At 39.8% G+C, this 242,408-nt stretch overlaps 6 protein-coding genes and 1 pseudogene across 13 annotated transcripts; 1 reads left to right on the top strand and 6 right to left on the bottom strand.

The window, feature by feature from the left end:
* Positions 1–2,980: 2,980 nt before the first annotated feature.
* Positions 2,981–5,117, top strand: LOC137003850 (E3 SUMO-protein ligase ZBED1-like; annotated as a pseudogene).
* Positions 5,118–5,272: 155 nt separating this feature from the next.
* LOC137003849 (ribonuclease inhibitor-like) lies at positions 5,273–19,381 on the bottom strand. The gene is made up of 8 exons (XM_067364105.1): positions 19,338–19,381; positions 18,473–18,646; positions 14,949–15,122; positions 13,396–13,569; positions 11,876–12,049; positions 7,067–7,240; positions 6,740–6,898; positions 5,273–6,445 (listed from the first exon to the last, which is right to left on the bottom strand). The coding sequence occupies exons 1-8, from the start codon at positions 19,379–19,381 to the stop codon at positions 6,436–6,438; spliced, it is 1,083 nt and encodes a 360-aa protein (XP_067220206.1). The 3' UTR covers positions 5,273–6,435.
* Positions 19,382–23,992: 4,611 nt separating this feature from the next.
* Positions 23,993–34,313, bottom strand: LOC137003848 (ribonuclease inhibitor-like). Its single transcript, XM_067364104.1, has 6 exons — positions 34,266–34,313; positions 28,570–28,743; positions 26,706–26,879; positions 25,902–26,075; positions 25,477–25,650; positions 23,993–24,101 (listed from the first exon to the last, which is right to left on the bottom strand). Exons 1-6 carry the CDS (start codon positions 34,295–34,297, stop codon positions 23,993–23,995), a joined length of 837 nt encoding a protein of 278 aa, XP_067220205.1. The 5' UTR covers positions 34,298–34,313.
* LOC137002337 (NLR family CARD domain-containing protein 3-like) lies at positions 34,015–44,990 on the bottom strand. 3 transcript variants are annotated; one of them, XM_067361904.1, is made up of 7 exons: positions 44,874–44,990; positions 43,640–43,734; positions 42,985–43,092; positions 36,415–36,516; positions 36,157–36,235; positions 35,666–35,861; positions 34,015–35,576 (listed from the first exon to the last, which is right to left on the bottom strand). In XM_067361904.1, exons 2-7 carry the CDS (start codon positions 43,660–43,662, stop codon positions 34,318–34,320), a joined length of 1,767 nt encoding a protein of 588 aa, XP_067218005.1. In that variant the 5' UTR covers positions 43,663–43,734; positions 44,874–44,990; the 3' UTR covers positions 34,015–34,317. The 3 variants fall into 3 exon arrangements, with proteins under 3 accessions (XP_067218005.1, XP_067218003.1, XP_067218004.1); XM_067361902.1 differs by lacking the exons at positions 42,985–43,092; positions 43,640–43,734; positions 44,874–44,990 and adding exons at positions 40,543–41,789; positions 41,941–42,912; XM_067361903.1 differs by lacking the exons at positions 42,985–43,092; positions 43,640–43,734; positions 44,874–44,990 and adding exons at positions 40,543–41,789; positions 42,089–42,912.
* A 3,465-nt stretch (positions 44,991–48,455) lies between these two features.
* Positions 48,456–153,791, bottom strand: LOC137002331 (NLR family CARD domain-containing protein 3-like). Its single transcript, XM_067361882.1, has 23 exons — positions 153,709–153,791; positions 140,585–140,679; positions 140,339–140,443; positions 139,889–139,993; positions 139,640–139,724; positions 139,159–139,354; positions 138,163–139,064; positions 137,742–138,120; positions 137,198–137,696; positions 136,412–136,582; positions 89,152–89,325; positions 82,538–82,711; positions 82,026–82,199; positions 81,390–81,563; positions 80,862–81,035; positions 58,521–58,691; positions 55,339–55,512; positions 54,711–54,884; positions 51,927–52,100; positions 51,404–51,577; positions 50,881–51,054; positions 49,487–49,648; positions 48,456–49,148 (listed from the first exon to the last, which is right to left on the bottom strand). Exons 2-23 carry the CDS (start codon positions 140,605–140,607, stop codon positions 49,139–49,141), a joined length of 4,548 nt encoding a protein of 1,515 aa, XP_067217983.1. The 5' UTR covers positions 140,608–140,679; positions 153,709–153,791; the 3' UTR covers positions 48,456–49,138.
* On the bottom strand, positions 59,933–67,583 carry LOC137002336 (NLR family CARD domain-containing protein 3-like). The gene is made up of 8 exons (XM_067361901.1): positions 67,484–67,583; positions 67,249–67,346; positions 65,245–65,337; positions 64,594–64,698; positions 64,137–64,241; positions 63,897–63,981; positions 61,919–62,114; positions 59,933–61,824 (listed from the first exon to the last, which is right to left on the bottom strand). Exons 3-8 carry the CDS (start codon positions 65,265–65,267, stop codon positions 59,933–59,935), a joined length of 2,406 nt encoding a protein of 801 aa, XP_067218002.1. The 5' UTR covers positions 65,268–65,337; positions 67,249–67,346; positions 67,484–67,583.
* An 18,661-nt stretch (positions 153,792–172,452) lies between the features above and the next one.
* LOC137002332 (NACHT, LRR and PYD domains-containing protein 12-like) lies at positions 172,453–225,653 on the bottom strand. 6 transcript variants are annotated; one of them, XM_067361885.1, is made up of 20 exons: positions 225,032–225,653; positions 224,113–224,373; positions 223,960–223,982; positions 223,262–223,373; positions 223,040–223,136; positions 221,793–221,887; positions 221,206–221,310; positions 214,368–214,472; positions 214,124–214,208; positions 213,656–213,851; positions 211,731–213,561; positions 208,290–208,460; positions 203,636–203,809; positions 202,993–203,163; positions 191,999–192,172; positions 177,653–177,826; positions 177,097–177,270; positions 176,691–176,864; positions 176,200–176,373; positions 172,456–176,024 (listed from the first exon to the last, which is right to left on the bottom strand). In XM_067361885.1, exons 6-20 carry the CDS (start codon positions 221,813–221,815, stop codon positions 175,859–175,861), a joined length of 3,897 nt encoding a protein of 1,298 aa, XP_067217986.1. In that variant the 5' UTR covers positions 221,816–221,887; positions 223,040–223,136; positions 223,262–223,373; positions 223,960–223,982; positions 224,113–224,373; positions 225,032–225,653; the 3' UTR covers positions 172,456–175,858. The 6 variants fall into 6 exon arrangements, with proteins under 6 accessions (XP_067217989.1, XP_067217986.1, XP_067217984.1 ...); XM_067361883.1 differs by having other exon boundaries at positions 223,312–223,373; XM_067361886.1 differs by having other exon boundaries at positions 223,312–223,373; positions 225,156–225,653.
* Between the last annotated feature and the right edge of the window lie 16,755 nt (positions 225,654–242,408).

Below are 242,408 nucleotides of genomic sequence, written 5' to 3'. Positions count from 1 at the left end.
CGACTGAGTTTATCTGTTTATCAAATTTTAGGGAACTGTCAAACAGTACCCCTAAATTTTTAACCACAGGTTTACAAAAAGGGGTCAGCTCACTAAATTTGACAGTTCAGGAAAGGCAGGACCACTGAACCAAACAAGCTCCGTTTTTCTCTCGTTGAAGTTTAAAAAAATTGCCGATATCCAGGCTTTAACCTCCTTTAAACAGTTCACTAGGGAATCCAGAGCATTTTTGTTACTTTTCCTCAGGGGCAAGTAAATTTGCGTGTCATCCGCATAAAAATGAAAGGAAATCCCATACTTGCAAAAAAATTGTCCCTAGAGGTAAAATATATAAGGAATGTAAAATAGGGACAAGAATGGATCCTTGGGGGACACCGCAAGTCAATGGGGCTGAAGATGAAAACGCCTGACCTAAATTAACAGAGAAACTTCTATTTGATAAGAAAGATCTAAACCACTTCAGCAGTACCCTGAATACCCGCCACTTCCTCAAGGTGTGAAATGAGGATCCCATGATCAATCGTATCGAAAGTTGCAGTAAGGTCTAAAAGCAAAAGAACCACAGAATGTCCAGAATCACTTAATAAAATATCATTAAGCACTTTTAACAATGCAGACTCTGTACTGTGGTAGGCTTTAAAACCGGACTGAAAAACCTCAAACACAGCATTTTGGTCCAAAAGACTCTGCAATTGGCTAAGAACAATTTTCTCTAAGACCTTAGATAAAAACAGAAGTTTTGATATAGGGCTAAAATTAGACAAAACAGAGCAATCCAAATTTGACTTTTTAACAAGAAGTTGCACTACAGCATGTTTCAGTGACAACGGGACCATACCAGAAATCAGACTACCATTAATAGACAAAATACTAGGGCCAATAATGTCAAAGACCTTTTTAAATAGCCATGACGGGATACTATCCAAAGGACAATTGGAGGGTTTCATCCGGCCTACAATCTCAGTCAATGTCACAAGAGATACTGGCTCGAAATGAGAAAATGTAGCAGAGCACAAAATAGGAACCAAAGGGCCCCTATTACAATTGCCAATCTCAGATCTAATTGCTGTGATCTTATCTACAAAAAAGTTTAAAAAATTTTCACAAGTCTCTACAGACTTTTGGACTGATCACAGATTTTATAGTGCTGAATAAAACTCTAGGTTTATGATAGTTACTAGCAATTAGATCTGCTAGATATTTCTTCTTTGCCTCTTTAACAGAATTCTGATAAGTGGAAAGTGATTCCCTAAAGATGCCATAAGTCACCCGGAGTTTATCCCTCTTCCACTTGCGTTCAGCTTTTCTACAAGCCTGTCTAAGAGCCCGAGTGACCTCATTAAGCCAGGGCTCTGTTTTAGGCTTATTAGATCTAACTCTTAAAGGAGCAACAGAATGTAAAATTGAAGAGCAAGAGGAATTCAATTCATTCAGCAATAACTCCACATCCAAGTGAGAAGGCGGATTCTCCAGATTTGTTGTACAAGGAGCACGAATAAATAAATTTTTAAAATGTTCCACAGCTATAGAGTCTATTTTCCGAACAAAGCGAGTAGGAACATAAGCCTTGCTTATTTCATGATTGAAGGACAACTCAAAAGTGATTGCTTTATGATCCGAAAAGGCCACATCATCTGTTACAATATTGCAAATTGACAGGCCAAATGATAATACAAGGTCTAAAATATGTCCATGTTCGTGACTAGACCCATGCACATGTTGCAGTAAATTAAAAGAGTCAACCAGATTTAAAAAATCTTTCGCTAAAATGTCAGATGTGCAACAGACATGGATATTAAAATCACCCAGTATTAAAAGTCTATCATACCTGGGTAAAAGTCCACTCACAAAGTCAGCAAATTGCTGAATAAAGTCCTTATTGAATTTGGTAGGCCGATATATTAATGCACACACTATAGGGCCCGTATGCACTTTTATTTGAAACAGCTGCAGTTCAAAGCTGGAGAAAACTTCAGCACGCAAAATCCTGCAGTTAAAGGAGTTTTTAAATATAGATGCAAGACCTCCTCCTCGTCCCGTCGATCTAGGATTATTAAAATATTTACAGTTCGTTGGAACAAGTTCAGAAAATGGACTGAGATCCCCACTGTTAGCCCATGTTTCAGTCATAAATAAAAAGTCCAAATCCCTTGCATTAAAAAAGTTGTGCAATATAAACGTTTTATTTAAAAACGATCTTGTATTAATCGATCTTGTATTAATTAAAAAACGATCTTGTATTAATCTTTTCACAGTATGATCATCATTTACCGGTGATGCACAGCGTAGATGGCTAAGATTGCGCAGATTCACACCTCATCTCCAAAGACACGGAGACCGATGTCGTGGAGACTCATACCATTTTTTAATGTCCAGAAGCATTTGGCGATCATAAATGAAACAAGCCGCAGAGTATTGAGCCAAAGAGACTGAAGCAAACACAAATATCAACAATATAAACACAATCTGTCCAGAAAACAGACGGCTTGCCACAAACACTGCCGCCATCTTGGATTAGAACTGACCATATTAGGCCAGTTCTGTCACCACTGCATTGGCTTCCTGTTAAACATCGTATAGATTTTTAAAATCTTGCTAATTACTTACAAAGCACTAAATGGTTTAGCTCCCCAGTACCTGAGCAAGCTCTTAAAGCATTATAATCCTTCACGTCTATTGCAATCTCAGAATTCAGGCCAGCTGATAATACCTAGAATATCAAAATCAACTGCAGGCGGTAGATCCTTCTCCTATTTGGCACCTAAACTCTGGAACAATCTTCCTAGCATTGTTCGGGAAGCAGACACACTCTGTCAGTTTAAATCTAGACTAAAAACTAGTGCTGTCAAAATTAGCGCGTTAACGCATGCGATTAATTTGAAATATTTAACGCGTTAAAAAAAAATTAACGCAATTAACGCGGTTGCAGTTTTTTTTTATTTCCGGTTGTGGCCCATGTGTGTTCAACGTGCAAAGAAATATGGATAAGACCAAGGAAGGACTTTTAGACGGAAAGTTTCAGTATAAAACTCTGCCGGATGGTTCTGTGGATAAAACAAAAGTAATCTGTGCATTTTGCAAAGCCGAATTTAATTACCACAGAAGTAATTTGTCTTTGGCATATCACTTAAAAGCAAAACACCCCACCGAAACCATCTCTACGGGACCTCGCCAATGTAAATTGCAGGAGTGCGTTCGTGGTAAAATGACAAGATCTGTAAGTGATAAAGTAATGAATGCTTTGGTTATTTGGATAGCTAAAAACTGCCGACCCATTAACATAGTAGATGACGATGGACTGCGGGACATCATTAGAACTGCATCCGGAGACGCCTCATACAATATGCCCTCAAGAGGAACCATCATGTCAAAAATACACACTTTGTATGACGATGAGAAGGCACGGAGGATGAACACGTTACAGCAAGCGACACACATCGCACTGACAGGGGACCACTGGACTTCTGTGAGCAATGACAACTACTTAGGCATCACAGTGAACTTCGTTGATAAAGAATGGAAATTGCATTCATTCGCACTAACCGTGTCTAAAACTGAGGAACGACAGTACGCTGAGGCATGTGCGGATCATTTTCTCGATGTGGCAAGAGAATGGAAAATCGAGGACAAGTTAAGCACACTTGGCACTGACAGTGCTTGTAATACGGTTGCTGCCATTTGAACACCTGCCCTGCACGGCCCACATTTTGCAACGAACTGTCACAGTTTCCATTCACGGCAGTGGATTTGAAAGTGTCCTAGCTAAATGTCGCAAGATTGTTGGGCACTTTAAGCATAGTCCATCCAACGCTCACGAACTAATGGAACAGCAAGTTGCATGTGGACAGAAACAAGAATCTCTCGTTCAGGACGTTACGACTAGATGGAATTCTACCCTAGAGATGGTCAAGCGAATTCAGCGAAACAAATCTCCACTGACCACTACCCTGGCTCAGCAAAAGAGCAATGTTGCCATGTTGACTACACAGGAGCTCGCCAAACTGCAAAAGCTGGAGGAACTACTTGAACCTTGCAGGTAACGTTAGATTAATATTATTTTCTCCGTCTCTTGTCTGTTTTCACTATCCCCCAATCTGTGTGTGCGTGTGTGCCCGCTGCCAAGGCATGCTGCGTAAAACAAAAATAAAAATAAGTTAAGATTAGTGTAAAACATTATTAAAAAGGTGAAAAAGAAATAAATATGGTGTTGAACAATGTAATGTAAATAAAATACAATTGTGTGTGTGTGTGTGTGTGTGTGTGTTTGTGTGTGTGAGAGAGAGAGAGAGAGAGAGAGAGAGAATGAGTGAGTGTGAGAGTGTAAGTGTACATGTTACATACTGGCACAAAATTATTTTGTTTGCATTTAATAGCAACATCTTGTGCTTTCCATTGCAGATATGTAACTGAACTGCTGGGAGGAGAGCAGTACATCTCCTGCTCAGTGGTATTGCCAGCCTTGTGCCACTTGTTCAAAATTATGGAGTCCACAGAGGATGATCCAGCCTATGTAGTTAAATTCAAAAATGATTTTGCTTCAGACCTATCTAAAAGGAAGGACAGCACTAATCTCACATGGCTGAAGATCGCTACTGCAATTGACCCAAGGTTTAAAGACCTAAAGTGTCTTCCCAAAGATGAAAGGAATGAGGTGTGGGCTTCACTAAGCAAGCTGTTAATGGCACAGAGTCCTGGAAAACAAGAGTCTAAAGAGACAACAGACCAACAGCCACCAAAGAAGAGAAGGATCTCCGTCTTGCTGGTTTCTTCTGATTCAGAGTCAGATGAAGAGGAAGAGTCAATAGAACAGTGTCTTAACCGCTACAAAGCAGAGCCCAAATTGCACATGGAGGGTTGTCCACTACAGTGGTGGAAAAAGAGAGAAGCAACACATGCAAGGCTGGCACCAATAGCATGCAAGTATCTGTCAACCCCTGCTACAACGGTGCCTTGTGAGAGACTGTTCTCACTCTCAGGTCACATCATTCAAAAGAAAAGGGCCACATTGTCCCCTGATAATGTCAACAGACTGGTCTGTCTCAGCAACTGGCTGAATGTAAAGGAGGACTAAGCAAAATAGTTTCTACTTTATAATTAATGTTCTCAACTCTCAGCAATACAACGTTACAATGAGTACAATTGTTTGTATTCATTCCTTTATTATTATTATTTTTCAATTTCCATATTTGCAATGATTATACTTTGGAATTTTTTTTGCAGTCCACTTAGAATTCAACATGGAAATCATTTTTGCTTTTTTATTGGCATTGATTGTTTTGAAATTCAAATGGCACTTACATGCCTGTGTTTTTATTTCTGTAATAAATATGGCTTTCAAGCCAACAGTTAATTTGGAGGATATTGATGGTTTATTGCAGGTATGTTGTTTACATGAGAAAATCTGTGTTACAAGTTAAACAAAAATTCCAATAAACAATCATATTTTGAATTTAAATAGTTTCTTTGTCTTGAGTTTACATTAATTATTTACATTTTACATTTACATATCCAAAAATTTTTAGTCTTTTAATTGCGATTAATCGCGATTAATTTAAAAAAAAAATGTGCGATTAATTAGTTAATTTTTTTTAATCGATTGACAGCACTACTAAAAACACATCTCTTTAACCTGGCATACATATACCGGAACTGGGAACACTTCCTATAACACCAGATGTACTCCATACATCAGAAGAAGAATAGCATCTACGCTAATATTAGTCTTTCTGTTTATCCCGAGGTTTACCGTAGTCAACCGGATCCGGGCCGTATCCAGGTGAGATCAAGGACCTGCACCTTGACACGACCACAACACACCCCTGAAGTATCAGCAGAAATCGAGTCAACTAGATCATCCACTGTGAAGGCCTCATCAACATGACAACCAGTGGCACAGATCCTCAACAAACCGTCCATACCAGCGTGATGAATACGATCCTCAACTGGATTGAACTAGAATAAATACTTTGAATGTTGCGATCCTATCGGACTTATGATAGCAACCTGAATCGTAACAAAGCACTGTTCGCCAGAGGAGAACTGGCCCCCCGACTAAGCCTGGTTTCTCCCAAGGTTTTTTTCTCCATTTTAACACCTGATTGCCACCTGATGTCACCTGTTGGAGTTTGGGTTCCTTCCTGTCGCCTTTGGCTTGCTTAGATGGGAACACTTGACATTTGATATTCAACAGTACTTTGATCTGCCTGCATTGACACCATTCATTAACAGCTGCTGTGCAGCCAAAAATATATACCAGTTATCACTGTAAAGCTGCTTTGACACAATCTGCATTGTAAAAAGCGCTATATAAATAAAGGTGACTTGACTTGACTTTGTATGAAACACATTTACACATTAATCACACATTAATTTCTCCTCAGACACAGTAGTGAGACTCTTCTCTCATGAGATCCTCTCATGATGATTTCACAGATCTCAATCTATTCTGTAAGAAGGAACAGAAGAGAAAACAATCAGTGTTCAGTGAAACAAAGTGAAAATGAGTTACTATTAGATCCTACAATCTGAACAAGTCTATTCTTAAACTGAAAGCTGTGACAGTGTGATTTTGTTCTCTTTCCTCCTTTGTGTTGTACATTTTAATAACTTCACATTTTGTTCTCACACAAACTCTTTGTTGCAATAAAGCTTAATGATAATTTCCTTTTTATGAATATCTGAAAGGTTTGTTCACATATCAGAGGTAAATATCTTTAATATCACAGTGATGTTTCCTCACCTCAGGACACAGTTTGAGTCTCGTAGGATGTCACAAAGCTGCTTTGAGTCTCCTATCATATTCTCTCTCAACTCAAGCTCTTTTAAAAACTGCAGTACTTTTGAGTTAGTCAAGGACTGAGTTAAAGGAGAAACATCTGTAATGCCACAGTTCTGTAGACTAGAAAGACACAAACAGAAAGATCATCTTACAAAGAAATCATTAAGGTGAAGCATTTTACACAAATATACTGCGAACTCAGACTCATTGTGAGATATTGAGTATAAAGTGTTTTAGTTTAAACTGTTGAAGTGAATTTCAGCATTTTGATTCTTGTATGTTACTGACCTCAATCTCTCCAGTTTACAGTGTGAATCCTTCAGTACGTCACATAGGTGCTTCACTCCTGTGTTTCCCAGTTCATTCCTGCTCAGGTTCAGCTCTCTCAGGTGTGACGGGTTTGATTTCAGAGCTTTAGTCAGGATGACAGACTGTTTCTCTGTAATACTGCAGTAACTCAGACTGAAGACAGAAAGAGAAAATGACTCAAATCATGTGTGAGTTAAATGAATCATGAAAAAAATGTCATACAGTCAATAATAAACCAGCAAAAACATGGAAACTCAATGATATAAATGAACAAACCAAGACAGGAGTGTTTGAGGACACTAGTTACAATCAAAGTCAAAGTAAATCAAAGACAAGTCATTTCACTCTGCAGCCACCTTTGAAACGGCTCTCGGGCATCCAAGTGCAGCTCCTTTCATTTTGAATGGGGAAACATCAAATTCTCCAAAACTGTTCACTAAGCTTACGATTACATTTCATATTTGAAAACACCAATGAAATCTGACAACAATAGTGTCATAAAGCTTGTTTCTCATGCTTTAACCAGCCAATGTGCATACAGAGTCATTAGGGTGAGTCTGAGAACGCTGCCTGTCTCTATAGCAACTGGAGCTTCTAATGGCATCTGCAGTGATGCGATGACTTTACTAATCAACGATTGGCTCTTTCACTTAGAAGGCAGGGCTTATTAGCCATAATGGGTGTTGCACTTTCTCCCAATCATAAGTAAATGGAGTGCACCGTCTTCCTATATGTAAAGTCTGTATTCGTCCTCACTTTACAAATAAGTGAATTTATCACTGCAGATTAATATATAGGATCAATATATAAACATTAGAAAAATTAACATTTTAATGGTCTATTTTCACATTTTTATAAGAACACTCCACTTTTTTTAAAATAGGCTCATTTTCCAACTCCCCTAGAGTTAACCCTCAGGGATCTGAGGATTTTTGGGGCCCTGGAGCAGTTTTGACATGCCCTGACATTTGTGTTTTTTTCAGTTGTTCATAAACATATTAATGGAAAAAGTGTCATTATACTGTATTCAGCACAAACTAGGCTACAATAATATGTGAGGAACATGTATGTACATGTTTGTGTTTTTGAAGGAATAACGTTTATGCGTGGTTATAGAAAAAACAAAAAACTTAAGTCACTGAAATAAAGCCAAAAAATATATATTAAATCTGTGTTCACAAGACTTCTGGGTATTGGAGGTTGTAGACTAGAGTTTTTGCTTCAAAATGAGGTAAAAATTATGCTGCTTGCTTGTTCATATAAAACAATAGAGAGATTTAAATTTTCTAAAACATCTTTGGTCAAGAAACACAGTATGCGTGGAGGCGTGAATCATCATGAATAATGGGTGATTCTCACCTGAGAAGACAAAAGAATCGCATAAAGAGCTCTAATGACCTGCATAAATAATGAGCTCTTTCAGACAGGTAGGCTGTGAAAAAACCTTCTGTTGATCATGTCTCAAGCTCATCATAATGTAAATCAAACATACAGAAAAAACAGCAATACTGTGAAATATTATTACAATTTAAAATAATGGTATTCTATTATATTCTTTAAAATATAATGCATTTCTGTGATGCAAAGTGTCTGAACAGTTATGTTACCTCTATGGCATTTCATATAGACTTTTAGCTTAAAAGCATGCACATTTGGAGAAATATTGATGGATTCTCATGTTTATGTCAATTTTCTATACAGAGGAGTAATATTTATTCATTATTTATTGTCATCACTATGAACGCTGGATACTGTTTTCAATTCATACTTGCAGCCGGAGGGCGCTCTGTGCACCTTTAGTCCACAAATGAATGTATGGAAGAACAGGAACCAGGAACTAACGGCATGTCTTCGGTAACCATGGCTTTAACATCCAGATAAACACTTTTCAAGACAATAAATACACGATTGAGACGATGAATGCATGCATTGCCTTAGAATTTGCCTCTGAATAGCGCTGGCTCCGTGGGCGTGGCCGCATTACCGGATAATGAGCTGAATCACGGATTTCTGACATGGCTCTCTTTTCATACAGATTACATAAACAGAGAATATTTGTTTTCGATTTGACTTACACGATTTAAAACCTGACATTTCAACGTTTCTTTAGACACAAGTCTAATTTTTTTGTCATTAGTATTCACTAAGTTAGTTCATTTTCTGAGAACTATCAGATTGGACTTCGTCAGAGGGAGACGAGAGATACGAGAGATCACGCATTATGTTAGTTTTCTTTATTTTACAAAAAACACAACATTTTGTTTTTACTCTGAGTGTACACAAATAAAAAGATATTCCACAGATTAAAATGGTGTATAGCTCTTAATTGTATGTGCAACATTGACGGAGTATTTTGAGTCTCTTTCACACTGGTTAGAAAAAAAACGCGGTGGTCACGCCGGCGTGACCGCCGACCCAAGGGAGTTAAACTGTTGAGTTTTACTATTTTCGAATCCATTCAGCCGATCTCCGGGTCTGGCGGTACCACTTTTAGCATAGCTTAGCATAGTTCATTGAATCTGATTAGATTGTTAGCATCTCGCTCAAAAATGACCAAAGAGTTTTGATATTTTTCCTATTTAAAACTTGACTCTTCTGTAGTTACATCTTGTACTAAGACCGACAGAAAATGAAAAGTTGCCATTTTCTAGGCCGATATGGCTAGGAACAATACTCTCATTCCGGCGTAATAATCAAGGAACTTTGCTGTTGTAACATGGGTGCAGCAGGCACAATAATATTACACAGCGTCTTTCACAAATGTCTCCATGGTTGCAAGACACGCTCCAGGGGGTCACAGGTGTAAACGGACCAAAACAGAGACTTCTGAAAATGATGGCGTGGACGTCCATGTCCGCTCTGTGTATCCTCGATGACCGTATAAACAATAACATGGAGACTGAACTGCCATATTTACTGGTTTTGTTGTCATTTTTAGCAGCCATAGATCAGTTAAATTCTGCATTATTTTAATACTGCAGCTACATACATGTGCAAGAGGAAACTGTTTACACTTGTACACACATGCCCAGTGTGCATGAAAGGTCATGTAACATGCATTTTCAGCCATGTAGTGTAGACGGTGATCGTTTCCTAAATGCTGTGGAAACGTCAGTGTAGACAAGGTACTAATGTAAACGGGGCCTTAAACGCTTAGTTCTTCTTTCTTTTTTCTGTCGTTTATGTTGAAGTGGTTGTTCTTTATTTCTGCTACATGTTAGATTTGTGATTAAAGACAATTTTTGTCACATTTTGAGTTTGTTTTTTGATTCTCTTTCTGTTCCATTCATGTCTGAGTTTTCTTTGTATATCTTCTAGGTTGTTAATAGTTCAGTCATCCTCGTTCTCCACCTGTTTGTCTCTACAGTACCTTATTTGATTATAGTGTTCGGTTCAGGTGTGTCTAGTTTGTTTCTTCCTTTGTTCTGATCAGTATTTAAGCCTTTAGTTTGTGTTTAGTCCCTGTCCTGCATTAATTCTGTTCATATGTGTTAAAGTGGTTACATATTCCTCTGTTTTGTGTTTTGAGTGATATTAAAAGTCTTCCTGAGGATCTCCTTCATCATGTGCATCATTACTGCCACTAAAACCCTGACAGTGTTATTATATTCTTCATCATGAGCTTCATTACAACCAATTTGTTACACAATTTGTTTGAATTTGTCAGATTTCAGAATATGAAACATTTAAAGCCACAAACTTTGAAATGCTTTAAGGTTTATTCTGTTAATACATTTCTGAATCTTTCTTCAGATGGAGATGCAGCGCTACAGATTATGTGACTTGTGTCCTTTTGACTTAAAGGTACACTAGAATTAAATACTGAATTTACCTTGGCATAGTTGAATAACAAGTGTTCAGTACATGGAAAAGACATACACTGAGTTTCAAACTCCATTGTTTCCTCCTTTTTATATAAATCTCATTTGTTTAAAAGACCTCAGAAGAACAGGCGAATCTCAACATAACACCGACTGTTACGTAACAGTCAGGGTGTACACCCCCAATATTTGCATATGCCAGCTCATGTTCAAGCATTAGAAAAGGGCAGAACATCTAGATCTGTGCACAGCAGAATCATCAGACTAGGTAAGCAAGCAAGAACAATGGCGAAAAATGGCAGATGGAGCAATAATAACTGACATGATTCATGATAACATGAGATTTTTAGTGATATTTGTAAATTGTCTTTCTAAATGTTTCATTAGCATGTTGCTAATGTACTGTTAAATGTGGTTTAAGTTACCATAATTTCTTACTGTATTTACGGAGACAAGAGCTGTCGCTATTTTCATTATTAAACACTTGCAGTCTGTATAATTCATAAACACAACTTCATTCTTTATAAATCTCTCCAACTGTGTGTAATGTTAGCTTTAGCCACAGAGCATACTATCAAACTAATTCAGAATCAAATGTAAACATCCAAATAAATACTCTACTTACGCGATTAGACATGTTGCATGATGAACACTTTGTAAAGATCCATTTTGAGGGTTATATTAGCTGTGTGAACTGTGTTTATGCTGTTCAAGGCAAGTGCAAGCTCCGGGGGCGGGAGAGCATGAGAATTAAAGGGGCCGCAACCTATATATCGGTGCATAGTTAATGATGCCCCAAAATAGGCAGTTAAAAAAGTGAATAAAAAAAGATCTATGAGGTATTTTGAGCTGAAACTTCACAGACACATTCAGGGGACACCTTAGACTTATATTACATCTTTTAAAAAGACGTTCTATGGCACCTTTAAAATAAATTAAACAGTAAATACAGTATAATGATACTAACTCTAGTTTCTCCAGCTTGAATTGTGGGTTCATCAGTAGATCACTGAGGTTTTTCACTCCAGAGTCTCCTAGTTTATTCCAGCTCAGGTTCAGCTCTCTCAGGTGTGACAGGTTTGATTTCAGAGCTGAAGTCAGAACAGAACAACCTTCATCTGTCATATCACAGGAGCTTAAACTACATTAGAGAGAAGAAAATAACAGAAGAAAAGAAAACTCTTTATTCTGTAAAGTCACATCATCTTCATAATTAAATAAAACAGAGGAAAGAGAGATCATCATCTTTATTTCACCAGATCACAAAATACTAAGATGAAGATTTTTCCACAATTATAATGTGAACTCAGACTCATTAGGCCTCATTTATCAATCTAACATAGAAATTAAAGACATATTAGGCTATAGTGGCATTCATTATAAACAACACACGTCAAGTCAAAATTAATTTATTTAAAGTGAAATCTCTCTTATTTAGCAAGAATCCAATTATGTTTCCATATTTGCCATGTAACATTTGGTTGCTAAACTATTATTGATTATGTAAACAATACGGCTTTGTACTTCACTGTTGTTCCAATATTCACATAAAACAGCATCCTTCACTGCACAAAACTGTGTTTGGTTGGGCGCTGGGCTGATTTTGCAGTGGAACATTTAAATTGAGCACTGTAACTTATGTTTGGTTGACTGCATTTGTGTTTGATGATGAATGGCTGAAATGTCAAGTTAGCAACGCTAAAACTGATGTTGTGTGCGAGGTACCTGCGTGATCACTTGAATTTAATAAAATAAGGATAAAAAACAAACAAATACAATGTGTTAGAGTGTCACAAAAATGAGTGTAGCTTATACTACTTGTTGTGCACTTTTTTTCTTTTACTAATCTGTTAATTAAGTGAAATAGCCTACATTTCATGTAGTCTGATTTAGCTATTTTATTCCTTTTTTATAGGCTAGTTAATTTGTTCTGTTTTTCTCCACAGGAGCACTGTGTGATGTGAGGATTCACACACATCATGTTCTGCTGCTTATGCTACTATTTGTGAATGTAAAGCTAAACTCCTGGGGAAAACAAACTAATATTTGTGCTATTATTAATGGATCTCAGAAACATGTCTATTCTAATTTAATTTAATTCTAATATGACATTCTAATCTTAACGGTTCTATCAATTAGTGAGCTTCAGTTGTTTGTCAGGGATATGATCTAAATTAACAAAATGCTCTCATCACAATTCTCCAGCAGATTTACTATGCAGCAACACAAGTTCATGTTAACTCAGAAACTTGCGTAAATGAACTGAGACCTGATGTGAGATCTGATCATAGTGACCGCTCACGTCCATATTGATAAATGCCAAGTTTTGGCCATACACCTAATTTTCTGTCATATGTTTTGTGTCATAAATAAGGCCCACTGTGAGATATTGAGAATAAAGTGTTTTAGTTTAAACTGTTGAAGTGATTTTTATTACAATTTTTTATTATATTAGAATTTTGATTCTTGTATGTGAATGTTACTGACCTCAACCTCTCCAGTTTACAGTGTGAATCCTTCAGTACATCACATAGGTGCTTCACTCCTGAATCTCCTAGTTTATTCCCGCTCAGGTGCAGCTCTCTCAGGTGTGACGGGTTTGATTTCAGAGCTGAAGTCAGGATGACACACTGTTCTTCTGTAATCCTGCAGTAAATCAGACTAAAGACAGAGAAATAACAATAGTTCACATCTATGATGATCATCTTATTGAAGAGCTTCAGCAGCATTTAGTTTCCAATAGTCTGTTCTGAAACCCAGTTACACTAGTTCTGTGTGCTGAAGATACTGTTTCTTCTCTTTCATTCAAACTATTTATTTGACGTCTCCATTCTTTATTCTCTGTTGAAAAGGCAGATTTCTGCATGAACACAATCAGTGCATTAAGGGTGTGCATGAATATTTGAATAGTCGTATACCCAATCTGTATTTATTATTCATAAAAATAAAAATACTTCTCGAATTTTACTATGTTGTTTTGCTGGCTGTAAATGCAGTGAATCCATGATAAATCCCAAGCACTGAAACTAGCAGTTATAAATAAATGCGCTGAGTGGCACTGTGGAGCGAATTTAACAAGTTCATTGTATTATCACATAATGTAGCTGTCTGCCTCGCGAAGATTGGAATTACTTTGATGAAAATAATCTTACTATATGGAATTACTTTTGATCAGATTAATTAATGAAACTGAGTTATCATAATATCACCACCACAATGAGAAAGCACATGAAATCCAAACACCAGTCGAATGAGGAAAGACAGCTGTCCATCACTGCATTTGTGACAGGTAATCACAGCTGTACCTCAAATGAGCCGAGAAGATAACTGATCTGATAGCAAAATGATCTCGAGACATGTGCTTCCTTTAGTTTCGTCGAGGGAGACAGGTTTAAGATAACACAAGAAAACACAAAGTGCTGTTAGAAACTTTGCTCAGTTCACCGTCTATCTTTGTGTCTCTGAACGTCTGTCAGCACAGTGTTTTCTCACCCGACCCGCATATATGTTTTTCTCAACATGAACATGTGAAACAATATAAACATGATAATCTCATGCTGACTCGAGTGTATATGTGCGTTCTGTAGTATAACTGCAGCAGTCTGATTTATTCATGTTTTTCTCGTTTGTGCAGCTTGAGCTTAAATGCCTTTGTTCTTTATATTTTTTGTGTGCACATATTGTTTAATGTTTTCAACTAAAAGAAATCCTTAAGATATAACGTAATCTTGTGTATATTCCCTAATCGTGACAAAAACTTGATGAATAAAAAATATAATGTCTTTTTTTAGTTAAACCTCATTTAAATATTTTAATATTTGATTTTTATAAGCCCAAATGTTTGAATGCAATATTTCTGAAAAATGCCCATCCCTACAGTACATCATATCAAATGCTGAAAATTAAACAATTACTAACTTGATAAAAAAGTGACCAATAGGGAAAACAGAAAGTGCAGTGCTAAAAAGAATGAAACATAGGCTCTGCTGTCATAAACTTAAATAACTGCTGTAACTGCTGTACAGTATAATGATACTAACTCTAGTTCCTCCAGCTTGAATTGTAGGTTCATCAGTAGATCACTGAGGTTTTTCACTCCAGAGTCTCCTAGATTATTCCAGCTCAGGTTCAGCTCTCTCAGGTGTGACGGGTTTGAGTTCAGAGCTGAAGTCAGAGCAGAACAACCTTCTTCTGTCATATAACACCCTCTTAAACTACATTAGAGAGAGAGAGAGAGAGAGAGCAGAAAATAAGACAGAAGAAGAGAAAACTCTTTATTCTGTGTAACGTCTGCATAGGATTGGATTAGCAAGTATAACTATAAACTATAAACTTTGTTTGAGTTTTAACTCCTTGAACTTTTGTTCGTAAATCTCACATTGGCTCCGCCCTGGCTGACATTATCAGATCACTTGACACATTTTATGGCCGTATCGATGGTTCCCCGATTCTCTCCCTTGTGACTTCAAATGATTGTGGTCAACTCAGATCGAATTACTGCGAGCCATCCGGCAGCATTCCAGACGCCGTCAAACTCCAATACACGAACACGCACAGAGGAACATACCAGGACTCTCTTTAAGTCACATTCATTAAAATATGATTAAAATGTAATCCTGCAAGCCTGTATTCCAGTTTTAATCATGTATTGAATATTAAGTTATGACTATAGTTGTGTGGATTGTACCCCAAACCTTTATATGCTAGTATAAGACTGTATCTATGTCTTTATGTCTTTTGCACCCTGGCATGTTTAGTAACTAATTCTGTCAGGATGCTGTAATTAACTATGTATGTTCTGTTATGATACCATGCATTAGTCTATTTCTAAGGTCTTTTAGAGTAAAAGTTACCAATTCTGAAACCATCATAAATTATGCAAATTGAGCCGCAATACAAGACAAAGAACTTTTCCCTCCTCTAAATCCACGCTGGACATTGGCTGTTTCACCCAAGGAGGCGTTTTGGCTTATTTGTCCTTAAAAAGACAACCACACGCACGTTCCCTTTGTCTCTCGATGGTCTCTCAATTGTCCCTCACCATTTAAAACACGTCTCGGCGACCGCGCTTCCATCACATGCTCCTCTTCTTCGGGACGACCATCTTTTTGGCACAAGTTTTCAGACAGGCAAGTAACTACAGCACCTGAACTTATGCAAGTAACAACTTCTTTCCATGTGCTTTAAGCTCTGTGTAAACTGAATTTCCTTGCTGGCTCTCAAAGGTTTTAACTGTTTGTAATTTGCCATTCTTTTGATCACCTCTGTTTTCTTGACTTTACTTTCGTTTTCTATATATGTGTATTATTTGTGTATATTTAGCCGTATAACATTTGTATTTGTAGTTTCATATATTAAATACATTATATTCATGCTCGATTGTTCTGCTGCTCATTCAGAAAACCAAGTCACTTCTACGTTTTGATTCTGCAAAATTGCTTTACGATTTAAAGCTAAGAATAGGAATTTAATTCTCATGGCCGGAGAATAACTTCATTTCTTTTTTTTAATAGTCAATGAGAAAACTAATGGTTTGCTGGACAAATGTCTAGTCTTTCTAAAACAACTATTAAACTAGAACTAATCATATATGTAATTAATTATAATCCATTGTAATTAATTTAACAATATACACAATATATGCACATAATTCCCTCTTTGGTCAATCTATATTATAATTAACCATATCACGTTATGATTTAATTATATACACAGTGGGTACGGAAAGTATTCAGACCCCCTTAAATTTTTCACTCTTTTTTATATTGCAGCCATGTGTTAAAATCATTTAATTTCATTTGTTTCCTCATTAATGTACACACAGCATATTGACAGAAAAACACAATTGTTGACATTTTTGCAGATTTATTAAAAAAGAAAAACTGAAATATCACATGGTCCTAAGTATTCAGACTCTTTGCTCAGTATTTAGTAGAAGCACCCTAATCTAATACAGCCATGAGTCTTTTTGGGAAAGATGCAACAAGTTTTTCACACCTGGATTTGGGGATCCTCTGCCATTCTTCCTTGCAGATCCTCTCCAGTTCTGTCAGGTTGGATGGTAAACGTTGGTGTACAGCCATTTTTAGGTCTCTACAGAGATGCTCAATTTGGTTTAAGTCAGGGCTCTGGCTGGGCCATTCAAGAACAGTCACAGAGTTGTTGTGAAGCCACTCCATTATTTTAGCTGTGTGCTTAGGGTCATTGTCCTGTTGGAAGGTAAACCTTCGGCACAGTCTGAGGTCCTGAGCACTCTGGAGAAGGTTTTCATCCAGGATATCCCTGTACTTGGCTGCATTCATCTTTCCCTCGATTGCAACCAGTCATCCTGTCCCTGCAGCTGAAAAACACCCCCACAGCATGATGCTGCCACCACCATGCTTCACTGCTGGGACTGTATTGGACAGGTGATGATGGTTTTCTCCACACATACCGCTTAGAATTAAGGCCAAAAGTTCTATCTTGGTCTCATCAGACCAGAGAATCTTATTTCTCACCATCTTGGCAAACTTCATGCGGGCTTTCATGTGTCTTGCACTGAGGAGAGGTTTCCGTTGGGCCACTCTGCCATAAAGCCCCAACTGGTGGAGGGCTGCAGTGATGGTTGACTTTCTACAACTTTCTCCCATCTCCCGACTGCATCTCTGGAGCTCAGCCACAGTGATCTTTGGGTTCTTATTTACCTCTCTCACCAAGGCTCTTCTCCCCCGATAGCTCAGTTTGGCCGGACGGCCAGCTCTAGGAAGGGTTCTGGTCATCCCAAATGTCTTCCATATAAGGATTATGGAGGCCACTGTGCTCTTAGGAACCTTAAGTGCAGCATAATTTTTTTGTAACCTTGGCCAGATCTGTGCCTTGCCACAATTCTGTCTCTGAGCTCTTCAGGCAGTTCCTTTGACCTCATGATTCTCATTTGCTCTGACATGCACTGTGAGCTGCAAGGTCTCATATAGACAGGTGTGTGGCTTTCCTAATCAAGTCCAATCAGTATAATCAAACACAGCTGGACTCAAATTAAGGTGTAGAACCATCTCAAGAATGATCAGAAGAAATGGACAGCACCTGAGTTAAATATATGAGTGTCACAGCAAAGGGTCTGAATACTTAGGACCATGTGATATTTCAGTTTTTCTTTTTTAATAAATCTGCAAAAATGTCAAAAATTCTGTGTTTTTCTGTCAATATGGGGTGCTGTGTGTACATTAATGAGGAAAAAAATGAACAAATGATTTTAGCAAATTGTTGCAATATAACAAAGTGTGAAAAATTTAAGGGGGTCTGAATACTTTCCGTACCCACTGTATACTTCACCCATGACTTGAGCTAATTGATTAAATACCTGTAATTTGTTACATCTGTAAAGTCACATCATCATCATAAGCAAATGAAACAGAGGAAGATCATCATCTTTATTTCACCAGATCACAAAATACTAAGATGAAGAATTTTAAACAAATATAATGTGAACTCAGACTCATTGTGAGATACTGAGTACAAAGTGTTTTAGTTTAAACTGTTGAAGTGATTTTCAGCATTTTGATTCTTATATGTGGAAGTTACTGACCTCAATCTCTCCAGTTTACAGTGTAAATCCTTCAGTACATCACATAGGTGCTTCACTCCTGTGTTTTCTAGTTTATTCCAGCTCAGATCCAGCTCTCGCAGGTGTGACGGGTTTGATTTCAGAGCTGAAGTCAGGATGACACACTGTTTCTCTGTAATACTGCATCTATTCAGACTGAAGACAGAAAGAGAAAATTATTCAAATCATGTTCAGTTCATGTGTGAGTTAAATGAATCATGAATAAATGCCATACAGTCACTAATAAACCAGCAAAAACATGGAAACTTAATGATATAAATGTAATTACAGACTCTAGATTAATTACTCTAAATTAATATATAGGATCAATATAGAAATTACAGAAAAATGAACATTTAAATGGTCTATTTTCACATTTTTAATGACAGAAAATCTTGTACATGAATCCATTATTAAGTCATTTTAGATTATAATTTACAATCTCTAAATACACATTTTGCTTAATAAAAGTATAAATAAATTATAGAATAATCTATTTGTGTCACAGTTTTGTTGTGTTTTATTATCATGGTGTTGCTGTCTGTGTGTGTTTCCTAGTTAGTGTTCTTGGTTAATTAGTTCCTGCACCTGTTCCAGGGGTGTCCAAAGTTCTGCAGAGTTTAGCTTCAACTCTCCTCAACACACCTGCCTAGACGTTTCTAGTAAGAGCATGATTAGCAGGTTCAGGTGTGTTTAAGTGGGGTTGAGCTGAACTCTGCAGGACCCGCCAGGAGCAGGATTGGACACTGCTGATAAAGGCTCCGTTTACACTAGTGCCTTTACATTTTAAAATGCATAGCTTTTGCCACGGGTTCGCCTGTTGTTTACATTGCTCCTGTGTTTTTACCCTTGAAAACTGAGACTTTTAAAAACAATGGCGTAGTTGCCCATGTCCGCTCTGTGTATCCTTGACGACTGTGTAAACAATAACATGAGACTGAACTCCACTGAACTTTTAATACTGCAGCTACTGACATGCACAAGAAGAAATGGGTTACGCTTGTACACACATAACCAGTGTGCATGAACAGTCATGTGACATGCGATTTCAGTCATGAAGTGTAGATGGAGATCGTTTTTGAAAGCTGTGGAAACGATGATCATTTTAAAACAAAAACGTACTAGTGTAAATGGGGCCTTAAACCCTTTGTTCTCTCTTTCTTTTTTCTGTGTCGTTTATGTTGAACTGGTTGTGCTTTATTTCTACTAAATTTTAGATTTGTGATTAAAGACAATGTTTGTCACGTTTTAGGCCACGCCCACGGAGCCAGCACTATTCTGAGGCAATACATGCACACATCGTCTCAATCGTGTATTTATTGTCTTGAAAAGTGTTTATCTGGATGTAAAAGCCATGGTTAGCGACTTCTTGAAGACATGCCGTTAGTTCCTGGTTCCTGTTCTTCTTTATATTAATTTGTGGACTAAATGTGCACAGAGCGCCCTCTGGCTGCAAGTATGAATTGAAAACAATATCCAGCGCTCATAGTGATGACAATAAATACTGAATAAATATTACTCCTCTCTATAGAAAATTGACAAACATATGAGAATCCATCAATATTTCTCCAAATGTGCATGCTTTTAAGCTAAAAGCCTATATGAAATGCCATAGAGGTAACATAACTTTTCAGACACTTTGCATCACAGAAATACATTATATTTTAAAGTATATAATAGAATACCATTATTTTAAATTGTAATAATATTTCACAGTATTGCTGTTTTTTCTGTATGTTTGATATACACCATGATGAGCTTGAGAAATGATCACAGAAGGTTTTTCACAGCCTACCTGACTGAAATGCCTCATTAATATGCAAGTTACAAAAGTGCGACTTCGGCAGGTGGAGTTGCAGGCTGCTCAAGATCTTTCTAAACAAACGATTCCTAAAACATCTAGTTTGAATGATGGCTCTGAGGCAGCTGCTGGTCCATCAAATCCGAATATTGTCTCCAATAACTCTGTTCCGTCAGGTAATGTATCCGAGTCCGTAGTTGTATCGTCTCATTTTGACGTGGCTAAAAATATCTCGATAGTCCCACCTTTTCGTGAGAAAGAAGTGGAAGCTTACTTTCAAGCTTTTGAACGAATCGCGAGTGCTTTGAAGTGGCCAAATGAAGTTTGGGCTTTGATGTTACAGTGTAAACTAACAGGTAAGGCACAAGACGTGTGTGCATCTCTTTCGTTAGAAGAGAGCGTTCAATACGAAGCCGTGAAAAATGCGATTCTGAGGGCGTATGAGTTTGTCCCCGAGCATTATCGACAACGTTTCCGTACCACGAAGAAATCCGCCTCTCAAACTTATGTCGAGTTTGCTCGTGAGAAAGGAATGTTGTTTGACCGCTGGAATAAAGCGTGTAAGGCTACGGATTACACTTCTCAGCGAGAGTTGATGTTGATCGAGGAATTTAAGAACTGCGTTCCAGAGCGCACTGCTTTGTATTTAAATGAACAAAAAGTCAGTACGGTGCAGGAGGCTGCTGTATTAGCAGACGAATATGCTCTGATGCACAAAACAGTGTTTTTTAAGCGTTCAAGTGATTCTGGAGGTTCAGTACCAAAGGAGAATGAGACGGTCTCTGATGGTAAAAGTAAATGGGTTCCTAATAATCCGAAATTCTGTAAAGAGTGTAGTTATTGTCACAAACTGGGACATGTGATGGCCGAATGTCATAGCCTAAAACGAAAACATGAGCGACAAGAGTCTGTTCAACCTCGAGGTACCGTTTTGGTCAAAACTGTCTCTTCATCCGGCACTACTTCACTTCTTGATCCCTGTTTCCAGCCTTTTGTGTTTGACGGATTTGTGTCTTTGAATGGCGTCGAAAGTCGTAAACCAGTGCGAATTTTGCGTGACACTGGAGGATCTCAGTCCTTTATACTGTCGAACGTTTTAGATTTTTTTGCGGATTCCGCGTGTGAAACCAGCACGATTGTGCAGGGTATTGAAATGGGGTTTGTAACTTCATCGCATATGGGTTACTTCTGAATTGGCATCTGGGTGTTTTGAAGTCGCAGTTCGCCCATCTTTACCTGTGAAAGGTATTGATTTCATAATGGGAAATGATATCGCTGGTGGTAAGGTTATGCCGGTCCTAAAAGTGACTGATGCTCCGTGCAGAGATACGCAGTCTGATATACTTGCTGAAACTTTGCCTGATGTGTTTTCCATAAGTGCTGTTACAACACGAGCACAAGCAAAACGTGACGTTCAAGATACTAACCTCAGTGACTCTGTTTTCTCTGAAATTCTGGGGAATGATGCAGCTCTAGAATCTTTGGATGATGCTAAAGTGTCGCAGGGTTCACATGTTTACTTTGACTTGGGTGCTGATGTGTCAATTTTGTCCTTCTGAGAAGATTAATGTAATCGACCTTGTCTCTCGTATTCGTGAACGTTTACGCACAGCTTGTACTGCAGCCAAGGAAGCTCTTGCTCTGTCACAGAAGAATATGAAGCGCTGCTTTGATCAAAAGGCAGTTATGCGTAATTTCCTACCAGGAGAAAAAGTTTTAGTATTAATTCCTACTCCTGGTTCTGCTTTTGCGGCGAGGTTCTCAGGTCCTTATGTTATTAAAAGCAAGGTAGGTGAGACGGATTATGTAATCCATACTCCTGAGCGAAGGCGAAAAACTCGCTTGTGTCATGTAAATATGTTAAAGCCATATTTGTGCCGTGCTGTTAAGGACGAGACTGCTGATGTTTCCATTGACGTTTCCTTAAGCCAGTGATTGAGTCCAGGGAGAGCGTTTCGTTACTCACTCGTACTCTGCCTACAGATGTTGTGGATGATGGATTGGAGGTTTCCAATGAGGTCGTAAGGGGTGGTAGTTTGAGAAACTCAGAAGTTTTGTCATCTCTTCAGTCCCAACTTTCTTACTTGTCCAGTGAACAGCAGCAGGACATAAAGAAACTGTTAGATAGTTTCCCAAACTTGCTTAATGATGTCCCTCCGGGTACTAATGTTATTGCGCATGATATCAATGTTGGTAATGTATCACCCATTAAGCAACATGCATATCGTTGTCCGGTAAGTAAACGGGAAGAAATGAAACGTGAGGTAACGTATCTTCTGCAAAATGGTTTTGCCGTTCCGAGTACCAGTCCTTGGAGCTCGCCATGCATTTTAGTGCCAAAATCTGATGGGTCCGTCCGTTTTTGCACCGACTTCAGTAAGGTTAACTCCGTCACTGTGCCTGATGCTTTTCCGTTGCCGCGCATCGATGACTGTTTTGATAATCTTGGAGTAGCGAAATATATCACAAAACTAGATCTATTAAAAGGTTATTGGCAGGTGCCTCTAACCGAACGCGCTTCTGAGATCTCCGCGTTCGTTACTCCAGATTCTTTTCTTCAATACACACGGATGGCTTTCGGCCTGCGAAACGCACCGGCGACGTTTCAACGTTTGATGTCCATGGTTTTGGGTGGAGTGCCTAAATGTAACGTCTATTTGGATGATGTAGTCAGCTATTCATCCACCTGGGCTGAACATTTGTCGACTTTGCACGATGTATTTCATCGCTTATCCGCTGCATCTCTTACGTTGAACCTTAAAAAATGCGAACTCGCTAAAGCTTCTGTCACATACCTAGGGAAACAGGTAGGAAATGGGCAGGTTCGGCCCTTGCATGTGAAAGTAGCTGCTGTTCTTGAGTATCCGGTTCCTACTACGAGGCGAGAGCTGCGTAGATTTCTTGGAATGGTAGGATATTACTGGTGTTTCTGCAAGAACTTCTCGAGCGTTGTCGCTCCATTAACTCGATTGTGTAGTACCAAAGTTGATTTTAGTTGGACTAATGACTGCCAACAGGCATTTTGTCTGCAAAATCTCTCCTTTGTAGTGCTCCTGTTCTCTCGGCTCCGGATGGGTCTCGGGCATTCCAGCTGGAGGTGGATGCCAGCGCTGTCGGAGCGGGAGCTGTTCTTTTACAAGAGGGTGCTGACGGAATAGCTCATCCAGTGTCCTACTTCTCGGCTAAGTTCAACTGTCATCAGCTTAATTACTCGACAATCGAGAAAGAGACGTTAGCACTCTTACTGGCATTGCAGCATTTTTATGTTTACGTTGGAGCCAGTATTTTCCCTGTTATAGTTTATACGGATCATAATCTGCTAGTCTTCCTCAGCAAGATGTACAATCACAACCAGCGCTTGATGAGATGGACACTAATGGTGCAGCCGTATAATCTAGAGATCCGTCATAAAAAGGGGTCTGAGAATGTGGTCGCCGACGTGTTTTCACGGGGCTAGTGTTTATCTTTTTTGTTCAGAAACAGTTTTTTTTCCCCTTGTTTCTCCAACAGGAGATAAGGAGAAAATCTGAAATCTGTTTCTGTTTTCAGGGGGGGAAGTGTTACGGTCCAAGCCGTTGTATTTATTTGTTTAGTGTGGTGTGTATTTTTTCTTTGTATTAATTTTGGTCTTTCTCTTCTCCCGAGGGTAAGCTCTGCCCCTGTGCACCTGCGGCCCATTAATTTACAACACGCTGGGCTGGTTATAAGAGGAGAGAGTGTGGATGTGAAGGGTGTGCTGTTGAGTGTCGAACTTGTGCTGCTTCCATCATAACTTCAGTCGCCAGGTCACCACTGCCGCTGTCTTTAGCTCTATGTGAGCATGGTGTACGTTTGAGAAATTAGAACGACTTCAACTCCAGTCGCCAGGCCGCCACTGCCACTGTCTTTGGCTTTATGTGAGCGTGGTGCGCACTTGGGAACCCCCAATGACTAAAACACCTGTCGTGTAGCCGCCACTGCCACTGTCTTTAGCTCTACGTGAGCGTGGCGCACACTTAAGAGAGAGGGCTCGTGCGGTAAGCTGACGCGGACAGCCAGCTTCTTTCCGACGAGTTCTGTGTGCGTCCTGATGGCCCGCTGTTGTTATTAAGTGGTTTGTTTGTTGTTTCATTTTTGTTTTATTTTGTTGATCTGTGTGTTTATGTCATGTTCGTTGTATCAGAGCGCTGGTTCTATACTACCTGAACAGTTGCCTGTGATACGCGAGTGCTGAGGCATTAATAAACGGATAAATTGTTTCTCTTTGTCTTGCGTGTCCTTTTATGTTGCTTACCCCCTTCCCTAGCGAGCTTTTTAAAAGTGGGGTTCGTAACAAAGTCATTTCTTTTGTCTTCTCAGGTGAGAATCACCCATTATTCATGATGATTCACGCCTCCATGCATACTGTGTTTCTTGACAAAAAGTGTCTTACAAAAACTACATCAATATATTGTTTTATATGAAGGAGTAGGCAGGATAATTTTTACAGAATTTTGAAGCAAAAACTCTAGTCTACAACCTCCAATACCCAGAAGTCTTGTGAACACAGATTTAATATACTTTTTTGGCCTTATTTCAGTGACTTAAGTTTTTTGTTTTTTCAATAACCACGCATAAATGTTATTGCTTCAAAAACACAAACATGTACATACATGTTCCTTACATATTATGCTAGCTTAGTTTGTGCTGAATACAGTGTAATGACACTTGTGTCATTAATATGTTTATGAACAACTGAAAAAAGCACAAATGTCAGGGCATGTCAAAACTTCTCCAGGCCCCAAATCAGCCTCAGACTCCAGAGGGTTAATATGGTTATATATTCTCCTGTTTTGTGTTTTGAGTGATATTAAAAGTCTTCCTGAGGATCTCCTTCATTTTGTGCATCATTACTGCCACTAAAATCCTGACAGTGTTATTGTACCTCCACCATGAGCTTCATTACAACCTGCCCTTCCTGACCATTTGTTACAATGTTTTTTAGTCTGTTTTTATTTTTGTCTTGTTTCACAGCAAAGATTTGTCAGATTTCAGCATTTGAAACATTTTATAGCCACAAAGTTTAAAATGCTTCAAGGTTTAATTCTGTTAATTAACACATTTCTGAATCTTTCTTCAGATGGAGATGCAGCACTACAAATGATGTAACTTGTGTCCTGTTGACTTAAAATAAACTAAATAGTAAATACAATATAATGATACTAACTCTAGTTTCTCCAGCTTGAATTGTGGGTTCATCAGTAGATCACTGAGGTTTTTCACTCCAGAGTCTCCTAGTTTATTATTGATCAGGTTTAGCTCTCTCAGGTGTGACGGGTTTGATTTCAGAGCTGAAGTCAGAGCAGAACAACCTTCTTCTGTCATAGAACAGCAGCTTAACCTACATTAGAGAGAGAGAAAGAGAGCAGAAAATAAGACTCTTTATTCTGTAGTCACATCATCATCATAAGCAAATAAAACAGAGGAAGAGAGATCATCATCTTTATTTCAGTAGATCACAAAATACTAATGTGAAGATTTTTACTCAAATATAATATGAACTCAGACTCATTGTGAGATATTGAGTATAAAGTGTTTTAGTTTAAACTGTTGAAGTGATTTTCATCATTTTAATTCTTGTATGTTACTGACCTCAATGTCTCCAGTTTACAGTGTGAATCCTTCAGTACGTCACATAGGTGCTTCACTCCTGTGTTTCCTAGTTCATTCCTGCTCAGGTTCAGCTCTCTCAGGTGTGATGGGTTTGATTTCAGAGCTGAAGTCAGGATGACACACTGTTTCTCTGTAATACTGCATCCACTCAGACTGAAGACAGAAAGAGAAAATGACTCGAATCCATGTTCAGTTCATGTGTGAGTTAAATGAATCATGAATAAATGCCATACTGTCACTAATAAACCAGCAAAAACATGAAAACTTAATGATATAAACGAACAAACCAAGACAGGAGCATTTGAGGACACTAATCACAATCCAAGTCTGGATCAGTCCTCACTCCACAAATAAGTGAATTTATCATTGCCGATTAATATATAGGATCAATATAGAAACATTAGAAAAGTTAACATTAAAATGGTCTATTTTCACATTTTTAATGAAAGAAAATCTTGAACATGAATCCATTACTAAGTCATTTTAGAATATAATTTACAATCTCTAAACACACATTTTACTTAATAAAAGAAGTGTTAGTGAAAAGCACCATTAGTACGAAAGTACCATTGTCAAGATTTCAGCATTTGAAACATTTTATAGCCACAAAGTTTAAAATGCTTCAAGGTTTAATGCTCTTTCTACTGATACACATACAAACCTGTTAACTAATACATTCATGAATCTTTCTCAGATGGAGATGCAGCGCTACAAATGATGTGACTTGTGTCCTGTTGACTTAAAATAAACTAAATACAGTAAATACAGTATAATGATACTAACTGTAGTTTCTCCAGCTTGAATTGTGGGTTCATCAGCAGATCACAGAGGTTTTTCACTCCAGAGTCTCCTAGTTTATACCCTCTCAGGTTCAGCTCTCTCAGGTGTGACGGGTTTGATTTCAGAGCTGAAGTCAGAGCAGAACAACCTTCATCTGTCATATCACAGCAGCTTAAACTGCATTAGAAAGCAGTGTTAATTTCGTTGACAAATAATTTTCGTCATAATTTTCGTCAACGACATTTTTTCACGGACGAAAACGAGACGATGATTAAATAAAAATGGGTTTTGAATGACTAAAACTATGACTAAAATCTACTCTAATTTTCGTCAACGAATAAAAACGAGACGAAAATGAAAGAGAGGGACGATTTGGGAAGATATCCAGTCAGAACTGCTGTCCTGTGTGGAAGATGCGCACATTTGAACTGTAATGTGCTGATCTAACCGCGGGAAACGCGGCGCTGTTGCGCGCTCTACAGGCTCGTGCAGCAGCAGCACATCTGACTGCTGCGCAATTAATGAATAGCGCACATTTATGCCAAGCGATTGCTTATAAGCTAATGTTGATGAATTATGACAATGTTTACTACACGATGTTTATATGGTAGCATGTTTTAAACGGTTGTAAGAATGCATATTTTATCTCCCTCATGAGCAGCCTGCTACAGTGCAGACTGCAGACATTTCAGAATAAGAGTCACGGTGTATATCGGGATGGTTTATAATTATTATTTTTTTCCTGGTCATTATTGTTATTTTGTTTAAACAATAAACTGTATTTAATTTAATTTCTGTTTAATTCATAGTAAACTACTGTATCTTCTGTCACAGGAAGGAAAGAATAAGAACATTATTTGACACATTATTCAATATATTTTACAAGTATAAGGGTTATTATTGTTAACTAAACCTAAAACCAAAGAAATCTTCATTACTTGAAATAAACATTAACTGAAATAAAAGATAAATATATAAAAATGTAAACTTATAAAAATGTAAACTTAATAGTTTCTAAGCTTTAGCTTAACCCGAGGTATTAAAATAAACAAAAAATAAAAAGTTATAGACATTTGCATAGACAAAGCAAAAACTAAAAGACATAAACACAAAAAATTACTAAAACTTTTAACTAAAATTACAATGAAAGCAGGAAAAACTAAAAATCAAATCTAATAAATTTTTTTAAATGTAATCTATAATAGTAGCCTACCTCAATGATAAGTGTGTCAATCCCTGAAAAGTACTGAATTTTGCTCTTTCACGTGTTTTTGCACTTGAACGGTCAAAAACCATCCGCTTTGGTGAGCAAAGTACAGTTGGGTGAACATAAACAGTTTGGGGAATATCAGATGTGCCTATATCAGTGTATAGGATCTGTGTATTGTTAGAGAAATGCTTAATGCATTACAATTTAACTAAATTAGATTTTAGTCGACTAATTCTACTGTAGATTTAGTCGACTAAAATCTTATGATATTTAGTCGACTAAAACTAGACTAAAACTAAAACAATTTCCGATGACTAAAATATGACTAAAACTAAATGGCATTTTAGTCAAAAGACTATGACTAAAACTAAATCAAAATTTGCTGTCAAAATTAACACTGTTAGAAAGAGAGAGAGAGAGAGAGAGAGAGAGCGAGCAGAAAATAAGATGAAAGAAAAGAAAAATCTTTATTCTGTAAATAAAACAGGAAGAGAGATCATCTTTATTTCAGTAGATCACAAATCATTAAGGTGAAAAATTTTACACAAATATAATGTGAACTCAGACCCATTGTGAGATATTGAGTATAAAGTGTTTTAGTTTAAACTGTTGAAGTGATTTTCAGCATTTTGATTCTAGTATGTGAATGTTACTGACCTCAATCTCTCCAGTTTACAGTGTGAAACCTTCAGTACATCACATAGGTGCTTCACTCCTGTGTTTCCTAGTTTATTCCAGCTCAGGTTCAGCTCTCTCAGGTGTGACGGGTTTGATTTCAGAGCTGAAGTCAGGATGACACACTGTTCCTCTGTAATACTGCATTCACTCAGACTGAAGACAGAAAGAGAAAATGACTTCAATCCATGTTCAGTTCATGTCTGAGTTAAATGAATCATGAATAAATTAATCATGAATAAATGCCATACAGTCACTAATAAACCAGCAAAACCATGGAAACTTAATGATATAAACGAACAAACCAAGACAGGAGCGTTTGAGGATATTAGTTACAATCCAAGTCTGGATCTGTCCTCACTCCACAATAGTTTATAATTTATAATCTTATAATCTTTTAATTTACAATCTCTAAACACACATTTTGCTTAATAAAAGACGATTTAGTGAAAAAGTACTATTAGTCCAGTATAACTGTAAGATTTTAGAATAATCTGTTTGTGTCAGTTTTTTTGTGTTTTATTATCATGGTGTTGCTGCCTGTGTGTGTTCCCTAGTTAGTGTCCTTGATTGTTAATTCAAAAAGATGGCGCCTGCTGGTGTGTTGGCTGTTCGTCTTTGTCTGTGTGCTCCATGTGTTTTATTGTTTTTATTGTTAGTCGTTTGTTCTCTTCCTCAACGTAGCCAGCCTCTCAGGACCTCAGGACTTATGATCGGCAAACGCTACTTCATATTCAAACACTTGTATCTAGTCTCTCTGGCACAGATAAATGGCATATTCGTCCCTGGCTTGCAAGACTGCTACCGACCGAGATAATTCGATTGGAGGAGAATGCTGGTGGAAGGAAGAAACGCAGAAGGAAGCGCGGATGTAGAGCAGGTGTGTCTGCTTAAATAAGGATATCTCAGATTGCTTCGGCCTTGAGGATGGGTGATGTGCGATTCTCATGTCTTCATGCGGTTTATCCAGAGGAGTTGTGTGCTCGCCCTAGGCTCTCTCTCCCAAGATTGTTCTATCGCAAGAGTGGCCCGAATCTGGACAATTTGCGCTACTTTAGGAAGGAAGACATGGTGGTACATGTGTGACGATCAGAAATGCTTTGGTAAGGATGGCGTTAGTCAATTCCAGATCCCTTACAAATAAGACATTCATCTTAAATTACTTTTATACATCAGATGATTTGGACCTTATGTTTATTGTGGAAACATGGATGAACGCAGTGGATCTCACACCTATTATGGAAGTAACTCCAACCACATGTGATTTTTTTAGCTCACCTAGGAACTCCTCTCTCATATTATTTCTATGTCTGATTCGATTTTAATTGTTGGAGATTTTAATGTTCACGTTTGTTGCCCAGGAAAACCTTTAGTATAAGAGTTTCTTGGAATGTTGGACTTCATTCTCCACCAATTTTTTTGTGGAGAAGATTAATGGGATTAGAGCCAGTATTGGTACTCCTGCCACTAAATTGAGTGTAATGGACACAATAGGATTCTGTTTTAGTCAGTTTGAAACTGTCACTCTTGGAAATTCATGATATTATTTTTCATTTGAAGCGTTCTGTCCCAGTGACACTGTCCCTGCATGAATATTAAAGGATGGCCTTGATATTATCAGTCTGAATATTTTATCAATTATTAATAGTAGTCTTTATAATGGGGTCATTCCACCCTGTCTAAAGCAAGCTATTATTAAGCTGCTCTTGAAGAAAGACAATCTGGATGTCTACGACCTGAAAAACTATCGTCCTATATCAAAACTTCCCATTTTACCCAAGATTTTAGAGAAAGTAGTATTTAGACAATTAACTACTTTCTTAACTAAGCAGAATATTTTAGATAAATTCCAATCAGGCTTTAGATGTAGACACAGTACTGAGTCAGCACTCTTAAGGGTAGTGAATGATCTGTTGCTCTGAAGTGATACAGGGAACCATGCTGCTTTAATACTTTTGGATCTCTCTGCAGCATTTGATACCATTGATCATTTGATTCTCTTGAACCGGTTAAAGCAGTTTGTTGGAATACAAGGTAAGGTTCACTCATGGTTTGCTTCTTACTTAGAGCAAAGATCTTTTATAGTGAAGGTTGGTAATTTCTCGTCACATCCAGAACATCTTACTAGTGGGGTTCCCCAGGGGTTCATTTTGGGCCCTATTTTGTTTTTAATATATATGCTTCCATTGGGATTAATTTTTAAAAAATATGGTATCTCGTATCAATTATATGTGGATGACACGCAGATCTATTTGCCTCTAAAACCTAATTGTACTGATTCTTGTGCTACACTCCATAGTCATCCATGCTTTTATCTTCTCCCGGATAGATTACTGTAATGTTATTTATTCTGGAACCTGTCAGATTTATGTTACACGTCTGCAACTTACAAAATGCCATGGATAGAATGCTTATGAAGGCTGAGCATACGGATCCCATTACTCCGCTGTTGTCTTCATTAGGCTGGTTACCAGTGTATTACAGGATCCAATTCAAGGTCTTGACGCATGTCTTTAAGGCATTACATGGAACGGCGCCTGGATATTTGGTGGAGCTCATTAAGCCATATAAATCACATTTAATGCTGAGATCCTTAAAAAAACTTTTATTAGTGATCCCAAGAGTACGTCTTAAATCCAAGGGAGACCGCGCTTTTGCTGTCACTGGTCCAAGATTATGGAATAAGCTTCCTTTCGAGATTAGATCGCCCCCTACATTAGGTATCTTCAAGAGTCATTTAAAATTACATCTGCTTTCTCTGGCATTTTAACTTTACACAGGAGTATTTATTCTTGAGGACTATTATTGATGATGATGTGTTTTGTTGTGTTGTTTGATTTTTTTTTGTATTTTAATCATTGATTTTGCTTACAATGTACAGCACTTTGGAGCTACAGAATAGCCTGGAAAGTGCTCTATAAATAAATAAATACAATACAATACAATACAAATACAATTAGCTCCTGCACCTGTTCTGTTTTACTTTGATTACTCTGTGTATTTAATCCAGGGGTGTCCAAACTCAGTCCTGCAGAGTTTAGCTTCAACTTTCCTCAACACACCTGTCTATAAGTTTCTAGTAAGAGCTTGATTAGCAGGTTCGGGTGTGTTTAATTGGGGTTGAGCTGAACTCTGTAGGACCCGCCAGGAGCAGGACTGGACACCCCTGATTAAGGCTCCGTTTACACTAGTGCCTTTTCATTTTAAAACGCACAACTTTTGCCACGGTTTTGCCTGTTGTTTACACTACTCCAGTGTTTTTACCCTCGAAAACTGAGACTTTTGAAAACAATGGCGTAGCTGCCCATGTCCGCTCTGTGTATCCTTGACGATCGTATAAACAATAACGAGACTGAACTCCACTGAACTTTTAATACTGCAGCTACTGACATGCACAAGAGGAAACGATTTACACTTGTACACCAGTGTTAATTTTGTTGACGAATAATGTCAATTTTCGTCAATGATATTTTTTCATGGCCGAAAATGAGACGATGACTAAATAAAAATGCGTTTTGAATGACTAAAACTATGACTAAAATCTACTCTAATGAATAAAAATGAGACGAAAATGAAAGAGAGGGACAATCTGGGAAGATATCCAGTCAGGACTGCTGTTCTGTGTATAAGATGCACACATTTGAAGTGTAACGTACTGATCCAACCGTGGGAAAAGTGGCGCTGTTGTGTGCTCTATGGGCTTGCGCAGCAGCACTTCAGACTGCTTCGCAATGAGTGAATAGCGCACATTTATGCCAAGCAATTGCTTATAAGCTAATTTTGATGAATTATGACAATGTTTACTACACAATGTTTATGTGGTAATATTTTTTAGACGGTTATAAGAATGCATATTTTATCACACTCATGAGCAGTCTGCTACAGTGCATACTGCAGACATTTCAGAATAAGAGTTACAGTGTATTTCGGGATGGTTTATAATTTTTATTTTTTCCTGGTCATTCTTGTTATTTTGTTTACACAATAAACTGTATTTAATTTAATTTCTATTTACTTCATAGTAAACGACTGTATCTTCTGTCACAGGAAGGAAAGACTAAGAACATTATTTGACACATTATTCAATATATTTTACTAGTATAAGGGTTATTATAGCTAACTAAACCTAAAACCAAAGAAATCTTCATTAGTTGAAATTAACGTTAACTGAAATAAAAAAAAATACATATATATATATATAAAAATGTAAATGTATTTTATTTAGCTTAACCTAAGGTATTAAAATAACAAACATAAAAACTTACAGACATTTAAAAGCAAAAACTAAAAGACAAACAACTTAACTAAAATTATAATGAAAGCAGAAAAACTAAAAATCTAATCTAATAAATATTTTAAACAAAAACTATAATAGTACCTCAGTGAAAAGTGTGTCAATCCCTGAAAAGTACTGAATTTTGCTTTTTCATGTCTTTTTGCACTTGAACGGTCAAAAACCGTATGCTTTGGCGAGCAAAGTACAGTTGGGTGAACATAAACAGTTTGGGGAATATCAGATGTATATCAGTGTATAGGATCTGTGTATTGTTAGAGAAATGCTTAATGCATTAGGCCTACAATTTAACAAAATTAGATTTTTGTTGACTAAATCTACTGTAGATATAGTCGACTAAAATCTTATGATATTTAGTAGACTAAAACTAGACCAAACCTAAAACAAATTCCGATGACTAAAATATGACTAAAACTAAATGGCATTTTAGTAAAAAGACTATGACTAAAACTAAATCAAAATTTGCTGTCAAAATTAACATTGTTAATTGTTAATGTACACACATGCCCAGTGTGCATGAATGAACGTGCGATTTCAGTCGTGTAGACGGAGATCGTTTCTGAAACGCTGTGAAAACATCAGTGAAGACAATGATCATTTTAAAACAAAAATTTACTAGTGTAAACGGGGCCTTAAACCCTAAGTTCTCTCTTTCTTTTTTCTGCGTTGTTTATGTTGAAGTGGTTGTGCTTTATTTCTCCTACATGATAGATTTGTGATTAAAGACAATGTTTGTCACATTTTGAGTTTGTTTTTTGATTCTCTTTCTGTTCCATTCATGTCTGAGTTTTCTTTGTATATCTTCTAGGTTGTTAATAGTTCAGTCATCCTCGTTCTCCACCTGTTTGTCTCCACAGTACCTTATTTGATTAGAGTGTTCGGTTCAGGTGTGTCTAGATTGTTTCTTCCTTTGTTCTGATCAGTATTTCAGCCTTCAGTTTGTGTTTGGTCCCTGTCCTGAAGTGGTTATATTAAAGTGGTTATATATTCTCCCGTTTTGAGTGATATTAAAAGTCTTCCCGAGGATCTCCTTCGTCGTGTGCATCATCACGGCCACTAAAACGCTGACAGTGTCTCCATCATGAGCTTCATTACAACCAGCCATTCCTGACCATTTGTTACACAGTTTTTTTAATCTGTTTTTATTTCTGTCTTGTTTCACAGCAAAGATTTGTCAGATTTCAGCATATAAAAACATTTTATAGCTACAAAGTTTAAAATGCTTCAAGGTTTAATTCTCTTTCTACTGATATACATACAAACCTGTTAACTAAAACATTTCTGAATCTTTCTTCAGATGGAGATGCAACGCTACAAATGATGTGACTTGTGTCCTGTTGACTTAAAATAAACTAAACAGTAAATACAGTATAATGATACTGACTGTAGTTTCTCCAGCTTGAATTGTGGGTTCATCAGTAGATCACTGAGGTTTTTCACACAAAGCAGTACATGGTACCAAGAGTGATCCCTGTTTCCTCCTTAAAGATCTGGGTACACATGCCTGAGTACACTGATGCCTTATAGACGTCAATACCACAGGCTTCCAGGTCTGTGTCATAGAAGATCACATTGTTTCTTTCCAGCTGATGAAATGCCAGTTTCCCCAGTGAAAGGATGGAGTCTTTATCCCAGGAAACATCTGCTGTGTATTCTTCATCATACTTTCGGCGGCTCTGCTGGATCTGAAAGCGGAGAAAGTGTGTGTACATTTGTGTCAGAGTCTTTGGTGTGTCTTCAGTATTTGATTCCTGTGGTGTTTTAGAGATCTCATCAGCCTGACTGATTTTCACATCATTATTTCTTTTCTCCTCCAGAATGTTCTGGAGAACAGTGGCTGAAATCCAGCAGAAGACTGGGATGTGGCACATGATAAAGAGACTCTTTGATTGTTTAACATGATCAATGATTGTGTTGGCCTGATTCTGATCCGTGAATCTTTTCTTGAAGTACTCTTCCTTTTGTGCATCATTGAATCCTCGTATCTCTGTCAGCCGGTCGATACAGTCAGGAGGAATCTTACTGGCAGCTGCTGGTCTGGTGGTGATCCAGATGAGAGCAGAAGGAAGCAGATTTCCCTTCATGAGGTTCGTTAGGAGAACATCCAGAGAGGCTGGTGACGATACATCACACCACGTCTCATTACGATCAAACTTCAGAGGAAGGCGACATTCGTCCAATCCATCAAGGATGAACAGGACTTTGAATTGTTTCCTTCTTGTAAGGTTCAGTCCTTTTGTCTCTGGGAAAAACTGAGTTATAAGGTCCATCAAACTTAGTTTTTCTTTCTCCTTTAAGTTCATCTCTCTGAATGGAAGAGGAAATATGAATCTGATATCTTGATTTTCTTTTCCTTCAGCCCAGTCCAGAACAAATTTTTGCACAGAGACTGATTTTCCAATGCCAGCGACTCCGTTTGTCAGTACAGTTCGGATCTCCTCTTCTTGTTCAGGAGCTTCAAACAAATTTCTGCATTCAATCTGTATCTCTTCAGATTCATGACATCTGGAAGCCACTTCAATCTGTCTGACCTCATGTTCAGTATTGACCTGTTCACTGCCACCCTGAGTGATATAGAGATCTGTGTAGATGTTATTCAGAAGTGTGGAGTCACCTTGCTTCGCAATTCCTTCAAACACACATTGATACTTCTTCTTTAGGCCACATTTGAGCTGATGAATGAAGAGCAGCTCATCTAAACACATGAACAGAGATAGTTTTAATCTTAAATTTCTCTCCTACATTTATAAGTGTCAATCAGACAGATGGTCATGAGTCTCTGACCTTCTAGAGCATCAGCAGCTTCATCTTGCTTCATCTCTCTCAGGTAATGTAGTGTGAGATCAAGAGCTGCTGCTTTGATACTGCATTTATTCTCATTAAAGTCCTTCACAAAGTATTGTGTGTTCTCATTTTGTAATATTTTCTCAAACTTTTCCAGCTCTTCCTTCAGAAATGTGATTATTTTGCTCTCGAGATCCTGCAAACAAAAGAAAGCAAAAAGGACAGAACAACACAATTTAAATCAAATTGTACATCTTTTTGGTCAACACTATTCATTCAATAATTATATCTGTTTAAAAAATCCAGTTAAAAGACTAACATCCTAACCAGCTTTTTAACAAATGGATTTAAAAAAAAAAAAAAAAAAAAAAAAAAAAATGCATGCTTCAATAGAAAAATAAGTTATCAGGAGGAATCAAATTAAAGTTATTTTTTAATAAAATATTTGTTTGTTTTAAGTATTGGACGTTTATGAAAATGTGTTTTCCTACCTGGAAGATCCACAGATCTTTGAAACTCTCGTGTTTCCTGTGAGTCTGAACGTCTGAGTCTAATGTCTCATACTGAAGCCTGTAATCAAATAAATGAAAAAAAAAATACTGGTTTTCCAGGGAAAATATTACAGAAAGACAATAAAGCATTAGCTGTGAATACTTGATAAATATTTGATCTAAAGTGTTTCATGATTATTATTCACTGATACAACCTCTAAACACAGTCAGTGTGAACATTACAAACACATGAAATACCTTTTATCAGATTTTCTCTCACTGAACCCTGGTGGTAATACACCTTTTGAATTGTCACTCTTCAGAGACACAGAGCTGGACACATGTGAGTCTGATCTTACACTAATGACACAAAGAACAGAGAGAGAGAAACACTTTACTACAGGAGATACTTTAGTCTGATTTGAAAAGGTTTAATGTTGCAAATAGTATTTTAGTTTATTATTTATAGTTTATAACTATGGTTGGATATACACAGGGGTGCACATAACTGGTGTGCAGGTGCACATGCATGGTAAAAATAAACGATGGACGCACATTTGAGCACCAACATTTTTGGGGACAGGGACATATTTCTTACTGGAGTAGGATTTTTCTCCATCTCTGGTATGATAGCAATCATGATAATAAGCGTGTTGACTGATTATTAGGGGTGAAACAGAACGCAGTTCATCCATACGGACCAGACCCATGGTTCGGCATGCATGTGATTTGCGGATTAAAAATTTATTCATCATAGAGTGGAAGGTTAACATTTGGACATGTTTTGTCTTGCCAATTTACACATTCAAATAACTTTAAATGCAGACAGGGTTCCTACACATTTTCCATTGCAAAATTCCATACTTTTCCACACTCAAATTTCCAGACCTACTTCCAAACGATTTCTGCCATTGGTAAGCCTCGGTCTCCTTTTCTATGTTTTCTCTGCTTCATGTTTGTCGCCCGGGTCCTGCAGTCTTTTAGTGATTTTTAAATTAGTGTTTGATTGTTGAAATACATTTTTGTATTTAGTATTCATGTCTAGGCCCCTCTCTTGTTAAAACCATGTACCTGTGTGACTTTTGTTGGGGATTAATTAGGGCTGGACGATTATGGCCTAAAATCAAAACCTCGATTAATTTAACATTTTACCTCAATTACGATTAATGAACGATTTTTTTATTTTTATTTTTTTTATTTTTTTTTGCCCTCATAGTTCACTGACAAGGTTTGTACTGTAAATATGATTGACTATTAAAGGTGGGATATTTTTTACTATTGAAAAAGTGATCTGACATCATAGATCACTATCAGCAGTTATTTTATCTATGGTTTGTAACATTTCTTACAGGTTTCTGCTCGTTGTAAATCAGAGATAAATTAGCACATTACCAGTACGAGTGATTGCGTGTGTGAATTGGCATGCCATCTCTCTATTAATTGTGAAGCTGTGGGTTGTAAATAGTTCCTTCAAAAGTAGAAAAATATATGCTATAATAAATTGAGTTTCTAAGCTACTTTAGTGATAAATCACAGGACAGCGCTGACGACTAGTTTCTACGTTCCGCTCCATGCGTGCGATCTTCATGTTTTGCGCAGCTACTGTTTGTATGAGTGTTCGTGCCACAATGCAGCTGCGTGAGCGCGGTAGCTCGATATAATTATACACATCCGATCGTTTAAATCGCTTGAATGTCCAAACCATAAAACAAATACAACTGACACAGTTTAGTGAAGACGCAAGGCTCACCGCTCGCACGCCATCACTATGTGTTGAACCGGCGTTCACCTCCGTTTTTTGCTTTTATGCCACTGACTGGATGGGGCAAAGTGATGTGGCTACACATGCGGTAATGTTTTTAAGGGGGAAGTATTAACAGGATTAAAAAACCGAAATAACCGACATGGGAAAATTACGTTGGTTAGAGGTTCTGAATTTCGGTTTCGATTACTTTTCGATTAATCGTCCAGCCCCAGGATTAATCTACAAGTATTAATTTATTCCCTGTTTAACAGGGTGGCGTAGAGACCATACCACTCACTAATTGGCGTAAATATTTAATTTAATATTCTATTAATTTGATACATTTACTGCATAGACATCCTTCTCTGATTTATCCATTCTGGTCAGTGTTTGCTCTGTTCTCGGTATTGGTTGTTAGTATCTGAGAATTTTTATAGAGTAGCCTAGGAGTATGAGTAGCCTGCACAATCGCAGTATGACAACTGTACAGTTTCCAATTTTTTTTTACAAATTCATAACTTTAAAAACATATCTGCAAAGTCAAGAGAGGTGAAAAAGGTGAGGTGTAGGAACAGACTTTTTGTAGGGGTGTGTGGGGGCATCCTCCCCCAGGAGAAGATTGTGATTTTAACATGTGCACTTATGACAAAAACATAAACCTAAATTGCATATATTTAACAAAATGCACCTCTTGAAGTTCATTTTTGTATCTGACTAATGAGTTTTTGGACATTGAACGTCTTTTCTAAGGTAGGCTAAATGTGACATTTTTACAAGCTGTTTTATTCACACTTTTCTGTGGTTGAATCGATTGCATGTGACATGATACAGATTTCGGTAAGTTGTACTGTATCTTTCAACATACCTTTGGATGTTCAATCATGTTTAATCTATTCTCAAAGTTGGGTTGGGAGCTGGGTCTATACTACGCAAGCTATGATGACTTTCACCTTGATATTTTAGCGCGGATGTATACCTAGCCGAATTGACCCTTCGCAAAGACATGCCCCCCTTAGTTACTGTTGCTTTGTCCGACAAGCCGTGGCGCTGTCACGCCACACAGTGAAAAATACATCACGGAGCAAAGAGGACACTGACAACACATCGACAGACAAGACAGAGCAGGTTACTTATGATATTAAACAAAGTCCCAGACTTTAAAACGGTGTAGTTTTTTTTAAAGAAGTTCAAACAATAAAAAACGTTTTGTGGCTCTTTAATGTGTCGTGACCATGGTCGTGAGAGATTGTTGTAGCGCCTCAGCTCAAGAGGCTCGTAAACCGATTATCTCTTACTGCTAGTCCATTTATAGCATCAAATAAACATCAATGAACATAAGAATCAATGTTGTTTCAAACACGGAAAGATGTCAATATACACAATTTTTCAAGTTTAACTCCACCGAGGTTAATCTTCTAACTCCTGACTGCTTTGTCGGACAAAATGGCGGATTACTTTTAGTCATTATTTGGGTAGCACACATATTCTGAATGTCTTCGGCAGAATTCAAATGAGCCATTTTAATCTAATCTAGATTAATTCCAAGATTACAGTGAGATTAATCTAGATTAAAAAAAAATAATCTATGCCCACCACTAATAATATTATATATATATATATATATATATATATATATATATATATATATATATATATATATATATATTCACACGATAGCAAATCAGAGCAACATGAAGAGCCAACAATGTAGGCTAGCATTAGCTACATGATAATAACTGTAACAGCATACATAAACCAACTAAATTACCGTATCCAGACACAATGTTTTAAACTGACCATTTGGAGATGTCCTGCTGTAGCCACTGAGTTGCAACTTCTTCATCCGGATCAAATTCTGTGTCAAACTGAAAGCTTGAACGACAGCGTGTCTACGAGCCATTGCAATACATCCACTGTCAACTTTAGCGCATGGTACCGTGGCCGCAAGCTGGTTAAAGCCACACCCACCCTCCACCTTGCCCCGCCTCTCTCCTCTTCATTAGCATTTAAAGCTACAGACCCAGAAACGGCACGTCCTGAGGAAAGCTCATTGTAGGACTGGCTTGTAGAGGCTGAAATTCTGCACTAAGGCTGAATTTCGGGAAAGAGACTTCAGATACAGTACTAGGGACCACTTAGGCCTATATAAAAGCATCCAAAAAGTAGCATGTCATAGGACCTTTAAGGTGACAGCAGCAGCATAATATTCCTGCTGTTGTCTGTGTCATTGTTATGTAATGGTGGTGTATCAAACACACGATGAGGAAGAGTAAAGTTAAATAAGTCTTTACTTGATAATCCACAGGGAGAATACAGAATCCAGAGCAGAACATACACCAACACATACCTTTTCTCAAACAAGAACCGACAAAGACACACTGACAGAACTGAACTGATATACACACTAATAAACTCAAATGACTAACAGCTGTGATGATGATTAGTGTCTATGAAAACAGACTGTGGTGGGAAACTCAAAGAGACACATAACAGAAGAAAAACAAACAAACTGACAGTTCATGTGATGTGTGCATGTGACATATCACCCCCTCCTCGAAAGGCGCATGCTTGATAGGCGTGAGATAAGATGACAGAGAAGCAGATGACGATGTAGGAGGCGGTTTAGGAGGTGGACGGCCTACCGGGAGGAGGCAGTAACCAAAAATCCAGAGTGAAGATGATGGTGGAGTGATCCAGGGTGGAGCCTTGAGCAGAGGCAGATGTTGCGAGCTGACAGGCCACAGCTGAGACTGCGTCCCATGGCGGCGGCGCAGGAGGGAGGACCCATGGGGCGATGATCACTGGAGCCACCAATGACCAGAGGCGATGGAGACACCAATGATGAAGTCCACCGCGAAGCCAGAGAGCCGATGTATTGGAGGGACTCCAAAGATCTAGGAGGCCACGACATAGCCGTAGTGACGACCCCCCGAGATAGTGGTAGAGATCCGGAGGGCTGAAGTCGAGCAGGAGCGACCAGGGGCAGAGGTGGAGCCTGAGGGAGGGAGGAGCTGGCGGAAGACAAAGGGGTGGAGGGCCGGAGTGTAGCGACCGGCCCGTAAGCCCGTGGCCTAGGTGTAGCGATGCCTGACCCAGGTCAAGCCGACGTACTGAGGGAGTCCTGCAAGGCTGAGAGTCTGACGGTCTCTGCCGGAATCAAGGGAGGAAGGAGCATAGGCACAGGAGTTAAGACGACCGATCAAGGAGGACTGGAGCGTGCAGAGGCAGAGGGCGGAGCCAAGGGATTCTCATAGCCATGATGAGACGACTCCCTGAGGGCCCGAGGTGTAGCCTCACCACTGAGAGGAGGTGCTGAGGGACTAATGGGAGGCATCAATAATGGGACGACAGGAATAGCTGGGGACTGGGACAAACATTGTGGAGCAGAGGACAGTCCAAAACAGAGTCCAAGGTGTGTTGAAGAGGTAGTGGATGAGGGAGGTTGGGAGGGAACACAGATGACACAGGGTTAGACGGGACCAGAGGGGATACAACAGCTCAGGGCTGGATAGAACCAGCGGGGGGACGGACAGTTCAGGGCTGGACGGGACCAGCGGGGGGACGGACAGTTCAGGTCTGGATGGAAACAAACAGATTGAAACATGACAGACAGACTCAGGGGATAACAAATCAACCTCTCCATAAAAAAAAAATTCTCTCCAGTGCAGTGGCCGAACACTCAGTCTGCGTCCGAAAACTGGAAAATGCTGCCTTCTGAGGACACATTTCAAGGTAGGAAGGCATCAAGGCACATACGAATCCAATGATAGCTTCACTTCCTGTCTCATGAGATACCTTCCTCAGATCGATTTTTGAAGGAAGCATGGATGTATCCTTAGCTGCCTTTTATATCTCACATTCCTGTGCTTTCCATTCTGTGACAGTTGAGCTAGAAAAAATAAAGATGGCATCCAATCAAAGTTGCGTTTGCTGCTCATTTTGTGTATAAATGTACAATTTTTTCCAAGATATTTCAATTTTGATAACATTTATATTGAGAAATCACTCCTGTAGTAAATAATTATTTGTTTAATTCTCACCATAGCTTGCGCTATTGTGCTGTAGATCATTAAACTGTTACGCTGCCTCAGAAGTATGTCCGAAATTAGTTTCATGAGGTGCCTTTGTGCACAAATGCTGCTGTACAAGTCATTCTCTTATAAGGCACTGAGGCAGCAAGACAGCTACCTAGGTTTTTGGACACAGCCTCACTCTCAGTGGTGGGGGGTTGGACGGGGCTCCCTTCCATCCCGTCGAACTCCACTAAGACTCCCTCAGCGATGGTAGTGGCAGCCGGCTCACACACCTGGTCAGGCACGTGTTGCTCAGGCTCACAAAAAACAAGGAAAAAACAAAACAAAACACTGACGACAAAATCACGCCGCAACTGTTTTGGTCGGATTATGTAATGGTAGTGTATCAGACACACAACAAGGAAGAGTAAAGTTAAATAAGTAAGTTGATAATCCACAGAATCCAGAGCAGAACATACACCAACACATACCTTTTCTCAAACGAGACCCGACAAAGACACACTGACAAAACTGAACTGATATACACACACTAATGAACAGCTGTGATGATGATTAGTGTCCATGGAAACTCAAACAAAGTGACACATGACAGAATAAAAACAAACAAACTGACAGTTCATGTGATGTGTGCATGTGACAGTCAATAATTTAAGTAAAATTAAATAATGTTAATAATGTTAATAATGTAAATAAAAAATATCATCACCACCAGTAATATTTGAGAGAAAATAACAGTGTGGAAAGCAGTCAGAAGGAAAGTGATGACGACAGCTTGTAGGATAAGTGTGCCGAATAAAGTACCAATCAGCAACCAGACCAAAAAAAGTTATGTGCACCCCTAAATACATACATGTATAGTTGATGATCTATTTTCCATATTAAATTTACGCCTCCTTGTGTCTGTCTGTATAATTGTGTTACTGGAATGAGCTCCATAAGGTTCCCAGGAATTGAGTTTTATTGTGATTTATTGTTTTATTCAGTCAAGTTCAATCACATTCAAAACTGAGGACAAATAATGAAACACTATAATATAAACACACAAAATACCTTTTATCAGATGATGGTGTTTCCCCACTGAAGTTTGGTAGATCACCTTTTTTTGAGTCATCACTCTTCAGAGACACAGAGCTGGACACATGTGAGTCTGATCTCACACTAATGACACAAAGAACAGAGAGAAACACTTTAGTAAAGGAGGATAAACTGTGTCTGAAACACATCCGTGTCTTTATCTAATCCTCCACAGAAATACACACACTCACACAATTTACAGTTTTATAGTTAACAACCATTTTATTTTACTGGCTCACACTGGATTAATGATTTCTTTAATGTACATGAGTGATATTAAATATGTTAAAAATAATGTTATACCTCACTCTAGTTTAAGAGAACATGTCAAGTTTTTGTTTATTGACAGAAATGGAGAGCAGAAATGTCTGTGCGACAGTTTTGTTTGCAAACTTCAATTAAATTAAGTGATCTGAAATATAAAGTAATGTATTTGGATTAATTCAGTGTGGTCGCATCTAGAAAGTAATTAACAAATTAATAATTAAATTATAGACAATGTCAGAGTTAATTAAGAAGTTTAAAACTAAAGTTATTCAAAGCATTTGCAGATATAAAACAATCCTTAAAGTTTTGTTATTCACAGTAAAACAGAAACTAGAGTTTAAAGTGCAAACAGATGCAGTGTTACCTGTGTTTCTCTGAGAGACTCATCTTAGAGAGAGAGTCCTTTCCTCGCTCAGATAAACTGACACTGAACACAGATCAATCAATCAATCACTCAACCTGGAAATGACACGATTTCACAGAGATGAAGAATTATTGAAGAACAGAATGAAGAATACTGAGTTACCAACAACAGCAACAACAATCAATAAAATAAAGTGAGTTACAAACAAATATATTGACATGTAAAATAACTGAATGATCTTAATCATTTCAGATTAATGAGTTTAACTGATTCATGCATTAAATATGAATTCATTTGGGAACAGAAATTTATATTGTGCTGGAAAACTGAACACAATTTATTATATTCTCTATGACCTGCTTAAATTATTATATTCTCTATTGAAGTTTAATATTATTTTACCCAATCTTTATTAATTGTTAAATTGATTGTCATTTAATCATTACTTTAATATGCCATTTTAAAGCTCAATAACATTTGAAAATGTAGATGAACACTAAAAGGTGTGCATTATAGCTGGCACCTGGATGAACACTGTAAAATATTCCCTTCAAATGTTACTGAGTTTTAAATTGTCATATTTATGTATGAGCTTATACAGTAGTGAAAAATAGCATTTTTTACACATGATTTGACAGTTTATTTTAATAAATATTAAAAATATAAAAAGGTGTGCATCATAGCTGACATGTAGATGAACACTTTACAGTTGGTTTTATAACTGTAAATTATTCCCTTCAAATGTTATTGTAGGTTGAATCGTGCACACCGATTTCGGATGTAACTTTAATGACGGTCCTTAAATTTGCGAATATCAAACGTGTAACATCAAAACAACTTTATGCCAGTGTAAAACCTTAAAGATTCTTCATCTGTTGGATCTGGTTCGGATCATCAACGGATACTGATCATAACTGGGTCGTGCGCGTGCACGCAGATATGTTTACCTGTATTTCCAGCAGATGTTCGACGACCACAGATTCGTCACATGCGATATTTCACGGATGACAGATTAAAAACACGTTTCATCAGTTTTATACATTAGTATGCACAATTAAGCTTTGATTTCACAGTGTCTGTTCCTGCGTATTTAATGCAGTTTACTTTATTCTCGGTTCACGCTCAGAAACTCGCCCATATTAACATGAACATTAGTTTCAAAGTCTTTATTTCAGTGGATGATCAGACTCGAACTGAAGAAAAACTGTAACTAAATATAAAAACATAGAGATACCTTATTTGACTCTTGTATAATCTCAGGCTGCATAATCTCTCCTGCATGGACAATCATCTCTGAAGCCTCGGTATTCTTCACCGGGACATAAAGCATCTATACACCTGTCTGTCAGAGCGGAAGTGACGTGTTTTCTGTGAATGTGCGACACTTCCGATATCAGCCGCTAGAGGGAAATAACGAGAAGAATATCAAAGTGCAGTAAACTGTAAAACTGTTTATAATTGAGAAAATACATTAATAATGTAGTGATAAACACCAGTTTGCATTATCAGCATAACGAGCTGTTTGTACAGATAAAAATAACTGGAAGTGAATGACACTATATTTACAGATCTGTCAGTCAGATGTGTCAGATGTGTGAAAGTTGTATTCTGTCCTCTTGTTTTTGATCCAGTTGAATGAAGATAAGATGTTTGTGGGTCCTGATGAAACTGAACCTTGAAGAGGGAAGAACGCTTCTTCTTGTAATGTTGTGATTGCAGGGCTTGTTTGTAGTGATGCAGGTGTGTGACTGACTGCCAATGGACTCCAGGAATGTTTCATCCTGATTTATGACTGATCTGAAATCAGCATTTTACATAGGTTTAGGAATCATAAGAGCACGTTGTCTCAAATAATGTTTTATTTATATCTAAATGATTCAAATAGCTTAACAGCACTCTATATTTAGAATAATTCATACTGCAGTTTCTTAGAGTCATATAATAAATGAAATGAAGTGTATTTTATATATGCTTATAGTAATAGTGTCTGTATTGTACATTATGTTCAGGTGCATCTGCTTGTGAATCTGATTGAACTCTTTGTCTTCAGTAAATTCTCTGAGTTCATGACTTTTCATTTGATCTTCTACACACTGTCTCTCAGCAGACACTCGTGTTCCCGACAGCAGAAAACATGCAGGAGTCAAAGTTCAACTCTTTATTACGTCAGACCAACATGGGATGGTATTTTTCCACAGTTTGTATGAGTTATGTATATCACATATGACATGTTCACATTTTCAAGGTGACGTAATAAAGTGTTTAACAATTAATAATGATATCAGTGATCTTGTCTGCTAATAATTATGAACACAGATGAAAAGATCTATAAATTCAGCATCATTATGGAAACTGGCATCATTGTAACTAAGCCGCCCTGACAAGGCAAATGGATCCAATTAAAGTTACACAAATCAAAAACATTTGACAGAATAACCAATATCCAGATAACTGCACTATTATATAAAGAGACGATGTGATAATTTCCCACTGAAGGATGAGGGTGTGTTAAATTGGTCTCAGCACAAAAAGGTAAATCAACTGTGATCTTTATTCACTAATATAACATGATCCATCAGATGGAGAACTGCATTACATCAGAAGATAAAAGACAAGCGTCAGCATTTGGCTAGAGTTGTTCTTTCACCTGAGGAGGCACACAATATCTCCTGTCCTCCTGCTGGACGCTGTGGAGTTGAGGAAACTTACACGCCATTATCCTTAGATTTGACTGGCCTGACATGGAGCAGGACATCCATGTGTATGTGTAAGTGAATTGTTAAAAATGCCATATTAGATGATGTTGTTGTAGGCAATATTACATTAAAATGGTCATGACCCACCTCTCTTCTTTCAGATAGCTCAGTGTCCTCAGTGTCAGACCAGAAGAAACATCAATAAAGGAGAAAGAATGTTATATTTGCATGAAATACATTATAGCCTTAGTCCTGAATATTTAAACATTGATTCCCAGTTCAGGTCACAGAACCACTGGAATTAATTGGGATGGATCTTGTAGACAAGCTGGTTTCAGCTGAAAATGGACACCAATATACATGTTTTGATGAACTATTTCACCAAGAGGTCTAAAGCCTGTCCTCTCAAAACAAAATATGCACAATTCAAAAGTACTTTAATTATGAACAGACACTTTTTGTGTACTTTTTGTTTCATGATTTTCTTTTTAATTGTAAATGTTCAGAAGCCTGCCAGAAATGGTCTGGAAAAACCCTATAATTATATTATACACGATTATAAAGATGTTTTGGACATTTTTCAACATAAGAGCATCACAGCAGTGTTTGTACCTGTACATGTCCTGTCCACCACACATTCATCTGATGATCATCATGACATTGGAGACCATTTACTTTTCATCTATGTTTTGTTTAAGCTTCATATATTTGTAGTTTTATTGTTTCAGATTTCTGAGGCCGATGATGTATGAAGTATAGAGACAATCTGTGCCGACCTTATCATTCCTACTTACATCCCTACAATAGGAAAGGGATATGACTCCTGAAATGACTCACTTCTAATCAAAAGTGCCTCACAGATTTCATCTTTATCTGTTTATAGTCTGGATTTACTCTGTTTGTGTACAGTAATGGAGATCAAGTGATAACAGCGCCCTCTACAGTCAAAGAATATGATGGTCACAGAATTTGGTGTAACATCTGTGTTGCTGTCGCTTGCATTATTCGACCCCAGCACAATGATGGTGCCGGCGCTCACACTGTGGATGTCCCATAATCCTCTGGGATAAACGTTGTTAGGCGATAGTGTGATAGTGCCTTTGTGATGTGTTTGCAGTAGTCTAATGCTTGTGCATCTTTCTCTTTTATCTGCTACACCACTGAGCTCATGAGATCTTCTGTTGCATGAAGTGTTTTTAGCTGAGGACAATGGCTTTGTGGTTTTGTCCTCCATTTATGTGTCCATCTGATACTTTGTCACATGACTTTTTAAACCCTCAGTGAGTCACAAACTGACTGTCCATCCAAATCTATTAAATAAGCAAGTTCTTTCCAAACACAATGACTATATCTCTACCCCTAAACCTAACACTGCCCATAACTGACCCCTAAAATCAGAGGGAAATGATAGTGAATAACACTGATGTAGAAGCACATAATCCTGGTTTTAAGCCTAAACTTGACATCAACTCTAAACTTTTTCCTCAAATTTGATTGGCTGATTGGAATGTTGATCCAGGAACATGTTGCATTTGGTGAAATCAGGTTCATCAATAAAGGTCCTCTTACTTTGTTAAAGAGATTTTAAAGAGATTTCATGAGGCAAACTGATGCTTATAGATTGATATAATTCATGATATAATTCAGATGGTAAGGCCTAAGTAGATCATAGCACTGTTGCACTAATGGTCTCTATGATCAGATTCCCTCACAATGCTTTGAGAAACACAGTCCAGCATGGTTTCTTCTCCAACAATTCTAAAGATCGCTCATATGGTTTTGTTTAACATCTACAGCTTCATCTTTATTTAAGAAGGACACGTGTCTACACCGGACCATTATAATCAGTGATGTTGTCTACACTGGATGTGAGGGACAAATCTCTGAAATTAAAATGTTGCTCTATTTATGACGTACTGACACAAATGCTTTGCAACGGGCGTTTTGTCGCATCCAGTGTAGACAGATTTTAGCCATTGTGACAACATGTTGTGTCCGGTGTAGACACAAATCTGTCTACATCTGTAATACAACAGGCAAGTTAACTTTTCAAACAAAAACAATTGTTCTTAACTTTATTAGTGTCATTTTATTTACATGAGAATGTAAATGTGGTGAAAGAGAAGATTATAATTGCTAAACAAAAAGCATTAGACTATCTAGATCAGAGCGAGTGAAAGACACACAAATGTTGTTAACTGGTAAAAATGTTTAGTTTTTCTGAATATAAGAGACTCCATCACAGAACAAAGATAATAGACTGTAGATCTGAGCATTAATAACAGACAGACTCATAACTAACTTAATATCACAATATCTATATATATATATTCTGTGTATAAAATGTAAGAGAGATAATGTAAATGTTTGAAGTAATATGTGGACTTTATATCTTTTGACACATTTATGTGCTATACTTGACAATCACGTTTATGATTAGAAATATTTTAATCATTATGGATGAGTTCAATCCAATCATTATTATATTTGTAGGCCTGATACTGAAGAGCCTGAAGATTTCTGCTGACAGACTCATCTGAGCTTCTTCCTCCTGTTCACCTTTAAATAAAACTAAACCATCATTTGTCTGAATACTAAAGCAGCATTAATCATTCAATATCACATGTTTCTGATACTCATGCTAACACACATGCTGCTTTATTTAACTGTAAAGAGTCTCTTCCATCTGTATGAAACACATTTACACATTAATCACACATTTATTTCTCCTCATAGACACAGTAGAGACTCTTCTGTGGATCACCTGATGATTTCTGATCCTCTCATGATCATTTCACAGATCTTAATCTACTCTGTAAGGAGGAACAGAAGAGAAAACAATCAGTGTTCAGTGGAACAAAGTGAAAATGAGTTACTATTAGTTCCTACAATCTGAACAAGTCTATTCTCAAACTGAAATGATTCACTTCTACTGACACAGTTAATAAAGCAGGTGTTGTTGAATAAAGCTGTGACAGTGTGATTTTGTTCTCTTTCCTCCTTTGTGTTGAACATTTTAATAACTTCACATTTTGTTCTCACACAAACCCAATAAAGCTTAATAATAATTTCCTTTCATGAATATCTGAAAGGTTTGTTCTCATATCAGAGGTAAATGAAGATCTTTAATATCACAGTGATGTTTCCTCACCTCAGGACACAGTTTGAGTCTCGTAGCACGTCACGGAGCCGCTGCTTTGAGTCTCCTATCTTATTCAGTCTCAGATCAAGATCTTTTAAAAACTGCAGTGCTTTTGAGTTAGTCAAAGACTGAGTTAAAGAAGAAACATCTGTAATGCCACAGTTCAGTAGACTAGAAAGACACAGAGGAAGAGAGATCATCTTACAAACAAATAATTAAGATGAAGAATTTTACACAAATATAATGTGAACTCAGACTCATTGTGAAATATTGAGTATAAAGTGTTTTAGTTTAAACTGTTGAAGTGATTTTCAGCATTTTGATTCTAGTATGTAAATGCAGTGAATCCATGATAAATCCCAAACACTGAAACTAGCAGTTATAATTAAATTCACTGAGTGGCGCTGTGGAGCGAATTTAACAAGTTTATTGTATTATCACATAATGTCGTCATCTGCCTCATGAACATTGTAATTCCTTTGATGAAAATAATCTTACTAAATGGAATTAGTTTTGATCAGATGAATTAATGAAACTGAGTTATCATAATATCACCAGCACAATGAGAAAGCACATGAAATCCAAACACCAGTCGAATGAGGAAAGACAGCTGTCCATCACTGCATTCACGACAGGTAATCACAGCTGTACCTCGAGTGAGCCGAGAAGATAACTGATCTGATAGCAAAATGATCTGGAGACATGTGCTTCCTTTAGTTTCGTCGAGGGAGACAGGTTTAAGATCAGAAAACACAAAGTGCTGTTAGAAACTTCTCTCAGTTCACAGTCTATCTTTGTGTCTCTGAACGTCTGTCAGCGCAGTGTTTTCTCACCCGACCCGCACATATGGACATTAATGTTTTTCTCAACATGAACATGTGAAACAATATAAACATGATAACCTCATGCTGACTCGAGTGTATATGTTCGTTCTGTACGATAACTGGAGCAGTCTGATTTATTCACGTTTTTCAGCTTGAGCTTAAATGCTTTTGTTCTTTATATTTTTGTGCACATATTGTTTAATGTTTTCAACTAAAAGAAATCCTTAAGATATAACGTAATCTTGTGTTTATTGCCTAATCGTGAGCTTGTTCAGAAATGGTGACAAAAGCTTGATGAATAAAAAAAACGTCTTTCTCATTAAACGTCATTTAAATATTTGAATATTAGATTATGAGCCCAAATGTTCAAATGAAATATTTTTTTTTAAATGCCCATCATCTCTACAGTACATCATATCAAATGCTGAAAATTAAACAATTATTTACTAGATTAAAAAAGAAAATGTGACCAATAAGGAAAACAGGAAGTGCAGTGCTATAAAGAATGAAACAGAAACAGTCTTAAAATGAATAAACTTCAATCTCACTGTAACTGCTGTACAGTATAATGATACTAACTGTAGTTTCTCCAGCTTGAATTGTGGGTTCATCAGTAGATCACTGAGGTTTTTCACTCCAGAGTTTCCTAGTTTATTCTCGCTCAGGTTCAGCTCTCTCAGGTGTGACGGGTTTGATTTCAGAGCTGAAGTCAGGATGACACACTGTTTCTCTGTAATACTGCATCCACTCAGACTGAAGACAGAGAAATAACAATAGTTCACATCTATGATGATCATCTTATTGAAGAGCTTCAGCAGCATTTAGTTTCCAATAGTCTGTTCTGAAACCCAGTTACACTAGTTCTGTGTGCTGAAGATACTGTTTCTTCTCTTTCATTTTAACTCTTTATTTGATGTCTCCATTCTTTATTCTCTGTTGAAAAGGCAGATTTCTGCATGAACACAATCAGTACATCCTATCAAATGCTGGAAATTAAACAATTACTTATTAGATAAAAAACATTTAAAAATGTGACCAATCACGAATTTATAAAATAAACTTCAATCTCACTGTAACTGCTGTACAGTATAATGATACTAACTGTAGTTTCTCCAGCTTGAATTGTGGGTTCATCAGTAGATCACTGAGGTTTTTCACTCCAGAGTCTCCTAGATTATTCCAGCTCAGGTCCAGCTCTCTCAGGTGTGACGGGTTTGAGTTCAGAGCTGAAGTCAGGATGACACACTGTTTCTCTGTAATACTGCATTCACTCAGACTGAAGACAGAGAAATAACAATAGTTCACATCTATGATGATCATCTTATTGAAGAGCTTCAGCAGCATTTAGTTTCCAATAGTCTGTTCTGAAACCCAGTTACACTAGTTCTGTGTGCTGAAGATACTGTTTCTTCTCTTTCATTCAAACTCTTTATTTGATGTCTCCATTCTTTATTCTCTGTTGAAAAGGCAGATTTCTGCATGAACACAATCAGTACATCCTATCAAATGCTGGAAATTAAACAATTACTTATTAGATAAAAAACATTTAAAAATGTGACCAATCACGAATTTATAAAATAAACTTCAATCTCACTGTAACTGCTGTACAGTATAATGATACTAACTGTAGTTTCTCCAGCTTGAATTGTGGGTTCATCAGTAGATCACTGAGGTTTTTCACTCCAGAGTCTCCTAGTTTATTCTCGCTCAGGTTCAGCTCTCTCAGGTGTGACGGGTTTGATTTCAGAGCTGAAGTCAGAGCAGAACAACCTTCTTCTGTCATATCACAGGAGCTTAAACTGCATTAGAGAGAGAGAGGGAGAGAGAGCAGAAAATAAAAGAAGAAAACTCTTTATTCTGTAAAGTCACATCATCTTCATAAGCAAATAAAACAGAGGAAGAAGATCATCATCTTTATTTCATCTGGGGCCGTATTCACAAAACATTTTATCTTACCACTAAGAGTTCTCCTAAATAGCAGTAAAAGTTCTTAGCTAAGAGTTTTCTCTTAAAACCTATTCACAAAGATGCTGAGACCAACTTTTACTAAGGAATAGACTGAAGTCTTAAGCTAAGAGTAAGGGCGGGGCTGACCTTGTTGCTATGGAGTAAACACACAGTTATTGGCTGATGGGGAGGAGTCAGCGATTTAATCATAGAAATGTTGTAGAATGAGGTGTCATGTTTCCACATTAAAATAAAGGTTTTAAATACAAATGTTGCCCTATTCAAATAAATATTTTTTAATAAAAATGTTGCCATAGTCAAAATAAAATGTTGCCATATTGTTGCCATAAAGGTTTTAAAATATAGGCTAAGTGTCACTAATTAAACTAGTATATACAGTTAATTGTCCACCTCTTGGATGTCTTCATCTCAAGAGAATGCAGAATTCAAGCAACAAATTATGTTTTATAAACAAACTTTGGGAGAAACACATTCAAACGGTCTTTCTCATCAGCTCGAGAGGAGGAATATATATACACAGACTAGAGCAGACTCACTTATAGTTACTTTGACAGTTTTCTGCATCCCTCTGCCACCCCGCTCCTCACTCTCAGCTGGGGATATGGGGAGAACTTTGGGTTTGGGCTAAATTCCAAGCTCGGAGCCCTCAATCCCCTTGGACAGCACACCAAATATGCTTATATATATATATATATATATATATATATATATATATATATATATATATATATATATATATATTTTACTCTATTATAATATTTATTTATTTGTTAAAGTTTTTTTTTTTTTTGGCGTCTCATCGTAGATTCAAATCTATAAATCATAATGTTTTGCATTTATGAAGGAAAGGTTCAGCAACTAAGGCTCTATCGTTATTGCCTCAATGGTGTTCAGTGTCTTTGGGTGGATTAGGACTGTTTGTGATTTGCTCTTAGTGATTTAGGAGTCCTCTTGACTACTCCTGGGGCCGTATTCACAAAACATCTTAAGGCTAAAAGTAGCTCCTAACTTACCAATTTAGGAGAAACTCTTAAAAATAATGGGCGTGTCAGTCCTAATTTTAGGAGTCCTAAATTTTTGCTCTAAGAGAATTTCACAAAGCATTTTAGCACTAAAACTAGCTCCTAAATCTGTGAAATGTTAGGAGTAGTCAAGAGGACTCCTAAGTCACTAAGACCAAATCACAAACAGTCCTAATCCACCGAAAAACACTGAACAGTGAACACCATTGAGGCAATAGCGATAGAGCCTTGGGTGCTCAACCTTTTCTTTATAAATGCAATATATTTTGATTTATAGATTTGAATCTATGATGAGACGCCAAAAATAAATCTTTAACAAATAAATAAATATTGTCTGATTACCTGGGGCAATGGTTTTCATGAGTTCACACTTACAAATGATTGAATAGAGTAATATATGTATATTTTGGAATATATACATTTTTATTAAAACATATTTATTTGAATAGTGCAACATTTGTATTTTAAAACCTTTATTTTAATATAGGAATATGACACTTCATTTTACAATATTTCTATGATTAAATCACTGACTCCTCCCCATCAGCCAATCACTGTGTGTTTACTCCATAGCAACGAGGTCAACCCCGCCCTTACTCTTAGCTTAAGACTTCAGTTGATTCCTTAGTAAAAGTTGGTCTCAGCAGCTTTGTGAATAGGTTTTAAGAGAAAACTCTTAGCTAAGAACTTTTACTGCTATTTAGGAGAACTCTTAGTGGTAAGATAAAATGTTTTGTGAATACGGCCCCTGATGTTTCACAGATTTAGGAGCTTGTTTTAGCGCTAAAATGCTTTGTGAAATACTCTTAGAGCAAAAATTTAGGACTCCTAAAATTAGGACTGACACGCCCATTATTTTTAAGAGTTTCTCCTAAATCTGCAAGTTAGGAGCTACTTTTAGCCTTAAGATGTTTTGTGAATACGGCCCCAGATCAGTATTTGAGCCTTCAGTTTGTGTTTGGTCCCTGTCCTGCATTAATTCTGTTCATATGTGTTAAAGTGGTTATTTATTCTCCTGTTTTGTGTTTTGAGTGATATTAAAAGTCTTTCTGAGGATCTCCTTCATCGTGTGCATCATTACTGCCACTAAAACCCTGACAGTGTTATTGTATTCTCCATCATGAGCTTCATTACAACCAGCCCTTCCTGACCATTTGTTACACTGTATTTAGTCTGTTTTCACTTCTGTCTTGTTTCACAGCAAAGATTTGTCAGATTTCAGCATTTGAAACATTTTATAGCCTCAAAGTTTAAAACTCTTCAAGGTTTAATGCTCTTTCTACTGATACACATACAAACCTGTTAACTAATACATTCATGAATCTTCCTTCAGATGGAGATGCAGCGCTACAAATGATGTGATTGTGCCCTGTTGACTTAAAATAAACTAAACAGTAAATACAGTATAATGATACTAACTGTAGTTTCTCCAGCTTGAATTGTGGGTTCATCAGTAGATCACTGAGGTTTTTCACTCCAGAGTCTCCTAGTTTATTCCAGCTCAGGTTCAGCTCTCTCAGGTGTGACAGGTTTGAGTTCAGAGCTGAAGTCAGGATGACACACTGTTTCTCTGTAATACTGCATCCACTCAGACTGAAGACAGAGAAATAACAATAGTTCACATCTATGATGATCATCTTATTGAAGAGCTTCAGCAGCATTTAGTTTCCAATAGTCTGTTCTGAAACCCAGTTACACTAGTTCTGTGTGCTGAAGATACTGTTTCTCCTCTTTCATTTTAACTCTTTATTTGATGTCTCTATTCTTTATTCTCTGTTGAAAAGGCAGATTTCTGCATGAACACAATCAGTACATTAGGGGTGTGCATGAATATTCGAATAGTCATAAACCAATTAATATTTATTATTTGAAAAATAAAAATAGTATTTAAATTTTACTATGTTGCTTTGCTTTTTCGTATCAAATGCTGGAAATTAAACAATTACTAACTAGAAAAAAAACATTAAAAAAATGTGACCAATCGCAAAAAATAAAATTAATAAACTTTAATCACACTGTAACTGCTGTACAGTATAATGATACTAACTGTAGTTTCTCCAGCTTGAATTGTGGGTTCATCAGTAGATCACTGAGGTTTTTCACTCCAGAGTCTCCTAGTTTATTCCAGCTCAGGTTCAGCTCTCTCAGGTGTGACGGGTTTGATTTCAGAGCTGAAGTCAGAGCAGAACAACCTTCATCTGTCATATCACAGTATCCTAACCTACATTAGAGAGAGAGAGAGAGAGAGAGAGAGAGAGGGAGAGAGAGCGGAAAATAAGAGAATTTTATTCTGTAAAGTCACATCATCTTCATAATCAAATAAAACAGAGGAAAAAGATCATCATCTTTATTTCACCAGATCACAAAATACTAAAGGTGTAAATTTTGCACAATTATAATGTGAACTCAGACTCATTGTGCCTCAGGTGAGCGAGGATTTAATAAAATAAAGATATAAAAAAAAACAAGTACAATGCATTAGAGTGTCACAAATCGAGTGTAGTTTATACTACTTGTGCAGTTTTTTTTGTGTGTGTTTTTCTCCACAGAAGCGCTGTGTGATGTGATGATGTGTGAATCCTCATGGTCTGCTGCTTATGCTACTATTTGTGAATGTAAAGCTAAACTCCTGGGGAAAACCATAGACTGTAAAAAAATATGGATGTAGTGTCCGTGACGTCTGAAGAGCAGTTTTGAAGTGAAAACGAGGCCGCTGCCATCTTAGCAGCGCGTCACCGCACGTCACTCAAAGATAACTGAAAATGGGCAAAGAGGCGGGACCTAGTTGGAGCCCATGATGTGACTGGTTGCTGAAACCATGCCCGCCTAGCTCGACGTGACCATGTTAGCAGGCAAATGAACCATCTAAAATATTAATAAAGATAAATTATATCATTAGAAAGTTAGGTTTGCTGTCAATCTACAGTGTTTAAGATATAGATGTTCCAGCACCAGTAAGTAATTTGTGTGGGGTGTGCAAATAACAACACGAAAAATCAAACGGGACTTCATACCTTTATAATGAAATAGCGATCGCGAGATCAATCCAATCTGTGGCATTTATGATGTAAAACTGTATACGTACCTATTAGGGATGGGCATTCTTCCAAAATATTGTATTCGAATATTTGGGCTCGTAAAAAACGAATATTCGAATATTCGTTTATTTAAATGAGGTTAAACGAGAAAGACATTATTGTTTTATATTCATCAATATTTTGTAACCATTTCTGAACAAGCTTACGATTAGGCAATATACACAACAAGCTTACATTATATCTCATTATATTATTTTAGTTCAAAGCATTAAACAATATGTGTAACTAGAAAATATTAAGAACAAAAGCACTTAATCTGAAGCAGCGCGAGCGGGAAATACTAATAAAGCAGACAGCGCCCGTTATTGTACAAAACATACATAATACACTCGAGTCAGTATATGGTTATCGTGTTTCTATTGTTTCACATCATCATGTTGAGAAAAAACAATAATATCCACATGCTCGGGTGAGAAAACGAGCCGTGCTGACAGACGTTGTAGAGACTAAGATAACAATACAAAACGGTGTGCTAAGATAAGTTTCTAACAGTAGCACTGTGTTTTCTGTTCGTAAATATATCTCCCTCGACGAAACTTAAAGGAAGCATACGTCTCAAAATCATTTTGCTATCAGTTAAGCCAGTGGTTCCCAAACTCTTTAGCTTGGAGTACCCCCTGAAGGGATTCCCATCCTTCTGCGTACCCCCTCTCTTCCACTTCGACTGCAGTCACACCTTTACCATTAAGGGACAATATTTGCCCCCTAAATTGATTTTCCAGTGCATTTTTTTTACCTTTATGAATAACTTTATAAAATAAAAAATGTTTTAAATAAAAAAATGTTCAACAGAGAAATATGCAATGACGGTAAAACTTTTTGTAGGCATTAAACTGCCATAACTTTAAAAGATAATATCTCCATTTGCATTGAACTTTTAGCGCTGTAACTTTGCAGATACTGTTTATGCTCAAGCAGCAACATTACACACTAACTAAAGTTAAAAAAGTGAAATTGCATTGAACCACCCCTTTAACACGTACATGTGAAATTGGCTTATTAAAAATAGTATGTTAATCTTCAAAAAAAAAAAAAGCATTTGATCATATATCATGTTAAAAAGAACACTTGAATTAATAACTTTAAGCTTTGGAAACACACTATGGGATATTTTTTCTGCCTTATGCATCTGATCAAACATTGCGGATATATATAGTAGAAAATATGGTCCTTGGAAAAGGCTAACTGACTTTGGCCATGTTCACACAGCAGCAGAATACAGTTGTCAGTCCTGTATTTAAATCCTTAATACAGTTATGTTCACACACAGTACATTATTTACTTGAGTGACAACCGCATTTTATAACCGAACTCACATACGTAAATTTTCAGGACTCACAATCACATTCTCAGAATATCTGCGCTGTGTGAACACGAACGCACTGGACAACTAGTTGTCTGTCACGTCATACAGTGCGAGAGAGCCGGTGTTTTGTGTGTGTTCTCGTGGTTCAATTAGTCTGTATTGTCATGTCAAAAGTGATAATACTTTTTAGTTTTATGGATGTCGCCATCATTAATATTACGTTGGTCACTGTCGTTGTGGTTACTAGTAAGAGAATTGGGGCTTGACACTCATTGCATGTTCACACAGTGTTCCAAACACTACTGTAAGTTGTTGTGTGAATGAGACATTTCAAAACTGTCAATCCCAAAAACTGACAGTGTCAATGTGGCCATAAAGCGCTTTGGGTGTACAGCAGTAAAGCACTATATAAATGTCTGGGCCATTTATTCATTCATTCATTGATAGCGATAACCCATTTATCATCTGATAATCCTGATATATCCTGCATCCCTAAAACGAATGCTTACTGTCGATTCAATATTACTCTCAATGAAAAAAATACAACAAATACAATAAAATAGCACAATGACAAACTATTAAACATTAAACATTTATCAACAAAACAAATAGGACTGATGACATGGCATACCCATGTAAAAGAGATATATTATTTGGATTTTCTCCTTAATTTAAAAACAACAATAACACAAAGGCAAACTCATTTATATTAAACAAAGAAATGGAACTGTTATTTTCAAAAGTTCCCTTTGCTTTTGTCTCCAGTATCATCCTGTCAGTCATCACATCTCACTCTCATCATGTGACTCCTGTGGCTCAACTTACCTCAGTATCTCCAGTTTACACTTTATACTCTTCAGTCCAGTGCAGAGCAGCTTCACTCCTGAATCCTGCAGCTTATTATTGTTCATGTTCAGCTCTTTCAGATTGGTATCTGATCCAAGGACTGCAGCCAGAGCTGGACAGCTTTTGTCTGTTAAGTTACAATCATTTAACCTACAAGGAAAATAAGTCACAACACAGAATTAGATGGAACACATACAATACATTTTTCTACATACAAATATTAAATATATTTTCCTTTTTATTACATAAACAGTTTTTTTATTTAGTTTTTACTGATTATTCATAGTGGTCAACCGATGGCAGATGGCGATGTCTTAGAGAGCAGAGTGGCCAATGGGTTAACTTTTCATTAATTTAAAGATATAACAATGGCTGGAATTAAATTTATACTTATTTTATTTAATATTTAATAAATCATTTCAAAATTATTTGAACAAACAAAAACATTTGAACTTGATAAAAAAATATTTGTAGATAGACCATCTTAAAATGTGTACATAAAATATGATACAACAGGCTTTTGCATTACATTATGTTTTGTCCCCCACAATTAAAAGTACAGAACTACTCATAAATTTAAAGGGTTAGTTCACCCAAAAAATTATGAAATTTATGTAATTTATTACTTACCCTCATGCCATTCAAAACAATGCTTCAGGAAGCATCGGAGCACAGTGAATCTGTGTATCGAATCTACTGTTTGGAGTGCCAAAGTCACATGATTTCAGCCGTTGGCAGTTTGACACGCGATCTGAATCATGATTCGATACACTGATTCATTTATGCTCATTTGTGTTTTGAAATTGGCCATCACTAAATAAGTTGTTACTTTGTTTTTTTGGCACACCAAAAATATTCTCGTCACTTTATAATATTAATATTGAACCACTGTACTCACAAGAACTGATTTAGATGTGTTTTTAGTACCTTTATGGATCTTGAGAGAGGAAATGTCATTGCTCACTATGTAGGCCTCAAGGAGCCATCGGATTTCAACTAAAATTTATTTGTAAAATTTATAACGAAGGTCTTACGGGTGTGGAACGACATGAGGGTGAGTAATAAATGACAGAATTTTCATTTTGGGTGAACTAACCCTTTAAGCATTTAAAATATCAAATTATTGGGAGATACAGAGTGACAACTGATAATATATATATATATATATATATATATATATATACTTTATTTAGACTGTTGTATAAAATCTAATTGTTTTATATTACAACCTTTCAGAATTACATCTTACTTTTTGGCAATATAAAAAGCAACCAAATCACACATTTTTTAAACAGTTTGAACGTCTGAATAAAATGTATGAATTTAAGTATGAGCTAATACAATGATGAGATGATCAAGAGAGCAAAACATGACAAAATATATTGAATGACTTACAGAGCTCTTCTGGAGGTTTTGATGACTGCTGATAATCTAATGACACACTCGTCTGATTTCTTGAATTTCTGAAGCTCAAACTCCTCCAGCTCTTCCTCTGATGTCAACAACACAAAGACCAAAGCAGACCACTGGGCAGGTGAAAGGTCACCAGATGAGAGACTTCCTTTGCTAAGCTGGGTCTGAATCTCCTTCACCAGAGTTTGGTCGTTCAGTTCATTCAGACAGTAGAACAGATTGATGGATCTCTCTGCAGGCAGATTATCTTCTAATTTCAGCTTGATGTACTGAACTATTTCCTTGTTGCTCTGGTCAATGTCATCTTCCTGTGTCAACAGACCCCGTAAGAGTTGTCGATGGGACTGGAGTGACAGACCGAGGAGGAAGCGAAGGAAAAGGTCCAGGTGTCCACTGTCACTCTCGAGCGCCTTGTCCACTGCAGTCTTGAGAAAATCAATCGTTGTTTTATTTTTCTTGTTGATGTCTAGAAATAGATGTGCATAACGAGTCTTAAACAAATTTTTATTTTTGTTTTCCTGTCCTTTAGACTCATGATCAAACACACTTTTCTTGTTGATGTCTAGAAACAGATGTGCATAAAGGGCTGCAATAAACTCTTGAATACTCAAGTGAACAAAGCAGTACATGGTACCAAGAGTGATCCCTGTTTCCTCCTTAAAGATCTGGGTACACATGCCTGAGTACACTGATGCCTTATAGACGTCAATACTACAGGCTTCCAGGTCTGTGTCATAGAAGATCACGTTGTTTCTTTCCAGCTGATGAAATGCCAGTTTCCCCAGTGAAAGGATGGAGTCTTTATCCCAGGAAACATCTGCTGTGTATTCTCCATCATACTTTCTGCGGCTCTGCTGGATCTGAAAGCGGAGAAAGTGTGTGTACATTTGTGTCAGAGTCTTGGGAGTGTCTTCAGTGTTTGATTCCTGCGGTGTTTTAGAGATCTTATCAGCCCGATTGATTTTCACATCATTATTTCTTTTCTCCTCCAGAATGTTCTGGAGAACAGTGGCTGAAATCCAGCAGAAGACTGGGATGTGGCACATGATAAAGAGACTCTTTGATTTTTTAACATGATCAATGATTGTGTTGGCCTGATTCTGATCCGTGAATCTTTTCTTGAAGTACTCTTCCTTTTGTGCATCATTGAATCCTCGTATCTCTGTCAGCCGGTCGATACAGTCAGGAGGAATCTTACTGGCAGCTGCTGGTCTGGTGGTGATCCAGATGAGAGCAGAAGGAAGCAGATTTCCCTTCATGAGGTTCGTTAGGAGAACATCCAGAGAGGCTGGTGACGATACATCACAGCACGTCTCATTACGATCAAACTTCAGAGGAAGGCGACATTCGTCCAATCCATCAAGGATGAACAGGACTTTGAAATTATTATTTTTTGTAAGGTTCAGTCCTTTTGTCTCTGGGAAAAATTGAGTTATAAGGTCCATCCAACTTAGTTTTTCTTTCTCCTTTAAGTTCATCTCTCTGAATGGAAGAGGAAATAATAATTTGACATCTTGATTTTCTTTTCCTTCAGCCCAGTCCAGAACAAACTTTTGCACAGAGACTGATTTTCCGATGCCAGCGACTCCGTTTGTCAGTACAGTTCGGATCTCCTTGTCTTGTTCAGGAGCTTCAAACAAATTTCTGCATTCAATCTGTATCTCTTCAGATTCATGACGCCTGGAAGCCACTTCAATCTGTCTGACCTCATGTTCAGTATTGACCTGTTCACTGCCACCCTGAGTGATATAGAGATCTGTGTAGATGTTATTCAGAAGTGTGGAGTCACCTTGCTTCGCAATTCCTTCAAACACACATTGATACTTCTTCTTTAGGCCACATTTGAGCTGATGAATGAAGAGTAGCTCAACTAAACACAGGAACAGAAAATAGATAGTTTTAATCTTAATTTCCTCTCCTACATTTATAAGTGTCAATCAGACAGATGATCATGAGTCTCTGACCTTCTAGAGCATCAGCAGCTTCATCTTGCTTCATCTCTCTCAAGTAATGTAGTGTGAGATCAAGAGCTGCTGCTTTGGTACTGCATCCATTCTCATTAAAGTCCTTCACTAAGTATTGTGTGTTCTCATTTTGTAATATTTTCTTGAACTTTTCCAACTCTTTCTTCAGAAATGTGATTATTTTGGTCTCAAGATCCTGCAAACAAAAGTAAGAAAAAAAAGACAGAATCACACAATTTAAGCCAGGGCTTAAAAACTGGAAATAATAAACTTTTTTTTGTCTATAATTTATACTAGAGCTTGAATTAAAATTTATTCTAAGAGCTTGTGACTAAACCTCATAACTCAAGTGCATCCTGAAAGTGTCGTCAAACCTCATACAGGTGCTACACCGCATCAATTGTGAGTCAAGTGCTGCACACATTTTAGAGACTGTCTCTGCTTGTTTGCAGTATAAGGGTAAATAAAGAACTGGTCCTGTATTCCTAAAGCTTCTAAGAGTGCTCTCAGAAAATTCCATTCAACAATTTTCGCTGGTTTCAAAACACACCAACAGCTAATGCAGCACATTGTCTTGCATCTTAACTGTGATGATTTGACAGCTGTGCATTTCACTCTCGCTTGATGCATCAACGTCACTTTTACATAGACCGTACTATTTGAATTCACGATTGGTTGACTGCTAATCTGATGAAACAACATTATTAACCAGTTAATGCTAATTTCAAATAAGCTTTTAAACTTGATTTGATTTTTGTTTCTCTTAAAACTTCATTTGTTTCTGTTTTTTGTTTTCGTTCCTTAAACCGTTTCAGAGCCTTGATTTAAACCAAATTGTATTTACATTTGGTTAACACTATTTATTCAATAATTACAATATCTGTAGTTAAAAGACTAACATGCTAACCAGCTGTTATTTTTAACAAATAGAAAAATTAAAAGTTTTGCTTAAAAAGGAAAAAAAAAAAAAGTGATCAAGAGGAATTAAATAAATTTTCTTTGTTCAATAACATTTGTTGGTTATAAATAGTGGTTAAACGGATCGTTGTTGATCCGTGACCCGTACGGACCAAGCCCCGCGGTTCGGGACGCATGTGATTCGCAGATCAATTGCAAGTTTAACCGCAATAGAGTGAAAGGTTATCATTTGCATGTGTTTACACATTAAATAGATATAAAACCATTCCAGCGCTAGAAGAGGCAAAAGAGGATATATTTCGGTATTGCACACAGCGCTGTTATCGATGCACACAGACGCACACACACACACACATACACACAGATGCGCGTTTCAGATCGCTCGCGAACTCCAAACTGATTTCTCTTTCGTGTCCTCAATGCACTTGGATGGACACATGCACGCATTTTGTCAGTCAAAATACCTCTCTTGGCAAATATTCTCGTAAACACATTCGGTTATATCTTAATTGAACGAGGTGAGAATTCGGATGTGTATCTATCGGATGTGAGCGTGCATGAGTCTTACTCTTAAAGTGACAGCAACCTATAAATACCTGCTGTTGTCTGTCATGTAAATCAAACAACAAAACACAGCTTTAACAAAGATTAATCTATATTAAATTTATAAAGTGAATAGTGTCATTTTACATTTAATTACTACATTTCTGTACACGAAAATTAATACTAGTTAGACCTTATACTTTATTTTTAACTTTATGTTGTATTTATCTGTGCTTGTAATTGATGTACAGTATTTGTTCTTTTTACAGTCTGTTCACTTGCCTTTAATAATGTATTAGTTAGGCTAGTAGTTTCTGCTGTGGTATCAGAGTAGTTAAAGTGGGCTAAGTAATAAATGCCCCCCACCCACCAATTTTTTTTTGTTGTTTTTTTGCTGATCCGAAAAATGATCCGATCCGTGACTTAATAACTGTGATATGATCCGAACCGTGAGTTTTGTGATCCATTGAACTACTAGTTATAAATATTGAACATTTATGAAAATGTGTTTTCCTACCTGGAAGATCCACAGGAGATTGTCTGTGAAACTCTCGTGTTTCCTGTGAGTCTGAACGTCTGAGTCTAATGTCTCATACTGAAGCCTGTAATCAAATAAATCAAATAAAATCCAGTCAAAATATTACAGAAAGAGAATAAAGCATTAGCTGTGAATACTCTGATAAATACTTGATCTAAAATGTTTACAACTTCTAAACACAGTCAGTGTGTGACCAAATATTAGAAACACATGAAATACCTTTTATCAGATGATGGTTTTCTCTCACTGAAGTCTGGTGGATGTTTTTCTGACTGATCACTCTTCAGAGACACAGAGCTGGACACATGTGAGTCTGATCTCACACTAATGACACAAAGAACAGAGAGAGAAACACTTTACTACAGGAGATACTTTAGTCTCATTTGAAAAGGTTTAATGTTGCAAATAGTAATTAAATGCAGTATAGCTGTGAATTCGTTCATTTATGATAATGGTTGGATAGATAGATATATACATGTTTAGTTGCATGATCTATTTTCCATAGTGAATTTACGCCTCCTTGTGGCTGTCTGTGTAATTGTGTTACTGGAATGAGCTCCATAAGGTTCCCAGGAATTGAGTTTTATTTTGAATTATTGTTTTATTCAGTCAAGATCAATCACATACACCACTGAGAACAAATAATGAGACACTATAATGTAAACACACAAAATACCTTTTATTAGATGATGGTTTTCTCTCACTGAAGTCTGGTGGATCACCTTTTGACCGGTCACTCTTCAGAAACACAGAGCTGGACACATGTGATCCTGATCTCACACTAATGACACAAAGAACAGAGAGAAAAACACTTTAGAAAAGGAGGATAAACTGTGTCTGAAACACATCCGTGTCTTTATCTAATCCTCCACAGAAATACACACACTCAAACAATTTACAGTTTTATAATTAATGATTATTTTATTTTACTGGCTCACACTGGATTAATGATTTCTTTAAATGTACATGAGTGAGATTAAATATGTTAAAAATACCTGACTCTAGTTTAAGAGAACATGTCAAGTTTTTGTTTATCGACAGAAATGGAGAGTAGAAATGTCTGTGTGACACAGTTTTGTTAGCAAACTTCAATTAAATTAAATGACCAAAAAACCAAAGTCATGTATTTGGATTAGTAATTAACAAATTATTAACTGTGATATTGTATATAGAGCAAATGGTGCTTTACAGACAATGTCAGAGTTAATTTAAGAAGTTTAAATCTGAAGTTGTTCAAAGCATTTCCAATATAAAACAATGTCTAGAGTTTTGTTATTCACAGTAAAACAGAAACTAGAGTTTAAAGTGAAAACAGACGCAGTGTTACCTGTGTTTCTCTGAGAGACTCATCTTAGAGAGAGTCCTTTCCTCGCTCAGATAAACTGACACTGAACACAGATCAATCAATCAATCACTCAACCTGGAAATGGCACGATTTCACAGAGATGAAGAATTATTGAAGAACACAATGAAGAATACTGAGTTACCAACAACAGAAACAACAATCAATAAAATAAAGTGAGTTACAAACAAATATATTGACATGTAAAATAACTGAATGATCTTAATCATTTCAAATTAATGAGTTTAACTGATTCATGGATTAAATATGAATTCATTTGGGAACGGAAATATATATATATATATATATATATATATATATATATATATATATATATATATATATATATATATATATATATTCTTGCCACTAATTGAAATCAAGCAAACAATTCAAATAAAATGTATTTAAAAACGTATAAAATAACTATTATTATTCCAAATTACTCTTATACAACATGAATGAAATGGATTCAAGACCAACCTGATCAAATTACATAAACTATACTTAATTTGTTGCCATAAGCAATGATAATGCAAATGCTCACTGGAGTCTGGAGTCAAATAACAACAGCTGAAGGCGGCAAACTGGCAATGGTGATCTACTGTCTGACTTATCGTTAAAATAGTCAACATGTCTACAGTGGTTCAACCTTAATAGTATGAAGAGATGAGAATACTTTTTCTAAACAAAACAAAATAACAAAAAAAATGACTTCCCTTTTCATGTCAGTCTCCTACGCAGTTGATGTTGTACACACATAATATCTTAATTTGTGTTCTGAAGATGAACGAAGGTCTTAGGGGTTTGGAGTGACATGAGGGTGAGGAATTAATGACAGAAATGTCATTTTTGGGCGAATAAACCCTTTAACAGAGATGTTAGCCCTTGTCCAGGAAGTTAACTTGTGAGTAGGACACTTACTGAATGACTAAATGCTGAAATGTGACGGACAACAGAAAACCTGTTATATGTCAAGTAAAATATAATCCTTCAGATTGCTTTTCTTCCCCCCCCCCCAAGTGTCCTGGTTGTTTATTTGTTTGAACAAATGTTTACAAGGGATGTAACCATTTATAGATCTGTATCAAGTTTCAGATAAGCGAAAGCACAAACTGATTACCATGCTATGCAGTGAGATCCCAATATTACATTGAATATGTGAAAATAATGTTTAATGTTGAAATTTGGTTCCTTGTTGATCTATGAACTTGTTGGCACACCATTGTGTTAGTTTGGGAGAAGGCACAAAACTGCAGTAAACCTTAATTTGTGAAATACTGCATTATGTTCTATTTTGTTTGTCAGATTGGATGTTTCTTTTTATTCCTGGAGCAACTGTGACAATAAATGTTTATAAATGTAACACGTGTTTGACCATTTATTTAATATAAATAAAGAAATGTAAGGTAGTTATATAAAGGAAGCAAGAATAAGTTATTTGAAAAGAGTAAGGTTTATGTATTACACAAGCTTAAATTGCAGTTTATTAGTTAACATAACCTTTATTTAATTCATTCAAGTCAACTGAACATGATGGGGAAGCTTAAGTAAAAGTTACCTTTTTAAATTGGATGGAAATTTTATATGCAATTGAATTACATAAGTTTTAACTTTTAGGGTTAAATATTTTTTAACACAATTTATTATATTCTCTATTGCAGATTAATATCATTTTACAATCATATTTACCCAATCTTTATTAATTGTTGAATCGTTTGTCATTTGATCATTACTTGATTTTGATTTCATTACTTTCAAATGATCCTAAAATAACTGAGGAAAATGTAACCTAAATTATCATGGTCATACTGTATAACTATTAGTCATAATTAATATATATGAACTGAAATATTCGATCCAATAATAAAAAAAAAAAAACATGTCTACTTTATCTACATGTTTGCTGTAAATGTCTGGTTCAAAAATACTTTCGATTTCGCATCACAAAAACAACAGCGCAAAACGGAAGAGAAAATGGGAGGAAACCTTCATAAAGTTACTCGTTTTCAACAACTCTTTCTCAATAATTTTCGTTTTATCATCCGTGGCCTTCAAAAGATGGTAATTTCTGGAAGATTCTTCATCTGTTCGGAGCAGCAGAATAAACAACAATAATAATAAGAACACTTCTGTAACTTCACATTTAAATCACGCTTACATATACAATATCAAGTTCATAATAATTACAATTAACTGTAATCAAGAATATGTTAAAACTTACTTGCAGTATTGTCCTCTAAGAAGAGAATTTATAAATATAAAACTCCTGCGCATGAATCAAATCCAGTGGGAAACATGTTTACACAGTATCCTTCCCTGCGCTCCATTGGGAAGTGCGCATTCCTACGCCCATATGGTTTCCTCCGGAGGGATGAAGGGTGTAGGGGTCAAAACACTCTTTTTTTTTTGGAACTGTGTCATCTTAACGAGACAATCAAGGAGGATAGATTGTGCAAACTGCGCCTTTTGTTTAACGGTAGTTTATATATTTATTTATTATCGGTTTATTCAGTTTTTTAACCGGGTGTGCTGGGTGGTGCGTCATGTAAAAATGTGGCCGATGCAGTTACGCCGAGTGGGTTTATAGCTAATAAACGTTCTCTCTAGACCAGGGGTGTCAAACATACAGCAAAGCTGTCCAATCTGGGGTGATTTTAAGTATAATTAAAAAATAATAATAATAAATAGAGATGCAGTAGTCCATTGGCCATAAATCCAAACGTTTTTAGATTTATTTTGGTCAATCTTTATTCCGGGCTTGCAAACAAACTGCTTTGTAATAATTTCCCAAAATTTAATTTATGGAAATATTTATGAAGTCTGTAAACAGGACGTTAACACAGATGCACACTAAATACGGACATAAAGAGGAGAACAGACGCACCAGCAGAGAAAATACTGCACAAGTTCACTGTTCGCGAAATATAGAAAGAATAATATAAATACTGAATTAGGGTTGATATGAATGTATCTCTGAAGGGGACAGTCTACAGAAAAGTTTTGATGGCATTTCCTCTCATCTCTGTATGAAGTAGCTTTGTGTATAACAGTAACCAAGCAAACGCTATATCGCTGCTGTTCCAAAAGCGCCACCTACTGTCAGAGAGTGAATTTGCATTTTCATTCAGTCCGTCTGCTGATTGTGCAGGTGTCTTATGAAGCATAATTTCACAAAGTTAAAGTCAGACAATGCTGTTTTTGCTGTTAATCTTGAAATTATACAATAATTTAAATTAAAAACAACTGCTTATATTCATAACATCTTTGTTGGGATTGTGATAAAATTCAGTATTTGCCTCTAATATCAAAGAGCTACACATTTTTGTTTAAGGCCAGTTTGGCCTGTGAAAACATTAACAACAAAGACATTTGCTTTAAAAAAAAAAAAAAATCTGCAAACAGTACCAGAATCGGCCAATTTGCTTAACCCTTTAAAGGGCATATTGCAGGTTAGAGCTTCAGTGATTCAATGTATAGAAAAATAATGTATTAAATAGATTTTCTTGAAAAAACACATATAAATACGCTACATAGGCTTCTGGAATCGTTTTTTTTTTTTGTGAGAGAATTTTACTTCCGCATCTGAAAAATGCCAAATCGGAAGTGACGTAACTCAAGGGAGCTGTTACGGCTGGTGGTGTAGAGATGAGGCAGATAACGGATTTCCACAAACATATAAGACTTTAATATAACCAAAGGCAGAGTACACCAAACAAGCATCTAACATAAACAGAGAACGGACAAGGAGTGCAGGGAGTGAGTGCAATATATGGGGAGTGCTGACAATAGAGTCCAGGTGCAGGTGATGAGTGCTGATGAGGAGTGGACGAGGGAAGTGAGTGCAGGTGTGGAAACAGGAGGATAATGGGATATGGAGTCCAGGAAGACAAGGGATCTGTAACAGGAGCATGATCAATATAAACAATAGGAAAACAGAGAAGAAAAGAAGCATTGCGTGTGTAAGTTTATTCATTTAATATAATCATTTACAGTAGTATTACAATGTTGAACTCCATCATATCGCCAGGATGATAATCCTCCGGTATATAATGAACGCGTTTTTCGTAGCAGTTGCAGAAGTGAAGTCCGTCTCTTCACCTGCACAAAACACACTGGCACGGAAGATAGCAGCGTCCTTTTTCTTGTTATTAAACCTCTGGACTCGATGTCCTGACAGGCTGAAGTTTGTGCAACCTCCATAAACACAATAATTTACCATGACGATGATAAATGGAATACAAAAAACTACAGAAAACACACTAATTCACGACCGCTGTCACTGAATACCAGCGTACTCTGCACTGAGTCAACACTGAGCTCTACGAACATCTCCCTGTAGTGACGTAAAATGACGCGACGCTGAAAAAAAAAGCGGTTTTTACAGAGACTGTCACTTTATCTACTAAATTAATGCCCTTATGTCCTGCAAAACATTTTTAAACCCTGCAGTACCTTTTTATATGGTATTTTTGTACAAGGTTATATATTCATTTCGAAAAAAATGTTTAACCTGCAATATGCACTTTAAGACCTGAAGGCTTTTTTAGAGTTTTTTTTTCTGAGCGACACACACAAAAGTAAAGACTCACAACAAAATACTAGCAAGGAGAGTCAAAAGGTAGGTATCATTTGATAGAAAACATTTTAAATTTTAAGAAAATATAAATTACATTTGGACATTTTCTTGCTGAGAAACAGCTGATAAAAGACAAAAAATACATATAATTTTTTTAAAATAATTTTTCTTTTTTTTATTTGACATGGAATAACTCAGGAACACAATAAGATCGCTAAAAATTATAATTCTTTTCTGGTGATGCCCTCCTATATGTGAGCTGCATCTGGTTCAAATTTCGTGGTGATAGCATAAAGAATAGTTTAAAAATTGTTGTTCATTTTTTCCGCAGCCAGGTGGCGCCAACGGGCGGTAAACTCGGTTTAGAGGTGCTTCTCAGCACTCGTTAGGAGTTTTTCAAAATGGTTAGATGCATTCAAAAGATGAGATTCTAAGCTTTAAAATGATACCTATTTTGTGTTATTCCACGTTGGAAAACGAACATGGATGGGTCCGGGAACATTGGATACACTCTGCTTCCCGGAAAGATGAGAGACATGTTTTAGCCAAGTATGTTAAATCATTCCGTGAGTAATATCTTGTGATCATCGCAATATATTATATTGATTTGGATTCATTTTAATCTTGAGAATCTGCTTTAAATATTGATGTGCCATTTTTTATGATCTGTGCAGTTTTCATGAAGTTATGAGCACGTGAAATATACATACTTGTATTCAGTTAGCGGCTGGGCTGTTTTTGTTGCATACACATATTTCTCAGACTCATTAGAGGATGAAAACAATGCAACAGAAGCATGTTGGAGGCTTGATATGAAAGTTTAAAGTCTCTGGATTTGTATGCAAAAAGAATTTTTGTGCTATGGATTCACTTTTTATTGGCTTTTAAAGAGAGACATGCAAATGGGAGCGCCGATGCTCCATCCGGTTTTAAGGGCTTAAAAAATGGAATTGGCCATGATAAATAAAAATTGGTGCTAATAAAAAATATTAAATAAAGCATAATTTAAATAAATCTAATAGTCTTTTTGCTGTAAAAACAAATGCTGTTTTAAAGAGCAGTGTACTAGTTCTCTCGCAAATTAATTTGTTGTTTATATGATTAATAGTAATGCAACTACAAGCGCATTAAGGTTAAAAAGAAAAAAGGGTAATTCTGCCGCACATTGTTCACTTGTTTCTAATCCGACTATCAACCTAAAATGAGTTGAACACCCCTGCTCTAGACTGTGTTAGTTTACTCAGTTTCTTATGACACATGCAACACAGCAAAAAGTAGGCTACTTCTAATATGTTTTATTGAGAGTGACCTACATTTACCTGTGTGCCTTCACAAGCACCTGTAAGAGCTTTTGTGATGTTTGAGTCGACAGAGTCGCAACACACGAAAGGTGCGTTTGCTAAATGCTGTATTTTTAGTAGTGTACTGTCACAGAAACAACATACTTCACCTTAATCGTATCAGTTTAGGACACTAAATCAGACACGACAAATTAAAAACACCATGGCATCAATTTAAATGTATGCCAGAAGTACTTTTTAAATTAATAATTAAAAATAAGTAGGCCTATAGAATAATTAGTATTAGCAGTATATTATAAATAAAAAGTAGAATGTAATTATAATAAAATAAGTAGGCTATAAAAATACAAATATCAGTTTTCTTAAAAAAATAAGATGAAATTATGCAAATTGATGACTTTAACAAACGCACAGACTATTGATTAACATCCTCTGATAGTTACAGTTGGACTGTCTAAAACAATGTATCTTGTTTTCAGTTTTCATACAGAAATTAGGCTAATTTACCAATGGAGAAAATTAATACTATGAAAATAGTGTAAGTTATGATTTTCCCCCATTTGGGTAAGTCTAGTTAGTTTTGTATCAAATACAGTGTGATTTCGGTGATCGAGATCTGGCAGCAGCTCATTTTTCCTCTTGGGTGAGCGATCCACTCACAGCTTATCCTGCCATGAAATCCGCCATAGACCAGCCAACCAATGAGAATGCGGGACGATGATGACGCTCCAGAACAAAAGCGCAAAGGTGCAAAAGCTGCCGTAGATAAGCTTACCCGGAAGTCTCCATAACTGGCAGATTTAAAGAAAATTACCGTCGTTTGGCAAATAAATAAATTACGGACAGTTACATACACATTACAAATCATGTAGGTCAGGGGTGCCCAATCCTGTTCCTGAAGATCTACTTACCTGCAAAGTTTTGCTCCAACCCTCATAAAACACAGCTGAATCAGTTAATCAAGATCTTCAGGAGCTGGGCTAGAGCTGAACTCTGTAGGAAGGTAGATCTCCAGGAACAGGATTGGGCACCCCTGATGTAGGCTTTATGGTAGACAGCAAACAAGGGATTTAATGGTAATTTATAATGTTAATATTAATTGCCGAGTCCACGAATGGCTTGGGTAAGCAGAGCATTCGCAGCTTATATGGACCGCACACCACTGCACGTACTTGTTTGTTGTCTAAATGAGTATTTAACTGATCTCATTGCTGTGTGTAGTAATTTATATATTTGTATGTTTCTATGTTTAGATTATTAAGCTAAGCATCTGACTAAGCATCTGAATTAACCTGTGAAGAAAAGCAAATGAGGATCAAGTTGTTACTGAAAATAAATTGCTTCGATGGTAAAGGATGTTTTGAGTTATTCCATGCGCAGTCAAGAGTTGATGGAAGCCTTTGTCAAGTTTGGGCAGACATTGAGGCAGAGAAGAATCCCTACATAGCTTGACAGTTTTGAAGACAAATGGACATATTCTTCTGCAGAGGGGTCCTATTTCTGTTTGGTTGGTGAGTCGTTTTTTTAAAATCAATTTTATTCTTTTATCTTTGGTAATAGACAAATAAATATAAATAATAAATGTAAATAGGAATATACAAATTCAGAAATAAATGTACAGGTTTGATATCAACTAATTATACTCCAGTTCAAAATACCAGTTATTTACAGTACAGATCTTTGCTGTAAACACAAAATTATTAAAGAGCAAGGGATTATGGGTATTCCACAGCCACAATGCTTCTCCAGTGAGCATGATCAGTAAGAATATTAAGTTTTATAATTTATAATCATAATTCTTTTTACAGTACATGAAGTTATTGTTTCTGTTTCTCTGAATCCTCAAAATTCTCACTTTCAACAATTGCTTGATACAGACGACTTCAGTTTGAGATCCTTACCTGTTCACAAACACTTAAAACACTTCTACAGTGATTCTACTTACAATTTTTAGGTAATTAATTTAATTATAAAGTGTTTAACAGATTTAGTTCAATCAGAATATTAGTTATTGTTTTGTAGTCTTGTCATCCATTTATGTGTCCATCTGATACTTTTTAATCATTGTGGATGAATTCAATCCAATCATTATTATATTTGTTGGCCTGATACTGAAGAGCCTGAAGATTTCTGCTAACAGACTCATCTGAGCTTCTTCCTCCTGTTTCACCTTTAAATAAAACTAAACCATCATTTGATTGAATACTAAAGCAACATTAATCATTCAATATCACGTGTTTCTGATACTCATGCTGCTTTATTTAACTGTAAAGAGTCTCTTCCATCTGTATGAAACACATTTACACATTAAATCACACATTTATTTCTCCTCATAGACACAGTAGAGACTCTTCTGTGGATCACCTGATGATTTCTGATCCTCTCATGATGATTTCACAGATCTCAATCTACTCTGTAAGGAGGAACAGAAGAGAAAACAATCAGTGTTCAGTGGATCAAAGTGAAAATGAGTTACTATTAGTTCCTACAATCTGAACAAGTCTATTCTCAAACTGAAATGATTCACTTCTACTGACACAGTTAATAAAGCAGGTGTTGTTGAATAAAGCTGTGACAGTGTGATTTTGTTCTCTTTCCTCCTTTGTGTTGAACATTTTAATAACTTCACATTTTGTTCTCACACAAACCCAATAAAGCTTAATGATAATTTCCTTTCATGAATATCTGAAAGGTTTGTTCTCATATCAGAGGTAAATGTCTTTAATATCACAGTGATGTTTCCTCACCTCAGGACACAGTTTGAGTCTCGTAGCTCATCACGGAGCCGCTGCTCTGAGTCTCCTATCTTATTCTCTCTCAGATCAAGATGTTTTAAAAACTGCAGTGCTTTTGAGTGAGTCAAAGACTGAGTTAAAGAAGAAACATCTGTAATGCCACAGTCCCGTAGACTAGAAAGACACAAACAGAGGAAGAGATCATCTTACAAACAAATCATTAAGATGAAGAATTTTACACAAATATAATGTGAAATCAGACTCATTGTGAGATATTGAGTATAAAGTGTTTTAGTTTAAACTGTTGAAGTGATTTTCAGCATTTTGATTCTTGTATGTAAATGCAGTGAATCCATGATAAATCCCAAGCACTGAAACTAGCAGTTATAATTAAATGCACTGTGAGGCGCTGTATTATGTAGTTTATTGTATTATCACATAATGTTGTTATCTGCCTCATGAAGATTGGAATTACTTTGATGAAAATAATCTTACTAAAGTGAATTACTTTTGATCAGATGAATTAATGAAATGAGTTATCATAATATCACCAGCACAATGAGAAATCACATGAAATCCAAACACAGTCGAATGAGGAAAGACAGCCGTCCATCACTGCATTCACAACAGGTAATCACAGCTGTACCTCGAGTGAGTCGAGAAGATAACTGATCTGATAGCAAAATGATCTGGAGACATGTGCTTCCTTTAGTTTCGTCGAGGGAGACAGGTTTAAGACCAGAAACACAAAGTGCTGTTAGAAACTTCTCTCAGTTCACCGTCTATCTTTGTGTCTCTGAACGTCTGTCAGCACAGTGTTCCCTTTTGAAAGGGAACTCGCTCTGTGTTTGATTACGCAATGGGGGAACGTCACGTGACCCAGGTATCTGAAAGCAACTATCCAAAAACTCCAATCCCTATTGGCCGGCGACAGCCTATGACGTAATATGCGACCCGGAAGTATAAAAGGAGCGCCTGGAGAAATAGAAGACATCTCATCATCTTTCGGTCTTATTCTGTCTGATTGCGACTACAAACTCCAGTAGGGTTTTTATATATATGCCTTACAAACGTTGTGTGTGTTCATCCGTGTCCCTGGGTTTGACACTTGATATACACTTTTTCTGGGCGTTTTCTGTCTGGAGAGCAGCACGCATAGACAGTGCTTGAGGGTGCTGTCTGTGTGTTTCTGTTATTTACTGTGAGCGTCTCCTGATCGGGACGCTCCGTTCTCGTTTGGCACTCTTCCTGAGGGAAGAGGTGTCTGCATCTGTGCCTGTTGATTCTGGCCCTGTTTGTGCTGAGGAAAAACAGTGGCTGCAATCGTAGGGCTCGCAGATGAGCTCGTTAGGAAGTTTGAGAAAAGTTGTCTCTCTCTCTGCTTCCCCGGGGCTGACATGGATGAATGGATGAATGGATGACAATGACGCTCGTGTTTGACGTCATCGCGTCCGGCGCGAGCGCTCCTCTGGCTCCCTTGTCAGGTTGTATAGTTCCTAGTTCTGGCCTCCTCCCGTGGGAGTTGTTAGGCCATATGCCCATCAGTGATGCGCGGGTTGATCCAAAATGAGCGGGTGCCTGCGGTCACACGCGTCACCCGTGGTTACGAGTCATCCAAAAATATTTTTAATGATATTCGGGTCGCGGTCGGTCGGGTCGTTTGAAATAAAGATGCCAATTAAACCTTTGTAATTTTCAGTTTTACTTACTAAAGGTTTCAGTTTTACTTGGGGTATTTGTGAACATTTATTTATGGATATTGTAGCCTCAGTCTTTGGCTTAGCCTACCTGTTTTTGTTCGTCTAAAATGCTTTTAATAAATACTTTATTAACATATTCTATCCCTGCATTTTGTGCTTGTGAGAGCTTCAATTGGGCATTCACATGGCGAAATAGCCTAAGCCTGCTAATACAAGTGGGAAATCCTTATTTACCTTTTGAATGTTGAGCGTTATTAACTTTTGAATAAATGCTGACACGGGACAAAATGCCCGATTTCCCAACACGTTGAACTGAGCAATGAAATTGTACCATTTTAGTAGGCTACTTTTAAACGCATATAGCTCAGTAATGTCAGTTTTATGTATTTTCTGAGAGGGGGCGGGATTTTTGTTGGGAAAGTCGGGGGAGAGACGCACACTTCAATTAGACTGGATAAACACACGCAGCATCTTAATTGTTAAGAAAATGAAACGAAATAAATGAATAAATCAAGCCTTTATTACATAACACTAGGCTATATCATACAGCATTCAGAAAAAGAACAGTTTGCGCTCCTAAGGGCTTTTCACACTTTTTTAAAAGTGGGCCTTCTCCCAGTTGACCTGCTGATTAATTCTTCAAGCAGGGTCGAAACATAAACATCACATTCATCAATAATATGCATCTAGACAGCTGAAATGGAAAATGATGGGCCCCCTCAAGAACTGTCTGCTCTCGCCGCTGCACCTCTGAGTGCACCACATCAGGTCCTGAAATATTTCTCTCCTCCACAGGCTGGATTAATGGATATTATTGGCCAGGGAGGCTGATGGGGGGTTCTTACGTCTATGGCCCAATGACGCTACAATGAGCATTTACTACTTTTAAAAAAATGCGGGTCAGGAAGCGGGTCAGGTGCAATATTTTCCTTTTTTTGCGGTCCGAGTTGCGGGCGGGTTAGTTGAAAACGTTGGTCGGGTGCGGGTTGTTTTATCACTGATGCCCATTATCCCCTTGTTTTGTAGGTGCAATTGGTGAGTTTAACAGCTAGGTTGTAGACTGTTTTTAGACTTCCTGATGCTGTTATCTCAGGTGGTAGGCCCTTATCTTTGCGTAGATAAGTCATGCTGTGTGTGCTAGGGCCCACTTTCTAGAACTTTTATGCTATGGAAAATGTGTTTTTTCCTCTGAGCTACTTGTTTTCTTTAATCAAGTTTGAGTTGACATTGCTCGTGTTTAGCATTCGTCCTCTATGGCTCAGTACAGTTTTGAGAATCTGTATGGAGAGAATTATATTCCTCTTTGAAAATGGCATATACATCAAAGCGTTGCATTTGCTTTGAAGTTCTAGACTTTTTGCCCTACACTGTATGTGAGCTTACTTATGCTGCCACAGGTTAGCACCTGTTCTCATAATAGCAGGCTTTTTCATGTAGCTGCTTTTGGAGACATTGGTGACCTAATATTCCCCATTTGTAGGTTTACTGGTGTTACTAAGTGCATCACCTGTTGGATTGCATACTCAGGGTAGTATAGAACCACTTTTTGAGAAAAGCTGGTTTCTATTAGCTCCCTTTTTGTGATCTTGTTAACAGCTATATTGCATATAACTTTGATTGTAGGCTCTTATGGTTAATTAGCCTCCTCCTAGTTAGCAATTGTATTTCTAACAAGTGCTGTTAGCTGATCATAGTTTGCTCACATAGTTTACAGTATTTGGTAGGCCCCAACAGGCCTGCTAGTTCACATGCTGGCACAGTTTGTGTTTTATTCTGCAAACAGGCTGAACGCCGCTTGTTGCTGAGATTGCAGGCCCCGCGGGGCCTCCTTTTTTAGCTGACTTGTTTGCAGGATGCTTGTGAATCCAATACCACCATCGGCCACGCCCCATCTCTGTTGAGTAGGCCTTAAGCAGGCCTCTCGTGGAGTATGGCAGTGTAATATGCATTCCTTCTCTAAGTAGTGCGTGAAAGGTTTTCCACTGAATGAATGACCTGATGGTTGATATGGTCTTGGACTGGCTGATGCCACATGTTTACTATGGTAGGCCCTAATAAGGCCTCCTTTTAGTTTACATGTTAGCACAGTGTGTGTTAACGGGCTGAATGCCACTTGTGCTGAGATTGTAAGCCCTATAGGCCTCCTTTTTAGCTGACATACTGGCAGGATGCTTGTGAATCCAATACCACCATCGGCCACGCCCCACCTCTGTTGAGTAGGCCTTAAGCAGGCCTCTGTTGGAGTATGTGGCGTAATATGCACTCCTTTTGGAAACTAATCGTTGAATGCATGGCCTAATGGTTGGTATTGTTATGGTCGCTACCTGCTGATGCCACATGTTTACTAAGGTAGGCCCTATGGGCCTCCTGCATAGCATGTTGGAGTTCAGTTATGTACTCCTCTCGCTTTGAGAGTAAAAAGGTGCTTTTCCGAGTACTGTTCTGAATGGCTGACCTCTCAGGGTGAGTTCTGGTGGTAAAACCTTACTGAGGTTTGGTTATAACTACATCAGCCTCCTTGAGTCTGTCACAGTCTGTGTTTTTACTCTACAGTTGCTGAACACCACTTGTCGCTGAGATTGTAGGCCCCACTAGGCCTCCTTTTTAGTTGATTTGTTGGCAGGATGCTTTGGAAAAAACCTGTTCTATGTATTTCTTCTGAGGAAGTTTTTAATACATGGCTTTTTGGTGGTCTGGTTATGGCGGCCAGTTGCTGATGCCATATGTTTACTAGGTAGGCCTACTTCGGCCTCTGGTGCAACATGTGGAGTTCAGTCATGTACTCCTCTCGCTATGAGAGTAACAAGGTGCTTTTACTGAGTATTCTGAGTGGCTAGCCTCTCAGGTGGAGTATGGTAGTGAAACCTTACTGAGGTTCGGTTTAACCTACATTTGCCTCCCTGAGTCTTTTTTCTACTCTAGTTCAGCTAAGAGCCACCTAGAGCCTAGGGTGGATCTTTTGTGCTCCTAGAAACGGCCACGAGACTTACGCCGTGTGTCCTAGAGGTTGCTAGGCCTACGGGCCACCTTTTTGAACACACTGGAGTATGTTTGGGTGTATTTCTCTTTGAGAATTATCTGTATACACTTTCGTTGGCCAGAGGCCTAAGTGATAAATCCAACCTCCTCTGTTGGGTTGTTTATCGTCCTTAGGGCCTAAACACTGCCACGAGCTGATGCCACATGTCTGTTAAGGTTATAGTCCCTTCCAGGCCTTCCTTAATACGTGTTGGTGTAAGTTGTACTCCTCTTGCTTAAAGAGTAAAAGGTGCTTTTACCGAGTACACTGCTCGTTGGATTGTGTTAGGTGGATTGTCATGCGGGCACTTTGCAGCCTCTTATGCTGCCATTGAAGTTGTCTGTCTTCCCCAGCAAGACAGGTGTTCAGAGTGGCCCCTCCAGGTCACTTTCTGAATATACTTCTGTTTCACATATAGCTACTATCATGCTGTAGGCCCCTCTTCGGCCTCATGAGTATGTGCCCATTGCATGGTCTACCTGTTAGGTGAGCTTTGTACTTCCCTTTTAGGGTTATGTTTGTAATAGTGCTTTGCTACCTAAGCTGATCATGGAGGTAGGCCTTAATCAGGCCTCCTCCTAAGATTCAGCCCTTGGCTGGTTTGTGCTCTCCTATAGGAACAGGTGTTTAGCGCACAGCCTCCTCAGTGCGTTAATTAAGTGCTGAGGAGATCCTAGGATGAGTGGATTATACTCCCCTCAATACGAGGGTTCATAGCACTCAGCTGAGTTCTGCTCTCCAGGATGCCCATCTCTATGCCTGGGTCTGAGTTGCTCCTGCCTTTCTGCAGTCACTCTTACCTGCTCTCTTCAATGAAGAATGCGTTATGGAGATTATGTACTCAGACAGGGTTGGCCAAGACTGAGTTTGTCCCATGACAGGCCAGGGGTGCGTTTCCCAAAGCGAACTATGGTCGCAAGTTCCGTCGTTACCAATAGAGTTCAATGGGACTTACGACCATGGTTTACAAACGATGCTTTCGGGAAACTCACCCCAGGTCAGCTTCCCTGGTGGCATTGGGGGTAACTTTGTTCCCCTCTAGTGACTGGCCGGGGTTCCTTTCAGTTCTCTGGCCACATTCCCTAAAAGGGACCACTTTCTCATCGGAAAAGTTGGTTCCAGATGCCTTTAGCGGCCTTGGTAGGCCTTCTGCAGAAGGCCTTCTTGAGACTCAGCTTGGGCTGTTGGCCATAGGGAATGCTGTCACTGACAGCCTGGTGTGACCCGAGGGTGAGTTGTTAGTATTTCCTTCGAAACTGCTTGACGTTTGTCAGACATATTTTTTGGCATGCACTCTCCTCAAGCATGGCGGCGTGGGTACATCGTTCCCCAAAGCATGATTGAACGCAGAGTTGAAGTTCCCTTTCGAAAGGGAACGTCTCAGGTTACGTATGTAACCATAGTTCCCTGAGAACCAGGGAACGAGACTCTGCATTTCCTTGCCATGCTTCGGGCTGCCTGCCTGCAGAACAGTCCCTCAAGTCGATAGATGTCTTCTGTTTCTCCAGGCGCTCCTTTTATACTTCTGGGTCATGCCATATTACTTCATAGGTTGTCGCCGGCCAATAGGGATAGGGATTTTTGGATAGTTGCTTTCAGACACCTGGGTCACGTGACGTTCCCCCATTGCGTAATCAAACGCAGAGTCTTGTTCCCTGGTTCTCGGGGAACTATGGTTACATACGTAACCTGAGACGTTTTCTCACCCGACCCGCACATATGGATATTAATTTTTTTCTCAACATGAACATGTGAAACAATATAAACATGATAACTTCATGCTGACTCGAGTGTATATGTTCGTTCTGTATGATAACTACAGCAGTTTGATTTATTCATGTTTTTCAGCTTGAGCTTAAATGCTTTTGTTCTTTATATTTTTATAAACATATTGTTTAATGTTTTCAACTAAGAGAAATCCTTAAGATATAACGTAATCTTGTGTATATTGCCTAATCGTGAGCAATGAAATGGCGACAAAAACTTGATGAAAAAAACGTCTTTCTCATTAAAAGTCATTTAAATATTTGAATATTTGATTTTTATGAGCAAAACATTTTCAAATGAAATATATTTTTTTAAATGCCCATCCCTACAGTACATCATATCAAATGCTAAAAAATAAACAATTACTTACTAGATTAAAAAAAAGTGACCAATAAGGAAAACAAAGTGCAGTGCTATAAAGAATGAAACATAAGCTCTGCTGTCTTAAAATAAATAAACTTCAATCTCACTGTAACTGCTGTACAGTATAATGATACTAACTGTAGTTTCTCCAGCTTGAATTGTGGGCTCATCAGTAGATCACTGAGGTTTTTCACTCCAGAGTCTCCTAGTTTATTCCAGCTCAGGTTCAGCTCTCTCAGGTGTGACGGGTTTGATTTCAGAGCTGAAGTCAGGATGACACACTGTTTCTTTGTAATACTGCATTCACTCAGACTGAAGAGAGAGAAATAACAATAGTTCACACATCTATGATGATCATCTTATTGAAGAGCTTCAGCAGCATTTAGTTTCCAATAGTCTGTTCTGAAACCCAGTTACATTAGTTCTGTGTGCTGAAGATACTGTTTCTTCTCTTTCATTTTAACTATTTATTTGACGTCTCTATTATTTATTTTCTGTTGAAAAGGCAGATTTCTGCATGAACACAATCAGTACATTGTATCAAATGCTGGAAATTAAACAATTACTAACTAGAAAAAAATACATTAAAAATGTGACCAATCGAGAATAATAAAATAAATAAACGTCAATCTCACTGTAACTGTTGTACAGTATGATGATACTAACTGTAGTTTCTCCAGCTTGAATTGTGGGTTCATCAGTAGATCACTGAGGTTTTTCACTCCAGAGTCTCCTAGATTATTCCCGCTCAGGTTCAGCTCTCTCAGGTGTGACGGGTTTGATTTCAAAGCTGAAGTCAGAGCAGAACAACCTTCTTCTGTTATATAACAGTCACTTAACCTACATTAGAGAGAGAGAGAGAGAGCATAAAATAACAGAAGAAAAGAAAACTCTTAATTCTGTAAAGTCACATCATCTTCATGATCAAATGAAACAGAGGAAGAAGATCATCATCTTTATTCACCAGATCACAAAATACTAATGTGAATAATTTTACACCAATATAATGTGAACTCAAAAAGAGAAAATGACAAAAAATCCATGTTCAGTTCATGTGTGAGTTAAATGGCATGGCTGCCCATGTCCGCTCTGTGTATCTTCGACAACCATTAGATTTGTCAGATTTCAGCATATGAAACATTTTATAGCCACAAAGTTTAAAATGCTTCAAGCTTTAATTCTATTAATGAATACATTTCATGAATCTTCCTTCAGATGGAGATGCAGTGCTACAAATGATGTGACTTGTGTCCTGATGACTTAAAATAAACTAAACAGTAAATACAGTATAATGATACTAACTGTAGTTTCTCCAGCTTGGATTGTGGGTTCATCAGTAGATCACTGAGGTTTTTCACTCCAGAGTTTCCTAGATTATTCCAGCTCAGGTTCAGCTCTCTCAGGTGTGACGGGTTTGATTTCAGAGCTGAAGTCAGGATGACACACTGTTTCTTTGTAATACTGCATTCACTCAGACTGAAGAGAGAGAAATAACAATAGTTCACATCTATGATGATCATCTTATTGAAGAGCTTCAGCAGCATTTAGTTTCCAATAGTCTGTTCTGAAACCCAGTTACACTAGTTCTGTGTGCTGAAGATACTGTTTCTTCTCTTTCATTCAAACTATTTATTTGATGTTTCTATTCTTTATTCTCTGACGAAAAGCCAGATTTCTGCATGAACACAATCAGCACATTGTATCAAATGCTGGAAATTAAACAATTACTAACTAGAAAAAAATACATAAAAAAATGTGACCAATAAATAAACTTCAATCTCACTGTAACTGCTGTACAGTATAATGATACTAACTCTAGTTCCTCCAGCTTGAATTGTGGGTTCATCAGCAGATCACTGAGGTGTTTCACTCCAGAGTCTCCTAGTTCATTCCCGCTCAGGTCCAGCTCTCTCAGGTGTGACGGGTTTGATTTCAGAGCTGAAGTCACATCAAAACAATCTTCTTCTGTGATATAACAGTCACTTAACCTACATTAACAGAGAGAGAGAGAGAGAGAGAGAGAGGGGAAAATAACAGAACAAGCTGTTCTTAAGGCTATCTAGTTGCTATGGAAGTCAAATATATTTAAATAATAATAATAATAATTTTGCTTGTTACCGAACCTTCTAGTTTAGGGTGACCAAACGTCCTGTTTTCCCAGGACATGTCCTGTTTTCACATCCTGTCCTGGCCGTCCTGGTTTTTTATAAAGTGATGAAAATGTCCTGGTTTTCATCGTTTTTCATTGGGCCATTAAATTGACTGGTGTTACAAGATTTTCGGCTCCTGAGATTTTCGGTTTCATTTGAGTATCTCATTACCGGGCCGAGTGTCCTGGTTTTCGGTAATCAAAATATGGTCACCCTATTCTAGTGTAAATTGCTGCATACTATAAGCACATACTGTGGTAGTTTATTCAGGTACATGCCAACTTAAGACTTTTTGCTTTATGCTCTTTATGATATCCGATCATAGTTAAGTGAGCAACTCGGTGTCACGGAAAAGAAGACTGTAAACAAATGCAAGTTAATATCTCTTTAATAGAGCTTCACGCCAGGTAAGTAGACCACAAAACACACAGCAGCAACACAGACAGCAGGAGAGGGGTAACACAGGGACTTCGATGGGCGATGAAGTGTCCGTGATGAATGATGGTCCTGAATGGTGAGTCCGTGTGTCCGTGTGAGTATCCGTGAATGAAATCCAGAACGAGTAATCCAACGAGACAGACAGGTAACAGGGAACAGCGACGAGAATCCAATCCAGGAACAAGAAACACGAGAAACAACGGGACAACACCAGGACTTCAACAAACGATCTGACAAACATGAGACGAAAGACAAGGCATTATATAGGCAGGTGTAATGACCTACAGCTGCCGCTGATCAGCAATCAGCGGCGACGCCCACACAGAACAATCAAGTGACACATCCCAAAACCTACACACAGACAACAGTATGAGACAGCGGATTAGTGAACCGTGACAGTACCCTCCCTCCTAGGAACGCCTCACGGCGTTCCCAGAACTCCTTACCTGTTGATTGTAATCATCAATAAGGGAGTGATCCAGAATGTCCCTAGCAGGAACCCAACTTCTCTCCTCCGGACCGTAACCTTCCCAGTCCACCAAGTACTGGAATCCGCGTCCCCTCCGCCTAGAGTCCAGAATACAATTAACCGAATAGGTTGGTTCCCCGTCTACGAGTCGCGGCGGAGGAGGAACCGGAGTAGGCGGATTAAGATGAGAACGGAAAACAGGTTTAATTTTGGACACATGAAAGGCGGGATGAATCCTCCTGTACGCCGGAGGCAATTTGAGGCGGACTGCCACTGGACTAATAATTTTAGTGACAGTAAACGGGCCAATGAATTTGGGAGCAAGCTTATTGGCAACGGAGCGGAGCGGAATGTTCTTAGTAGAAAGCCACACTTTTTGACCCACGACGTATACGGGAGGCTTCGACCGGTGGCGGTCGGTCTTAGCCTTGGTACGCGCCCTCACTTGCAGCAGAGTCTCGCGGGCTCTGTTCCAAGTGTGGCGGCACCTCTGGACGAAGGCGTGAGCGGAGGGGACCGCGACCTCGGACTCCAGACTGGGAAACACAGGTGGCTGGTAACCTAGACTACATTCAAATGGAGAAAGGCCCGTAGAAGACACTGGCAGTGAATTGTGAGCGTACTCAATCATAGAGAGTTGTTGACTCCAGGAGGAAGGATTCTTGGACGCCAAACATCGCAACATTTGCTCTAAATCTTGGTTGGCCCTCTCAGTCTGACCATAGGTCTGGGGATGGAACCCAGAGGAAAGACTAACCGTCGCCCCCAGTAACTTACAAAACTCCTGCCAGAATTTGGACACAAATTGGGGACCCCTGTCAGAAACCACATCCACCGGGAGGCCATGTAACCGGAAGATGTGATCAATGACCGCAACCGCTGTCTCCTTAGCAGAGGGTAATTTGGCTAAGGGTATAAAATGGGTCGCCTTCGAGAATCGGTCCACCACGGTCAAAACAACCGTATACCCTTGGGAGGGTGGGAGGGCGGTAACAAAATCTAGTGCGATATGGGACCAGGGTCTCGAAGGGACAGACAGAGGTTGGAGTAACCCATCTGGAGGTCGGTTGGAAGTCTTACCAGTGGCACAAACTGAACAAGCCAATACAAAACTGCGAATATCACGAGCCATAGCTGGCCACCAGAATCGTTGCTTGACTAAAAACCTAGTTCGATTAACCCCTGGATGGCAAGCCACGTTGGAACAATGACCCCACTTGATAACGCAGGACCTTAGCCCCTCCGGCACAAACAAACGGTTCGGTGGGCATCCGGGCGGAGGCGTTACCCCTTCTAAGGCCGCTAGGACCTTCGATTCGACCTCCCATGTAAGAGTGGAGACCACTAACGTCTCGGGAAGAATACACTCCGGAGTGGACGGGCGTTCGGAAGGGTCAAAAATGCGAGAAAGAGAATCGGGCTTGATGTTCTTGGAGCCCAGGCGGTACGATAGAGTAAAGTCAAAACGTCTGAAAAAAAGTGCCCACCGAGCCTGCCTGGAGTTGAGCCTTTTAGCCGATCGTATATACTCTAAATTCTTGTGATCAGTCCAAACAATAAAGGGAACCCCCGATCCCTCTAACCAGTGACGCCATTCTTCCAATGCTAATTTGACTGCCAACAACTCTCTGTTACCAATGTCGTAATTGCGTTCGACAGGAGATAAACGATGCGAAAAATACGCGCATGGATGCATATTGTCGTCTGAGGGAGACCGCTGGGAAAGAACTGCACCTACCCCCACCTCTGACGCATCGACCTCCACCACGAACTGACGCGAAGGATCAGGGGCAATCAAAATAGGAGCCGAAACGAAGCGGCCCTTCAGTTTAGCAAATGCAGCCTCGGCTGCATCTGACCACCTGAAGGTCATTCTGGGGGAGGTCAAGGCGGTCAGAGGCGCGGCTAGTTGGCTGAAATTGCGAATAAAACGCCGGTAAAAATTAGCGAAACCCAGAAACCGCTGTAGGGCCTTACGGGAATCTGGGTTTGGCCAATCCACCACAGCCTTAACCTTGTCAGGATCCATGCGAATTCCCTCAGACGAGACGATGTACCCTAGAAAAGAAACAGACTGTGCATGAAATTCGCATTTCTCCGCCTTGACAAAAAGCCCATTCTCTAGCAGCCGCTGAAGCACTCGTCTGACGTGTTGAACATGTTCCTGGAGAGACGATGAAAAAAATCAATATGTCGTCCAGGTAGACATATATGAACTGGTCAACCATGTCTCTCAACACGTCAGTGACGAGTGCCTGGAAGACCGCAGGCGAGTTGGACAGCCCGAAGGGCATGACCAAGTATTCAAAGTGCCCTCTGGGGGTGTTAAAAGCGGTCTTCCACTCATCCCCCTTCCTGATGCGGACCAAATGATAAGCGTTCCTTAAGTCCAATTTAGTGAAAACGGACGCTCCTTGCAACCTCTCGAAAGCTGAAGACATCAACGGCAAAGGGTAGGTATTCTTTACCGTGATGTTGTTCAGCCCCCGGTAATCAATACAAGGTCGCAAAGATCCGTCCTTCTTCCCCACAAAAAAGAACCCCGCCCCCGCTGGAGATGAGGAAGGGCGGATGAACTTAGCCGGAGTGGACGGGCGTTCGGAATCAGAAATATATTTCTCCATGGCCTCCCTCTCAGGAACAGACAGAGAGTAAAGTTTGCCTTTAGGCGGAGACTTACCGGGAACTAAATCTATCGCACAGTCATAGGGACGATGAGGAGGAAGAGAAGCAGCCCGGGACTTACTGAACACTTCCTTCAGATCGATGTACTCCATGGGCACGTTAGACAAATCCACCGCCTCCTCCTGCAAAACAGAAACAGACACCGTGGGACAAGCAGACAAAAGACAAGACTTGTGACACTGGGTGCTCCATTCAGTGATGGTTCCTTGTTGCCAGTCGGTGCGGGGATTGTGTTTAGTGAGCCAGGGATGTCCAAGAACAACGGGTGCATGAGGTGAGTCCATGAGCAAAAATTGGGACTTGTCAGTGTGATTACCAGATGTGACGAGGGTGATGAAATCAGTAGTATGGGAAACACTGGGAAGAGACTGTCCATTGAGAGCGTTGACTGATATGGAGTGCGTCAGAGGTGATGTGGGTAAACCGTGTTGTCGTGCGAAAGAAATGTCCATGAAGTTGCCCTCCGCCCCAGAGTCCAGAAGTGCGTCGCAGGTGATGTTATGCGTTGCCCATCTCAGTCTTACCGGGAGGAGGGTGGCTGGCGAGGACTTCTCGCCGGAGATCCCGCCCGATAGTAGCCTCGAATTTACTATCGGGCTTGGTCTTTTATCGGGCAGGTCCTGATGATATGTCCTGACGCCCCGCAGTACAGACAGAGACCCTGGGACCTCCGCCTCTCTCCCTCCTCCCGGGAAAGCTGAGCTCTCCCCACCTGCATGGGCTCAGGATCGGAAACAGGACCGACCGTATCCACGGAGGAAAAACGACTGCCGCCTCCGCTGTGCTTCTCTCCAGATTCTTCTAAACGCTCTAACCTCTGTAAACGAGAGTCCACACGTAGAGCCAGCTCAACCAGTCCATTGAAGGTCTTAGGTAGGTCCAGTGCGTAGATTTCACGGTGGATACGATCGGCCAGCCCATGCAGGAACACATCCCACTGCGCCTCCTTGTTCCACCGGCACTCCACCGCGAGGGTGCGGAACTGAATGGTATAGTCGGCGACCGTGCGGTTGCCCTGTTTGAGAGCGGTGAGTTGACGGGCGGCCTCCTTTCCTGCCACCGCACGGTCGAACACCCTCCTCATCTCGGCGGAGAGTGCCCGGAACGAGGAGCAGCATTGATCTTGATTTTCCCACACCGCCGTTCCCCAGAGTGCCGCCTTTCCGGTCAGGAGGGTTAGAACAAATGCTACCTTAGATTCTTCCTTCTCGAAGGTGCGTGGCTGCAGAGCAAAGTGAAGAGAACACTTGTTAAGAAACGCTCGACAAAAATCTGGCTCACCAGCATAGCTCTGTGGGACGGGAAGGCGGGGGTTAAGGCAGGTCTCTCTGCTCCGGTGATGATGGGGGAACAGGCGGCGGGGCTGGTGCAGTGGGAGCGCGAAGTTGTTGCAGCTGCTGGGAGAGCTCGGACACCTGTGTTACCAACGCCTGAACAGCGCGTCCGGTGGAAGAGATGCTCTCCTGCTGCTGATCCATGCGAGAAATACTGTGGTTGATGAACTCCGTGAAAGCTGCTGAACTTGCTGCATCCATGGTTGGTCAGATCGTTCTGTCACGGAAAAGAAGACTGGATACAAATGCAAGTTAATATCTCTTTAATAGAGCTTCACGCCAGGTAAGTAGACCACAAAACACACAGCAGCAACACAGACAGCAGGAGAGGGGTAACACAGGGACTTCGATGGGCGATGAAGTGTCTGTGATGAATGATGGTCCTGAATGGTGAGCCCGTGTGTCCGTGTGAGTATCCGTGAATGAAATCCAGAATGAGTAATCCAACGAGACAGACAGGTAACAGGGAACAGCGACGAGAATCCAATCCAGGAACAAGAAACACGAGAAACAACGGGACAACACCAGGACTTCAACAAACGATCTGACAAACATGAGACGAAAGACAAGGCGTTATAAAGGCAGGTGTAATGACCCACAGCTGCCGCTGATCAGCAATCAGCGGCGACGCCCACACAGAACAATCAGGTGACACATCCCAAAACCTACACACAGACAACAGTATGAGACAGCGGATTAGTGAACCGTGACACTCTGTTGCAACAACTGTGGCTTAAAAACTTATCAGAGTATTGTAACCTGCTTGTACTTAAATTCACAGAGGTCTCTTATTCAACACTAACAACATCGAAGCTTGATGATCCCGTAAGGAATGGGAGTCACCATCTTCACTTCCACTGCTGAAGGAATTGGCCCAACCGGAGCAGAATCGTGTTCATGATGAGGAAACACTGTATTTCATTGCTTAATTGACGCTGCATCTAACTCAGAGCTATTACTGCAGGTGTATGCTTCCCTGACCAGACTAATACTAGTTTAACCTGTTAACCTGCACCCCCACTTTTAGAAAAATCCCAAGAAATGACATTCCCAAACTAAAACAGATAGTGTTCATGAACCCTTTGCACTAAACGCATAAGTATGGTCTCATTTGAAAGCAGATACTTTGCAGTTTATGGTAAAGTCATAATTATTGTCACAATGAAGAAAATAGTTAAATAGCTTCAAAGTTTTTAAAAGTTATTAGAAATGCATTTTTATGAAATATCATTATGGAAATAAAAGTGAAGTTGGCCTTTTAGCAATCTAGAAATGCACTGCAGCTGAAGTCACATGTCTGACCATGTTACATTTCAAATCTGAAGATGATGTTACTAGATGATGATACTAACTGTAGTTTCTCCAGCTTGAATTGTGGGTTCATCAGTAGATCACTGAGGTTTTTCACTCCAGAGTCTCCTAGTTTATTCCAACTCAGGTTCAGCTCTCTTAGGTGTGACGGATTTGATTTCAGAGCTGAAGTCAGAGCAGAACAACCTTCTTCTGTCATATCACAGTGGCTTAAACTACATTAGAGAGAGAGAGAGAGAGAGAGAGAGAGAGATTTGTTTTTTTTTCAATCCTCTTTATTTAACAAAACTAAAAAATCGCATCAAGTCACATAACATCAAAATTCCCACCAAATTTACAGGTGCTGGTCATATAATTAGAATATCATCAAAAAGTTGATTTATTTCACTAATTCCATTCAAAAAGTGAAACTTGTATATTATATTCATTCATTACACACAGACTGACATATTTCAAATGTTTATTTCTTTTAATTTTGATGATTATAACTGACAACTAAGGAAAATCCCAAATGGTCTCAGTCTAGTTTTGTAGGCTACACAATCATGGGGAAGACTGCTGACTTGACAGTTGTCCAAAAGACGACCATTGACACCTTGCACAAGGAGGGCAAGACACAAATGGTCATGGAAAAGAGCCACAAAGGAGGCTGGCTGTTCACAGAGCTCTGTGTCCAAGCACATTAATATATAGGCGAAGGGAAGGAAAAGATGTGGTAGAAAAAAAGTGTACAAGCAATAGGGATAACTGCACCCTGGAGAGGATTGTGAAACAAAACCCATTCAAAAATGTGGGGGAGATTCACAAAGAGTGGACTGCAGCTGAAGTCAGTGCTTCAAGAACCACTACACACAGACGTATGCAAGACATGGGTTTCAGCTGTCGCATTCCTTGTGTCAAGCCACTCTTGAACAACAGACAGCGTCAGAAGCGCCTCGCCTGGGCTAAAGACAAAAAGGACTGGACTGCTGCTGAGTGGTCCAAAGTTATGTTCTCTGATGAAAGTAAATTTTGCATTTCCTTTGGAAATCAGGGTCCCAGACTCTGGATGAAGAAAAGAGAGGACCCAACAATGCAGAAGAGCTGAAGGCCACTATCAGAGCAACCTGGGCTCTTATAACACCTGAGCAGTGCCACAGACTGATCGACTCCATGCCACGCCGCATTCGTGCAGTAATTCAGGCAAAAGGAACCCTAACTAAGTATTGAATGCTGTACATGCTCATACTTTTCATGTTCATACTTTCAGTTGGCCAAGATTTCTAAAAATCCTTTCTTTGTATTGGTCTTAAGTAATATTCTCATTTTCTGAGATACTGAATTTGGGATTTTCCTTAGTTGCCAGTTATAATCATCAAAATTAAAAGAAATAAACATTTATCATATATCAGGCTGTGTTTAATGAATGAATATAATATACAAGTTTCACTTTTTGAATGGAATTAGTGAAATAAATCAACTTTTTGATGATATTCTATTTATATGACCAGCACCTGTAAGGCATTTTATAAAAAGAGTGCAACATGAAGTTCATTTTCAATAATGGAACACAAAGCCCCTCTATGACACCATATTCTTTCAAAAATATTCAAGGAGTCCAAAGCTTTGTAAAAATGAAAATCAATTAAAAGCCTTGATTTGATCATAGCTGCAAACTCCCTTTCAACATTATGATTGATTCTTTGCTCAATTTTTTTCTCTTCTACTAATGTAAATGGCCATTTTGGCTTTTCCCAAAATAAAATTAAGCAATTGACAATCATTTTTTTCTTTTTTGAACATATTTAAAACCCAAAATAAAAGTCTGCACAGAAAACTTCTCATTAAAACAATTAAAAAGATTTTGCAAATAATCAAATAAAGGTTTAAGTCTTGAGCAATACAAAAAAGTATGGAAAACGGTCTCTTTATGAAAACAAAAAGGACATTCATTGCTAATATCTGGATTCAAAACAGAAATAAAAGAATTTACAGCAATAATGTCAATAGTTAACGGTGGCTTGTACAGTGCTCTCCACTCTGGTCTAACATTATTACTCATCTTAAAAACAGTGCGCCACGGTGTATCAATTCTTTCATGTAATCCCCTTTTGTTAAAAACTTTTACACAAGCTTTATAAAAAAAATTCCATTACTTTCATACAAATCTATATTTGTCACCTTTTCAGATTCCAAAAAAAAAAAAAAAAAAATCCTGTACAATCACCTAAATTTTGTGAAATAAGCAGACTTGGAAACTGGTCCTTTTCATTAGGGATAAATTCCCCTACACTGTAACCTTGAAGCATTTTTAATTCTTCCATAGTAAAAGCAGATTGTAATTTCTGTAATACTTGTGTAACAATTCAAATGGATTTCACTCCTAAAAGAACAGCTACATCCTCAGCTTTACCAAAACTTGGCCCAGCCACTTTGATTAAACATCCAATTGTTATGATCTTGGATTTAACGAATGCTGCAGTCATTGTCCCACATGCACCTAAAAAGTCCAAACGTGATCCATAGATCAGGGGTTCCTTCAATAGCCAGAATAAAGATGACAAAGGATCAGTTCTTCTCACCTGAAAGAGATCCCATACTTTAAAAAGATTCCTGTAAAACGCCGGCATACTGGATGTGTTGACTTTTTTGGGATCCAACAAGCACAAAGACTTATCCAAGCATAGTCCTTCAACAGTCTTTAAAATCATACTGGCCACTGGCCTCCAGATTAAATTCTCTGGGCCAGTAAGGAATCGCTGTATAAACTGTAAGCGAAAAGCTGCAGTCCTACTTTGTAAATGTACAAGCCCTTGCCCTCCTTCTTCTTTTGGTAAATACAATACATTATGGGGTAACCAAAGCATTTTTTCCCAAAAGAAATCTATTAATATGGATTGGATTTTCCCAAGTAAATATGCAGGTCGGTCTATACAAGCCAGTCGGTGCCATAAAGAAGAGGCCATCAAATTATTGATAATAAGGGTACATCCTCTATTTGGTTGTTAAGTCTGACGTAACGCAGCAGCGCTTCCGGGTCCAAACGTTCTATCTCATACCACAAGAAAACAACAAATGGTGCTAATATACACACGTAATACTACAAAAAATATATATAATTATAACCTTTATCTCCATACCAATATTCCAGATGGCCAGACAATGATTCATCTTTTATAAAGTTAAAATATTAATAACTTTGACGCTGTGAGCATGGAGATTGTTGTGTAGACTGTAAGTATTTAAAATGTTTAACTTTTTAAAATGATTGATGTTTAATATGAATAAATAGCACTCATAAACGGCTGTCGATGGCATTTGCCAGTGAAACGAGTCGAGATTAGGACCCGGAAACGGCGTTCCTTACGTCACGACTTAACAAGCGGATATGATAAATTCTTTACAATCCATTTCCATTTCATTAAACAACCTTTAAGTTTTTCAATTATTCCCTCCCAATTTTTTTGAACAATCATTTCATCTCCTATATACACTCCCAAATATTTTAAACCATCTTTTTTCCAAGTTAACCCATTGGGGAGTGCTGGAAGCCCTCTTTCTCACTTCCCTACTAACACTGCTTCACTTTTACCCTAGTTTATTCTAGCTGAAGAGATGACTTCAGAATCCCTTAGTGTTCTTAATAATGTGTCTACATCATTTTGCTTATTTACTATTATGACAACATCATCAGCATATGCTGATAAAACTAAATCGCTTTTACTGGCTTGTATAGATATCCCTTCTAAAACTCTTCTCAATTTATTTAAAAGTGGTTCAATTGCTAATGTGTAAAGTATCCCAGACAGAGAACATCCCTGTCTTACCCCACGACACACTTTAAAAGGAGCACATAAGCCACCGTTAACTTTCAATACACTCTCAATGTCATTGAATAAAACTTTTATATATCTAATAAAATCATAACTAAAACCAAATGCGTGCAAAGTTTTCCACAGATAGTCATGTTCTACACGATCAAACGCTTTCTCTTGATCTAAGGAAATCAAACCCATATCTATACCCATAATTTTAGAAACATCAAATAAATCTCTTATTAAATGGATATTATCAAAAATTGATCATCCAGGTATACAATAGGACTGACCAGAGTAGATTACCTCCTCCAAAACCCTTCCTAGTCTAGTAGCTAACACTTATGAAAGCAACTTATAGTCACAGCACAACAAGGATACAGGTCGCCAGTTTTTTATGTCTCTCACATCACCTTTTTTTGGCAAAAGGGTAAGGACCGCTCTTCTACAGCTCAGCGGCAGAAGTCCTCCGACTAGGCTGTCACTGAGAACTGCCAGCAGATCCTCCCCTATCACAGGCCAAAAGGTTTTATAGAACTCAACTGGGATCCCATCTATCCCAGTTGAGTTCTATAAAAAGCCTTACCATTCACCATGCTTTGAAGAGCTTTGTGCAGTTCACATAGGCTTATAGCCCTGTTGAGTGCTGCATTAGAGTCCTCAGAGACCTTTGGCAGGTCCTCAAAGAAACACTGCTCAACAACCTGATTCTCCTCGTGCTCACAACTATACAGTTTTTTATAAAAAACATTTGCTATTTTACGGATTTCAATAGGGTCTGATATCAAAGAACCAGTCTCAGAAAATAAAGAATGTATAACACGTTTTTGAGCGTTCTTTTTTTCTAGACTAAAAAAGAATTTTGACGGTAAATCCATCTGGTCTATATCTTGAAACCATGATTGAACTATCGCTCCTTGTGCTTTCACTCTTTGCATATCAGACAATACCGATTTCTTTAAAAAAAAACCGCCTTCAATATGTGTTTGATTTCCACTTGACTGTGCCACTTCTTGAAATTTCAGAATTTCAACTTCTAGCACTCTAATAGATCTTATTATATCTTTTGTGACATTATGAGTGTACTGTTGACATAGTTGCTTAATTTGAGTTTTACCAAACCCCCACCATGTTTGCAAAGACTGAAAACTTGCTTTTTCATTCCTAAAATTTTCCCCAAAAAATGTAAACGTATCTATAAAATGTGCATCACTTAATAAATTTGTATTAAAATGCCAGTAAACACTTTTCAGCTTGACAAAGTTTAAAGTTACTGTACCTATAACTAGACTATGATCAGAAAACCCAACTGGGGTTATGAAGCAGTTCTTAAAAATGCTAAGATGGTGTTTAAAACAATATGAATGAATGAATGAATGAGTGAATGAGGCATTTATATAGCGCTTTCATATGTACTACTGTACACCCAAAGCGCTTTCCAATCATATCAGGGGTCTCTCCTCATCCACCACCAGTGTGCAGCATCCACTTGGATGATGCGACGGCAGCCACAGTACAACGGCGCCAGTGCGCTCACCACACACCAGCTGAAGGTGGAGAGGAGAGAGAGTGAAAGAGCCAATTCAATGGATAGGGATTATTAGGAGGCCATGATTGGTATGGGCCTATGGAGGGAATTCGGCCAGGACACCGGGGTTACACCCCTACTCTTTACGAGAAGTGCCATGGGATTTTTAACGACCACAGAGAATCAGGACCTCGGTTTAACATCTCATCCGAAGGACGGTGCTTGTTTCAGTACAGTGTCCCCATCACTATACTGAGGCATTAGGACCCACACACCCCACAGGGTGAGCACCCCTTGCTGGCCTCACTAACACCTCTTCCAGCAGCTACCTGGTTTTCCCAGGAGGTCTCCCATCCAGGTACTAACAAGGCTCAGCCCTGCTTAGCTTCAGTGGGCAACCAGTCTTGGGCTACAGGGTGATATGGCTGCTGGCCATATCGTAGAACCACATATGCCTTCTCATAAACAATTTTCTCAGATGGTTGAAACAAATGATTTACGTGATGTATGTATTTCCAATATAATCTCTCTAATCTCGCTAAAGACAACCTATTATCATGGGCATGTGTAAATGTATACTGTTTTAAATTTCCATTTAGACACCTCCATACATCACGTAAATCATTTGTTTCAACCATCTGAGAAAATTGTTTATGAGAAGGCATATGTGGTTCTATGTGATTCCTGTCTATGTTACTTTCCACACAATTAAAATCTCCACCCAAAAGTAAATACTCTTCACTATTACATCTTTCCAAAGTTTCAGCAAGAACATGTAAAAACACCATTCTTTCTGATGGTAAAGTTGGGGCATATGCACAAATAAAAACAAAAGTGTGATTCTCAACCTGAGCTCGAATCTTTAGCAGTCTTCCTTTTACAACCTCCTCCGTCCCAGTGGAACAGGGAGTAAAACTATTAGCAATTAAAATAGCAACCCCTCCACTAACTGAAGATTTATGACTTAAAAAAAGAAAGACCTTTAAATTCTTTTTCCCATTCAACAGCATTGGTTACATCACAATGGGCCCTATCTTGCACCCAGCGCAATTGACTTTGTACACTGACGCATTTGTCATTCCTATTTTGCACCCACACAAAGCGCGCTTTTCCCTCCACAGAAGCACGTCGCTAAACTAGTGAATGAACTTGCGCTCCCTGGGCGGTTCAGCGCAAAAAAGGAGGCGTGTTCCAGCGCAAACAATCCCTGGTGCTATTTTGCTGTTCCATTAAACATTTGCGCCACTGACCAGAAAAAAACTAGTCTAAAGTCAGTGGCGCGTTGCGTGTTGTTCATTATGCTATTTTAAGGGCGCATGCTTGACCATAATGTATAGCGTGCACAACGCGCATACACTTTGCTCATGTAATCTACACAGATGCAACAGTTATTTTTGCAAATCATATGTTACACTAAAAAAATATTAACACATGAGATGACGGAAATCATTGTGGTGTGCCACGAAGATGTGAAAAAACCTGTTTAACCGACGCTATTTTGGGTGGGTTTCTCCCATCCCCATACAACACAACTTCTCTGTCTTTCACTGCTCTTACAAGAACATCAGTCACCTCGGCTGTGAACCGCTCCTGGCATGCGCCTGGTAAATATGCCATAATAATAGCAATCCATAATGGAACTTGCGCACCTGCTTTTAAAGGGAATGTTGGATGACGCTCTGATTGGTTTATTTCACGTTACGCCCAAACCACACCTATGAATAATGAAGCTACTTCAGACCAACCCATTTTAGATTTGCGCCGGGCGCAAGAGCCATTTATCCCGCCGGGAAAATAGCAACAGCGCCGAGACCCGCCCACAAAGTTACTTCCGCTTCGCGCTTTGACACTTGCGTTTCAGATCGTTAAAATAGGGCCCTATGTGTTTCTTGAACAAGTAAAACATCAATTTTTTTTTTGACCCATAATCTCATTCATCATTGAGCTTTTTACATGATCTCTAGCGCCATTCACATTTAAGGATGCAATGCGAATGTCACCCATTTGAAAATAAAAAAGTAAACTTAAACCATAAAGAAAAAAGCAGCCAAAAAGGGCCAAAAGTTTTAGTAAACTAACTGCCATTAACCTTTTAACTGGCTTTGTAGCTTTGTCACAATTTATTTCAATCTGTATACTTCTTTGTTTGTGAAACATCCTTCACTCATAAATGTCCTAGTATTTTCCACAAAGCGTTTAATATCTGGAAAATAGTCAGCAACCTGTACCCCCCTCAGATTTTTTGTCAGGATTAAAAACTTCCTGATTTCCTCAGCATCATAATCTTTACATGTCCATTCATTCTGGAAACAACTAGAAGCACCAGAATCAGAGAAATGCTCTCGCTGCCAACATCATCCACATCAAACTCCTTTTCATTTTCTTTTTTTCTAGCCTGTTTAGATTCATAAACCTTGTCTTTTTTTTTTCTTTAAAGGCGTTTTAAAAACAGCCTGATCCATATCCATCATTAAACTATCACCTAAATTAACACTCTCAGAAGGGGACATTTTGTTCAACCCTACGCTAACATGTGAAATATCTATGTTCTCATCAGCCTTGGGCTCATTCTGGCAACTACAGTGACAACTAATTAATTCTCTATAACAATAACTTTAAAACCATGTCAACAAATACATGCATGCACAGTTTTGAGGCAGCTTTAATCGCATGTTTGGTAATTTCATGACTTCATTTACAACAGAATAACGTAGTTTCTTTTGGGCTTTCCCACTGTGCAATGTAAAACATTGGAGTGACGTCTTTTTCATGTAATTTTTGGACGTCCAAATTCAGTCCATTGAAGGGGTTGTTTTGTAACGCCAGGTGACGTCTTTTTTCAACATCTTCCGCACGTCTAATGTTGACGTCCGTGGGACCTCCGTGTAAGGGCTATTTATAGTCCAAATGTGGTTGTTTGTGGATGTCTTTTCAACATCAAATTATTATAATTATTTTCATGGCTCAACTTCTAGTTTCAACAGTAAAAAATGCATTACACCTTCATATGCATCTCCAGTTATCACCTGCTGCTGAGATGCTGCAAAATGGAGTTTTTGCAAAATGATCTGGAGCAGTATGCCACCTTCTGAAATGGAACTAGATCATTTTCCAAAAACTCCATTTGATTGTGTCAGCAGCAGGTGATAACTGGAGATGCATACAAAGGTGTAATGCATTTCCTGTTGAAACTAGAAGTTGAGCCAAACAAAGCTACCGGAAAATTAACTGGCACAGAAAACATGTCCTCCACCCTCTGGAAACATGGGACTACATACAGTTATACAAATACAAATAAATCAAACTTCAACATCACCATTTTCATCTTTATTCAAAAATAAATGCAGCGATGCAGGCTGAAAAGCTGTGCCGTCATTTTGCAATGGTTGAACAGTGTGCGAAATGCCTGTCGTGTTGCCTCGGCCAATCAGAGTGGCGTTTACTGGTTGGGTTATGATGATGTGCTGCCTCGACCAATCAGAGTGATGTTGACTGGTTCTTGTCTCTTTGGTTGAAATCCAAAGCCCTTAATAGAGAGTTGTGTAACGCGTTCTATCCGGCTAATAACTAGATTTAATAAATTATTAAATTGTTTTATGCCCATCTATGGACCAGCGTCTCAGAAGAATAGGTTCACCATGGAGAAAGATGCAACAACAACAGTGAACAGACACCGAGAATGATTTGTTTGAACACACAATATGTATTTGTCTGACTGCATTCAAAAGGTAAGTTGAATCAATCTGTAATAATGAAAACAAGAAATAATAATAATAAAAAAAAGTGAAAATTCGAATGAAATTCTTGTTTCTAAATATTGCTATCACTCTTGTGTTTTGACAGGTTTTGTGAATCTTTCCCCTTGGTTTTCAACAAGGTAAGTACTTTGTTCGCTTCAACTCAGTGTTCAATTCACAAAAAAAATTGTGTTTAAGTATCAAAAACCCAAACAATGTGTCACACTTGTCAATGCAGAAATTGACACTTCTCACTAAAATAAAATGTCCTTTGATCTCGAAACCCTCAATTTCTCAGTTTTTCAAGAAAAACAGTTCTTCAAATAGTCCATAGAAGTATAAATGCCTTTTCGTTGTCGATGAGGCAAAAACATCTCCATCCAAAACAGAAAAAAAAGAAAAGAAGAGTTATTCGATTTCCTACCATTTGCAGAGTTCAGAAAAAAACTTTTGTTTCCACAGAAAAATCCAAGAACAACTCAAGGGAGGCTCGCCAGTCCAAACCCTCCTCAAAACCACTGGAAGGCCGGGACAAATCCACAATACAGGCATCGGTACATCTCGTCACATCGGACAGGACAGCAATCCAATTTGGACAAGGGCAGAACAGGAAAAACAGAACAAAACCAAACAAAAAACCTGACCTTGAACAAACAAGGTCATGAAAATATCATGAATATCTTTATTGTAACAACATACAATAAAGTTATCAATCACTATACATCATTCAAATTACACAGAACTTGAGTATTCTGAATATCTGTATCTGTATCTTTTCAAATAAAGATTATTTTCTTCATATATGCAACGTCCGTGACTATTTTTTCAAACATAGTGTCACAGTTTCAGGGTGTGACACCGGCTCTTTCTGTTGTCTGTCTTGTCCTGTCATTTTTCGGCAGCTCGTGATTGGAGTATCAGCACTACGGTACTTAATCACAAGCTGATTTCCCACACCTGTCGCTCGTTCCCTCTACCCTTTATATGTCCAGCTGTGTCTACCCCTTGTTGTCAGTTGATCACTTCATGTCGCGTGGATGTTTCATGTCTGCATTGTGTTTCTGTTCTGTGTCTCACCTGTTTTAATCTTGTGTTCAGGAATCTTAGACGGGAACCTGCTTTCTCTGTGGTCTCTCCAGCCACTGTCTGCTGTTGTGCACAGTTTATACGAGAGCCACCAAACTGTCACCTGTTTATTTTGACTGTCTTTTGTGTATCAGGCTTAATCCTGAATAAACATTTTGTTTACCGCAACTTGAGTCCTCCCTTCATCCACCTCTCGACAGAATCAACTGACCACGATGGACTCAGCGGACGAACTAGAATTACGACTAATTACGGCACGGGCATTGTCGCTTTTACAACAGGGGACTCGGTCTGTGTCGGAATATTCGATCGAGTTCCGTACACTCGCAGCATCCTGTGGGTGGAATTTGAAAGCACAATGGGACCATTTTCTCCATGGCTTAGCTGAATATATTAAGGATGAGATTTACTCGCTGGAATTACCCCCTAAGCTTGACGGACTGGTGGACCTCGCTATCCGGGTTGACAACTGGATTTCCATTCGTTCTCAGCATCGAAGGGCGGAGTTACCTCACAGATCCGTCAGCAACTCACATAACACGGGAGTGTTTACAGTTTCTCTGAGGAGGAACCCATGCAGATCGGGAGAGCTCATCTGACTGTCGCGGAGCGGCATCATCGCCTCGCCAATAACCTGTGTCTCTACTGCGGGGAGGCGGGGCACATGGCTGCGACGCTCTTCCGTCAGAGGACAACGCACGGTGAGCGTTACTAACACGCTACTGCCGTCTGGTGGTCGATCCACACTCCCGGCCTTACTGCAGGTCGGGGGGGGGATCCATCGAGTGGCGGCTTTAATTGATTCTGGGGTGGAGGGTGATCCTGGGAAGGTAAAGGCAGTTGTTGATTGGCCTACCCCAGAGAATCGTAAGGCGATCCAGCGATTTCTGGGGTTCGCCAATTTTTACCGACGATTCATTCTGAACTTTAGCCAGGTAGCCCTACCACTGACGAATCTCACTTCCACACGAATTCGTTTCTGTTGGTCAACGCAGGCTCAAAAGGAGTTTGAAAAACTAAAGAGCCGCTTTGTTTCGGCCCCAATTCTCACTAACCCCGACCCGTCTCGTCAATTTATTGTGGAGGTGGATGCGTCAGAGGTAGGAGTGGGAGCAATTTTGTCTCAGAAGTCACCTTCGGACGACAGAGTACACCCATGCGCATTCTTTTCTCATCGTCTTACTCCTTCGGAACGGAATTATGACAGTTACTGGCTGTTAAGTTGGCATTGGAGGAGTGGCGTCACTGGTTAGAGGGCGCGGGGGTTCCATTCTTAGTTTGGACCAACCACAAGAACTTAGAATATATTCGATCCGCGAAGAGGCTAAATTCTCGGCAGGCTCGCTGGGCATTATTCTTTGGCCGATTTAGGTTTAACATCTCCTATCGACCCGGTAGTAAGAACGGTAAGCCCGATGTGCTCTCACGGATTTTTGAGGCTGAGGCTAGTCCCACTTCCCCGGTAACCATCGTGGCCCCCAGCCAGGTGGTCGCGGCGGTTACTTGGGGAGTGGAGTCTAGAGTCCGTGAGGCGTTACACGACGTTACGATTCCCGCGGGGTGCCCAGTGCTGTTTAGGCTACCAGCCTCCATTATTTCCCTCCCAAGAATCTGATGCCATTGTTCCGTCCGTGCATTCGTTCATTCAGAGGTGCCTTCGTACGTGGAGGCTCGCCAGAGAAGCCCTTTCCCGGACTGGTGAGAGGAACAAGGCGTTGGCGGACCGTCACCGTTCTAAGCCCCCGCTTTACGTGTGTGGTCAAAAGGTTTGGCTGTCTGCCCAGGACATTCCCCTCAAACTTCCCGCACGTAAACTGGGACCCAAATTCATTGGTCCGTACATCATAACCAAGGTGCTTAACCCGGTGACAGTCCGACTTAAATTACCCCCCCAATTTAAGAAAATTCATCCGGTGTTTCATGTTTCAAAGATCAAACCCGTTATTCGCTCCCCACTTCAGCCCCAGACCTCTGCTCCGCCACCCCCTAGACTCATCGAGGGGTTGCCTGCCTACACGGTACGGCGACTTCTTGATGTGAGGAGAAGGGGCAGAGGTCATCAATATCTGGTAGACTGGGAGGGTTATGGTCCGGAGGAGAGATGCTGGATTCCAGCTCGGGACGTGCTGGGCCGCGCTTTTATTGAACAATTCCATCGGCATCATGGTGAGTCCTCTGGGGGGGTTCTGTCACAGTTTCAGGGTGTGACACCGGCTCTTTCTGTTGTCTGTCTTGTCCTGTCATTTTTCGGCAGCTCGTGATTGGAGTATCAGCGCTATGGTACTTAATCACGAGCTGATTTCCCACACCTGTCGCTCGTTCCCTCTACCCTTTATATGTCCAGCTGTGTCTACCCCTTGTTGTCAGTTGATCACTTCATGTCGCATGGATGTTTCATGTCTGCATTGTGTTTCTGTTCTGTGTCTCACCTGTTTTAATCTTGTGTTCAGGAATTTTAGACGGGAACCTGCTTTCTCTGTGGTCTCTCCAGCCACTGTCTGCTGTTGTGCACAGTTTATACGAGAGCCACCAAACAGTTTCCTCAAACTGTCACCTGTTTATTTTGACTGTCTTTTGTGTATCAGGCTTAATCCAGAATAAACATTTTGTTCACCACAACTTGAGTCCTCCCTTCATCCACCTCTCGACACATAGCACACTAATTATTATATAACTGACAACTTTTCGTCACTTACTTGAGCACACAGTTAGCTCTTGTGTGATAAATACAGCATTACACATTTTTTCTTATATATCAGTCACAAATTCAGTTTCTCTTGCTTTTTCCACTTAAACAATAATAATGATTTAATTGGTGATGATTAACAAGGCAAATTGACTTACCAAGGAGATCTTTAACCTCACAGAAAATTCCAGAATGGAGCGGTTACAGCGCGTCCGATTTAAACCCTTTTCTTTAACCTTTTTAATCAAAAATACACTTCGTAAACACTTTAGCAACACTCTGTTGCTAGTGGAGTATATGCATATCACCATTAAGTTTCATATTTTACAAATTAACTGTCCGTTTCACTCACATTACTATATCAAATGTCATTCACTACAAATGGAAAATAAAATGCGTCACTTCACTTACATCAATCCATCAATAAAACACATCCAGAAGATTTTTTCTGTGTTTCTGTTCCCCGGAGCATCAGCAAACACCGTGCTCATCAGCATCTATGCACGATAGAGAGAGCTGCCTCTGACTCCACGAGCAAACCTCGTGCAAAATCCGGAAACTAATTTCTCCACTGCGCCACATTCTGCGCTCTCATTGGCTCATGTTGTATTAAAAACGACTCTCTATTGGTCACATTAATAACCAAGTAAAAATATATGTTTATATAAAATTTATATTTTCTTTTATAATAGTACTTATTTTTAAGTAGTTCTCAATAGTTTTGTTTATATATTAGTATGTTTTTATATTAATAACTTTATTTCTATATTACTCTGGTAACCTTGGTTACAGTTGTCCTTGCCTGTCCTTTAGCTGCTGCTGGTTATTTTTAAATTAGAAATAAGGAGGATAGGCCTAATATATGCTACCATGAAATTATTTTCTGAACTATAATTTCCCACAAATTGCATTTCCAAATAAATAAACAGACACATGCAAAAATACATGTATGCATAAAGAAATAACCTGATTAGGCTACTTTAAATAAACCATTTAAAGAAAAACAGGAAAATGTATAAAAAAATAAATAAATAAAAACATGGTCTGAATAAATAAATAGGCATTCACAAAATAAATCTTGTTTGTTTATAAATAATCTGTATGTGAAGAGTTCAGATGCAAAAGCCTCTAAGTACCATCTGAAATTCTTCTAGAATGATCATTTTTATCAAGCTTGTATATTTAAGTTAAGTAATTTCACTTAAATGACAATTAATAGGTAATTTTCATTGCCATTTAAGTGAAATTACTGAACTTAAATATACGAGCTTGATAAAAATGATCATTCTAGAAGAAAATTTCAGATGGCACTTAGAGGCTTTTGCATCTGAACTCTTCATGTATTAATCATGTTGATAGGCCCTATAAAACGTCTCGGTTATGTATGTAACCCTCGTTCCCTGAAGGAGGGAACGGAGACGTACGTCAGTAGTGACCGACGAATTGGGATATCGCTGGAGAGCCCTATCAGCTTTGAGTGAACTAAAACAAGCCAATGGAATTGGCGTGCGATATTTGCATAATGCACACCGCCTCCGACAGGTGTACATAAATAGGAAGCAGATGCAATCACACTCTGTTTTTCACTGAGGAGACAACTAGTGTCCGCACAACAGCGAGGGTACAGAAACTGTGGCGACGGGACGTATGTCTCTGTTCCATCCTTCAGGGAACGAGGGTTACATACGTAACCGAGACATTCACTTTCAGTCGGTCGCGTTTGACGTACGTCAATAGTGGCCGACGAATTGGGATTCCAAATAAAGCGCCACAGTTACGAAACCCCTTCCAGTGCCAAGCGCAAGCTCTGGCCACCCTTCGCATCAACTGGGATGGTGAAGGGGGCGAGTTTTACGCCGAGAGAGTTTACTGCTGTCTTACTGAATACCCACTAAGTAAACTAAACTACGCTGGGGAAGCGAACCCGTAGGCCACTACCTACCCAATGGGGGAGGAGTTTACGTGGAGAACACGCATATGGACTGGCCCGTGGGGCAGTATGCATATGGAGTCCCTGGGATGGCTCCACCTGGGTAGGGAGAGACTCATCTGACAGGTGACAGCAGAGCTGGCTCTGCTAAGGGAAAGACACAGACTCGCCGTAGGGAGTTTTAGACCGTGGATAATTACACATATGGGACCGCTCACGTAGAGGAGTCACGACATATTGAACCCAGCCAACAGACAACGTCAGGGACGGATGTTGGACTGGCATCAGACACTCCGCAATGTCCGAGCTGAAGGGGGAGGCGGGGGAACTCGACAGGGTTCGCCAAGCGGGGAACACGACTGGAGTCAAAAGATGCACGTATCCGGCCCAGGGGGCGGGAATGGCATTGCAGGCCGACACTTAGAGTGGGTTCAACGCATCTACCGGCTAGTGGAGGCAAGTACACGGGAAGATACCGGTTCTACACGTAGGCTATAGAATCTAGCAAACGTGTTAGGTGTCGCCCAGCCCGCAGCTCTACAGATATCTGTCAGCGAGGCGCCATGAGCCAACGCCCAGGAAGAGGCCACTCCTCTCTAGGAGTGGGCTCTCAACCCAAGCGGGCAAGGCACGCCCTGGGAATCATACACCAAGGCGATGGCATCCACTATCCAGTGGGCCATCCTCTGCTTGGAGACAGCCTTTCCCTTCTGCTGGCCTCCATAACAGACGAAGAGCTGGTCTGAGGTCCTGAAGCTTCGCGTTCTGTCCACGTATACACGCAGAGCGCGGACGGGACAGAGCAAAGCTAGGGCTGGGTCTGCCTCCTCCAAGGGGCAGCGCTTGCAGGTTCACTACCTGATCTCTGAAGGGAGTGGTAGGAACCTTGGGCACATATCCGGGCCGGGGTCTCAGGATGACGTGAGAGTCACAGGGCCCGAACTCTAGGCACGATTCGTTGACCGAAAATGCGTGCAGGTCCCCTACCCTCTTAAGCGAAGCCAATGCAACCAGGAGGACGGTCTTGAGAGACAGTACTTTTAACTTGACTGACTGCAGAGGCTCGAAGGGATGACCCCGGAGAGATGTAAGAACCAGGGTCAGATCCCAAGAGGGTATGGAGGAAGGGCGAGGAGGATTCAGTCTCCTCGCCCCCCTCAGGAAACTGACGATCAGATCGTGTTTCCCCAGGGACTTACCCTCAACTGCATGGTGATGTGCAGCGATAGCGGCAAAATACACCTTGAGGGTGGAGGGAGACAGCCTTCGCTCCAAGCCCTCTTGCAGGAAGGAAAGCATGGATCTGACCGAGCATGACCGGGGGTCCTCTATGCAAGAGGAGCACCATTCAACAAATAGGTTCCACTTCAGCGCGTAGAGGCTCCTCGTGGAAGGAGCTCTAGCGGAAGTGATGGTGTCTACAATCGCTTGCGCGAGATCACTCAGAACCTCCGCATCCCGTCCAGGGACCACACTTGGCGGTTCCACAGGTCGGAACGTGGGTGCCATAGGGTGCCCCTTCTCTGAGTCAGGAGGTCCTTAGTGAAGTCTTGAAGCAGGACACCAAACGTTTGGCTCCGAAGCGAAAGACTGCAATTGCATCTGCTTCCTATTTATATACACCTGTTGGAGGCGGTACGCATTATGCAAATATATATTTTTTTTCTTGTACTAATCTGTTAAGTGAAGTATCCTATATTTTGTGTAGTCTGATTTAGTTATTTTATTCCTTTTATATAGGCTAGTTAATTTGTTCTGTTTTTCTTTGGAGTCAAATTACTGCCTTAAAGTTTTGCACAAAAATAAAGTTTTGCAAAACACAAAAAAGAATTGAGCTATAAAAAAATGTTTTGCAAACAAAAATAAAGAATTGCAAAGGAAAATAAAATATTGAGCGGAAAAAAATAAGTTTTGCAAACAAAAATAATAAATTGCAAAATAAAATAAAGTAGTGCAAAAATAAAAAATATAATCAATTACAAAAATCAAAGACAGCTGTAATCCTATTTTATCTTTGCCACATATTTTTCATGCTCAAACCTACTAAATCATTTGCAACGCTCATTTTATTCTGCGTTTCAGTCAAGTGTGCACTCACGATACCGGTTTTCTTTTGCGCTGCACTTTTCTGTGCGGATCTCTTTATGGCACTGGTTTGACGTGGGGGTGGAGTCAAGAAACGGGGGCACGCCCCCGCAAAACACGTCATCGGCAGGAGACGCAGATCGCAACAGAACAGGGCAGCGTTTCCCAAAAGCATCATAAGCATAAGGGGTCGTAATCGGCTACAACATATGCTAAACAAACCAGCAAAAACAAACCATTCATTATTTTTAACCATGTCAAAGAATTATTTCACCTGTCGCCGATTACGTTCTCCTCCAATGTATTTCGCGGGGGTGTGCCCCCGTTTCTTGACTCCACACCCCACGTCAAACCAGTGCCATAAAGAGATCCGCACAGAAAAGTGCAGCGCAAAAGAAAACCGGTATCGTGAGTGCACACTTGACTGAAACGCAGAATAAAATGAGCGTTGCAAATGATTTAGTAGGTTTGAGCATGAAAAATATGTGGCAAAGATAAAATAGGATTACAGCTGTCATTGATTTTTGTAATTGATTATATTTTTATTTTTGCACTACTTTATTTTATTTTGCAATTTATTATTTTTGTTTGCAAAACTTGTTTTTTTCCGCTCAATATTTTATTTTCCTTTGCAATTCTTTATTTTTGTTTGCAAAACATTTTTTTATAGCTCAATTCTATTTTGTGTTTTGCAAAACTTTATTTTTTGTGCAAACTTTAAGGCATTAATTTGACTCCATATTTTTCTCCACAGAAGTGCTGTGTGATGTGATGATGTGTGAATCCTCATGTTCTTCGGCTACAAAAATATAAATTTAATGTCTGTGATGTCTGAACAGCAGTTTTGAAGCGGACCATGTCCATACTCTTTGTCCACTAAAGTGTTAAATCCATAAAATATTGATATATTATCCATTGTTTGCATCACATTTCTTCAGAATGATCTGCTCTCCATCATCGTTCTTCAAGAAATTATGCAATCTGATCAACATTTATGATGTGAAACTGTATACGTACCTATACATCTGTATATTTCTCAAATGTTCTCTCAAACAAATGAGCATGTGTGCAAAGTATAATTTTTAAAAACAGTGCAGCAGTTTTAGTTATAATATCCAAGCAGTGCTGTTGGAGTTTTATACCTGCTATTGTCATTGTAGTAAAACTCAAGACGATCCAACAGCGTGTTCTGTTTATCTTCCGCATGCGAGCACATGTACACAGACGCACATCAGTCTCGACTATTAATGCAGCAAGCCGTATTTTATAACTAGCATACACACGTGTAGACAACAACGAGAACGGACAAGGAGTGAAGGAGAACACAGAGTATATATACAGGTGACTAACAAAGGGAGCTAAACAAGGTGACAGGATAATTAACCCTCTGGAGTCTGAGGCTGATTTGGGGCCTGGAGAAGTTTTGACATGCCCTGACATTTGAGCTTTTTTCAGTTGTTCATAAACATATTAATGGAAAAAGTGTCATTACACTGTATTCAGCACAAACTAGGCTACAATAATATGTGAGGAACATGTATGTACATGTTTGTGTTTTTGAAGGAATAACATTTATGCGTGGTTATTGAAAAAACAAAAAACTTAAGTCACTGAAATAAGGCCAAAAAAAGTATAGTAAATCTGTGTTCACAAGACTTTAGGGTATTGGAGGTTGTAAACTAGAGTTTTTGCTTCAAAATTATGTAAAAATTATGCTGCCTACTCCTTCATATAAAACAATATATTGATTTAGTTTTTGTAAGACACTTTTTGCCAAGGAACACAGTATGCGAGGAGGCGTGAATCACCACTGAAAATGGGCCATTCTCACCTGAGAAGACAAACGAATTGGATAGTAATGAGCTGAAATGACTTGCATATTAATGAGGCATTTCATGTCACGATCATTACTGGGAGTGCCCTTGTCTGCCACCAGAGGGTACTTTGGTTTTCACCCCACGAACTACATTACCCATAACTCACCTCCTGGTACTCATTATCCTTGTTTCATGGCACCCAGCTGTTTTGTGTTTGTTCAATTAGTGTCTGTCTATTTATACCTGGTTTGTCTCTGCTTTTGTCATGGTGTCTTCATTCATGTTGCCTGAGTCCCTGTTTTGGTTTGCTTTTTGTTTTGTTCCTGTTATTATTTTGTTTGGACTGTCTACCTGGATGTTTTGACTATTGACTGGTTTATGGATTACGTTTCTGGATTTCCCCAATAAATACCTGCAATTGGACCTACCCTGTTTGTCTTCGTGTGTGCCGTGACAGAAGACACCATCATTTTAGGATCCAGCAGGATGGGGATTTGGATCACTCCTCCAGCCACGGTGAGGGAGCGGATGGCTCTTGTTCGGGCGGTGCTGGCTCTGCGACAGGAGGGGAGAGAGATAGGGTGTTTTGCCCAGTTTTTCTGGACATTTTCAAGAGGGCTGCGGTATAATGATGAGGCGTTAAAAGGGGTTTTTAATGTATGCCTTGATGACCCTCTGCCCCAGTGTGAGTTGGAGGGGCTCCAGACCCTGGATTTTTGGGGTTTTACCCATTATCTTTCCCGCAGAAACCGTGGGCCAACTCATGCTCAGCCAGAGGCCGCTCTTGCCCGTGAGTCCGCCCCAGAGCCTGCTCTAGCCCGTGAGTTCGCTCCAGAGTCTACAGAGGAGGTGGGCACAGGTTCAGTGCTGCACTCACGTAAGAGGAGGAGGAGGAGGAGGAGGAGGAAGGCTTCCGTCATCCCTCAAGGCCTGGAGGCCTTCCCAGAGTCCGCTCCAGCCAGTGAGTCCACTACAGAGCCCGCTCCAGCCAGTGAGCCCGCTCCAGTCAGTGAGTCCACTCCAGAGTCCGTTCCAGTCAGTGAGTCCACTCCAGAGCCCGCTCCAGTCAGTGAGTCCACCCCAGAGCCCGCTCCAGTTAGTGAGTCCACTCCAGTCAGTGAGTCCACTCCAGAGCCCGCTCCAGTTAGTGAGTCCATTCCAGTCAGTGAGTCCACTCCAGAATCCATTCCAGTCAGTGAGTCCACCCCAGAGCCCGCTCCAGTCAGTGAGTCCACTCCAGAGTCCGCTCCAGTCAGTGAGTCCACTCCAGAGCCCGTTCCAGTCAGTGAGCCCACTCCAGAGCCCGCTCCAGTCAGTGAGTCCACCCCAGTTAGTGAGTCCACCCCAGTTAGTGAGTCCACCCCAGTTAGTGAGTCCACTCCAGTCAGTGAGTCCACTCCAGAGTCCGCTCCAGTCAGTGAGTCCACTCCAGAGCCCGTTCCAGTCAGTGAGTCCACTCCAGAGCCCACTCCAGTCAGTGAGTCCACTCCAGTCAGTGAGTCCACTCCAGTCAGTGAATCCTCTCCAGAGCCCGCTCCAGTCAGTGAGTCCACTCCCAGAGCAGCCCCAGCCTGAGCACGCTGCCGTCCCAGAGCAGCCCCAGCCTGAGCACGCTGCCGTCCCAGAGCAGCCCCAGCCTGAGCACGCTGCCGTCCCAGAGCAGCCCCAGCCTGAGCACGCTGCCGTCCCAGAGCAGCCCCAGCCTGAGCACGCTGCCGTCCCAGAGCAGCCCCAGCCTGAGCACGCAGCCGTCCCAGAGCAGCTCCAGCCTGAACACGTTGCCGTCCCTGAGCAGCTCCAGTTCGAACACGTTGCCGTCTCAGAGCAGTTCCAGTCTGAGCCCGCTGCCGTCCCTGAGTCCTTCGCTCTCCCTGATACGGCCACGGAGACCGTTACCGAGCTGTCCGCTCTCCCTGATACGGCCACGGAGGCCGTCACCGAGCTGTCCGCTCTCCCTGATACGGCCACGGAGGCCGTCACCGAGAGGCCCGCTCTCCCTGATACGGCCACGGAGGTCGTCACCGAGCGGCCCGCTCTCCCTGATACGGCCACGGAGGTCGTCACCGAGCTGCCCGCTCTCCCTGATACGGCCACGGAGGTCGTCACCGAGCGGCCCGCTCTCCCTGATACAGCCACGGAGGTCGTCACCGAGCTGCCCGCTCTCCCTGATACGGCCACGGAGGTCGTCACCGAGCGGCCCGCTCCCCCTGATACGGCCACGGAGGTCGTCACCGAGCTGCCCGCTCTCCCTGATACGGCCACGGAGGTCGTCACCGAGCGGCCCGCTCTCCCTAATATGGCCACGGAGCACCCTTGGTCTGTCCTGCCGCCACCGCCCAGATCTTCTGTCCTGCCGCCGTCATCCAAGCCTTCTGCCCTGCCGCCGCCGCCCAGGCTTTCTGCCCTGCCGCCACTGCCCAGGCCGTCTGAACCGCTGGAATCTGCCTGGTCAGTTCCTCCAGCGCCACCCTGGCAATCAGCCAGGATTCCAGACCCACTGGAACCAGCCTGGTCAGTTCCTCCAGTACCACCCTGGCTTTCAGTGGGGCGCCCTGGATCTGGCCCGCCATCCCTCCCCCTGATCCTCCTCCGGTCCACCTCCCTCCTGAGTGTTTGTGTTTTTGTTTTTATGTGTCTGGTGGAGCGTCTGGTAGCCGCTCCTTTGAGGGGAGGTAATGTCACGATCATTACTGGGAGTGCCCTTGTCTGCCACCAGAGGGTACTCCAACCCTGACTGTTTACATCCTGGACTTTGGTTTTCACCCCACGAACTACATTACCCATAACTCACCTCCTGGTACTCATTATCCTTGTTTCATGGCACCCAGCTGTTTTGTGTTTGTTCAATTAGTGTCTGTCTATTTATACCTGGTTTGTCTCTGCTTTTGTCATGGTGTCTTCATTCATGTTGCCTGAGTCCCTGTTTTGGTTTGCTTTTTGTTTTGTTCCTGTTATTATTTTGTTTGGACTGTCTACCTGGATGTTTTGACTATTGACTGGTTTATGGATTACGTTTCTGGATTTCCCCAATAAATACCTGCAATTGGACCTACCCTGTTTGTCTTCGTGTGTGCCGTGACATTTCAGTCAGGTAGGCTGTGAAAAAAAACTTCTGTGATGTCTCAAGCTCATTATGATATATGAAACATACAGAAAAATATTATTACAATATAAAGTAATGGTTTTATATTATACTTTAAAATATAATGTATTTCTGTGATGCAAGAGTCTGAATATAGGCTTTTAGTTTAAAAGCATGCACATTTGGAGAAATATTGGATTCTCATATGCTTATGTCAATTTTCTATACATTGGAGTTATATTAATTTAATATTCACTGTCATTACTATAAGCGCTGGTGTTTTCAATTCATCCTTGAAGTCGGAGGGCGCTCTGTGCATTTTTAGTCCACAAATTCATCTAAAAGAAGAAGAGGCTATTCCATGAATGGAGTTTCCAATACATACTGCAGCCGGAGGGTGCTAAAGAAACAAAAACTCATCTAAACTTCATCTATAGAAGAAAAGTAAACAGGAACTAACTGTATGTCTTCTAGAGATCGCTAACCATGACTTTTACATCCAGATAAACATTTTTCAAGACAATAAATACACGATTGAGACGATGAATGCATGTATTGCCTCTGAATTTGCCTCTGAATAGCGCTGGCTCCGTGGGCGTGGCCGCATTAGCGGATAATGAGCTGAAACACGGATTTCTGACATGGCTCTCTTTTCATACAGATTACATAAACACAGAAGGTTTGTTTTCGATTTGACTTGCATGATTTAAAACCTGACATCTTAACGTTTTTTTAGACATAAGTTTAATTTTTCTGTGATTAGTATTCACTAAGTTACAGTTCATTTTCTGAGAATTATCAGATTGGATTTCGTTCAGAGGGAGAGGAGAGATCACGCATCATGTTAGTTTTCTTTATCTTACAAAAAGCACAACATTTTGTTTTTACTTTGAGTGTATATAAATAAAAGAAGATATTATATAGTTTCAATTGATATATTACTTATGTCTCTATGACAAAAAATGACGGAGTATTTTAAGTCTGTTTTGCTGCAATGTGAAAAAAAAACTCCAAAACGCGCCAGTGCGTTTTTAGACCTCATGCTGCGTTCACACCGAACGCGTCTGGGGCGTCAAATTCGTGCCAGATGCGTCTAGTTGGACGCTTCAACATTTTGAAGTCAGACGCTTCAGATGTGCGTAAAATTCGCTCAATTCGGGCGTCTAAACAAAGTGTGTTCAGACGCGAATTCGCGTCATGGGAGGGGCTTTCATCTCTTTCTGCACAGATCCTCTGAATAAACACATAATCTCGTCAGTTGGAAACCTGTAGCGGCAATTTAACTCGGTTATGCCGGCCGACTTTTGCTAGCTAGAAGGTGGGCTAGTATCAACGGCTAAAATCATGCAAAAAGTTTTACAACTAACCAGATTGTCCGATTTCTTCGCTTATTCTCTTCCAGGCAAGGTCCTTTTTATTCCTGTCTCGATAAAAATATAATGACACATCACAGAGCTCAGGGTGGCTATCTTTGTTCTGGTCTCCGGCATCACTGATCACATCATAAACACGTTACTACCAAAGCAGAGTCCCTGATTGGTTAATGCGCCGCGAATTTACGCCAAAGTTCAGATTTTTCAACTCGGGCGTTTGGGCGTCAGACGCTCAATTCGCGCGTCAGCCGCGTGAACGCTCAATTTGCGCCGCGCCATTCGCGCGTCAACGGCCGATTCGCGCCGCGCTAGACGCTTGATTCACGCCGCAGGACCTCTAGACGCGTGTTTGCATTGACTTAACATGTAAATCAGACGCCTCAGACGCCCCAAACGCGTTCGGTGTGAACGCAGCATCAGAGTGTTAACAAGACACAGGTGGATCAAATGAACTAATAAACAGAACGGGAAACTAGGTCACAGGAACACAACATGCAACATTTCGCCCCCTCCCGGATAGGACGCACCGTAAGAGTCCAACAGAGGAGGGAGGGAGGGGGTTCTGAGAGAGGGTGGAGAAAAAACAAACAAACAAAAGAAAAGAGTCCATGAAAAATGATGACAGTCCAAGGGGGAGTGGAGGGTGGTAGGAGCAAGGGGAAGCCTGGAGCAGGAGGGGCCAGATGTTACCCCAGAAGTCAGCCAGGACGAGGCCCCAGGGTAGAGTCGCAGGTGGGAGGAGCCATGGTGGAGTCAGCTTGGGGGCAGACGACACCCTGGGGACGACCAACGAAGATTCAGCTGGAGACCCAGATGTAACTGAAGAGCCGACGAGCCCACACGCAGCCGATGGTCATGGAGACCGAGGAGGAGCCATGGTGACGAGCGTCCGAGGAAGAGGCGGACATCCAGCGGGCAGAGGCTGAGTCGGTGGGACCGAGGATGTAGGCAGAGTTGGAGGGAAGGAGGAGCCAGACGGAGCCGTAGATGCAGGCAGGTGGGCGACTGACCAAGGCGGAGCCGGAAAGACGAGGGAGCCGGGAGAAGCCGTATGGCCGATGGTGTCCAGTGGAGCCGAGGGAGGGAGGAGCCAGTGTGACACTGAAGTGTCGACGGGCCAAGGTGGAGCAGGGGGCGTAGAGGCAGGGGATCTAGTAGCAAGCACGATATAGACGAAAATGAGGATTAACAATACTTTAATGGGACACAAGAGATTCCAAACGGGGAGATGACAGCATACACACGTGTAGACAACAACGAGAACGGACAAGGAGTGAAGGAGAACACAGGGTATATATACAGGTGACTAACAAAGGGAGCTAAACAAGGTGACGGGATAATTAACAATACACAGGTGGATCAAATGAACTAATAAACAGAACGGGAAACTAGGTCACAGGAACACGACATGTAACAGACATGTTATTGTATGTATTTCATGTTATCCTTTATTATTAATTCTGTTATGAGTTTACCAGCACATAATTGTTTTGAAAGTGTGAGACTGTATGCTTTTGTGTTAATGTACATAATTTGTATTCATCAATGTTGAAATTGATTCATGTGAAAACAATGGTGAAGAAGCATCATTTGTCATGTGTGTTACAGTAGTATTACAATGAACTTCATCATATTGCCGGGATGATGATTATCCTCTAGTCTAAAGTGAGTGCATTTTTCGAAACAGATGCAGAAGTGAAGTCCCGTCTCTTCACTTGCACAAAATGAGACGGGAGAGGCAGAGATAGCACTGTCCTTTTTCTTGTTAGTAAACCTGTGGACTCAATGTCCTGACAGGCTGGAGTTTGTGCAACCTACAAACACAATTTACCATGACAATGATAAACTGAAATACAAAAACTACCAAAAACACACAGACTCACGATCGCTCCTACTGAATACCAACCTTCTCTGCACTGAATCAACACAGAGCCCAGCGAACAACTCCCTCTCGTGACGTAAAATGACGCGACGTCAAAAAAGACGTTTTTCAAAGAAACGGTCACTTTATACCAAATTTGTGCCCTCGTGTCCTGCAAAACATGTTTAAATCCTGCTGGACCTTTTCATATGGTATTTTCATACAAGGTTATATATTTATCTTGAAATTTTTTTAACCTGCAATATGTTCTTTAAATCTTGTGCATTCAGGCAGTAAGAAAAGAAAACCTGAAGGTTACGCAAACACACACACAACACACACTCACATTTACACACGAGTCATTCTACGAAACAAATGCCATTTCCACTTCATTTTTCAATATTTTCCCACCTCAAGCACAAAATTATGGAAGCACCTGTGTAGCAAATTTCAATTTGAAATGTAATATGTAAAATAGCAATGCAATTCTGTATATAAATTAACATTTTCCATACCATATATGCAATGTTTGGAGCAAAATGATAATTCAAATTCAATAATATAATGTACATTTGCTATTTCCTACACTACATTTAACATACAATTTAAACATATTTATTAGTTGCAAAATTAAAAAGAAAATGTATTACAGAAATGGTAATATATGTTTAACGTTCAAGGCAAGGCAAGGCAAGGCAATTTTATTTGTATAGCACATTTCATACACAATGGTAATTCAAAGTGCTTTACATGAAGAATAATAAAAATAGAACATAAGAAATAGAAAAAACAGTAAAAACAGAGAATTTTGTTATCTAGATGGAAGAGCTTGGAAGTTTCAGGGAGTTTTTTGTTGTTGTTGTCCCTCAGAGCGGATCTAACTGGATCTTCCTCACATGTCAGGACCACTGTCTAGCTCTACCTGTTAAGGCACTTCGAACTGATAAACAAAGTTTCAATCTCCCCCTTTGCCAAGACACCTCAAACTGCACCACACAGCCCTAATCCCCCTTCTGGAGATATCTATGCAACGCAGTTCAAATTTCCGCTTTGGAAATTGTCCTGACTGTAATCCAGAGATATCTTAACCATGCACCACAGCTCAAATTTCCTCATGGTCTTTTCAAATTTACCAAATTTTAACCTAATCACTTTCTTCCTAATTCTCCCAGCTCTTTCAACCAGACAGCAATATTTAAGATGCATTAAAAGTCAGGAATAACAAGATGATACATGAAAGATATAAAATACATTAAAAATGAAATGAAAACAGGAAAGGAATTAAAAGAATAAAAAGATAATATGTTTAAAATAAAAAAATGCAAACAGTTCGGACATAGCACAGTGCTCAATCAGCAAATGCATAGATAAAAAGATGTGTTTTGAGTCTGTATTTGAATGTGGCTACTGTTGGAGCACACCTGATCTCTTCTGGAAGCTGGTTCCAGCTGTGGCTGGTGTAACAGCTAAAAGCAGACTCTCCTTGCTTTGAGTGAACCCTGGGTATTTCTAAATGACTTGATCCTGTTGATCTGAGTGATCTGTTAGGTTTATATTCTATGAGCATATCTGCAATGTATTGAGGTCCTAGGCCATTGAGTGATTTATAAACAAGTAACAGTACTTTAAAATTCTAAATGCAACTGGAAGCCAGTGCAAGGACCTGAAGACTGGTGTGATGTGTTCATGTTTTCTGGTTCTGCTCAGAATCCTGGCTGCAGCATTCTGTACTAGCTGCAGCTGTCTTATGGTCTTTTTGGGAAAACCAGTGAGGAGCCCATTACAATAATCCACCCGGCTGGTGATGAAAGCATGAACAAGTTTCTCTAAGTCTTGACTGGAGACAAAGCATCTAATTCTTGCAATATTTTTGAGATGATAATATGCTGATTTAGTTATTGTCTTTACATGGCTACTGAAACTCAGATCTGACTCCAAAATCACACCAAGATTCCTGACTTGATTTTTAGTTGTTTGACCCCTAGAGTAAAAGTATGCGTTCACTTTGAGAACTTCATCTTTGTTTCCAAATGCAATGACTTCAGTTTTGTCTTTGTTTAACTGAAGAAAGTTTAGGCACATCCAGTTTTTAATTTCATCAATGCAGGGAGTCAATGGGGCTGTAGTCGTTAGGTGATAGGGCTAGGTAAATCTGGGTGTCATCTGCATAGCTGTGATATGCAATTTGGTTCTTTCTCATTATTTGGCTCAGTGGCAGCATATATAGGTTGAAAAGGAGGGGTGCAAGTACTGAACCTTGAGGGACTCCGCATGTCATGGATGCCCACTCAGACTTATGGTCACCGATACTCACATAATAACCTCTCCCTTCTGAGTATGACCTGAACCATTTAAGGACCATCCCAGAAAGCCCAACAAAGTTTTCCAGCCTGTCAAGAAGAATGTTGTGATTGACAGTGTCAAACGCAGCACTAAGGTCGAGTAGAACCAGCACTGATAATTTACCTGTATCTGTGTTTAGGTGAATATCATTTATTATCTTTATGAGCGATGTGATGTGGTCGGAAACCAGATTGAAAGTTATCAAAATATCCATTCAATCTTAAGAATTTGTTCAGCTGATTAAAAAAAAAACTTTTGCAATGATTTTGCCTATGAAAGGAAGATTTGAGATTGGTCTGTAGTTGCTCAATATGGTGTTATCCAGATTGCTCTTTTTCAGGAGGGGTTTAACAACTGCAGTTCAGAGAAAAGTGAGGCATTTACCACTTCTAGGAGATCTGCTTCTAAACAGTTAAACACACTTTTGAAAAAAGATGTGGGAAGTGTGTCAAGGGCGCAGGTTGATGTTTTAAGGTGCTGTACTGATTCTTCCAAAATTTTACCATCAATTGCTTCGAAGACAGACATAATAGCTACTTTCTGAGGTTGTGATCTGAACTGTTTTACCCCAGTGCAGCTCAAGGATGTGCTGATCACCTTTCTGATATTATTTTCTCAGAGAAGAAAGAAGCAAACTCACAGCATTTTCTGTCTGAGAGCATTACACTGGGAATCTGACTTGGGGGGTTTGTTAGTCTCTCTACAATAGCAAAAAGAGTGCGGGTGTTGTTTAAGTTTTTGTTTATAATATCTGAGAAGAAGGTCTGTCTTGCTTTGCCTAGTTCCACATTGAAAGCATGAAGGTTATCTCTATAGATGTTATAATGGATTTCAAGTTCTGTCTTTCGCCACATGTGCTCAGTTTTTCTGCATTGTCTTTTCATATTTTGCACTGCTGTTGAGATTCTCCATGGTGCTTTTTGTCTGCCACTCTTCTTCCTGACTTTCACAGGAGCAATGTTATCTTTTGAGTTAAAAGAATCAAGGAGAAAATCAACAGTCTGCAGATATGCTTGGTGTTAAAGATATAGTCTTCAAAAACAGTACACCAGTATTCTCATTTAAGCATCGCTTTTTGACCGAGATAGATCTAGCTTCAACAGTCAGAGAGATCAATATATCAAAGAAAATACAGAAGTTTCAATTTCAGTTTAGTTATTTATAAAGCACTACTAAAACAACAGAGTGTTGACTAAAGTGCTGTACAATAAAGAAATTATACATAAAATAAGACATAACACCAAACAAACCTCTAAAACAGTACACACAAAAGCTGATGCCTCAACACACTGCAGACTCGAAAGATAAACTAAGAAGATGAGCCTTCAGACATCTTTTAAAAATTTTTAGAGTGGAAGATACTCTGATATGAGATGGTAAACTATTCCATCTCTTTGGTGTTGCCACTGCGAAGGCCCGATCACCCCTCCGCTTGTATCTTGTCCTCTGAATAATTAAAACAGACTGATCAGAAGATCTTAAAGTCCTGGAAGGCTTATGCACCTGTAAAGCAAGTAAGGAAGAGGGAGCTAATCCATTCAGGCACTTATATACAAAAACCAGGAGCTTGAAATCAATCCTGTACTGGACAGGCAACCAGCCCAAAGAAGATAAAATAGGAGAAATATGATTCCATTTGTGCGTCCTCGTCATGAGCCTAGCGGCAGCATTTTGGACTAATTGCAACCGGTTTAATGCCTTTTGACAAACACCTACATACAGAGAGTTGCAGTAGTCAAGCCGTGTAAACACAAAAGCATGGATCACCTTCTCACAGTCATTAAAAGAAAGAAAAGGTTTAACATTCGCCAAAAGACGTAAATGAAAAAACCTTGCTTTAACGACTGAGTTTATCTGTTTATCGAATTTTAGGGAACTGTCAAACAGTACCCCTAAATATTTAACCACAGGTTTATAAAAAGGGGTCAGCTCACCTAAATTTGACAGTTCAGGAAAGGCAGGACCACCAACCAAACAAGCTCCGTTTTTCTCTCATTGAAATTTAAAAAATTTGCCGAAATCCAGGCTTTAACCTCCTTTAAACAGTTCACTATGGAATCCAGAGCATTTTCATTACTTTTCCTCAGGGGCAAGTAAATTTGCGTGTCATCCACATAAAAATGAAAGGAAATTCCATACTTGCGAAAAATTGTCCCTAGAGGTAAATTATTTCAAGAAAATAAAATAGGGGCAAGAATGGATCCTTGGGGGACACCGCAAGTCAACGGGGCAGAAGATGAAAATGGCTGGCCTATATTAACATAGAAACTTCTATTCGATAAGAAAGACCTAAAGCACTTAACTCCCTCGGGTCGACAGTCACGCCATGTGACCACCGCGGTTTTTTCTAACGAGTGTGAAAGAGACTCAAGATACTCCGTCAATGTTGCACATACAATTAAGAGTTATACATCATTTTAATCTGTGGAATATGTTCTTTTATTTGTGTACACTCAGAGTAAAAACAAAATGTTATGCTTTTTGTAAAATAAAGAAAACTAACACGATGTGTGATCTCTCGTCTCCCTCTGAACAAAGTCCAATCTGATAGTTCTCAGAAAATGAACTGTAACTTAGTAAATACTAATGACAAAAAAATTAGACTTGTGTCTAAAGAAACGTTGAAATGTCAGGTTTTAAATCGTGTAAGTCAAATCGAAAACAAATATTCTCTGTTTATGTAATCTGTATGAAAAGAGAGCCATGTCAGAAGTCTGTGATTCAGCTCATTATCCGCTAATGCGGCCACGCCCACGGAGCCAGCGCTATTCAGAGGCAAATTCAGTCAATACATGCATACATCGTCTCAATCGTGTATTTATTGTCTTGATAAGTGTTTATCTGGATGTTAAAGCCATGGTTAGCGATCTCTGGAAGTTCCTGGTTTCTGTTCTTCTATACATTCATTTGTGGACTAAAGGTGCACAGAGCGCTCTCCGGCTGCAAGTATGAATTGAAAACATAGTATCCAGCACTCATAGTTATGACAATAAATATTGAATAAATATTACTCCTCTGTATAGAAAATTGACATAAACATGAGAATCCATCAATATTTCTTCAAATGTGCATGCTTTTAAGCTAAAAGCCTATATGAAATGCCATAGAGGTAACATAACTGTTCAGACACTTTGCATCACAGAAATGCATTATATTTTAAAGAATATAATAGAATACCATTATTTTAAATTGTAATAATATTTCACAGTATTGCTGTTTTTCCTGTATGTTTGATTTACATTATGATGAGCTTTGAGACATGATTACAGAGGGTTTTTTCACAGCCTACCTGACTGAAAAGCCTCATTAATATGCAGGTCATTAGAGCTCTTTATGTGATTATTTTGTCTTCTCAGGTGTAAATGACCCATTATTCATGATCATTCATGCCTCCACGCATACTGTGTTTCTTGACCAAAGATGTTTTAGAAAATTTTAATCTCTCTAATGTTTTATATGAACAAGCAAGCAGCATACCTTTTATCTCATTTTGAAGCAAAAACTCTAGTCTACAACCTCCAATACCCAGAAGTCTTGTGAACACAGATTTAATATATATTTTTTGGCTTTATTTCAGTGACTTAAGTTCTTTGGATTTTTGGGACTTTGGAGAAGTTTTGACATGCCCTGAAATTTGTGCTTTTTTCAGTTGTTCATAAACATATTAAAACAATAGAGATTTAAATTTTCTAAAAGATCTTTGGTAAAGAAACACAGTATGTGTGGAGGCGTGAATCTTCATGTATAACGGGTGATTCTCACCTGAGAAGACAAAAGAATCACATAATAATGACCTGAAATGACTTGCATATTAATGAGGCCTTTCAGTCAGGTAGGATGTGAAAAAACCCTTTGTGATCATGATTCAAATCGCATCATGGTGTAAATCAAACATACAGAAAAAAAAGCAATACTGTGAAATATTATTACAATTTAAAATAATGGTATTCTATTATATTCTTTAAAATATAATGTAATTCTGTGATGCAAATGTCTGAACAATTATGTTACCTCTATGGCATTTCATATAGGCTTTTAGCTTAAAAGCATGCACATTTGGAGAAATATTGATGGATTCTCATATGTTTGTCAATTTTCTATACAGAAGAGTAATATTTATTCAGGATTTATTGTCATTACTATGAGTGCTGGATACTGTTTTTTCAATTCATACTTGCAGCTGGAGGGCACTCTGTACACCTTTAGTCCACAAATGCCTGAGCACTGAAGAAGAATAGGCAATCCAGGAACTAACCGAACTAACAGAGGCCAGAGATCGCTAACTATGGTTATTCAAAACACTTTTCAAGACAATAAATACACGATTGAGACGATGAATGTATGTATTGACTCAGAATTTGCGTCTGAATAGCGCTGGCTCTGTGGGCGTGGCCGCATTAGCGGATAATGAGCGGAATCACGGATTTCTGACATGGCTCTCTTTTCATACAGATTACATAAACACAGAATGTTTGTTTTCGATTTGACTTACACGATTTAAAACCTGACATTTCAACGTTTTTTAGACACAAGTCTAATTTTTCTGTGATTAGTATTCACTAAGTTACAATTGTATGTGCAACATTAACTGAGTATTTTGAGTCTCTTTCACACTGGTAAGAAAAAAACCGCGGTGGTATCGCCGGCGATACCCTCAGACCTCAGAGTGTTAAGCACTTTTAGCAATGCAGACTCTGTACTGTGGTGGGCTTTAAAACCGGACTGAAAAACCTCAAACACAGCATTTTGATCCAAAAAACTCTGCAACTGGTCAAGAACTATTTTCTCTAAGACCTTAAAAAACGGAAGCTTTGATATTGGTCTAAAATTAGATAAATCAGAACAATCCAAATTTGGCTTTTTAACAAGAGGTTGCACTACAGCATGTTTCAATGACAATGGGACCATACCAGAAATCAGACTACCATTAACAATAGATAAAATACTAGGGCCAATAATGTCAAATACCTTTTAAAATAGCCATGGCAGAATACTATCCAAAGGACAATTGGAGGTTTTAATCTGGCCTACAATCTCAGTCAATGTCACAAGAGATACTGTCTCTACATGAGAAAATGTAGCAGAGCACAGAATAGGAACCAAAGGGCCCCTATTACAATTGCCAATCTCAGATCTAATTGCCATGATCTTATCTACAATTTTATTTTTTAAATTTTTTCACAAGTCTCTACAGACTCGTCAATAAAAACTCTGTCATTTGGACTGATCACAGATTTTATAGTGCTGAATAAAACTCTTGGTATATGATAGTTGCTAGCAATTAGATCTGCTAGATATTTCTTCTTTGCCTCTTTAACGGAATTCTGATAAGTGCAAAATGATTCCCTAAAAATGCCTTAAGACACCCGGAGTTTATCCCTCTTCCACTTGCGCTCAGTTTTTCTACTAGCCTGTCTAAGAGCCCAAGTGACCTCATTAAACCAGGGCTCTGTTTTAGGCCTATTAGATCTAACTCTTAACACTCTGAGGTCTGAAAACACGCTGACGCGTTTTGCAGGTTTTTTTTCACATTGCAGCAAAACAGACTTAAAATACTCCGTCATTTTTTGTCATAGAGACATAAGTAATATATCAATTGAAACTATAGAATATCTTTTATTTGTATACACTCAGAGTAAAAACAAAATGTTGTGCTTTTTGTAAAATAAAGAAAACTAACATGATGCGTGATTTCTCCTCTCCCTGTGAACGAAGTCCAATCTGATAGTTCTCAGAAAATGAACTGTAACTTAGTGAATACTAATCACAGAAAAATTACACTTATGTCTAAAACAAACCTTCTGTGTTTATGTAATCTATATGAAAAGAAAGCCATGTCAGAAGTCCGTGATTCAGCTCATTATACGCTAATGCGGCTACGCCCACGGAGCCAGCGCTATTCAGACGCAAATTCAGAGGCAATACATGCATTAATCGTCTCAATCGTGTATTTATTGTCTTGAAAAGTGTTTATCTGGATGTAAAAGTCATGGTTAGGGAGCTCTAGAAGACATGCAGTTAGTTCCTGTTTTCTTTTCTTCTATAGATGAATTTTAGATGAGTTTTTGTTTCTTGAGCGCCCTCCGGTTGCAGTATGAATTGGAAACTCCATTCATGGAATAGCCTCTTCTTCTTTTAGATGAATTTGTGGACTAAAAATGCACAGAGAGTGCCCTCTGACTTCAAGTATGAATTGAAAACACCAGCGCTCATAGTAATGACAATGAATATTAACACTCTGAGGTCTGAAAACGCGCCGGCGCGTTTTGCAGGGTTTTTTTTCACATTGCAGCAAAACAGACTTAAAATACTCCGTCATTTTTTGTCATAGAGACATAAGTAATATATCAATTGAAACTATAGAATATCTTCTTTTATTTATATACACTCAAAGTAAAAACAAAATATTGTGCTTTTTGTAAAATAAAGAAAACTAACATGATGCGTGATCTCTCCTCTCCCTCTGAACGAAGTCCAATCTGATAGTTCTCAGAAAATGAACTGTAACTTAGTGAATACTAATCACAGAAAAATTTACTTATGTCTAAAAAACGTTAAGATGTCAGGTTTTAAATCATGTAAGTCAAATCGAAAACAAACCTTCTGTGTTTATGTAATCTGTATGAAAAGAGAGCCATGTCAGAAATCCGTGTTTCAGCTCATTATCCGCTAATGCGGCCACGCCCACGGAGCCAGCGCTATTCAGAGGCAAATTCAGAGGCAATACATGCATTCATCGTCTCAATCGTGTATTTATTGTCTTGAAAAGTGTTTATCTGGATGTAAAAGTCATGGTTAGCGATCTCTAGAAGACATGCAGTTAGTTCCTGTTTACTTTTCTTCTATGGATGAATTTTAGATGAGTTTTTGTTTCTTTAGCGCCCTCCGGCTGCAGTATGTATTGGAAACTCCATTCATGGAATAGCCTCTTCTTCTTTTAGATGAATTTGTGGACTAAAAATGCACAGAGCGCCCTCCGACATCAAGGATGAATTGAAAACACCAGCGCTTATAGTAATGACAATGAATATTAAATTAATATAACTCCACTGTATAGAAAATTGACATAAGCATATGAGAATCCAATATTTCTCCAAATGTGCATGCTTTTAAACTAAAAGCCTATATTCAGACTCTTTGCATCACAGAAATACATTATATTTTAAGGTATAATATAAAACCATTACTTTATATTGTAATAATATTTTTCTGTATGTTTCATATATCATAATGAGCTTGAGACATCACAGAAGGTTTTTTTCACAGCCTACCTGACTGAAATGCCTCATTAATATGCAAGTAATTTCAGCTCATTACTATTTGATTCTTTTGTCTTCTCAGGTGAGAATGGCCCATTATTCAGTAGTGATTCACACCTCCATGCATACTGTGTTTTTTGGCAAAAAGTGTCTTACAAAAACTAAATCAATTTATTGTTTTATAAGAGTAGTCAGCAACATTTGTACATAATTCTGAAGCAAAAACTCTAGTCTACAACCTCCAATACCCTAAAGTATTGTAAACACAGGTTTACTATACTTTTTTTGGCCTTATTTCAGTGACTTGAGATTTTTTGTTTTTTCAATAACCACGCATTAATGTTATTCCTTCAAAAACACAAACATGTACATACATGTTCCTCACATATTATTGTAGCCTAGTTTGTGCTGAATACAGTGTAATGACACTTTTTCCATTAATATGTTTATGAACAACTGAAAAAAGCACAAATGTCAGAGCATGTCAAAACTTCTCCAGGCCCCAAATCAGCCTCAGACTCCAGAGGGTTAAAGGAGGAACTGAATGTAAAAGCAAGAGGAATTAAATTTATTCAACAATAACTCCACATCCAAGTGAGAAGGCGGATTCTCCAGAGTTGTCGTAAAAGGAGCACGAATAAATAAATTTTCAAAATGTTCAACAGCTATAGAGTCTAATTTATGAAAAAAGCGAATAGGAACACAAGCCTTGCTTAATTCATGATTGAAGGACAACTCAAAAGTGACTGCTTTATGATCCGAAAAGGCCACATCATCTGTTACAATATTGCAAATTGACAGGGCGAATGATAATACAAGATCTAAAATATGTTGATGTTCGTGAGTAGACCCATGCACATGTTGCAGTAAATTAAAAGAGTCAACCAGATTTCAAAAATCTTTCGCTAAAGTGTCAGATGTGCAAAAGACATGGATGTTGAAATCACCCAGTATTAAAAGTCTATCGTACCTGGGTAAAAGTCCACTCACAAAGTCAGCAAATTGCTGAATAAAGTCTTTATTGAATTTGGGACCAATGTTGAGGAGACTCAACGCTGACATCCGGAACAACAGGTGTGATGCATTGGATTTGAAGTTCTGAAGGATGACAGGAGATGACTCTATGAAAGTCGGGCTGTAAATCCATGCGGCGGCAGCAGGGATGAATTAACTCAAGCGACGACAAATATGATCTCACCCGAACCAGCACTCCACCTCGCTTTCCACGCTTTCTGCGACGCCTCCTCCGGCGCAGAGCACATGACAGCCAGCACAGGTGAGTTGGACATAGCAACGAGACAGGGTGATGATCAACACATGGCCCGCTTAGCTCGGCATTAAGTCGGTCTTCCATACCATTTTTAATGTCCAGAAGCATTTGGCGATCGTAGATCAGACGAGCCGCAGAGTATTGAGCCAAAGAGACTGAAGCAAACACAAATATCAACAATATAAACACAATCAGTCCAGAGAACAGACGGCTTGCCGCAAACACTGGCGCCATCTTGGATTACAGAAATTATCAGATAGTGCTACATTCTTAATCACAATGGATTAAATGTTTAGACCCTTACTGATAATTAAATCTAGAATGTGTCCACGATTGTGTGTGGGTCCATGCACATGTTGAGTCAGATCAAAAGTATTCAAAACTGTTAGAATTTCTTTTGCCATATTGGATTCTGCATTTTCTATGTGGATGTTAAAATCCCCAGTACTAGCAAAACAGTCAAACTCTGAGGAAATTGCTGATAACAGTTCTGTAAAGTCCTCCATAAAGGCTGGAGAGTATTTTGGAGGCCTGTAGATAACTATAAGTAGAATGCGAGGAGCACCTTTTAACACAATACCCAAATATTCAAAAGACAAGTAATCACCAAATGACACTTGCTTGCATTGATAGACATCTTTAAATAGAGCAGCTACACCTCCACCTCTCCTAACAGCTCTGCAGACACTCATAAAAGTAAAGTTAGGAGGGGCTGTTTCATTCAGGATTGTTGAACTGCAACTGTCTTCAAGCCATGTTTCATTTAGAAGAATAAACAGAAGGTCCAGGTGTGTTTGTGCCATTCAGATTGAGTGGATTTGCACACACTGCTGAAGGATGATGGAGACAGAAGTAGATATTGTCCTTTAGCACTCTTGAGCCCAGTTTGTTTGGGTGCAGGCCATCATGAGTGAACAGTTGTCTCTGACTCCAGAACAGATTGAAGTTGTCGATGAAATTCAGTCCTTTTAAGTTGCAGGTTTTTTGCACCTATGTGTTAAGCCCAAGCAACCGTGTAAATCTATTAGTTCCTCTTGCTGGGAGTGGTCCACTGATGAACGACTGAACTTTTAGTCTTTTAAGCATTTCAAAAAGTTAATTGACATCCCTCTTAAGGAGTTCTGACTGCTCCTTCCGAATATCATTCTTCCCCACATGGATGATTAGTCGATTTGCAGCTTTATATTTCATCAGAATGCTCTTAAGTTCCCTGTTTACATCAGAAACTGTTGCTTGTGGAAGACAGCATGTAGTTGTATCCCTACTGCTAATGTTTCTGATAATAGAGTCACCCACTATCAGAGTCCTGGGCTCGGCTGCTCTCTGAGCTGAGTGCCGCTGTCTGCTCGACCATGAGCGGCAGTTAGCATCGGTGTTAGCTGCTGGCTGATTCATGTTTGGGGATTCCTCACCCACATTCATCACGTCTGGAGATTCCTCACCCACATTCATTAACAGTTCAAATCTGTTCTCCAGATGCATTGGCAGTGGTAGGGAACTACTGTTCCCATTCAGTCGGTCACGTTCGACGTACGTCGGACAGACCGACGAATAGGAATCTCGCTAGAGAGGCCAATCTACTTCGAGTGTAACTAAACGAGCCAATGCACATTGGCATGCAATCATATGCATCAGCTGCTCGCCTCGCAGCGCGGGTATATAATGAGCAGCAGGTGCGTTGCATCTTCAGCTTTTCACTTCGGAGCCGAACGGTGTTTGTTCCTGTTTTCTGCAAGCGAGTGTCTGCTAGAAGACGAGTCAAGCTTTTTGGTTGAACTTCTCTTTTTTTCCGAGTGCGGGCAAACAGCACAGCAGCGGGGTCAACGTCCTCTCTTTTTCTGTTTCGTTTGCCGTTTTTGAGCAAAAAGCTGTTTGACAGCGTCAGAAGGCTGTTCTCACGGCCGGTACGGTGCGCTTTTGAGCGCTGAAAAGCCGTTTTTACGGCTGGTAAGAGTGAGCGCCTTCAAAGAGAGAGAAAGCACATGACAGGCTGCACACAATCCCTGTCTGTGTTGCGGTGGCCGTTCCCCTGCGTGCTTCAGCACTTCTAAAAGAGTAAAGTCCCTGAAAGAGCTTACACAAGTAGATTCGCGTCTTTTTAAAGACGACATCCTACTTGTGTTTCTGGATGCGATCGTTCCTGTCCTCACTGACGGCCACGATCACCGTTTCGCATGTCTGGGCGCGTGCTGAAATGATGTTCGTGGGTGTTCATGTTTTCATATGAGAACATGATCACGTCGACACGCCGGTCGTGACTCTTCTTTCTCCGGGAAGCTTGAGTCCCCTCTGTTGTTGGCCAGCTGCCGCTTGTGTGTAAAAGCACAGCCGCGGCTCTGCCCGACACTCTGGGAGACCGCGGAGATCAGCGAGAGCAAACCTCTCGCTCCGCTGCGTGTCGTGTGCCGTCGAGCTGCCGGGCTGCAGCGCGGGTTGTCACGGCAACCCAGCGCTCGCTCGGCGCTCTAGATGCGCGGTTCCCTTGCGTAATCTCCATTGTAGCGCCCTCTCTGGTGCACCAGAAGAGGTCTACTTTGCTGATATGGCTTGGGTGACATGAGGTTGAGGGGTTCCTTCGGGGAACCAACCCCCTAGGGCCCCTCCCTCTCTAGCGCATTGCAAGCTGTGCAGTTTCTGGATTGGATTGCTGGTCCTTTTCATAAGGGAACCTAGCATTTCATTCAGAGCTCCAGCTGAGGGACAAACGTCGATTGCAGCATCGGAGAGAGTGCTGTTATGCTCTGGAAATGAGGGTGACGCTGCCCACTGTAATGGTGTGTGCTTATGCTGACTCAGATTCAGAGTTTACAGCCATGCTTTCCTGGGTCTTCCAGATGTGCATGGAAAACTTGGCAGTATGGGGGTATATTGGTGCCATAAATATGGAATGCCAAAGGTGCCAATCTGCATAAGTTTTTCCTCTCTCACTACCCTCTTGGATGGGGTGGCTGTACACAGACCACACCCACCCTGCATGTGAGGCCAAGGCACTCTTTTTGCATGAGGGTAGTTCTGTGCTGGGGTTGAGCTGCGCTTGTTGACTAACCGTGATCAAAGTCACGGCGCAGGCCCTCAGCCAGACGATGTCCACCTCCGTGGTCCAGAAGTGCCCCCTGGCTTACCTTGTGAGGTGTGAGAGGTTGTCAAGCTAAATGCTTTCTCAATGCTCCCATCTTACGAGGTGGCCTTTCGGTGACACTGTCGAGGACTGAGCCCAGCGGTTCTCCTCAGTTAGTAGCGGATAGGGGAGCTTCCCATGACAAACCATTGAGTTCCTCTTGGGCCGCCCCTCAGTCTGCTCGTCGCCAAGGGTGTCGTCCCCTGCAAGAAACTCCGGCCCAGCAGGCTCTGCTGTATCCATTGCGGGGAGATGACGCCTCCCGTCTCTGCAGCTGTTTAACTGGTTGGTGAGAATCACCCCTGAGACGGGCGACCCAGAGATGGGTGGGGCTGCTCTTCCACCCCTGGAGGAGGGCCAGGTGGTAAATCCTTTATTGGGTTTGTTTCTGTTCCGCCACTGACCCAAGAGGCAGCGGTACCCAAATTTTAAAGAGCAGTTCCTCCATTTCCAGGTCTGAAGAGTGTTTGGAGAGCAGTGGGAGGAGAAAAACCTCACCACTCTCATCCCCCTCTTCTGTCGCCAGCGGACAGCAGCGAGCAGCGGGCAGCCAAAGCCTCGACTGCTCCCTCTGTCCATCCGTGGAGCCAGGTAAGTGTTGCCTAGCACACTGTGACGCCGCTTCGGGCCGCCTCACAAAGAGAGCCCCCCTAGCCGCGTCCCTGTGTTCCACCTCGCTGCCCTGCTGCGGGTACACCGGTGGTCCCTTTGGTCCTGCTTGTACGGTCTCTGCGAGCCGGGTTAGCGCTCCCCAGTCTGTCTCGCTGGCTCCTTCGGACCATCAGGGTCGGCTTTGCGATTCAGTTCGCCCGGCTCCCCCCCCCAAGTTCAGGGACGTCCTCTTCACTACAGTGAAAGATGCCGATGCCCCTGTCCTGCGTGCGGAGATCGCAGTCCTACTGGCGAAGGACGCGATAGAGCCGGTCCCTCCAGCCGATTTGAGGTCGGGGTTCTACAGCCCCAACTTCATTGTACCCAAGAAAAGCGGCGGGTTACGACCGATCTTGGACCTGCGAGTTTTGAATCGGAGCCTTCACAAGCTACCATTCAAAATGCTCACGCAGAAACGCATTTGAGTGCATCCGTCCCCGAGATTGTTTTGCAGCGATTGACCTGAAGGACGCGTACTTCCATGTTTCAATTCTTCCGCGACACAGGCCATTCCTGAGATTCGCGTTCGAAGGTCGAGCATATCAGTACAGAGTCCTACCCTTCGGGCTGGCCCTGTCTCCCCGCGTCTTCACGAAAGTCGTGGAGGGAGCCCTTGTTCCCATGAGAGAACAGGGTGTTCGCATTCTCAACTATCTCGACGACTGGCTCATTCTAGCACAGTCCCGGGATCAGTTGTGCAAACACAGGGATTTGGTGCTCAGACACCTCAGCCAGTTGGGGCTTCAGGTCAACTGGGAAAAGAGCAAACTCGCCCCGGTGCAGAGGATCTCTTTTCTCGGTATGGAGTTGGATTCGGTCGAGCAGATAGCACGCCTCACAGAGGAACGTGCTCGGTCAGTGTTGAACTGCCTGAATACATTCAATGGCAGGACAGCGGTCCCACTGAAGTTCTTTCAGAGGCTCCTGGGGCATATGGCGGCTGCTGCGGCTGTAACACCGCTCGGTCTGCTTCATATGAGACTGCTTCAGCACTGGCTTCACGGCCGAGTCCCGAGATGGGCGTGGCAGCGCGGCACATTCCGGGTGCGAATCACTCAGGAGTGCCGCCGAACCTTCAGTCCGTGGTCGGACCCCTTGTTTCTTCGGGCAGGAGTGCCCCTAGAACAGGTGTCCCGGCATGCTGTGGTGTTCACAAATGCTTCTGCCACCGGCTGGGGTGCCACGTAATATGGGCATGCAGTCTCAGGGGTTTGGACGGGACCCCCTCTGCATTGGCACATCAATTGCCTCGAGTTGCTGGCAGTACGCCTTGCTCTGAGCCGCCTCAAAGGCCTGCTTCAGGGCAAGCATGTACTGGTCCGTATGGACAACACTGCGACCGTTGCGTACATCAACCATCAAGGTGGTCTACGCTCCCGTCGCATGTCACAACTCGCCCGCCATCTCCTCCTGTGGAGTCGGAAGCATCTGAGGTCGCTTCGCGCCATTCATGTCTCCGGTGTGCTCAACCGTGTGGCCGACGAGCTATCACGAGCTGCGCTGCCAGGAGAGTGGCGACTCCACCCCCAGGTGGTTCAGCTGATCTGGAGAGAATTCGGAGAGGCTCAGGTAGACCTGTTTGCCTCACCAGAAACCTCCCACTGCCAGTTGTTTTACTCTCTGACCGAGGGGACACTCGGGACAGATGCACTGGCCCACAGCTGGCCCCGGGGCCTGCGCAAATATGCGTTTCCCCCAGTGAGCCTACTTGCACAGACCCTGTGCAAAGTCAGGGAGGACGAGGAGCAGGTCTTGTTAGTTGCGCCTTACTGGCCCAACCGGACCTGGTTCCCAGAACTCTCACTCCTCGCGACAGCCCCTCCCTGGCCCATCCCTCTGAGGAAAGACCTTCTTTCTCAGAGACGGGGCACTCTTTGGCACCCGTGTCCAGACCTCTGGAAACTCCATGTCTGGTCCCTTGAACGGGATGCGGAGGTTCTAGGTGACTTACCCCCTGAGGTACTTAACACCATCACTTCGGCACGTGCACTGTCTACGAGACGTGCTTACGCCTCCAAAGTGGAACCTGTTCGTCGAGTGGTGCTCTTCTCGCCGGGAAGACCCGCGAAGATGCTCGATCAGAGTCGTGCTTTCCTTCTTGCAGTAGGGTTGGAGCGTAGGCTGTCCCCCCTCCACCCTCAAAGTCCATACTGCTGCTATATCCGCTTACCACGACCACTTAGATGGCAAATCTGTTGGTCAGCACGACCTGGTCATCAGGTTCCTTAGGGGGGCGAGACGGTTAAATCCTTCTCGTCCCCTCTCCATACCCTCTTGGGACCTCACTCTGGTGCTGAGAGCACTTCAGATTGCTCCCTTTGAGCCTTTGCTGTCAGCAGACTTAAAGATTCTGTCTATGAAGACTTTGCTGCTGGTGGCATTGGCCTCCATCAAGAGGGTAGGGGACCTGCAGTCATTTTCGGTCGACGAATCGTGCCTGGAGTTCGGGCCGGGTGATAGCCACGTGGTACTAAGACCCCGGCCTGGCTATGTGCCCAAGGTTCCTACCACTCCCTTCAGGGACCAGGTGGTGAGCCTGCAAGCGCTGCCCTCGGAGGAGGCAGACCCAGCCCTGGCTTTACTCTGTCCAGTCCGCGCTTTGCGACTGTACATAGACAGAACCTAAAGCCTCAGGACCTCAGACCAGCTCTTGTCTGTTATGGAGGCCAGCAGAAGGGAAAGGCTGTCTCCAAGCAGAGGATGGCCCACTGGATAGTGGATGCCATCGCCCTGGCTTACCAAGCTCAGGGTGTGCCCTGCCCGCTCAGGTTGCATGCTCACTCCACGAGAGGTGTCGCATCCTCCTGGGCGCTGGCTCGTGGCGCCTCGCTGACAGACATTTGTAGAGCTGCGGGCTGGGCGACACCTAACACGTTCGCTAGATACTATAGCCTTCGTGTCGAGCCGGTCTCCTCCAATGTTCTCGCCACAGGTCAGAGGCACGGAGAGGCCCCGGCTTAGTGTCGGCTTGCTGCGCTACATGCGCTTCTTTTCTCCAGAGAGTCCCTACAAGGCAGACCCTGTCGAGTCCTCCGATATCCCTTCGGCAGCCGACGTGGCGGAGCGTCTGGCGCCAGGCCTATACTCCGTTGTATCCTTGAGAACCGGGTTGAGGCTGGGTTCCATATGTGTGACCCTACGGGGATCCCATATGGTTGGTTCCACGGTTGCTCCTAAACGAAGCCCGTGTCTTTCCCTCTGGGAGAACCTACCCTTCATCGGGTTGGCGTCACCCCAGCTCTTCCATATGTAGCACAGCCCTACAGGGTTAGTCCATATGTACTTCTCCACATAACTCCATCGGGGAAGGATGTGGCTTCCGCAGCGTTCCTTTCCCAGCGAAGGGTACGCTTTCCCAGCGTTATCCAATAGTCTCACTGAATGGGTTTTGGGGAACAGCAGTGATCGACTCTCTCTGTGTTAGCCCTGTCCCACCATCCTCAGGCAAGGGGGTTCAGGTGGCTTACAGAGCGCTGGAAGGGGGCAGCTCCTGTGGCGCTTTGGTAGGGATTCCTATTCGTCGGTCTGTCCGACGTACGTCGAACGTGACCGACTGAATGGGAACGTCTCGGTTACAAAGGTAACCCTCGTTCCCTGAAGGAGGGAACGGAGACGTACGTCCCGTCGCCACAGTCGCTGTACCCCGCTGATGCTGCCGCCTATCCGGTTCGGCTCCTCAGCGAAAACCTGAAGATGCAACGCACCTGCTGCTCATTATATACCCGCGCTGCGAGGCGAGCAGCTGATGCATATGATTGCATGCCAATGTGCATTGGCTCGTTTAGTTACACTCGAAGTAGATTGGCCTCTCTAGCGAGATTCCTATTCGTTGGTCTGTCCGACGTACGTCTCCGTTCCCTCCTTCAGGGAACGAGGGTTACCTTTGTAACCGAGACGTTTGGGGTAGAGGATCCTACTGAGTAGGGTGACCATATGTGCCATTTTCCCAGGACACGTCCTGTCCAGGATTTCTAAGTTGCATAAAACGTAGTTTTGGTTTTGTTTTCATATTTGCAGAAGGTAGTGACTAAACAATTATTTTACCAATAGCGTGCATTATACATAATTGACCAATCGTGGCTTGCGAGAAGCCTGGATCTACAGAGAACGGTCAAAGCATTGCAAATATTGCATGAAGACTGTCAATAAGAACAGTGGCTTGCACAGAAATCCGTTTAGAAATCGGGGGCACATCAATATGACCACTTTCACGATTAAACTGGCAAGGGCTTAAGCCATTTTAGGCAATTTAGAAATCCTGGACAGGACGCGTCCTAGGAAAATGGCACATATGGTCACCCTAGTCTAGAGTGCCTTTGGGTCTTGCTCCCTGTTTGTGCCATTGATTAGTATGTTGATCTGTACTCAGCATGGTCTGTTTAGGAGCATTAGATTCATGGGACTCACCGGCTGTGTGCTGAGGACGTCCATGACGAAGCTCTGTTGTGTGTTCCTTCTGTTTTGGTAGTCCCACAAGTAATTTTGTTTCAAGAATTGCAATCCTTTGTAGAAGTCTGTGGCAGTTTGTGCATCACATAGATTCTTCAACCAGAATAGGCATATTATTTCTAATCCTTTTGGATGTAGGCACCTGTGTTTTCCCTTCTCCAGAACGTAAGCTGATGGCTGCCGTCAGTGGGAGGCTGGTTGGATAAAAATTACCTTTTTTTGTAGCAATTCTTCCAGTTAAAAAGTTTGTTGGTGCCAAGATTTGTCATTGGAGCACTGTGCTGATTTGCTGTAGTTAAAATTAGGAGATAAAATATAAAAGCAATAGAGCAAAGCGTGGAGCTGTAAGCAAGAGCGTCCGAACAGTAGCAAAGCAGGAAGTTCAAGCAAAAATTGTAGCAAAATGTAGCAAAATGACCATTTAAATGTTTTTCTTAATTGCATTTACACTCACAGTTAAGACACTTGCGATTGCATTTTCATTAAATGTCCCTCAATGAATGTAGCAAAATTCAATATGGATTTGAAAATGCATTTCGAGCGGATCACCCCCTGCCCTGTCAATCACTGCGTCAAGGCGAGGCCAGGTGTTTGGAAACATGGTGGCAGCAGGGCTAAGAAGAGCGAGGCATAAACTGATGGAGCTGAGCAAGAACAGAGAAATGTCAATGTTTCTGAATATTATGCACATCCGTCAGTGATAGAACCAGTACGTTATTAGAAGCATAGATATTTACTGTTAGGACGACTCGTAGAGAACGCGGCTGGCGCTCGTGCACCTTATCGTGAGGTGAGCGCGCTCGCGTGTCTGTAGAAGTGCTGAAACAGATGCATCGAGTGAGCGGTGCTTTACAGGTTCCTTTACTCATAGAAATAATCTTAAACAAGCGGTCCGAGATTACTGCTTGTATACAATCAGTATGGTTGTATGTTTTTATCTTTTTATCTTTCTGATTACTGTTTATGCATCATGTATAGGCCTATTAATTAAACAATGTCTAGTCAATATGCTCATAAGCATTATTTATAATAATAATATTAATAATTTCTGTTCCCAAAAATATCTGTGGTGATTTCTAAGCCCATCTTTCACATGGAAAGCACTGTTGTCTGATGTGAACAGGTGCTGGTGGTGTTTTGGAATATGAATTTGACGTAGCCTCATTGTTTCTACTGAAAAAATGAATTCACTTAAAAAATACAAATAAAGTCACATTTATCTGATTAGTCCACACAACAAGAACATCAATCAACATCAATTTATGTAATATTTAATTTTCTATCCATAAACTTAAAATTGTGACGGGGTGGTAAATGTGACGGGTGGTTCACTGTGACAGGGTGGTATGGACAAAGTGTTTCTCTATATGATCTGCTGATTTTAAACTTTAAAAACTGGGGGAGGGGAGACTTTCAAATCTAGAAAAAACTGAGTGAATGAATCAAACACTGTTGCCAAGTCTGCGGTTTTCCTGTGGAATTGGGCTACTTTTTCACTGTTGCTGCGGGTTGTTTTTTGTCTGCGAGCCCAAATGACATGATATTAAGCCTTTGGAATGCACATTTTACCAAGGTTTTACCCCCCAAAATGTGATTTTTATCCGGGGACATTTTGAGATGAAATTGATATGTGAAAGGGTGGTAAATTTCATCCCAAAATGTCCGCAAATCTTTCATGTGGATAAGTTTCTCACCTAGCATACATGCATTTAATTTGAAATATAATTTTCTTTGTATTAATAATGTAAAAATGATGTCACTTCAGCTTTGTGATATCATTTGAAGGAACAGTGCATTATCTATAGATAAAAGAAGTTAGTGTGATGGGGAAGTAAAAATGTAGTCAAAGACACACATATAATCCTGAAAATAGTATATGTTTGAAAAAAAAATGACATTTTAAATACAAATGTCATGTTAATTAAAGGGGTGGTTCAGTGTTTTTTTCTAGGCTTGATTGTGTTTTTGTTGCGCAGTTTAACATGTCTTAATGCTTCGTTTTTTTTTTAAAAGCTGTATTTTTCATATATTTTACCTTTATTCTACACCTCTGTTTCAACTGTCATTCGAACGGCATGTTTGACTTCCTGCTTCTTTGAAGCCACTCCCTCCAAAATACACAATGTGCTCAGATTGGTTAGCGGGCCCAGGGTATCGTGATTCACTGAAGCGCCCAGAAATGCCACGCCCCTTACCATTTTAGTTGTTACCAGTTACGTGGGCTTCGGTGAAAATGTAAATAATGGCGTCTATATTGCTGTATCAAATTGAGCCGAATCAGACCCAGACGAAGAGGGTCAAGCTCTCTGCAATCGTGGCTTTTAAAGGACGTTTATGAATGGTATTTCATTTAGTATTTGTGTCAAAGTGTTTAGATGCTGTCACTGCTGTTTTTTAGCTTTCGATATACAGTTTTATCCTGATTAAAGCTTTACTGTATTTAAATCCTTAATACAGTCATGTTCACACACAGTACATTATTTACGTGAGTGACAACCACATTTTATAACCGAACTTACATCCGTAAATTTTCAGGACTCAAAATCACATTCTCAGAATATTTGCGCTGTGTGAACAGAAACACACTGAACAACTAGTTGTCTGTCACGTCATACAGTGTGAGAGAGCCAGTGTTTTGTGTGTGTTCTCGCGGTTCAATTAGTTTCTATTGTCAAAGGTGATAATACTTTTTAGTTTAATGGATGTTGCTATCACTAATATTATGTTGGTCACTGTCGTTATGGTTACTAGTAAGAGAATACGGGCTTGACACTCGTTGCACGTTCACACAGTGTTCCAAACACTACTGTAAGTTGTTGTGTAAATTAGACATTTCAAGACTCACACCTGTAAGTAAATGCGGTTGTCAATCCCAAAAACTGACAGTGTCAACGTGGTTGTATAGCGCTTTGGGTGTACAGCAGTAAAGCACTATATAAATGCCTGGGTCATTCATTAATTCATTCATTCATTAGCGATAGTGATAACATTAAAAATGACCATTTATCAGCTGATAATCCTGATATATCCTGCATCCCTAAAACTAATGCTTAGTGTTGATTCAATATTACTCTCAAAGAAAAAAATATACAACAAATACAATAAAATAGCACAATGACAAACTATTAAACATAAAACATTTATCAACAAAACAAATAGGACTGATGACACGGTATACCCATGTAAAAGAGATAAATGAAAGTTATCATGTGACTCCTGTGGCTCAACTTACCTCAGTATCTCCAGTTTACACTTTATATTCTTCAGCCCAGTGCAGAGCAGCTTCACTCCTGAATCCTGTAGATTATTATTGTTCATGTTCAGCTCTTTCAGATTGGTATCTGATCCAAGGACTGCAGCCAGAGCTGAACAGCTTTTGTCTGTTAAGTTACAATCATTTAACCTGCAAGAGAAATAAGTCACAACACAGAATGGAACACATACTATACATCTTTCTACAAACAAATATATATAAATATATTTTCCTTTTTTTATTACATAAACAGTTTTTTTATTTAGTTTTTACTGATTATTTATAGTGGTCAACCGATGGCAGATGGCCATGTCTTAGAGAGCAGAGTGGCCAATGGGTTAACTTTTCATTAATATAAAGATAGTAAAAACACATCCATAACAATGGCTGGAATTAAATTTATTCTTATTTTATTTAATATTTTAACAAATAATTTCAAAATTATTTGAAAAAACTTGATAAAAAAAAAATATTTGTAGACAGACCATCTTAAAATGTGTACATAAAAATGATACAACAGGCTTTTGCATTACATTATGTTTTGTCCCCCACAATTAAAAGTACAGAACTATTCACAAATCTAAGCATTTAAAATATTAAATCATTGGGGGATACAGGGTGACAACTGATAATATATGTACTTTATTTAGACTGTTTGAGCATCTGAATAAAATGTATGATTTTTTTCCCCTCAAGTATGAGCTAATACAATGATGAGATGATCAGATGAGAGCAAAACATGACAAAATATATTGAATGACTTACAGAGCTCTTCTGGAGGTTTTGATGACTGCTGATAATCTAATGAGACACTCGTCTGATTTCTTGAATTTCTGAAGCTCAAACTCCTCCAGCTCTTCCTCTGATGTCAACAACACAAAGGCCAAAGCAGACCACTGGGCAGGTGAAAGGTCACCAGATGAGAGACTTCCTTTGCTAAGCTGGGTCTGGATCTCCTTCACCAGAGTTTGGTCGTTCAGTTCATTCAGACAGTAGAACAAATTGATGGATCTCTCTGCAGGCAGATTATCTTCTAATTTCTGCTTGATGTACTGCCCTATTCCCTTGTTGATCTGGTCATTGTCATCTTGCTGTGTCAACAGACCCCGTAAGAGTCGTCGATTGGACTGGAGTGTCAGACCGAGGAGGAAGCGAAGGAAAAGGTCCAGGTGTCCACTGTCACTCTTGAGCGCCTTGTCCACTGCAGTCTTGAGGAAATCAATCTTCTTGTTGATGTCTCGAAACAGATGTGCAAAACGTGAATCTTTATTTTTGGTTTCCTGTTCTGTAAACTCATGAACAAACACACTTTTCTTGTTGATGTCTAGAAACAGATGTGCATAAAGGGCTGCAATAAACTCTTGAATGCTCAAGTGAATAAAGCAGTACATGGTACCAAGAGTGATCCCTGTTTCCTCCTTAAAGATCTGGGTACACATGCCTGAGTACACTGATGCCTTATAGACGTCAATACCACATGCTTCCAGGTCTGTGTCATAGAAGATCACATTGTTTCTTTCCAGTTGATGAAATGCCAGTTTTCCCAGTGAAAGGATGGCATCTTTATCCCAGGAAACATCTGCTGCGTATTCTTCATCATACTTTCGGCGGCTCTGCTGGATCTGAAAGCGGAGAAAGTGTGTGTACATTTGTGTCAGAGTCTTGGGAGCGTCTTCAGTGTTTGATTCCTGCTCTGTTTTAGAGATCTCATCAGCCTGATTGATTTTCACATCATTATTTCTTTTCTCCTCCAGAATGTTCTGGAGAACAGTGGCTGAAATCCAGCAGAAGACTGGGATGTGGCACATGATAAAGAGACTCTTTGATTTTTTAACATGATCAATGATTGTGTTGGCCTGACTCTGATTCTTGAACCTTTTTTTGAAGTACTCTTCCTTTTGTGCATCATTGAATCCTCGTATCTCTGTCAGCCGGTCGATACAGTCAGGAGGAATCTTACTGGCAGCTGCTGGTCTGGTGGTGATCCAGATGAGAGCAGAAGGAAGCAGATTTCCCTTCATGAGGTTCGTTAGGAGAACATCCAGAGAGGCTGGTGACGATACATCACACCACGTCTCATTACAATCAAACTTCAGAGGAAGGCGACATTCGTCCAATCCATCAAGGATGAACAGGACTTTGAAATTATTCCTTCTTGTAAGGTTCAGTACTTTTGTCTCTGGGAAAAAGTGAGTTATAAGGTCCATCAAACTTAGTTTTTCTTTCTCCTTTAAGTTCATCTCTCTGAATGGAAGAGGAAATAGGAAGCTGATATCTTGATTTTCTTTTCCTTCAGCCCAGTCCAGAACAAACTTTTGCACAGAGACTGATTTTCCGATGCCAGCGACTCCTTTTGTCAGTACAGTTCGGATCTCCTTGTCTTGTTCAGGAGATTCAAACAAATTTCTGCATTCAACCTGTATCTCTTGAGATTCATGACGCCTGGAAGCAACTTCAATCTGTCTGACCTCATGTTCAGTATTGACCTGTTCACTGCCACCCTGAGTGATATAGAGATCTGTGTAGATGTTATTCAGAAGTGTGGAGTCACCTTGCTTCGCAATTCCTTCAAGCACACATTGATACTTCTTCTTTAGACCACATTTGAGCTGATGAAAGAAGAGCAGCTCATCTAAACACAGGAATAGAAAATAGATAGTTTTAGTCTTAATTTCCTCTCCTACATTTATAAGTGTCAATCAGACAGATGATCATGAGTCTCTGACCTTCTAGAGCATCAGCAGCTTCATCTTGCTTCATCTCTCTCAGGTAATGTAGTGTGAGATCAAGAGCTGCTGCTTTGGTACTGCATTTATTCTCATTAAAGTCCTTCACAAAGTATTGTGTGTTCTCATTTTGTAATATTTTCTTAAACTTTTCCAGCTCTTTCTTCAGAAATGTGATTATTTTGATCTCAAGATCCTGCAAACAAAAGTAAGAAAAAGGACAGAATAACACAGTTTAAACCAAAATGTATATCTGCAGTTGGTCAACATGATTTATTCAATAATTATAATATCTGTAAAAAAAAAAATAGATAAATAAATAAAAAAACTTACATGCTAACCAGCTGTTATTTTTAACAAATAGAAAAAAATGTGCTTAAAAGTAAAAATAAGTGATCAAGAGGAATCAAATCAAATTTTGGTTCAATAACATATTTGTTTGTTATAAATATTAAAAATTTATGAAAATGTGTTTTCCTACCTGGAAGATCCGCAGGAGATTGTCTTTGAAATGCTTGTGTTTCCTGTGAGTCTGAACATCTGAGTCTAATGTCTCATACTGAAGCCTGTAATCAAATAAATCAAATAAAATCCAGTCAAAATATTACAGAAAGAAAATAAAAAATTAGCTGTGAATACTGATAAATATTTGATCTAAAATGTTTCATGATGGTATTCACTGATACAACTTCTTAACACAGTCAGTGTAAACATTAGAAATATGAAATACCTTTTATCAGATGATGGTTTTCTCTCACTGAAGTTTGGATCTATACCTTTTGAACAGTCACTCTTCAGAGACTCAGAGCTGGACACATGTGAGTCTGATCTTTCACTAATGACAAACACACAAACACACTTTACTACAGGAGATACTTTAGTCTCATTTGAAAAGAATTAATGTTGCAAATAGTAATTAAATGCAGTATAGCTGTGCATTTGTCCATTTATGACTTTGGTTGGATGGATGGATATATGCATGTTTAGTTGCATGATCTATTTTCCTTAATTCATTTACGCCTCCTTGTGTCTGTATGTGTAATTGTGTTACTGGAATGAGCTCCATAAGGTTCCCATGATTTGAGTTTTATTGTGAATTATTGTTTTATTCAGTCAGATTCAATCACATACACCACTGAGGACAAATAATGAAACACTATAATGTAAACACACAAAATACCTTTTAGCAGATGATGTTTTTTCCCCACTGAAGTTTGGATATATACCTTTTGATCGGTCACTCTTCAGAGACACAGAGCTGGACACATGCGAGTCTGATCTTACTCTAATGACACAAAAAACAGAGAGAGAAACACTTTTTTACTTCACTTAGTAAAGGAGGATAAACTGTGTCTGAAACACATCTGTGTCTTTATCTCTATACAAACTCCAGTAGAGTTTAAAGTGAAAACAGACGCAGTGTTACCTGTGTTTCTCTGAGAGATTCATCTTAGAGAGAGAGTCCTTTCCTTGCTCAGATAAACTGACACTGAACACAGATCAATCAATCAATCACTCAACCTGGAAATGACACGATTTCACAGAGGTGAAGAATTACTGAAGAACAGAATGAGTTACCAACAACAGCAACAACAATCAATAAAATAAAGTGAGTTACAAATATATTGAACATGTAAAATAACTGAATGATCTTAATAATTTCAGATTAATGAGTTTAACTGATTCATGGACTAAATATGAATTCATTTGGGAACAGAAATTTACATTGTGCTGGAAAACTGAACACAATTTATTATATTATCTATTGCAGTTTAATATCATTTTACAATCATATTTACCCAATCTTTATTAATTGTTGAATCATTTATTTCAAGATATTAAGTTGTTATAATGACATAATATCTTGTTATTTCAACATAATAAGTCGTTATAACTACATAATATCTCGTTATTTCAACATAAGTCGTTATAACGACATAATAAGTCATTATTTCAACATAATAACTCTTCATAATCTATCAAGTATGATAAAGAATGTGCACTTTTCAACGTCTCCAGTGGCGCAACGCTAAAGTATTGGACCGGCAGTCTAGCTTTTACTGCGATCGCCGCGGTTTCGAATCAACCTTTTGCCGAGTTTGTTTCACATCACATATCAAAAAAGGCATTTATTTTCAATAAAAATTAAAACAATGTTATAAAAGTGAAAATAACCTGCCTATCGAGTGTTTAATAACATTAAAAGTATTTATTGGGCAGGGTTAGCAGCATGTTCGATATTACCCACTAGAGAGCAGAATAAGACAGGGAATCAATTAAAGAATGCAATAGTAATGTTGAACTACTGTTACAATTTGGTGCTCCAAAATCCCAGAGGTTTATCATGGGAATTTGCGTTCATCCCAGGCTAACCTTTATTGATGTTAAATTTATTAGACCATAGTAAATAAAACAATTTACAGTGCAAATGTCAGGACTGTCAAACTTACAGCCCGGTGTCCAATCTGATTTGAACTATAATAAAACATGGAGATGCACTAGTCCAGGGGCCAAAAACGTTTTTAAGCGTTTTTTTTTTTTTTTATTATTATTATTATTATTCTGGGCTTGCAAACAAACTACTTTGTAATATTTTCCCAAAATTTCATCTGTGTATGGACACAAAGAGAACAGACCCGCCAGCAGAGGAACTACTGTACCATGCACAAGCTCACTGTTCGTGAAAAAAAGGGAGAGTAATATAAATATTACAGTGGGATTGATATGAATATATCTCAGAAGGCAACTGTTTTAAGAAAAGTGTTGATGACTTTTCCTCTTATCTCCATATAAAGTAGTAATATTCATTCAGTCCGTCTGCTGATTTTGTTTTGTTATGTAGCATAATTTCACAAAGCTAAAGTCAGACCAGACCTAGTTTTTGCTGTTAATCTTGAAATTATTCAGTAATTTAAATTAAAAACAACTGCTCATGCTCATGTGCATAACATCTTTGTTGGGATTATGATAAAAATGCCTCTAATATCCAACTGCCAGTGTTTGCCTCTAATATCAAAGAGATATTTTTTTAAGGCCAGTTTGGCCTGTGAAAAAATAAACAACAAATAAATTTGCTTTAAAAAAAATTGCAACCAGTATCAGAATCAGACATTTTGCTTCTTATAAAAATTGAAATTGGCCATGATAAATCAAAATAGATGCTAATGATAAATATTAAATAAAAAATTATTTTAAAAATCGAATAGTCTTTTCACTGTAAAAACAAAAAAACAAAAAAACAATGCAGTTTTCTTGCAAATTAATTCGTTATTCATATGTTTAATATTAATGCAAATATCAGCACACTAAGGTTATTATAAGAAGAAGGTAATTTGGCCCGCATATGGTTAATTTCTTTCCAGTCCGTCACTCAAACTAAAATGAGTTTGACACCCCTACAGATGCTATTTACACTAAGTGAAAATACTGATACATCCTATTTACACTAAATGACAATAGCAGCATTTTCACAATATGCTATTTATACTAGGTGAAAATAGTGATATATTCTATTGACACCATGTAAAAGTAGCCTATCAGTTCTTTGCAAGAAGTGTAAATAGTATTTAGATGTTGTAGGCCAGTATTGGCAGATACTATTTGTACCTCAGTATTTTTGTACAGGATGCAATAATATCATATAGAGTGATTATATTTATTAAAATTATTAAATGGATGCTGCATTATTGGGAGAATAAAACCCCTCCACTTTCCACCAACCCTAATAATATTAAAAGTGTTCATTGAGTAAACACTTGTTCACATTTTATTTCCACTTTTTGAACATTATTTTCATTTTATTGAAAATGTATATGATGAGAAAATAGGAGTGAGCTCTATTATTGGGTGAGCTCGGCAAAATGCTGATTCGACCCCGCAGCGATCACTGTAAAAGCCAAAATCTGAAACCCTACATGTTATTGTTACACCACTGAATATATCGAATTACAACTGTCCCTTTTTAAACTTGAGTGGCCCAACCAGACATTGGAGCTATACTGTAAAGAGTGTTTGTCAACAAGGGACGCTATTTGCACTTACTGTAAATAGACACTCCGTGTCCTATTATTTCAATATATTAGCACCTATTTTGATTTTTATATCTTTAGAAAATATTACAAAGCAGTTTGTTTGCAAGCCCAGAATAATAATTGAAAAAAAACCCAGCTTGAAAACGTTTTTGGCCCCTGGACTAGTGCATCTCTATGTTTTATTATAGTTCAAATCAGATTGGACACCGGGCTGTAAGTGTCATGATCACCAGTGAGAGTGCCCTATCAGCCACTAGAGGGCACTCCATCCCGGACTCTTATTTCCACCCATTACATACACTACATAACACACTGCCTGGACTCGTCAACACTTCATTGCACCCAGCTGGATTGTATTATGTTATTAGTGTCTGTCCATTTATACTGAGTTGTTTCTGTCTTTGGTTGTGGTTCGTTGTTTAATGTTACGCACACTTCTGTTCCTTGTGTTTTCTTGTTTTTTGCTTGTGCTTGTGCTGTTTGGACTGCCTTGACTGCCTTTCTGGATTCTGACCTTTGCCTGTTTTTGGAATATGACCTTGGATTACCCAATAAACAACCACTGCAATTGGATCCTATCTTCTTGTTTTTGTGTGCACCGTGACAGAACGAACCACCACAATGCAAGGATCCAGCAGCGAGGGAGTCTGGTCCCCGGCCAAGGCACAGGGAGCTCGGGGCAGTCCCCAGGATTTGGCAGCGCTGCGGCAGAAGGGTATGAGGATACAGCCATTTATCCAGAAGTTCTGGTCATGGGCAGAGAAGTTTAGCCTCCCTGATGCGGTCCTCAAGGAGACTTGCAACAGCTGTCTGAATGACCCTCTACCGCAGTGGGAGATGGAGCTGGTGGGGATGATGAATTTTTGGAACTTTGCCAATTACCTATACCTACGTAAGAATAAGCCGATTCAGAGACCTCCTGTTCCCGCTCCAGCCCGTGTGTCTGCTCCAGAACCCTCTCCACCCTGTGTGTCCACTCCAAGATCCGCTCCAGCCAGTGAGCCCGCTCCAGTCAGTGAGTCTATTCCAGAGCCCACTCCAGTCAGGGAGTCCGCTCCATCCAGTGAGTCTACTCCAGAGCCCGCTCCAGCCAGTGAGTCCACTCCAGAGCCCGCTCCAGCCAGTGAGTCCGCTCCAGCCAGTGAGTCCACGCCAGTCCTGCATGCTTTCCCTGTCAGTCTTGTGATGCACTCAGGGCAGCCCGAGCCCACTGCCATCCCAGAGCATCCTGAGCCCGCTGCCGTCACCGAGCTGGCCGCTCTCCCTGATATGGCCACGGAGCACCCTTGGTCTGCCCTGCCGCCACCGTCCAAGCCTTCTGCCTTGCCGCCTCTGCCCAGGCTACCTGAACCGTTGAGACCCGCCTGGTCTGTTCCTCCAGCACCGCCCTGGCACTCAGCCAGGAATCCAGACCTGCCAGTGCCCGCCTGGTCAGTTCCTCCATCGCCACCCTGGCACTCAGCCAGGACTCCAGAACCGCTGGAACCAGCCTGGTCAGTTCCTCCAGCACCGCCCTGGCTATCAGTTGGGCACCCTGGATCTGGCCCGCCATCCCTCCCCCAGATCCTCCTCCTGTCCACCTCCCTCCTGAGTTTTTGTGTTTTTGTTTTGTTTGGTGAAGCGTCTGGTAACCGCTCCTTTGACAAGGGGTAATGTCATGATCACCAGTGAGAGTGCCCTATTAGCCACTAGAGGGCACTCCATCCCGGACTCTTATTTCCACCCATTACATACACTACATAACACACTGCCTGGACTCGTCATCACTTCATTGCACCCAGCTGGATTGTATTATGTTATTAGTGTCTGTCTATTTATACTGAGTTGTTTCTGTCTTTGGTTGTGGTTCGTTGTTTAATGTTACGCACACTTCTGTTCCTTGTGTTTTCTTGTTTTTTGCTTGTGCTTGTGCTGTTTGGACTGCCTTTCTGGATTCTGACCTTTGCCTGTTTTTGGAATACGACTTTGGATTACCCAATAAACAACTGCTGCAATTGGATCCTATCTTCTTGTTTTTGTGTGCACCGTGACAGTAAGATTGACACACCTGACATTTGCACTGTAAATTGTTTTATTTACTATGGTCTAATAAATTTAACCTCAATAAAGGTTAGCCTGGGATGAACGCAAATTCCCATGATAAACCTCTGGGATTTTGGAGCACCAAATTGTAACAGTAGTTCAACATTACTATTGCAGTCTTTAATTGATTCCCTGTCTTATTCTGCCCTCTAGTGGGTAATATCGATAGGCAGGTTATTTTCACTTTTATAACATTGTTTTTATTTTTATTGAAAATAAATGCCTTTTTTGATATGTGTTGTGAAACGAACTCGGCAAAAGGCGGATTCGAAACCACGGCGATCGCAGTAAAAGCTAGACTGGCGGTCCAATACTTTAGCGTTGCGCCACTGGAGACGATGTTAAATGCATATATCATACTTGATAGATTATGAAGAGTTATTGTGTTGAAATAACGACTTATGTCATTATAACGACTTATTATGTTGAAATAACGAGATATTATGTCGTTATAACGACTTATTGTGTTGAAATAACAAGATATTATGTCATTATAACGACTTAATATCTTGAAATAACAAGATATTATGTTGTTATAACGACTTATTATGTTGAAATAACGAGATATTATGTCGTTATAACAACTTATTATCTTGAAATAATGAGATAACTTTTCGTTTTTTTCCCCCCTCCCCACCAAGTTTTTTTTTTTTTTTCACCATGCGGTTCAGGGCTTCCGTAATGACCAAAGAAGGCTGTGAAAATAAATCTGCATTGTTAATGTTATGTTTTAACTGACAAAACATATACAAAGCTCTTGGGTTAAACCATGTTCAAATAACACAACCAACATTCAGGGATACTATTCTTCTTCTGAATTTATTTCTTTAAGGAACACAACTCACAATTACAAGTAGCAGTGCCACCCGCAGGCACAATGGGGAATAACGATATTACATACATAACATTTCCTCCCCTCTTAATCAAGAAACAAAAGAAAACACTGCATTTTGAGCTACTCAAAAATTATGCCCTTTTTTTTTTTAATACTAGAGGTAGAGGGTAGACTGCCTCTTGCCTCAAGCCAGTTCGGGGATTATTCTGCCCCTTGTCAGAACAGGCTCACTACCATAACTAATTACATTTCAACCCAGCAAGAGTTTCTCATGGCCTTAGACGGTTGGGTGGTTAAATCACTCTGGCTGGATAACGTCTGACCTGCACTGATGGAATGTCGAATTTGCCATGGTTTATCTGAGTGTCACTGTTAACATCCTGTTCCCTGGTTGGTGGTGCTGAAGAAGTGTCATTTACAGACGTCTGTACAGGAACAGATACATCACTGATGTTAGGTGGTTGTGTCACCTGAGTTTCAGCTGTTTGATTTGGAATGGACAAGAGTTGATCAGCATGGCGTCGCCATTCCGAAGAAGCTCCTACATCCACAGTGTAAGATACTGGACCACTTTGAGCCGTCACCACACCTGATGTCCATCTTTCTCTCCCTCTGTAATCACGAGCCAGCACCACATCACCGACTCCAAACTGTCTGGGCTTCGAACGACCAGCACGGCGGAGGACCTGGGAGGTCTGTGAGAGTCGCACGGCAGCTGACACACTGGGTTTCAAGGCATCCAGACGTGTGCGCAGTTGTCGTGCCAAAAACAACAAGGAAGGGGCCTCTTTAGTCGTCGGATGTGGAGTGTTGCGATACGTCAACAAGAATGTTTCCAGCCGTCTCTGAAGAGTAGAAGAGCCCTTAGACGTCTTCAGTGCTTGTTTTAGCAACTGAACAAACCTTTCAGCCTGCCCATTGGTTGCTGGATGATATGGGGCTGAACGGATATGCCTCACATGGAAAGTTACAAACTCCTGAGAGATAAATTGTGGTCCATTATCACTCACCAGGACGTCAGGCAGTCCATTATGGCTGAAAAGGTTCCTCAAAACTTCAATTGTTCTCCCTGCTGTTGTTGATGTCATCAACTGCACCTCAGGCCACTTCGAATGTGCGTCAACCACGACTAGGTACATGTGACCCTCACATGGGCCAGCAAAATCTACATGAATACGCTCCCATGGTCTGCTTGGCCACTCCCATGGGTGGAGGGGTGCTTGGGATGGCATTTTCTGCATTTGCTGGCATGACTGACATATTTGCGCACACAGTTCGATGTCCGCATCAATACCAGGCCACCACACATAACTGCGAGCAATGGTTTCTCCATCTGCTTGAGGTAAAATAGCTCTCCTGCATCCATTTTCTCACAGTGCTCTACTTGTAACGGCAGACGGGAAAGACCATCAGCATTTTTTTTGTACTCTATTGTATAGTTATGCGCAGACAAAAGTAATGCCCACCTTTGCATTCGCGCTGCCGCCGTAGACGTAATTCCTTTTTGCGGCCCAAAGATCGTAGTAAGGGGGCGGTGATCTGTGAACAGCGTGAATTTCCATCTGTAGAGATATTGATGGAATTTTCTGACCCCAAACACTATGGACAGAGCCTCGCGCTCAATCTGTGCATAATTCTGTTCTGCCTTGGTAAGTGTGCGGGACACGAATGCTATTGGCTTTTCTTCACCGCTGGGTAGCATGTGGGAAATGACGGCACCAATGCCATAAGGTGATGCGTCACATGCAAGCCGAATGGCATTCTGAGGGTCATAGTGTGTCAAGACATTTTGTGACACCAATTGTTCTTTTGCCTTTTTGAATGCAGCATTGTACTTCACAGACCACTGCCAGCGTTTCCCTTTACACAGCAGGGCGTTCAGAGGATTCGCTATGTTTGCCAGATTGGGTATGAATCTCCCGTAATAGTTTAACAGGCCTAGAAATGATCTCAGCTGTGTAATGTTCAATGGAATTGGCGCATTGACAATTGCCTGTACTTTTCGAGGTGATTTGTGCAAACCTTCTGAATCAATTATGTGACCCAGGTATTCCAGTGAGTCCTTGAAAAAGTCACATTTCCCTTTTTCAGCATGCAAGCCAAACTGTTCCAGTCGTCCAAGGACTGCATCCAGGTTTTCCAGGTGTTCAGCTTCAGTCCACCCGGTAACCAGAATGTCATCCAGGTAACAATGGACATTAGGCAGACCCTGTAATATTTGGTCCATGGCTCTCTGGAATATAGCTGGCGCCAAAGCGATCCCAAACAGAAGGCGATTGTACTGGAACAGTCCTTTCTGTGTAGAAATTGTGAGGAACTTCCCTGGACTCCTCCTCGACTCTCATTTGAAGGTAAGCATGTGACAAGTCCAATTTGCTGAAACATTGTCCTCCCGCTAATGAAGCGAACAGGTCCTCAATGCGCGGTAACGGATAGTGTTCAATGTGTAAGACAGGGTTTATCGTTACCTTAAAGTCACCACAAATGCGCAGGTCTCCGTTTTTCTTTACAACAGGGACTATTGGAGTAGCCCATTCACTATGCTCTACCGGTGACAATACTCCAATTTGACTGCTTTTATTTCTTTCCAGTTCAGTTTGATCTGACGCAACCATTCTCTGCAATAGAGTGGCAGATAGTCTCCCTGCACGACATACAGTGGAAGAATAGCTGTCTGATTGCCCAACAGGTTACTCAATATTCGATCATAAGCCTCTGTTGAAATAAATGACACTGCTGCGCCCGTGTCCAGTTCCATTTCCAGTGGTGTACCTTCAATTTCTGGCTTCACGGTGATACTGGACTTTTCTCCTGGCTGCGACAGTTTATACAGAGCTAAATCAGAATCTGTGTCATCATCATTGGACACTGCATCAGCATCAAGGTGGTGTACATTTCCTTTTTTTATGTAGCCTTTCTGCTTAAATACTTTCATTGGCCATGTAGCTTTTGCTGTTTTTCCACTCTTTGTTTTTCTGTCATCGTAAATGTTACTTTTCCCCAAATTCACAGTGTTCTGATAATCCTCTAAGCACTGAAACATACTGTGTCACCGACTCGCTCTCCTCTTGATTCCGCCGATGGAAACGAAAACGCTCCGCGATGTCCAGGGGCTTCGGAGAGAAATGCTGCTGTAGTGTGTCTGTAATCTGCTTGAAACTTTTCTCTCCCGGTTTGTCTGGCTCGATAAGACTTTTGAGTAGTCCATATGTTTTTCCTCCGATCACACTGAGTAGCACAGGCACTTTCTTTTCGGCCTCAATATTATTAGCTTCTATGAAGTGTTCAAATTGTTCGATGTATGTGGTCCACGGTTCAACGCTTTCATCAAAGGCTTCCATGTGGCCAATGGTAGCAGCCATTCTAGCTAATCTAAACACTTAAGCTACGCAGAGAAAAGAAAATTTTCAGTAACGTAACGCCTAACTACGATTCACAGTAGTTAGTAGCTTCGTGGTAATTTTAATCCACCTCGTCGCCAATTATGTTATGTTTTAACTGACAAAACATAACAAGCTCTTGGGTTAAACCACGTTCAAATAACACAACCAACATTCAGGGATACTATTCTTCTTCTGAATTTATTTCTTTAAGGAACACAACTCACAATTACAAGTAGCAGTGCCACCCGCAGGCACAATGGGGAATAACGATATTACATACATAATACTTTTGTTTTTTTATTTAAAAAATCTACAAGAATCCAACCTTTCATTGGAGAATAATAATTTTAAACGGGGGGAAAATCTCATTATGAGAGAAATGTTTTTCTCTAATACACACTGCTCACAATTAATCATACCCTTTTATTCAATACTTTTTGCAACCTCCTTTTGCCAAGATAACAGCTCTGAGTCTTCTTCTATAATACCTGATGAGTTTGGAGAACACCTGACCAGAGATCAGAGACCATTCCTTCATACAGAATCTCTCCAGATCCTTCAGATTCACAGCTCCATGCTGGTGCTTCTTCTCTTCAGTTCACTCCACTCATTTTCTTTAGGGTTCAGGTCAGGGAACTGGGATGGCCATGGCAGAAGCTTGGTTTTGTATTCAGTGACCCATTTATGTGCTGGTTTTGATGTTTGTTTTGGATTATTGTCCTGATGGAAGATCCAGCCACGGTCCATTATAAGAGTTCTAGCAGAAGCAGTCAGGTTTTGATTTTTTATCTGTTGGTATTTGATAGAATCCATGATACCATGAATCTTAATAAGATGTGCAGGACCTCCAGCAGAAAAATAAGCCCACAACATTAAAGATTCAGCAGTATATTTCATTGTACACATGGGGTACTTTTTATCCATGTGTGCACCAAACCAATCTTGAGTGTTTGCTGCCAAAAAAACATTTTTTTTTTTTTTTGCTTCATCTGACCATAGAACATTTGAAAAGTAACTGACACTACTGGAACTTCAAATGGGATGGGTTATATAGTCAGATGAAACAAAAAAAAATTTCTGCTGGAGGTCCTGCACATCTTATTAAGATACATGGTATCATGGATACTATCAAATACCAACAGATAAAAAATCAAAACCTGACTGTCCCTGTTAGAAGTCATTTAATGGGTCGTGATTGGATCTTCCATCAGACAATGATCCAAAACAAACATCAAAATCAACACAAAAATGGGTCCCTAAGTACAAAATGAAGCTTCTGCCATGGCCGTCCCAGTCCCCTGACCTGAACCCTAAAGAAAATGAGTGGAGTGAACTGAAGAGAAGAAGCACCAACATGGAACTGGGAATCTGAAGGATCTGGAGAGATTCTGTATGAAGGAATGGTCTCTGATCTCTGGTCAGGTGTTCTCCAAACTCATCAGGCATTATAGGTGAAGACTCAGAGCTGTTATCTTGGGAAAAGGAGTTTGCAAAAAGTACTGAATAAAAGGGTATGATTAATTGTGAGCAGTGTGTATTAAAAAAACATTTATTTCATAATGAGATTTTCCCCTCATTTAAAATTATTACTCTCCAATGAAAGGTTGGATTTTTGTAGATTTTTAAAATAAAAGATCAAAAGTATTAACAATGCAGATTTATTTTCACAGCCTTCTTTGGTCATATTTACCAAGAGTATGAATAATTTTGAGCACGACTGTATGCTCCTTTACTGTAAATGTCTGTATCAAAAATACTTTCGATTTCGCATCACAAAAACAGCCTAAAATGGAAGGAAAAACAGAAAAAACTTTCATAAACTTGCTCTTTTTTCGTTATACTCTTGCAGTTATCCCTAAAAAGGGCACGAACATAGTTATTTAAGAGCAATAAGTTATTAATTGCTTTTCCCCATCTTATTAAGACTCAAATAATTTATGTAAAAATAATTGCTTTTTTTTTTCGAATTTAATGTTTGTATAAGTTTTATACATCATATATTAATGTTAATGTTAATAGTAATGGTAATTATGAATCATTTATTAATTTTAATATTTTTATTATTGATTTTAATGTTTAATATATATTATACATTAATTATTATACATTATGAATATTAATTCATGTTAATATTAATGTGAAGTTTTAAACATCATTTATTTATTAATTTTATAAAATTTTTGTTGGGTTGTAATGATTTATATTATACGTTTATTGTTCTACATTATTAAAGTTAATATTAATCTTAATAGTAATGGTAATTAATATAGATCATTTATTTTACTTTTATTAAATTTAAATGTTTGATTTTAATGTTTTTATATATACAATAATTATAAAACATTATTTATTAATGTTAATGTTAATTATCATACATTGTTAATGTAAATTGTTATATATATATATATATATATATATATATATATATATATAAAATGGAAAAAGTACCTTTATAGGTTTGCTCATTCTGTCAACTCTCACCTCCAGTATCAAAGTGCATTTTAGAACTTGCACCATGTCCCATTTTCTAACACTCATAAAAATTATTTCTTTAAAGGTTTGCTCATTCTATCAACTGATATTTATTTAGGGTCACCCTGACTATTACTGTCTTCATTTTCATATCATTTTACTCAACGGTTTGGAAGAAAATTAAAGTCAAACTCACCTCCAAATATTAAAGTGCATTTTAGCACTTACACCATGTCCCATTTTCCAACACTCATAAAAAACTTTCCTTTATAGGTTTGCTAATTCTTTCAATTGATGTTTGTTCAAAGTCACCCTAACTATTACTGTACTCATTGTCTTATCATTTTACTGTACTGTTTGGGAGAAAATTAACTCAAAAGCAAACTCACCCCCGAACATCAAAGTGCATTTTAGCACATGTCCCAATTTAAAACACTCATAAAAATGTTTCCTTTACAGGTTTGCTCATTCTGTCAACTGATATTTATTCTGGGTCACCCTGGCTATTACTGTGTTAATTAACTGTCTCTACACACTTCATAAAATTATGCGGAGCTAGAGAGAGTCAGAATGGAAGGAATTAATATTCGTATGCCATCCCTCAAAGGCAAATCTCAAGAATGGCTTTTTGTGTGGGGAAAAGAATGAGAAAAGAAAGATTAAAGAAAAAAGATTTTTATGAGTGTTTGAAAATGGGCCACAGTGCAAATGTTTGAATGCACTTTAATATTGGAGGTGAGTTTGCCTTTGATTTTCTCCCTATAGTAAAATGAGACGACAATAAGTACAGTAATAGTCAGGGTAACTTGAATGAGCAAACCTATAAATAAATAATTTTTATGAGTGTTGGAAAATGGGACATAGTGCAAGTGCTAAAATGCACTTTGATACTGGAGGTGAGAGTTAAAAGAATGAGCAAACCTACTTTTTACAAATATATATATATATACTGAGTGTATATAATGAAGCTCATGGCTAACTTGATAGCTGAAGAGCCACATTAAAAAGAATGACAACTGGTATATAAAACAATTTACATTAATAATGATGTATGATAATTAACATTAACATTAATAAATAATGTTTAATTATTGTATATATAAAAACATTTAAATGAAAATTTTAAATTTAATAAAAGTAAAATTAATGATCTATATTAATTACCATTACTATTAAGATTAATATGAACATTAATTTATATTCATAATGTATAATATTTAATGTATAATATATATAAAACATTAAAATCAATAATAAAAGTCATATGGGGGGGAAAGCAATAAATAACTTATCTGATGTCTCTTTATGTTCTTGCCCTTTTTAGGGTTAACTGCATGAGTATAAAGAAAACTCCGTCTTTAAATGCATTTAGACCGTTTCAATTGAAGGAATAGACGCGCAAACTAAAAACAAAAAAACAAAAGTGTGGCTGGCTTTTCGACGCGCAGCCCACTTGACCACAGTGATTTCACGGATCACAGATTAAAACATGTTTCATCAGTTTTATACATTAGTATGCACAATAAAGCTTTGATTTCACAGTGTCTGTTCCTGCATATTTAATGCTCTTTATTTGAGTATTTGATTTACTTTCAAGGCAGTTTTAATGCAGTTTACTTTTTCGGTTCACGCTCAGAAACTCGCCGATATTAACATGAACATTAGTTTCAAAGTCTTTATTTCAGTGGATGATCAGACTCGAACTGAAGTAAAACTGTAAGTATTTTATATAAAAACATAGAGGTACCTTATTTTACTCTTTTATAATCTCAGGTCTCCTGCATGAACAATCATTTCTGAAGCCTCGGTATTCTTCACCTGGACATAAAGCATCTATACACCTGTCTGTCAGAGCGGAAGTGACGTTTTTCTGTGAATGTGCGACACTTCCGATATGAGCCGCTAGAGGGAAATAACGAGAAGAATATCAAAGTGCAGTAAACTGTAAAACTGTTTATAATTGTGAAAATACATTAATAATGTAGTGATAAACACCAGTTTGCAGTATCAGCATAACGAGCTGTTTGAACAGATAAAAATAACACCTGATTCGGTCATATTTCAGTCTCTGAGACTTTTTAAAGTGGTGGTTCACCAAAATGAATTGTTAAAAGCTTTTCACAATGTCCATTATAATTAATAAAAATAATTATTGCATTTTAATAACTTTAATCATAAAATAATGTAAAATAATGTAAAATAATCGGACACTAAGCATGTTATCATGTTCCTAAAGCACTTCACTGAATTTATACTTAGAAATATTTTAACAAAATGTGCACAATGTCTATAATTTTTGGTAATATTGAAAGTATTTATTTGTGTTACTTTCTTGTGAAAAATAATTTTCTAAAAAAAATATTCAAGATATTTTATAAAAACAGACTATAAAGACTGAACTCAACCATTCTACACCTATAATGATTTATGCCGCGTTCCAGGCAACCCGTAACCTGTGTTTTTCCAACCTTCTACCCGTGAAAGTGCACTGGAACAGCAGTCAAAGCCGTGACTTCCCACCCGTGAACTCGTACTAGGGCTGGGCGATATATCGAATGCTTTTGTCACATGCATTTTGTCAGTAAAGCCGGTTCCCTGATTACCGCTAAATCGCCATCACCTGCTTTTAAATGGAGCGGCATTTAATAGACAGAGCCGTAGTTCATTAACAAGCCACGCAATATCGCGTTCAATATTCATGTCGATTCATGTCGATGATTCATGTCGATGTTGAACGCGATATTGCGTGGCTTGTCAGTGAACTACGGCTCTATCTATTAACAAAAATAAAATAAAGACAGAATAGTCTGTTAGGTAATCAGGGAACCGGCTTTACTGACGAAATGCGTGTGACAAAAGCATTCGATATATTGCCCAGCCCTAACTCGTACTAGATCAATGTACTCCCAGTTACGAGTTCTGACGTCACATAGCCCGCGAAACAACAATGGCAGCCCCTACGGATGCCGTGTTTATGCAAGTACACGGTAATATAAAAGGTATAACAGCTTCTCTTTGTTACATGTGCACTCTGTTTTGGACTCACTCTGGACTTGTTGTTGTTCTATTTCCCGCCACTAGTCATTCACCATAGCAACTAATCATCACACCCAGCTGTTCCTTATCACCCTGCTTGTTATCCCTTGTATATAAGCCCTGTGTTTCCAGTCCTGTGTTGTCCGGTATTGTACTTGTATTGTTTGGTGTATGTTCCTGCCTGTTCCTGTATTCTCTTGTGGATATTCCAGTAAAAGACTTGTTTATGTATATTTCTCCTCGTCGTGTGCTTTATACACCAGCAACCGTAACAGAATACCGGACCGAAACAGTCAAACAGATTGCGGCGTGTTTAGTGTTTTGTTGTTTTCCGTCTCAGTGTCTTTCGTGTTTCACTCCTCTTCCCCGTCACTATGTACACACCCGCATTTCTGTTAATCTGCCTTGAGCAGAAGGACCGCTCCCTCAAGGAACATTTGAATGACTTTCTGTTTCTGGTACCATCGACACATTTCCCGGACAGCAGCCTTTGCAACTTTGTTTGCCGGCCTGAACACCTCCACCAAAGCGCTGCTGTCTGGGGAAGGACCTCGAGGGAACTTCCCTGAATATGTGGAGTGGGTACTGGCGTCCTGTGGATCATCATTGACCGTGGATTTCTGTGACAACGACGCCAGTCCCACTTCCACTCCAGTGCCTAGCCAGGAACCCTCTGACGGCGTGGAAAGACAGCGCAGCGCCACCGAAGACAGAGAGCCCGCCTCCACCGCGATGCAAGAGCCAGCAATGAGCGGAACGACTGAGCGTAACATCGCCGTGGAGACGGAGCCCAGCGTGTCTGACCAGGTGTGTGAGTTTGCTGTCACCATCGCCGAGGGAGACAGTGTGGAAGACGAGGGGTTGGATGGGAGCCCCGCCCACACTCCCGCCACTGAGAGTGAGTTCCAGGCAAGCACTATAGACCATTATGACTTTGAAAAAGATTCCTTACCTGCATTAGTACCTCCTGAGACTGTTATTTTCATTTTGGATGAAATGGTCCCGCCCAGCCTCCCTCTCCCACCTCCTCTCCAAAACCCCGTTAATGACTTTGTTTGTCCTAGTCCCTCTGCTTTTCTGCCTGTTCTCCAGCCCACAACATTGCCTGCTACCCAGCCTTCACTGTCTCACATCACGCCCTCAGCTCTACTCCAGCCTCCTCTCAGTGGCGTGGCTACATCTGGGGCCTGCTGTGAGCCAGCCTCAGGCGATGAGGATCCTGTGACTCCGCCTCCGGCCTCAGATCACGTCATTCCACCTATATATATATATATATATATATATATATATATATATATATATATATATATATATATATATATATATATATGTATGTGTGTCTTTTTATGTTGTGCTTGGAAACTCTTGTCCTCAGACGACGAGATCACTGTGTAATATAACTGGACAGACAACAATAAATAAGACAGACGAGATACAGATAGCGCTTGCTGAAGACAACAGATAAAACATTATTTGAGACAATGTGCTCTAATGCTCTTATGATTCCTCTTATGATTCCTAAACCTATGTGAAATGCTGATTTCAGATCAGTCATAAATCAGGATGAAACATTCCTGGAGTCCATTGGCAGTCAGTCACACACCTACATCACTACAAACAAGCCCTGCAATCACAACATTACAGATGTAGGCCATATATGGCAGCAATGAAATAAGTATATACTTCAAGTCAAGTCAAGTCAAATTTATTTATATAGCGCTTTTACAATTGGTAATTGTTCAAAGCAGCTTTACATATTAGAAGCACAGAAAAAGGGAAGGGGTTAAAAATAAGCTGTACAACCAAGCGTGGTAATATGTAACATATACAAGATGGTGCTACATTAAGCCAATGTCGGCTGACTCCCAGGGGTGGAAAAAAACCCCTAGGAGAAAAACCCAGCGTGCTAGCACTGGGAAAAAAGTCCTAGGAGGGAAAAAAAAACCCTTGGAAGATATATATAATATATGTAAATGGATATGGAGATCAAAATCTGAATTATAAATTTTTGATGATTCTGATGTACAGGTACATCTAGTGTTATAGGAAATGTTCTCGGCCGACCTAAATATTGCAGCGTAACAATCCTTTAACGGATTTGAAAAATGTTAATGTATTGATAATTTGTTATGTGTATGCAAGAGCAAAGAGATGTGTTTTTAGTCTAGATTTAAACTGACAGAGTGTGTCTGCTTCCCGAACAATGCTAGGAAGATTGTTCCAGAGTTTAGGTGCTAAATAGGAAAAGGATCTGCCGTCTTCAGTTGATTTTGATATTCTGGGTATTATCAACTGGCCTGAATTCTGAGATCGCAATAAACGTGAAGGACTATAATGCATTAAGAGCTCACTTAGGTACTGGGGAGCTAAACCATTTAGAGCTTTATAAGTAAGTAGCAAGATTTTAAAATCTATACGATGTTTAATAGGGAGCCAATGTAATGTTGACAGAACTGGGCTAATATGGTCATACTTTCTGGTTCTAGTAAGAACTCTAGCTGCCGCATTTTGGACCAACTGTAGTTTGTTTAAAAGCCGAGCAGAGCAACCACCCAGTAGAGCGTTACAATAATCTAGTCTTGAGGTCATGAATGCATGAACCAACTGTTCCGCATTTGTCATTGAGAGCATATGCCGTAATTTAGATATATTTTTTAGATGGAAGAAGGCGGTTTTACAGATACTAGAAACATGACTTTCAAATGAAAGATTGGTATCAAAGAGCACACCCAGGTTCCTAACTGAGGACGAAGATTTAATGGAGCACCCGTCAAGTGTTAGAGAGTATTCAAGGTTTTTTCGTGAGGAAGTTTTTGGTCCAAAGATTAGGATATCAGTTTTTTCTGAATTTAATAATAAGAAATTTCTTGTCACCCAGTTTTTAATGTCAGCTATGCATTCTGTTAGTTTTGTGAATTTGTAGGTTTCGTCAGGGCGCGAGGAAATATAGAGCTGAGTATCGTCAGTGTAGCAGTGAAAACTAACACCATGCTTCCTAATTATCTCTCCTAAGGGCAGCATGTACAGAGTGAAAAGCAACGGTCCTAGTACTGAGCCTTGTGGTACTCCATATTTAACCTGTGATTGATACGACATCTCTTCATTAACTACTACAGACTGATAACGGTCAGATAAGTACGATTGGAACCATGCCAAAACAATTCCACTAATGCCAATATAGTTTTCAAGTCTTTTTAGAAGAATATTGTGATCGATAGTGTCAAAAGCAGCACTGAGATCTAATAACACTAATAGAGAAATACAGCCACGATCGGATGATAAGAGTAGATTTTTTGTAACTCTAACGAGAGCAGTCTCAGTACTATGGTTTGGTCTAAATCCTGACTGGAAATCCTCACAGATTCCATTTCTTTCTTAAAAGGAACACAGTTGTGTTGAAACTGCCTTTTCTAGTATCTTTGACAGAAAAGGTAGATTCGAGATTGGCCTGTAATTTACTAAATCTCTCGGATCTAGTTGAGGTTTTTTAATAAGAGGTTTAATAATAGCCTGCTTAAAAGTTTTTGGCACGTATCCTAGTGTTAAGGATGAATTAATTATATCAAGAAGTGGACCTACGACCTCTGGAAGCATTTCTTTCAGTAGTTTAGTCGGCATTGGGTCTAACATACATGTTGTTGATTTTGATGATTTGATAAGTTTAGATAATTCTTCCTCTCCTATAGCGGCGAATGATTCTAGTTTTACCTCAGGGACACTACAGTGCACTGTCTGAAGCGAAACTGTAGACGGTTGCATGTTTTTAATTGTCTCTCTAATATTATCAATCTTGCAAGTAAAGAAGTTCATAAAGTCATTACTGCTGTGCTCTATGGAAACGTCAGCAGTTGAATCTCTGTTTCTAGTTAATTTAGCCACTGTGTCAAATAAATACCTAGGATTGTGTTTGTTTTCTATTAAGAGATTTGAAAAATAAGTAGATCTAGCATTTCTTATAGCCGTTCTGTACTCAATCATTTTTTCTTTCCACGAAAGGCGAAAAACTTCTAGTTTTGTTTTCTTCCAACTACGTTCAGCTTTTCTAACAGCTCGTTTTAGAGCCCGAGTGTGCTCATCATACCACGGCGTTGGATTAGTTTCCTTAATCTTCTTTAGACGTAAAGGAGCGACTGCATCTAATGTGCTGGAAAAGAGAGAGCCAATAGTTTCTGTTGCAGCATCGAGTTCTTCTAAGTTGTCAGGTATACTAAGGCGATGAAACTGCTCGGGGAGATTATTTATAAAGCAATCTTTAGTGGTAGACGTGATGGTTCTACAATATTTATGGCTGGGTGGTGGTTTTGCAGCCTTGGCTAATTGTATTATACACGAGACTAAATAATGATCTGATATATCATCGCTCTGCTGTAGAATTTCAACAGCATCAATATCAATTCCATGCGACAGTATTAGATCTACAGTATGATTACGACAATAAGTGGGTCCTGACACGTGTTGTCTAACTCCAATAGAGTTTAAAATGTCTGCAAATGCCAATCCAAATGCGTCTTTATTATTATCTACATGGATATTAAAATCACCAACAACAAGGACTTTATCCGCAGCCAGTACTAACTCTGATAGGAAATCAGCAAATTCTTTGATAAAGTCAGTATGGTGCCCTGGTGGCCTGTATACAGTAGCCAGCACAAATGTCAACTTACATAATGTTACATAAAGCACCATCACTTCAAAGGAATTATATTTGAAATTCTTTTGAGTGATTCTGAATATATTACTATAAATTACAGCAACACCTCCCCCTTTGCCTTTCTGTCGAGGATTGTGTCGATAATCATAACCTTGAGGACTAGATTCATTTAAAGTAATGTAATCGTCTGGTTTTAGCCAGTTTTCTGTCAAACACAGCAAGTCTAGTTTATTGTCTGTGATAATTTCATTTACAATAAGTGCTTTTGAAGAAATAGATCTAATATTCAGTAACCCAAGCTTTATCATTTGTTTATCTGATTTATCTGTGATTTTCATTTTTTGAACATCAATTAAATTTTTACCCTTAAAAGGTTTCGGAAGTTTTTTGTATTTACTAGTTCGAGGTACAGACACAGTCTCTATGTGATAATATCTAGGTGAAAGAGTTTCTATGTGCTGTGAATTATCTGAGTTCTGTGACGTGAGGCGGCTAGCAGACGGTCGGTTTAGCCAGTTTGTGTGCGTCCTGATCTGGGCCCTGGTTTATCATGTTTCAGCTCTAAGACTATTTGCCAAATTTCTAGATAGAAGAGCAGCACCATCCCGGGAGGGATGAATACCATCTCTTTTCCACAGATCAGGTCTGCCCCAAAAGCTTTTCCAATTGTCTATGAAACCTATATTATTCTGCGCACACCACTTAGACAGCCAGCCATTGAGTGATGATAACCTGCTAACTATCTCATCACTCCGACGAACAGGAAGAGGGCCAGAACAAATTACTTTTGCTGACATTGAATTTGCGAGTTCACACACCTCTTTAATGTTAATTTTAGTGATCTCCGACTGGCGAAGTCGAACATCATTAGTGCCGACGTGGATAATGATTTTAGAATATTTATGTTTAGCATTAGCCAGCACTTTTAAATTTGCTTTGATGTCAGGTGCTCTGGACCCGGCAAACATGTGACTATGGTGGCTGGTGTCTCTATTTTCACGTTCCGTGTAATAGAATCGCCAATTACTAGGGCACTTTCAACAGGATTCTCAGTGGGTGCGTCACTGAGTGGGGAGAACCTGTTTGATGTTCTAATCGGAACGGAAGAGTGGTGTTTGTTCTTGCCATTATGCTGCCTCACAGTCACCCAGTAAGCCTGCTGCGTGGCTTCTACAACCGGAACCGAATGTGTAGTGTTTACTAGGCTAGTCGCATCCAAAGCAGTATCTAAGGCCCTTTCATTCTCACTATCCTCAATTAAAGTTTGGATGCGTGTCTCTAATTCTGAGATTCTCTCTGTCAGCCTGACAATATCCCTGCATTTATCACATGTGTAAGTCTCACTGCTGACAGAAAGAGCTAAGCTGTACATGTTGCATTCACTACACATGATAATTGTCGGACATGACTGACCGTGTGTTTGATGAACGCCGTCCGAAAAATTGCAACGCACACTGGACTCGCTGGCTGGATGTCTCGGTCGCTTGCCGGTGCCTGGGGCGAGGGTGATGTGCGGGACGCTGTACCTCGCGGTGGATCGATGAATGCCAGGCAGCAACGTCTCCACAGCTTCCCGATCTGGCGAGGACAGATCAGAATAACATACATCGGATAAATCCGCCATTCAATCGACAAGGAAGGTTTGGTTTAAAGGAAAAAAGAAAGTAGACGGTAGCTAGCAGGCTATCGGGCTATGGCTAACACTAGGTGATTACGCTGGTGGATTGCTAGTAATAAATCGTTCCGTTTAGTAATACTATGCAATAGGTTAAGTAATCTAGTGAAAATAAGAAAGTTATATTATGTGAATAGGAATAAAGAGAAGGATTTAGGATAAACTCCACGAAGCTCTGAGCGTAGGTCAGACAGCAGACAGGCAGCAGCGTTGAACCAATGGATTAAAATAAAATTTTGAAAAATAGTAATTCTCCATATTAATTTTATGTGATGGGGTTGAGTTGCTAAGCATGATAGTATCCTCCATGACTATAAAAGGCCTCAAAAATATAAATAAAAAGTATGATAGTACTTACCATCTTCTGCACCACTGTTAAAGAGACCTGAATGATGTCATTTCTGGTAAATGAAGTCACATATGGGTGGAGTCTAATGCTGCGCTCCAGACAGGTTTTTGAGCCCGTAAGTCACGATTTCAAATCACGACTCACGACTTTGTAGCGTTCCAGGAAAATCACGCCAAACTGCGTAAAAGTGTAAACAAACCAACATGGCGGACCGTACAGGGTTTATGCTCATTAATTATTTCTGTCGCCAAAGGTGCTTACTCCTTGCTTATTTGAGGGAAACAGAGGAGGAAAACGGCGCATAAGGCAAGAGTGTTACGGTTGCTGGTGTATAAAGCACACGACGAGGAGAAATATACATAAACAAGTCTTTTACTGGAATATCCACAGGAGACTACAGGAACAGGCAGGAACATACACCAAACAATACAAGTACAATACCGGACAACACAGGACTGGAAACACAGGGCTTATATACAAGGGATAACAAGCAGGGTGATAAGGAACAGCTGGGTGTGATGATTAGTTGCTATGGTGAATGACTAGTGGCGGGAAATAGAACAACAACAAGTCCAGAGTAAGTCCAAAACAGAGTGCACATGTAACATATCGCCCCCTCCCGGAAAGGACGCGCCGTGGAGAGGGGAAGAAGAAATGGATGGTGCTGATGGTGTAGGAGGCGGTTCGGGAGGTGGGCGGCTATCTGGGAGGAAGCGAAGTGCAGGAGTCCAGGGAGGTGCTGATGGAGGAGAAATCCAGGGAAGTACAGGTGGTGAATGCCAGGGAGGTGCCGATGGTGGTGAAGTCCAGTGAATGGCCTGAGCAGAGTAGACCAGATGTTGCTCCAGGCCACAACCAGGACGGCGACCCAAGGCGGCGTTGCTGAAGGGAGGAGCCGAGGTGGTGAAGCGTTCCAAACCACCTTGGGGAGGCGTGGAATCAGCACCGCCGATGAAGAGGGACCCTTAGGCGAAGACAGGGAGCCGAAGGAGCGGAGTGATGCCGATGACCTCTGAGTCCGCGACGACGTCCTTGTGACGGTCCCCCGAGGCTGCAGCAGTGTACCGGAGGGCTGAGGTGGAGCTGGAATGACTGAGGGCCGAGGCGGAGTCTGAGGGAAGGCGGAGCCCAACGAAGCCGTAGGGTTGGAGGGTCGGAGAAACTCGAACGACCCGTAAGTCCGTGGCGAAGTGCTGGCGATGACTGACCCAGGCGGAGTCGCAGGACCGAGGGAGTCCAGTGGAGCCGAACGCTCGATGGTGACTGCTGTAGACGAGGGTGGCAGGAGCAGAGGCGGAGGAGTCAGGACGATGAGTCGAGGTGGAATGATGTGATCTGAGGCCGGAGGCAGAGCCACAGGATCCTCATTGCCTGAGGCTGGCTCACAGCAGGCCCCAGGTGTAGCCACGCCACTGAGAGGAGGCTGGAGTAGAGCTGATGGCGTGATGTGAGACAGTGAAGGCTGGGTAGCAGGCAATGTTGTGGGCTGGAGAACAGGCAGAAAAGCAGAGGGACTAGGACAAACAAAGTCATTAACGGGGTTTTGGAGAGGAGGTGGGAGAGGGAGGCTGGGCGGGACCATTTCATCCAAAATGAAAATAACAGTCTCAGGAGGTACTAATGCAGGTAAGGAATCTTCTTCAAAGTCATAATGGTCTATAGTGCTTGCCTGGAACTCACTCTCAGTGGCGGGAGTGTGGGCGGGGCTCCCATCCAACCCCTCGTCTTCCACACTGTCTCCCTCGGCGATGGTGACAGCAAACTCACACACCTGGTCAGACACGCTGGGCTCCGTCTCCACGGCGATGTTACGCTCAGTCGTTCCGCTCATTGCTGGCTCTTGCATCGCGGTGGAGGCGGGCTCTCTGTCTTCGGTGGCGCTGCGCTGTCTTTCCACGCCGTCAGAGGGTTCCTGGCTAGGCACTGGAGTGGAAGTGGGACTGGCGTCGTTGTCACAGAAATCCACGGTCAATGATGATCCACAGGACGCCAGTACCCACTCCACATATTCAGGGAAGTTCCCTCGAGGTCCTTCCCCAGACAGCAGCGCTTTGGTGGAGGTGTTCAGGCCGGCAAACAAAGTTGCAAAGGCTGCTGTCCGGGAAATGTGTCGATGGTACCAGAAACAGAAAGTCATTCAAATGTTCCTTGAGGGAGCGGTCCTTCTGCTCAAGGCAGATTAACAGAAATGCGGGTGTGTACATAGTGACGGGGAAGAGGAGTGAAACACGAAAAACACTGAGACGGAAAACAACAAAACACTAAACACGCCGCAATCTGTTTGACTGTTTCGGTCCGGTATTCTGTTACGGTTGCTGGTGTATAAAGCACACGACGAGGAGAAATATACATAAACAAGTCTTTTACTGGAATATCCACAAGAGAATACAGGAACAGGCAGGAACATACACCAAACAATACAAGTACAATACCGGACAACACAGGACTGGAAACACAGGGCTTATATACAAGGGATAACAAGCAGGGTGATAAGGAACAGCTGGGTGTGATGATTAGTTGCTATGGTGAATGACTAGTGGCATGACTACACTTGACGGGTGCTCCATTAAATCTTCGTCCTCAGTTAGGAACCTGGGTGTGCTCTTTGATACCAATCTTTCATTTGAAAGTCATGTTTCTAGTATCTGTAAAACCGCCTTCTTCCATCTAAAAAATATATCTAAATTACGGCATATGCTCTCAATGACAAATGCGGAACAGTTGGTTCATGCATTCATGACCTCAAGACTAGATTATTGTAACGCTCTACTGGGTGGTTGTTCTGCTCGGCTTTTAAACAAACTACAGTTGGTCCAAAATGCGGCAGCTAGAGTTCTTACTAGAACCAGAAAGTATGACCATATTAGCCCAGTTCTGTCAACATTACATTGGCTCCCTATTAAACATCGTATAGATTTTAAAATCTTGCTACTTACTTATAAAGCTCTAAATGGTTTAGCTCCCCAGTACCTAAGTGAGCTCTTAATGCATTATAGTCCTTCACGTTTATTGCGATCTCAGAATTCAGGCCAGTTGATAATACCCAGAATATCAAAATCAACTGAAGACGGCAGATCCTTTTCCTATTTAGCACCTAAACTCTGGAACAATCTTCCTAGCATTGTTCGGGAAGCAGACACACTCTGTCAGTTTAAATCTAGACTAAAAACAAAAATCTCTTTGCTCTTGCATACACATAACAAATTATCAATACATTAACATTTTTCAAATCCGTTAAAGGATTGTTACGCTGCAATATTTAGGTCGGCCGAGAACATTTCCTATAACACTAGATGTACCTGTACATCAGAATCATCAAAAATGTATAATTCAGATTTTGATCTCCATATCCATTTACATATATTATATATATCTTCCAAGGGTTTTTTTTTCCCTCCTAGGACTTTTTTCCCAGTGCTAGCACGCTGGGTTTTTCTCCTAGGGGTTTTTTTCCACCCCTGGGAGTCAGCCGACATTGGCTTAATGTAGCACCATCTTGTATATGTTACATATTACCACGCTTGGTTGTACAGCTTATTTTTAACCCCTTCCCTTTTTCTGTGCTTCTAATATGTAAAGCTGCTTTGAACAATTACCAATTGTAAAAGCGCTATATAAATAAATTTGACTTGACTTGACTTGAAGTATATACTTATTTCATTGCTGCCATATATGGCCTACATCTGTAATGTTGTGATTGCAGGGCTTGTTTGTAGTGATGTAGGTGTGTGACTGACTGCCAATGGACTCCAGGAATGTTTCATCCTGATTTATGACTGATCTGAAATCAGCATTTCACATAGGTTTAGGAATCATAAGAGGAATCATAAGAGCATTAGAGCACATTGTCTCAAATAATGTTTTATCTGTTGTCTTCAGCAAGCGCTATCTGTATCTCGTCTGTCTTATTTATTGTTGTCTGTCCAGTTATATTACACAGTGATCTCGTCGTCTGAGGACAAGAGTTTCCAAGCACAACATAAAAAGACACACATACATATATATATATATATATATATATATATATATATATATATATATATATATATATATATATATAGGTGGAATGACGTGATCTGAGGCCGGAGGCGGAGTCACAGGATCCTCATCGCCTGAGGCTGGCTCACAGCAGGCCCCAGATGTAGCCACGCCACTGAGAGGAGGCTGGAGTAGAGCTGAGGGCGTGATGTGAGACAGTGAAGGCTGGGTAGCAGGCAATGTTGTGGGCTGGAGAACAGGCAGAAAAGCAGAGGGACTAGGACAAACAAAGTCATTAACGGGGTTTTGGAGAGGAGGTGGGAGAGGGAGGCTGGGCGGGACCATTTCATCCAAAATGAAAATAACAGTCTCAGGAGGTACTAATGCAGGTAAGGAATCTTTTTCAAAGTCATAATGGTCTATAGTGCTTGCCTGGAACTCACTCTCAGTGGCGGGAGTGTGGGCGGGGCTCCCATCCAACCCCTCGTCTTCCACACTGTCTCCCTCGGCGATGGTGACAGCAAACTCACACACCTGGTCAGACACGCTGGGCTCCGTCTCCACGGCGATGTTACGCTCAGTCGTTCCGCTCATTGCTGGCTCTTGCATCGCGGTGGAGGCGGGCTCTCTGTCTTCGGTGGCGCTGCGCTGTCTTTCCACGCCGTCAGAGGGTTCCTGGCTAGGCACTGGAGTGGAAGTGGGACTGGCGTCGTTGTCACAGAAATCCACGGTCAATGATGATCCACAGGACGCCAGTACCCACTCCACATATTCAGGGAAGTTCCCTCGAGGTCCTTCCCCAGACAGCAGCGCTTTGGTGGAGGTGTTCAGGCCGGCAAACAAAGTTGCAAAGGCTGCTGTCCGGGAAATGTGTCGATGGTACCAGAAACAGAAAGTCATTCAAATGTTCCTTGAGGGAGCGGTCCTTCTGCTCAAGGCAGATTAACAGAAATGCGGGTGTGTACATAGTGACGGGGAAGAGGAGTGAAACACGAAAAACACTGAGACGGAAAACAACAAAACACTAAACACGCCGCAATCTGTTTGACTGTTTCGGTGCGGTATTCTGTTACGGTTGCTGGTGTATAAAGCACACGACGAGGAGAAATATACATAAACAAGTCTTTTACTGGAATATCCACAAGAGAATACAGGAACAGGCAGGAACATACACCAAACAATACAAGTACAATACCGGACAACACAGGACTGGAAACACAGGGCTTATATACAAGGGATAACAAGCAGGGTGATAAGGAACAGCTGGGTGTGATGATTAGTTGCTATGGTGAATGACTAGTGGCGGGAAATAGAACAACAACAAGTCCAGAGTGAGTCCAAAACAGAGTGCACATGTAACAAAGAGAAGCTGTTATACCTTTTATATTACCGTGTACTTGCATAAACACGGCATCCGTAGGGGCTGCCATTGTTGTTTCGCGGGCTATGTGACGTCAGAACTCGTAACTGGGAGTACATTGATCTAGTACGAGTTAGGGCTGGGCAATATATCGAATGCTTTTGTCACACGCATTTCGTCAGTAAAGCCGGTTCCCTGATTACCTAACAGACTATTCTGTCTTTATTTTATTTTTGTTAATAGATAGAGCCGTAGTTCACTGACAAGCCACGCAATATCGCGTTCAACATCGACATGAATCATCGACATGAATCGACATGAATATTGAACGCGATATTGCGTGGCTTGTTAATGAACTACGGCTCTGTCTATTAAATGCCGCTCCATTTAAAAGCAGGTGATGGCGATTTAGCGGTAATCAGGGAACCGGCTTTACTGACAAAATGCATGTGACAAAAGCATTCGATATATCGCCCAGCCCTAGTACGAGTTCACGGGTGGGAAGTCACGGCTTTGACTGCTGTTCCAGTGCACTTTCACGGGTAGAAGGTTGGAAAAACACAGGTTACGGGTTGCCTGGAACGCGGCATAAATCATTATAGGTGTAGAATGGTTGAGTTCAGTCTTTATAGTCTGTTTTTATAAAATATCTTGAATATTTTTTTTAGAAAATTATTTTTCACAAGAAAGTAACACAAATAAATACTTTCAATATTACCAAAAATTATAGACATTGTGCACATTTTGTTAAAATATTTCTAAGTATAAATTCAGTGAAGTGCTTTAGGAACATGATAACATGCTTAGTGTCCGATTATTTTACATTATTTTACATTATTTTATGATTAAAGTTATTAAAATGCAATAATTATTTTTATTAATTATAATGGACATTGTGAAAAGCTTTTAACAATTCATTTTGGTGAACCACCACTTTAAAAAGTCTCAGAGACTGAAATATGACCGAATCAGGTGTTATTTTTATCTGTTCAAACAGCTCGTTATGCTGATACTGCAAACTGGTGTTTATCACTACATTATTAATGTGTTTTCTCAATTATAAACAGTTTTACAGTTTACTGCACTTTGATATTCTTCTCGTTATTTCCCTCTAGCGGCTCATATCGGAAGTGTCGCACATTCACAGAAAAACGTCACTTCCGCTCTGACAGACAGGTGTATAGATGCTTTATGTCCAGGTGAAGAATACCGAGGCTTCAGAAATGATTGTTCATGCAGGAGACCTGAGATTATAAAAGAGTAAAATAAGGTACCTCTATGTTTTTATATAAAATACTTACAGTTTTACTTCAGTTCGAGTCTGATCATCCACTGAAATAAAGACTTTGAAACTAATGTTCATGTTAATATCGGCGAGTTTCTGAGCGTGAACCGAAAAAGTAAACTGCATTAAAACTGCCTTGAAAGTAAATCAAATACTCAAATAAAGAGCATTAAATACGCAGGAACAGACACTGTGAAATCAAAGCTTTATTGTGCATACTAATGTATAAAACTGATGAAACATGTTTTAATCTGTGATCCGTGAAATCACTGTGGTCAAGTGGGCTGCGCGTCGAAAAGCCAGCCACACTTTTGTTTTTTTGTTTTTAGTTTGCGCGTCTATTCCTTCAATTGAAACGGTCTAAATGCATTTAAAGACGGAGTTTTCTTTATACTCATGCAGTTAACCCTAAAAAGGGCAAGAACATAAAGAGACATCAGATAAGTTATTTATTGCTTTCCCCCCCATATGACTTTTATTATTGATTTTAATGTTTTATATATATTATACATTAAATATTATACATTATGAATATAAATTAATGTTCATATTAATCTTAATAGTAATGGTAATTAATATAGATCATTAATTTTACTTTTATTAAATTTAAAATTTTCATTTAAATGTTTTTATATATACAATAATTATTAAACATTATTTATTAATGTTAATGTTAATTATCATACATCATTATTAATGTAAATTGTTTTATATACCAGTTGTCATTCTTTTTAATGTGGCTCTTCAGCTATCAAGTTAGCCATGAGCTTCATTATATACACTCAGTATATATATATATTTATATATATATATATATATATATATATATATATATATATATATATATATATATATTTGTAAAAAGTAGGTTTGCTCATTCATTTAACTCTCACCTCCAGTATCAAAGTGCATTTTAGCACTTGCACTATGTCCCATTTTCCAACACTCATAAAAATTATTTATTTATAGGTTTGCTCATTCAAGTTACCCTGACTATTACTGTACTTATTGTCGTCTCATTTTACTATAGGGAGAAAATCAAAGGCAAACTCACCTCCAATATTAAAGTGCATTCAAACATTTGCACTGTGGCCCATTTTCAAACACTCATAAAAATCTTTTTTCTTTAATCTTTCTTTTCTCATTCTTTTCCCCACACAAAAAGCCATTCTTGAGATTTGCCTTTGAGGGATGGCATACGAATATTAATTCCTTCCATTCTGACTCTCTCTAGCTCTCTTCGAGGAGGGCGCCGCGGCGAGTTTTCCCCGCGGGTCCGGTCCCACCGCTGCTGAGGCTCGACGCGGTCTGCACTCGTAGGGTTCACAAATGCCCAGCCCTATCGCTCCCCTTACCTGCCAGACCCAGTGTCTCTCCTCTGGCGGTGGAAGCACGCACTGCGGTTTCTTCCCCCCGGAGGGAGACACAGACACTCAATACATCTTCCTCCGAGGAGGTTGATGTGGAGGGTGTCGAAGGGGATGAGGAACCGCCATCCTCATCCCCAGCTTATGAGGAGCTGCTGGAGGTAGTGACCAGGGCAGTTGAAAAGCTAAATATTGACTGGCCCGCGGAAAAACACGAAAACAGACCTAAAAGCAAGTTGGATGAAAGATTCCTTCCCCAGCGTCGGGGTCTGCCTCTGCCGAGGTGTCGAGGTCGTGGAGAAGACCTGTCCAATATCGTGTCTTCAGCCCCCAAACGTCATTATATAGTAACATCATGGGGCTGAAGCACCGCGGCTATGGGGCGATGCCTTGGGTAGAAGAGACGCTTGCGAGCTATCTCTCGCCCGAGTCTGCATCGTCCCTCAGGACCCCAATATTTCTCACCAAGCCCTTAAAAATAACATAGCAATAATATCCGCAAGTTGGTAAAAAAAGTTTTCCTCATACTATTTGTTAATTATTAAGGGCTACTGGATTGTTACACAAAGAACCAAATCACAAAAAAGCTAAACGCTAAAACTGAGAATGCATACTTCACCTCACTTCCTAATTGTTTCCCGGTGCCAGATCCACCAGGTTATTGGTGAATAATTTGTAGGAGCCCATTTTTCTCCACAGCACTTCCTGTTTCTTGCCCTCCCATATCAATATCATTGATCACTAAAAGAAGCACAAATGATCACAAAGTAAAATACTGAGCTATGGCACTGTCAAATATAGTCAGTCCACTTCATATTTATCATGTTCTTCTGAATATGTTGATTGTTGAAGGTGTCTGAGGAACAGGAGTGATGTGCTAATGGGCCTGGGTTCATTTGTGTTCGTCTTTGTGCTGTGAATTGAGTGGGTTTAACTTTAAGTGAAAAGTCCCACCCAAATCCACACCTCCTCCAACCCCTCCACTCACACACTCCTCAATGACAGTGAACTCCATCTCTTCTTCTGGGGTGAGAAAGGTGGGTCAGGATTGGAAGAAGTTGGTGGGATTTGCACCTTCAGTAAAGTTTAGAATGATCAGGTTCTCTCGTCTTCATCTATTTTCCAGATCATCCACTTTGGCCGTCAGTTCATCTAAGCAATGCAGAGCGCTAGTTTTGTCTTACTCCAACACTCAGGTTTTGACTTCATTGATGTTCTTTGTTTTATCTTGTATTTTATTCACAATGTCCTGCAACTGGCTTAGGAAAGTAGTGAACTTTTCATTCATGGCAGCGGTGATGTGTCTGATTATATCAGTGACGAGTCTCTCAGAGCCTGTTGAACTTGTGCTTGATCTTGTACACCATCTTCCTCATGCAACACCTCTGCTGGAGCGTCAACTTTAACGTCTTTTTCTTTATTTTGCCAGACTTTTCCACACTTTGAAGCGTGTTGCTTCTGCTAGACATTATCACAAAGTCGTTGCACATAAATTTGAAGGAACATATGTGAGAACTACGCTTTTAAAAGGGTAATGTGAGAAGAGAGTCGTGGATCGCTCCTCTCAGTTGAGTGACATCACGTGACGTCACCAAATACTGCTTTCTATTTATTTTCATGAAAACAATAGTGTACTTACATGATAACTGTATCATTAATCATTATCATAATCAGATTTAAGCTTATCAATGGAGCAATCATAATCACATGGTGTGTCTACATGGATGTTACATAATCAGCTTTCGACACATGTGCGGTTTGATCAGTTCATTTTTACTGAAGTTAAAGATCAGTTAAAGCAATACATTAATTAGCTGCTGTTTAGTCCATGTGTGAACATCAACATTTATTTTAAGTATTGATGGATTCTTATGTTTACTTCATAAAGAATTATTTATGTGCATACCATAGGATTTTAGAGACATAAACTCCATAGAAAGCATAACAATATTTTGACTGATGAGAGATGTTGTATATAAATAGACGATTATGAAAACATGTTTTGGACATTTTTCAACATAAGAGCGTCACAGCAGTGTTTGTACCTGTACATGTCCTGTCCACCACACATTCACCTGATGATCATCATGACATTGGAGACCATTTACGTTTCATCTATGTTTTGTTTAAGCTTCATATATTTGTAGTTTTATTGTTTCAGATTGTTTCAGAAGTTGCAGAGATGATCTGTGCCGACCTTACCATTCCCACTTACATCCCTACAATAGGAAAGGGATATGACTCCTGATATGACTCACTTCTAATCAAAAGTGCCTCACAGATTTCATCTTTATCTGTTTATAGTCTGGATTTACTCTGTTTGTGTACAGAAATGGAGATCAAATGATAACAGCGGCCTCAACGGTCACAGAATATGATGGACACATCTGTGTTGCTGTTGCTTGCATTATTCGACCCCAGCACACTGTGATGGCATCAGCGCTCACACTGTGGATGTCCCAAAAAATTATCTGCTATAGGCGATAGTGTGATTGTGCCTCTGTGATGTGTTTGCAGTAGTCTAATGCTTGTGCATCTTTCTCTTTTACTTTGTTAAAGAGATTTTAAAGAGATTTCATGAGGCAAACTCTGATGCTTATAGATTGATATAATTCATGATATAATTCAGATGGTAAGGCCTAAGTAGATCATAGCACTGTTGCACTAATGGTCTCTATGATCAGATTCCCTCACAATGCTTTGAGAAACACAGTCCAGCATGGTTTCTTCTCCAACAATTCTAAAGATCACTCATGTTGTTTTGTTTAACATCTAGAACTTCATCTTTATTTAAGAAGGACACGTGTCTACACCGGACCATTATAATCAGTGATGTTGTCTACACTGGATGTGAGGGACAAATCACTGACATTAAAATGTTGCCTTGCTGTATGACATACTGACACAAATGCTTTACAACGGGTGCTTTGTCACGTCCAGTGTAGACAGATTTTAGCCATTGCGACAACAGTCGTGTCCGGTGTAGACACAAAACTGTCTACATCTGTAATACAACAGGCAAGAAAACTTTTCAAACATAAACAATTGTTCTTAACTTTATTAGTTTTATTTTATTTACAAGTAAATGTAGTGAAAGAGAAGATTATAATTGCTAAACAAAAAGCATTAGACTATCTAGACCAGAGTGAAAGACACACAAATGCTTTTAACTGGTAAAAAGGTTTAGTTGTTCTGACTAGAAGAGACTCCATCCACAGAACAAAGACAATATACTGTAGATCTGAGCATTAGTAACAGACAGACACATACCTCACTCATAAAATAAAACAGAATAACAAAAATAAACAATATTCTGTGCATATTATTTAAGAGAGATAATGTAAATGTTCAAGGTAACATGTGGACTTTATATCTTTTGACACATTTATGTGCTATAATTGACAATCACATTTATGATTAGAAATATTTTAATCAGTATGGATGAGTTCAATCCAAACATTAATATATTTGTAGGCCTGATACTGAAGAGCCTGAAGATTTCTGCTGACAGACTCATCTGAGCTTCTTCCTCCTGTTCCACCTTTAAAGTCCCCCTGTAGTCAAAAAAAAAAAAAAAAAATCAAGTGAAAAAAAACTTCATGCCTTTAAAATAGCTCTACAACCCTTGCCTCATTTAATATACACAGATCAACGAATATGCAAATTAGCCCCGCCTCCACTCGTGCCAGCTCGAAAAGTCTACTGTTGCTGCAGTGACGATTTGTTGTTTGTGTTGTGGCTACATGAAATAAATGCACATCCTTAAATGAGTGTAGATTTCCAGCGTATTTACTTGAACTCATCAGGTAGGCTAATATCTATGGTTTGATCCATTCCAGAGGCGGCCAAAATCAGAATTTATAATGGACTGAATAGCTCTCTCAGAACTTGACGTGCGATTCCACACTGACTGACATATGCACATGAATCACGGTCACACGTTCAGAGCAATATTGTTTTAGCTATGTTTTATAGTATTCAAATATTTCGAAGGACAAAAACATGAACTTTATTGGCTTTACTTCAAGTCGGCTGTCGCTTTACTTTGGCACGGGCCCCTATGCACTCGCACACTTGACACGGCCCTTGCGACGGTTCTGTCATTAATATAGATAGCCTTTTGCTTGACTACGTTATCAGACAGCTAATAATGTGTTGCTAATGTTACACAAACCATGTTCCTGTTCTTCATCTCGGACAGAGTCAGACAGATGCCTTCTAACAATCAGTATCCTTACAAACGCTTTGAACAACTCAGAACATCAGCGGAGAAAGGCATATAGTTCATCATAACATTGTAATAGACTCCCTATATTGATAAATCTACACAATTTTTCATATTAACAGAAAATTTACTGGGATAACCTGGCTTCTCTCGAGACTTTCCTGCTTCAGAGCAGTCATAGTTAATGATATGCTAAAGCCTGCTGGCACGTTGTTCTGATTGGTTACAAGGTAGTCTGTGACAAGGTAGTCTTGGTTTACTGCAATTTCAAACATAAAATATTCAGCAATGGTGCTGACTTACGAATTTGCACATGGTTTGTCTTAAAGCATATTAAAAACACTACATAGACATATGAACAACATTAAAAACTCGATTTTTACCGCAGAGGGTCTTTAAATAAAACAAAACCATAATTTGATTGAAAACTAAAGCAACATTAATCATTCAATATCACATGTTTCTGATACTCATGCTAACACACATGCTGCTTTATTTAACACATTTACACATTAATCACACATTTATTTCTCCTCATAGACACAGTAGTGACTCTTCTGTGGATCACCTGATGATTTCTGATCCTCTCATGATGATTTCACAGATCGTCATCTACAGAAGCAGGAACACAAGAGAAAACAATCAGTGTTCAGTGGAACAAAGTGAAAATGAGTTACTATTAGTTCCTACAATCTGAACAAGTCTATTCTCAAACTGAAATGATTCACTTCTACTGACACAGTTAATAAAGCAGGTGTTGTTGAATAAAGCTGTGACAGTGTGATTTTGTTCTCTTTCCACCTTTGTGTTGAACATTTTAATAACTTCACATTTTGTTCTCACACAAACCCTTTGTAAGGACTGAGGACGAACCAGACAAATGAATCGTTCAGATGATTCTTTCAAAAAATAATTCCAGAAACCCAAGCTTAGAGAATCTAATTTTCGGCTCCAGTCTGTCTACAGAAAAACCCTGCTAGGTACTTTTATGGCATCCATGCTTCCTGACTGAAGGACGGGTGACAAACTTAAGCTATTTGTAGCAACCAAATGGTCACCAGAAGATAAAGAGTCTTTGATCTCCAGATCAAAAGAGACAGAGAGAGTGACCTAACTTTACAGAAAAACCCACAGAGACTATTTATACAACTAAAACTGCATCAAATTGTTCCAAACTATTTGAAACTGACTTATCAAACATATTTCAACTGCATAAATTTTATATCATGTCCACACATTGTACATGTAACCAGTTATGCTTTAGAACAACCACAATTCATGTAAATGTTATAACTTTTGAATGATTGATTGAAAGTATGCCTTATTTAGTCAACTTTGCTGCAAAGTTTAACAAACAACTTTTGCCGCCTTAATTTAAACTCCAGCCATGACAAGAGACTTCCTTTCATTTCAGCACGCTCAAACATGATTGGTTTTTACCTGACCACCATCTGGACCTAAAAAGATCCTGCAACAAATCATCGACTCGGAAAACTCTTCTCTCAAAGCTAAGGACGCCGATGAGAAGATTCATATTTGAAGTCGACAAAGTGTATGAATGTTTGTGTGTGTGTGTGTGTGTGTGTGTGTTAGATTAGTTTGTGTTAGAATAAATAAAGTCTCCTGTTGATTTTAAAAGAAAGTGTGTAGTATTATGTGCTAAAGAATTAATGTCTTAAACTGTCGATCCTGTTACTTAGCTATTAATTAGTGTTTTCACAATAGTGGATATTCATATATGCTACAAGAGCTTATTACGATCCGAGCAGATGAACACTGGACGATTCAGTTGCTCGGTCGTAAAAGGTCTCTTTATGACTCCCTATAAATTAATTATTTCATTTGAGCTGATTTTGGTCCTTCACCTTTGGTGCAATAAAGCTTAATGATAATTTCCTTTCATGAATATCTGAAAGGTTTGTTCACATATCAGAGGTAAATGAAGATCTTTAATATCACAGTGATGTTTCCTCACCTCAGGACACAGTTTGAGTCTCGTAGCACGTCACGGAGCCGCTGCTTTGTGTCTTCTATCGTATTGTGTCTCAGATCAAGATCTTTTAAAAACTGCAGTGCTTTTGAGTTAGTCAAAGACTGAGTTAAAGAAGAAACATCTGTAATGCCACAGTTCTGTAGACTAGAAAGACACAAACAGAGGAAGAGAGATCATCTTACAAACAAATCATTAAGGTGAAGAATTTTACTCAAATATAATATGAACTCAGACTCATTGTGAGATATTGAGTATAAAGTGATTTAAACTGTTGAAGTGATTTTCAGCATTTTGATTCTTGTATGTGAATATTACTGACCCCAATCTCTCCAGTTTACAGTGTGAATCCTTCAGTATGTCACATAGGTGCTTCACTCCTGTGTTTCCTAAATTATTCCCACTCAGGTTCAGCTCTCTCAGGTGTGACGGTTTTGATTTCAGAGCTGAAGTCAGGATGACACACTGTTTCTCTGTAATACTGCAGTTACTCAGACTGAAGACAGAGAAATAACAATAGTTCACATCTATGATGATCATCTTATTGAAGAGCTTAAGCAGCATTTAGTTTCCAATAGTCTGTTCTGAAACCCAGTTACACTAGTTCTGTGTGCTGAAGACACTATTTCATCTCTTTCCTTTTAACTATTTATTTGATGTCTCTATTATTTATTCTCTGATGAAAAGATAGATTTCTGCATGTACACAATCATAAAGCAGTGCAGTGCTATAAACCAAAACATAAGCTCTGCTGTCTTTAAATAAATAAACTTCAATCACACTGTAACTGCTGTACAGTATAATGATACTAACTCTAGTTTCTCCAGCTTGAATTGTGGGTTCATCAGTAGATCACTGAGGTTTTTCACTCCAGAGTCTCCTGGTTTATTCATGCTCAGGTTCAGCTCTCTCAGGTGTGACGGGTTTGATTTCAGAGATGAAGTCACATCAGAACAACCTTCAACTGTCATATCACAGTCACTTAACCTACATTAGAGAGAGCAGAAAATAAGACTTCTTCACACCATCTTCATGAGCAAATAAAACAGAGGAAGAGAGATCATCTTCATTAAACAGATCACAGAATACCAAGATGAAAATGATGCACAAATACAATGTAAACCCAGACTCATTGTGAGATATTGAGTATAAAGTGTTTTAGTTTAAACTGTTGAAGTGATTTTCAGCATTTTGATTCTTGTATGTGAATGTTACTGACCTCAATCTCTCCAGTTTACAGTGTGAATACTTCAGTACGTCACATAAGTGCTTCACTCCTGTGCTTCCTAGTTTATTCCCGTTCACGTCCAGCTCTCTCAGGTGTGACGGGTTTGATTTCAGAGCTGAAGTCAGGATGACACACTGTTTCTCCGTAATACTGCAAACACTCAGACTGAAGACAGAGAAATAACAATAGTTCACATCTATGATGATCATCTTATTGAAGAGCTTAAACAGCATTTAGTTTCCAATAGTCTTTTCTGAAACCCAGTTACACTAGTTCTATGTGCTAAAGATACTGTTTCTTCTCTTTCTATTTATTTGATGTCTCTATTCTTTATTCTCTGTTGAAAAGGCAGATTTCTGCATGTATACAATCAGTACATCTTATCAAATGCTCAAAACAATTACTAACTAGATTAAACACATTAAAAAGTGACCAATAGGGAAAACAGGAAGTGCACTGATATAAAGAATGAAACATAAGTTATGCTGTGTTAAAATAAATAAACTTCAATCACACTGTAACTGCTGTACAGTATAATGATACTAACTCTAGTTTCTCCAGCTTGAATTGTGGGTTCATCAGTAGATCACTGAGGTTTTTCACTCCTGTGTTTCCTAGTTCATTCCAGCTCAGGTTCAGCTCTCTCAGGTGTGACGGGTTTGATTTCAGAGATGAAGTCACATCAGAACAACCTTCAACTGTCATATCACAGTCACTTAACCTACATTAACAGAGAGAGAGAGATAGAGAGAGAGAGCACAGAAAATGAGAGAAGAAAACCATTTAATCTGTAAAATCACATCTTCATGAGCAAATAAAACAGAGGAAGAGAGATCATCTTCTTTATTTCACCAGATCACAAAATACTAAGGTGAATATGTTGCACAAATATAATGTGAACTCAGACCCATCGTAAGATATTGAGTATTAAGGCCTGGTTTCACAGACAGTACTTAGATTAAGCCAGGATTCGGCCTTAATTCAAATAGGGAATTTAAGTTGCTTTTATAAATGTACACTAGAAAAAACAAACAAAAAAAAAAAAACATTATTTGTGTCCATCTTGAGACAACAAGATATGTCAGTACAAGTTGCTTTCAGTTAAAACAGATCAAACATACATTTTAGTCTAGGACTAGCTTAAGCCTTGTCTGTGAAACCGGGGGATTGAGTATAAAGTGTTTTAGTTTAAACTGTTGAAGTGATTTTAAGCCTTTTGATTCTTGTAAGTGAATTAGACATGTGTCGATATTTGGTAATATGATATAGCACAATAATGAATATGCACAATATTGTTATCGTGGGCACTTAACAATGCAGTGAATAATTATTCATTATGAATTTTAAATTACATTTTAAGAACACGACAGAGGAGGCCGCTGATGGAACAGCAGAAATGCAGCGGTTACCCCGGAAACCCCATAAACAAAGCAGCTGTGCTACTGAACATTATTTAAAATGCTTCAAACAGCCATTCAGTTTTTTTTTTTTTTTTTAAATTCGCAATGTTGTTCATCACAGCACCAAAGACTTAAAGACTTAATAGGCTAATTATTTTCAAACTTAAAGATTTTTATATTTTAATATAGACTACAACATGTCCTATAATGATTTCTGATTATTTTTTATTGTTCAGTAACACAGGAAAAGGATCTACTGCCTGCAGTTGATTTTAATATTCTAGGTATTATCAACTGGCCTGAATTCTAAAATCACAATAGACGTGAAGGACTATAATGCATTAAGAGCTCACTCAGGTACAGGGGAGCTAAACAATTTAGTGCTTTGTAAGTAAGTAGCAAGATTTTAAAATCTATACGATGTTTAATAGGGAGCCAATACCGTGTTGACAGGACCGGGCTAATATGGTAATACTTCCTGGTTCTAGTAAGAACTCTAGCTGCTGCGTTTTGGACCAGCTGTAGTTTGTTTAACAGGCAAGCAGAACAACCACCCAGTAGAGCGTTACGGTAATCTAGCCTTGAGGTCATGAACTAACTGTTCTGCATTTTTCTTTGAGAACATATGTCGTAGTTTAGATATATTTTTAAGATGGAAGAATGCGGTTTTACAGATGCTAGAAACATGGCCTTCAAATGAAAGATTGGTATCAAAGAGCACACCCAGGTTCCTAACTGACGACGAAGACTTGAGATGAGAAATAAGAGTTCCCTTTCGTGGGAACTATCGACGCTGCGTGACAACGCATTGGGAACCTTCTGCGTGATGTCGTCACTGAAGCACTCATGTATCTAACCAATCGCGTAGCGAGACGTCAGAGACGGGTGACGTCACGGACCAGGAAACTATAAAGCACACCCGGATGCAGAGCACGGTAGCTTCTGTGTCTTCAGCAAGCGCTCTATGTTATCGTGTGTCTTATTTGGTGTTGTTTGTCTTATTTCATATAAACAAGTCACGATATCTTTGTCTGAGGACAAGAGTATCTCACACCAATCCATATATATATATATATATATATAAAAAAGACACGTATTATGGCGAGAAACAGCAGTTGAATGGGAGTTGAGTAAGCCTGGGCAGCTCTCGAGGGAGCCGTCTGTGTGCACTATAAAAAAAAAAAAAAAAGAAACTCGCTCTCAGAATACTGTGTTCCAGTGTTCCCCGCGGATCGCGGAAAAGAAGCCATTCGTGGGGTTCACAAATGGATCTGACAGAGGGGTTAGAGACGGGCGTTGCCCTTTCTCTGCCCTTACCTGCCAGGTTCAGTGCAGTCTCCCAGGTGGAAGCACGCTCTGCGGTTTCTTCCCCGGGTTGAGGCACCGGTATTTCACATGCCAGCTCTGAGGAGGTGGATATTGTGATATCGATCTGAGGACTCGCCACCTCACACACATCGTGTTAGGGAGTGGAGCATGCACGTCAGTTCAAAAATAAAGCAGCTGACGGTTCATTCATAAAAATGTCCCGGAGTGGAAATGAACTAGCGGGAGTTTTTATCTCCACTCCTGTTGGCTTTATTCTCGAGGGAATAAAAGTCTAACACGAGGCTTAGATCTCGCGTTTGCCGAGGCAGCGCGTGGATTAAGCCTGCAATAAGGAATATATAGCTCGAATCTCGCGTTTGCCGAGGCAGCGCGTAGATTAAGTGTGCAACAAAAAATATACGGCTCGCTCGGATCTTGCGTTTGCCAAGGCTGCGCATAGATTGCGTGCACGTAGTATATATTGTATATAATGTTTATACATAATATATATATCTGGAGGGAACTGAGCAGACGGGAGTTTCCCTTTCTCTCTTTCCCTATAATACCTTGCAAACTATTACGAGCTATAATTCTCTTTGTATTCTAATATATTCAGCCTGTCATTTTTGACTGTTTTGGGCTGCATTTAATTTAAGGATTAAATTAAATATTGAATACATTAAATTCTGAGGAATTTAAAGGAAAAGGGTGTCACCACCCTTGCTCCCCCGCAGAAAGCTTGGGGACCGGGACAGGTGACACAGCTGAAGTCCTTGTGAAGTAGGACAGATCTGCGGACTGTTATTACCACCAAGAAGGCTTCAAAGAGGTCCTGACATCTGTGGGCCAGGATCCATGAGGGCAGCCCCCTCCGGAGGGGGTCCTGTGTTAGAATATCTGACACCCGTCCCCCTTTGGCGCCCTCAGGGGGCCGTTATGCTAACCCTGCCACCCAGTGTGCGTCAGGGCACAACGGTCTCCACCGACTCTCCAAGGAGAGCCGGTTATGACTTGATTTGTCTGTTTTCTGCCGGTGCGCCGCTCCAGAACGTTGAATCGAGTGCTCAAAAACACCAGAGGTCAGTCTCGAGAGACTGGTTCCCTTAGTAGATTTTATGGTAGAATGGAAACTTCTACCGAATATATCAAAATGGATGCTGCTCATCAGAGGGTTACAGGGTCTCGCCCGCCCAGATTCAATGGGGTCTTTCCCATAGTGATGACCCCCAAGCAGTCTCTGGTTATGGAACAAGAGGTTATGACACTCTTGCGAAATGGAGCTATAGAAAGGGTTCCTCCTCCCAGCAAGCTGTCAGGCTTCTACAGCCGCTACTTCATTGTTCCAAAGAAGGATGTGTCCTATCATAGATTTACATGTGTTAAATCACTCAATACGAAAGCTCAAATTCAAGATGCTTACACTCAAACAGATTATCCCACAGATCAGGTCCAAGGACTGGTTTGTGGCGATAGACCTGAGAGAGGCATACTTTCAGGTGTCCATCCATCCTTCCCATAGGAAGTTCCTCAGGTTTGCTTTCGGGGGCAAAGCTTACCAATACAGGGTTCTTCCTTTCGGCCTGTTATTATCACCCCGCACATTCACGAAGTGCGTGGATGCAGTGCTGGCTCCACTGAGACTCCAGGGCATCCGCGTACTGAATTACATAGAAAGTGATTCTAGCTCAATTAGAGCAACTAGCAGTTCAGCATCGAGATGCTGCTCTGTACCACATGAAAAGGCTCGGGCTGAGGCTCAATGCCAAAAAAAAAAAAAAAAAAAAAGAGTGTGCTAGTTCCGGCTCAGACTACCACTTATCTAGGTGTAGTTTGGGACTCCACCATGATGCAGGCACATTTGTTTCCTGCTCGTGTGAGTTCCATTCTCGCAGCCGTGAAAGGGGTGAAGTTAGGCCAGTCACTCACTGTAAAACAGTTCCAGAAACTGTTGGGTCTTATGGCAGCTGCGTCCAACGTCATACCTTTTTGGCCTTCTGCACATATGACTCTTACAGTGGTGACTCAGGACCAGGGGATTTTCTCCGAGGGGAAATCCTTTTCGCATGATCAAAAGTCGCGCGGCAATGCCTTCGTGCTCTGGCCATGTGGAAAGATCCCTGGTTCCTGTCCCAGGTACCCGTGCTGGGGATTTCTGGTCGTCATGTAATGCTTACGACAGATGCCTCCCTCACGGGCTGGGGGGCGATCATGAGTGGTCGCTCAGCTCAGGGTCTATGGGAGGTCCTGGAAAGTGTCAGACAAGTTCTTGACACTTAAAACTATCTTTCTCCTGGCCGTCTTTTCTTTGAAGAGAATTGGTGATTTACAAGCGCTGTCAGCAGTTTGCACCTGGTATGGTGAAAGCCTTTCTGCATACCAGGCCGGCACATAAATCGGTTGGAGATGATGGTGGTGTTTCTAGCATTAAAACACTTTCTCCCAGACCAGAGAGGCCATCACGTGTTGGTCCGCACGGACAACACGGCAGTGGTCTTATATATAAACCATCAGGGGGGTCTGCGGTCTTGCCAACTTTACTACTTGGCCCGTCGGATCCTCCGATGGTCCCTAGGGAAGCTGCTCTCTCTGAAGCCAGCTTTCATCCTGGGGTATAAAGGGAGCAGACGCCCTGTCGAGGCAGGGGCCGAGGCCCGGGGAGTGGAGACTCCACCCAGAAGTGGTGGATCTCCTATGGAAAAATTTCGGTCGAGCGGAAGTCAACCTATTTGCTTTGGGAGAGTCAACCCAGTGACCACTCTGGTACTCCCGAACACATCCAGCACCTCTGGGTCTGGATACCATGGTACAGACGTGGCCGAAGCTACGTCTGTATGCATTTCCCCCGATCACCTTGCTCCCGGGAGTTCTGGAGAAAGTACACCGGGAAGGGGTCAGCCTAATACTGGTAGCCCCCTTCTGGCCAACCAGAGTATGGTTCTCGCACCTAGTGTCCTTACTAGACGGCTCCCCAATGGAGCTTTCCCTTAGACAGGACCTCCTGTCGCAAGCGGGCGGCTCGATAATACATCCCCGCCCAGAACTGTGGAAGCTATGGGCCTAGCCTCTGAGGGGGCCAGGCTCATAGATGCTGGTCTTCCAACTGAGGTTGTGGAGACCATCCTTAACTCCAGAGCTCCCGCCACGAGGAAGCTTTATTCCTATAAACGGAATTTATTTTCTGCTTGGTGCAGACAGAATAATATGGACTCTGTCCACCCTCCTATCAGCTTTGTGCTAAGATTTCTCCAAGAAAAATTATCGGAGGGCCTATCGCCTTCAACCTTGAAGGTTTACGTTGCGGCTATCTCAGCCTTTCATGCTTCTCTTGAGGGTGGCTTCTCGGTGGGTCGAGACCCCTCGTTACTCGCTTCCTCTGTGGCACACTGAGGTTGAGGCCAGCCTGGGACCTGGCTGTGGTATTACAAGGGTTAGCTGAGGCTCCCTTCGAACCACTCTCACTTTAAAACAGTTTCAGAGACTGTTGGGTCTGATGGCAGCTGCGTCCAACGTGATTACTATTGGCCTTCTGCACATGAGACCCTTACAGTGGTGGCACAGGACCAAGGGGTTTTCCCTGAGGGGAAACCCTTTTCGCATGATCGAAGTCACGCAGCGATGCCTTCGTGCTCGGGTCATGTGGAAAAAGCCTTGATTCCTGTCCCAGGGACCCATGCTGCCGCCACGAGGAAGTTGCATGCCTACAAATGGAATTTGTTTTCTACCTGGTGTAGAAACAATAATACGGACCCTGTCCTTTCTTCTATTAGCTGTGTGCTAAAATTCCTCCAGGAAAAATTCTCGGAGGGCCTATCTCACTCAACCTTGAAGGTTTACATTGCAGCAATTTCAGCATAACATGCTCCTCTTGAGGGGAATATCTCGGTAGGTCGAGACCCCCTCGTCACATGCTTCCTCCATGGCACATTGAGGTTGAGGCCTCCAGTGCGCACAAGGGTTCCGGCCTGGGACTTGGCCGTGGTCTTACAGGGGTTAGCTGAGGCTCCCTTTGAACCACTAGAGGAGGTTCCTGAGAGGTTCCTCACTCTTAAAACAATTCTTTTTTTTGGCTATCACTTCTCTGAAGCGGATAGGAGACTTACAAGCACTTTCTGTTGCTCCTTCTTTTCTTGAATTTGCTCCGGGAATGGTGAAAGCATTCCCGTATCCTAGACCGGGTTATGTCCCAAAGGTCCCTACCAATGTCCCAGGCCCCATTGTGCTTCAGGCCTTCTATCCTCCTCCATTTGAATCTGCGGATCAGGAAAAATTTAATCTGCTGTGCCCAGTAAGGGCTTTGGATGCTTATGTCCACAGAGCTGCCCTGTGGCGTAAGTCAGATCAATTGTTTGTCTGTTATTGGTCCCCTAAAAAAAGGCGGCCCAGCATCGAAGCAGAGAATGAGCAAGTGGGTGGTCGAGGCCATCTCACTTGCCTATGAAGCGGCCGGACAGCCTTCTCCTTTGAATGTTCGCGCCCATTCAACTAGGGGTATGGCGGCATCAAAAGCTTTGATGTCAGGAGTTTCCATGGGTGATATATGTGATGCAGCTGGATGGTCATACCAGCACACATTTATTAAGTATTATAACTTTGATATCGGCTCCACCCTAGGGTCCTCCGGGTTGTCAAGATAACTTTGACAAGTGTTTGAGCTACGGCTCAGTTGGGATTGCGTTCCCAATGCGTTGTCACGCAGCGTCGATAGTTCCCACGAAAGGGAACGTCTCGGGTTACAGATGTAACCCTGGTTCCCTGAGTAGGGAACGAGACGCTGCGTCTCTTGCCGTACCCCTGCACACTTGTGAGTGCTTGCTTCAGACTTATCCAGAAGCTACCGTGCTCTGCATCCGGGTGTGCTTTATAGTTTCCTGGTCCGTGACGTCACCCGTCTCTGACGTCTCGCTACGCGATTGGTTAGATACATGAGTGCTTCAGTGACGACATCACGCAGAAGGTTCCCAATGCGTTGTCACGCAGCGTCTCGTTCCCTACTCAGGGAACCAGGGTTACATCTGTAACCCGAGACGTTTTATCTAGTGAAACCATCGCTCATTTTCTGAAAAAAAAAAAAAAAAATTATATAAGGTTTTAACCTTAAATGCTCACCTTGAACTAGCTCTCTTCTTCTTCTCCTCTATTAGAATTCCAGCAGTGTATACACTGCTAAGTGTATTACTGCCCTCCACAGGCCAAAGTTTGAACTAATTGTTATATACTATTGAACTAGGATATTGCATATAAAAATTAGTTCCAACTTTGACCTGTGGAGGGCAGTATTATGCTTAGCAGCGTCTACAGTGCTGGAATTCTAATAGAGGAGAAGAAGAAGAGAGCTAGTTCAAGATGAGCATTTATATAATTTTCATTTTTTTTTTCAGAAAATGAGCGATGGCTTCACTAGATAAGACCTTTATTTCTCATCTGGGATCATGTTGAACAATTTGAAGCTGCAGTGAAACTAATTTTGACCTTCAACTGTTTGGTGCCCATTGAAGTCTACTATAAGGAGAAAAATCCTGGAATGTTTTCATCAAAAATTTTAATTTCTTTTTGACTGAAGAAAGAAAGACATGGACATCTTGGATGACATGAGGGTGAGTAAATTATCAGGAAAAGTTTATTTAAAAGTGAACTTTAACAGAGCAGCCATCAAGTGTTAGACAGTAATCTAGGTTATTACGTGAAGAAGTTTTTGGTCCAAAAATTAGAATCTCTTTTTTTTAAATTTAGTAGTAGGAAATTACTGGTCATCCAATTTTTTATATCAGCTATGCATTCTGTTAATTTAGCGAATTGGTAAGTTTTGTCAGGGCGCGAAGAAATAACAATGGAAACTAACGCCATGCTTCCTAATGATATCTCTCAAGGGTAGCATGTACAGAGTGAAAAGCAACGGCCCTAGTACTGAGCCTTGCGGTACTCTATATTGAACTTGTGATCGATATGACATCTCTTCCTTTACTACTACAAACTGATAACAGATAGGAATGATTTGAACCATGACAATGCAATTGCACTAATGCCAACATAATTTTCGAGTCTATTCAAAAGAATATTGTGGTCGAAAGTGTCAAATGCAGCACTAAGATCTAGTAACACTAATAGAGAGATACAACCACGATCTGATGATAAGAGCAAATCATTAGTAACTTTAATGAGAGCAGTCTCAGTACTATGGTATGGTCTAAATCCTGACTGGAAATCCTCACAGATACCATTTCTTTCCAAGAAGGAATGTAGTTGCGACGATACTGCCTTTTCTTATATTTTTGACAGAAAAGGTAGATTTGAGATTGGCCTGTAATTGACTAATTCTCTAGGATCAAGTTGTGTTTTTTTAATAATAATCTGACGCAATACTGTAGTAGACGGTTGCATAGTGATACTTTTCTCTCTAATATTGTCAATCTTGCAAGTAAAGAAGTTCATAAAGTCATTACTGAGATACTGTTTGGAAACATCACAATTTGAAGCTCTATTTTTCATTAATTTAGCCACTGTATCAAATAAATACCTAGGGGTTGTGTGTGTTTTCTTCTTAGAGATTTGAAAAAGAAGTGGATCTAGCATTTTTTAAGGCCTTTCTGTACTCATTCATTCTCCCTCTCCATGAAATGCGAAGAAATTCCGTTTTCTTCCAGCTGCGGCCCATTTTTCTGGCAGGTCTTTTAAGAAAAAAAAAATTGGATTAGTTTCCTTAATCTTCTTTAAGCGCAGAGGAACAACTGAGTCTAATGTGCTGGAAAAGACAGAGTCAATAGTTTCTGTTGCAATATCGAGGTCTTCTAAGCTGTCTGGTATGCTAAGGCGATGAAACTGATCAGGAAGTTTATTTATAAAGTAATCTTTAGTGGTAGAAGTGATGGTTCTACCATATTTGTGGCAGGGTGGCAATTTTGCAGCCTTACATGTGTTGTCTCACTACAGTAGAATTTAGAATGTAAATGCATCCCAATGCATCTTTATCATTATCTACATGGATATTACAATAACCAACAAGAACTTTATCGACTTTATCTGCAGCTAGTACTAACTCCGATAAAAAAATCAGCAAATTCTTTGATAAAGTCTGTATGGTGTCTTGGTGGCCTGTGTACAGTAGCCAGCACAAATGTCAACTTACATAATGTTACATAGAGTACCATCACTTCGAAGGAATTATATTTGAAGGACTTTTGAGTAATACTGTAAATATTACTACAAATTACCGCAACACCTCCTCCTTTGCCTTTCTGACAAGGATTGTGTCGATAATCGTAACCTTGAGGGCTAGACTCATTTAAAGTATTGTAATCATCCGGTTTTAGCCAGGTTTCTGTCAAACACAGCAAATCTAGATTGTGTGTGATAATATCATTTACAATAAGTGCTATTAAAGAAAAGGATGTAATATTCAGCAACCCAAGCTTTATCATTTGTTTATCAGTATTATCTGTTTTTTATTTGTTGAACATAAATGAAAGTTAGCCAGTCTGTCTGCTGCTTCCTGACCTGGGCCGTAGTTTGTCATGTTTCAGCTCTAAGACTATGTGCCATATTACTAGAGAGAAGAGCAGCACCATCCCAGGAGGGATGAATACCATCTCTTTTCAACAGGTCAGGTCTGCCCCCAAAATTTTACCAATTGTCTATGAACCCTATATTATTGTGCGGACACCACTTAGACAGCCAGTCATTGAGTGATGATAATCTGCAAACTATCTCATCACTCCGATGAACAGGAAGGGGACCAGAGCAAATTACAGTTTCTGACATTATACTTGTGAGTACAATGTCAGATAGTGCTATGACACATGGCGTAACTGTGCTGATAGCCTTTTCAAGCCAACATATTTAGTTTAAAATGTACATTTATTGATCCGAAAACAATCTTTGTTATTAATTTTGTCATTTTGTTTATTTTTATTAATAATGATAACAACATTGTCAATATTTGCTCTTAACCGATGTTGGGTGAGAGTCCTTGTTTTACCATTCTTAATGCTTAAGAAACAGCAGATTGATCAAGCATTTGGTTTTGTGAATCACTCATGAAACCTGACAATGATAACCAACAGACTAAATGATAAAGCAATGAAAGAAAAACAACAGATTTCAAAACAGACCCATACCAAACAAATCAGTGTTGGGTGAATATGATTATTACAGTTTTAAAAAGACTTGAAACATTTTGGTTGACTAAATGACTGTAGTGAACAGCAGACATGATGGCACCAAAGCTTCACAACAGAAGTTCACACGTCAAAACAAGAATCCTTTTGTCCTACTTTGATTAAAACAAGAGTGTGATAGGACCCTCAATGACAGCTAAAGGACTATTGTAATTAGCACTGCCAAAGGTGGAGGGCAAGGAAAGATGACATCAACGGCCCATTGACCACAGGCTAATGTCATCACTAGTTACCTTTGTTCACCTCAGCCCTCCATGCCTGAGTCCAAGGTGTAAATGGCCATGGACTCCTATGGCTACCAAACCAGTTCAGGCTAGAGCACAGCAAGAACAAAGAAATGTTCCAAAAGAAAGACAATTTCTAAACATATTGGCTTGAAGTTTGGACTCTACGAGATCTGAACACTCCCACACAGACTTTGAGAAAGGTTTGAAAAAGAAATAAAGCATCTCCAAGGTCCTAAAGACATTGTTTTATTTAAATGTGTATTGTGGGACAATGTAACAAGTTCTACAGGATGAAAGGTGGGCGTGATGGCCGGACACCTGGAATGCTACGACCCAATCACATCACCACATTCAAGCAGCCCAACTGCTTCTGCAGAGGACTTTGCCTCCCGACCTGCTTAACTCAAGTACCTCCAAAATACAGAACATCTTCCGTATTGCGTAGACATTAGCATTTTCAACACAATAATTAGCCTAAATTTTACAGGGATCCTGAGATCCTTTAAGATATGTTTAAAAAAAAAAAAAAAAACCTTCTTGATAATAAACCATATATATATATTAGTGGTGGGCATATATTATTTTTTTTAATCTAGATTAATCTCACTGTAATCTTGGAATTAATCTAGATTAATCTACATTAAAATGGCTCATTTGAATTGTGCCGAAGACATTTGCTGCGTCCCAATTCGCCTACTTATACTACGCCCTAAAAGTATGTACTCTTTTTGTGAACAAAAAGTACTTACTTTTGAGTGCGTAGCAAAAGAGTAGGCAAGCTTTGGGACATACTATCACGTCATACAATTGTGTCTTTTCTCTCTGTCGCATCCTGTCACCGTAAACTGGCCTGTCAATCATCTTACATCCTCCACATTTCATTTAGTTAATTTCCTACCGTATCAGAGAGAAATGCAGCACGTTGATCTGCAGTCACGGGTCTTTCATGTGGAGAATTCTTCTCATATTAATGCATAATAATGCATTTAAAAGTTAATGGCCAATCGGATCTTTATGAAAGTTCACATTGGTATTTGCAAATATTGACATCTTTCCGGCTTTGAAACATCATTGATTCTCATGTTCATTCATGTTTATTTCATGCTATAAATGGACTCGTAGTAAGAGATGATCGGTTTATGAGCCTCTTGAGCTGAGGTTCTACAGCAATCTGTCACGACCATGGTCACGACACATTAAAGAGCCACAAAACGGTTTTTATTGTTTGAATTTCTTAAAAAACTACACAGTTTTAAAGCTGGGACTTTGTTTAATATCATAAGTAACCTGCTCTGTCTTCTCTGTCGACGTGTTGTCATTGTCCTCTTTGCTCCGTGATGTATTTTTCACTGTGTGGTGTGACAGCGCCACGGCTTGTCGGACAAAGCAAAAGTAACTAAGGGGGGCGCGTCTTTGCGAAGGGTCAATTCGGCTAGGTATACACATCCGTGCTAAAATAACAAGGTGAAAGTCATAATAGCTTGCGTAGTATAGACCCAGCTCCCAACCCAACATTGAGAATAGATTAACGGCGATATTTTTTTTAATCGCCCGATAAGAGTCTCACTTTAACGCAGCACGTGAATGCCGATAACGGCCCACCACTAATATATATATATATATATATATATATATATATATATATATATATATATATTAGTCTCAGGTTACATATGTAAACAGGGTTCAAAGGGAAATCAACACTGCTTTCGAAAACGCTATGGGGAACGTGAACCGGTGTCTGAAAACATATCAACTCACAACAATCCTATTGGCCGGCGACAGCCTATGACGTCATCATTGCATCAAGCTTCTTTTCATAGAAAAAAGGGTACCTTTAAGGGAATGTAGCCAGGGGGCCCGAGGGAACCCAAGCCAGTCACTTGTCATGGGAACGTACTCGACCCTGATTGCCACCAGGGAGGCCGACCTGGTCTAACAGAAACCTAGTCTTGGCCAACAACCTGTCTGATCACAGAGTCTCAATTCACATTCTTTAGAGAAGAGGGACAGCAAAGAGGAAGTACCCAACTCAGACCAGATCGTAGAGATGGGCATCCTGGAGAGCAAGTCTCAGCTTAAAAGCAACACCAGCCTGACCTGCTGCCGCATATAGTGTTGGAGCCTGCCTATATCATGAGATAGTTGCACTCATCTCGTCAGTAGGAGACATTGACGCGTACCCATACTCACTCCATCAACACCAACGAATTAACCTGCTGAAGTTAATGAATGCGAGCTGAATACAGGTCCTTCAATGCCTTCTCGATCTCAGTATGAAGATCAAGAAGGAATGGAAAGCTTACGGTGGCTGGAGGATTATGGCAAAAAAGGAACCGTTCGACAAAGAATCCGCGAGCGGTTTCTTTCTTAACATGCTCCAATGGCAGCTGCAGTCTGCCAGAGGCGCGTTCCATAATCCCAACACAGCTGTACATGCGTGGGGGCAGGGTGGCTTTGAGGATTCAGGAGGCTCACCATCTTCGTCCTCATCAGCCATCTCCTGCTCTCTTGTTTAGCTTAGATTGCTGCTGAATCTAGTGATGTCAAAGACAACACCTATGGTCGCGGGGAATTTCACCCCTTCAACTCTTCAACAAGCTCCCGCTGAAAACCCCATGATCTAGTCTCTACTCTGCCTCAGCAAGTGTAAGACCTGAACCATTAGGTGCAGCTGCCGGTCCTTCTCTCGAGGAAAAGACCAGAAGAGAGTGGAGCATTTTACAAGTAAAACACACTCACAATAAAAAAAAACAAACAGATCCCACAAGAACTGCCTGTACATGCTTTTTTGTTCTCATAAAAGACAACGTTATAGGTTATATGTGTGATCAGATGTCAACACTATTTAACACTATGTCAACATTTTATAAAGCCCCGTGCTGAAATGCATGGAAAAAATTAAACTGCATGTTTTAGGCTAATAATCATTCGAAACATGAGGATGTTTTATTGGGATATTTCATCCCTGCATTTTAATTCCACTGTAGTTAAATTGTGTCTATCTTTTAGTCTATTTTTGTGTTTCTTCGTTTTTCAAATCATAAGAATGAATTAACAGCCAAACAATGTTCTCATATTTTTAGTAGGCTACAAAGAAATATTTTAATAAAAAGTGATCAACAGGTCCTTAATTAATTTACAAAGGAATGATTTAATAAAAAGTAATCACACACATCTCAGTAGCCCGTGTTTGTTCGGGACTTGAACCCGTGTCATTAGTGATACTGCTGACCAACGTTCTACCACTTGACTATGAGTTGACTTTCCCCCGAAAAGCCCAGAAGAGAAGTTCTCTTTTGCAGCAGCAACAAAGCATCCGCGCATGCAAAAGAGGAGTGGCCTTCATTCCTCTCACTTCGCAATAGTAAAAATAACCCTCATTGCACATAAATTGTTGAGGAAATTTCTAGTACTGACTGAGATATTATGGTCTTGTGGTGTATTTTTTTTAATGTTTATTAAAGTGCAAGAGGGCTGTTCATTAAATAGTTAATTAAATAATTTATTGTAAAATGCTACCTGTTGTTCTTAACAAGTCTTTTGCACTTGAATCTGTTCAAAACATTTTACTTTATATTTTTTTGTCTATTGTGTAATTGTATTAAAAAGATCAGAGCTCTTTTTGTTATAAGGTAAAGAGTTTTTAAACCTGTTATACTATGACAACCCTTTCTGCAACTTATTTCAATATCGTGATAATACCATATACCGTGATAAAAGCTTCAGCAATTATCGCAGCATGAAAATTTGATACCGTCACATGCCTAATGTGAATGTTACTGACCTCAATCTCTCCAGTTTACAGTGTGAATCCTTCAGTACGTCACATAAGTGCTTCACTCCAGAGTCTCCTAGTTTATTCTCACTCAGGTTCAGCTCTCTCAGGTGTGACGGGTTTGATTTCAGAGCTGAAGTCAAGATGACACACTGTTTCTCTGTAATACTGCATCTATTCAGACTGAAGACAAAAAGAGAAAATGACTCAAATCCATGTTCAGTTCATGTGTGATTTAAAGGAATCATGAATAAATGCCATACAGTCACTAATAAACCAGCAAAAGCATGGAAACTTAATGATATAAATGAACAAACCAAGACAGGAGCAATTTGAGTTACAATCCAAGTCTGGATCCGTCCTCACTCCACAAATAAGTGAATTTATCACTGTAGATTAATATATACAGTCAAACCAAAATTTATTCAGACACCTTGAACATTTCATTCATTAATACAGTTTATTCACTATAGTAACTAAATGGTACTAAATGGTAAATTGCACTAAATGGTAATTAAATATATGACAAGATCTCAGAGTTAATTTCTGAATAATTTTTGATTTGACTGTTGAATCAATATAGAAACAACTGAAAAATTAACATTTAAAAGGTCAATTTTCACTTTGGTATTGCAAGAAATCTTGTACATTAATGAGTGTAATTTACAATCTTACAATACATATTTTGCCTAATAAAAGAAAATGTAGTGAAAAGTACCATTAGTCCAGTATAAATGTAAGATTTCAGAATAATCTATTTGTGTCACAGTTTTGTTGTGTTTTATTATCATGGTGTTGCTGCCTGTGTGTGTTCCCTAGTTAGTGTCCTTGGTTGTTAATTAGTTCCTGCACCTGTTCTGTTTTACTTTGATTACTCTGTGTATTTAAATCCTTAGTTCTGTCTCTTCATTGTTGTGTGTCGTTTATGTTGGAAGTGGTTGGGTTTACTTCTTCTACATGTTATGGTATATTCACTCTGTGCCAGAGCTCGTTTGACCTCCAAAGCCCGGTTTGTTTGACAAGTGTGGGTGCTCTGTTCCATGCCTCGCCGTGGTTCATTTTGCCATCCCTGGCCCGCTTGGAAGAGGTGGGCCAGAGCACCTATGAGTGGATCAGATACTCTCAGATTGTTCAACATTAGGCGGTTTTGATTTATCGATGTTTAATTTAACGGGGAAGCATTTTCTAACAAATAATGGAAATTTCTGTCAATGGTGGGTTCAGAGTTCAAAACAACTTTGTTATACACCAGCAATCAGTAAACATGATTAATAAAATAACTCATAACTCATGCTGTGTTTTCTGATTTTGAGCTCATTTCTTTTAGATATTTTACATAAGCTCTCCTTCACAGTCTCTCCTCAAGATATTGTTCCAACTATGATATTAAAGCAGTTTATTGAGTTGATTGGTCCTTTTGTATTATCAATAATTAATAAGAGTTTACTGTCTGGAATTGTTCCATCTGACTGTAAACATGAGTTGGGTACACTATCCTCTTTTTGGACGCATCAAGTAAAAAATGTAGGTATAGTTTGCAATAGTGCATTGAAATTAGATAAACATAAATTAAGTCATCAAAATCATTTTTTTAATCCCTAAAATGAAGCTTTTTGTATCACGGAAGGACTTAGAAAATGTTATTCATGCTTTTATTTTCACAAGATTAGACTATGGTAATGCAATGTACTATGGCGTTCAACACAAAAGCTTAGATTACAGCTGGTCCAAAATGCAGCTGCAAGGCACTTGGAAAAATGAGCATATTACTCCAGTTTTAAGAGAACTACATTGGCTACCGGTTTCCTATAGAAATAATTTTAAGATACTGTTGTTTGTTTTTAAAGCGTCACATGGTACAGCTCCAACATATATAGCTGATCTGATCCAGGAGAAGAAACGTCTCGGTTACGTATGTAACCCTCGTTCCCTGAAGGAGGGAACGGAGACGTACATCAGTAGTGACCGACGAATTGGGATATCGCTTAGAGAGCCCTATCAGCTTCGTGTAAACTAAAACAAGCCAATGGAATTGGCGTGTGATATTTGCATAATGCGCACCGCCCCCGACAGGTGTATATAAATAGGAAGCAGATGCAATCGCACTCTGTTTTTCGCTGAGGAGACAACTGGTGTCCGCGCTACAGCGAGGGTACAGAAACTGTGGCGACGGGACCTGAAGGAGGGAACGAGGGTTACATACGTAACCGAGACGTTCCCTTTCAGTCGGTCACGTTCGACATACGTCAGTAGTGACCGACGAATTGGGATCCCAACTAAAGCGCCACAGTTACGAAACCCCTTCCAGTGCCCAGCCCATGCATGGACTGGCCCGGGGGGCAGTACGCATATGGAGTCCCTGGGATGGCTCCACCTGGTAGGGGGAGACTCATCTGACAGGTGACAGCAGAGCTGGCTCTGCTAAGGGAAAGACACGGACTCGGCCCGTAGGGAGTTTTAAACCGTGGAAAATTACACATATGGGACCGCTCACGTAGAGGGGTCACGACATATGGGCCCCAGCCAACAGACAGCGTCAGCGACGGATGTAGGCCTGGCATCAGACACTCCGCAATGTCCGAGCCGAAGGGGGAGGCGGAGGAACTCGACAGGGTTCGCCAGGCGGGGAACACGACTGGAGTGAAAGTATGCACGTATCCGGCCAGTGGCGGGAATGGCATTGCAAGCCGACACTTAGAGTGGGTACAACACGTCTACCAACTAGTGGATGCAAGTACACGTGAGGATACCGGCTCTACACGTAGGCTATAAAACCTAGCGAATGTGTTTGGTGTCGCCCAGCCCGCAGCTCTACAGATATCTGTCAGCGAGGCACCATGAGCCAGCGCCCAGGAAGAGGCCACCCCTCTGGTGGAGTGGGCTCTCAACCCGAGCGGGCAAGGCACACCCTGGGATTCGTACGCCAAGGCGATGGCATCCACTATCCAGTGGGCCATCCTCTGCTTGGAGACAGCCTTTCCCTTCTGCTGACCTCCGTAACAGATGAAGAGCTGATCTGAGGTCCTGAAGCTTCACGTTCTATCCACGTAAACGCGCAGAGCGCGGACGGGACAGAGCAAAGCTAGGGCTGGGTCTGCCTCCTCCGAGGGCAGCGCTTGCAGGTTCACTACCTGATCTCTGAAGGGAGTGGTAGGAACCTTGGGCATGTATCCAGGCCGGGGTCTCAGGATGACGTGAGAGACACCGGGCCCGAATTCTAGGCACGTTTCGTCGACCGAAAATGCATGCAGATCCCCTACCCTCTTCAGGGAAGCCAATGCAACCAGAAGAACCGTCTTAAGAGACATTAGTTTCAGGTCGACTGATTGCAAGGTTCAAAGGGATGACCCCGGAGAGCTGTGAGAACCAGGGTCAGATCCCAAGAGGGTACGGAGGAAGGGCGAGGAGGATTCAGTCTCCTGGCCCCCCTCAGGAACCTGACGATCAGATCGTGTTTCCCCAGGGACTTACCCTCAACTGCGTGGCGATGTGCGGCGATAGCGGCAACATACACCTTGAGGGTGGAGGGAGACAGCCTTCGCTCCAACCCCTCTTGCAGGAAGGAAAGCACGGATTTGACCGAACATGATCGGGGGTCCTCTCGGCGAGAGGCGCACCATTCGACGAACAGGTTCCACTTCAACGCGTAGAGACTCCTAGTGGAAGGAGCTCTAGCAGAAGTGATGGTGTCTACGACCGCTTGCGGGAGATCACTCAGAACCTCCGCATCCCGTCCAGGGACCACACGTGGAGGTTCCATAGATCGGGACGTGGGTGCCACAGGGTGCCCCGTCTCTGAGTCAGGAGGTCCTTCCTCAGAGGAATCGGCCAGGGAGGGGCTGTCGCGAGGAGAATGAGGTCTGAGAACCAGGTCCGAGTGGGCCAGTACGGAGCCACTAACAGAACCTGCTCCCCGTCCTCCCTGACCTTGCACAGGAGTTGTGCGAGAAGGCTCACTGGGGGAAACGCATATTTGCGCAGACCCGGGGGCCAGCTGTGTGCCAGGGCATCCGTGCCGAGCGTGCCGCCGGTCAGGGAATAAAACCACTGGCAGTGGGCAGTTTCTGGGGAGGCAAACAGGTCTACCTGGGCCTCGCCGAAATGCTGCCAAATCAGCTGGACCGCCTGGGGGTGGAGCCGCCCCTCGCCCGCAAGTGGAGGCTGCCGTGACAGCTCGTCGGCTGCACGGTAGAGCACACCTGGGACATGAGTGACCCGAAGGGACCTCAGATACTTCTGACTCCACAACAAGAGATGGCGGGCGAGTTGCGACATGCGACGGAAGCGTAGACCACCTTGACGGTTGAAGTACGCAACGGCCGCAGTGCTGTGTGAGCGGACTAGAACGTGCTTGCCTGACAACAGCTTCTTGAAGCGGGCCAGCGCAAGACGAACCAATTGATATGCCAATGCAGCTGAGGCCCCGTCCAAAGATCTGCCACTGCATGCCCGTTGTACGTGGCCCCCCATCCCGTGGCAGAGGCATCTGTGGAGACCACAGCGTGCCTGGACACTCGTTCGAGGGGTACTCCGGCCCGCAGGAACGAAGGGTCCGACCACCAGACAAGGGTGCGACGGCAGCTCAGTGCCACGGGGACACGGAGCGTGCCGCACTGCCACGCCCATCTCGGGACCCGGCCGCGGAGCCAGTGTTGAAGCGGTCTCATATGAAGCAATCAGAGCGGCGTGACCGCGGCTGCAGATGCCATATGCCCCAGGAGCCTCTGAAAATCTTTCAGTGGAGCCGCTGTCCTGCACTTGAGCGAGCTCAGGCAGTTCAACACCGACTGGACGCGCGCCTCGGTGAGACGCGCAGTCCGTGCGACCGAGTCTAGCTCGAGACTGAGACAAGAGATCCTCTGCCCGGGGGCGAGTTTGCTCTTGTCCCAGTTGACCCGAAGACCCAACTGGCTGAGAGCTAAAACCATGTCGGGTTGGACTTTGTACTGACATGCCCGACCCTCGAACGCAGACCGTTTCTTTAGGAAGGGTCTGTGTCGAGGCAGAATCGAGACATGAAAGTATGCGTCCATCAGGTCTATTGCTGCAAACCAATCCTGGGGACGGTCCAGGATTGGCCGTAGCCCACCGCCCTTTTTCAGTACAATGAAGTAAGGGGTTGTAGAACCCCGGCTTCATATCGGCTGGAGGGACCGGCTCGACTGTATCCTTCGCCAGGAGGACAGCAATCTCCGCCCGGAGAACAGGTGCACTGTCCAGCGACACCTGAGTGAAGTGGACACTCCTGAAAACCAGGGGGACGCCGGGCGAACTGAATCGCATAGCCGAGTCTGATAGTGCGAATGAGCCAGCGGGACGGGCTGGGAAGCGTGCTCCACACCACCAGACTCCGAACCAGCGGGACCAAAGGCACCACAGACGCATCGGGGGTGGGGCAGCAAGGCAGAGAGGGACCCGACTCGGCCCGGAGTGGGGTCGGACTCTGCGAGGCAGCAGTGTGCATGGGAGACGGCGCACGGGACGCGGTCTGCGCCATCACACTGCCACCTGCTGGCGAATGGGGAGGGAGCTGCCAGCGGCGAGGCGGGGCCTGGCACACTGGCAGACACACCTTGTTGTGACCTGGAGTTTGAGGAAACTGCTCTTTTTGTGGCAAAGTGGGTACCGCTGGACTCCAGAGAGCCAGCGGCGGTAGATGGACAGCCGCCACAAAATCCCCCCGGCCCTCCTCCGGGGGTGGGAGAGCAGATGGAGTACACCACTCCCTGGACACACCGAGGAACCGGCCCAAATCGCAACACACACACTTTCACTCTAGGCGTGTGCTGCGAAAACAGCAGTTGAGAGCTATAGCTCGGATCCTCGGGAGCTCGCGACCTCGCTGTAGCACCATTACACCGGCACACACGGCTTGCTGTGAATCCTCTTCGAGGCAGTTTAGTTCACACAGAACAGTCTTCTTAAACAGGACACCACTGAATGGCTCCGAAGCGAAAGACAGAGTGCGATTGCATCTGCTTCCTATTTATATACACCTGTCGGGAGCGGTGCGCATTATGCAAATATCGCACGCCAATTCCATTGGCTTGTTTTAGTTTACACGAAGCTGATAGGGCTCTCTAAGCGATATCCCAATTCGTCGGTCACTACTGACATACGTCGAACGTGACCGACTGAAAGGGAACCACAGATAACATTACGCTCTGAGTAATTAAATCTCCTAGCGGTCCCGCGGACGTACCGGAAAATGAGAGGAGACCACTCCTTTGCGGCCGCCACAACATCAGTGTTGTGTTAGAGATGTAATGGGTTTTTATTAATGCCTCATTGAATTTAAGGTTTTATGTGTGACTGTGTGTTGTACTGAATCTAAATGTGATTTTATTGTTATTTTGCTTTGTCCCATGTACAGCAATGTGGTCAACATTTGTTGTATTAATATGCACTTTATAAATAAATTGAACATTAAACAAAAAGAGTGATCAATACACACTTATATTTAAATTTACACATAATTACCCTTTGAAAGTTAGGAAAGACATCTGTGTGTTTATAGTGCAGCTGTTTTTTTTCAATCTATCACTTATTTGAGGAGTTTTCTAAGCTCTGGAAGAAAACCATTGATCTCCCTCTACAGGAACTGAAATAATTATTGACCCATGATCAAACTGTCTGTCAAATATTTGAAGCTTGATGTCACGTTTTCATTGTGTTTAATTTCCTGTTTAATTGTATTACTTTACATTGTTGTGGCTCTGTGTGACCCTAAGAAAAAACTTCCTAGTGAGGAAATATTATTTTCAGATACAGTAAAATTACAATTAAAAGTAGAGATACATCCATTTCAATTTTCTTGGCCAATTGTGATTTCCGATTTTTTTTGTTAGTGTGATCTGCCGATACAGATTTTTGCTTATACCGATTTTTGCCAATTCTAAGAACTATAGTTGAAAGCATATACAAATGAAAATCTACTTTTCTTCAAGGCAAAGTTTTCTTTTCATTAATAAAAAAGTAAAAAGTCAGTAATAAAATAAAAACAAATAAATAAATTGCAAACAACAGATAACACATAAATGCAATAGAATAAAGAGAGCTATGAAACTGTTAAAGAAGTTTTTCATGTTAAGAAGGTTTTTATTCAGGTTTAGAAACACTACACAAATTAAAGTAATCAAATGATAAATAACACTGGATAGTCTTCATTGTAAAAACTAAGTACAGATGCTTTCAGTTAAAGTTATAAAACTTGTTCAGTCTAGAGCAGAGAGCGATTTTCTTTGTCTTTTGTTCTTTGGTTAACATGACAGACAGCAGCAGGAATATTAATCCTTTCATGCACAGAGATCACTACAGTGAACAGCTATTCAATAGTTGTTTTCTCCTATATAAATGAGTCTGAATGTCACAGTTGCACATCAAGTCACTACATTGGACGCTAATGTGTCATGCAATAAACTGCCACCCACTGGGCAACTTTTGCAAGTGCAAAAAAAAGTTCTCTAAAACAAGATGGCAGACAGAATAACACATGTGCCTTGCAGGGGAGGAATGTCTGTTCATTCTTTCTATTCTAGGAGACCCTTGCAGGTAAAAAAAAAATATGAGGACATCAAGCAACAACTAAGGAGCAATATAATTGTTAAAATATCCAAGTATTAATTTTGTGATTTGAGGAAATTGTGATTAATCATGTGTCCACTCAAGTGGACATCATGCTTCACTGGCTATATTTAGACTACAATTTATAGTATTGCTGTTGTTGTTGTTGTTGTTTTTTGAAAATACACCATCTGCAGTAATGTTCTGGCTGAAAATCAATTAAATTTTTATATAGCAATATTTTGTGGATATTAGTTCTATCATTGAGAGTGATGATCCTTGAAAAAAACTGTACTATTAATTGTAGTCTAAATATAGCCAGTGATGCATGATGTCCACACATGATTAATCAATTTCCTCAAATCACAAAATCAATACTTGGATATTTTAAAAATTATATTGCTCCTTGATGTCCTCGTTTTTTTTAGTCAATACAGTGGCAGTGGACCCTAATGTGTCATGCAATACACTGCCACCAACTGGTGAACTTTTGCAAGTGCAAAAGAAAAAATAACAGAGACTGTTAAAAGTTCTGGAATATGTTCAAAATACATGAACACAATGTTAAAGAGCAAAAAAAAACAAAACATGTTTTATAGTGTTTACAATATTTTTTTTTAATAATTGTTTTTCATCCGTTTAAAATTGCTTTCATCCGTTCTTCAAATGCGCGTTGTCCACTCTAGTGGACATTTCACCAACTCCTTGAAAAATGCATGTTTGAAAAAAATGTACGCCCAATTATTTTCATATGCCAGCCCATGTTCCCAACATTATGAAAGGCATTAGACAAGGGCAGCCAGTAACATCTGGATCTGCATAGGTGAATCAACAGACTAGGTAAGCAAGCAAGAACAATAGCTAAAAATGGCAGATGGAGCAATAATAACTGACATGATCCATGATAACATGATATTTTTAGTGATATTTGTAAATTGTCTAAATGTTTCGTTAGCATGTTGCTAATGTACTGTTAAATGTGGTTAAAGTTACCATCGTTTCTTACTGTATTCACGGAGACAAGAGCCGTCGCTATTTTCATTTTTAAACACTTGCAGTCTGTATAATGCATAAACACAACTTCATTCTTTATAAATCTCTCCAACAGTGTAGCATTAGCCGTTAGCCACGGAGCACCATCAAATTCATTCAGAATCAAATGTAAACAATATAACAGTATACAATACTCACATAATCCGACGCATGCATGCCGCATGCATGACGAACACTTTGTAAAGATCCATTTGAGGGTTATCTTAGCTGTGTAAACTTTGTTCAAGGCAAGCGTGAGCTCCGTGGGCATGGAGCACGGGAATTAAAGGGCCAGTAGCCCTGAATCGGCTCATTTATAATGATGCCCCAAAATAGGCCGTTAAAAAAATTAATTAAAAAAAAATCTATGGGGTATTTTGAGCTGAAACTTCACAGACACATTCAGGGGACACCTTAGACTTATATTACATCTTTTTTAAAAAAAGTTCTAGGGCACCTTTGATGAAATAAACTGATTTTCAGGTTTTTTTGTAGGCTCAAAAGGTACAGAAATGGTAATCTAATGTATAACTATAGAACTATAGATTAAACTTTATTAAAGTAAATCAAGAGCAGTTATTTGAAATTATTTATAAAATGAAAAGATACTTTAAATGTGAAATTAAACCCGCCAGGAGGTGGCAGCAAGTCCCAGTTTATAAGCGAGTCATTGATATTCAACCGATTCATTCAATTGGCTGATTCAATCAGGAGTTCAGAGACGCAAAACAATTCTGTGGACTTTGTCTGGAACTATTTTCGTTGGCGAAACAAGCAATTTGGTGTCTAAAATGTAAGTCACTTAATATAAAGTGCTTGTTTATTAAACTGTATGATGTATAAAATCAATATCACATTTGTAATCAACTGATTATCACATTTGTAATATATCAAATGTACAATATGTAATAATTTTGTCTGTTAAAGGTGGCTAGAAGCCTATTCAAAACAAAGTCGTAGCTTGATGAAGCCAAGTTTTAGAGCAGAATCTTGGGACATGTGGTCTCCATCTCAACGGACGGTGCAAAAGAATAGGGATTGGAATCAGGAACAAATCATGTTCACAGATGTGATTATTAACGTTACTGTAGTATGAAGCAGAGCAGGAGCGAGTGTTGTGGAGCTGAACGAGGAGCTGGAGCAATTGATCAACACACGCCTCACGAGCAGCGGGACTTTTATTATGACACAGTCGCCGGCGCCGCTTCTGCTTTTCCGGTCATGAGTATGAGGTAACACAGCTCTGTTTATCATATTAGATACATTTGAGAGTGTTGAAAATGATGTTATAACGTTACTCTGCGTTCGCTCGGCAGCTGCTGTGAGACACTGTTACACACTGCAGATCGATAGATCGATTTTACAATATCATATTAAATGCTGGATGATTGTGTTGATAAATGGCATGACATAAATTTTAAAACGTATTGTATGATGGAGAAAATGCTGTATTACTGTTAATAAAAATAAAGCTGGATCTGATTATGCTATGTTAGCTACTTGACTAAATAGTGTTTTTCTCTGATTCATGGTAAAGCATGGTACTCGCAAAAAAAAAATCAAGAAAATTGATTTAAACCATATGACTAAACGTGTTGAGCTACATAACATCAATTAATTTTCTGTCTATAAATATATCAAAACAGATCTTCCCTTGTCTATTAAACGTGTAATATATTAAAGCGTCTAAGGTGTTTCCATGGTTTCTATAAAATAAAACCGGAAACCGAGGGTAACGCGGGTATGACGCCATTGACAGGCGACTCCTCACACGTCCCGGAGCCTTGGTTAAAACTGCAATTTTATCATGATTTACAAATAGTTCGAAATATTTGGGATATTGTTAGTACTCAAGTGAACAAAATATATAACACTGGTCTATTGGTTTTTGGATATTTTACTGCAAAAATATTACATATTGCACCTTTAACTAAATATTCACCAAGGCATTTTGACAGTTTTGACTGTCAAAATAAGTGCAGTAAGCCACTCATTTTGGTACTTGTGACTCACAAGCTGTTTGAGGTTGAGAAGCGATTTGTGTGCTCCACTAATACAATGTGGAGCTCACATTTTGTGTGAATGCAAAACCTGTGGGAATGACAAAATATTTGCACAATACAAGCACAATTTAACCAGAGCAAATGAAACGAGTGAGAGAGAGGAGGCGGGTGTCACTTCGCCGTTGGAGAGTATAGAGGAAGGATGTGCAGCTGACGTTATTGCCTGTGACGCTAGTAACAAAACGGATAGGCTCGGAATCGGAAACATGCAAGACTGTCCAGCCGGTCACCGATCCAGGCCGGTTATGCAGAAAATCGTCCAATTCCAATCCCTGGCCGGTCGGTCGATTGGTGCATAGCTAATTAAAAGTACTGTAATATTGTTAATAAATGAACAATACTCACATCAGTGTGTTGAATCGACAGTGTTTATCCTGCAGTAGAGCAGCTATCTGATTCACTCCTGTGTCTCCTAGTTCACGTCCACTTAAATTCAGCTCTCTCAGGAGTAACAGGTTTTTACCCACAACTCTCTTCACATACTGACAGGCTTCATCTGCAGCAGGACTCAAAAACCTGCAGAAGAGACAATTCAGTTCTCAACTAAATGTGTGTTGCTTTACAAAACTGGCTTGGGAAACTGCATGTTTGTGAACATCTGGAGACTCATAGACCTGCTGTAGAGATACAGTGAATCTGGGCTTGATGGAAAACAACTGTGTTCAGAAAACAATTTGACTAAAAGGTTATCTAGAATTTTTACTGAGAAGTGTACACAAAAACAAAATTGTGCATGTTAATTGTCAAGGTAATTCTGGATTGTGGAATACCTTGACAATTAACATGCACAATTTTGAACTGTAGCTTGTACCACAACTAAACTGTATTGACGGTTATAATCATCATGACAGAACCCACAGCATCTGATCTGATCTTGATCATTTTGATGAAACAAATTGTCCAACTCATTATATAACTAAAATAATGCATTTGTTATGAATATTTAGCCAGCATATAACTAATTTTGTATTATTTCATCCCGTCTCACCTCAGTGTCTTCAGTTGACAGTTTGGTTTCTGTAGTAAATCATTGAGCTCCTTCATTCCTGATTCTCCAGGATCATTTCCTGTGAGATCCAGCTCTATCAGGTGTGAAGGGTTTGATCTCAGAGCTGAAGCCAGAGCTTTATAACCTTCTTCTGTTACACTGCAGTTAGAGAGTCTAAAACAGGAATGAAAACATTCAGCTGATTAATCAGTTAAACCCGAACAATAGAAATCCTTAAAGTGAATTTTATTTTGTTCTTTGTACAAATGTATTAAAAGATAGTTGCAAACACTGACAACTGAATATGGAGGCAAACAAAAGGCACAGAGAACCGTAATATGTTCTCTGTGCAACATCACTTTCAAGGTTTCGATTATCAAAAACTATACAGGTGTGTACAGTTGAAGTCTTTAATCTGAATGATCCACAACAAGCAACCTGAAAATGTTTGAAAAAAGAGAAAACTAAAGTTTGGGAATGACTTAAATAAAGTCCAGACTTGTGGAAGGACTTGAAACACAGCTCATGCTGGAAAGCCTACAAATGTCCCTGAGCTGAAGCAGTTTTGCAAGGAGGAGTGAGACAAAATGAGACAAAATTCCTCCACAGTGGTGTAAAACACTCAAACTAAAGGAAGTGTTTTGTCGAGACTAACTGAAAAGCAGAAAACAGAATCAAAGATACACAGGTCCCGCAAAAACACTATAATACATTAATCCTGTCACATAAAATCTTAAGTGATATCTACCAGATCTTGCCCTCCTTTCTGTGGCAGATTTACCAGCTCTAACACACTCATCTGAATTCTGTCTCAACAGTATGCAAATAATGATTAAATCACTAATTTATAAATTTCTATGAACTAAAACAGCACCATTTAAGTGTTTACATAAGAACTACAATACAAATATATAGATAATACTTTATCCTAAAAATATGATAATATCCTGCATTTGCATTACATTCTGTACTGTGGTAAGAAGGGGTGCTGAGGGTACTGCCCATTAAAAAAAAAAATGTTGTATTGTATAATTACACTGGGTCTCCAACTAAGCACTGTTTGCAGTCCATAATAAATTAACACAATCTTCTTGATTCTCCAACCGAGTTTTATGGTACTCTAAGAAGCCTTTAACATTACTATATGTTAAACAGTAAACCTGTAACATGTCTGTAGCAAACATTAATGTCATGATCACGGTCTGCTCCTGTCAGTTCCCGGACTTCACTTCCCACAATCCTCCCTGCCAGTCACATGTTCACTCCACACCAATCACCTGTCGCCACATACAGCCATGCACACACTCCTCACTAATCACCACACCCAGCTGCAGCTTGTTACCTGGACTATAAAGTACTCTCTTTCACACCATCCGATTGCGAAGTCTTGATTACCTTGTGTGTCATTTCCGAGCATTTATATCCTGTGTACCTGTTGTTACTGTTCCTCTCTGTTACCCGTTCTTGACCCGTTGCTGCCTGTCCTGACCCTTGCCTGTTATACTGTTCTGTGAATGATATCCGCCTGCCTCGATCTACTGCCTGTTCCCTGACCACGATTCTGCCTAACCCTCTGCTGTACCTGTTTGCTCCTGATTTACCCTGCCTGTACGACAACTCTACTTTAATAAAATGCTGCATTTAGATCTCTGCCTCAGTCCCGCTTCGTTACAGAAGACTTCGCCGCCACCACGATCCAGCAGCTTTCCCGGAGGACATTTGTACGGTATGGACATTGATCAGTTGTTGTTATGGAGTACGCAGGGCACACGTTCACTGGAGGATTACATCACAGAATACCTAAACCTAGCTTATTATTCGGATCTGCCTGACTGCGCACTTATTGACTTTTTTTGTGATGGAGTGAACCAGCCACTCAAAGAACAATTAGTTCACAATGGACCCCGTTCCACCCTTAGTCATTTTTTGCATTATGCCTTGTTGACTGTTGGCTCTCAGTTTACTGTGGGTGAAGCGGGGGAACGTGATTCCTCGCTTAATCATGTAATGGCCCAAGGACACTCACAAGATGGCGGCTCCCATAACAGCAACACCAGTCAACGTCTCCGCTGATCGCCCAGAGTCACGTCACGTCTCCGCTGATCGCCCAGAGTCACGTCACGTCTCCGCTGATCGCCCAGAGTCACGTCACGTCTCCGCTGATCGCCCAGAGTCACGTCACGTCGCTGGTCGTTCCAGGATTGCGTTCCAGCATGAATGATCCTCCACTGACTACAGCACGAGCAGCTGGCATTCCGAAACCCACAGCCGCTTCGCTCTCAAGCCAGCCGGACGCTTCGCTCTCAAGCCAGCCAAACGCTTCGCTCTCAAGCCAGCCGGACGCTTCGCTCTCAAGCCTGCCGGACGCTTCGCTCTCAAGCCTGCCGGACGCTTCGCTCTCAAGCTTGTCTGTTGCAACGCTCTCAAGCTCGCCTGTTTTGCAACGCTCTCAAGCTCGCCTGTTGCAACGCACTCAAGCGCCCTGGACGCGATGGACAAGATGGCTGCTTTGCCAGTGCCTACGGGCAAGATGGCTGCCCTTTCGGTGCTCACGGAGGTAGTGGGCGTTCCAGCCATTGAGTCCGCTCCAGAACCCCCTTCAGCCAGTGAGTTTGCTTCAGAACCTGCTCCAGTCGGTAAACCATCGCCGCACTCTTGGAGGAGGAGGAGGAGGAGGAAGAAGGCGTCCTCCTCTCCTCAAGACGCAGACGCCCTTCAAGAAGCTGCTGTGGGCCTGGAGACCACTCCAGAGATCTCTCTTGCCCCGCCTAAGCGTCATGCTCTACCAGCACTGCCTAAGCGCCTTGCTCTGCCGGCGCCACCTGAGCTCCTCGCCCTGCCGGCGCCAACTGTGCTCCTCGCCCTGCCGGCGCCACCTGTGCTCCTCGCCCTGCCGGCGCCACCTGAGCTCCTCGCCCTGCCGGCGCCACCTGTGCGTCTTGCCCTGCCGGCGCCACTCAAGCGTCTTGCCCTGCCGGAGCCACCCGAACTCCTTGCCCACGAGCCCGCAACGTACCCTGTTGAAATCCCCAATAACTTTTTTGGGGGGGGGCAGTATACCTGAGGGTGGGGAGCTTGTGGGTGGGGACCCTGCCCGGCCACTGCCATCATGGGTCTTTGAACTGTTATGGCCACTAATGGACTCTGACCCGCTGGGGTCATCTATGGACTCTGCCCCGCAGTGGCCGCCCAAGCCACCTGACCTGCCGTGGCCGCCCAAGCCACCTGACCTGCCGTGGCCGCCCAAGCCACCTGAACTGCCGTGGCCGCCCAAGCCACCTGAACTGCCGTGGCCGCCCAAGCCACCTGACCTGTCGTGGCCGCCCAAGCCACCTGACCCACCATGGCTGCCCAAGCCACCTGACCCACCATGGCTGCCCGTGGCACCTGACCCGCCATGGTGGCCGAGTTCATGGAACCTGCATTGGGGACCCTGTTCATGTCTGTATACCAGTACCCAATGCACCCACCCCCCAGCTGTTCCGTTTACGTCGCGAGGACGCGCCTTCCGGGAGGGGGGCATTATGTCATGATCACGGTCTGCTCCTGTCAGTTCCCGGACTTCACTTCCCACAATCCTCCCTCCCAGTCACATGTTCACTCCACACCAATCACCTGTCGCCACATACAGCCATGCACACACTCCTCACTAATCACCACACCCAGCTGCAGCTTGTTACCTGGACTATAAAGGACTCTCATTCACACCATCCAATCGCGAAGTCTTGATTACCTTGTGTGTCATTTCCGAGCATTTATATCCTGTTTACCTGTTGTTACTGTTCCTGTCTGTTACCCGTTCTTGACCCGTTGCTGCCTGTCCTGACCCTTGCCTGTTATACTGTTCTGTGAATGATATCCGCCTGCCTCGATCTACTGCCTGTGCCCTGACCACGATTCTGCCTAACCCTTTGCTGTACCTGTTTGCTCCTGATTTACCCTGCCTGTACGACTACTCTACTTTAATAAAATGCTGCATTTGGATCTCTGCCTCAGTCCCGCTTCGTTACAATTAAGAATTAACAACCATTTCTACAGTTATTACAAAGAGAGAGAGAGAGAGCAGAGAGAGAGAGTATATTTGTCAACATTTTACTTTAGCATCTAGGCTATACACAAGTGATTTTCCCACAAATTAAAAAACTTGTGACAACATTGGTGATACCGATTACACCTCATTTTAAAAGAAAAGATTTGTCAATGATGCTCAGGATCTGTAGCTCTTTTCTCAGGCCTGTATTTTATGTTTTTTTGTTTTGTTTCTTTTAATTGGATCTTAAACGCTAGATCTTTCCTTTTCTTTAAACAAAACTAGTGCTTAATGTCATTTCAATATTACTCAATGAAAAAAAAATACAACACCAATAAACATCAAATGTTTATCAACCAAACGAATAGGACTGATGACATGGCCTAGCCACTTAACACAAATAGATGAAAGATATTTTCTCCTTAATTTAAAATGAATGCTTAGTTTGTGGTCCATTATTTTTTAAAGCAAAACACAGCAACAATAAACAAAGACAAATTCATTTATATTAATCAAAAAATGCAACTGTTATTATCAAAAGCTCTCTTGCGTTTTTGCCTCTAGCATCATCCTGTCAGTCACTGTGCTTCACTCTCATCATGTGACTGTTGTGGCTCAATTTACCTCAGTATCTCTAGTTTACACTTTATATTCTTCAGTCCAGTGCAGAGCAGCTTCACTCCTGAATCCTGCAGCTTATTACTGTTCATGTTCAGCTCTTTCAGATTGGTTTCTGATCCAAGGACTGCAGCCAGAGCTGAACAGCTTTTGTCTGTTAAGTTACAATCATTTAACCTACAAGGGAAATAAATCACATTACAGAATTAGATGAAACACATACAACTTTTCTATATACAAATATTAAAAATGTTAATGTTAAAAAGCAGAGAGGCTGCGCTAAACTAACATTACTTTTCAAAAACTATTATTTCCTGAATATTAAGATTTTTAGGTGAGATTACTTAAATCTAAGAACCAAAGAAATTTTATTTGTTATTAATATTTCAAGATTAACATTTACTGGATTAAAGCAATTTAGGTTCTTGATTATTCGTAGTGGTCAACCGATGGCCAATGCCGATATCTTAGAGAGCCTGGGTGGCCACTGGATGATCTATCATTCATTTAAAGATAGTAAATACTAGGTGTAAATGACCGTAAATGGTTGTGTCACTTTAAATTTGTTTTGAGCATGTTACGTGCCTTATGCAGTAGGGGGAGTAATGCAAAGGAAATCAGATGAGCAGAGAAAAGAGCGAAGATTCATGTTCCTCCATAGTCCATGAATATATTTGTGTTTTCCAGTGAACAGAGGCTAAATTCTGCTTAATTTCATCTTAGTACCCTTTGGTAAAGCGGAGCGAGGTATTTGATGTCGACATATGTTACACGTCATAGTTTATTTCAAAGTCTTATGAGCTTGTTAGTATGTATATGCTAATCATTGAGCTCTGCTTGTTAATTAATCATTTCAGATTGTCTTCATTCACTTTATCATTTATATTTCATCTGTTTCTCTGTAAATGTGAACTTTATTTATTTATTTTTTGTATATGAGTCGTACTTATTGGTTATGTTGTTTCTTTGTGTAGTTTCACGGTGCTACGCAATTAAAGCATAATGGCGCTCTTCACGAGCGAAATAAAGAAAGAAGCACCCGTCGGAAACTCTCTGTGTCTCGTTTATGGATACCAATGGGCAGCTACACTAGGGGTGCCCCTGACTACGGATTTACATGGTCAAATCAGATTGCTTATATTCGACTGATAGTCGAATCATATATGTTGGAGGGGAGGGGGGAACTTGAAAAACAGCAATCCACTAGATAGTGCGCACGGACTTTGAAAGGTTTGCACGCTGAACTGTGCATGAGATGGAGCGAGACATGGAAAATGAAGTAAGGCCTACACCCACGGCTTAAGACAACTTTTATCTTCTTTCACACACAGCACAGAGAAACTTTCTAATAAAGCGACCAAACGGCCTGTCAAGTGATAGACAAAACTAAATGATTTTTATCTTTTTAAACAAATGAAAGGCAATATAAACATTCAGAGCCACAATGTACAGAACACCACTTAAAGATATAGAAAAAAATCCAAAACATTTTGGATCAATAAACCTTAATATATATATATAACTGCAGAAAGGCCACACTGCAGATAGATATGCATTTCATGTCGGCAAAACAAATTAAATTGGCTAAATTGCCTGTGCAAGCAAGCTTTAACTAATCTACAGCGCAACATCGATGCACCAAAAAAACAAAATTAAAATTAATTTAATAAAAAAATTTAATAATTGTTTAATCAAACATTAATTTACAGAATTGAATTAAAGCAGAATATACCATTCTAATAAATAAAAATAGCCTAATTAAAAAAATGAAATAGTCATAATTAGTGATCGACCGATGTATCGGTTTACCAATATTTTTCCCGATATTTAAGCATTTTTCCATAATCGGGTATCGGTTTTGTAATATCGGATTCGCCGATTTACGGCGCCATCTTGTGGCCGTTTTGAGACTTCCTCCGTCTGAGGAGATCAGTCAACAACAACTCAATGCACAGGTAAAGTATATGTTCTACTTGGTTTGCTTTAATTAATCAACTTTATTTAACATAACAGACATGCACAAATGAGATCTGAGACATAAATTCCTGATATAGTTAATTTATGCAGCTTGTTTCTAAACAATTGAGACGAACTCATTGAGTCACGTAGTGTAATTCGTCATGTCCTGCCCCAATAAAGACGTAACTTTACATGAATTAAATAAAACAGACGTGAATGAGTGCATGTTGAAAATAAAAGCGCTGAATTTAATTCTCTATCTGTTGTATTTGCTCACCATTAGTCTACAAGAAAAAGTTCGTTCATATTGCTTAGCAACTGACGGATGAGCAGGAGGCTTAAGCACGGACACTGAATGAAACTTTTGACAAGATTATCTTGTTTAAACACCCTAGATTATATTATCATTTACTACATAACAATTATTTCGCTAATACACATATAAATATAGCCTACCGCTTTGTGGAAATTAATTATTTATTATCTCCATGCGCGATCGCGTTTGATTAAGTTATAGTCAAACAGCACTTTGTCAGTTGGCATTTCATGATTTAACGTTAGATTAAATTTAGATCATAAAATGCCAACTGACAAGTGCTGTTTAACTTTATTAGATTATATAATCATTTGATTTACTACATAACCATTATTTAGTTAATAAAAAACTAAATAAATGCAGCTCTGTGGAAATTATTTAGTATCTCCACACGCGATCGCGGTTGAGTAGCCCAATTTATAGTTTTGTGTAAATGCATAGATAAGTTACAGCACTTTGTCAGAAAGCATTTCATGATCTGGACCGACAAAACATAATAATTAATAACACTAGTTGGAAAATGCAATGATGTATGCTGTTTTGTTTGTTACTTTCCTGACAATGTTATATATTCCAGCTAATATAGTTTTATTTTTTTTGTATGCAAGGAGGGAGTGATTGTTATAAATAAAATGGTTTGTTCAGCTCATTTGTGTTGTAATAATTGTCAAAAACAGAAGTATAACAGTAAATAAATATCGGTTCTGTATATCGGTTATCGGGTACATAAACATGCAAATAATTGGTATCGGCATCGGTTATAAAAAATCAATATCGGTCGATCACTAGTCATAATCAAGTCAAAACTGCAAAATGCCTGAAGTGCAGGGGAACATAGGCTATATTCAAAACACAAGCCACAAATAGTTACATCAGATAACCCAGAGTGATCAATAAATAAATTAAAATGTAAGAAATTATTAAAATAATGAAAGTATAGCCAGAATTGTCGAATTTGTCTTTTTAACTGCAGAGATAATAAACGCTAAACTGGAGTGGCAGTCTTTTTAGCTAAACATTCACAAAATCCAAAAATCAAATTACAACCGGCTGAAATGTTTTGAAATTACTTGTACCCTACCTGAGCGAAGAAAATTCAGTCTTTCACGCGATCTGCCTATATATTCATATATATGAAAGAAAAACAAAACAAAACAAATTAATTGACTTACAGAGCTCTTCTAGAGGTTTTGATGACTGCTGATAATCTAATGAGACACTCATCTGATTTCTTGAATTTCTGAAGCTCAAACTCCTCCAGCTCTTCCTCTGATGTCAACAACACAAAGGCCAAAGCAGACCACTGGGCAGGTGAAAGGTCACCAGATGAGAGACTTCCTTTGCTAAGGTGGGTCTGGATCTCTTTCACCAGAGTTTGGTCGTTCAGTTCATTCAGACAGTAGAACAGATTGATGGATCTCTCTGCAGGCAGATTATCTTCTAATTTCTGCTTGATGTAATGAACTATTTCCTTGTTGATCTGGTCAATGTCATCTTGCTGTGTCAACAGACCTCGTAAGAGTCGTCGATTGGACTGGAGTGACAGACCGAGGAGGAAGCGAAGGAAAAGGTCCAGGTATCCACTGTCACTCTTGAGCGCCTTGTCCACTGCTGTCTTGAGAAAATCAGTCAGAGTTTCATTTTTGTTTTCCTGTTCTGTAGACTCATGAACAAACATAATTCTCTTGTTGATGTCTAGAAACAGATGTGCATAAAGGGCTGCAATAAACTCCTGAATGCTCAAGTGAACAAAGCAGTACATGGTACCAAGAGTGATCCCCGTTTCCTCCTTAAAGATCTGGGTACACATGCCTGAGTACACTGATGCCTTATAGACGTCAATACCACAGGCTTCCAGGTCTGTGTCATAGAAGATCACATTGTTTCTTTCCAGCTGATGAAATGCCAGTTTTCCCAGTGAAAGGATGGCGTCTTTATCCCAGGAAACATCTGCTGTGTATTCTCCATCATACTTTCTGCGGCTCTGCTGGATCTGAAAGCGGAGAAAGTGTGTGTACATTTGTGTCAGAGTCTTGGGAGTGTCTTCAGTGTTTGATTCCTGCTGTGTTTTAGAAATCTCATCAGCCTGATTGATTTTCACATCATTATTTCTTTTCTCCTCCAGAATGTTCTGGAGAACAGTGGCTGAAATCCAGCAGAAGACTGGGATGTGGCACATGATAAAGAGACTCTTTGATTTTTTAACATGATCAATGATTGTGTTGGCCTGATTCTGATCCATGAATCTTTTCTTGAAGTACTCTTCCTTTTGTGCATCGTTGAATCCTTGTATCTCTGTCAGCCGGTCGATACAGTCAGGAGGAATCTTACTGGCAGCTGCTGGTCTGGTGGTGATCCAGATGAGAGCAGAAGGAAGCAGATTTCCCTTCATGAGGTTCGTTAGGAGAACATCCAGAGAGGCTGGTGACAATACATCACACCACGTCTCATTACAATCAAACTTCAGAGGAAGGCGACATTCGTCCAATCCATCAAGGATGAACAGGACTTTGAATTGATTCCTTCTTGTAAGGTTCAGTCCTTTTGTCTCTGGGAAAAAGTGAGTTATAAGGTCCATCAAACTAAGTTTTTCTTTCTCCTTTAAGTTCATCTCTCTGAATGGAAGAGGAAATATGAAGCTGATATCTTGATTTTCTTTTCCTTCAGCCCAGTCCAGAACAAACTTTTGCACAGAGACTGATTTTCCGATGCCAGCGACTCCTTTTGTCAGTACAGTTCGGATCTCCTCGTCTTGTTCAGGAGCTTCAAACAAATTTCTGCATTGAACCTGTATCTCTTGAGATTCATGACGCCTGGAAGCAACTTCAATCTGTCTGACCTCATGTTCAGTATTGACCTGTTCACTGCCACCCTGAGTGATATAGAGATCTGTGTAGATGTTATTCAGAAGTGTGGAGTCACCTTGCTTCGCAATTCCTTCAAGCACACATTGATACTTCTTCTTTAGGCCACATTTGAGCTGATGAATGAAGAGCAGCTCATCTAAACACATGAACAGAGAATAGATAGTTTTAGTCTTAATTTTCTCTCCTACATTTATAAGTGTCAATCAGACAGATGATTATGAGTCTCTGACCTTCTAGAGCATCAGCAGCTTCATCTTGCTTCATCTCTCTCAGGTAATGTAGTGTGAGATCAAGAGCTGCTGCTTTTATACAGCATCTATTCTCATTAAAGTCCTTCACTAAGTTTTGTGTGTTCTCATTTTGTAATATTTTCTTAAACTTTTCCAGCTCTTTCTTCAGAAAAATTATTATTTTGCTTTCAAGATCCTGCAAACATAATTAAGAAAAAGACAGAATAACACAAGTTAAACCAAATTGTACTACTTTTGGTCAACACTATTTATTCAATAACTATAATATCTAAAAAAAAAATCCAGTTAAACGACAAACCAGCTGTTATTTTTAACAAATAGGAAAATTAAAAATGTGTGTGTGCTTAAAAGGAAAAATAAGTAATCAAGAGATATCAATTTTTTTTTTTTTGTTCAATAACATATTTGTTATAAATATTAAACATTTACGAAAATGTGTTTTCTTACCTGGAAGATCCACAGGAGATTGTCTTTGAAACTCTCGTGTTTCCTGTGAGTCTGAACATCTGAGTCTAATGTCTCATACTGAAGCCTGTGATCAAATAAATTAATTAAAATACTGATTTTACAAGCAAAATATTACAGAAAGAGAGAAAATTACCTGTTAATTCTCTAATAAATATTTGATCTAAAAATGTTTGGTATTCAATGATACAACTTTTTAACCAAAAATTTGAAATGCATTAAACACCTTTTATTGGACAATGGTTTTCTCTCACTGAAGTCTGGTCCTCTCTCTTTTGACCAGTCACTCTTCAGAGACACAGAGCTGGACACATGTGTGTCTGATCTTACACTAATGACACAATAAACAGAGTAAATAAACACTTTAGGAGATACTTTAGTTTTATTTCAAAAGATATAATGTTGCAAACAGCAATCATCAATGCGGTGTAGTTGTGCATTTGTCCATTTAAAGCGGACATATTATGCCCCATTTCACAAGATGTAATATAAGTTTCTGGTGTCCCCCGAATGTGTCTGTGAAGTTTTAGATCAAAATACCCCACAGATCATTTATTATAGCTTGTCAAATTCGCTCCTATTTGGGATCGAGCAAAAACACGCCGTTTTTGTGTGTGTCCCTTTAAGTGCAAATGAGCTGCTGCTCCTGCCCCCCTTTCCAGAAGAGGGCGGAGCTTTAACAGCTCAACAACAACAAAGCTGGAGAATCTCACACAGCCAAAATGAGGATTGTCAGTAACGGTGTTCAGCCTTACATTGTTCAAACCAGAGTCAACACTAATGGAGAGTCTAAGCCATTGAAAGGGATGCTTCCGGAGGTCATAGATCGTCTTCTTAATATCGTTAATTCGTCTTTATCACTAGGATATGTACCAAAAACTTTTAAACTGGCTATTATTAAACCTCTTATTTAAAAGAGGTTTAATAATATCACTCAAATCTCAAATCTCACTTTTCTGTCAAAAATACTAGAAAAGGCAGTATCATCACGACTATGTTCCTTTTTAGAAAGAAATAGTATCTGTATGGATTTCCAGTCAGGATTTAGACTGTACCATAGTACTGAGACTGCTCTCATCAGAGTTACGAATGATTTGCTCTTATCATCAGATCGTGGTTGTATCTCTCTATTAGTGTTACTGGATCTTAGTGCTGCATTTGACACTATCGATCACAATATTCTTCTAAATAGACTCGAAAATTATGTTGGCATTAGTGGAATTGCATTGTCATGGTTCAAATCATTCTTATCTGACTGTTATCAGTTTGTAGTAGTGAACGAAGAGATGACATATCGATCATAAGTTCAATATGGAGTACCGCAAGGCTCAGTACTAGGACCGTTGCTTTTCACTCTATACATGCTACCCTTGGGAGATATCATTAGGAAGCATGGCGTTAGTTTTCATTGATACGCTGATGATACTCAGCTCTATATTTCTTCACGCCCTGACGAAACTTACCAATTCACAAAATTAACAGAATGTATAGCTGATATAAAAAACTGGATGACCAGTAATTTCCTACTACTAAATTCAGAAAAAAACAGAGATTCTCATTTTTGGACCAAAAACTTCTTCACATAATAACCTAGAATACTGTCTAACACTTGATGGCTGCTCTGTTAAGTCTTCGTCTTCAGTTAGGAACCTGGGTGTGCTCTTTGATACCAATCTTTCATTTGAAGGCCATGTTACTGGCATCTGCAAAACCACATTCTTCCATCTTAAAAATATATTTAAACTACGACATATGCTCTCAATGAAGAATGCAGAACAGTTAGTTCATGCATTCATGACCTCAAGGCTAGATTACTGTAACGCTCTACTGGGTGGTTGTTCCTCCCGCTTGATAAATAAACTACAGCTCGTACAAAATGCAGCAGCTAGAGTTCTTACTAGAACTAGGAAGTATGACCATATTAGCCCAGTTCTGTCATCACTGCATTGGCTTCCTGTTAAACATCATATAGATTTTAAAATCTTGCTAATTACTTACAAAGCACTAAATGGTTTAGTTCCACAGTACCTGAGCGAGCTCTTAATGCATTATAGTCCTTCACGTTTATTGCGATCTCAGAATTCAGGCCAGCTGATAATACCCAGAATATCAAAATCAACCGCAGGCGGTAGATCCTATTTGGCACCTAAACTCTGGAACAACCTTCCTAGCATTGTTCGGGATGCAGACACACTCTGTCAGTTTAAATCTAGACTAAAAACACATCCCTTTAACCTGGCATACACATAACACATTATCAATTTATATTTTCAAATCCGTTAAAGGATTATTAGGCTACATAGATTAGGTCAGCCGGAACCGGGAACACTTCCTATAACACTAGATGTACTCGTTACATCGGAAGAAGAATGGCATCTACGCTAATATTAGTCTTTCTGTTTATACTGAGGTTTACCGTAGTCAACCGGATCCAGGCCGTATCCAGCTGAGACCAAGGACTGGTGCCATGACACGACCACAACGCAGCCCTGAAGTATCAACATAGATTGAGTCAAATAGATCATCCACTGTGAAGGCCTCATCAACACGACAACCAGTGCCACAGCTCCTCAACAGACCGTTCCATACCGGCGTGATGAATACGAACCTCAACTAGATTGAACTGGAATAAATACTGGAATAAATACTTTGAATGTTGCGATCCTATAAGACTTATGATAGCTACCTGATTGTAATAAAGCACTGTTCGCCAGAGGAGAACTGGCCCCCCGATTAAGCCTGGTTTCTCCCAAGGATTTTTTTTTCTCCATTTTGCCACCTGTTTGCCACCCGATTTCAACTGTTGGAGTTTGGGTTCCTTGTCGCTGTTGCCTTTGGCTTGCTTAGTTGGGGACACTTGACATTTGATATTCAACAGTGCTTTGGTCTTCCTGCATTGACACCATTGTTCAAGAGCTGCTGTGCAGCCAAAATTATATACCAGTTATCAATGTAAAGCTGCTTTGACACAATCTACATTGTAAAAAGCGCTACATAAATAAAGGTGACTTGACTTGACAATAGTAAATAGTAAAATTAATTTACGTTTTGACTGAACAGTTGCATGTTCATGTTAAAATGTTGCTTAATAAAACTAGTTGCATTTGCATTTTCCAGTACGTTTTATTAGTTATTAAATAAACTTACATTTTGCCAGATTCACCCCCTCATTCAAGTCCTTGGTCTACCTATGCTCATATTATCATCAGCACAGCATCAGTTGTCCGAATGAAACAGTTCGGTTCAGACGCGGTGCTACCACGCGTGCCCAGTATCTCCAGATCATCGGTTCTCAGTATCAAACATGTCCGAAAGTCGGTTCAGACTCAGAGACAGTTCTATCATGCATGCTCCATAACTCCAGCTCATCGGTCCTCCGTATCGAACATGTCCAAAAGAAATGGCTCTCGGTTTTCGACTGGTGACTCGAGAACCACTGTAGCAGTATGTGTGCTGAGCTCAGAACTGCTGTTGACAAAACTAAAATGTCAACGCATGTATCAAGTATATTTAATATTTAATACGTTTCTACTGTTTTGATTAACACATTGTAAACATTTTAAACACCTTGCAAAAATGTACGGCTTTATTTAATCTTACTTAGAAATTAAATAAACTGTTCCTGAAAATATCATGCATTACTGTTAAAACAAATAAATGTATGGTTTGACAGTTTTACAATTAATTAATTGTGTTTCTTTAAAATAATAGGCCTACAGTAATTGTGTGATAAACATGTTTCCAACATGTTTTATATTGTTACACTTTATGTTCATCTTTCTGAAGAAATTATACACTTGCTCAGCTCATTGGTTCATGGGTTCTCAGTATCGTACACGTCCGAAAGAAAGTTCTCGGTTCTATACTGGTGATTCAAAAACCGTACATTCGGTTGTACACGCATGCTCAGTATCAGCTGCTCGTTCTCATCAGTTCTCTCAGCACAGCATGTCTGTTCATGCGGTGTGTTTGATAACTATATGTAACTATACTCCAGGATATTAGTTTAATTAGGGTCAGATGAAAGCGAGTAATTAAAAAAAAAAAAAAAAAAAAAAAAAAAGTGGATCAGTGCTGACTTGACACACAAACTGTTTGGAACGATTCAGTCCGATTTGGTGAACTGGTTTGACCGGTTCACTAAAAAGAAACGGTTAAAAAGAATGATTTGTTCGTGAACCGGACATCACTAACTCAATGGCCTAGGACCTCAATACATTGCAGATATGCTCATAGAATATAAACCTAACAGATCACTCAGATCATCAGGATCAAGTCATTTAGAAATACCAAGGGTTCACTCAAAGCAAGGAGAGTCTGCTTTTAGCTGTTACGCCAGCCACAGCTGGAACCAGCTTCCAGAAGAGATCAGGTGTGCTCCAACAGTAGCCACATTCAAATCCAGACTCAAAACACATCTTTTTATCTATGCATTTACTGATTGAGCACTGTGCTATGTCCGGACTGATTGTACTTTATTTTATACGTACTATCTTTTTATTCTTTCAACTCTTTTTCTTATTTTTTTTTTTATTTTATATATTTTATATATTTTATGTATCATCTTTTTATTTTCTGACTTTTAATGAATTTTAAATCTTGCTGTCTGGTTGAAAGAGCTGGGAGAATTAGGAAGTAAGCATTTGTTATCCCTGGATGGAGCTCTGACAGAGTTAGTCCAGGAACATTTGTCTGTAAGGGTACCATTTAAACGCACAGCTACCTGACAAATATTTTTACAGTTATCCCTCCGCGTGAGGAAGATCCATTTAGATCTGCTCTGATGGACAATAAAGTTGAGTAGACTTATCCCTGGATGGAGCTCTGGATAGAGTTAATCCAGGAAAATTTGTCTGTAAGAGTACAGTTTAAAACGCACAGCTACCTGACAAATATAAATATTTTTACAGTCATCTCTCTGTGTGAAGATCCATTTAGATCCACTCAGACGGACAACAAATGACTCCCTGAAACTTTCAAACTCTTCCATCCAGATAGTGGTATTCTTTGTTTTTACTGTTATTTTTACTTATTATGCATTCCATTTTTATTCATATGTATTTAGTTCTTTATGTAAAGCATTTTGAATTACCATTGTGAATGAAATGTGCTATACAAATAAAATTGCCTTGCCTAGTTGCTGTGGAGTTGATTCAACTCATCCACTAGCATGTGCCGTCATGTTCATCTTTTGTGTTGAATTGACTCTCGTTTGTGAAGCAGTCCGACGTAAAATGATGTCATGACAACAACATTACACACTAACTAAAGTTAAAGTGCTCCTATTATGCCTCATTTAAGGTTCCTAGTATTGTTTTGGGAGTCTCCTACAATAGTTTCAAGGTCAAAAAACACTTTCGTTTTCTCATAATATACATTTAATTTTAACTCAGTTCTCAATTATTTGTAAATAATTTATTAGAAGCAGTTCAAAGAATCAGTCTCTCTAAACCCCTCCTTTCCGTGAGCCAACACTGCTCAGATCAATCCTTTGTGATTGGTCTACTGCTCTCACTGCGTGCCGGAAACAAAGCACCCATTGCCATAACTGAATGACAGCTATCAATTCGCAAGACACTGTATACAATGTATGGACAGAAAAGATGGCATTGATTTTACTGTATCAATTTGAGCCAGAGTCCGACAATGAAACATCTGAAGTTGTCAATCAACTATTAACTGATTTGCAATCACGACCTTTCTCTATGGTAAGTGTCACCATAATTTGCGTTATGTATAAGACATGATAGCAGCGTCACTGTCATACTTTATGTAGGTGCACCTGTGGGAACTGTACCAGAATGCCAAGCGAAGCTGAAAACCTCTGAATATAAGATAAACATTTAGGCCAGATGTGTAAAGACTTTTACATCATAACTATTAACAAAGTAAAAAATGGCTATATCATTGTTTGACATTACAATGGGTGTTTACTGTTTATAGAGAGAATACATCAAATGGTTAGCGCGGACTAGCATCTTAACATCCTATTACAATACAGACAGAGCTCCATACTACTGTTATAATAAAAAAGCAGGGCAAATAAACAGTTTGTTTTACAGTTATGTAAGCGAACCAAGCCCACAGCTATGATGTAAACTCATGTTAGCCGAGCACAAACGTGAATAGCTGATAATGCATTACACTCTGTAAACAAAAGTCGTGCTTCATCCTTGATCATTACTCCAAGTAATAAGATAGACAAGCTGCATTAATCAACACATTTTTAGACAATATCGGACACAAATCTGAATAGCAGAACCACAGAAACGTGAGTTAGCTGATTAGCAGGAGACACTAGGGTGTTTGTTACACAACATAACATACAAAACTACGAATTTTGAACGATTACTAGAAAATATAAACATCAATTATTAATCATACTTACAGGTTGAGATTCAGAGGAGCAAGCTGGTCCAAATAAACTGGGCATTGATCCATATTTTAAGACCAAGCATTTTGTGAATCCTGCGTTAAACTCTCAGAGGTTTGAGAAGCAGCGTCCGTAAAATGACGAGAACACAACAAAAAATTGTGCTGCTGTGGTATTGTTGAAAAAATTTATTTTCCCTGGCGTCTGCTCACACAATAAGTGGTCGGGCAATATGCTAATGTTTCGTTGTGATGTCACAAACAAATTGTTTAATTGACTCAGAGTTGACTCTTACTTTTGAGAGACAATACCTTTATATACGGTGCACTTTCAGATTTAAAACTTTGTAGGATGTTTTCATTCACTTAGAGCCATGTTACACACTACATGAAAGATAATTTTCAAACATCCATAGTAGGGGCACTTTAAAAAAGGTAAAATCATAATCAAGGGCCCCTTTAAGACTTTGATTGGATGGATGAATATTTAAATGTTTAGTTGCATGATCTGTTTTCCATAGTGAATTTACGCCTCCTTGTGGCTGTCTGTGTAATTGTGTTACTAGAATGAGCTCCATAAGGTTCCCAGGAATTGAGTTTAATTGTGATTTATTGCTTTATTCAGTCAAGTTCAATCACATACACCACTGAGGACAAATAATGCAACACTATAATGTAAACACACAAAATACCTTATATTAGGTGATGGTTTTCTCTCACTGAAGTCTGGTCCTCTCTCCTTTGACCAGTCACTCTTCACAGACACAGAGCTGGACACATGTGAGTCTGATTTCACACTAATGACACAAAGAACAGAAGATTAAATAAGACACAAAGATTAATGATTTCTTTAATGTACATGAGTGAGATTAAATATGTTGATTTAAACAATACTTGACTCTAATTTAAAAGAACAGTTGACAACAGTCAAGTTTCTGTTTATTGACAGAAATGGAGAGCAGAAATGTCTGTGAGACAGTTTTGTTAGCAAACTTCAATTAAATTAAGTGTATAGTAGTTTCCTAATGTCTGTCAATAATTTTATTATCTAAAAACCAAAGTCATGTATTTGGATTAATTCAGTGTGGTCGCGTCCAGAAGGAAATTAACAAATTATTTACTGTGAAATTGTCTATAGACAATGTCAGAGTTAATTTAAGAAGTTCAAAACTAAAGTTGCTCAAAGTATTTCCAATATAAATCAATGTCTAAAGTTGTTGTTATTCACAGTAAAACAGAAACTCCAGCAGAGTTTAAAGTGAAACAGACGCAGTGTTACCTGTGTTTCTCTGAGAGACTCATCTTAGAGAGAGAGTCCTTTCCTCGCTCAGATAAACTGACACTGAACACAGATCAATCAATCAATCACTCAACCTGGAAATGACACGATTTCACAAAGATGAAGAATTATTGAAGAACAGAATGAAGAATACTGAGTTACCAACAACAGCAACAACAATCAATAAAATAAAGTGAGTTACAAACAAATATATTGACATGTAAAATAACTGAATGATCTTAATAATTTCAGATTATGAGTTTAACTGATTCATGGATTAAATATAAATTCATTTGGGAACAGAAATTAACATTTTATTAATTGTTTAATCGTTTGTCATTTAATTCTGTCATTTGATCTGTGCTGAGGAACACTTCTCCCCAGCCTTAGAGTGGAAATTGTCAGTGCCTGTGTATGCTGTGTGAGAACAAGCGCTTATATCTTGTGTGGGCCTATAATTATTATTTGCCGTGTGTTAACAACATTCTTTAGCTTGCTTACAGGTCTATCCATGTGTGGGTAACTAGAAGGTATTGTATTATTTAACTCTTCAGTAGTTTTTGGTTACTTGGGAATTGTAGGGAGAGAGTGCCTTTTTATTTTTGTGTACAATTGTTTTCTCCTGTTTATTGATCAGAGAGGGAGCTCAGGGAAGTTTGTGTTGTTGTTTTTCATCTTTGTTTTTGAGCAGGATAAGTAGATTCTATAAAGCTTAGTTAGCTCCTGTTTTGTTTATTATTTTAGGCCATACTCTGTCCTGAAGATTTATTCCCTCGTTTTTTTTTGTTTTTTTTTTGTTAAAGCTCTTTTTGGTATAATGAACATTTTTACTTTCTCTTAAAGTGGTGTTACTTTTTCACTCTGAGTCTGAGGCTTAAGTGTGTCCTCCACGTATTTTTACATCCTTGCGTTATTTATTTATTTTTTTTAGCATATTTTCTTTTCTTTTGTTACCTTCCCTCCTAACCCCTAGACTGGGAGGGGAACGTAACTGATTGAGTAAAAGTAACCTGCATTATAATGGTCACAATGTATAGTAACTACTAATCATAATTGATTATATATATATATATATATATGAACTGAGACATTTAATTTAATAATAGCAGATTTTTGTTCTTTCACAAAAAAATACATTCACGTTAGTCTTCATCTACGTGTCTGCTGTAAATGTCCGGTTCAAAAATACTTTCGATTTCGCATCACAAAAACAACAGCCTAAAACGGAAGAGAAAATAAAAGAAAACCTTCAGAAAAATTCGTTTTCAGTAACATTTCTCCATAATCTTCATGTTTTATCATCAGTGTCCTTCAAAAGATGGTAATTTCTGGAAGATTCTTCATCTGTTCGGAGCAGCAGAATAAACAACAATAACACTTCTGTAACTTCACATTTAAATCACGCTTACATATACAATATCAAACTAATAATTACAAATAACTGTAATCGAGAATGTGTTAAAACTCACTTTAAGTCTTGTCCTCTAAGAAGAGAATTTATAAGTATTTAAAAACTCACTTCACTTCCTGTGTTTGTTTCCTGTCAGCGCGTTATTCTCAATCTCTTCCTGGTATCGACGACTGTGGATTAAATATACATAAATGACCGCGAGAGTTAAATTTGGTTGGCATTGTGCTAAACTGACATCTGTAAACACGTTTTCTGGAACATCGCATGGATCAAATCAGTATCTCTGTGGAATGAGTTACTTTCGATTTCCTCTTCTTCCTTGGTTTTTCAGGAGGGTTTTAAACCAGCTGAAGAGTTTCACACCGCCACCTACTGTACTGGAGCGAGAATATATCTACACACATATCTAATCCTGTTTCAGCAGTGCATTTGTTATATTCCCTGTTTCTGGACTATTATAAGATGCTGGATATTGTAAATGACTGACATCCTGAGGTTTGTATTTTAAATTGTTAAGTTTTTAATCCAAAAGCAGCATCTGAAGTTTCCTGTCTAACTGGTTCTTGATCCATGACTTTCTCCGGCTGATGGTCATAAACACACTTCACATGATGATGAACTCAACTGACATGAATCTGGTTTAGAGGAAACTTGTGCTGAAGCTCATAAATCAATGACCCGAGAACAACTTGTGTCATGTTTCTGTTTACAGTAAAAAGTTTCTTTGATCACATTTCAGTCCTAATCTCATCTTACTTTCCTGTCTGCACTCCACTTTCCTATAAAGACAAAACACAAACAATAAAGTTATATAAAAAAGTGAAGTTATCTTTGTATTCATTTTGATTTATTATTTTTATTTTTATATTTATATAAATCTTGCTTTTTCATAAAGAGGAAAAATCTAACCTTGCCAGTCATGATGTCCACTGGGATATCCTCTATGATGTCATTTCCTGTTTTTCCCTTCAAATGACAACAAAATGGCTCCCTGCGTTTCAGGGACAACTTACTGACTTTGATTTGGACGTCAACAGTGTTAATTGTCAGTGATTATGACGAGTGACAGTGAGATGAGAAAGAGTTACAGAACCTTCCTCTCAGTTAGAAGAGTCGAACAAAAGTGTCTTTCAGTCCTCGTTTGATTTGCCGTGTTCTTCTCACAAGAACCTACAAAGTACAAGGAAATAGATTTTTTTTAAATTACATTCAAATATCAAAGTATAATATCAGAACAAAGACCAAGTACCTAAAGGTTTTTGATTCCAAGGTTTTTTGTGAGGTTAAGAGTACGTTTATAAATCATTTTATGTTTATCACAAAACTAATATTTTCCAGCTTGCACACCTTTCCTCACATTCACTTTCATGAATTTCCAAGATTTCTTCTTGACAAATAGCCTAATATAAGTGACCAACCACAAAAAAAAAAAAAAATGTCCTATCTACATAAAAAAAACACATTCAAATGCAACATTTTCCTCCAGTTTGCAATGAAACGTTTGATCACTTTGGGTGAAATTTATTGAGCATCAGTAAGAAATGGAAGTTGGAAGCAGGATGGAAACTGATAAATGAAAGAACATGTGATCGTTGTGAGATGCATCATCCACTGAGAAAATGTCCAGCTTATGGTAAAAGTTGCAACAATTGTGTTAAAAAAATAATCATTATGCACGCTGTTGTAAAGGCAAAAGTTTTTGTGTTGCTTTTTTCATGCTTCCACACAAAAAAAAAATCAATGCCTTTCATAGGTAACATTTCTCTTCAGTGTGCAAAATGCTTCAAACGTGTCCATTATCAGCTGCAAAAGTGAAATTATTATATACCTCCAAAGGTTCATCGCCAACCATACAAAGAAATGATGTTTTTTGTCTGACTCATGATCTCCATCAATTGTAGAGAAATACAGAAGAAATTTTTGCTTAAATCGTCTCTGTAAATCATCTTTACTGGTAAGTTGAAGCTTCGGAGGTGTCTCAATCCTTCCATCTCCTGTTTTCTCGTCACACGTGTGCCTGTAATCCTGATTGATAAACTCCACAGAAAGCATAACAATGTTTTGACTGATGAGAGATGTTGTAGATAGATGATTATTGTTGCAGGTACCGACTGGCACCACGTAAACAGCCTATATGCTCTCTCTGGAAACAGAAGAAATAAATGAGACAGGGCAAACTCTGCGTCCGTTTTTCATCTCGCTCAGCAGAAAGAGGAAACGAGAGGATTTATTTAACATTCACAATTTAAATCCTCTTCTGTTACAAACATCCAATATTCACTATGAAATAAACACAACTTCAAAATAAAATACAATTTGTCTTTTTTTCATCTTTCAGCAAATACTGAGTTATAAGTTTTGTGTGATTAAATAAATCACCATGACAATAACCACTGTTACCCTGTAAGTTGTCTCTTTCCAGCTAAAATAAAACATAGCGTATGTTATCACTTACATATGGTTACATATGATTCTTAAATGCAATTTTACATTTCCAGATAAAGTAATTTTTTTCTCTTCCCAAAATGCTTGAGCTGACAGATTTTTAACTTAATTTTTTTTTTACAACTTTTAAAATATATCACATTTGATTTTAACATTAGACTTTAGCCATTACATAAACTCAGCTTTAACATTAGCTTTTTAACATTTTACACAATCTCATACATTTCAAAAGTATTAAACCTTTACAAAAATGTTCAAGGAGCTAAAAATAAAACTCTGTCCAACGTGAATTTGGTAGCAACAGGTGACGTTAACAGGCACGAAAATGCGACTACTGCTATATGTACATAATGTCCACATATTCAGAAAACAGCCTTACTAGCGGACATTAAAACATTCAGCGACATGTCAACATATTACACTTCAGGTACTTAGCTTAATTTACTATTCCACCAACCTGGAAACAGGAGAAATAAATGAGACAGGGCAAACTCTGCGTCCGTTTTTCATCTCGCTCAGCAGAAAGCGGACAAAACTGACGTAAAGCCCCATGGAGCACAATAAATGCCACACTACCCTCTGCTGGCGAACTCCATAATTACTCCTGACCTCTATATAAAATATTTTAATGAAAGGAAGGTGGAAACAGGTTTACGGAGCCCTAATCCTGACATAGAAGAAAAAAAAAATTATATCGTGGCCACGAATTAGGAATTCGTTCCCACGATTTAACAATACGTGCGCACGTTTTATTAACTCGTTCCCTCGATTTAGCTAAATCGAGGGAACGAATTAATAAAACGTGGGACCGATTTAACTAAATCGAGGGAACGAGTTAATAAAACGAGGGAACGATTTAACTAGCTAAATCGAGGGAACGAATTAATAAAACGAGGGAACGATTTAACTAGCTAAATCGAGGGAACGAATTAATAAAACGTGGGAACGATTTAGCTTAATCGAGGGAACGAGTTAATAAAACGTGGGAACGATTTAACTAAATCGAGGGAACGAGTTAATAAAACGTGGGAACGATTTAACTAAATCGAGGGAACGAGTTAATAAAACGTGGGAACGATTTAACTAAATCGAGGGAACGAGTTAATAAAACGTGGGAACGATTTAACTAAATCGAGGGAACGAGTTAATAAAACGTGGGAACGATTTAACTAAATCGAGGGAACGAGTTAATAAAACGTGCGCACGTATTGTTAAATCAAGGGAACGAATTCCTAATTCGTGGCCACGATATAATTTTTTTTTTCTTCTATGTCAGGATTAGGGCTCCGTACAGGTTAATTACCCCTAAACAAATATTCAAAATATTAATTATTAAATTACAGAAACTACCACAAATGTGATAACACTTTAGTGGGCATCACATTATGAAAACATGTTTTGGGATATTTTTCAAGTGGTCTCTTGTAGTTTTATTTAATGAGGATAGATAAGAGCGTCACAGCAGTGTTTGTACCTGTACATGTCATGTCCTGTCCACCACACATTCACCTGATGATCATCATGACTTTGGTGTCTGGAATCAGAACGAGATTCAGTTCAGGCACAACAAAACTCAGTTCATTCTTAGTTAATTTGCAAGGAATGAGAGAAGCTGAGTCTGGGAAATGGGAAACAAACCAGGCAGGGGTAGAGAGAGAGAGATCTCTGTAAAACAAGAAGGAGAGAGAGAACAAAACTACAAGACTTTTAGGCAGGCTGGAACGCAAGGTAAACATACACAATGTGGCACAAGACAGCGAACACGAGAGGAGTAAATAGAGGGATTAATGAGCCGGTAACAAGTGCAGGCAGTCCGCCTTTAGGGGCAGTAAGAACCACACCAGTTTGTGCAATGCAGGTGGAAGCTGGGGAAATGCCTTTGGGGCTACACAGACTTCAGTTAGCAGCCATCTATTGGATTAATATTAGAAGGCATGGAGAGTATCATCTAGTGAAAAATGTCTTGCAGTTGAGTTGGGAGAAGGAGAAAGTATATAGAGAAAGCTTTGGTTGGACGGGACACCATATAGCAAAAAATATAAGAATATACAATAGAGAATTTGAGAAAACTGTAATATGGCCAATTAAACCAGTTTGGGTATTAGAGTGTCCAAAGGTATATTTAGAGCTACTGGAGGTCAGGCATTGTGATAGGACATCTGATATAATAGAAGAATATCATAGATATAGGGATAATAAATATAAGTACTGTATTCAGATCTTTACAGATGGATCTAAAGAAGCAAATACAACTGGTTTAGGAGTTAGTGTGCCAAAGTGTAAAGTGGATATTAGTACAAGAACATCTGATTATTTAAGTGTATATGCTGTAGAATTAGTTGCTATTTTAGAAGCAACAGAATGGATTGTAGAAAGTGGTGCCAACAAGTTTTTAATATGTAGTGACTCTGTATCTGCTCTTTCGAGCATTAAATTAGGCACAACTAGAAACCATAAGGGCTTTATCTATGATATTTTATTTATTTTTACAACTGCAGTTAGGCAGGGGAAGAATATTGCATTCATATGGGTTCCGGCTCATTCAGGTATTGCGGGCAATGAAAGGGCCAACAAGTTGGCAAAAATGGCAACTAAAAAGGAAAATGTTGAAATCAATATTAAGTTATCTAAATCAGAGGGAAAGAGCACAGTGTGGAAAGAAATAATTGACAAATGGCAGCAACAGTGGCAGAATGAAACAAAAGGGAAGCGTTTATATTCAATACAAAGCAGAGTGGGTGTGCCAAAAGATAATGGCATGAGTAGAAGAGAACAAGTCATTTTAAGTAGAATAAGAATGGGGCATAGCAATCTTAATGGCACTTTACATATTATGGGAAAACACCCAACAGGAATGTGCACACAATGTCAGGAGTATGAGACGGTTGAGCATGTTTTAATATCTTGTGGGAGGTTTATTCAAGAAAGACAAGAAATGATGACCCAGTTACAGAGATTAGGACGGGTAGAGGGAAGTGTTAAAAGTATTTTAGAGTGTGCACAGAAACAAAAAGGCAGGAAATATTTATTAGTTTTTTTTTTAAAGAAACTGGATTGGACAAAAGAATATACTGTAAAGGGAATTTAATAGAGTAGGTAGCAGTAACGCAACAAATTGGATTCCAGTTGCCGTAAAAACCCAAAGAAGAAGAAGAAGAAGAAGAAGAAAGTATCCCAGAATGCATCTTGCACTAACCAGCAAATGTGAATAGTAAAGTAGAAAACCACTATTATGTTATGATATGTAGTTTTAAGAGTTTTTCAGGCAGGAATATAGGGTTGCAGGTTGAAGGCAAAGTGACGCTTCATAACTTATATATTTAGGCTATTTAACTTTACTGTTGTAGCCTACTAAAGCGCTGATTTTGTACGCTTCACTGAATTGTTTGCTTTAATTCTAATATTCTCATATTCTTATACACATATTAATATGTTTAATATTTTTAAAATGTAAATGAAAAGAGGCAGGGTTGTTTAATATTTCGTTTTGTTAAACTATATATGCAGACATTTGTAAGAACTGTGGACGAACCAGACAAATGAATCATTTAGATGATTCTTTCAAAACATAATTCTAATTCAGAATTGAGGTTCCGGCTCCGGCCCGTCTGCAGATAAAGCCAGGCTGATTACTTTTACGACACATGCTTCCTGATAGCAGAAGCGACATACCAAAGGGTCACCCAAGAAGACAGAGAGACAATCCAGACCCTTTTGTTTCCTTACTTCACAGGAGAGCCAAAGAGACTGTTGAACAAATAAATCTGCTTCAAAATTGTTCCAACAATTTTAACGGACTTATCAAACATCTTTTAACTACATACATTTTGCATTATGTGTCCACAAATACTACCTGTAAACAGTTAGGCTTTAGAAACACTCACAATTCATGTAAATGTGTTAACTCTTGACTGAATGATTGAAAGTATGCCTTATTTGGACTTAATTTGATTCTTTCCCCCTTTCCTATATCCTGACTTGAATGAAATCTGTTTAAAATGTATTGTATCCCATTTAACAGCAATTAGGTTAAAATGGCAATCTGCTAAAGCAGAGACAGACCGGGATGTGACACTTATGTTTTATTGGGGGCAGAGGAAGGCCCTCTTGAAACAGGACAATGTCTGATTGGCCAAGACTCCTCTGAGGTGTGACAAACAACTCAGTTTAAATGATCATATTGCAAGATAGTGAATGGAGAGAAGTTGGTTAGTAAACGAACTGGAGTTGGTTAGTTCTGGTAAGAGAAACCATGACCAGAGTACCAAGAACAATGGAGTAACAAGAAGAACAGACCAGCCGCTCATTCAAGCCATCCAACCTTCACTCACTTTTCTTTTCTTTACTTAATTTTCCTTTACCGCTGAAAGTCTCGTGTCCTACGTTTCGCCGCAAAGTTCAACCAACGACTTTTGCCGCTTCAACTCCAGCGACAAAGAGACTTCCTTCATTGTTCCGGAGTTGCTAAAAAGACCTCTAGTGGCCATGCCTTTTCTCTGAGTTCTTGGCTACTTACAATCTATTAAAAATCTACTTAATCGTATTAAGGACCATTACATCAAGTTTGAGATTTGCTCAATATATGCACTTTGATCACATATTGTGGATTTTGAGAACATCAAGTTGTAAAGAACTTTGTAATTTGCAACATTTTGTACTGCGCTTTGGAGGCTTCTGGCCTTGTTAGGCCTGAAGAGCTATCCTCACATTAACATCTAACTTGGTACATCGTGGTAAGAGTGAATAATCATGCCTCCTAAATCTAAAGCAATGCCTGATGATGATGCTGTTGTGACCATGAGTACACTGACCCAGTTACTGGATCAGCAGAAAGAATTCTACAAGGACATGCTACAACAGCAACAAGAAAACTTCAAGAGTTTTATTCAAATAATCATGGATGGAAACACAAAAAGGTTGGATGGTGTTATCAGAGATGTCCAGGAGTTGAAAACAAGCCTACAATTCACTCAAGGCATCATGGAAGATATGAAAAAAGGATATATAGACATTGATGTAAAAATCAAATCATTTGAAAGCAGCATTACAAAGTCAAAGCAGGAGATGGATGATTTATTTAATAAGTTGGACTACATTGAAAATCAGTCCAGGAGATCCAATCTTCTAATTGATGGGATTGCAGAGGAAAAAGGAGAAACTGCAAGTGGTCTAGAAATCAAGATTCAACAAGTACTATCTGAGAATTTGGGTCTTGATGGTACAAAAATTGAGATTGAGCGGGCACATCGGATGGGCCAGTTCCAGGAAGGAAGAAAGCAGAGGAAAATTGTTGTGAAGTTTCTGAGATTTAAAGATCGCCAGCGCATCCTTTTTTCTGCGAAGAAATTAAAGGGCACAAATATTTACATCAACGAAGACTTTTCAGATGTGGTGCAGCAAAGGAGAAGGGAATTGCTGCCTAAACTGAAAGCAGCCAGAGAAAAAGGTGAAAGAGCCAGTATAAGGTATGATAAACTCATTATTTGGCCTGCAACTGGACAAAGAGAATAACGGACTATGTTTACTTTCCAACTTAAATTGTGTCTCATTGATGTTTTTATTCTTTTGTAAACATGTCATCTTTATTTGTAAACTTGTCAAAGAAAGGTTTACTTTTAGCTCACTTAAACATATGTAGTCTTCGAAACAAGATTCATGAAATCACAAGAATCTGTTCAACAGAAAATATTCATGTTTTAGCCTTATCTGAAACACATCTAGATGACAGTTTTGAGAACTCACAGCTAACTGTTGATGAGTACAAATTATATAGAAGAGATAGAAATCGAAATGGTGGGGGAGTTGCATTTTATATAAAGGAGAATATTGTTGCTACAATTAAATCAGATTTAATGTGCAGAGATATTGAAATAATATGGTTACAGATTAATCTTCCATTCAATAAGCCATTTCTGGTTGGTTGCTGTTATAGACCTCCCAACTCAAATGTAGAGTATGTACAAAAAATATGTGAAAATATGGACATGGTTTCAGATCAAAATAAGGAGATCTTTCTGCTTGGGGATTTTAATATTGATTGGTTTTCAAAAAAGTGCTCAATGCATAAAAAGTTGATTACAATGGCTAATGCATGCAATCTCAAACAGATGGTGACACAACCCACAAGAATTGCTATGGACAATACGTCTAAATCAACATGTATAGATCATATTTTTACTAATGTTTCTGATTTATGTTCACAAGCAGTTTCTGTGGGGGTAGGATGCAGTGATCATAACCTGATAGCAATTTCAAGAAGGATGAAAATTCCTAAATCTGGTGGAAGGATCATGTATCGTAGATTGTATAAAAACTTTAATCCCAGTTTGTTTGTTGATGAGGTCAATAACTCAAATTGGTCTGCAGCTCTTCAGGAGGAGGATGTAAATGCTTCTCTTAACATTTTTATGGACACTTTTAGTAAAATAGTTGACAAACATGCACCTCTCCGGAAAAGATCTATAAAAATCAACAGCGCTCCATGGTTAGATGAAGAGCTAATGTCCCTCATGAGCAAAGGGACGATGTCAAAGATCTGGCCTTCAAATCAAAATGTGATGTAGATAGAGCACATTATCGCAAGTTGAGAAACAAAGTTACAAAATTAAATAACATAAAAAAGAAAGCATATTATGGACAAAAAATCTCCAATTCTATGAATGATAGCAAACAATTGTGGAAAGTATTACAGGAATTGATGTGTAAAAAGCCAAATAATTTGAATATGTACATGGAGACTAATGATGGTGACATTATTAGTAAACCATATGATATTGCCAATCATTTGAATAATTTTTTTATATGCAAAGTAGAACAATTAAGATCTTGTATGACAATGCTAGATATTGAATCTCCTTGTGACAATGTTAGATCTATTATGAGAGGGAAAACTTGCTCCTTGTCATTTTATACTTTTAGTGAGGACAATGTTAAGAAGTTGCTTCTCTCTTTATCTGATGAGAAAACGTCTGGTACTGATCATCTTGATGGCAAAATTTTTAAAATTGTTGCAAATATTTTGTGCAAACCAATATGTCATATCTTTAATAGATCAGTACTCAGCGGAGTGTTTCCTAAGCTATGGAAACAGTCTAAAATTGTACCTTTACTTAAAGAGGATAAGGCAGGGTTTTCTCCTTCTAATTGTAGACCAATTCATATTCTTCCTGTATTAAGCAAAATATTTGAAAGGTTACTTTTTAATCAAATGCTAGAGTACTTTAAATTAAATGATTTGCTTACTAGTTCACAGCATGCCTATAGACCAGGCCATTCAACTAACACCGCATTAGTGCATATGGTCGATCAGTGGCTTACATATATGGAGGACAAAAGACTTGTTGGTGCAGTACTTTTAGATTTTACAGCTGCATTTGATGTAATTGACCATGATATTCTGTTGTCAAAGCTCAAGTATTATGGGTTCTCACAATTGTCTGTTTCACTGATAAGGAGTTATCTTAATGGCAGAACTCAGCAAGTATTTTTTAATGGTAGTTTTTCTGACAGTAAATGTATATCATGCGGTATTCCACAGGGCAGTTGTTTGGGTCCACTTTTATTTTCAATTTTTGTGAATGATTTGCCCCATGTTGTTAGAAATGCAGAAGTTGTACTGTATGCAGATGATGCAACTTTATTTTGTGCATCTCCTTCAATCACCAATCTAAGTCTGAACCTTCAAAACCAATTAAATTTGATTATCAACTGGGTTAATTTGAACAAATTAGTTCTAAATATTTTCAAAACCAAATGTATCGTTTTTGGTACTAAACATTTGTTAAATAAACCTTGTAACCTAAATTTGACTATTGATACAACTTCGGTTGAGCAGGTTACTAAAACTAAACTCTTGGGTGTCAAGCTGGATAATCAGCTCTCATGGACTGATCAAATAAATCATATTGTTTCCAGGATGGGCAGAGGCATTGCTTTGTCTAGGAAGTGTGTGCCGTTTTGTCCACCCTCAGTCATGAGAACAGTTGTCCAGTCTCTGGTCTTGTCACACCTGGAGTACTGCTCAGTTATTTGGTCCAGTGCTACACAGGAGCACTTGAAAAACTTCAACTTGCACAGAATAGAGCTGCCAGGGTAGCTCTTGGCTGTTCGTACAGGACCAGTGTGAATGAGATGCACACTATATTAGTATGGCTGATGGTACAGGATAAATTAAAGATAAGTCTTCTGTGCTACATGCATAATGCCATCTATAAAAACAATCCCAGATTTTTTGTGGATAAATTGGTGTACAGTGGGTATTGCCACCAACATATTACTCGGCAGGTCAGCTCTGGTGATTTAGTTGTTCCTTTTGCACAGTCAAATTGTATGAGGAGAACTGTACTATTTAGATCCTCGGTAGCTTGGAATCAACTGTCAATGTGTATAAGACAAATAAGCAACAGATATTATTTTAAAAAGATGGTGAAAAAATGTATGATCTGTAATGGAAATTAAGTGTAATGACTCAAATTGAATTGTATTTATTCTTTTGCTAACATATTGTAAAAAGTGTGATGTGATTGTATATAATATGTTTTGATTTTGTAAAATGGACCCCAGGAAGATTAGCGACCATTCGTGGAAGCTAATGGGGTTCCAAATAAATAAATAAATAAATAAATAAATAAATTGTTCCACACGGACCTGATCTGGACCAATCATCGACTTGGGAAACCCCTCTCTGCACGACGAGGGAAATTCACCTTCAAGTCAACGCAAGCAAGTACCTCCAGACCAAAACTGAACTGGTGCATTTAAATGAATGATTCATGGTTCGTTCTGGTCCTTGAAATGCATTGATAGGAATTCGGTTAATCAGATCACTCTCTCTCTCTCTCTCTTTCAAAACTCTTTCTTTCCCATTTCCTTCTTACTGCAACGCGTATGTGTGTGTGTGTGTGTGTGTGTGTGTGTGTGTGTGTGCGTGTGCGTGCCCTTGTGTTAGATTAGTTTGTGTTAGAATAAATAAAATCTCTTGTAGATTTTAAAAGGAAAGTGTCTTGTATTATGTGCTTTATGATTTAATGTCTTAAACTGTGATCAAGTTACCGTGCTCTAATCAGTGTTTTCACGATTGTTGGATATTTATATCCGTTACAAGAGCTTATTACGGCTCGAGCAAATGAACGCTGGACGAATCAGTTGCTCGGTCGTAATCTAAACAACTCTTTATAATTCCCTAAATATTTCATTTGAGCTAATTTTACTTCCTAGGGTGTTTTCCCTACAGTAATGGTGGAGGATAATTCGGGCAGTTTAATCTAAATTTGGAGCACATATCAAGTCATTTTTCTTTTTATCAACGCAAAGTATTAAACCCCTCAGTGTTTGTGTGACGTATGCAGCGCGCACGGCGCGGTCCGTTTGAACGAGTGCCTGAATGAGTGAGAGCTGTAACCCCAGTCTGCTGTCTTGTCTCTAAACTCCAGTCTGCAGTAAATTTCAGATCTGTATCACACATACTATAAGGTAAGAATTAAGCGTGTTCCTTAAATTCTAGAATGCCTTGTTTATAGCTATCCTGATGTCTGCGTGTTCCAGCGTCATTCAAATAGCTATAATAACGTTATTGTGTATCAGAGAGCTGAATTGAAATTAAACTGCATTTAGATAAAATAGTCTGTGCAGGACGAATACTCTCCTCACAGAACGGCAAGATCGAGCGTGTTCCTCGATCTGTTTCTAAAACTATATATTTATAGCTAAAGTGTCAGTGCGTGTTCCACTGTACTCAATCTGCTATTTTCCCCTTTGTAAAACAGTAACGCTATACGCTTGCTTGTTTTATATTTATAGCTAAACTGATTATAGTGCGTGTTCCACTGTACTCAATCTGCTATATTCTCCCTTTTTGCTAAACGCTATACGCTTGCTTGTTTGAGCTCGTGTAACACGTGTGTCCGAGCGCAATTTAAGTGATTTGAAACTGTTATATTTTGCGTGCAAAAAGAGACCCGCCGAGGTCGCGATTTTTCCATCTATTACAGCAGAAAGCTATCACTTTAAGTCTAAGCCCCACGTCGTAAAACAGCTACGAGTGGTGTCTCTTATTTATAGAGTTGAAACGCGCCGACATTTCACGTAACGCTTGATTGTACGTGCATGTGTCTTTCATTTGTAGTTACATGTATTTGATGTAATTCACATGTTCGCCACTATCATTTTGTTTGGTCGCCATAGTTACAGTCGTGGCACGGAAGTCTTAACCAACGCTTCCGGAAGAACGTCATTGTAAACAAACCGCACGGTGTTGCTAAGCTAACCTCTGCAGTTGTTTACATTGAAGTTCATATGCTAAAGCCTTTAGCCTCGAAGCTAAGCTAGTTAACATCATTGTGTGAAAGCAGTGTCTGTGTGAGCAACTATAAAGTGATTTAACCACCTAAAACACTTCAATTTTATGTACACTTGTTGGTCTTTCCTTCTTATTTTCCCCTTTACTTTCTCACTTATTACTTTACCTATATTTTACTTGAAAAGAAAAATATTGGTTTACAATTATTAATCGTTTTACCTGCATTTGACTTGAAAAAGAAATACTGGCTTACAATTTTAATTGTCAAATTTGAATTTAATAAAACTAATTAAATTTAAATTGAAATCCTATTTTTCTAGAAAGTAATTTTAAATGATTTCTACATTTCCAAATTTCCATTATTTCTAATTTCATAATTTTCATAACTAAAATTATATTTTAGATCTAATTACTTCAGGTATGAATAAGCTTTGAACTTTAAAAGTTTAAGCAAACTTATTCCACCAAAGTTTCTCCTAATTTTGACTCACATTTGTTCATTATTTTATTGCGTTACATCTTTCTTTTCCTTTTCTTGGTTATACACTTAGCCACTCTATTTTATTTATTCATTTACCTCTTTGTTTAATTCCCTTTTTCTTATCTCATCCCATTATTTTCATTTTTTTCTCTTTCTTACCTTTTTCCTTTCCTCTTTGTATTCTAGCTTAGGAACGACACACCTGAGCCTCAATAGGAGACATTGATATCTTATTACGAGTTTCAAACCAATCAGAGACAACGCTCTCTTACTAACATTTTTATTCTCATGGGTTAGTTGTCCATCAACTACCAATTATATCCTCGTAATTAGACAAAGGCTTCAGAGCCATTTGTGGATCTGGTCTCCTTTCTTCTCCTTTCCTTTTCCTCACGTCTTTCCTGTGCTCTCCTGATTTCTTCCATCCTATTCTTCACTTTTGTAGGGATCAAGCTTGGACGAACCATCAATCAATTCTAAAGAAAGAGAAACACAATCTTTCCAAAGAAACAATTCATTAGGTTTTTGATTTTAATCAAACCCTTTTGTGTTCTCCATACTCCCTGCATTTGTAAACGCAATTTAAATTTTGACATTTCCTCCAAGAACATTTAACAGAGACAAGTGTTGAGCAACCGTTGCCTTCACAGCATCCCTGGTAAGCAGTTCAACTGAAGGTGTGTGGTGTCAATCCTGTCAAACTAAGAAAAGAGGTATCAGCATTATTATTGTCTTCTTGTCCTTGCGAACATAAACAATAATATATATATATTTTCTTTTCTTTTAGTTTTAGAAACAGTTGTTCATTAATAGAAAATATTTATTTGAAATAAATATTTCTCTAAATTAAAAAAAAAAACTTACAATTTGTTTTAACATTTTCTCTCTTTTCCCTTTCTCAGTTGAGTGACAAAGTCCTCACATCACGAGTTGAAAACAGTTTTTCATTAATAGAAAATATTTATAGAAAATATTTCATCTATTGAAATTTGTTTTAACTTTTTCTCTTTCTCTCTCTTACTCAGTTGAGTGACAAAGCCTTCTCATCACTAGCCTACCTGTCTACACTCTGAGACCAACACGTAGCCATCACACTTCACGATTGGTGTACATTCACTGAACAACACTTAGCTGTTCCACCACATATAGGCTTGCACCCCACACAGATCTGTGTCAGTCTCTTCTCCCCAGCGTGCCAACATGTCGCAGACGGAAAACCCCACTGCCCAAGATGTGGACGCCTGGCTCAGCGGCATTACAAACTGCCTCATGCCAAAGACAATTGAACTGTTATTATTTGTAATAATAATCATAATTCTGAGAAGATTCCCGACGCATGATTCAAGCCAGAACCAAGACCACACTGAACTAGGCAAGATAACCAATTCTCTAAGCATTGCCTTCACAGCCCAGCTGAAACTAAGCGACAAGCACATCACCCACCTACAGGAGGAGCTGACACGTGCCCAGAGCCGCATAGACAAGCTGGAAGTGAAAGTCCAAGACGACTTCAAACGTCAGACCACTGAGTTCCTGAGAGAGCTGATGCACATCCAACGCTGCGCAGACCAGCACAAGGTGAAAGCTCAAGACAAACTTGTGGAGCAAGAAACAAAGGAACAAGTTGACAAGCTCCAAGAAGCCCTTGCAGTTGCGGAACGTGACAAGCAAGAATTAAAGACTGTCCAATGTCACCTGGTAAACCAACTAGAAAATGCCAATTCTGACATTAAAGATAAGAACTTTAAAATCAATGCTCTAGAAGACCATTTGAAATGGTACAGTACTGAAATGGACCATCTAAACCAACAATTAGACGATGCCAACGGCAAGCTCTACATGGTTAGAAATGAACTTAAACATGTTCACACCCAGAAACCAGAGTTAAGAAGGGAGGGGCCTCTCTCAGCATCACCACAGCTGAGCACAACAGAGTCCCCCATCCAAGAACTGCCATGCAACGGAAGAAGTGAGTGGCCACAACCCACAACATCACCGGCCTTCACTACAGAATTCTTCCCTGTCAACCAAAGAGAGCTCATCCATGCAGACCCCAAATTTGCACACGAGATGACCCTTAAAGACCTTAACAAGCTGGCTAAGAACATCACACAGTTCAACCCGAACTCCATGGAGAACCACAACATCCAGACTTACCTCCGAGATATTGACTTCTACCTAGAGGTGAGACCCAATGTGACTGACAGAGACAGGTTGTATCTCCTCAGGTCCACATCCAGCCCAGAGGTACGAAGCTTCTTAGATCGACAACCTGTTCACGTTAAGCACAACTACCAGCTATTACGTGAGTCACTGATCAAAGAATTTACAGGCCCAGAGTCTGAACATGGACTATTAGTCACCTTGGAAACCAAACAAGGTCGACAAGAGACTCCCCAAGCTTACTACAACCGTTTCCGACAAGCCTACTTAGGTGCACATCACGAACCTGAACTTGAAGAGGATGTGAACTTCAAAACCCTCTTCCTGAGAAACCTGCACCCTGGACTAAGTCACCATCTTGGCGTCATGGCCTGCCCAAGCACAATGTCAATCCAACAGCTACGTGACTTGACACACAAGGCCTACATCAAACAGAAGATGAACTCAAAGAAAGGTTTGAAAACAGCCACAATTTCAAACTCCGGCAGCCAAGACTCAAGCCGTGCACTGCAAGACAGCCAGTGGCATGACAATGCCACAGCCTGTCATAAAGGACACGGAGAACGTGACCCCCATGCCACTGACAGCTTCCACACCGACAGCTGGAAAATGCCATGGGACCAGCCACACTTCTCAAGAAACCCACCAGAAAGAAACATCTGGGAACCAACCTGGACAGCCAAAGTCCACCAACCAACACATTCAAATGCATCCACTGTGGGTAAGCGACGGCGGAACCCACCTCTGCATCAACAAGAACGCCCAAGAACAAGACAGTTCCACCTCAGAAGACATGGAACAACTGATGAGGCAAATTACAGCGTTCTTTGCAAACAACATAAACAGCGACGATCACAAGGATCAGTCACCCTCGTTATGACTAGAGACGGAACGGAAGGTCAGTGATCACCTGATCCACCTTCCAAATGGAGATGACTGCCACCTGTTCTACAACAGCACAGAACGAAGCGGCCTCTTGCAGCCAAACACCGCTGGAAACTCAATAGTACCAGAGAACACATTTCTGGTCACTCATCACCCACCAATAAACCCAACGAGTTCCCATCTCAAGAACCATGCTTGTGCAACAGTAACAACAGTAAGCACAGAAGGTCAGACAGTCTGTCACAACCAGAAGGCATTACAAAAGGAATGTAACGTAGGAGACAAAGTTTTGCACCACAGCTCAACACAGCCATGTCAAACTTCCTCCTACCTTCTGCCAAAGAACTTCCTGCCTCACTGGACTGACTCCCGTCAAATTAGGGATGATCTCTCATCCCAAGTCCAAGATGCAAAGAGCCAATCTTCATCTAAGCCCTTCAAGAAAGGGGGAGCAAGACAGACTGAACCAGATCTGACCATACATACACTGCACTACATTACATTTTACACTACATTACATTTTACACTACACTACATTAACATACTCACCAACATGCTCTTCCTACAGACAGATATTAGTTTCAGAACCTAGCTCAACATCGACTTAGCTACATTCACCATAAGAAACATGCAACCATCTGCCCAACAAGTAGAACACCTTTCATTAAGCTGGTACATGACATCTTAGATGCACGCAGTAGTGTTAGCCATACCAGGAAACACTTAAGTGTTTTATTTTGTTTTGTTTTCCTCTTCCTCTCTTTCCCTTCTTCTTTATAAGGTAAAATACCTGTCTGCCCCATAAGGGTCAAGGTCATGACATTAGGATTGACGCACCACGCCTAAGGTCTGAAAGCCATTTGAAAATTCGAATGTGAGCCCGAGAGAGCTCCATGATGGGTCACATCATTTTTTACCACAAATGATGTCACCAGACAACCTAGAACAAGTTAGAAGAGATGGAAACTAACAATTTAATCACACAATGTAGAATAACAATCCCAAAATTGAACTTAATCCATCAGTACCCAGATAATCTAATGCCCTGCACCAGTATAGTGGTCAATCATGGAGGTGTTGTTTTGTTGTTGCTTTGTGTGTGTCTGCTTCGTGTCCATTTTTCTACAGTGTCCGCCGATGTCTTCATCTCAACACATCGCCGAACCAAGGGGGATATGTAAGAACTGTGGACGAACCAGACAAATGAATCATTTAGATGATTCTTTCAAAACATAATTCTAATTCAGAATTGAGGTTCCGGCTCCGGACCGTCTGCAGATAAAGCCAGGCTGATTACTTTTACGACACATGCTTCCTGATAGCAGAAGCGACATACCAAAGGGTCACCCAAGAAGACAGAGAGACAATCCAGACCCTTTTGTTTCCTTACTTCACAGGAGAGCCAAAGAGACTGTTGAACAAATAAATCTGCTTCAAAATTGTTCCAACAATTTTAACGGACTTATCAAACATCTTTTAACTACATACATTTTGCATTATGTGTCCACAAATACTACCTGTAAACAGTTAGGCTTTAGAAACACTCACAATTCATGTAAATGTGTTAACTCTTGACTGAATGATTGAAAGTATGCCTTATTTGGACTTAATTTGATTCTTTCCCCCTTTCCTATATCCTGACTTGAATGAAATCTGTTTAAAATGTATTGTATCCCATTTAACAGCAATTAGGTTAAAATGGCAATCTGCTAAAGCAGAGACAGACCGGGATGTGACACTTATGTTTTATTGGGGGCAGAGGAAGGCCCTCTTGAAACAGGACAATGTCTGATTGGCCAAGACTCCTCTGAGGTGTGACAAACAACTCAGTTTAAATGATCATATTGCAAGATAGTGAATGGAGAGAAGTTGGTTAGTAAACGAACTGGAGTTGGTTAGTTCTGGTAAGAGAAACCATGACCAGAGTACCAAGAACAATGGAGTAACAAGAAGAACAGACCAGCCGCTCATTCAAGCCATCCAACCTTCACTCACTTTTCTTTTCTTTACTTAATTTTCCTTTACCGCTGAAAGTCTCGTGTCCTACGTTTCGCCGCAAAGTTCAACCAACGACTTTTGCCGCTTCAACTCCAGCGACAAAGAGACTTCCTTCATTGTTCCACACGGACCTGATCTGGACCAATCATCAACTTGGGAAACCCCTCTCTGCACGACGAGGGAAATTCACCTTTAAGTCAACGCAAGCAAGTACCTCCAGACCAAAACTGAACTGGTGCATTTAAATGAATGATTCATGGTTCGTTCTGGTCCTTGAAATGCATTGATAGGAATTCGGTTAATCAGATCACTCTCTCTCTCTCTCTCTCTTTCAAAACTCTTTCTTTCCCATTTCCTTCTTACTGCAACGCGTATGTGTGTGTGTGTGTGTGTGTGTGTGTGTGTGTGTGCTTTTGTTTATATTACATTGTGGGGACCAAATGTCCCCATGATGTAATATAAACCTGAGTTCACCTACATCGTGGGGACCAGCCAGCGGTCCCCACAATGTAAATGGGTTTATAAATCATATAGAATGAGTTTTTGTGAAAAAGTAAAAGTTTGCACAGTTTCCTGTGAGGGTTAGGTTTAGGGGTAGGGGCAGGGTAGGGGGATAGAATGTACAGTTTGTTCAGTGTAAAATGCATTGAAGTCTATGGAAAGTCCCCACAATTCACAAAAACAAACATGTGTGTGTGTGTGTGTGCGTGTGCGTGCCCTTGTGTTAGATTAGTTTGTGTTAGAATAAATAAAATCTCTTGTAGATTTTAAAAGGAAAGTGTCTTGTATTATGTGCTTTATGATTTAATGTCTTAAACTGTGATCAAGTTACCGTGCTCTAATCAGTGTTTTCACGATTGTTGGATATTTATATCCGTTACAAGAGCTTATTACGGCTCGAGCAAATGAACGCTGGACGAATCAGTTGCTCGGTCG

Source organism: Chanodichthys erythropterus, chromosome 16, assembly GCF_024489055.1.
Source record: "Chanodichthys erythropterus isolate Z2021 chromosome 16, ASM2448905v1, whole genome shotgun sequence".
NCBI classification, from domain to species: Eukaryota; Metazoa; Chordata; class Actinopteri; order Cypriniformes; family Xenocyprididae; genus Chanodichthys; species Chanodichthys erythropterus.
Note: the sequence above shows the minus strand (reverse complement) of the source record. Positions and strands in the feature narration are given on the sequence as shown.

Excerpts from the sequence above, each read along its gene's own strand:
- LOC137002332 (XM_067361885.1), bottom strand. The coding sequence starts at position 221,815 with ATGAGTCTCTCAGAGAAACACAG. Across the intron at positions 203,810-208,289 it reads TGTAAACTAGAGATACTGAG|ACTCTCTAACTGCAGTGTAA; the intron begins GTAAATTGAGCC and ends TTCCTGTTTTAG. Across the intron at positions 203,164-203,635 it reads TGTCAACTGAAGACACTGAG|GTTTTTGAGTCCTGCTGCAG; the intron begins GTGAGACGGGAT and ends TCTCTTCTGCAG.
- LOC137002337 (XM_067361902.1), bottom strand. The coding sequence starts at position 40,811 with ATGTCGTGGCCTCCTAGATCTTTGGAGTCCCTCCAATACATCGGCTCT. Across the intron at positions 35,862-36,156 it reads AAGATCTGTGGATCTTCCAG|GATCTCGAGAGCAAAATAAT; the intron begins GTAGGAAAACAC and ends TTTTGTTTGCAG. Across the intron at positions 35,577-35,665 it reads AGCTGCTGATGCTCTAGAAG|ATGAGCTGCTCTTCATTCAT; the intron begins GTCAGAGACTCA and ends TCATGTGTTTAG.
- LOC137002331 (XM_067361882.1), bottom strand. The coding sequence starts at position 140,607 with ATGAATCTCTCAGAGAAACACAG. Across the intron at positions 140,444-140,584 it reads AATCTCTCAGAGAAACACAG|AGTAAGATCAGACTCGCATG; the intron begins GTAACACTGCGT and ends TTGTGTCATTAG. Across the intron at positions 89,326-136,411 it reads TGTAAACTGGAGATACTGAG|TTTAAGCCACTGTGATATGA; the intron begins GTAAGTTGAGCC and ends TCTCTAATGTAG.
- LOC137003848 (XM_067364104.1), bottom strand. The coding sequence starts at position 34,297 with ATGAACCCACAATTCAAGCTGGAGAAACTACA. Across the intron at positions 28,744-34,265 it reads TTCAAGCTGGAGAAACTACA|TCTGAGTGAATGCAGTATTA; the intron begins GTCAGTATCATT and ends TTCTGTCTTCAG. Across the intron at positions 25,651-25,901 it reads TGTAAACTGGAGACATTGAG|GTTAAGCTGCTGTTCTATGA; the intron begins GTCAGTAACATA and ends TCTCTAATGTAG.
- LOC137003849 (XM_067364105.1), bottom strand. The coding sequence starts at position 19,381 with ATGGGCAACTACGCCATTGTTTTTAAAAGTCTCAGTTTTCAAGG. Across the intron at positions 18,647-19,337 it reads AAAAGTCTCAGTTTTCAAGG|TCTGAATAGATGCAGTATTA; the intron begins GTAAAAACACAG and ends TTCTGTCTTCAG. Across the intron at positions 12,050-13,395 it reads TGTAAACTGGAGAGGTTGAG|TTTAAGCTCCTGTGATATGA; the intron begins GTCAGTAACATT and ends TCTCTAATGTAG.
- LOC137002336 (XM_067361901.1), bottom strand. The coding sequence starts at position 65,267 with ATGAGTCTCTCAGAGAAACACAG. Across the intron at positions 64,242-64,593 it reads AAACCATCATCTAATAAAAG|TGTGAGATCAGACTCACATG; the intron begins GTATTTTGTGTG and ends TTGTGTCATTAG. Across the intron at positions 62,115-63,896 it reads ATCTCCTGTGGATCTTCCAG|GATCTTGAGACCAAAATAAT; the intron begins GTAGGAAAACAC and ends TTTTGTTTGCAG.